Genomic DNA, 288,358 nt, shown 5'->3' on the forward strand with positions numbered 1-288,358 from the left:
CAAGTGTGTGCCTTTCCAAATCATGTCCAATCAACTGAATTTACCACAGGAGGACTCAAATTAAGCTGTAGGAACATCTCAAGGATGATCAGTGGAAACAGAATGCATCTGAACTCAATTTTGAGCTTCATGGCAAAGGCTGTGAATACTTATGTACATGTTATTACTTAGTTTTTTATTTTTAATAAATTTGCAAAAATCTCCCCAAAACTTTTTTTTCACATTGTTATTATAGGGGTATTGTGTGTACAATTTTGAGGGAAAAAATTAATTTATTCCATTTTGGAATAAGGCTGTAACAGAACAAAATGTGGAAAAAGTGAAGCGCTGTGAATACTTTCCGGATGCACTGTACAACTATATTATATCAAATTGCTGCCTCTTTTTGCATTACTATTTAACCTTTTCATTTAATCTACTGTAGGAAAAAGATTTCTATTTGATTTGAAAACAGGTAAACAAAAGCGTGGATTTATTTGTATTTAATTATATGTTTTGTATATGGAAAATGTGACTTTTGTATTTATTAATAATTATGAAGACACTAGTTTATGTTATATATATATGAGACTTTATTGCTTTAGAATAAAGTATCCATTCCAAGTAGGATAATGCAACTTTTATCATTTAATAGTAATACTCTACCCTATCATTAGGTGTATGTATAAACACTTGCTACTCCTGACATAGGGGGTCATTCAGATTTGATCGCTGCCATGCGTTTTGCATATGCATCGCAATGCGCAGGCACGATAAATGGCTGCAAAGGGGATCACCGGTCTGTGACGGGTTTGTGCGAAGGATCCATTTGCACGGGCGTGCGCAAGGAGATTGACAGGAAGAGGGCATTTTTGGGTGGCAACTGAACATTTTCAGGGAGTGTCTGGAAAAACGCAGGCGTGTCCAAGCGTTTGAAGGGAGGGTGTCTGATGTCAAATCCGGTCCTGAACAGGCTGATGTGATCGCAGCGGCTGAGTAAGTCCTGGGCTGCACAGAGACTACACAAAATCAGTTTGTGCAGCTCTGCTACACATGCGTTCGCACACTTGCACAGTGAAAATACACTCCCCCCGTAGGCGGCGACTATCTGAATGCAGGACAGCAAAAATCGCTTGCTAGCGATCAGATCTGAATGATCCCCATAGGCTGCACTAAAAACGACTGGTTTTGAATTGGATTACTCTTGTTCTACTCAACATATGCACACAAGAAGGCTTTACTCTTATAGTATCCCTGGAGTCACAGATCAAGACCTTAGTCCTGTTCCACTAAAACTCTTACCATAATTCAATCTCCTTTGGTCTCCATATAATCTGGGGATTGTGTAATTCTAGCCAAGGATACCCCAGAATTACCTGAAATCGTTGACTGTTGATGTTCAGTGCTATGTTTAATAGGACGCCAGCAAGAAGAGTACAATCTAATATGTTCAGGATACGTGCGCTGGTTAGTGAAAAGTCCAGAAAAGTGGCAGCAGCACCACAATCAACAAATGTGGAGCATTGTTTTATAGAGTCGTGAAACAAATTGCTGCAGGTAGTTTTAGGAAGTTAGACTGGACATGCAATTGTAAACCTAGGTGAACCATTCCCTCATTCCCTAGGTTTTGGCATCTCCCTGTTTCTTACCAAGGAAATCCTTCTTTTGTGGGAAAAATGCAGCATAGTTATCATTGAATTATACAGGCATATATTGAGACTTTGTCACCAGACCTTCTCTACAGACACTGAACGAGAGAACCCAAGGTGCATTGGTTGTGAGGATCCCACTGTCTATGTATACCTTCCTGCAGGTAGGGGCACTGACATACCCTTGTCCAGACTCCTCTCCTAATGGTGATGGTCAATTTTAATTGTGCTTTGGTTTGATGATGAGGCCCAGAGTTTCTGCTTGTGGATACTGTAACAAGGCATTGTCGTAGGTATTTAATCCTATCCGAAATTGACTGCAAACAGGTGGATTATTCCAGGCAGAATCAGGTGCCAACCTGCCAAAATTCAGAGCAATACTACTCAATAGGTTGACTGCCCTGTTTTACCTGTCATAGGTGCATTTCAGCTGAACCCTCCTGTTGAGGTCATCATAGAAAATAGGTAATGCAGAAAAGAATGTGCAAGATCATCCAAATATAATGAAAACACTCAAGACTGTGGTTCACCTTGAAGCAGAGAGATGATGCAGAAACCGCCACACTGTGCTTGTGAGCAAGAAAAAACAGGATGGAGTGTGAAATATAATTGACAGCTGTACATGAAGTTATACAAGTATATTACCATTAAACTGGTCAGGTTAATTCATTTTGTGTTCAGGCGATGGAAATGGTTGCAGAGTTGCTACATTTGCTACCTGTCTGTCAGTTAGCATCTGACCGGGTCGTTGTAGTTCCACAACCTGCTAGACTGGCATCTCCGCTGGTCCCTGTGTCCAACCAGTGGAAGATGCAGTGAGATAGAGCTGCCGTTTGGAGGCTATTTTCAACTAGTGCAGCTGCCTATTTATGTCTGTAGGAATTACCACCATAAATAATAGATCAGTAGAATCACAGTAAAGTCAAATATTTGCAAGAACCAGTTGTGTTAGATTTCTTGTGAAGGCATTGATATTTTTTATTGTCTTGTAAAGTGTTATTTATGCTATAAAAATACTGTGTTGTAAGACTACACTACTACATCAATGTGATAGAATTATGCTGGATAACCTATCTCTTAAGTATTACTATTGTAAAGCTAACTACTATATTGCTGATTATTGTTGTAAGCCAAAGTTATATTTAAGATGTACAGTTTACAGCTGAGAAAAACCCTCAAACTATGCTTAAAATAATGGGACCCAAACTTAGTATCCTTAGTCTGAGGTGAGAATCTTTGCCACTTTGTTGTGGTGTGGAAAAGTTGAAGAACAAGTAAACTCCTGAAGATATCTGCCTTAGCAGGAAATAGGGTCTTTTTATCACTTGGCCTGTATTAGCCTTCAATTCTAACATCTATAATTTTATTCAGGGCACCATATGCTCACCAGACTTCTAAAGTGCTGAATTGCCTCTGCTCTCTGGAACCACCATTTGCCCTACAAAATGATGAGTTTCCCATGTTATTGTCCTGACAATTTCTGTATTGTAGTGCTGTATGTTGTTCCTATATATGTCAGTTTATTGGTGTGTTATATTTCTAATATATCAAGTTGTCACTATGTATATTCCTTGTACAGTGCTGTGAACACTTTGTGGCACTTTTATTTTTAGAGCACCCTGCTAACCCCAATTTAATTCTATGTTATCATCAATAGCTGTAGCTTTATAATAAGAATTTACTTACCGATAATTCTATTTCTCGTAGTCCGTAGTGGATGCTGGGACTCCGTAAGGACCATGGGGAATAGCGGCTCCGCAGGAGACAGGGCACAAAAGTAAAGCTTTAGGATCAGGTGGTGTGCACTGGCTCCTCTCCCTATGACCCTCCTCCAAGCCTCAGTTAGGATACTGTGCCCGGACGAGCGTACATAATAAGGAAGGATTTTGAATCCCGGGTAAGACTCATACCAGCCACACCAATCACACCATACAACTTGTGATCTGAACCCAGTTAACAGTATGATAAAACGTAGGAGCCTCTGAAAGATGGCTCACAACAATAAACAACCCGATGTTATTGTAACAATAACTATATACAAGTATTGCAGACAATCCGCACTTGGGATGGGCGCCCAGCATCCACTACGGACTACGAGAAATAGAATTATCGGTAAGTAAATTCTTATTTTCTCTGACGTCCTAAGTGGATGCTGGGACTCCGTAAGGACCATGGGGATTATACCAAAGCTCCCAAACGGGCGGGAGAGTGCGGATGACTCTGCAGCACCGAATGAGAGAACTCCAGGTCCTCCTCAGCCAGGGTATCAAATTTGTAGAATTTAGCAAACGTGTTTGCCCCTGACCAAGTAGCTGCTCGGCAAAGTTGTAAAGCCGAGACCCCTCGGGCAGCCGCCCAAGATGAGCCCACTTTCCTTGTGGAATGGGCTTTAACAAATTTTAGCTGTGGCAGGCCTGCCACAGAATGTGCAAGCTGAATTGTACTACTGGGTGCATACAGGATAAACAGCGAGTCAGATTTTCTGACTCCAGCCGTCCTGGAAACATATATTTTCCGGCCTTGACAACGTCTAGCAACTTGGAGTCCTCCAAGTCCCTAGTAGCCGCAGGTACCACAATAGGTTGGTTCAGGTGGACGCTGAAACCACCTTAGGGAGAAACTGAGGACGAGTCCTCAATTCCGCCCTGTCCGAATGGAAAATCAGATAAGGGCTTTTACAGGATAAAGCCGCCAATTCTGACACGCGCCTGGCCCAGGCCAGAGCCAACAGCATGACCACTTTCATGTGAGATATTTTAACTCCATAGATTTAAGTGGGTCAAACCAATGTGACTTTTGGGACCCAAAAACTACATTGAGATCCCAAGGTGCCACTGAAGGCACCAAAGGAGACTGTATATGCAGTACCCCTTTTACAAACGTCTGAACTTCAGGGACTGAAGATAGTTCTTTTTGGAAGAAAATTGACAGAGCCGAAATTTGAACCTTAATGGACCCCAATTTCAGGCCCCTAGACACTCCTGTTTGCAGGAAATGTAGGAATCGTTGAATTTCCTCCGTCGGGCCTTACTGGCCTCGCACCACGCAACATATTTTCGCCAAATGCGGTGATAATGTTTTGCGGTTACATCCTTCCTGGCTCTGATCAGGATAGGGATGACTTCATCCGGAATGCCTTTTTCCTTCAGGATCCGGCGTTCAACCGCCATGCCGTCAAGCGCAGCCGCGGTAAGTCTTGGAACAGACAGGGTCCTTGCTGGAGCAGGTCCCTTCTTAGAGGTAGAGGCTACGGATCCTCCGTGAGCATCTCTTGAAGTTCCGGTTACCAAGTCCTTCTTGGCCAATCCGGAGCCACGAATATAGTGCTTACTCCTCTCCATCTTATCAATCTCAGTACCTTGGGTATGAGAGGCAGAGGAGGGAACCCATACACTGATTGGTACACCCACGGTGTTACCAGAGCCTTTACAGCTATTGCCTGAGGGTCCCTTGACCTGGCGCAATACCTGTCGAGTTTTTCCCAACGGTTTATAATCATGTGGAAGACTTCTGGGTGAAGTTCCCACTCTCCCGGGTGGAGGTCGTGCTGAGGAAATCTGCTTCCCAGTTGTCCACTCCCGGAATGAATACTGCTGACAGTGCTATCACATGGTTTTCCGCCCAGCGAAGAATCCTTGCAGCTTCTGCCATTGCCCTCCTGCTTCTTGTGGCACCCTGTCTGTTTACGTGGGTGACTGCCGTAATGTTGTCCGACTGGATCAACACCGGCTGACCTTGAAGCAGAGGTCTTGCTAAGCTTAGAGCATTGTAAATGGCCCTTAGCTTCAGGATATTTATGTGAAGTGATGTCTCCAGGCTTGACCATAAGCCCTGGATATTCCTTCCCTGTGTGACTGCTCCCCAGCCTCGCAGGCTGGCATCCGTGGTCACCAGGACCCAGTCCTGAATGCCGAATCTGCGGCCCTCTAGAAGATGAGCACTCTGCAACCACCACAGGAGGGATACCCCTGTCCTTGGTGACAGGGTTATCCGCTGATGCATCTGAAGATGCGACCCGGACCATTTTTCCAGTAGGTCCCACTGGAAAGTTCTTGCGTGGAATCTGCCGAATGGGATTGCTTCGTAGGAAGCCACCATTTTTACACAGAACCCTTGTGCATTGATGCACTGAGACTTGGCTCGGTTTTAGGAGGTTCCTGACTAGCTCGGATAACTCCCTGGCTTTCTCCTCCGGGAGAAACACCTTCTTTCTGGACTGTGTCCAGGATCATCCCTAGGAACAGAAGACAAGTCGTCGGAACCAGCTGCGATTTTGGAATATTGAGAATCCAATCGTGCTGCCGCAACACTACCTGAGATAGTGCTACACTGACCTCCAACTGTTCCCTGGATCTTACCCTTATCAGGGAATCGTCCAAGTAAAGAATAACTAAAATTCCCTTCCTTCGAAGGAATATCATCATTTCGGTCATTACTTTAGTAAAGACCCGGGGTGCCGTGGACCATCCCTACGGCAGCGTCTGAACTGATAGTGACAGTTCTGTACCATAACCTGAGGTACCCTTGGTGAGAAGGGTAAATTTTTTGACATGAAGGTAAGCATCCTTGATGTCCCGAGACATCATGTAGTCCCCTTCTTCCAGGTTCGCAATCACTGCTCTGAGTGACTCAATCTTGAATTTGAACCTCTGTATGTAAGTGTTCAAAGATTTTAGATTTAGAATCGGTCTCACCGAGCCGTCTGGCTTCGGTACCACAATAGTGTGGAATAATACCCCGTTCCCTTTTGCAGGAGGGGTACCTTGATTATCACCTGCTGGGAATACAGCTTGTGAATGGCTTCCAAAACTGCCTCCCTGTCAGAGGGAGACGTCGGTAAAACCGACTTTTGGAAACGGCGAGGGGGAGACGTCTCGAATTCCAATTTGTACCCCTGAAATATTACCTGAAGGATCCAGGGGTCTACTTGCGAGTGAGCTCACTGCGCCCTGAAATTCATTGAGAACGGGCCCCCACCGTGCCTGAGCTTGTAAAGCCCTAGCGTCATACTGAGGGCTTGGCAGAGGCGGGAAAGGGTTTCTGTTCCTGGGAACTGGCTAATCACTGTAGCCTTTTTCCTCTCCCTCTGTCACGAGCAGAAAAGAGGAACCTTTTGTCCGCTTGCCAACAAAGGACTGCGCCTGATAATACTGCGTCTTATTTTGAGAGGCAACCTGGGGTACAAACGTGGATATCCCAGCTGTTGCCGTGGCCACCAGGTCTGAAAGACCGACCCCAAATGTCCCCTTTTTTAAGGCAATACTTCCAAATGCCGTTTGGAATCCGCCTCACCTGACCACTTTACTGGTAGAATTGGACAACGCACTTATACTTGATGCCAGTCGGCAAATATTCCGCTGTGCATCACGCATATATAGAAATGCATCTTTTAAATGCTCTATGGGCAATAATATACTGTCCTTATCTAGGATATCAATATTTCCAGTCAGGGAATCCGACCACGCCAACCCAGCACTGCACATCCAGGCTGAGGCGATTGCTGGTCGCAGTATAACACCAGTATGTGTGTAAATACATTTTAGGATACCCTCCTGCTTTCTATCAGCAGGATCCTTAAGGGCGGCCATCTCAGGAGAGGGTAGAGCCCTTGTTCTTACAAGCGTGTGAGCGCCTTATCCCCCCTAGGGGGTGTTTCCCAACGCACCCTAACCTCTGGCGGGAAAAGGTATACTGCCAATAACTTTTTAGAAATTATCAATTGTTATCGGGGGGAAACCCACGCATCATCACACACCTCATTTTATTTCTCAGATTCAGGAAAACTACAGGTAGTTTTTCCTCACCAAACATAATACCCCTTTTTGGTGGTACTCATATTATCAGAAATGTGTAAACATTTTCAATCATGTAACGTGTGGCCCTATTGGAAATCACGGTTGTCTCTTCACCGTCGACACAGGATCAGTATCCGTGTCGGCGTCTGTATCTGCCATCTGAGGTAACGGGCGCTTTAGAGCCCCTGACGGCCTATGAGACGTCTGGACAGGCACAAGCTGAGTAGCCGGCTGTCTCATGTCAACCACTGTCTTTTATACAGAGCTGACACTGTCATGTAATTTTCAACAGTACATCCACTCAGGTGTCGACCCCCTAGGGGGTGACATCACTATTACAGACAATCTGCTCCGTCTCCACATCATTTTTCTCCTCATACATGTCGACACAAACGTACCGACACACAGCACACACACAGGGAATGCTCTGATAGAGGACAGGACCCCACTAGCCCTTTGGGGAGACAGAGGGAGAGTTTGCCAGCACACACCAAGCGCTATAAACTGTATAGGGACAACCTTATAATAAGTGTCTATCCCTTATAGCTGCTTATATATATTTTTAGCCAAATAAGTGCCCCCCCTCTCTGTTGTACCCTGTTTCTGTAGTGCAGTGCAGGGGAGAGTCTGGGAGCCTTCCTACCAGCGGAGCTGTGTGGGAAAATGGCGCCGTGTGCTGAGGAGATAGGCCCCGCCCCCTTCACGGCGGGCTCTTCTCCCGCTTTTATCTGGAAAACTGGCAGGGGTTAAATACATCCATATAGCCCAGGGGCTATATGTGATGTATTTTTTGCCATAGGAGGTATTTTCATTGCTGCCCAGGGCGCCCCCCCCCCCCAGCACCCTGCACCCTCAGTGACCGCAGTGTGAAGTGTGCTGGGAGCAATGGCGCACAGCTGCAGTGCTGTGCGCTACCTTAATGAAGACAGGAACGTCTTCTGCCGCCGATTTCTGGACCTCTTCACTCTTCAGCATCTGTAAGGGGGCCGGCGGCGCGGCTCCGGGACCCATCCAGGCTGTACCTGTGATCGTCCCTCTGGAGCTAATGTCCAGTAGCCAAGAAGCCCAATCCACTCTGCACGCAGGTGAGTTCGCTTCTTCTCCCCTTAGTCCCTCGATGCAGTGAGCCTGTTGCCAGCAGGTCTCACTGAAAATAAAAAACCTATTTAAACTTTACTTCTAAGCAGCTCAGGAGAGCCACCTAGCCTGCACCCTTCTCGTTCGGGCACAAAAATCTAACTGAGGCTTGGAGGAGGGTCATAGGGGGAGGAAAGAAAATGTGGAAATCCTCACCATAAATTGTGAAGAAAAGACAGGCGCTTTAACTGAGCTGGTTTCCTAAGCTGCTGTTGGAAACGGGATGATAGTCATTCACCCCAACAAAACATACATATGAAAAAACAGAAAAATACCAACTGCGCTCAAAAGTAATTTTTATATAATTAAAACTGATAATCACAGATACACATATACATATAATTACCTACATATTAAAATCAGACACTACTGATGCGAAAACAAGTATTGAAATACTTTGAGCCTTATTGAGCCACTCTCTATAAGTGATTTTCCACTTAGGGCAGTTTTTGTGTGCACAAAAAGGAATTAATGATTCAGCAGATGGTCAGCTGACCATCTGCTGAATCATTAATTCCTTTTTGTGCACACAAAAACTGCCCCAAGTGGAAAATCACTTATAGAGAGTGGCTCAATAAGGCTCAAAGTATTTCAATACTTGTTTTCGCATCAGTAGTGTCTGATTTTAATATGTAGGTAATTATATGTATATGTGTATCTGTGATTATCAGTTTTAATTATATAAAAATTACTTTTGAGCGCAGTTGGTATTTTTCTGTTTTTTCATAGGGGGAGGAGCCAGTGCACACCACCTGATCCTAAAGCTTTACTTTTGTGCCCTGTCTCCTGCGGAGCCGCTATTCCCCATGGTCCTTACGGAGTCCCAGCATCCACTTAGGACGTCAGAGAAAAGATAATAGCTAAACCTCAATCTGTGGCACATTTCTATAATTATTGAGGTTGGCATAGAATCTTACTTGTGCTATCTCTTTGTAATCTTTTAGAGCCTGTTCTTCATTGCTGCTCTGCTATCCGTGGTTGTGAAATGACCTGTCTGCCTGGTTTTTATTATTTTTATGGTGAGCTTTACTTATAATAGTTGTATGAAAGCATGTTCACGCTTTTTCCTTAATCCAGTTTCACTTTTTTTGTATTATTTTGTCCTCATTTTGGACTCTTTAGGTGCTCCTGATTGTTGCATTTATCCTCTGTGTACATTGGAGGATCAATCTCACTATTGCGGAAATGACGTTTAGGCTTTTATTCAACTTTTACTGGTGTTAGATATTATTTGTGCATGTGGGATTTTCTAGCAATATCATGAGGTCACATTTTTATGATGCTTTCTGGAAATCTAGTATTTACTTTATGTTTTTCTGCACCTTGTGTTTCAGGTTATTTATTTGACATCTTTTATATAGACAAGTAGGTGACTTTTCATTCCTTTAATAGGCTGCTGTTATCAGTAAAGAGAACATATACAAGGCTCATAAATATGTCATTGGAATTCTGCTGAACTGTTCATATACAGTGTGCATTTACTGCCCATTCACACAATTCTAGTGTACACCTAATAAAGTCCTCAGACCTTTCCCCTAAAAAATGAAATAAATTAGCAATGTCACTTGTGGAGAATGCTTTGTTCTGCAGACAAAATGTAACAAGGTCGTGGAGGCTAGAGGCTTCCGTATCTAATTAAATGCTTCCTGTAAGTCTGTGCCAATTGTGCATCTTGTTAGGCTGCAGTGTGAACTGCAAGGAACCCTTTGCCTTAAAACCTGCTTCCTGTTTAACAAGATTTAACAAGTCCAACCAAGTATATGCAACAACAACTAAATATTATTACATTGATCACTGTCCCCTTTTTCAGTTTGTATTCCCAGTGATTCAATGAGCCAAAGCCTTCATACCTGCTCAGGTGGGGTCAGCAAAGACTGTATTAAAATGGTTAAAATCAGATATAAAATTTAAAGTGTTTATCTGGGGCATCTGGATTTAGGAATCTATAAAGCGGTATCTGGTCAGATGGTCAACAGCAACCATGTTGACATTCATAATGTTGACACCACAATGTCAAGGTTAGGCTGCACGGGGAAGAGAATAGGGTTAGACAGTAGAGGGAGGGTTAGGGGTAGGGAATAGGGGTAGAGATAGAGACTTTAATAGTGACAGGAACGCTGCAACATCAGAGGTCTGACCCAGAATTGCACTGCACTTGACTGTTGGGACCCAGAAGAAGATGCTGGAGGAGCTGCAGCCACCGAGAGAAAGTAAGACACTGCTAGACCACCAGGGATGGTTTTTGACAGTTCATCATGTCTTTCCACCACGGCCATGGGTGTGTGGAGTCTGTATATTCTCCCAGTACTTGTGTGGGTTTCCTCCGGGTATTCCAGTTTCCTCTCACAATCAAAATATATGCTGTTAGGTTAATTGGTTTACAACAAATATTAACCCTAGTATGGGTGTACATAGACAGACTTCTTTTCTGCCATCAAATTCTATGTTTCAAATTCTTTGTAATGTATCATCCGTGTAGACGTAATGAATGACAACTTGGATCCTATCAACATAGTAACATAGTCTCTGAGGTTGAAAAAAGACAATTTATCCATCGAGTTCAACCTATTTGTGGTCTCCTACACTGTAATATTTTTAGGACTAATTTTATCTGTTGTGAATGTCAGTCTTTCTGTTTATTCCTCTTTTTTTTTTACTGTAGTGCGTGATCTACCCACCATAACCCTGTATATCCTTATCCAATAGGAATTTATCTAGCCCATTATTAAAAGTAATAACTGAGTCCGCCATTACTACTCTCTCAGGCAGGGAATTCCAAATATCTATTGTCTTTACTGTGAAGAAATGTTACGCACACCAGTGCTAACAGGAGTATACCGGTGTATGAACAGAGAGGGATGCGAGGCAAAACGAACTCACAGACAGTATAACACAACATACACAGGAGTTGATGGAATAACTAATAAACACAAAATGAACAGGGAAGCCCAAAGGCTCAGGAATTGGGTGTCTCCCTAGTGTCAGGAATGCTCAGATGGAATAGAGCGGACAATGAAGCGAGATGTAGTGATTTAACATGTGGAGCACCCAAAATGATGTTGCTAAGAGCAACAGGAAAAACCCCAAAGGGTTACCAACGGGTGTGGGAATAAACTCCTTGGTCAGAGATAGAAATATAGACACAAGGAGAGTATCCACAATCCTAACCCCCACTTGCAGGGCACAGGTTCAGCTTACTGCCACTAAACTGACACCTGGACGCCCTGCACAGTGAGGGAGGATTAAGCAAGCAGGTCTGAGAGTACAGCCGCAAACCTGCTGGGTTCACAGAATAGCAAAAGAACCCCAGCAGGTTAAACAACTGGCTCCAGTCTTACTGCTAGGTCCGGATTGGCAGAATGAAGTACCGAATCCCAAGGCCTATTCGCAGTAAGCAACAAGTAAATACAAAGTCACACAGTACTAGCTAACTCTCTGGAACTGACTAACAAACAAAGATTCAGCAGCATTTGCCTAGCCTGAGAGGATGGTTTATATAGCAGGTGCTGTCCACGCCCCACTCAGACCTCACAGACTGTGAGCACAAAACCAGCGCCGGATTCCCTGCCGTGCACAGAGCCTGTAACCACTACACAGTAAAAACCCGGACCGGAGTATCAGCTGCGCTCAGGTTACTTCGCTAACACTTGCCTCCCGGTTGCCATGGCGACGTGGCAGTACAGAACAGGAGATCCTAACAGTACCCCCCCTCTGACGAGGGGTCAAAGAACCCCTACCACCGGGTTTATCGGGGAACTGCGAGAAGAAAGAGCGTATCAGTCTGAGGGCATGAAGATCACAACTGCGCACCCACGACCGCTCCTCCGGGCCATACCCCTTCCAGTGCACCAAAAATGACAGCCGACCCCGAACCATCTTGGAGTCAAGAACCCTTTCAACCACAAACTCCCTCTGACCCCGTATCAGAAGAGGAGAAGGTCTTCCACTGGAAGAAGGATTACAAACCGCCAGTTTTAAAAGGGAACAATGAAATGTTTTATTGATACCCAATGAACGGGGCAGATCTAACTGAAATGCCACCGGATTGATAACCCTGGTGATCTTATAAGGGCCGATGAACCGGGGGCCTAACTTATGAGATGGCTGTCTCAACTTCAAATTCTTGGTGGACAACCAGACGAAGTCTCCTAATTTAAAGCTGCAGGGTCTTCTCCGCTTATCAAAAACCCTTTTGGTCACTAATGACACAGACACAAGGGCTTTCTTAACTTTCCTCCAAATACCCCTAAGGGCCGAAACCACAGAGGAACCACCAGGCGTGGAATCCAGGGGGTCAAAAGAATTGGCCTTAGGATGATGCCCATACACACAAAGGAAGGGAGAGATCCCTGTAGCAGAGTGAGCCGCGTTGTTATAGGCAAACTCTGCCATGGACAGATGAGCAACCCAGTCAGTATGACACTTGGAGACATAACACCTGAGGAACTGCTCCAAGGACTGGTTCACCCTCTCAGTCTGCCCATTAGACTGTGGATGGTAGCCTGACGACAAGCTCACAGAAATCTGGAGATCAGAACAAGATGCCCTCCAGAATTTGGCCACAAACTGGGATCCACGGTCAGAGACCACATCAAGTGGCAACCCGTGGAGGCGCACAACATGCTGCATAAATAACTCAGACAGGCGTCTGGCCGATGGCAACCCAACCAGTGGAACGAAATGCGCCATCTTCGAAAACCTGTCAACGACAACCCAAATAGCTGTCATCCCCGAGGATTTGGGCAAGTCCACCACAAAATCCATGGAAATGTGGGTCCATGGCTTAGATGGAATAGAGAGTGGATGTAATGGGCCGACAGGAACCCCTCTAGGAGTTTTATTTCGGGCACAAACGTCACATGCCTGAACCCACTGATCCACATTCCTAGCCACCGAGGGCCACCACACCGCCCTAGACAGCAACTCCCGAGTTCTGGCAATACCCGGATGCCCTGCCGACCTCTTGGCATGGAATTCCCGGAACACTCGCTGTCTTAACCTAGGAGGCACAAACAAGAGACCTACCGGAAGGTCTGGAGGAGCCTGCTCCTGTGCTCTAAGGACTAATGACAAGAGGTCCTGGGTAATGCCCACTTTAATACATGATGGGGACACAATGGGCAATGGCTCCTCGGTGGTCTCTTGGACTGGAGCAAAACTCCGCGAGAGCGCATCAGCCTTGATGTTTTTTGACCCAGGGTGATATGTTATCAAAAAATTAAAGCGAGCAAAAAACAAAGCCCATCGTGCTTGCCTGGCATTGAGCCGCTTCGCTGACTCTAAATATTCCAGATTCTTATGGTCGGTGAGAATTGAGACCACAAACTTAGCCCCCTCAAGCCAGTGTCTCCACTCCCCGAGTGCATTCTTTATAGCCAACAATTCCCGGTTACCCACATCATAATTCATCTCGGCAGACGAAAATTTACGGGAAAAGTAAGCACAGGGATGAAGGCGATTATCAGACACCCCCATCTGAGAGAGCACTGCCCCAATACCTATCTCAGAGGCATCCACTTCTACCACAAAAGGACGCTCTGGATCTGGGTGTCGCAGCACCTTGGCTGAGACAAATGCCCTTTTGAGACGGGCAAAGGCCGCTTTGGCCTCACAAGACCAGTGAGCAACATCCGCCCCTTTCTTAGTGAGTGCCACCAAGGGGGCCACTATAGACGAAAATCCAGCGATGAACAGTCTATAAAAATTCGCAAAGCCCAGAAAACGCTGAAGCGCCTTCAAACTAGTGGGCTGCACCCAATCCAGGACTGCCTGTACCTTAGAACCCTTCATTTGGAAACCTTCTGAGGAGATAATATACCCTAGAAATGCGATTTGCTGGACTTCAAATTCGCACTTCTCCAGCTTCGCCCCAAGCTGGTGGTCTCTGAGTTTCTGGAGGACTAAGCGTACATGCTTCCGATGTTCCTCCAGGGAATGGGAGAAGATTAGGATGTCATCTAGATAAACAACTAAAAATCTATCCAAATATTCCCTGAGCACATCGTTCATGAATTCCTGGAAGACTGCCGGGGCATTAGAGAGCCCAAAAGGCATCACCAAATATTCATAATGCCCTGAGTGGGTATTAAAGGCAGCATTCCATTCATCCCCCTCTCTTATTCGGATTAGATTGTAAGCACCGCGTAGGTCAATCTTAGAAAAAATGGTGGCAGTACGAAGCTGGTCAAACAAAACCGAAATGAGAGGCAGTGGGTACGAGTTTTTAATCGTGATACGGTTCAATTCCCTGAAGTCGATGCAGGGTCGGAACGAACCGTCCTTTTTACCCACGAAGAAGAACCCCGACCCAACTGGGGACTGTGAGGGTCTGATAAATCCCTTAGCCAAGTTCTCCTGAATGTACTCTGCCATAGCCTGAGTCTCAGGACGTGACAGGGAGTACAACCTGCTCTTGGGAAGCTTAGCATCCGGCAACAAATCAATGGCACAGTCATAGGGGCGATGGGGAGGTAGTACCTCCGCAACTTTTTGGAGAACACATCCGCAAAATCTGCATAACATCCTGGCAATCCTGGCAAACTTAGCTGCGAGAGCCTGACTGGAAGGCTCAAGCAACTCCTGAAACAATCACTTCCCCAACTAAGAATCTCCCCAGAGACCCAGTTTAATTGAGGGTTATGGGCCCTTAACCAGGGTAACCCCAAAACCAATGGGGCAAAAGAACAGACAGTCACATAGAAAGACAATTTTTCAGAGTGTGTGGCTCCAATAAACAAAGGAATTTGGATGGTGCAGGAGGTAATTTTACCCTGGGACAATGGTTCCCCGTTTAACCCACAGATCTCAATCTCTGATGCCAAAGGTACTGAGGGAACAGAGTGTTCCAGGGCGAATTGACGGTCCATGAAAACCCCATCGGCCCCACTGTCAACAAAGGCCTCAGTCTTAACAGTTTGACCGAGGATCTCCAAAGTCACCGTGATGAGAAAAGTCTTTTTGGGATAATCTGACTTCTGGCCTGACAGGATATTTCCCATCACCCTCAGGCCCTGAAGTTTTCCGGCTTTTCTGGGCATGATACTACGACATGACCTTTATTCCCACAGAACAAACACAAACCCTGCTGTCTCCTCCGCGTCTTCTCACGCGAGGAGAGGCGGGTAGCCCCAATCTGCATAGGCTCCTCGGAATATTCCTCAGAGTCTGAGGTTCCCTTGGGAAAAAAGGAAACTGCGGTCTCCCTTTCAAGCCTACGCTCTCTCAGCCGTCTATCCACCCGGATGGATAACTGCATGAGCTGATCTAAGCTATCAGGCGAGGGATATTGTACCAGTTGTTCCTTTATCTGGTCAGAAAGGCCCCTTCGGTACTGGTTTCTCAGGGCTGGGTCATTCCACTGGGTATCATGAGCCAACCTCCGAAACTCCGTACTATAAACCTCAGCTGGCCGTCGCCCTTGCTTTAGGACCGTAATCTGAGCCTCGGCTGAAGCCATCTTGTCAGGGTCATCATACAAAATGCCCAGTGCCGTAAAAAAAGCATCAACACTTTTAAGCGACGGACAGTCAGGCTGCAACCCATATGCCCAGACCTGTGGGTCTCCTTGTAGCAAGGAAATCACCATGCCCACCCGCTGAATCTCCGACCCAGAAGACTGGGGCCTAAGCCTGAAATATAGCTTACAGCTCTCCTTGAAACAAAAAAACTGCGAGCGATCTCCAGAAAAACGATCCGGGAGATTTACTTTCGGCTCCTTAACCCCTAAACTTGCCGCTGCTGCTGCGGGAGCTCCGCTAGCGGCCTGCGGGGTGTTCATTTTAATGGACATCTCATTAAATTGTCGAGTCAGGACCTGCACCTGATCGACCACCTGTTGCAAAGTATTTTGAGGGGTATGCTTCATATTCCCACAAAATTTCAACAGGAGTAGGGCTGCTGAATATGTTATGCACACCAGTGCTAACAGGAGTATACCGGTGTATGAACAGAGAGGGATGCGAGGCAAAACGAACTCACAGACAGTATAGCACAACATACACAGGAGTTGATGGAATAACTAATAAACACAAAATGAACGGGGAAGCCTAAAGGCTCAGGAATTGGGTGTCTCCCTAGTGTCAGGAATGCTCAGATGGAATAGAGCGGACAATGAAGCGAGATGTAGTGATTTAACATGTGGAGCACCCAAAATGATGTTGCTAAGAGCAACAGGAAAAACCCCAAAGGGTTACCAACGGGTGTGGGAATAAACTCCTTGGTCAGAGATAGAAATATAGACACAAGGAGAGTATCCACAATCCTAACCCCCACTTGCAGGGCACAGGTTCAGCTTACTGCCACTAAACTGACACCTGGACGCCCTGCACAGTGAGGGAGGATTAAGCAAGCAGGTCTGAGAGTACAGCCGCAAACCTGCTGGGTTCACAGAATAGCAAAAGAACCCCAGCAGGTTAAACAACTGGCTCCAGTCTTACTGCTAGGTCCGGATTGGCAGAATGAAGTACCGAATCCCAAGGCCTATTCGCAGTAAGCAACAAGTAAATACAAAGTCACACAGTACTAGCTAACTCTCTGGAACTGACTAACAAACAAAGATTCAGCAGCATTTGCCTAGCCTGAGAGGATGGTTTATATAGCAGGTGCTGTCCACGCCCCACTCAGACCTCACAGACTGTGAGCACAAAACCAGCGCCGGATTCCCTGCCGTGCACAGAGCCTGTAACCACTACACAGTAAAAACCCGGACCGGAGTATCAGCTGCGCTCAGGTTACTTCGCTAACACTTGCCTCCCGGTTGCCATGGCGACGTGGCAGTACAGAACAGGAGATCCTAACAGTACCCCCCCTCTGACGAGGGGTCAAAGAACCCCTACCACCGGGTTTATCGGGGAACTGCGAGAAGAAAGAGCGTATCAGTCTGAGGGCATGAAGATCACAACTGCGCACCCACGACCGCTCCTCCGGGCCATACCCCTTCCAGTGCACCAAAAATGACAGCCGACCCCGAACCATCTTGGAGTCAAGAACCCTTTCAACCACAAACTCCCTCTGACCCCGTATCAGAAGAGGAGAAGGTCTTCCACTGGAAGAAGGATTACAAACCGCCAGTTTTAAAAGGGAACAATGAAATGTTTTATTGATACCCAATGAACGGGGCAGATCTAACTGAAATGCCACCGGATTGATAACCCTGGTGATCTTATAAGGGCCGATGAACCGGGGGCCTAACTTATGAGATGGCTGTCTCAACTTCAAATTCTTGGTGGACAACCAGACGAAGTCTCCTAATTTAAAGCTGCAGTGTCTTCTCCGCTTATCAAAAACCCTTTTGGTCACTAATGACACAGACACAAGGGCTTTCTTAACTTTCCTCCAAATACCCCTAAGGGCCGAAACCACAGAGGAACCACCAGGCGTGGAATCCAGGGGGTCAAAAGAATTGGCCTTAGGATGATGCCCATACACACAAAGGAAGCGAGAGATCCCTGTAGCAGAGTGAGCCGCGTTGTTATAGGCAAACTCTGCCATGGACAGATGAGCAACCCAGTCAGTATGACACTTGGAGACATAACACCTGAGGAACTGCTCCAAGGACTGGTTCACCCTCTCAGTCTGCCCATTAGACTGTGGATGGTAGCCTGACGACAAGCTCACAGAAATCTGGAGATCAGAACAAAATGCCCTCCAGAATTTGGCCACAAACTGGGATCCACGGTCAGAGACCACATCAAGTGGCAACCCGTGGAGGCGCACAACATGCTGCATAAATAACTCAGACAGGCATCTGGCCGATGGCAACCCAACCAGTGGAACGAAATGCGCCATCTTCGAAAACCTGTCAACGACAACCCAAATAGCTGTCATCCCCGAGGATTTGGGCAAGTCCACCACAAAATCCATGGAAATGTGGGTCCATGGCTTAGATGGAATAGAGAGTGGATGTAATGGGCCGACAGGAACCCCTCTAGGAGTTTTATTTCGGGCACAAACGTCACATGCCTGAACCCACTGATCCACATCCCTAGCCACCGAGGGCCACCACACCGCCCTAGACAGCAACTCCCGAGTTCTGGCAATACCCGGATGCCCTGCCGACCTCTTGGCATGGAATTCCCGGAACACTCGCTGTCTTAACCTAGGAGGCACAAACAAGAGACCTACCGGAAGGTCTGGAGGAGCCTGCTCCTGTGCTCTAAGGACTAATGACAAGAGGTCCTGGGTAATGCCCACTTTAATACATGATGGGGACACAATGGGCAATGGCTCCTCGGTGGTCTCTTGGACTGGAGCAAAACTCCGCGAGAGCGCATCAGCCTTGATGTTTTTTGACCCAGGGTGATATGTTATCAAAAAATTAAAGCGAGCAAAAAACAAAGCCCATCGTGCTTGCCTGGCATTGAGCCGCTTCGCTGACTCTAAATATTCCAGATTCTTATGGTCGGTGAGAATTGAGACCACAAACTTAGCCCCCTCAAGCCAGTGTCTCCACTCCCCGAGTGCATTCTTTATAGCCAACAATTCCCGGTTACCCACATCATAATTCATCTCGGCAGACGAAAATTTACGGGAAAAGTAAGCACAGGGATGAAGGCGATTATCAGACACCCCCATCTGAGAGAGCACTGCCCCAATACCTATCTCAGAGGCATCCACTTCTACCACAAAAGGACGCTCTGGATCTGGGTGTCGCAGCACCTTGGCTGAGACAAATGCCCTTTTGAGACGGGCAAAGGCCGCTTTGGCCTCACAAGACCAGTGAGCAACATCCGCCCCTTTCTTAGTGAGTGCCACCAAGGGGGCCACTATAGACGAAAATCCAGCGATGAACAGTCTATAAAAATTCGCAAAGCCCAGAAAACGCTGAAGCGCCTTCAAACTAGTGGGCTGCACCCAATCCAGGACTGCCTGTACCTTAGAACCCTTCATTTGGAAACCTTCTGAGGAGATAATATACCCTAGAAATGCGATTTGCTGGACTTCAAATTCACACTTCTCCAGCTTCGCCCCAAGCTGGTGGTCTCTGAGTTTCTGGAGGACTAAGCGTACATGCTTCCGATGTTCCTCCAGGGAATGGGAGAAGATTAGGATGTCATCTAGATAAACAACTAAAAATCTATCCAAATATTCCCTGAGCACATCGTTCATGAATTCCTGGAAGACTGCCGGGGCATTAGAGAGCCCAAAAGGCATCACCAAATATTCATAATGCCCTGAGTGGGTATTAAAGGCAGCATTCCATTCATCCCCCTCTCTTATTCGGATTAGATTGTAAGCACCGCGTAGGTCAATCTTAGAAAAAATGGTGGCAGTACGAAGCTGGTCAAACAAAACCGAAATGAGAGGCAGTGGGTACGAGTTTTTAATCGTGATACGGTTCAATTCCCTGAAGTCGATGCAGGGTCGGAACGAACCGTCCTTTTTACCCACGAAGAAGAACCCCGACCCAACTGGGGACTGTGAGGGTCTGATAAATCCCTTAGCCAAGTTCTCCTGAATGTACTCTGCCATAGCCTGAGTCTCAGGACGTGACAGGGAGTACAACCTGCTCTTGGGAAGCTTAGCATCCGGCAACATATCAATGGCACAGTCATAGGGGCGATGGGGAGGTAGTACCTCCGCAACTTTTTGGAGAACACATCCGCAAAATCTGCATAACATCCTGGCAATCCTGGCAAACTTAGCTGCGAGAGCCTGACTGGAAGGCTCAAGCAACTCCTGAAACAATCACTTCCCCAACTAAGAATCTCCCCAGAGACCCAGTTTAATTGAGGGTTATGGGCCCTTAACCAGGGTAACCCCAAAACCAATGGGGCAAAAGAACAGACAGTCACATAGAAAGACAATTTTTCAGAGTGTGTGGCTCCAATAAACAAAGGAATTTGGATGGTGCAGGAGGTAATTTTACCCTGGGACAATGGTTCCCCGTTTAACCCACAGATCTCAATCTCTGATGCCAAAGGTACTGAGGGAACAGAGTGTTCCAGGGCGAATTGACGGTCCATGAAAACCCCATCGGCCCCACTGTCAACAAAGGCCTCAGTCTTAACAGTTTGACCGAGGATCTCCAAAGTCACCGTAATGAGAAAAGTCTTTTTGGGAAAATCTGACTTCTGGCCTGACAGGATATTTCCCATCACCCTCAGGCCCTGAAGTTTTCCGGCTTTTCTGGGCATGATACTACGACATGATCTTTATTCCCACAGAACAAACACAAACCCTGCTGTCTCCTCCGCGTCTTCTCACGCGAGGAGAGGCGGGTAGCCCCAATCTGCATAGGCTCCTCGGAATATTCCTCAGAGTCTGAGGTTCCCTTGGGAAAAAAGGAAACTGCGGTCTCCCTTTCAAGCCTACGCTCTCTCAGCCGTCTATCCACCCGGATGGATAACTGCATGAGCTGATCTAAGCTATCAGGCGAGGGATATTGTACCAGTTGTTCCTTTATCTGGTCAGCAAGGCCCCTTCGGTACTGGTTTCTCAGGGCTGGGTCATTCCACTGGGTATCATGAGCCAACCTCCGAAACTCCGTACTATAAACCTCAGCTGGCCGTCGCCCTTGCTTTAGGACCGTAATCTGAGCCTCGGCTGAAGCCATCTTGTCAGGGTCATCATACAAAATGCCCAGTGCCGTAAAAAAAGCATCAACACTTTTAAGCGACGGACAGTCAGGCTGCAACCCATATGCCCAGACCTGTGGGTCTCCTTGTAGCAAGGAAATCACCATGCCCACCCGCTGAATCTCCGACCCAGAAGACTGGGGCCTAAGCCTGAAATATAGCTTACAGCTCTCCTTGAAACAAAAAAACTGCGAGCGATCTCCAGAAAAACGATCCGGGAGATTTACTTTCGGCTCCTTAACCCCTAAACTTGCCGCTGCTGCTGCGGGAGCTCCGCTAGCGGCCTGCGGGGTGTTCATTTTAATGGACATCTCATTAAATTGTCGAGTCAGGACCTGCACCTGATCGACCACCTGTTGCAAAGTATTTTGAGGGGTATGCTTCATATTCCCACAAAATTTCAACAGGAGTAGGGCTGCTGAATATGTTATGCACACCAGTGCTAACAGGAGTATACCGGTGTATGAACAGAGAGGGATGCGAGGCAAAACGAACTCACAGACTAACACAACATACACAGGAGTTGATGGAATAACCAATAAACACAAAATGAACGGGGAAGCCTAAAGGCTCAGGAATTGGGTGTCTCCCTAGTGTCAGGAATGCTCAGATGGAATAGAGCGGACAATGAAGCGAGATGTAGTGATTTAACATGTGGAGCACCCAAAATTATGTTGCTAAGAGCAACAGGAAAAACCCCAAAGGGTTACCAACGGGTGTGGGAATAAACTCCTTGGTCAGAGATAGTAATATTGACACAAGGAGAGTATCCACAATCCTAACCCCCACTTGCAGGGCACAGGTTCAGCTTACTGCCACTAAACTGACACCTGGACGCCCTGCACAGTGAGGGAGGATTAAGCAAGCAGGTCTGAGAGTACAGCCGCAAACCTGCTGGGTTCACAGAATAGCAAAAGAACCCCAGCAGGTTAAACTAATGACTCCAGTCTTACTGCTAGGTCCGGATTGGCAGAATGAAGTACCGAATCCCAAGGTCTATTCGCAGTAAGCAACAAGTAAATACAAAGTCACACAGTACTAGCTAACTCTCTGGAACTGACTAACAAACAAAGATTCAGCAGCATTTGCCTAGCCTGAGAGGATGGTTTATATAGCAGGTGCTGTCCACGCCCCACTCAGACCTCACAGACTGTGAGCACAAAACCAGCGCCGGATTCCCTGCCGTGCACAGAGCCTGTAACCACTACACAGTAAAAACCCGGACCGGAGTATCAGCTGCGCTCAGGTTACTTCGCTAACACTTGCCTCCCGGTTGCCATGGCGATGTGGCAGTACAGAACAGGAGATCCTAACAAGAAACCTTTTCACAGAAAGCCACTGCTGACTGTCACTATGACAACTGTTGATAAATCATACCACAGCCCTTTAAAGCAATAGAAGAGGGTAAAACAAAGGAAATGGTATACAGGGGTTATTCTTGTTTTACATTTCCCACTAGAATAGAACCAGGTACAAGTAGGCAGCGTATGCAAGAGGCACCCCACAGTGTACTTTCTTTTCCAATGGGAGAGTGTATATTATTATTATTATTATTATTATTATTATTACCAGTTATTTATATAGCGCACACATATTCCGCAGCGCTTTACAGAGAATATTTGGCCATTCCCATCAGTCCCTGCCCCAGTGGAGCTTACAATCTATATTCCCTACCACATGTACACCCACACACATTCACACTAGGGTTAATTTTGTTAGGAGCCAATTAACCTACCGATATATTTTTGGATTGTGGGAGGAAACCGGAGTACGCAGAGGAAACCCACGCAAGTACGGGGAGAATATGCAAACTCTACACAGTTATGACCTCAGTGCTGTGAGGCAGTAATACTAACCATTACACCATCCGTACTGCCCTACTGCACGTTTCCAAAATATCATAGCTGGGTTTCAAATGGATGAAAATAATGATACTGTAAATTTCCAATTGTTCAGCACTAAAGAACCCTTGTGGCATCTTATAACTAAAAGATAATAGTCAAATAAGAATAATTTTTATTGTCAAATAATTGTCAAAATGTTCATTGATATATCTTCAGCTGTTATCGATTGTGAATTGCCTCCTTTTCTCTCCTTGTCAGCAACAGGTTAACAAAGTGTTAAATCTGGACATCACTGCAGAGTATTACACTGGATATGCTGCATTGCGAATTATATGATTAGGTAAGCAAAATTTGAACATTGCCATTAGAATCATGCATCTGTTTTTGAATTAACGTGCCTTATGATATCGTATTATAGGTAAATACCAATTATTACTATATCCAGACTGTAGACTAAAGCTGGGTACACACTAGACAATATGTCATCTGATCGGGCGGATTGGACCGACATATTGGGCACACCATCTAGGGTGTAACATACATATCACTGATAATGCGCGCTTCCTTGGGTCATCAGCGACATCCCCCATTGGCCCTACATGCAGGGCCGATGGGGGATGTCGTTAGTGAGGGCCATGCTCCCGAATTCAGCATGACAACTGCCGTCACTCCACCTCTGCCCACATCGGCAAGTGTGTATGCACTTGTCAATGCCGGCTCCCCCACCGGCTCATGTTTCTGCTGAAGGTGGGTTGGGTAGACATTGTATAGAGTGTACCCAGCTTGAGTGAAAGCATGATTTTATTTTAGGTTCCAGTTGTTACCTATGTTGGTATGTCCTGATTGTTTGCTTAAGACAATTTATGGCTAGTCATTTAAGTAGGAGTTCATTGGGGGGATTAAAATTGATTCCTTAGGCCAGGCATGTCAAACTCAAAATCCCAACTGGGCCAAATAATCAAGGTCTAATTTATTAGTCTTGTGTGGGCTGCAAGAAAAATAAAATTCTTTTATGCAATTTTGAAAGGTTACTCAACAATGAAGTATAATCAAAGGGATGTCACTTATGTCACTTATCGGGGAGAAAACAACTTTAATAGTGTGAGCTTGGAGCTGTGTTATTCATCCTCATATATCACTGTGTGGTCCCCTCTCCTGTATAATACATATCAGTGTGAGCTAGTAAAATGTGTCAGTTCCAGCCCCTTTCTATCCCTCCAGTCCAGCCACATGCCCCTTGGCATCCCCTCTTGCTCCCTGTGTCCCCTCTAGACACATGCCCTCTATGCCTCCTGTGCCAGCCCCTCCAATTTACCTTCTTCATTGAGAGATGTCTTTCTACCCAGACTCCAGAAGAATTCTCCTGCAATTAGGGCAGCTGGGTACACAGGGCAGTCAGACACACACATATACAGGGCGTGACGGCTTCAGTACTAATGGCACTGAGCAGGCGGGAAGCGGCAGGGGGCAGAGCTTGGCATGTGCAGCAGCTCCCCCCCCCCCTCCCCGTGGACATTTCCCCAGCTCTATCGCTATCTTCTCATGCATGTGCAGAATGGTGAATGCTGCCTGATCGGAGATAAGCTCAGAGCACGGCAGACATCCCAACAGTAACTCATCTGGTGGTGGTGGGCAACATTACATTGTTTTAAAAAAAAGTAAACTTGGGCCGCAAAAGTAAGCATTGTTGGCCATATGCTGTATAGGCCATTGTGACTATATAGTGCTCATTATTGTAAGTGCATCTTTTCAATAATTTCATTTCATCATTTTAGCATTACACCAGCATTTAACTGAAGGAAAGCAGAATGAGAACATTTAATCTGCAATCACTACTACTGAAGGACTGCTTTGAAGCAACAAATGTAAGCTTACTAACTCTCCACGACACTTGGGGCCGGAGGTAATGAAGTCGAGTTGGCTGGAGGTGCGAATTCCTGGCCGAACCCAGACATTTGTTTAAAATGCCAATCCTGTACAAAGCATGGTTTTGCCATGCACATGATTGCCACTATAAAAAAAACGTCGGAGTTCGGCCGGAAACCCACACCTCCGTCCAACTCAGACTTCATTACATCCGTCCACTGCTGTCTGTATAACCTGAACACTCAGCACTGAACTCCCTGTTTGGACACTACAAAAACTTACCACTACACTTGCAGCTATGTATGCTGGCTTTCAGTTTTACACAAGCATCTGAATGCATATCTACATACCATTTGCCTTTTTCCCTAGCTCACATCCTTAAACTTTTAACGCAGTCTACTTTAATATTCAATTTCTGCACCCATAAAATCTCCACATTTATTTTTCTTAATAATACATTATTTTCATTGTACATACACATTTACCAATACTGCGCTTTCATCTGCATTTCTGCAAATCTACTGCACTGTCTCTTTCATACAGTCTTCAAACCTTCAAGCGTTCCCTGAAAACTCACCTATTCAGACAAGCTTATCAAATTCCAGAACCGATCACATTACCTTCATAGCTCTCCTATCCAATTATATCCTCACAGTACAGTCCACACATCCCCCATATATTTTCTTTCTTCACTCTCCTTTCCCCTAAACCTGGTTCATCACTGCTGTGATGTGATATCATGCAGCCCACAAAGAAGCTTTACAATCTGGTGAACAACTATGCAATAGGTAGCACCTATCCTTGTGTATCAATACCCAGGGCCGGCGCTACCATTAGGCAGCTTTAGGCAGCTGCCTATGGGCGCCGGAACCTGAGGGGGCGGCTCGCTGAGGATTGCTGTGAGAAAAATTCTTCTTTTGGATGGGGGACCAGGCAGGGCCACTGTGCTGAGGGGGACTTTGATATATGAGTGCTGTATGGTGTGGAAGTGCTGATGGCTGCTGAGGGTGATCTCCACAGATAGATGCTGCTTCACCGGAAGGACTGCGCCTGCTGCCTGCTGCTACACTGCTGCCCCTACGCACCTTTCATTGCTTCCAGCATACGTGTCTCTGTCAATGACCACATAAACTTACTGCAGCGGCTTCCCTGAACTTTGTGGTGCCATAGGATGGGGCCCGATGTCAGCTGAGAGATGGCCACGTGTCAGTGATGGTAGTGCTGGATGAGCGGAGCCCCCTGTGTCTGCTTCCTCTGGGGTGAGTGCAGTTTAAGATACTGTATATTTCGTAATAATAAATCCTTGATGATTTATGCTGTTTAGCGGACACAGTAAAGTGCTCACTTGTACCATATTGATTGTTTTGAAGTTACACGGGTGAGATGCAGTGTTTATTTTAAAAATTTTTGAAATGAGTCAGCTGCAGCATTACATACTTGTAACTAGCTAACTTTGGCATCAATTGTAACAATTTGATGTTTATATGCTGATACTTTGTATCTGTCTGTACGTAGACTGCTCGTTGTTGTACAGTGGAAACTTTGTATAGAGATGCTCTAATCCAGTGTATTTAATCTAGTGAATCTAAACACATCCTGTGGTGTGATATAAATGCTTTAACTATAATAATCATAGAACTAATCCTTGTGGTGTTGTAGAAATCTAATGAGATCCCCCCTCTACACAGCGAGATTCTAATACTAATGTGCGTCCACCAGGTAATTGGATGATTAACCAGATATGAAACAATCCAGAGTGGTAATCATTTATCAATACATATTAGGGTGCTGTTGATAGGTGATATCGTGATATACTCTGCTTTTCGGTGTCCAATGGTAAATTACTATATGAAATTATGGATATAGCCTTAGATTAACCATTTTATCCCTTTTACCTGGGACGCTCATGGATTACCCAGAACCTGGGTAATCCATGAGCATCCAGGGTACATGTCTGTGACAACTGTCACAAGGGAAATGGTAAGCAGGGGCAAAAATAGGATTTTTGGGTGGGGTTGCAATATATCTATATGTCTATATACAGGGGTGCTCGAAAGTTTGTAAACCCTTCAGAATTTTTAGACAAGTCCTATAAGTAGATAAACAGAACCAAATCAAATAAATGAGACAAAAAAAATTAGACATGCTCATTTTTTCATTGTGAAATATGATCCAATATCACCTATCTGTGAGTTGCAAAAGTATGTGACCCTTTGCTTTCAGTATCTGGTATGACCCCCTTGTGCAGCAATAACTGCATGTAAACATTTCTTGTAATTGTTGATTAGTCCTCGGGGGGCAGAGTACTACGAAGAGGGAGAAGGGGAAGCGGGATATCAGTGCCCGCCAACGAATATACTTTATACACCCCCTTGACAACAAGCATTACCGTTGGCAATGAGCATGGATCCCAGAGCATAATACGCCTGGCAATGAGCATAACACCCAGTGCATGAAAACCATAGCAACGAGCATGACACCCAGTGCATGAAACCCCTGGCAACAAGCAGGTAATTTAAAAGTAATTAGAAGCTTTACTGTAGGACATAATGTATCACGGGCATTGTGGTGTATGGCATAGTATGATGCAGGGGGTATAATATGGTGCAAGTGGCATTACTGTGTGGGGCTTAATATGGTGGAATGTTTTTTTTCCTGTGGTGGCCGAGGTCTGTTGTTGCACGGTCAAAAATGGGGAAGTATTTTCCTTTGAGGCCACACCCATTTTAGCGAGGCCACGCCCCCTCAAGGGTGCAGACAATAGCAGCCACTGACCCCAAGTCCCCCCCTGTGTACCTGGTGGCTGTCTGGGCTCTTAAAACCAAACCAGATGGTCGCAATGTTTTCCATGTTCCGTAGGATGCAATGTTCCAATAGTGCCATCCAATGGTCGCAATGTTTTCAATGTTCCAAAGGATGCGATGTTCCAATAGTGCCATCCGATGTTCTGTATTTTACAAGTATAAAAAAAGTTTTCTTTTTTTAAATAAAATCATTTTAGATAAGATTAAATATATGTTCTTCACTTACTTCATTCATTAAAAAAAAAATAACAATCAGTTAAGCAGTTAATTGTCGAATAGGCACTCAAAATTGCATTTCCCTGTCACCTTAGACTGGGTGGTATGCAATTCTTTGGACGTACATTATTTTATTGTTCTGATCTTGCCCAGAAGTGCCAGATCTAGCCATGCAAAATGGCTAAGTTCAACTAATGTACTGGGCGCGACATGAAAAGTGTCATTTGGGCACCTAAATGGGTCACTTTTCACATACTTCGTCTTGCCTGTGGCATATTAGAGGGCACAAGGCCATAATAGTTTGTGTCCCTCCTTAGGTATATAAGGTGACTCTGGTCAATAGGCCCAGGTCACCCAACCGTCCTCATCCTAGGCGGGCGCTAGTCCCATGGGATAGAGTTAGACCTCTGCCCTGTGTGCAGTTAGGGGGCACTAGGCCAAGTGTAAATAGAGTGTCCCCCAGGTGAATAAGAGTGATCTGGTCATTAGGCCCAGGTCACTCCAGCTGCCCATATTAGGCGGGCAGAAAGCCCGTGTCCACAAGTAAAAAGGTAATCTGGATAATAGGTACATATCACCGGAGTACCCCTCAGGCAGGCTGTACACCTGAGGCCCTTCTGGGCAGTAGGCCCAATTACGCAGCGTAAGGGGAAGTGGACAGTTTGTGCGGCGCCCACACCCCAGTTATTTAAAGTAAGATTTTCCCTTGTGTGGAGGAGCGGTCCAGTTCCACACACGTAGCCACAACAGCTCTAGGAGATAGGAACTTAAAGACAGGATGTTGTTTATTCTTGTACTGTGTTATTGTGATGTGTGCTGTCTTCCGTGCAGGGTAAAGTTTGTTTAAAGTTTGTGCATATTTTGTGTTGTGCAACATACACCTGAGGTAGTTGGAGGGCTCAGTTAATGAAGTTAGTGTAGCGGACGTACACTACAGTAGGTTAGCTTTTGGGCCTGCACGACTCTTGTTTCTCTTTGCCTCCTTACAGTGGAGAAGTAAGTGGAGGAGTAAGTGGAGAAGATCAGAGTACAAGATTGGCAACGGTGAGCATCATCTGTTTCTGTTTGTCCCTGTGTTTGTTTGTCCCCTTAGCGATGGTTTGGTGGACCTTGCACGGCCGTGCAAGGTCCAGAGTACACCTCAGCGTGAGAGCGCTGTTAGGTGACAGTTGAGTGGCTGAGGTTTTGTGCCGATGATGATCATTCACCTAAACGGTGAAGATCGCCGCCACCCCTGATGTATTCTCTTTTCCACTGGAAGAAGAGTTGAAACCCATTATTTGGTTAGCTTTCCTTCCTAGTTCATCCGTTATCTGCTTCTGAAAGAGGATCACCATGTCCGTGTCCAGTTGGAGTTCCAGGATCGTCATTTTTTGTACAGCCTGAAGGTGAGAGGGTGCGACGTCAGATAAGCAGCCACCACACCGCCCCTCTCACAGTGTGATAGGAAGCTACAGAACCTATAGGAAGCCAACGAAAGCACATAGAAAACACACAAACTCCACACAGATGGACCATAGCCAAGAATTTAATTGATGACCTTAAACCATAATAATTACAATAATTACATAATTATAACAATATATAAAAATATCGAAATAATTGTTTTGCATGTTTCATTTAGAGTGGGAAATACAACATAGGTCAACTTATGATAAATATTACAAATAATCAGGAACATTTCTATCATGTCAATTAACTTCCACTGACCCTTAGTAGCCAGTGTTATTGTTAGCAATGAGCTTCAGCATGGGAGCTCCAGCAGTCAGTTCTAGTCATAACAAACAGAAGGACATTGTCTATTGAGAAAACTATTGTGTGTACATGTCACAATGCATCAGAGTCTACTCTGCCATCAAGGTCATAAATTACTACATTTTTCTGTATGTTGGTTGCAACATGTTGCAAAACAGAAGAAAAAAACATTGTGAGGCTTTTGGTTAAGCAATTGTCCTCAACAGGCTCTGACAGCTCTTGGTTCTTCGACTGTTGTGGTACTACAAGATTCAGCATGCCATTTCAGCCTTAAATGGCAATGTTTCAGAGTATATGATGAGACATGCTCCGATCCTGGTCCACTGCATTACATATGTGTATGCTCCAGACCCCAAAGTACCTTTCAGGGGGACTCTTACTTCCCCAACATTCTCGGATAGAATGGCTTACTATAGCTTTACTCTTTGCCAGTCATCTTGGGTCCAGTCAGTGAGGCCTAATCACAGTAACTCTTCTTTACCACCCCTAACTTATAGGGTGAAGCAGTGTTGGTTTTGATTTTAGATGAGATATCGCCCCTTTGCCAATAGGAATCCTTAAATGACCAGGTTCAGAAGGAATGCCAAGAGGTGTCACTTCAACTATGGCTAATTGTGCCAGTTTCTTGTCCTGTCTTGGAGCCAATTACCTTTGTTTAAGGGGGCTATTTCTCTGTTGTGCACGTAGAGCACCATGATGTACCTCCTCTTACAGATGTGTGATGCGGTAGAATGTATGTCCTTATACCAGTTGTCCATCCCTTTAAGTTCAACACCATTCTGTAGCTCAGTCTCTCTTCTCTTCCCAAAGTGTATAGGTCTGTATGGTCACAACCGCACATGCAGAGTTGCAGACGTGAGTGAACATTAAACACATTTGTGGAAAGTAAACAGACATAACTGAGAAAACTAATGGATATATTTAATATTTTTATATACAGTCTTACTCATACGTCCTAGAGGATGCTGGGGATGCTTCAAGAACCATGGGGTATAGACGGGATCCGCAGGAGACATGGGCACACTACAAAACTTTGAATGGGTGTGAACTGGCTCCTCCCTCTATACCCCTCCTCCAGACTCCAGTTAGATTCTGTGCCTAGTGAGACTGGATGCACACTGAGGAGCTCTCTAGAGTTTCTCAGAAAAAGACTTTTGTTAGGTTTATTATTTTCAGGGAGACCTGCTGGCAACAGGCTCCCTGCATCGTGGGACTGAGGGGAGAGAAGCAGACCTACTTCTCTGAGTTCAAAGGCTCTGCTTCTTAGGCTACTGGACACCATTAGCTCCAGAGGGTTCGATCACTTGGTGCGCCTAGCTGCTTGTTCCCGGAGCCACGCCGTCACCCCCCTCACAGAGCCAGAAGACAGAAGCCGGGTGAGTATGAGAAGATCAGAACACTTCAGTGAGGGGGGGGGGGGGGGGGGGCGCCCTGGGCAGCATGGGGACCTCAAACAGCACTTGTATAAGTGAAAACAGTGCCTAGGCACTAGTTAAGGGATCCCCGCCAGTATAAATATAAATTTAAGCGGGACTGAAGCGTGCTATGTAGTGGGCGGGGCTTAGCCCACACAGCTCTGACCAGCGCCATTTTCTCTTCACAGAAGCTGCAGAGACGCTGACCCTGACCTCCACACTGCTGTACAAGTAACAGGGTGCAAAACGGGGGGGAGGGGGTTGATTTGGTGCTAATTTATATATATATAAAGTGCTAACAGGTCTGGGCAGTCTTTTTACTTGCTTCAGTTCCGGGATAGGCGCTGGGTTGTGAGCTGGCAGAACTCCCTCTGTGTCTCTCTTACAGGCTTTGTTGTGGGTCTGTCTCCTATAGCCCCAGTGTGGTTGTGGGTGTCGGTACGTGTATGTCGACATGTCTGAGGCTGAGTGCTCTTCCCAGGAGGAGGCTGGAGTGGGGACAGAAAATACTGTGAGAGTGGCTATGGGGGCACCGCCGACGGATGATTGGGTAAATATGTTGAGTGTTTTAAAAGCAAATGTGACTCGGTTGACTAAGAGATTTGATAAATCTGAGTCTAAGAACCAGACATAGAGGAAATCCATGGAGGATGCTTTGTCACAAGCCCAGAACCCTTCAGGGTCACAGAAACGTGCATTTACCCAGATAGATGATACAGATACCGACACGGACTCTGATTCCAGTGTCGACTATAGTGATGCCAGATTAAATCCAAAACTGGCTAAGAGTATTCAGTACATGATTGTGGCAATAAAAGTAGTGTTGCATATAACAGAGGACCCTGCTGTTCCTGATACAAGAGTCTGTATGTTTAAAGGAAAGAAACCAGAGGTAACGTTTCCTCCCTCTCATGAACTGAACGCGCTTTTTGAAAAGGCTTAGGAAAATTCTGACAAGAAGATACAGGTTCCCAAAAGAAATCCAGTGGCATATCCGTTCCCCTCTGGGGACAGGGAAAGGTTGGAGTCAATCCCCACGGTAGACAAAGCTTTATCGCGTCTATCCAAAAAGGTGGCGCTTCCGTCTCCTGACACGGTAGCCCTAAAAGATCCTGCGGATCGTAAGCAGGAAAATACACTAAAATCCATTTATGTCACTACAGGATCGCTACTCAGGCCTGCCGTTGCTTCGGCATGGGTGAGTAGCGCTATTTAAAAATGGGCAGATAACTTGTCATCTGAGGTAGATACCCTAGACAGGGATAGCGTGCTTTTGACTCTGGGTCACATCAGGGACGCTGCAGCATATTTAAAAGAAGCTGTAACGGATATTGGCCTTTTGGGATCAAGGGCCAATGCCATGGCAGTCTCAGCAAGGAGAGCATTGTGGATTCATCAATGGAATGCTGACGCTGACGCTAAGAAGGCGATGGAGTCTCTACCGTTTAACGGAAGGGTCTTGTTTGGTGACGGCCTCACTGGTGTCTACGGCTACCGTGGTTAAGTCTTCATTTTTACCTTATGTTCCTGCACAGCAGAAGAAATCGCCTCACTATCAGATGCAGTCCTTTCGGCCCAATAAATTAAAAAAAGGACGTGGGTCCTCCTTCCTTGCTGCAAGGGGAAGAGGAAGGGGAAAAAGGTCACATGCTGTAGCAAGTTCCCGAGAGCAGAAGTCCTCCCTGGCTTCTACCAAATCCACCGCATGACGCTGGGGCTCCTCTGCGGGAGTCCGCACCGGTGGGGGCATGTCTCCAACTCTTCAGTCAGGTCTGGGTGCACTCGGACCTGGATCCTTGGATAGTAGAAATAGTAACCCGAGGATACAGGTTAGAGTTCCAAGACGTGCCCCCTCACCGATTTTTTCAAATCGGCCTTGCCAGCTTCTCTTCTAGAAAGGGAGGTAGTAAGCGCTGCGGTACTAAAGTTGTGTCAAACTCAAGTAATTGTCACAGTGCCCCCGTCACAACAGGGGGAAGGCTTTTATTCAAGCCTGTTCGTGGTCCCGAAGCCGGATGGCTCGGTCAGACCGATTCTGAACCTAAAATCCCTCAATTTCTTTCTAAAAAAATTCAAATTCAAGATGGAATCTCTCCGAGCAGTGATCTCCAATCTGGAGGAGGTGGATTTTATGGTGTCGGTCGACATAAAGGATGCCTACTTGCATGTCCCTATATATCCTCCACATCAGGCTTACCTGAGATTTGCAGTTCAGGATTGTCATTACCAATTTCAGACGTTGTCGTTTGGTCTGTCCACGGCTTAGAGGATTTTCACCAAAGTAATGGCGGAAATGATGGTTCTCCTGCGCAACCAGGGAATCACAATTATCCCATACTTGGACGATCTCCTCATAAAGGCAAGATCCAAGGAGCAATTGCTGAAAAATGTTGCCCTTTCACTGACGATTCTGCAACAACATGGTTGGCTCCTAAATTTGCCAAAATCACAGTTGGATCCGACGACACGGCTGTCGTTCCTGGGTATAATTCTGGATACAGAATTGCAGAGAGTTTTTCTTCCAGTGGAAAAAGCTCTGGAAATACAGAACATGGTAAAACATATTCTGAAACCAGCAAAGGTGTCAGTTCTTCAATGCACTCGATTGCTGGGGAAAATGGTGGCGGCCTACGAGGCCATTCCGTATGGCAGGTTCTATGCCAGGGTGTTTCAGTGGGACCTGTTGGACAAGTGGTCCGGGTCTCACCTGGACATGCACCGGAAAATAATTCTATCTCCCAGGACCAGAATCTCCCTTCTGTGGTGGCCTCACAGTTCTCACCTTCTGGAGGGACTCAGGTTCGGGATTCAGGATTGGATCCTGGTGACCACAGATGCAAGCCTCCGAGGCTGGGGAGCAGTCACACAGGGGAGAAACTTTCAGGGAAAGTGGTCAAGCCAGGAAACAATGGCATTCTGCAAGCAGAACATCTGCTTTGAGGTCTGCCTGTCCTGATTCAGTCAGACAACGTGACAGCAGTGGCGTACATAAACCGCCAGGGCGGAACAAGGAGCAGAGCGGCGATGGCTGAGGCCACGAAGATTCTTCGCTGGGCGGAAAGACATGCCAGCGCTCTATCAGCAGTCTTCATTCCAGGTGTGGATAACTGGGAAGCAGACTTCCTCAGCAGACACGATCTCCATCCAGGAGAGTGGGGTCTTCATCAAGAGGTCTTTGCAGAAGTGACAAGTCGTTGGGAAGTTCCTCAAGTAGACATGATGGCATCCTGCCTCAACAAGAAACTTCAGAGATATTGTTCCAGGTCAATGGACCCTCAAGCGATAGCGGTGGACGCCCTAGTGACACAGTGGGTGTTTCCATCGGTATATGTGTTCCCTCCACTTCCACTCATTCCAAAGGTGATAAAAATTATAAGAAGAACAAGGGTTCAGGCGATACTCATTGTTCTGGATTGGCCAAGAAGGGCCTGGTATCCAGATCTTCAGGAGTTGCTCATAGAAGATCCCTGGCCTTTTCCTCTTCAGGAGGACCTGTTGCAACAGGGTCCATGCGTGTATCAAGACTTACCGCTGCTGCGTTTGACGGCGTGGCGGTTGAAGCCAAATTTTAGGCCGAAAGAGTATTCCCAGTGAAGTCATTCCCACACTTCTTCAGGCTAGACAAGAAGCAACGGAAAAGCATTACCACCATATTTGGAGAAAATATGTGTCTTGGTGTGAATCCAAGAAGGCTCCTACGGAAGAATTTTGCCTGGGGCGTTTGCTCCATTTTCCACAAGCAGATGTGGATGCGGGCCTAAAGTTAGGCTCTATTAAAGTACAGATTTCAGCCTTGTCGATCTTTTTTCAGAAAGAATTGGCCTCCCTTCCAGAAGTTCAGACCCTCGTGAAAGGCGTGCTACACATCCAACCTCCATTTTTGCCTCCTGTGGCACCATGGGATCTTAATGTGGTGTTGCAGTTCCTGCAATCGCATTGGTTTGAACCTTTGCACAAAGTTGAGTTAAAATTCCTTACTTGGAAAGTAGTCATGTTGTTGGCCTTGGCGTCCGCAAGGCGAGTGTCTGAGTTGGCGGCTTTGTCTCACAAAAGCCCCTATTTAATTTCCATGCTGATAGAGCGGAGTTGAGAACTCGTCAGCATTTTCTACCGAAAGTAGTTTCATCATTTCACGTGAACCAGCCTATTGTGGTGCCAGTGGCTACTGATGCCTTGGCGGATTCAAAGTCTCTCGATGTGGTCAGAGCTTTGAAGATCTATGTCACCAGAATGGCTCAGATTAGGAAAATGGAGGCTCTGTTTGTCCTGTGGGCTCCCAACAAGATTGGGGCTCCTGCTTCTAAGCAGACTATTGCGTGCTGGATTTGTAATACGATTCAGCAGGCTCATTCTATGGCAGGATTGCCGTTACCGAAATCGGTGAAAGCCCATTCTACCAGAAAGGTGGGCTCATCCTGGGTGGCCGCCCGTGGAGTCTCGGCGTTACAACTTTGCCTAGCTGCTACTTGGTCGGGATCATACACTTTTGCGAAGTTTTACAAGTTTGATACCCTGGCTGAGGAGGACCTCTTGTTTGGTCAATGGGTGCTGCAGAGTCATCCGCACTCTCACGCCCGTTCTAGAGCTTTGGTATAAACCCCATGGTTCTTGAAGCATCCCCAGCATCCTCTAGGACGTATGAGAAAATAGGATTTTAATACCTACCGGTAAATCCTTTTCTCTTAGTCCGTAGAGGATGCTGGGCGCCCGTCCCAGTGTGGGTTGTATCTGCAGTTTGGTTATAGTTACGCTCATGTTGCATTGAGTTCAGTCAATCTGTGACTGTTGGTCATGCCGGGGTGGTGAGCTGAAATGCGCGAAAAGTTACCCGTTTGGACATCAAAACGGGACTTTTCATGATCGCGCCCATGTGTTTAGTCGGGTTTAGCTGCTTTACATCGCTAAACCCGTCTCTTATGGGCGCGATCAGCGCGATAACGGGGGACCGTAGAATATCGACCCGTGATCTCCCGTCACTTTAGACGGGAGATCGGGGGTAATAAAAGATTTGAATCCCGCCCTATGAGTTTAACCATTTTTTGTATATTTTGTCAGCCATAGTGGTACAACTTCTACTAGTGCAGCTCTATCTTTTATTTTGACTAAGCTAAGTGACAGCAGTGGGCAGCAAACATGTGGCAGTTAACAATATTATTTTAAATGCTGTAATCATCTGTTAAAATAATTTTCAACTTTAATGTAGGATCAAGTTAATCAGTTCCTGAAAGACAGCTTTGACCTGAAGAAGGTTTGCTATTCGAGCATGGAGAGTTTGTCAGAAGATATCATGCAGTGTTTGACTTTGTACCATTGCACAGAGAGGTTTTGGGTGTATATAGGAGCCGGCTCACTGAAGCCAATTTGTGTCCAATCCTATGTGATCCAAGTTCAACCAATCATCTAAAACCTGAGCTGAGTTACATCTGTCGCTAACAAACAGTATGTGCAGCCATTTTGTGCCACATCCTCATGAATATTGATAACCATAGGGAGCAGACCATAAATGGCGCTCCCAGTGTGAATGAGTGACAACTATGCTATATATAATATGTACATCTATTAGAAAGGTGGTGACCTTGTTTGTGGAGGTGCTAATAGTGCACACTGTAAACAGATGTTTATTTTGTGTTCAGGGTGGTTGTAGAGGATAATGGGACCAAGATTTGCTGTACTACATCTGAGAAAAGCAGCCTGTGGCTCTCCAGCTGAATTATAATTCCAATGATCCCTGCTGTTTGCCGGGCCTGCTGGAAATTGTTTGTCAACAATGGATGGAGTGCCTCAGGTTGCCCCAGCATGCTTTACACACAGTATGCACCATGTTATGTTTTTGACTAATATACACACACCTAATTTATGTATTAATTAATTAACTAGATCAGGGGCCCAAGGGAGGTAGAGTATGTATGTAGTGGAATGAAGGATTGAGTAGTAATTTAATTTAATGTGTTCGATTTTAAAAATGTAAATTAATCAATGGAGGCATTGGTGATGGTCTTTATTGCATAGACAACAATTTTTATTGGTTATTGCGCTGATCTGACTTTTACTAATCCAACTTTTACTTTTTCTTTGATTTGACATGTCCTGAATTAAGCCGTCTATGCCCTTGGGCATCGGCCTTAGCAGATGACGTTGACAAACTTGCATTGTCAGGACTAGGAGCAGCAGCTTCAGCACTAGTATGTGGTTCATGATCCTCTCAATTGTTCATCCTCCGTTTCTGTCAACAAATGCAAGGTTAGGTATAGAACACACCACAATTTGTACCAAAAATGTACTACCTAAAGTAACACACAATACATAACGTGAGTCACAAAAAAATTAATAATGCACTGCGGTTCATTTTCACCTACAGCATTTTTTATTAGGTTCTGTTTTATATTAACACTGGGGCAGAGCCCCTGGATGGAGGGACAGAGCACTCCAGGATGGACGCAGAGCCGGCGCTACCCGCTCAGCAAGGGTATGCAATGCAGGGAGGCGCTGAGGTGAAGAGGCGCTCTCCCTGCTCTGCTACCCTGCTGCTGCGCCTGTCAGTGTGGATGACAGGTAGCAGCGCTGGCAGCGGGTAACGCGGCTCTCTCCCCTCCTCCTCCCCAGTGAGACTGCAGGCAGTGGCACTGTGCAGACTCACCCCTCACACAGCTCCGCTGCCGCCCGTCGCCGTCCCAAACTGTATTGGGGGCGTGGCCTAATCGCGGGAGGCGTGGCCACGCCCCCTCATGGAAAACGGTTTTTTTTTTTTAAATCTTAATGTCGCCTGATGATCCCTGAGCCCCCGGCCAGCCCCTCAGGCAGGGTGAATTCAGTGTAGGAACATTATCAGTGTGATCACCCTCCGCCCCCCTCCCCACCTATACAGGAACAGGCAGAGGCTCAGCATTAGCAGCATATGCTGTGCTCCCAGGATGAAAGCCTTATGCTGCTGCCCAGTAAAGAGGGATGGTGGTGGGAGTGCAGCAGACCAGGGTCCATGCTGGGCCACTCCATAAGTCCCAGGTAATTAGTACCCGCTCCCCCCTCGTCATCACTTCTGACATCCTACAGCCGCTGAAGTAACGGAGCCTGCCAGAAACCGGAGGCGGAGAAGGGAGAGAAGGAGCAGCGCCTGAGCCGGGACCTCCTGCAGGTACTTGGGCCGCATTGTGGTGGGAATGATGGCTGTACCTGACATAGGGGGTCATTCAGAGATGAACGCAGATGGTGTATATGCAGCCAGATCTGCATTCATCTCTGCACATGCTGAGGGTCGCCCAGCACAAGGCAAGGCCGCCCAGCATGTGTGGCGCCGCCTCCCGATGCATCCGCAATTTGATTGAGGACACATCTGATCTAAGGTTGACCCCTGGCAGTGCAGCTTGGTCAGCAGCCATTTTTTATGGGAGCGGCTGTGTGTGACGTCCTGGCCTGCCCCCTTTTTTACCGGCGTCACCCTCGCAACACCTTAACTCCGCTACGCTGTCGCCTATCAATCACATTGTGGTTGCATCCATTGGGGAAGCGACCGCAATGTGTGTGGCCTCATCCCACTGCGCATGCAGTTTGCTGCCACTGGCAAACTGCGGTGAGGGCCGCTATTGCAGCGGGGTCTCAATGACCTTCATAATGTGTATAATGGGCTGTACCTGGCATAATGTGTATAATGGGCTCTACTCTGGCGTAACGTGTAATAGCGGCTCTCCTGTATGGCGTAAGGTGTATAAGGGTACTACTGTGCGGTGTAATGTGACTAACGGACACTGCTGTGCGGTGTAATGTGACTAACGGACACTGCTGTGCGGTGTAGTGTGAATGACGGACACTACTGTACAGGATAATGTGACTAACGGACACTACTGTGCGGTGTAATGTGACTAACGGGCACCGCTGTGTGGTGTAACGTGACTAACGGACACTGCTGTGTGGTGTAATGTGACTAACGGACACTACTGTGTGGGGTTATGTGAACTGGTACTATTCTGTGGCCCTATATTTTTGGCACGCGCCTTCGGCGCGCACTGTCCCTGTTCTGAGCATGGCCAGAGGAAACTATTGCCCTGAGCTCTTCGAGATCTAGAACTGGCCCTGTCATTGATTTTAAATGTGAATAAGGGGCACTATTATGTGGCATAATATGAATCAGGAACACTACGTTTGGGTTAATGTGCATAAGATTGTAATACTGTGTTGCGTAATTTGAATTGTGGGTACCATTGTGGTCACGCCCTTCCTTTTGTGAGCACACCCCTTTTTGCAGTGCGCGCTATCCCTTTTTTATGGATGGGAGGGCGCAAATTTATTATTTGCAGGAGGGCGCCAAACACTCTAGCACCGGCCCTGGATGGACGGAGCACTCCTGAATAAACGGACACAGCTGCCGCTTGTCAGACACACCAGCCCCTGGATGTACTGAGGTACAGCACAAAAAAAGAATGTACGTTTGTTTTTATATTTTTAAACAGTAAGGACAGAGCTCCCCAGGATGGATGGAGTACCCCTGGTTGTACAGACACAGCTGCCCCTAGTCAGACACACCAGCCCCTGGATGTACAGTATACTGGGGTACAGCACAAAATTTTTATTTTTTTATTTTTAAACATTACGAATAGAGCACCCCAGGTTGGACTGAGCCCCCCTGGATGGACTGAGCCCCCCTGGATGGGAAAACACAGATGCCCCTTGTCAGACACACCAGCCCCTGGATGTACAGTATACTGGAGTACAGCACAAACAAAAGAATGTAAATTTGTTTTAATTTATTTACATTTTTTATAACAATAGAGACAGAGCAACCCAGGATGGACAGAGCATCATATGGGGAGTGGGACTTTCTACAGCCACCCCTGCCATCTGTACTGTAAGGTCATCTAGTCACACTACCTTTCTTCTAAGATCCTGGTATAAATTGAGGAGAGTTTTATGCTAATGTTGATAACATCTGAAGGTAGAAAGAGACATGAATGTCAAATTTGCCGTTGGATTTAAAGCAGTGATTTTTTTTTTTTTAGGTTAGTTTTTGCCTTTATAAAAACTGAAGCGTTCAATTCTGTGTCAAAATCTTCAAAAATTCTTCAGCACATCAGCAAATCAGCACAATAACACCCCTTTCTGACCAAAATGCAGGGTCTGATCTAAATTATTGAACACTGTTTCAAGCCATGTCATAGCTGATCCTGCTCACCGTATGCTTTAACATGACCACGCCATGGTCACACCGTTCACATAGTGGGAAACCTGGATCAGTACTGGGTTAGACCCTGGTAGCTACCAGTGTCAGAATCACAGCTACAGCAAACTGGGTAGACTCTATCTTTAAGGCTTAGTAAGTAGACCCTTAAATTCCTTCGCCTTGGACTGGAGTAAAATACAACTGGACTAATACTAGTAGCACACAGAATAATATATAATAATAACTTGATTGAAGATTACACAGAAGATAGCTGGTGGAATTTGATCAGGAACAACTTAATACTGAACAGCCACTCGGAACATTAGAAGAGGCAGGCGTTGGGGACATTAGGCCTCTGGATAGTGCTGTAACACTTGATAGTCCTCATGACAATAGCATAATCAGGCATCAGAAACGCTGGACCTTTGAACAGCACAGTAGTAACTTTGCAACTGAGCTGAGCAGTGTCAAAGTCAGAAAAATATCCCTATACACGCTGCCATATTTGCACCTCACGCTGGTCCGCGCTGCGCATGCGTGCGCTTTCCCGTGATAGCGCATACCCGCTGATGCGTGCACCCGCTCGCATCGGTATGCGTATTTACGGTAAAGAGTATGTAGTCGTAGCGTGCGACCCAATCGTTACATATTTTCACAATTAATGTAGTTTGTAGACCATGGTCCCTTTGATAGATTCTGAAAGTTTGGTTAATATGGAATGTCCCTGAACGGAGGAATCCCTCTTTGTATTGTGCTAAGGGTCTAACAGGAATCATACAGCAGTGTTTGGTACCCATCGGAAGAGTATTTAATTAACAATATTCCGGTGTTGGTTTGGAGCGTATTAATCGCTCGTGCGGATAGTTATGGACATAAGAAGTTTATGTCCATTTCTATTATTTACTCATACTCAGGTATGCGGCGGGAAACCTAGTTTCCCACCCACCTGAGCTGTTTGAAATCGTCACAGCCCACCTGTATGAATCACCCTATGACCTTTTGTTATAATGCGAAGCCGAATTCCTGCGTCCAATGGACAATGAGGTTGTAGGGACCATTAGATTGCATTGTGTGAGTAGCATAAAAGACGGGCCTGTGGCATCCAGCCTTGACTTCTCATCAAACGGTTCTCATTGCTGATAATCGGGAAGCTGGATGTCCAGAGGCGCATGCGATCATACCCTTTGTGCGTAAGTTTTTCTCCGTAATCATATTGTCTTACTGTGAGCCAATCTCTCTCTCTCTCCGTCTCTCTCTCTCTCTCTCTCTCCCTTCTCTTTCTCTCGTATCTCCCATTGACTAATATTGTATTGTATTAGATCAGCATAGTATTGTATTGTATTTCTTGTATAGTTATTCGGTTAGGAAGTCTCTGTTATATTGTAGTGTATCATTTGTACTGTGGTTCTTTTTGCAAGTATAATAGTTATAATACAGATAATAGGCTTTGGACCCTAAACCAGTATCTGTGTATTTCCTATAGTTTTGAGTGTTCACTTGAGCGTCGGTGACGCTCAAGCAGCTTTGTAGTTAGTCAGGTTACACAAGGTTGCACTTACACCCTGTATTCACATTAAGGTATTCTGTGTATTTCATTGATAAAAGGTTTAGACATAAAGGTATAGCGTTGTGAGCGTCTGCGCCGCTGGTGATCTCCTCGTGGTCTCGAGCGTCCGCTACGCCATAGCGAATCATTACTCTAGTCATCACCAATAACGTGCTGTCCTGTGATCACTGGGCCGTGAGCGAACGTGACGCTTGAGCGTCTCGCCTACGACTAAGCGATCGTTACGCAACTAGCGTACCCTTACGGTACTTCTTAAAGTAAACAGCGTACTGTGTTCTTAGACTTCATTAAGGGTTGTTTATACGACAAAGGAATTTAGCATTGTCAATTGGGGGACTCGTCCTGTCCTTCTCATATCTGCACTAGGTAGATCAGCAGACATTATCCCCCAGCAAAGGGTGGGAGGTTGTCTCGCAGTGCTGACGGGATAAGCGTCTGCTTCACTTAGATAAAGAGTGCTGAAGGAATCCGGGAACCGGAAGTAAGAACAAAACGCTTGTGTCTTTTAAAACTGTTTTTCTCTCTTCTGTCTTGCGTATACACGCACGCATACATATATATCTGCATTTCTTTTTCAATTTCGTATATCACTATTCCTGTTTGCCAATTTTTATAGTTGATAGAAAGTACTAAAAGAGACTTGCTGTTATTTCATAGTTTAAGAATAGAGGTAATAGTTAAAAGTATAGACCAACACACGGCTTGTCTAGGAGATAAGGCAGTCAGTGTGGTGTGCAGTAGATGATCAGGGATCATCTACATTGATAAAAGTAGAAATTGTGTTACGGTGGATCTTTTGTTTTGCGTACACGTGTCTCTAACAAAGACTAGCGTACGCAATCCAAGGGCAGACGCACGCAGCGTACATTACGCAACGTAGCGTCCGGTTACGCCCACGTAGCTCAAGTTGTGATAAGGCGATAAGTAACGCAAAGGCGATAGATAACGCGATGCGGTAAATAACGCAAATCTATTTTTGGAAAATTTGAAATTTAGTTTAACAGATCCTGCTCCTAATTGGTAACACAGCTGGGCTAAAGAAAATTTCTGCGCAGAAATAGATATAGAAACGAAAGTGTACATGTGTTGAGTGAGTGTGTTTTTATTACATAAGTTTATATAACTTAGAGGTTGAACCAAAAAGAAATCGGGTAGGACATACGTGTAAGTGACATATACGGTGGCTAAGGAGGCATCCTTGGTTAAATAAAATATGAGCATTAGAGTATAGCGGACCAGTATACAAGACCAGGAGGTCAGACCAGGAGGTCGTACAGAACAAGACCAGGAGGTCATAAGGAGACAAAGAAGGTCCGCTATAAAGGTACAAGAAGCACAACCCCGGGGGTTGGTGCTAAAACCCATATAGGCCATTGGAAGCTCTGGCTGAAGGAATTCGCAGCCGCAATTTTCGATTCCATTGATCTCTCAGTACATAACAGGTAGTGCTTATGTACTGAACGATTGTACCGCACGTAATTGTGTGCAGTAGTTAGTAATCTGACCTAATACCATTAGAGTAAAGTGGTCACAAACGCTATTTGTACATTCTGACGTGATTTGTGTAATTTTTTATTTTTAAAGGGAAGTTCGCTGGTCACTCAGGAACTATCTAACAACCCCACCTTTACTGGAAAGAGTAAGTGTCCTGTGGGTAACCCTCGTATGTTCCAGTAAACAGAAGGTTTCTGGTAGGGCCCTGTATCGAGTACGCCAGCACCATATCGGTGTGATCAGGTCGTATTGGTCGAGGTGGGCGAGTGAGTGGGGTACTCGGTAAACCGCCACCGCCGGCCTATTTTGAATAATTTGGTTTGCTGTAAGGGTTCGCTGAAGACCGTGATATAAAGATCAAAGGAGTAGTAAGCAACACCTGCAGATTATGGGGGCCAATTGTTCAGGTAGGGGGCGATCAACCTCGGTTCGGGTTGATTCAGAGAACCGACCAGTCGGGTCGGCAAGGTACATCATGTGTGAAAAATACGGAAGTCACACAGAGGTTTTATGTGATGAATGGGAGAGAATGACTGTACAAGACAGGGAGAAATTCCCAAGAATAGGTAGCTTCAGTCCAGAAGTGTTACAAAATTTAAGGAGGAGGATATGTCTCATAAAATCAACAAAGAGACGAATTCAGCATCATGATTATTTACAGTTGTGGCAACAGGAAGGTGAGATACAGAGAGGTTTGGCTCTGGCGGCGGGATCTGGGGCAGTCAGGAAACTGATAGCCACAGCCCCGCCACCACCATACATAGCAGGAGAGAAGTTGATTACGGAGAGAAACGCACTGGGTTGTAAAACACAAACACTTAGTAACCCTGTAAATGTTAATGATGTTAACCAAGTAACTCATGCAAGTATTAACCCGTGCAAGTTGTACCCTGTTTTGAACTTTCCTCAGGAGTGTGATCAAGAAGACGATCCAGCAACAATTTCAGCTCTCTCTCTAGCGGCCACCATAGCAGAGACCACAGTAGGCACAGCAACACCCACGAGATTAGCGAAAGCCCCTAGCGGAGGGATAGGTGAGGTCGTGTCAACGGGTAAGTACGGCACCATGCATTATACTGAAACAATTTCACCACAAGTTGTAGAATCTACACAGAATGAGGTTGTTAGAGTTAACCCTGTTAGAGTAATAGCAGTTCCCAATGGGAAAACAGATGTATCAGGAGCCACTCCCATAAGAAACATTGCCATGTACACTCCATTTTCCCGAATGGAATTAAGAACAATAGTGTCCGAATTTCCTGACCCCAGGAAAGACTTAGTTGCTAGCCAAAAATACATCAGGGATCTAGGTAACACTGTAGAACCCAACAACAAGGATTGGCAGATACTGCTAAGAGCTTGTTTACCTTCAAATGTCGACTCAGTTCAATTCTTAGCTGATTGTGGACTAGATAAAGATGTACCACTTTCAGATGTGTACAACAAAGATAACGTAAAAAGGATAAATTTACAGCTAAAGGAGTATTTCCCAGCCGTTGTTAAATGGAACAAAATATTCTCCATTAGACAAAAAGAGTCCGAAACGGCAACAGAATATTTTCATCGGGCACTATTAGAAATGGCAAAGTACACTGGAATAGAAGACATTAGGACCAACCCAAACCACCAAGAAGTAGCAGTATCTGTACTGATGGATGGTTTAAAGGAAACATTAAAGACTAGGGTTCAGACCACGCAACCATGTTGGCGAGGTCTGTCGGTGTCCACATTGAGAGAGGCTGCTATTGATCACGACAGAAACATCACTAGACACAGGGAGTCGCAAAGTGATAAGTTGATGTCAGTAAGTATACAGGCGCTGACCACAAGACAGCCTGCGTATGTACCACCGAATCCTGTGGGTAAGTCAAGTGTAATAACATGTTTTTCTTGTAACAAACAGGGACACTATGCACGAGACTGTAGAACAAAGAATGTACAAAGATCTTTTCAACCCCCTAGACAACGACACGACACACGACATTGGGAGCAGGGTCCACAGAGGCGGAGTTTTGAGCCACATACAGGGGAAACAAAAAGATACCCCCCGAACAGAGATTGGCATGCCTCTGGTAGTTCCCAGCTAACTCCCCCACAAGTAGTTGCTGCCAACGGGATTCAGGGAGGTCAGCATACCCAATAGGGGTGTGGCCATACCTGTAATCTGCAGCCAGTGAAATTGATTGCCAGTCTTGGAAGTGAACCAGAGATTGCAATCAATGTAGCTGGTAAAACTTTAAACTTTCTTGTAGACACAGGGGCGGCCAAGTCAGTGATAAATTCGACAGTGGGCATGAGAACCACTGGTAGGACAGTTCCAGCCATGGGAATAACAGGAGTAGTCCAGCACTACCCTGTTAGCAAACCAGCCGAGATTACAATAGGGCCTTTGCATACCAAGCATTCGTTTTTGCTAGCTGCATCGGCACCAACCAATCTCCTGGGAAGAGACTTACTATGTAAAATGGGTTGCGTCATTTATTGTACTCCTGAAGGTGTATTCTTGGACATTCCTGAGAATCACGCTCAGGAAGTACGAGACATGTTAGACTCCCCATCAAAATTAATGTCACATCCCATTATGACAAATAGGAATCCATCCCAAATAGAAGAGATGACATCTCAGATACCAGAGTCACTTTGGACAAAAGATGGACAGGACACTGGATTAATGGCAAATGTAGCTCCAGTAGTTGTACAAGTAAAAGATGGTAGGATAGCTCCAAAAATCCCACAGTATCCTCTGAAGCCAGAGGTGGAGTTAGGAGTTTTCCCAGTAATAGAGCGCTTGCTACAACAGGGCATTCTAGTAAGAACGTCCAGCACAGCAAATAGTCCCATCTTCCCTGTTAAAAAGAGTGGGGGGAGGGTTTACAGGCTAGTGCAGGATCTAAGGGGGATTAACAAAATAGTTGAGAGTCAGTTCCCCGTAGTGCCAAATCCAGCTGTCATCCTAATGCAAATTCCTCCCACTGCCAAATTTTTCACTGTTATTGACCTCTGCTCCGCATTCTTTTCGGTACCTCTGCACCCTGACAGCCAATATTTGTTTGCATTCACATACAGAGGAGTCCAATACACGTGGACTCGGTTACCCCAAGGTTTCATAGACAGTCCAAGTATATTTTCTCAGGCTTTGCATGATTGTTTACAGTCTTTCCAACCGGAGGGTGGATCAGTATTGATACAGTATGTAGATGATTTACTACTGTGTTCAGATTCGCTGGAAGCTTCCCTGAAGGATACGAAACAGCTCCTGTTTCATCTTTCAGACACAGGACATAAGGTTTCCAAAGACAAGTTGCAATTATGCCAACCTAAGGTAAAATATTTGGGACACTGTCTAACACAAGGACTGAGACACCTGACCGCTGATAGAATCCAAGCCATTAGAGACATGACACTGCCACAAACCCAGCAACAGATCAGGACGTTTTTAGGAATGTGTGGGTATTGCCGTAATTGGATCCCAGGGTTTTCCATATTGGCGTTACCTTTGCAGGAAATGGTCTCCTCAAATAAACCTGATAGGATCTCGCATACAGACGAATCCGAAACAGCATTTGAGAGACTCAAACAGTGCCTAACGCAGGCACCAGCACTAGGTATGCCAGACTATGGGAAACCCTTTGAACTATACGGAACAGAAAGTGCTGGTTGCGCAGCAGGTGTACTAACCCAAAAACACGGTGATGCCAGCAGGCCAGTTGCATACTACAGCGCTCAGCTAGACACGGTAGCGCGATCCCTCCCCACATGCTTGCGTAGCGTTGCGGCGATAGCATTGCTAGTGACAAAAAGCGAAGATGTCGTGCTAGGCCACAACCTCACAATCCATACACCACATGCAGTATCTGCCTTATTGAATTCTGCCCAAACCAGACACGTCTCATCAGCAAGGTTTACAAGATGGGAATTGGCATTAATGGCCCCAGTAAACATCACCATAAGGAGATGCAGCGCATTAAATCCTGCAACATTTCTCCCAGGTGTGCCTGGTCAGACACAAAGGGTGGAAGGTGAGAGTGATGGGGAAGGAGGATTTAATACAAAGGAAGATGCACATGATTGTATGGAATATTTGACCCAAAATTTTACCGCAAGGCCTGACATCAGTGACAATCCACTGGAAGATGCAGAACTCACGTTCTACACTGACGGTAGTTGTCATAGACAGTCAGACTCGGGAGACTTGTGTACTGGATACGCAGTCGTAGATGACCAAGACACCATAGAAGCGGAACCGCTAGGTCCACCTCACTCAGCCCAGGTTGCTGAACTGGTCGCCCTAACCAGAGCATGTGAATTGGCTAAGGGTAAGTCAGCCAATATCTACACCGATTCTAGATACGCCTTCGGGGTAGTACATGATTTCGGAGCCCTATGGCGCCTCAGAAATTTCATGACGGCAGCTGGTACACCGATAGCGCATGCAGCTTATATAAAAAGGCTTCTAACAGCGATACAGGAACCCGACAGAGTGGCTGTTATCAAATGTAAAGCACATACATATAGTCAAGACCCAGTGTCACTTGGTAACAGCCGAGCAGACGAAGCAGCTAAGCTTGCAGCTGCTACCCCCATACAGACAGACACCACACAACTGATGGTATTTAATACCATCAACACACAGAAGTTGTGTGAGATGCAGAATTTGTGTTCCACACAGGAAAGAGCAGTCTGGAAGGCAAAGGGATATGGCCAGGAGTCCTCAGGGCTCTGGACGGATGGACATGGTAAACCAGTGGCCCCCAGAGCATATCTTCCATGTCTGGCTGAAGCAGCTCATGGGTTGACTCATCTAGGCAAGGAGGGAATGTGCAAATTGGTAAGAGCATACTGGTGCGCCCCAGGATTCTCCTCTCATGCGGGTAAAAGAGCAATGTCATGCCTTACCTGTCTGAGAAAGAATATTGGAAAAGCAATACCTACAGAACCATCCCATATCCCACCTGCCGGCGGCCCTTTCCAGGTAATACAAATTGACTTCATTCAATTACCCCCATGTCGAAATTTGAAATATGTACTTGTTTGTATAGATGTTTTCTCGAATTGGGTCGAAGCATTTCCAGCAGCTACAAATACCGCTATGTTTACAGCTAAGAAAATTGTGCAGGAATTTGTGTGTAGATATGGTATCCCTAGAATCATTGAAAGTGATAGGGGTACCCATTTTACCGGTGATGTCTTTCAAGGAATGTGTAAATTAATGGGTATTGATAGCAAGCTGCACACTCCGTACCGTCCGCAGGCGAGTGCGAAGGTCGAAAGAGTGAACAGCACTATTAAAAATAAATTGAGTAAAGTAATGGCAGAGACAGGATTGACGTGGCCAGAAGCTTTACCCATTGTTTTGTATAGCATCAGAACCACTCCCAGGTCCCCTCTTAACCTGTCCCCTTTTGAAATTCTGTTTGGTCGACAACCGCATGTCATGATTAACCCTCAGGATGATTTGAAATGTAACAATGAAGTAACTGTAAAATACTTGATTAACATGAGTAAGCAGTTGAGGAATCAAAATGATAATCTGAAGTTGGTGATTCCTGATTTACCAGATAGTAATTGTCATGACATTGAACCTGGGGATTATGTAATGATACGAAATTTTCTACGCTCAGGTTGTCTTATTGATAGATGGGAAGGACCATACCAGGTCTTATTGACTAGCACCACAGCATTGAAGGTTGCTGAGAGAGAGACTTGGGTCCATTCATCCCACTGCAAAAAGGTTGCTGATCCAGAGAGGTCCCGTGATAAGGAACAGACGGTAGAGGTTGTATCACTGGAGTGTCTGTTCCAGGAGGACTGAGGCGGCACCTGAGCCTTGAAGACCGAAAGCAGTTGTTGACTCCCTTCCCCCTTTTATTGTTTTTCTCCACTTCCCATCCCCTCTCCCTTAAAATTTCTTTTTCCCCCTTCTCATTCTTCTCTATTTCCTCCTCAAAGATGGACTTGCCCCAAGAGACTGTGATCCGGATTTTGATGTTAACCATGATGTTGACCAGAGCAGTCTGTTCCGGCGAGAGTACCATAGAGGTCGAGAGAGGTTCTGGAATGGGTTCCGATTATGATGATGGAGGCGTAGTTTTCCAAGATCAACCAAACCAACAAGCAAAGGCGAGTATCAGAAAACGATCCGATAGAAGAAATTGTGATGGATTGTTAGCTGAAGAAAACTGTATCTGTAGGCTCTGTGACAATTTGATTGAGGATGGGTGCATAAAGAAATGCCAATCCAGTTTTAATATCCATATGGACCGGCATCCATTGAGTGACTATCACTCCTTAGTGGGTAACGTATTAAACCAAACAGATTGTTGGGTATGCTCTCAAGTACCTCAGGGTCATAGCAAATCAGGGCTAGTACCATTTCCTTTAACGTTAGGGGAGGTACTTGAGCTAAGTGGTGGGAGACCGGTGGACCGGAGGTTTAACATCTCCAGCCCTCCTAGTTTGAAGCTCCACCAATACCATGTGGATAGGTCCCTCTTATGTTTTAATATCTCCAATCCCCGTAAGCCGGGAAATTGGGAAGTGTCATGGAGCAACCTTACCATGACCTTTTCACACAGAGCAGATAGAATGCCTACAGATACAGAGCTTGTACGCCACATAGCCAGTAGAGGAAAATCTTTCCGGTATAGATACACCCTAGGAAATAGAATTACTAGAGTTGGAGAAGTATCACCAGGATACTGTGCACATATCGTACAGTCTGATACGTGCATTAAGCAGATGGAAGAATTAGGGTCAGGAGATTTCACCTGGAAGGTTTGTAATATGGTAATGTCCTTCTCCGTCCCATATGTTCTCCCCGATGATGCATATTTCATATGCGGGAGAAAGGCGTACAAGTGGCTTGCCCCAAACTCTGAAGGATTGTGTTATATTGGAAAGGTATTGCCTGAAGTGATGACTGTTACACATGACAAAATGAAGGACATACATCGTGGTGCCCAAGCTCCTTATACTCACACTCATTACGAGCACCGAGTTAAAAGACAACTGTCAGAAAGGTTAGAGCATCCGGCCTCTGATCTTATCCATGAATCCACCGGGATTCAGGTTCTGGTAGCGTTAGATTTCACTCGCACCGCTCGGGGCGTGATGAATTATAGATACATTTCCGCACTCGCCAATTTGTTAGATAATATCACTGAAATGTATGATGACACGTTCAGATACACTGGAAGAGAACTTCAAGCTTATAAAACAGAACTAGTTCAGCATAGGATGGTTCTTAATTATCTTACAGCAGTAACAGGCGGATATTGTGTTACATTGGCAACACAGTACGGCATAAAGTGTTGCACGTATATCACAAATAGCACCGAGGATCCGGTAGAGGTCATAGACCAAAAAATGGACGATATTCTCCAATTGAAGTGGGAATTTCGTCGAAAACACAATCTCACCCTTGCTGCTGTAGGTAATGAGCTGACTGGTTGGGTGTCATGGTTGAACCCGCGAAATTGGTTCTCCGGTTTAGGAGACTGGGCTCAAGGAGTCATAATGGATGTTGGAAAGTTTCTCCTATGTATTTTAGGTGTTGTTATATCTATTGGATTGATATTTAGATGCGGGCAGGCTTTAATGAGGTGCAAACAAAGTACAAAAGTGATGAGCTTGAGGAGTGAGGAAACTGTAATTAACCTGGATTTGATTTATGACCCAATGATAGAAACCAGGATGTGATGAAAAATGCGATTATACGGTCCGTTTCTTTCACCTGTTTTTCTGCTTTTCTCCAAGATACAAAGACCCCCTTGGACGAGGAAGTTGACGAGACGCTATACAGACAACAGACAAGCACCAAAGATGAAGTTTTGACTACCTATGATATGGACACTTGATGAACTTTGCCATGGATCCCCAGTTTCCCTAGTATTTTTAAACTCACGCTAGCCCAACATTTTTTGTAAATCTGATGGCACTGACAAAGCTATTTGCTCATGCCCAAGGAGCAATACAGCGCAAAGAAGACGACTCTCAACAGACACCGAACAAAACTTCAACGACAGATGTACATTTACCTGACATAGAATATCATTGCATTTTCCATAAGTGTTCTTCATCCTCATCTCTACAACCCTCAGGTAATAACACACATAGTATACGGAATACAGGCACAGATATCAGCAATCACATATTCCCCCATTCATGTATCATCAACTAAAATGTGCTCCCCATTTTGTTCAAAAGCCGAAAAGAGCTCGGTAAAGTTTGACAGCCCATCCACAGACCTGTACCACGGGATAAGAAGGAATTCAAATGTATACTTCGCAATACCTCGAAGCTTGATTTACCACACGTACGGCACGATGATACATGACCCTCCAAACATGGACTCATACACACATGCTTCTGCTTTCTCACTAGGTCATACCCTCTTCACACCTACTCCTCTCTTCTTCCTTACCCAACCATGGAAATGAATTAACCCCTGACTTATATTTTTCTTTTTTTTTGTTTTGAAGGTGGCAGTTATTATTGACTGCCAAAGGGTGGACTGTCAAAGTCAGAAAAATATCCCTATACACGCTGCCATATTTGCACCTCACGCTGGTCCGCGCTGCGCATGCGTGCGCTTTCCCGTGATAGCGCATACCCGCTGATGCGTGCACCCGCTCGCATCGGTATGCGTATTTACGGTAAAGAGTATGTAGTCGTAGCGTGCGACCCAATCGTTACATATTTTCACAATTAATGTAGTTTGTAGACCATGGTCCCTTTGATAGATTCTGAAAGTTTGGTTAATATGGAATGTCCCTGAACGGAGGAATCCCTCTTTGTATTGTGCTAAGGGTCTAACAGGAATCATACAGCAGTGTTTGGTACCCATCGGAAGAGTATTTAATTAACAATATTCCGGTGTTGGTTTGGAGCGTATTAATCGCTCGTGCGGATAGTTATGGACATAAGAAGTTTATGTCCATTTCTATTATTTACTCATACTCAGGTATGCGGCGGGAAACCTAGTTTCCCACCCACCTGAGCTGTTTGAAATCGTCACAGCCCACCTGTATGAATCACCCTATGACCTTTTGTTATAATGCGAAGCCGAATTCCTGCGTCCAATGGACAATGAGGTTGTAGGGACCATTAGATTGCATTGTGTGAGTAGCATAAAAGACGGGCCTGTGGCATCCAGCCTTGACTTCTCATCAAACGGTTCTCATTGCTGATAATCGGGAAGCTGGATGTCCAGAGGCGCATGCGATCATACCCTTTGTGCGTAAGTTTTTCTCCGTAATCATATTGTCTTACTGTGAGCCAATCTCTCTCTCTCTCCGTCTCTCTCTCTCTCTCTCTCTCCCTTCTCTTTCTCTCGTATCTCCCATTGACTAATATTGTATTGTATTAGATCAGCATAGTATTGTATTGTATTTCTTGTATAGTTATTCGGTTAGGAAGTCTCTGTTATATTGTAGTGTATCATTTGTACTGTGGTTCTTTTTGCAAGTATAATAGTTATAATACAGATAATAGGCTTTGGACCCTAAACCAGTATCTGTGTATTTCCTATAGTTTTGAGTGTTCACTTGAGCGTCGGTGACGCTCAAGCAGCTTTGTAGTTAGTCAGGTTACACAAGGTTGCACTTACACCCTGTATTCACATTAAGGTATTCTGTGTATTTCATTGATAAAAGGTTTAGACATAAAGGTATAGCGTTGTGAGCGTCTGCGCCGCTGGTGATCTCCTCGTGGTCTCGAGCGTCCGCTACGCCATAGCGAATCATTACTCTAGTCATCACCAATAACGTGCTGTCCTGTGATCACTGGGCCGTGAGCGAACGTGACGCTTGAGCGTCTCGCCTACGACTAAGCGATCGTTACGCAACTAGCGTACCCTTACGGTACTTCTTAAAGTAAACAGCGTACTGTGTTCTTAGACTTCATTAAGGGTTGTTTATACGACAAAGGAATTTAGCATTGTCAGCAGAAATTAGAATGGCACCATAATGAGCAGGAGTTAGACTGGAACCAGACTGAGCAGGAACCATAAAAATAAGGAAAAGAAAAAAAATGTTGCTTTCTGAAGAGTATACATTTTATAAACTGCTCCCCTGGTGGTGTGGGTTGCTGAGCCCAAAGGGATTTTAAGAACTTAACTAGTAAGACATGGGAGCGCAATATCATAAAATAACAGTTTTAATGAAACACATTAATAATGTTCATAAAAGATAATAAAATACAATATAACAAGGAAAAAATAATATATAAAAAATACTAAATTTAAAATAAAAATTAATACAATAATCTACAGGTATTAGATTTTTGTGGTATAATACATGCTGATTATCCCTGGGATTTCTGTGGAGCTTAAAATCAAAGTTCCTCGGTAATGCACCTTTGTTATTTTGTAAAAGTACTTGATACAATGTATTTATATTAGAGTCAGAATTGGCACCACTCCAGGGAGCAGGCCCTGCGGAACCTGCTCAGCAATGGGATGCAGAGCAGGTAGGCGCCGGGCTGGAGAGACGCTGTCCCTGCTCTGCAACCCTCTGCTGTCAGTGTCTATTGGTGCCCCGGCTGCCGCTGCACCTGTCACACTAGAGGCAGCGGCGCCTGCAGCTGTGTGTGGCTATGGTGTGCCAGGTATTTGTTTAAAAAAATGGTAAACATGGTGTCCTCTCCAGAGTGGGACAGGATTCAGCAAAGTCCCCCCTCCTCCCAGCGTTATTGCAGCAAGCACTGCCCCCATATGTTCCACTCTGCTGCGCCCAGCAACGCCGTTCCCCTCTCTTTCCGCAATTAAGACCTCATAGTCCTCACAGCTGCAGTCGTCGGTGCACAAGGAAAACGCGCTCGCCTTGACCCAGTAAGTAGACCAGCATCGTGGTAGCCACTGTGGGCAAAGACAGGCAGTGCTGAGCCTGAAAAACGGCATACTGAGTCTGTGGCTCTGAGCGCTACACAGCAGATCAGGTCTCTGGACAAGGGGAGGGCACGTGTTCTGTCACTGTGTCACTCCTCCCCTGTGTTCTGTCGCTGTGTCACCCCCCTCACCCCGTGTTCTGTCACTGTGTTACACCACCCTCATGTTCTGTCACTGTGTCAACCCCTCCATCTGTGTTCTGTCACTGTCACACCCACCTCTGTGTTCTGTCACTGTGTCACCCCACCAGTGTTCTGTCATTGTGTCATCCCCCCTCTGTGTTCTGATGCTGTCACCCCCTCCATGTTCTGTCGCTGTGTCACACCCCCCTCAAGTTCCGTCACTGTGTCACCCCCTCCTGTGTTCTGTCAATTTGTCACCCCCCCCGTGTTTTGTCACCGTGTCACCCCCCATGTTCTGTTACTGTGTCACACCCCCCGCATTCTGTCACTGTGTCACCCCCTCCCGTGTTCTGTCACTGTCACCCCCCAGTGTTCTTTTGCTGTGTCAGCCCCCCGTGTTGTCACTGTGTCACACCCCCCTCGTGTTCTGTCACTGTGTCACACCCCCCTCGTGTTCTGTCATTTTGTCACCCCCTCCCGTGTTCTGTTACTGTGTCATCTACCCCTCCTCCATTCTGTCACTGTGTCACCCCCTACCATATTCTATCACTGTGTCATCTTCCGCTCGTGTTCTGTCGCTGTGTCACCCCACCGTGTTCTGTCACTGTGTCACACCACCCTCATGTTCTGTCACTGTGTCACCCCCCTGTCTGTGTTCTGTCGCTGTGTCACACCCCCCTCTGTGTTCTGTCGCTGTGTCACACCCCCTCTGTGTTGTCACTGTGTTACCCCCAGTGTTCTGTGATTGTGTCACCCCCCCTCTGTGTTCTGATGCTGTGTCACCCCCCCCGTGTTCTGTCACTGTGTCACCCCCCATGTTCTGTCGCTGTGTCACCCCCTCCTGTGTTCTGTCACTGTTTCACCCCCCAGTGTTCTTTTGCTGTGCCACCTCCCCCCGTGTTCTGTCACTGTGTCACACCTCCCTCTGTGTTCTGTCACTGTGCCACACCCCCCTCGTGTTCTATCACTTTGTCACCCCCTCCTGTGTTCTGTTACTGTGTCATCTACCCCCCCATTCTGTTACTGTGTCACTCCCTCCCGTGTTCTGTCACTGTGTCATTTTACCCTCGTGTTCTGTCACTGTGTCAGCCCCTCCCGTGTTCTGTCACTGTGTCATCACCCCTCGTGTATTGTCACTGTGTCACCCCCTCCCGTATTCTATTACTGTGCGTCAAACACTCTCTCTGTGTTCTGTCACTGTGTTAGCCCCCCACATCTGTGTTCTGTACCAGTTACTGTGTTAACCCCGGTATCCAGACTCCAGGTCAACAGCAATAAGGTCGACACCACTTAGGTTGACGCGAATTGGTCAACACACTTTAGGTCGACACCTTAAATAGGTCGACGTGAACAAGATCGACATGGGAAAGGGTCGACATGAGTTTTTCAAAAAATTTTCATTTTTTTCCTTTTTCATATTTTACGATTATTATTATTATTATTATTATTATTATTATTATTATTATTATTATTATCCTTTATTTATATGGCGCCACAAGGGTTCCGCAGTGCCCAATTACAGAGTACATAAACAAATAATCAAAACGGGAAAACAGCAACTTCCAGTGAAGACAATATAGGACAAGTACAGGGTAAATAAACATAGCTACATCAGCAGATGACACAGGAATATGTATCAGGTGGCAGAAGACTGCTGGATTTGGTGCAGTTGAAGATTATTAAAGTAAGAAAAAAGATAAGCACATGAGGGAAGAGGGCCCTACTTGTGAGAGCTTACATTATAAAGGACGATCCACATGGACTACAATTGGGAACGAAGCATGTCGAGCGCAGCGAGCCATGCGAGGGGACACAGTGCACTAATTGGGGTTCCTGGTCACATTACGGAGAAAAGTATACCAAAAATTTTTTAAAACTCATGTCGACCTTTTTCCATGTCGACCTTGTCCATGTTGACCTTTTGTACATGTTGACCTATTTCAGGTGTCGAACTAAGGTGTGTCAACCAATTGGTGTGAACCCTGGACCCTGGGTCCCAGACCCGTTAACCCTACCCCCCACGTTCTCTCCCAGACACTGTGCCTCCTCCCCTGGATACCCTGCACAGGGCCATAACTAGCACTGTGCCATCGGTGCCTGGCACACAGTGCATATGCACTGTGGCAGCAGACCCACTGGCAGCAGCCTCACAGCCTATGTATGTCTGTCTGCCACATGGTACTGTAGCTGTAGCACCAAGCTATTTGTGACATAGGTAGTCGGGCAGTGCTGCTTATTCCCATCCTTCATTACGGGCTGCCCCTGCCAGCCATAATGTTTAAAAGGGGTCTCTACATGGTGTAATGTGTAAAAGGGGTCTCTACCTGGTGTAATGTGTAAAAGGGGTCTCTACCTGGTGTAATGTATAAAAAGGGTCTCTACCTGGTGTAATGTATAAAAGGGGTCTCTACCTGGCGTAATATATAAAAGGGGTCTCTACCTGGTGTAATGTGTAAAAGAGGTCTCTACCAGGCGTAATGTATAAAAGGGGTCTCTACTTGGCGTAATGTATAAAAGGGGTCTCTACTTGGCGTAATGTGTAAAAGGGACTCTATCTGGAGTAAAGGGGTAAAAGGGGACTCTACCTGGAGTAATGTATATAAGTGATACTACAGTGTGGCGTAATTTGAATAATAGAGACTACTGTGCAGCGTAACATGAATTTATATTATTTTGTGACCATGCCCCTTCCCCATGAAGCCAAGTCCCTATATTTTTTCCGCACACTTTCGGCACACACTGTCCCTGTTTTAAATATGAGGGGGAGGGTGGCACCAATTCTCTTTCTGGCACAGGGCACCAAAATGTCTAGCTCTGGCCCTGCAGCCTGTTGAATGCAGCTTCTCCATTCTGCTCTGCTTACCTGATCCAGTAGACCAGCAGCAGCTGTAGACACTTCTGTTTCTATGGTGTGTTAAGGTCTCCTACTGCCAGTCTGCTGCTGGTCACTGATGATCGGTGCAGGACCAGGTGTCTCACCCGACTGAGGGATCCCGCTTGGGTCAACCTGCCTCTCAGACATTGGCACTGTGCAGAAGCGATGTCTGGCACAAGCTGTCGCTTTGTGAAATATGGGAGGGAGGGTGCAAATTTATAGTTTGCAGGGGGGCGCTGAACACCCTAGGCCCTGCCAGGGAGCCTTCTTCCTGTAGTGCAAGTTTGCTGAAAAAGAAGATGATGTGAATATGAATAGTCAGTGATTTTGTGGTGAATATCTGAGAGAACCCTTAACCCTTTATAGGGATGTAAGCCTGATTCCTCTATAAATCCATCCCAGGAAAATGATTTGGGATTTAGTTATACCAGCAGGGTTTGACTCGGTGCGGCATGGTGACTGTATCCCTCGTTGCCGCAGCTGTGTCTTTCTGCTGCTGGGTTGACTATTATGCTGCTGCAAATATATCAGCCGTCGGTCAGGCTGTAGTGAAGAGGCAGGCAGGCGTGATCACAGGTCCTGGGGCACCTAGAAGGAGAGGGGCTCTCCTACAAGGTGACCCAGGACCTGTGATCATGTCTGCCTGCCTCTTCACTACAGCCTGACCGACGTCTGATATATTTGCAGCAGCATAACATTCAACCCAGCAGCAGAAAGACACAGCTGCTGAAATCCACCACTTTACAGCACAACTGGTGACTGCTTCATTTACAGCAATGCGGGACACAGTCGCCAAGCCACACCAAGTCAGACACTGCGGGTATCACTAAATCCCATAGCACATTTACAAGTCCTGGGATGTATGGGTTGGGTATGTGGGAACGGCAGTTGGGAGACCGCAGGTCACCATACCAACACCGGGATCCCGACTTTTAGATGGCCATGTGTGTGGGTGTAGGGGGGGGGGGGGGGGGTTTCTCCTGTATGTCATGGGAATAGTCCCTGACATCCGGCATGCCGACTGAGGGATCCCGGCGTCAGTATTGTGACTGCCGGTCTCCTGTCAACTGGTCACATAACTACATCCCGGATGGAGATATGAAGGAATCAGTATAAAAGGGTTAAAGGTTCTCTCGGACAGTCACCAGAAAATCACACCAACTGTGAGTACTAACATCATCTTCTTTTTCAGCAAGCTTGCACTACAGGAAGAAGGCAATCTGGAGTTGTTCCAATTCTAACTCTAAAGGGGGGTACACACTAGGCGATATTAGCCTAAAAAATAAACAATAACAACATAAATGTTGTTATTGTTACTTTTTAGGTTTATATCGTCCAGTTGGGGTAATTCAGACCTGATCGCAGCAGCAAATTTATTAGCAGCTGGGCAAAACCATGTGTACTGCAGGTGGGGCAGATATAACATGTGCAGAGAGTTAGATTTGGGTGGGTTATTTGGTTTCTGTGCAGGGGAAATACTGGCTGCTTTATTTTTACATTGCAATTTAGATTTCAGTTTGAACACACCCCACCCAAATCTAACTTTCTCTTCACACGTTACATCTGCCCCCCTGCAGTCGACATGGTTTTGCCCAAATGCTAACAAATTTGCTGCTGCGATCAACTCTGAATTAGGCCCAGTGTGTATGGGGGCAATATTGGTGACGATGAATGATGCGCACTCCCGCACACTGGCCCTCATTCCGAGTTGTTCGCTCGCAAGCTGCTTTTAGCAGCTTTGCACACGCTAAGCTGCCGCCTACTGGGAGTGAATCTTAGCTTATCAAAATTGCGAACCAAAGATTCGCAATATTGCAAAAAGACTTCTCTGTGCAGTTCTGAGTAGCTCGAGACTTACTCTTCCAGTGCGATCAGTTCAGTGCTTGTCGTTCCTGGTTTGACGTCACAAACACAACCAGCGTTCGCCCAGACACTCCTCCGTTTCTCCAGCCACTCCCGCGTTTTTCCCAGAAACGGTAGCGTTTTTTCAAACACTCCCATAAAACGGCCTGTTTCCGCCCAGAAACACCCACTTCCTGTCAATCACACTCCGATCACCAGAACGAAGAAAAAACCTCGTAATGCCGTGAATAAAATACCTAACTGCATAGCAAATTTACTTGGCGCAGTCGCAGTGCGAACATTGCGCATGCGCAGTTAGCGGAAAATCGCTGCGATGCGAAGAAAATTACAGAGCGAACAACTCGGAATGACCACCAACGTTCAGCGATCACCAATATTGAGCTGACATGTTCGGGAATGCCGGCGGTGACATCATTGAATGTTATCGTTGAAAGATAACATTCAGTGGGGGTAATTCCAAGTTGATCGCAGCAGGAAATTTTTTAGCAGTTGGGCAAAACCATGTGCACTGCAGGGGGGGCAGATATAACATTTGCAGAGAGTGTGGAGATGTGTCCTGTTTTACAGGACACATTCCACCTGCGGGAGGGCATCTCTGACAGCGCTGGGACAGCTTGTCTGTCCCTAGCGCCTGTCAGTGTGCAGGAGCGGCGGGTGTCCGGTGCAGGGATTACCCTTTTCCCTGCACCGGACCGGAGGCTGCGGAGTCGTGGTTGGGCAAAACCATGTACACTGCAGGGGAGGCAGATATAACATGTGCAGAGAGAGTTAGATTTGGGTGTGGTGTGTTCAATCTGTAATCTAAATTGCAGTGTAAAAATAAAGCAGCCAGTATTTACCCTGCACAGAAACAAAATAACCCACCCAAATCTAACTCTAACACTTTTTTGCCTGATCGCTGTGCTGCGAACAACGGCAGCTAGCGATCAACTCGGAATGAGGGCCTATATCGTTAAATACTATATCGTTTAACAATATAGGCAATCACCGCCGGCAATTCCCTGTCGCGTTGTGTACCCACCTTAATTAAAATACATTGTATCAAGTACTTTTTACAAAATAACAAAGGAGCTTTACTGAGGAACTTTGATTTTAAACTCCACAGAAATCCCAGGGATAATCAGCATATATTATACCTCCAAAATGTAATAGATTATTGTATTTATTTTTATTTTACATGTAGTATTTTTTATATATTATTTTTTCCTTGTTATATTGTATTTTATTATCTTTCATGTACATTATTAATGTGTTTCATTAAAACTGTAATTTTATGATATTACACTCCCATGTCTTTCTGAGAAGGAACCGGACTGGGACTGGGATGAGCAGGAACAGGACTGGTACCAGACTGACTGCAAAATGATAACTTTACTGCATAGGAGTTTACTCTATAATTAACACAGTTAGTTCACACTGCGGAGGACAGAGTCTCTGGACACAGTTAAGACTGTGAAAAACATTGCACTGGCAACCTGAAGCTTCCCCAGGAAGTCCATTTATACCTGAGCACTGTTGCGGATTGGCTGGCAGCATCAGGTGAGTGAGAGCTGGTATACCATTGGTGATACAGTGGTCATCTGACTCAGACCAACATAGCTGCGCCCAGTAGCTGGCAGGAATTACCACACATGGAACACCACAGACAGCCGTGCAGCAGTGTGGAGAGAGCGCAGGAGCTGCAGACAGATGGAGAGTGCAAAGAAGACCTGGAGACCCTGGCTGTAAGTAATCGGGTCATGGTACGAAACTGCAGGTAACGGTGCTTGCGACTAGTAGTCTTGGTGCTTTTTGTGACACCCAGGTTATACGTATGGACGGAAACAAAGGAGTATAAAAAGCTGTGTACGTTTCCAGTATTAATTACATATCTATTTTGAGCAAAGAGAAATCTATGACTAATGATAGGGATCATCAACCTGGAAAATAGTGATCTTGTTTTTCCTGAAAATCAGCCATGTAGCAGAGGGAGTAAGTATACTGTATATCAACATTTAATAATGTCAGTTACTAAGAACATCTTCTGCCTTCTCTACTTCCTTTTCAGTACGGCCACAATCTCCAATCAGGCCAACTGCATGAGCCAACAAAAATAAAACGCATTAAGAGAGTATATTAGAATATTTTGAGAAATATGTGATGGAAATAATAATTTTCTGAAAAAAGAGACCCAACCAAAGATCATATGTTTACACTTTACTCCAGTTATCTGATCCCAATTTTCTAAGAGTATGAATACGGACGGCTTAGTGGTTTGTAAACTTATCAGCAGCAACGTGTATCATTTTAGAAATTACATCAGCCGCTTATTTAAAATGACATTCACAGCCAGTGTACAGCCCGGCATTCTTTATACTGATGGTGAGTGCCATTTTACAGCTCCAACCCACTTCATAAATAAAGCCCTTGTGCTGGCCGTACATCAAACCAACTTTGCTCCAACCATCCAACTGACCAATCATCCAACTTGTCTGACCATCTAAAAATAGGATTTTAGTACCTACCGGTAAATCCTTTTCTCTTAGTCCGTAGAGGATGCTGGAGACTCCAAAAGGACCATGGGGTATAGACGGATCCGCAGGAGCTTGGGCACACTATAAAGACTTTAACTGGGTATGAACTGGCTCCTCCCTCTATGCCCCTCCTCCAGACCTCAGTTAGACACTGTGCCCAGGAGAGATGGACATTTTGAGGAAAGAATTTATAAACACGGTGAGTGTCATACCAGCTCACACCACGAACAAACCACAGAACGTGGCATTCAATAGAAAACCAGCCTACGGCATGAAAAAGACAGCCACATGCTGAGAGAATATGTAACACAACCTATGTGTCAACACAACCAATAATAAGACACCGCATGCCATGGCAGGAACATCGTCAGCAACAGTCTGACAGAGAAGAAACACCACTAGAGTGTAACCAAAAGCAATAACTGCAGACACAGTACACACTGGGATGGGCGCCCAGCATCCTCTATGGACTAAGAGAAAAGGATTTACCAGTAGGTACTAAAATCCTATTTTCTCATACGTCCTAGAGGATGCTGGGGACTCCAAAAGGACCATGGGGTCAATACCAAAGCTCCAGAACGGGCGGGAGAGTGTGGACGACTCTGCAGCACCGATTGAGCAAACAAAAGGTCCCCCTCAACCAGGGTATCAAACTTGTAGAGCATAGCAAAAGCATTTGAACCCGACCAAGTATCCACTCTGCAAAGTTGAACCGCCGAGACTCCTCGGGCATCCGCCCAAGAAGAGCCCATCTTCCCAGTATAATGGGCCTCTACCGACTTCGGTGACGGCAATCCAGCCGTAGAACGAACATGCCAAATAGCATCACAGATCCAGCGTGTAACCGACTGCATAACACAGTCACCCAAACCATGCTGGGAACATACCAGACAACAGAGCCCCTGTTTCTCCAATTTGAGCCAAATTGGCGACCTAAAAATTCAAATCCCTGGCTACAACGAGAAAATTTGAATCAGCTAATGCCGAAGTAACCACCGGCATCAAAATAGGCCAATTTCTGCGAAACCCAGAAACCACTCTTGGCAGAACTACTAACCGAGTTCTCAATTCCTCTCTATCCACATGAAAGATCAAACAAGGCTCTTTTGAGACAAAACCACCACTTCCGACACCCGCCTTGCGGATATCAAAGCCAAGAGCATGACCACTTTCCAAGAGAGAAATTTTTGTAAAGAAATTATTAGGCCACACTGCACTGAAATGGAGCACAACTTTAGGCTTGCATCCACACCGGTTTGTAAAGTATGGATAAGAACGACCTAGCTGAAAGTCTTCCATAGGAGCCTTCCTGGATACACACCAAAACACATAGTTACGCCAACTACGGTGGTAAAGCTTAGCCGTTACTTCTTTCTTAGCCTGAAGAATTGAAGAAATGACTTCACTGGGAACACCCTTTCGGCTTAGGATATGGCATTCAACCGCCACGACGTCAGACGCAGCCACGGTAAGTCTTGAAACACGCCCTGATCTTGTTGTAACAGATCCTCACGTAGAGGAAGAGGGCAGGAATCTTCTATGAGTAAATCATGAAAAACTGGATAGCAAACCCTCCTTGGCTAGACCGGATCCAAGAGGATCGCCTGAACCTATGTTCATTCCACGTTTATCACCTTAAAAAAAAAAAAAAATGAAAGCTGAGAGGCCACATAGACCGACTAAAAACACCCACGGTGTCCAGAAGTTGTCCACTGCTATAGCTTGAGCCCCCCATGACCTAGAACAATATCCCTGAGGCCTCTCATTGAGGCGAGACGCCAACATATCCAATTGCGACATTCCTCAAAGACTTGTCACGTCTGTGAAAGCTTCTCGATGATGACTGAATTTCTCCCAGATGGCGATCGCATCAGCAGAGGAAATCTATTTCTCCGTCGTTCACCTCCGGAACGAAGACTGCTAATATAGCGTTTACCAGACTCTCCACCCAACGGCAAAACTGTGCATCTTCTGCCATTGCCGCTTTGCTCCTTGTTCCGCCATAGCGGTTTACTTACGCCACTGCTGACAAGTCGTCTAGCAGAACTAACACGGGCAGAACACGAAGAATATGTTTGTCGAAACTAACTCTTAATTCAAGAAAGTTTATAGCAGACAAGCTTTCTAACTTGACCTTATCCCCTGGAAACACGTCCCTTGCAAGTACTGCTCCTCCGTCTCGGAGATCTGTATGCACGGACACCAGGATCTACACCCGGAACCTGAACCTTCATCCCTCTAGAAGGAGAGAACCGAGCAGACACCACAGGAGCGATGTCCTGGCCGTTAGGATTATATTCAGGTGCATGTGCAGGTGAGACCAGGACCACATTTCCAACTGGTCTCTTGAAAACCACTCTGACATTAGAGCCGCTCACCAAAAAAGGCCTCTCAGGCCTCACCCAACCGGTTAAGTAACGGAACACCTTGATGAAGTGTCACAGTAAAGCCGATCCAACTCTGGATCTTCAGACCTCTTTTCACATGGAAAAACACCGAACTTTAACCGGTCATTATCTATTCTGAAACCCACCTCCGACATCTGTGTCGTAGGACACAACAGCCAATCGCTGTGTCGAAGAACAGTCAGAGAGAAACAATTATTTGCACCCTTATACAGGGACAACCGGACAATGTCCTGATCCTGACGCACCTCTGTATGGCGTCGCGTACTAGCTTCCCTTCCAGAGTGGAACGGCGAGAACTATTAGAAAAACAGTAAGGGGAAACAACCGTAACTCAGAATGTTCCCCTTTTGGATTCTATAAATAACCCACAGGTCCTAGTCTATTCCTGGACCAACTGAAAAATAGTAGACGAGTACCCACCGGAGTGGGGCCCAGCCCGATAGACTCAGCGACAAGTGGTGGACGTGGAGGAAACAGCAAACGACATCCACTACTGCGAACCTAACAAGGCTGCAGAACTCTTACCTTTTCACCTTCCACTGTCTGCACGGAAAAGGAAAAAAGAACGGTATCGAACCAGTTAAAACGACTGCACCCCACAAAAGAATGCGTCACCAACCGTTGTGAAGGAGGCTAACTCACGAAGTTAGACTTACCAGTGGAATCCGCCGAGATTGACTGAACAGAGGCCACACCAAACAGCTGTATACCTCCCTCCAGCATCTCCCGGAGACCTCCTCCGCATTTTTCCAGTCACACCTCCCGCTGTCACGTGGCAGCCTGCTGTAATGTTATAAGGTAGAATAACCATAGGCAAGCCTGCCCACTCTGGGTAGGGTAATTCTATCGGATGCCTACCCGAATACAACACTCCCTCGAGTGCATACAGTGCAAATAAGGTCAAAGTATAGAAATAAAATTTCACTTAGCTGCCTGTGTATGATCCTTTGCGACCGGGCTCTGCGTCGACCAGGAGTTGACTGTCATAATTTTCTCTCCGTGTTGTGAAGAGAAAAATATTCGGACTCATTGAGAGGGTCGAAACCAACTCGTCCTGGCCAATCTAGAGCTTAATCAACAGAGCGACCAGCACATGATAAGAATACCATTATTTCAGCATTCATGGATATACATCATGTAATACACAATAAAACACATATATCCTAACCATGCATATATAAACCTATATCTACATATATACACATATAGATATAACCTATACGCAAGTGGATTGTCCAGACCTGTCAGGTCCCTAGTGACAGTAATGTGTTGTGAATGTGTATGACCATGTACTGACATGCCCCCGATGTGGATCTTGTAATATAAGAGTGTATAAGAATATGCGTCCATTATCAAACATAATGCTATATGACACCCACATAGCATTAAAAACACTGTGCTAAAAACATCTTACTATCCTGCAAGTTCTGGCGGGGATCTGAGGAAAAATGGCGCTGACTCCTCTGTGAGGGCTAAGCTCCGCCCCTTCCCGGCGTGCTGAAGCCCGCTCAAAATATATAAATATATAACCCTAAATTGAGCAGGGGGAACCTATGTACAGGGAGTAACACCCTGTATATACCCCTATATGTATAAACGCAGCCCAGGGCGCCCCCCCAGCGCCCCGCACCCAAGGAAGCCGTTGGTGTGTGGGAGCCATGGAGCGCAGCATGCACGCTGCGGTACCCTGGCGGGGTTAAGACACCCAGAGTCCGGGTATGTTCCCCCGCCCGGGATCATTCAATAAATACTGCCTAGGGCACTCCCCACCAGCGCCCTGCACCCAGCAGGCCGATGGTGTGCGGGAGCAGGGAGTGCAGCACTACCGCTGCTGCTCCCTCCCTTTCGCGGCACACTGGCGGGGTGAACATACCCGGTGCTCGGGCACCGAAATATGTCCCCCGCCAGTGATGTACGTATTTTATATATATAACCGCATCTGAGGAGCATTATCTCTGTGATTATTTCTATTGAATAAGTCCCCTTGAGTGCCACCCGATCATACAGTATATATATATATATATATATGCTGCCCAGGGCGCTCCCCCCCAGCGCCCTGCACCCTGCAGGCTGATGGTGTGTGTGTGTGTGTGTGGGAGCAGGGAGCGCAGCGCTACCGCTGCTGCTCCCTCCCTTTCGCGGCACACTGGCGGGGTGAACATACCCGGTGTTCGGGCACCGAAGTATGTCCCCCCGCCAGTGATCTACATATTATACATATATATGCTGCCCAGGGCGCTCCCCCCCAGCGCCCTGCACCCTGCAGGCCGATGGTGTGTGTGGGAGCAGGGAGCGCAGCGCTACCGCTGTTGCTCCCCCATGCGGCACACTGGCGGGGTGAACATACCCGGTGCCCGGGCACCTAAATATGTCCCCCCGCCAGCGTTTTAGACCCTCAGCAACCTGCCCCCAGGGCGCTCCCCCCCAGCGCCCTGCACCCTGCCAGAGACGTTGGTGTGTGGGAGCCTGGAGCGCAGCGCTACCACTGCTGTTACCTCCGTTACTGAAGTCTTCTGCCGTCACTGAAGTCTTCTTTTCTTCCAATACTCACCCGGCTTCTTTCTTCAGGCTTCTGTGAGGGGATTGACGGCGCGGCTCCGGGAACAAGCAGCTAGGCGCACCAAGTGATCGAACCCTCTGGAGCTAATGGTGTCCGGTAGCCAAGAAGCAGAGCCCTTGAACTAAGTAGAAGTAGGTCTGCTTCTCTCCCTTCACTCCCACGCTGCAGGGAGCCTGTAGCCAGCAGGTCTGCCTGAAAATAACAAACCTAACATAAAGTCTTTCAGAGAAACTCAGTAGAGCTCCCCTAGTGTGTGACCCATCACTCCTGGGCACAAAGTCTAACTGAGGTCTGGAGGAGGGGCATAGAGGGAGGAGCCAGTTCACGCCCAGTTTAAGTCTTTATAGTGTGCCCAAGCTCCTGCGGATCCGTCTATACCCCATGGTCCTTTTGGAGTCCCCAGCATCCTCTAGGACGTATGAGAAACACTGCTTCACACACCTAACCAACCTTTACATGAGACCAGCCATCTTCTCTCTAACTTGTGATGTCACAGACGTGGGCTGCCTCCATATATATATATACTGCTCAAAAAAATAAAGGGAACACTAAAATAACACATCCTAGATCTGAATGAATGAAATATTCTTATTAAATACTTTGTTCATTACATAGTTGAATGTGCTGACAACAAAATCACGCAAAAACTATCAATGGAAATCAAATTTATTAACCCATGGAGGTCTGGATTTGGAGTCACACTCAAAATTAAAGTGGAAAAACACACTACAGGCTGATCCAACTTTGATGTAATGTCCTTAAAACAAGTCAAAATGAGGCTCAGTAGTGTGTGTGGCCTCCGTGTGCCTGTATGACCTCCCTACAACGCCTGGGCATGCTCCTGATGAGGTGGCGGATGGTCTCCTGAGGGATCTCCTCCCAGACCTGGACTAAAGCATCCGCCAACTCCTGGACAGTCTGTGATGCAACGTGGCATTGGTGGATGGAGCGAGACATGATGTCCCAGATGTGCTCAATTGGATTCAGGTCTGGGGAACGGGCGGGCCAGTCCATAGCATCAATGCCTTCATCTTGCAGGAACTGCTGACACACTCCAGCCACATGAGGTCTAGCATTGTCTTGCATTAGGAGGAACCCAGGGCCAACCGCACCAGCATATGGTCTCACAAGGGGTCTGAGGATCTCATCTCGGTACCTAATGGCAGTCAGGCTACCTCTGGCGAGCACATGGAGGGCTGTGCGACCCCCCAAAGAAATGCCAGCCCACACCATTACTGACCCACTGCCAAACCAGTCATGCTGGAGGATGTTGCAGGCAGCAAAACGTTCTCCTTGGCGTCTCCAGACTCTGTCACATCTGTCACATGTGCTCAGTGAGAACCTGCTTTCATCTGTGAAGAGCACAGGGCGCCAGTGGCGAATTTGCCAATCTTGGTGTTCTCTGGCAAATGCCAAACGTCCTGCATGGTGTTGGGCTGTAAGCACAACCCCCACCTGTGGACGTTGGGGCCTCATACCACCCTCATGGAGTCTGTTTTTGATCGTTTGAGTAGACACATGCACATTTGTGGCTTGTTGGAGGTCATTTTGCAGGGCTCTGGCAGTGCTCCTCCTGTTCCTTCTTGCACAAAGGCGGAGGTAGCGGTCCTGCTGCTGGGTTGTTGCTCTCCTACGGCCTCCTCCATGTCTCCTGATGTACTGGCCTGTCTCCTGGTAGCGCCTCGATGCTCTGGACACTACGCTGATAGACACAACAAACCTTCTTGCCACAGCTCGCACTGATGTGCCATCCTGGATGAGCTGCACTACCTGAGCCACTTGTGTGGGCTGTAGACTCTGTCTCATGCTACCACTAGAGTGAAAGCACCACCAGCTTTCAAAAGTGACCAAAACATCAGCCAGAAAGCATAGGAGCTGAGAAGTGGTCTGTGGTCACCACGTGCAGAACAACTCCTTTATTGGGGGTGTCTTGCTAATTGCCTATAATTTCCACCTGTTGTCTATTCCATTTGCACAACAGCATGTGAAATTGATTGTCAATCAGTGTTGCTTCCTAAGTGGACAGTTCGATTTCACAGAAGTGTGATTGACTTGGAGATACATTGTGTTGTTTAAGTGTTCCCTTTATTTTTTTGAGCAGTGTATATATATGCCAGTGGTCAGATCCCGGCACTCAGGAGACAAACTCCGGAATCCCAACATCTGAAATTTCACCGATGGTAGGAGTCCCTGACAACCCCCCCCCGCCCCAGTATTCCCACGGTCCACGCCACAAGCCGAGTGGGAATAGAACCTGTGGCGGTCCAGAAGCGTGGCGAGCGCATGAGGTGACTCGATGCCTTGCTGCCGGTACACTAGCAGTTGGGATGCCAATGTTGGTATACTGAATTTAATGATATATATATATATATATATATATATATATATATATATATAAATGGAGAGTTTGGAAAAGTCAGGTAATGTAGATAAAAATTAATTATTTAATATATAAAATATGATACACATTTATTTATTTATTACCAGTTATTTATATAGCGCACACTCATTCCACGGCGCTTTACAGAGAATATTTGGCCATTCACATCAGTCCCTGCCCCAGTGGAGCTTTCACTCTATACATGTACACACAGACACATTCATGCGAGGGTTAATTTTGTTGGGATCCAATTAACCTACCAGTATATTTTTGGCTTGTGGGAGGAAACCAGAGTACCTGGAGGAAACCCACACAAGTACGGGGAGAATATACAAACTCTGCACAGTTAGTGCCATGGTGGGAATTGAACCCATGACCTCAGTGCTGTGAGGCAGTAATGCTAACCATTACCAGTAGCGGATCTTGCTATGTGCACGCAGAATTTTTGCCCATGGTTTCTGGGATAACAGATGATGAGTGGTGATCGCTCAGAGCGGAAGAGGGCTGTACCAGGTGATTGCTGAATGGGTGCGGGCAAGGGACACTACTGCTGCAGTTGGGGGGGTTTGATATTGCAAACAAGTTGGACCAACCTTTTTTACAGTTTTTCAGCGTGTGGGAGCAAACGGCTGATTATTGTTTGCTCCCACACTCTGCCAGATTATCCAACTGGTTGGAACAATATCATTCTGGTGTATGGCCAGCATAGGCTTTGTATCTCTACATATACTTGCTAGGAGGAGTTGTAATCCCTCATTATTTGATTCTGTGGGAATAAAAAACTGTTTCTTCTGTAACACCCCAGGGTTTGCAGGTGTCTATGTGGTTAAGAATAGGTATCACAGATGTTCAGTGGCTTGGTGATGAACCCTTTCCCTAAGACAGTGGTTCCCTAACTGTGTGCCGTGGCACTCTGGGGTTCCTCGGACAGTTGCAGGGGGTCCTTGGATTTGTGATCCAGCCCTATTAAAATTATTTATGGTCAATGTAATAGGCAAAACTAGTGCTGGGGGCTGGCAATCATAAAATATGTGGACAAACAGAAGCAAATCTTTCCCCTCAACATACAGTTGAACCTAAGGATGACATATAAACACAATTTACTTATTTGAATATTTCTTTCCAAATTTCTCTATAGGAAACTTTTGGCCTAGGGGTGCCGTGAAAAAAATTATTATACGTGATTCAAAAAAGTTTGGAAACCACTGCCCTAAGATGTTTTCCCCATACCTTGTTCGATGTGAGTGGTTCAGAGAGGTAGGACTTATTGATACATAAACAGAAAGGTCATTTAACAGCAAATCTCCATGGAGATTACTCTTTATTTTACTGCAATGAATGCTGGATGGAAATAGATTAATTGGTTGACACAATCAAGATAATCAAGGCAATGACATTCAAGAAGATTAAATCACTTTGTGGCATTCAAAAAAAGACTAATTCAATCGACAGCTCACAATACACTGGATGACACAATGTAGTTAATAAAGACACTGATTTAGAATCAAACTAATCACAGTTATGCAAATATTAATTTGTGTATTATTCAAGAAGACAATGAAAAAGCATATGATCCAATAAAAGAAAATAATTAGCAATAACTGATTAAAGTCACTCAGAAAAATAGACTATTTTCCCTCAATCACGTCACACACTCCTTCTTCTCACAAGGCTCTGCTTGCTACTCCGGCCTCATCCAATAAGATCTTGCCACCTCACAACAGGGCACATGACCGAGTTCTGACTAACTCCTGCTGTGCCAGCAATCACGCTCCCATGTTAGCAACCACTGTTTGCAAAATCAAAGGGGTTAACATATTTTTCTCTGGGGTACCACACTTGCCATAAACTATTTTGAAGAATTTCATTAATTTCACTTATAAGAAGAATTTTACTGCATTAGAAATCTACAGGGCAGTAGCAAATAACCACAATATCTGCTGGAAGGGGTCCCAAAAGTTTCTGCATGTTAACGTCAGAAGCAGATTCTGCTTGCAGGTTTTGGAGGTGCGAGCATAGGGAGCTGTTAAGACCTGATCGTCTGCTGTGTAAAAAATGCACAGCAGTGATCAGGTCAGCAATAGACTGAGCATGCGTATGCACCGCAATGTGCACGCGCATCGGCAAACAACAACAGGCACCGCCGGACAGCGACAAGCTGGTGCGAAAATTTCAATCGCACAGCCATTCACAATGTGATTGACATGAAGAGGCCGTTTGTGGGTGGTACTGACCATTTTCCGGGAGTGTCATGGAAAACGCAGGCATCCCCAAGAGTTTTCAGGGAGGGCATGTGATGTCAGCTCATGACCCGATCAGCCTATTCTCATCGCACTGGAGGAGTAAGCCCTGGGCTGCGCACACACTGCACACAGTGGAAAAATCATTCAATGGTGAGTGAGGTGCGAACAGATTTGCAGCTGCCCGCTGACTGAGGAAATTTTTGCAGCTTGACGTACACATGCGATCGCATGGCGAATATACTCTCCTCTTGGGTGGCGACTATGTGAACGCAGCACAATAAATTTAGCAGCCCAGCGATCAGGTCTGATTCACTCCCACAGTCTGCCTACTATAATAGGCAGACAAATGTGTAAATGGCTAATTGAATCAGCCCATGTGAATGACAAATAAGATGACTTTTCTGTTGACATCTTGCAACAATAGAAAACAGCTATTTCCACAATTTTCTATAGATCCACTTCAATTTCCCTCCAGGCAATCTCTGAAAAGAAAGTGCTTATTTGTATAAACTCTAGTATACTGTACACACAGCTATACCCCTCTTACTGCAGTCCACAAGATCAATATGAGCTATACAACTAAAGCCTACCTATCACTGAATATCAGCAAAGATCAAAAGCCAGCACAATAAGCAAATCAAGGTAGCAGAGGAATTCTGAAAGAAAGATATTTTCAAATCAAAGCTTAACTCTGCTTAACCAAGTGCAATAATACAACATTATGGGTGGAATCCAATTAGCCATGGTAATTTACCACAGCTAATTGACTCGCCTGAGAGCTATCATATTAGCCCAGATGCTGGTGCCTATCACCTACATCGGGCAGATGAAACCAAATCCCACATAACTGAACATTTTTTCTGCGACAGGTGTCGCAAAAGCACACAGGTCTTTTTGTGGACCCTATGTGTTTTTGCTGGTCATTCCGAGTTGATCGCTCGCTAGCAGTTTTTAGCAGCAGTGCAAACGCTATGCCACTGCCCACTGGGGAGTGTATTTTAGCTTAGCCGAAGTGCAAACGGTTGTATCGCAGAGCTGCTACAAAAAAAATTTGTGTCGTTTCAGAGTAGCTCAAAACCTACTCAGTGCTTGCGATCACTTCAGACTATTCAGTTCCGGATTTGATGTCACAAACCCACCCAGCGTTAGCCCAGCCACGCCTGCGTTTTTCCTGGCACGCCTGCATTTTTCTGCACACTCCCTGAAAATGGTCACTTGTCACCCAGAAACGCCCACTTCATGTCAATCACTCTGCGGCAAGCAGTGCGACCAGTGTCTGACTGGGGCATGAAGGGCCCACCGGGGAGATGCCGTGGTAGGGGCCCATCCTTAGAGGCTTGGCTAACCATTAGTGCATGGTCTGGGCCCCTTGATAAATAATATCTATAGTAATATATATAGCTCATTGTAAGGAAGCTTGCATTTTAAAGTGAAGCTTGGATTTTTAAGTGTATGTGAATTAAAATCAGCAGCAGGAGCCGGAAGCCGAGTGGAAAGGAGGTGCAGTGAGCTGGAGCAACTGCCACGTGGAGTATCGGTGCCGCAGGAGAGGTCCAACTCAGATAAGTATTGATTACTTACTTATTGTGTATTGATTGTATTGGCTAGTTGGTTTTTATTCTCTTTATTGTACTTTCGAAAAAGTAATAGGGAGTTGAGTTCTCAAACAATGGGAGGGGCCATGATTGAGAGTCTCACTCAGTGCGTGTCGTGCAAGATGTATGCGCACCTGGAGCAGCCGACCCAGGGCGAATACATATGCACGAGATGTGAGCGAACGGTTGCCCTGGAAGCCCAGGTAACTGATCTGGAGCAGACCGTTACGCGACTGAGGGATATTCACAATCTCGAGCGAAGTTTAGATAGAACGGTGGAGGAGTTGCAGCAGGGGTCACTGGTAGATGAGGAAAATCAGGTAGGCAGTTGGGTCACTGTTAGAAGGAAGAAAAAGAGGGGGAGGCACGACACCTCAGATCTATCAAACTCAAACAAATTTGCCCGATTGGACGAAGAGTCGGTGGATGATAGTGACGAAATGACGAAGCTGGAGGAGACTGCTCCCTCTAGCAACTGGAGTGGTCCCTCTGGCTCAGATGGGATGAAAGCTAGAGAGGCACCCAGGCAGATGGTGGTGGTAGGGGACTCTATCATTAGGAAGGCAGATAGGGCAATCTGCTACCGGGACCGTGATCGCCATACGGTCTGTTGTCTCCCGGGTGCTCGGGTACGGCACATCGCGGACCGGGTCAATAGATTGTTGGGAGGGGCTGGGAAAGACCCGGCGGTCTTGGTGGACGTTGGCACCAACGACAAAGTTAGTGGTAGGTGGGATGTCCTTCAGAAAGATTATAGGGACTTAGGCCAGAAACTAAAAAAAAGGACATCTAAGGTAATTTTCTCCGAAATATTACCAGTGCCACGCGCTAGCCCATGGAGACAGAGGAAGATTAGGGAGGTAAATGTGTGGCTCAGAGACAGGTGTAGGAAAGAGGGGTTTGTGTTCTTGGAACACTGGGCGGACTTCTCAGTCAGGCGCCATCTTTTTTCTCGTAACAGATTGCACCTGAATGAGGAACGGGCTGTGGTGCTGGGGGGTAGTATGGTTAGTAGGTTGGAGGAGCTTTTAAACTAGGAGCCTGGGGGGAGGGTTTAGCTAGAAACTATGGGTCATACAGCGAGTATAGTAGGGATGGTAGTAGTGAGATAAAAGGGGGTGAAGAAGGGGGAAGGAAAGTGCAGTCGGTAAGGGTATTTACATGGGTTCTAATAAGGGTGTTAGGAAAGGTATTGCTAAAGCATTAAATAATAACAATTATGTGTCATCATTACAGCCTATAGAAAATGTTGTATGGTACTTAAGGGATAATACTTATGTCAGGTCGGTGAATTTAGACGGGAACATTGGGTTGACAAAAGAGAAAAGTAAGGTGGGCAATACTAAGTACAGTGGGGTTGGAGAGGGAGCGAGAAACACAGTCTGGCGGAATTAGAGTTGTTAGCATCAAAGGCTGAGTATGACATTATAGGTATTACGGAAACATGGTGGGACGACTCTCACGACTGGGTTGCTAACTTGGAGGGGTATTCTCTTTTCAGGAGGGACAGGGCTAACAAAAGAGGAGGAGATATATGTCTTTATGTTAAACCATCACTTAAACCATACCTAAAGGAGGTTATCTATGAGGAGACTGGCGATAATGTGGAGTCGCTATGGGTTGAAATCTCAAGTGGGGGAATTGATGCAAAAAAACTAGTCATAGGCACGTGCTACAAACAGACGGATATTAGCATACATGAGGAAGAACAACTATTGCAGCAAATCAAAACGGCTGCAGGATTAGGGACATCCTTGTGATTGGGGATTTTAATTACCCGGATATAAACTGGCGTAATGATTCATGTGCTAAAGCGAGGGGCAGCAGGTTCTTAAATATGTTTAGGGATCACTACTTGTCTCAATTAGTCGAGGACCCAACTAGGGGTAAAACTACCCTGGATCTAGTAATTACTAATAATGTGGACATTATATCAAACACTAAAGTTGGGGAGACTTTGGGTAACAGTGATCACTACATGATCACATTCGACATCAGTTTCAGGAAACATAGCTACAGGGGTTCCACCAAAACTTTTAACTTTAGGAAGGCTAATTTCAGTATGCTTAGATGTGCACTTAACGACATAGAGTGGGAGGTTCTGTTTAATGAAAAGAACACTTTGGAAATGTGGGATGTTTTAAAAGGGTTGCTGGATAGCAATATTCATAACTTTATTCCCATGGGCAGTAAACGCAGGAGTATTAAACTCAAACCGATGTGGCTTAACAAGAAGGTTAAGGCAGAAATGGATAAAAAAAAGTGGGCTTTCAAAGTATTTAAATCTAATGGAAAGGAGGAGTCTTTCAAGTATTATAAGGAGTGTAATAAGAAATGCAAAAAAGCAATAAGAGCAGCTAAAATGGAAAATGAAAAGCTAATCGCTATAGAGAGTAAAACCAATCCTAAAAAAGTTTTTTAAATACATAAACAGTAAAAGGTTAAAAAAGGAGACTATAGGTCCGTTAAAAGATGAATTAGGGGAATTGATAAATGATGACGAAATAAAAGCGGAAATACTGAACAAATTCTTTTCATCAGTATTCACCAGTGAAGAACCGATGGTGGGAGTAGAGCATAACAATAGTGACAGTAATGATTCATGGTTAGATACTTGTTTAAGCGAAGAAGTAGTCCGGGAGAGACTAAGCAAAATTAAGATTAATAAATCACCTGGTCCTGATGGACTTCATCCGAGGGTTCTTATGGAGCTTAGTTCAGAACTAGCACTACCCCTATACTTGATTGTCAATAGTTCAATTAGATCAGGCATGGTACCGAAGGATTGGCATATAGCTGAGGTAGTGCCATTATTTAAAAAGGATCCAAAAATCTTCCGGGAAACTACAGACCAGTTAGTTTAACATCTATAGTGGGGAAAATATTGGAAGGAATTCTAAGGGACGGCATACAGGAGTATCTACAGTCCGCTAAGATTATTAACAAGAACCAGCATGGGTTTGTGAGGGACAGGTCATGTCAGACTAACTTAATTAGCTTCTACGAGGAAGTGAGCAATAATCTTGACCAAGGAAAAGCAGTGGATGTGGTCTTCCGAAATTTTGCAAAAGCCTTCAATACAGTTCCTCACAGGAAACTGATGATTAAATTAAAGGAGCTTGGCCTAGGAAAAACTATTTGCACATGGATAAGCAGCTGGTTGGATAGCAGGGTACAGCGAGTAGTGGTCAACGGAAAGTCCTCAACCTGGTCCCCAGTAGTCAGCGGAATACCACAAGGGTCCGTACTCGGACCACTACTGTTCAACATATTTATCAATGACCTAGAAATAGGCCTGGAAAGTACAGTGTCAATCTTTGCAGAAGATACTAAACTGTGTAAGGTAATTAATTCAGAATTGGATGTGGAGTCCTTGCAGAATGATCTATCTAAACTTGAACTCTGGGCGTCTAAATGGAAAATGAGGTTCAATACAGACAAATGCAAGGTTATGCATTTTGGGACTAAAAACAAACTTGCATCCTACATATTAAATGGGGAACGCCTAGGGGAAACAGAGTTGGAAAAAGATTTGGGGGTATTCATTGATAATAGGTTTAATAACCATACACAATGTCAAAACGCAGTAAAGAAGGCAAGTAAGGTGCTAGCGTGCATAAAAAGGGGAATTGAGACAAGGGTCTCGGATGTAATCATGCCGCTGTATAAGGCATTGGTACGTCCGCACTTGGAATATTTTGTTTAGTTTTGGGCACCATTGTATAAAAAAGACATCAGTGAACTCAAAAGTGTTCAAAGGCGAGCTACTAAATTGATTAAAGGCCTAGAAGGACTGGCCTATAAGGAAAGACTTACTAGGCTGAATATGTATACTCTAGAAAAGAGGCGCCTAAGAGGAGATATTATTAATATCTTCAAATATGTAAAGGGACATCACAAAGAGTTATCAGAGGAATTATTTATTAAAAGAACCCAGTTTAGGACACATGGGCACTCGCTGCGACTGGAGGAGAGAAAGTTCCGAATGCAACGGAGGATAGGGTTCTTCACTGTTAGGGCAATCAGGATGTGGAATTCCCTGCCAGGGAAGGTGGTAATGGCGGACTCTGTAATTGGATTTAAAAAAGGAATGGATACATTTCTGAATGAAAAAGCTGTCCAAGGTTAGAATACTTAAAATATCAACATGGTTAATCCGGGGGTAACATGAGTTATAGTAGCTAACTAGTCATAAAACATTATTCAGCAAGTATGTAGAATCATCACAACTTAAAACAGGTTGAACACGATGGGTAATTTGCCTCTATTCAACCTCAAATACTATGTTACTATGTAAATACTGCTAGTGCATGCATGATAATGTACCAGATTAATAACAGCAATGCCCTGTAGAAAATACACCATAGTCCTGTGCAGTATAATGTAACATATTCATAATGTATAATTGAGAGGGTGGGGCCCCAGACACTAGGGCCCACCGGTGGTTTCCCCTGTACCCCTATGGGCCAGTCCGAGCCTGAGTGCGACTGAAATGCATCGCTAGACCATGTGCAAAACCACATTGTTTGTTGTGCCCGTACGCATGCGCAGAACTGCCGTTTTTTAGCCTGATCGCTGCGCTGCGAACAAATGCAGGTAGTGATCAACCCGGATGACCCCCTTTGTGCGGTACAGGGTAATTTGCAGCACCAAAGAAACAGGCTCTAAATAGACAAGCCAAATTATGGTGGCCAATCCAGGGATCAGGATCAGCGGGATCCCGGCATAAAATTGGCCAGGATTCAATCCCGAGATTAGAGCTTCCAATCCTGGGATTTTGGGATTGGCCACTACCTTACTTTTTCCTATGCTCGGCAGCATAGAACTTCCTCAGGAGGCTCAGACGCTGCCCGGCTCCCCCTACCCCTGGCTGTGCGCACTGCGCAGCGTGATGTAAAGTCAGAGGTCAAGCTGCTGATACCCAGGATTGAAAAAATGACCCAGGATTGGCCACCCTAGCCCAAATTAGCCATCAACCTTTTATTGTGATGAAAGCCTGTTTTATTTCATGCAGCAAATTACCGCGGGTAATAGGATACCTCCTATATGTATGACATAACAAAGTATGATCTAAGCAGACAAGATGTGAGCATATGGTCTCTTTGGAAGCCCAGATAACGGATCTAAAACAGACCATTGCAACACTGAGGAATATTGCCAATCTTGTGCAAAGTTTGCAAGTCACTGTGGATGCATTGGGGGAGAAGGATGGGTCTAATGAAGAGGAGGAGGAACAGGTAGGTAGTTGGGTTACAGTTAGAAGGGGTAGAGGTGGGAGAAAGAGGCAGGCCAGCACTGAGCTGCTAAATACCAGCAGATTCGCCCGATTGGATAAAGATACTGTGAATGGCAGTGCAGACTTGGCGGAGCTGGCAGAGACTATTTCCTCTAGCAACCAGAGTATCAGTCCCTCCGACACAGAGGGAAAAGTTGTTAGCAAGGTACCTAGTCAGATTGTGGTTGTAGGGGATTCAATTATTAGAAAGGCAGATAGGGTAATCTGCTACCGGGACCGCGATTGTCGTACAGTGTGTTGTCTACTGGGTGCTCAGGTACGACACATTGCAGACCAAGTAGACAGATTGTTGGAAGGGGCTGGGAAAGACCCGGCGGTCTTGGTACACATTGGCACCAATTACAAAGTTAGTGGTAGATGGGATGTCCTTAAAAACGATTATATGGATCTAGGTCACAAACTTAGGGCAAGGACATCTAAGGTAACATTCCCCGAAATATTACCTGTGCCATGCACTAGCCAGGGAAGCAGAGGGAAATTAAGGAGGTAAATGTGTGGCTAAAAGATTGGTATAAGAAGGAGGGATTTGTTTTCTTGAAACATTGGGCGGACTTCTCAGTCAGGTGCCATCTTTTTTTGTCATGACAGATTGCACCTGAACGAGGAGGGGGCATCGGTGTTTAGAGGAAGGATGGTTAGAAGGTTGGAGGAGATTTTAATCTAGGTGTCTGGGGGGAGGGATAATAAATATTTAATGGGAAGATCAGAGAGAGCAGAAAGGAGGGATATATTAAGTATAATGGGGTAGAGGGGGGGGGGGGACATTCAGCAATGGTAATTCAAGGAAAACAAAACAAACTAAGGAAATTATACCAAAAATAAAAAATACAGACCAGGGAAATAAAGTGTATGCTTGTAATTGCAAGAAGCCTATCAAGCAAAATGGGGGTATTAGAAATGATTGCACTAAATGATCAATATGATATCATAGGTATTACGGAGACATGGTGGGATGATTCTCATGACTGGGCAGCAAACTTGTAGGGATATACTCTCTTCAGGAGAGACAGGGCTAACAAAAAGGGTGGGGGGTATACCTTTATGTGAAGCCATTTTTAAAACCGTATTTAATAGAGGATATCTACGAAGGAACAGGAGATAACATGGAGTCATTATGGGTTGAGATTTCAAGTGGTGGTAAAGGTACAAACAATCTACTAATAGGGACATGCTACAAACCGCCAGATATTAATGTGACTAAGGAATTACAACTGTTACTGCAAATCGAAAAAGCTGCAGGACTGGGTGAAGTCCTAATCATTGGGGATTTTAATTATCCGGACATAAATTTGAACAACGAATCATGTGATACAGGGAGAGTAAACAGATACTTAAATATGCTAGAAGAACCTAGATTTAAGGCTATACTGGACCTTGTACTAACCCATAGTGGAGATTATATCACATACTAAAGTAGGGGAAACCTTGGGAAATAGCAATCATACTATGGTCACATTTGATATTAGTTTTCAAAAACATCACTATAAGGTAGGGGTGGGCAACAAGTGGCCCGCGGGCAGGATGCGGCCCGCGAACCGATCCTGCCTGGCCCCGCTGTCCCACACAGTGTGCAATGACAAGCGGCCCGACTGGCTGAGCCGCTCGTCATTGCGCTACGTACCTCCCAGACGCGGCGCCGCAGAGGAAATCCCGGTCACGTCACTGCTGACCGGGATTTCCACTGTGACGTCAGGCGCTGGGCGGCACGGGGGGCGGGGCCATGGTAGGAGCGGGCAGCAGCAGCGACTCTGTGCGGCACCGCGGGCAGCAGGCAGCGGATCAGTCAGCAGGCAGCGGGGATCTGGCATCAGGCAGCGGGGATCTGGCAGCAGGCAGCGGATCTGCCACTGTGAAAAAGGTAAATGGATCTGTGCTTAACTTTAAAAGCTGCTATATAGGTTCAGGGAAGGGGGGTTAGGAAGGGGGGGGGACTGCTATATGGGTTTAGGGAAGAGGGGTAGGGACTGCTATATTGGTTTAGGGGAGGAGGGGTAGGGACTGCTATATGGGTCCAGCAGGGAAGGGGGGTAGAGACTGCTATATGGGTCTAGGGGAGGGGGGTGTTTTTAGCACTGTTTTTAAAAAAAAAATTTATTACTGGATTACTGTGTTTTTTTTAGACATCTTGGATTTTGCCTGTAAAAAAACTATGTATGTAATGTATATTGTGGTGTATGTTTGTGTAGTTTTATATCTATATATATATATATCTATCTATCTATCCACACTATGTTTTTATTGTTATATACGTAACTATGGGCCTAATTCAGACCTGATCGCTAGCAGGCGATTTTTGCACTGCTGCGATCAGGTAGTCGCTGCCTACAGGGGAGGGGGAAATCGCTGTGCAGGGGTGAGATCGCATCTGCAGAGAGCTGCACAAACAGAAGTTTGTGCAGTCTCTGCGCAGCCCAGGACTTACTCTTCTAGTGCGATGATCGGGGCCAGAGCTGAGTGCTGACGTCAGAAACTCTCCCTCCAAACACCTGGTCCCTCCTGCGTTTTTCCGGACACTCCTCTAAAACGCTCAATTGCCACTCACAAACGTCCTCTTCCTCTCAATCACCTTGCGATCGCCCGTGCGATCACTTTGTTCGTACCATCCCATCGCTGCGGACCGGCGCACCTACACATTGCGGTGCATGCGCAGTTCAGACCCGATTTACAAGATATTTTGTGTGTGGCCCTCGACTATTCACTGGAAGTGTTAAGCGGCCCCCCAGCTGAAATAATTGCCCACCCCTGCTATAAGGGTTCAAAAAAGACTTTTAACTTTAGAAAAGCAAGTTTCAACATGCTGAAACGAGCACTAAAGGAAATTTATTGGGAAAATTTGTTTCATAATAAGAACTCTGCTGAAATGTGGCATGCTTTTAAAATTTTGCTTGATAAGTTTACTCATAAGTTAATTCCCATGGGCAGTAAAGGCAGGAATATTACATTCAAATTGATGTAGTTTAATAAGGAGGTTAAGGAAGAAATGGATAAAAAGAGGCGTGCTGTCAAGATGTTTAAATCCGACGGGAAAGCAAGGTCATTACAGTGCTGCAAGAAATGTAACATAAAATTCAAAAAAGAAAATCAGAGCAGCTAAAATAGAAAACAAAAGGCAAATCACTAAGCAGAGTAAAGCAAACCCTAAAAAGGTTTTTAAGTATATAAATGGGAAAAGGTTAAAAAAGAGAATATAGGGCCATTAAACTGTGAGTTGGGAGTCTTGATTAATGATGACAAAGATAATGCTGAAATATTGAACACATTTTATTCATCAGTGTTTACTAGAGAGGACCAGATGGTGGGGGTAGTGCTCACAAAAGCATGGATAACGTTCTGTTGCTAAGTACTTGTTTAAGTGAGGAAATAGTCCGGGAGAGACTAAACAAAAATCTCCTGGTCTAGATGTACTTCATCCAAGGGTTCTTATGGAGCTTAACTCAGAACTAGCAAAGCCTTTATATTTGATTTTCTATTATTCAATTAGAACAGGAATGGTACCAAAGGACTGGCTTATAGCAGAGGTAGTGTGAATATTTAAAAAGGGGTTTAAAACTCATCCTGGTAACTATAGACCAGTAAGTTTGAAATCTATAGTGGGGAAAATATTGGAAGGTATAATAAGGGATAGCATACAGGAGTACTGGGAAACCTCCAAGGTTATTAATAGGAACCAGCATGATTTTGTGAGGAAGAGGTCATGTCAAATTAACTTAATTAGCTTCTATGAGAAAGTGAGCGATAATCTTGACCAGGGGAAAGCAGTGGATTTGGTCTACTTAGATTTTGCTAAAGCCTTTGACACAGTGCCTCACATGAGGCTGATTTTCAAATTAAGAGAGCTTGATCTAGGAAACACTATTTGTACTTGGGTAAGTAATTGGCTGGATAACAGGGAACAGTGAGTTGTGATTAAATGGATGTTTTCCAACTGGGCCTCAGTATTCAGTGGAATACCGTAAGGGTCCGTACATATTTATTAATGGAAAGCACAGTGTTAATTTTTGCAGATGATACTAAACTGTGTAGGGTAATTAACTTAGACATTGATATTGAGTCTCTACAGAACGACTTATTTAACCTAGAAGTTTGGGAAAATAAATGGAGAATGAAGTTCAATATAGAAAAATGTAAAGTTATGCACTTTGGTACTAAAAACAAACAAGCAGCCTATAAATTAAATGGGGGAAATGTAGGGGAAACGGTAGTTGAAAATGATTCGGGGGTGCTCATTGATAATAGACTTAGTAGCAGTATCCAATGTCAAAGTGCAGTAATGAAGGCAGGGGCATAGCCAGAACTTTGTGGGCTCCATATCAACATTTTGATGCCCCCCCCGCCCCAGTGCTTCTAGAGAGACACTTCTCTGCACCAGTTGTTAATTTTATGCACTATAATAGTGCCCTAGTTCATTTCCTGAACCATAGTAGAGCCTTATTTAATGTTGTGCCCTAGTTTCTTTTATGAATTGGAGTAGTGCTTAAGTTGACCCCATGTCAAATTTCAGAACTGCCAGTACACTTTATGCCCATAGTACCCCCAATTCACATTATGATATCTAGTGCTCCCCATTTATATTGTGCCTGTACTTGTCCTGTACTGTAAGTAACTGTAACTGTAAGTCACTATTGTCCCGTTTTGATTTTTCATTTATGTACTCTGTAATTGGGCACTGCGGATCCCTTGTGGCACGATATAAATAAAGGATAATAATAATAATAATAATAGATACTATGTTTAGCATTTTACTGACATTTTTCTGCATTCATAAATAACCCAAATTGGTTACTGTTATTAATAATCTGTAAGAACTACTGTTATGCTCTGGAATACATTGGATTTTTTACTGTTTTAGGGATTGCAAATAAACTTGCAAAGCACATTGCAGAAATTTTGATAACAGTGAATTTTTTGTTACGTTGATTTGTTCAAAAATGTATTTCAAGTGAGCTAAACCTAAAAAATGGTTTTGATTTGTAGGAGATGATGGTAGACAGCACGCCATAAACAGAAATGAATCAGAAGCAAACTGTTTTTTTTTCTTCAACCATATATGAGAGAGATGTGATGTGTTTCAGCAGTAAGCTATGTATTGGGACAATATCACTGACACAGCTTGGTCAAGACTGATCAACGAGACAACAAACAGTAAAATAAACACAATGGCAGACAATGGATGATGGACATTGGAAGTAACATACGTGACTTTATCTGGTCATTGGCCCATTATCTGTTTCCTTACAACAACTGTGTATATAGATATAGACCAGGCAACTTGCCAAATTATATTGAGAGACACAATTAGGCACCAACACTAACAAATCTAAAAGGTGGCCAAGGGCCACTAACTAGGACAGAGAGGAAAAAATGCAGCCTTGCACACACCAGATTGGCTGGCCTGGCTTGGCCTGTTTGCTCTGTACTGATATCAATAATCTCTATATTTAGCTCATGTAAGTGCTTCATTCATCATGTATAGCTTGGACACAGGCAAAAAATGCTTGTGTAGCTATTTATTCTTATAGCCTGCTGGTAGAGATAATAAAAGCTCTGGTGATATTTCATGTGACTTGAGTTTCACTGCGGTACAGGGCTTTTCGTAAGCTCTGTGATGTAGGGGGAAATGTACTAAGCCTTGGAGAGTACTAAAGTGGAGAGAGATAAAGCAACAGCCAACCAGCTCCTAGCTGCCATGAGGCTGTGTTTCAAAAATGACAGGATGATGATTGGTTTGAAAAATCACAGGATAATTGGTTGGTACTTCATCTCTCTCCACGTTATCACTCTTAAAGGCTTAATACATCTGCCCCATAATCTTTAAGTTTTGCCATTGTGTCAATGCAATTTCCAGACTTTATAGTCTCATAGGTTAAATTACTCACCTGCAGATTCCCTCACAGCACGAGTAAGTGCTATCACGGTACCTCCGGACTTGTGAATTTCTGTTTGCAGCCCTATAGTGCTGTGTACGAAAAACCTTGAGTCTGGGGCAAAAACAGGCCATGAGGGGAGTGAGTTTTGGTGCCGTTGGCAGTGTTTCCATGCTGGTGGAACAGCAACTCACCCGCCTCGCAGCTATATGAATTGACCCCTCTCAATAGAGCTGGTGCAGATGATGGTGACTTCATTATACTGTGTGGTATGGAAAGTATGACTGGAAATAAAGACCAAGGCAAAACTTGCTACCAAATGCAAATGTGAGTCTTTTGCGGAACCCTTTTGAAAAGTTTGCATATTGTTAGTTAGTTAGTTAGTTAGTTAGTTAGTTAGTTAGTTATCATCTTAATTTAACCAACAGCAACATAACACATATTTATTTAATTTGTAAACTATTCTAAATAGAAAAAAATCTTGATGTGATTTCAAAGTTATTTCAAATAATCCAACAACTAGATTTTTTTTTTATATTAGTAAACCTGTCCTATGTGATGTAACAGGACAGGACCTATAGACTTTTAATGTGACGGCGTAATCTTTTTTCTTTTCTACAGTACAGTACAGGTCTCTCTGTCTCTGTACCTTATAGTCAATTGTTGCTTCCCCATATCCAAATATTCCAAAATACGGAATATTCCGAAATACGGACTTTTTGAGTGAGAGTGAGATAGTGAAACCTTTGTTTTTTGATGGCTCAATGTACACAAACTTTGTTTAATACACAAAGTTATTAAAAATATTGTATTAAATGACTTTCAGGCTGTGTGTATAAGGTGTATATGAAACATAAAGGAATTGTGTGAATGTAGACACACTTTGTTTAATGCACAAAGTTATAAAAAATATTGGCTAAAATGACCTTCAGGCTGTGTGTATAAGGTGTATATGTAACATAAATGCATTCTGTGCTTAGACTTAGGTCCCATCACCATGATATCTCATTATGGTATGCAATTATTCCAAAATACGGAAAAATCCCATATCCAAAATACCTCTGGTCCCAAGCATTTTGGATAAGGGAGACTCAACCTGTATTATTATTTACAGTGCCTTGCTAAAGTATTCACCCTCCTTTGCATTATTCATGTTTTGTTGCCTCACAACCTGGAATTAAAATGGATTGTTTGAAGGTTTGCATCATTTCATTCACAGAACATGCCTGCAAATTTTTATTTTTTTTTATTTTTTTTATTGTGAAGCAAACAACAAATAGGACAAAATAACAGAAAACTTCAGCATGCATAACTATTCACCCCCCCTAAAGTCAGTACTTTGTAGAGTCACCTTTTGCGGCGATTACAGCTGCAAGTTGCTTTGGATAAGTCTCTATGAGCTTGCCACATCTTGCCACTGGGATTTTTGCCCATTCCTCAAGGCAAAACTGCTCCAGGTCCTTCATGTTGGATGGTTTCCACTTGTGAACAGCAATCTTCGTCTGACCACAGATTCTCAATTGGATTGAGATCTGGGATTTGACTAGGCCATTCCAACACTTTTAAATGTTTGCCCTTAAACCACTCAAGTGTTGCTTTAGAAGTATGCTTCTGGTCATTGGCCCTCATTCCGAGTTGTTCACTCACTAGCTGCTTTTAGCAGCATTGCAAACGCTAGGCCGCCGCCCTCTGGGAGTGTATCTTACCTTAGCAAAATTGCGAACAAAAGATTAGCAGAATTGCTACTAAATAATTCCTTGCAGTTTCTGAGTAGCTCCAGACCTACTCCTAGATTGCAATTACCTCAGTCCGTTAAGTTCCTGGTTTGACGTCACAAACACGCCCTGCGTTCGTCCAGCCACACCCCCGTTTCACCAGCCACTTCTGTGTTTTTACCTGGCACGCCTGCGTTTTTTAGCACACTCCCTGAAAACGGACAGTTTCCGCCCAGAAACACCCACTTCCTGTCAATCACACTATGATCACTCGAGCGATGGAAAAACGTCGCTCGAGCTTGTGTAAATATACTAAGTTTTGTGTGAAAGTACTTAGCGCATGTGCAGTGCGTACCATGCGCATGCGCATTTTCCACCTAATCACTGCGTTGCGAAAAACAGCAACAAGCGAACAACTCGGAATGACCACCATTGTCCTGCTGGAAGGTGAACCTCCGTACCAGTCTCAAATCACAGGCAGACTGAAACAGGTTTTGCTCAAGAATATTTCTGTATTTAGCACCATCCATCTTTCCTTCGACTCGAAACAATTTACCAGTCCCTGCTGCTGAAAAACACCCCCACAGCATGATGCTCCCACCACCATGTTTCACAGTGGGGATGGTGTTCTTGGGGTGAAGGGATGTGTTCGGTTTGCGCCAGACATAGCTTTTTCCTTGGTGGCCGAAAAGTTACATTTTAGTCTCATCTGACCAGAGCACGTTCCTCCATATATTTGGGTAGTCGTCCACATGCCTTTTGGCAAACTCAAAACGTGCTTTCTTATTTTTAACACTAAATAATGACTTTTTTCTGGCCACTCTTCCATAAAGCCCAGTTCTATGGAGTGTATGGCTTATTGTGGTCACATGCACAGATACACCAGTCTCTGCTGTGGAAGTCTGCAGCTCCTTCAGGTTTACCTTTGGTCTCTGTGCTGCCTCTCTGATTAATGCCTTCCTTGCCCGGTCTGTGAGTTTTGGTGGCCGGCCCTCTCTTGGCAGGTTTGTTTTGGTACCATGTTCTTTCTATTTGAAGATGATGGATTTGATGGTGCCCCGGGGGATCATCAAAGATTTGGATATTTTTTCATAACCCAACCCTGACTTGTACTTTTCAACAACTTTGTCCCTGACTTGTTTGGAGAGCTCCTTAGTCTTCATAGTGTGATGCCTCTTACTTAGTGGTGTTGCAGCCTCTGGGGCCTTTCAGAAAAGGTGTGTTTATACTGACAGATCATGTGACACTAAGATTGCACACAGGTGGACTTCATTTCACTAATTATGTGACTTCTGAAGGTAATTGGTTGCACCAAAACTTTTGAGGGGCTTCATAGCAAAGGGAGTGAATACATGTGCACGTGCTAATTTTCTAATTTTTATTTATAAAAAAATATTTTTTATATAATTTTTCTCATTTCACTTCACCAAAAAATTCAGATAAAAAAATGTAAATTACAGGTTGTAATGTAACAAAATAGGTAAAGGCCAAGAGGGTGAATACTTTAGCAAGGCACTGTAGAATTCCTCAAAAGTATTACTAGCAAACTTTCATTAAAGCATTTGATCTTGTGCTGAAGTATTCGATTAGATTAACAGAAACTTTTACATACATAGAGATGTCCTTTAATATTTGCATTTATTACAATGGGATCAGTAGGATTTGTGGGAATAGCCCCTGTTAGCGGGGAATCTGGCTGTCGGCATTGTCAGTGGTCGGGATCCCGGCATCAGTATCCTGACCGCCGGGATTCCAACTGCCGGCAAATTCAACTGCATACCATTACAACAGATGACTTACTCTATCATGCAGCTTAGGACAGATACAATTGTACTTTGTAATATGTCACACAGACAAATGTTAAACCACTATAACCATTTACAAGCTGACCATGCAGATTTGATTGATTTTAAACTGGCCCAGTGCTTGACCATGTGATGCCAGGCAGTCGCTTGTCCTGAAGATCTAAAACTCAGTTTGATCATATTTCATGATGCCCCCTGACATATGTGGAGTAATCGCCTGATCAGCTAACAGAAAGTGCCGTCTTTACTATTAAATCCAGTCATTAGGACCGTACTTACTTGCCAACTCTCCTTGAGGAATTTCTGGGAGACTCACAAATTAGATAACCCTCCCGGTGTTATGATACCAGTACGTCTGACCAGAGGTGATCTTATGACGGAGGTCAGAGTACTGGAATGGAATGCTGGTTACGGGAGCAGGAAAGCCTAGTAACCCCTGGCGCCCTAACTCCGTTGTCTCGCCCGTGTTATCAGAAATCCCCTGCGAGACTATGGTTGCTTGAGCCCATGGCAGCCGCGTTTGAAGGGCGGATTATGTCTGCCCAACTCCGATGCCCCCTCAGGTCTTAATGGGAGACAAAGGGAAATCCGAGACAGGGTGATAACAAGGGGCCCTCTGACTAAGCAACCAGGCCAGGGGCTACAAGCTAACTAACTTAAACCAGAAGTATGTGCGGACAAACCGCCAGGGAAAAGGACAACCAAAAATCCACGAATCCGTTACTCCTATCCAGCACCGCTGGATACCAGAGTGGATTTGTGGGAGCGGAATCCTCTGCAAAAGCTCCGAAACACAATATAACCAAATAATAAATAGTAAGCGGTCAAGCCGCAACACACGGCTACGCCGCGACTCACGAACACCACAGGATGTTAAAGGTGCTCGGTCAGGACTCCAGGAAAAGATGACAATTTCCGAGTATAGGACCACTGAGGACAGGAACGACCGGATAGACAGGACTGGAAAACTCTCTGCAACAGACACAGCAAACAGGAAGCTATTACCGGCGTCTGTGAGAAGTCCAGAGAGTGCTTTTAACTGGGAGCTCTCCAATCAGGAGCCAGACAGGGTAATTAACAATCATGCCGTGCAGCTGCATGCTGCACGGCCAGGATACCAATGAGGTGATTAATCTAGACCCAGCAACGGGGAACGCGGTCCGACAGTGGCGTCCCCGTTGCTAGGGTCTGAGCGGCTCCGTGCGCCCGGCGTCTAGCGTTGCTAGGGAGCCGGCGGCTGTCCGCATGCGGCGTCCCTAGTTGCTAGGCGCCGGGCCGCACTGACGGGCGGACCCTCGGCGCCTAACAGTACCCCCCCCCTTGAGGAGGGGTCAAGGAACCCCTAAGGCCAGGTTTCTGAGGAAATTCTCGAAAAAATGCCTTTTTGAGCCTCGGGGCATGGAGATCCTCATCCAGGACCCAAGACCTTTCTTCTGGACCATAACCTCTCCAATGTACCAAAAAATAAAGCCGACCCCGGGACAACTTGGAATCGAGAACCTTCTCCACCAAGAACTCCTGCTGACCCTGTACATCTATTGGTGATTTCCCCTGAGAGATCTTCCGAGGAAATCTACTGGAAGAAACGTATGGTTTCAACAGGGAGCAATGGAAAGTATTTCCGATCCGGAGAGTTCTTGGTAAACGTAACCGGAAAGCAACTGGATTGATTTTTTTTATAATATGAAATGGTCCAATAAATTTAGGGCCCAATCTGGCTGAGGTTTGTCGAAGTCTAATGTTGCGAGTCGACAACCACACCCTATCTCCAACTTTAAAAGTGCACGGCCGCCGGAGCCTGTCAGAAAATTTTTTCTCCCGAAATTCCGCTTTTCTGAGAGCAAGGTGCACTTTTCTCCAAATGAGTCTGAGATGAGCGGTCAAGGTCAGTGAGGAGACAGAGGAATGTTGAAAAAAGGAATTAGCTCTGGGGTGAAAACCAAAAACTGTAAAAAATGGAGACACATTGGTGGAGGAATGACAGGCATTGTTGTAAGCAAACTCCGCCAACGGAAGAAACTCGGACCAGTCATTTTGGAGTTTGGCCGAGTACAAACGCAAATATTGTTTTAATGATTGATTAACTCGCTCAGTCTGCCCGTTGGATTGGGGATGGTAGCCAGACGTTAAAGACAATTTCATCTTTAAAGAGGCACAAAAAGACTTCCAAAATTGTGCAATGAATTGTGGACCCCGATCAGAAACAATATCAGTGGGTAACCCATGGAGTCTGAAAACATGGCGGAGGAACAAAACTGCCAATCCCTGGGCAGATGGCAATCGGGGAAGAGCAATGAAATGGGCCATCTTGCTAAAACGGTCAACTACCACCCATATGACTCGGCATCCGGTTGACAGAGGGAGGTCCACCACAAAATCCATGGAAATATGAGACCATGGCCTGAGAGGAACATTCAAGGGCATAAGTTGACCGATAGGCAAGGAACGGGGAACTTTATGCTGTGCACAGACCTGACACGAAAAAACAAACTCCTTAATGTCTTTGGAAAGACCAGGCCACCATACTGAGCGGGAGACTAATTCCAAAGTCTTAGCGATCCCCGGATGCCCGGCAACTTTGCTATCATGAAACTCCGTCAAAACAGTTGCTCTCAAAAACTCAGGGACATAAAGACGACCAGCAGGAGTATTTCCAGGAGCTTGATGTTGAAGCTGCTTTAACTGGGTAAATAAATCTTGTGTGAGGCCTGCCCGAATGACTGAAGACGGAAGTATGGGAGTAACAGGACTGTTATCATGAACTGGAAGAAAACTGCGTGACAGGGCATCCGCCTTGGCATTCTTGGAACCTGGCCTGAAGGTGATAATAAACTTGAAACGAGTAAAAAATAAAGCCCAACGAGCTTGCCGGGCATTCAGCCGTTTAGCTGATTCAATGTACTGAAGATTTTTGTGATCAGTCAAAACTGAAATGGTATGTGTTGCTCCCTCAAGCCAATGCCTCCACTCCTCGAAAGCCCATTTAATAGCCAGTAATTCCCGGTTACCAACATCGTAGTTGGATTCAGCAGATGAGAATTTCCTGGACATAAAGGCACAAGGATGTAATTCTAGAGAATCCGGATCCTTCTGAGATAGGATAGCCCCTACTCCAACCTCCGATGCATCAACCTCAACAATGAAAGGCAATTCTGGGTTGGGATGTCTGAGGACCGGGGCTGAGACAAAGGCTTGTTTCAAGGCCTGAAAAGATAACTCAGCTTCACGTGACCAGTTGGTTGGATCCGCTCCCTTCTTAGTCAGTGCCACAATGGGAGCAACTAGGTCGGAGAAAGAGTGAATAAATCTTCTATAATAATTCGCAAACCCTAAAAAGCGCTGAATTGCTTTTAAGTTGGTGGGTTGCGCCCAACTAAGGATGGCTTGGAGCTTCTTCGGTTCCATACAGAATCCCCGAGGGGAAATAATGTACCCTAAAAAGGTTACCTCCGTGACATGAAATTCACACTTCTCCAGCTTGGCATATAGGTGATTTTCACGTAATTTTTTTAGAACCTGACGCACCTGGGTAACGTGTTGTTCAATAGAGTCAGAATATATCAAGATATCGTCTAAATAGACTACTACGAATCTTCCAAGAAAATCACGGAGCACATCGTTAATGAGATCCTGGAAAACTGCCGGAGCGTTAGACAGGCCGAATGGCATAACCAGATACTCATAGTGACCCGACTGAGTACTGAATGCCGTTTTCCACTCATCCCCTGACTTGATTCGGATGAGGTTATATGCTCCTCTCAGGTCAATCTTAGAAAAAATCACAGCCGAACGTAGCTGATCAAAGAGGACAGAAATCAGCGGCAAAGGGTAAGTATTTTTTACTGAGATTTTATTTAAGGCTCTAAAGTCAATGCAAGGTCTGAGTGATCCATCCTTCTTCTCCACAAAGAAGAAGCCTGCACTTAAAGGGGATTTAGACGGCCTGATAAATCCTTTCCCTAGGCTTTCTTTAACATATTCATTCATGGCCACAGTTTCTGGTCCGGACAATGCATATAACCTTCCCTTAGGCAAAGTGGCACCAGGAATTAGCTCAATAGCACAATCATAAGGCCGATGGGGAGGCAGAATGTCCGCATTGCCCTTGGAAAATACATCAACAAAATCCTGGTATTCCACAGGAATGGGTGCGGGAATGACAGCAGCTATTCTGATGGGAAGCGTAATACATTCCTTATTACAGATGGTACCCCACTGTGAGATCTCCCCCGACTGCCAATCAATGATGGGATTATGAAAGGCCAGCCAAGGGTGACCCAGAACCACTGGAACTGCTGGGCAATGGGTAAGGAAAAATTCAATTTTTTCGGAATGAAGAGCTCCTACCGAAAATAGTACAGGAGGTGTACAGAGAGAAATAACCCCATTGGACAAGGGACTCCCATCTAAACCATGCATAGTGATACACCTACCCAAGGCTAACTGAGGAATACCTAAGGCAGGGGTGTCAAAGACAAGGCCCGCGGGCCAAATCCGGCCCGCCAGACCTCGTCTGATGGCCCGCGGTGCCGCCGCCATGAAACCCCCTTCTCCCGAGTGCCCAGCTCGGAGGGGGGCGGGGTTTCGCGGAATGACGCGATTGCGTCGTGACGTCACGGCGCAAACGCGTCATTCAACGAAACCCCGTCGGAGGAGGGAGAAGGGAGCCGCGCAGACGAGGAGGGAGAGGCGGCTGAAGAGCGGCGAGAACCGCTTCAAATGTAAGTCAGCCCCTCTCCCTTCCTCTCTTTCTCTCTCTCTCCCTCCTTCCACCACCTGCCGCAATGTGTAAAATGGGGACCTGTGCCTGCCACAATGTGTAAAATGGGGACCTGTGCCTGCCACAATGTGTAAAATGGGGACCTGTGCCTGCCACAATGTGTAAAATGGGGACCTGTGCCTGCCACAATGTGTAAAATGGGGACCTGTGCCTGCCACAATGTGTAAAATGGGGACCTGTGCCTGCCACAATGTGTAAAATGGGGACCTGTACCTGCCGCTATGTGTAAAATGGGGACCTGTGCCTGCCACAATGTGTAAAATGGGGACCTGTGCCTGCCACAATGTGTAAAATGGGGACCTGTGCCTGCCACAATGTGTAAAATGGGGACCTGTACCTGCCGCTATGTGTAAAATGGGGACCTGTGCCTGCCACAATGTGTAAAATGGGGACCTGTGCCTGCCACAATGTGTAAAATGGGGACCTGTACCTGCCGCTATGTGTAAAATGGGGACCTGTGCCTGCCACAATGTGTAAAATGGGGACCTGTGCCTGCCGCTATGTGTAAAATGGGGACCTGTGCCTGCCGCAATGTGTAAAATGGGGACCTGTGCCTGCCGCAATGTGTAAAATGGGGACCTGTGCACTATAAAAGGGGGCACATGGCTGGGCACTATAAAAGGGGGCACATGGCTGGGCACTTTAAAAGGGGGCAGATGGCTGGGCACATATAAGGCAGGTGGAGCGGTAAATTTTGGATAGACCTACAGATACAACCGGCCCTTTGATGGGGACCAAACTGCTGATGCGGCCCCCGATGAATTTGAGTTTGACACCCCTGACCTAAGGCCTTGGCCCACGTTAAGTCCATAAAGTTCCCTGCAGCTCCACTGTCAACAAAAGCCGACACCGAGGAACAGAGGCTGCCAAAGGAAACTTTAGCTGGGACTAACAGTGAATTATTTGAGGAGATAAGCTGCAGACCAAAGTGAACCCCCTCACAATTCACTTGGTCGAGGCGTTTCCCGACTTGTTCGGACAATTACGGGCAAAATGTCCCTTACTCCCACAGTACAAACAAAGACCAGAATTTTGCCTTCTGGTTCTTTCTTCAGGAGACAGCTTGGAGAGACCTATCTGCATGGGCTCCTCTATGTCCACAGGAATGGAAAAAACACCAGGAGTAGACCCGACAGATGCTCCTTTTTCAGCCCTCCGCTCTCTGAGACGACGATCAATCTTAATAGAAAGCTCCATGAGTTTATCAAGAGTCTCAGGAGCGGGATACTGAAGGAGACTGTCTTTTATAGACTCAGATAAGCCGAGGCGAAACTGACTGCGCAGGGCTGGGTCATTCCATCCACAGTCGTTCGACCAACGGCGAAACTCCGTACAATAAATCTCTGCGGGATTCTTACCCTGTCTGAGAGCACGCAAATGACTCTCGGCGGATGCCTCTCTATCAGGGTCATCATACAATAGCCCTAAAGACCCCAGAAAGGCGTCTACAGACAACAATGCCGGATCGTCAGTTCTTAAACCAAAAGCCCAGGTCTGGGGATCCCCCTGAAGTAAAGAAATAATAATTCCGACCCGCTGAGATTCCGTACCTGAGGAGACTGGTCTTAAACGAAAATAAAGTTTACAAGACTCTTTAAAATTAAAAAACTGCTTTCTATCCCCAGAAAAACGGTCAGGCAAATGCATTTTTGGTTCAGGAACGACCCTCGGGGAAGTCCGTAACAGATCTTCCTGTGACCTCACCCGAAGGGATAGATCCTGAACCATCTGAGTAAGTTCTTGAATCTGACTAACTAGAAGCTGGCCAGGATTTGGCCCAACACCAGTGGGATTCATGAGGCCGACAAATCTTCCAAACTGAAATAAGGGAAAAAATCAAACCCTGTTTAATTTTAAATTTTAATCTGGCCGGTAATAATGTTATGATACCAGTACGTCTGACCAGAGGTGATCTTATGACGGAGGTCAGAGTACTGGAATGGAATGCTGGTTACGGGAGCAGGAAAGCCTAGTAACCCCTGGCGCCCTAACTCCGTTGTCTCGCCCGTGTTATCAGAAATCCCCTGCGAGACTATGGTTGCTTGAGCCCATGGCAGCCGCGTTTGAAGGGCAGATTATGTCTGCCCAACTCCGATGCCCCCTCAGGTCTTAATGGGAGACAAAGGGAAATCCGAGACAGGGTGATAACAAGGGGCCCTCTGACTAAGCAACCAGGCCAGGGGCTACAAGCTAACTAACTTAAACCAGAAGTATGTGCGGACAAACCGCCAGGGAAAAGGACAACCAAAAATCCACGAATCCGTTACTCCTATCCAGCACCGCTGGATACCAGAGTGGATTTGTGGGAGCGGAATCCTCCGCAAAAGCTCCGAAACACAATATAACCAAATAATAAATAGTAAGCGGTCAAGCCGCAACACATGGCTACGCCGCGACTCACGAACACCACAGGATGTTAAAGGTGCTCGGTCAGGACTCCAGGAAAAGATGACAACTTCCGAGTATAGGACCACTGAGGACAGGAACGACCGGATAGACAGGACTGGAAAACTCTCTGCAACAGACACAGCAAACAGGAAGCTATTACCGGCGTCTGTGAGAAGTCCAGAGAGTGCTTTTAACTGGGAGCTCTCCAATCAGGAGCCAGACAGGGTAATTAACAATCATGCCGTGCAGCTGCATGCTGCACGGCCAGGATACCAATGAGGTGATTAATCTAGACCCAGCAACGGGGAACGCGGTCCGACAGTGGCGTCCCCGTTGCTAGGGTCTGAGCGGCTCCGTGCGCCCGGCGTCTAGCATTGCTAGGGAGCCGGCGGCTGTCCGCATGCGGCGTCCCTAGTTGCTAGGCGCCGGGCCGCACTGACGGGCGGACCCTCGGCGCCTAACACCCGGATCCTGTACAGCTAAGCAGTGAACTAGGTTGGGTATGATGATTTGGTTCCCTGTGATGCATGTCACCATGGCCCAGCCCCACTGGCACTGTGATACCTGAGAGGGTGTGCAATGACATGAACCTGTGTGCCTCACCTCCCACACCTCCCCCACATATGCATTCTCCCTCCAGACAGGGACGGATCTAGACTTTTCTTTAGGGGAGAGCGGTTTACTGTTTAATCTTGACTCCTCCCTCTACAGTCCCAACTCCTCCCATCTGCAATCCTAACTCCTCCTCCTCTCTCAATTCTGACTGAACTTTTTGAGTGAGACTGAGATAGAGCTTTGTGATTGTTCTATGTACATGTGACTGTGCTATGGGGTAATTGTATTTATTAGCCCTAGTATCCATACACCAGCAAGTGAGGGGCAAATGCTCTGTAACCCTTGCTCTCCTGGCTCCTCTGTGCTGCTGTGGTATAAGCTGCAGCACATCGTTCTGCCTCAGGCTCTCCCCGGAGAGCTCTCTTCTGCTCAAAAGTGGGCGTGGCTATGACTGTGTTAGGGGGGGCGGTCGCCCCTTCGCCCCCCCTTAGATCCGGCCCTGCCTCCAGATCTCCTAAAGGCCAACATGAAATGTAGGTAACTAGGATTTGATCAGAACACAGAACAGCCATCTGGGGAATTTTGTCCTGTGTAGGTATAGTTAAATTGTCACAGATTCTGTTATAACTAATGGATGAAAAGACAACAACCTAGATCCCAAATGTAACATATAGTGGGGGAGATGTATCAAGCTTTGGGGGGTATCCAATTACCCGTGAAGAAACATCGTGAAGCAGGTGAAACAAAATCAATGATTAGCCTCTGTCCGCATCGGCTAGTCGGGGCTAATAGGACTGCCCACCTGGCAAAGCAATTAGCCACGGAAATTAACCGTTGCTACTTGGATACACCCCGCCCCCTCCTTGTAGAGACATCAAGTGGAGAAGTTGTCCATACCAACCAAAGAGCTTAGAACTGTCTTTTTACAAGTTGTGCTGTAAAAATGACAGAAGCTGATTGGTTTCATTTGGGAAACTCCTCCACGATTTCTCTCTTCAAGTCTTGATACATCTCCCCCAAACAGACAATGCTGATACTAAGAGTAGATGGATTTTCTCATGGCTGCAAAACACTGAGCAATTAGAAGTAATTTTAAAAAGTGCTACATATTTAAAACAAACAAACAAAAATAAACCAATGTTTGGGGGTATATTTACTGTCTTGCTGTTTGTCAAATGACCCGATGATTGGCGGTTTTCACTGATGGTTGCAACAGAAATTAATGCTTAGAATTTATTTCTGTTGTTCCTTAAAATCTATTGGTCAAAGCCGCTGATTTAAAAAAAAATCCTAACATTTAGTAAATCTGGTGGTTTGTTATGATAATAACGCACTTGTGTGCCATATACATTATATTGTTTAGGTACAGAAACTAAATAGAATATGAAAGAAAAAAAAAGAAACAGATAACTATATAAATCATTTATAACTGTTTTAATAGCATGTTGCTGGCAGTTACAGAAAACATACATAGTGATTGAAAGGAGACAGTGTAAAGTAGAGAACATTTTGATAGTAAATACTTAATATGTGTTATGCAGTCAGTAACAGTACCAGCATTGTTAGGCAGCTTGTTAAACATGTAGTTTACTATAGAAAGAAAAGCTGTACCCTGTTTTGTAGGAGCCAGAAATAATACCACCAGCAACAACAGGTTTGTTGTTTGGAGCAAAGCCTGCAGAGTGTGTGATGTCACCTACTGGGGCAATGTTACTAGAAGAATGGCAGGCTTGCACCACACAGGAACTGCGGACATGAGCATTCAGAGACCTCACTGTTCTGTGTTCTTCCTCTGACCCTGACATAGAAACACAATCCAAGCTATATTTAAGCTGTATTTGTTCAATAGTAAATAAGAGCAGGAGTCTGCAATATGTAATACTGTGTTGTGTTGTGTTGTGTTGTGTTGTATATAAATAGTGTGGATAGCGAGAAATAACTGGGGCAAGCATAGGGTTTATACAAAGGGGATAACATATTTGCCATTCAGCAACATTTTCACATATAAGTCTACAAATCCTAAATCAGCATAGCAAACATTGGACCCTATTCAGGTTGGATTGCAGATTGTGCTAAAAAGCTTCTGTAGCATGCTGGGGGCCCCACAGCGCAGGGCAAGGCCGCCCAGCATGCTAATTGGCAGCCAGCGTTACGATCACAAAGCAATTGCGGTTGTATCACTGAGGCTGAAATTAAAGATGACCCCCTGCAGAAGCAGCTAGGCTGCATATGCAGATGGTCTGTCATTATTTTGCAGGTCACAGCAGCCATGTGTGATGTCGCATAGCACCTCCTTCCTGCATTTGCAATCTGTACACTGCGATGCGATCGCAGTTCTGGTTGAATATCGCCACCATCGGTTGCAGTGTTCATCTGCGACTGAAGGCTAAGTAAGCCTGATCTTACTCAAACTAGTAGTCGCAGTACAGCTTGCGAGGCAAAGGATATTGCAGCCAGCCTCACCACTACCGGAAAAGGACCCTCCCCCCGAAAGCCTGTGCCTGTCAATCAGGCAGTGGCGTTTGCTCTGCACATGCGCAGTTTCCTGACCATATATATATATATATATATATATATATATATATATATAAAGGCACTGAGGAAGACCTGTATCGGTTGAAGCAGCTGTTGGGCTGTGCCTGTATGTACACTTGTCGCCTTGATATGGAATAAATCTTCGTTTTCTCATCTAAACCGTGAGTGCTGGCTTGTGTTGCTTTTTCCAATGAGCTGGAAAAGCGAGTGCCTTTATGTTATTTAACTGCCTTGCACCATCTATTCATTTTGTACTATGGTTTTGAGTGCTGTCATTTTTGCTCTTATATATATATATATATATATATGTATATATATATATATATATATATATATATATACACTACCGTTCAAAAGTTTGGGGTCACTTAGAAATTTTCTTCTTGTTTTTTACAGAAAAGCACTGTTTTTTTCAAATAAGATAACATTAAATTAATCAGAAATACACTCTATGCCAGTGATGGCTAACCTTTACACTCCAGCTGTTGTTAAACTACACATCCCAGCATGCCCTGCTTCAGTTTTGCTATTTGACCATGCTAAAACTGATGCAGGGCATGCTGGGATGTGTAGTTCAACAACAGCTGGAGTGTCAAGGTTAGGCATCACTGCTCTATGCATTGCTAATGTGGTAAATGACTATACTAGCTGCAAACATCTGGTTTTTAATGGAATATCTACATAGGTGTATAGAGGCCCATTTCCAGCAACCATCACTACAGTGTTCTAATTACATATTTTGTTTGCTAATCGAGGTAGAAGACTAATGGATGATTAGAAAACCCTTGAAAACCCTTGTGCATTTTGTCACTGACCTAGGTTGGGGGTGTTGTGAACTCGGGGGTTCTCCCGATGGTAGGGGAGAGGAACCACAGTTGGGTCGTTACAGGGATGGCTTGATATAGGTCTTCCTCATACAGGACTCTGACAGAAAAGCTTGGTGAAAATATTAAAGGACTTTATTGCAGGAAGAGAGCAACACAATGTCACATAATAGAGAAGGAGTGTATGGAGAAATGTCCAGGAAGTACTTGTGAGTGACGGTAAAAGATACTGGTGACTGAAGAACTTGAGAGCGGTGGTTAAAAGACACTGATGATTAGAAGAACTTGAGAGCGGTGGTTAAGACTCTGATAATTTGAAGAACTTGAGAGCGGTGGTTAAAGACACTGATGATTTGAAGAACTTGAAAGCGGTGGTTAAAGACACTGATGATTTGAAGAACTTGAGAGCGGTGGTTAAAGACACTGATGATTTGAAGAACTTGAGAGCGGTGGTTAAAGACACTGATGATTTGAAGAACTTGAGAGCGGTGGTTAAGACTCTGATAATTTGAAGAACTTGAGAGCGGTGGTTAAAGACACTGATGATTTGAAGAACTTGAGAGCGAGGGTGAAAGACACTGAAGACTTGTATAGCTTGAGAGCGAGAGTTAAAGACACTGAGGACTTGTATAGCTTGAGAGCGAGGGTTAAAGACACTGAGGACTTGTATAACTTGAGAGCGAGGGTTAAAGACACTGAGGACTTGTATAACTTGAGAGCGAGGGTTAAAGACACTGAGGACTTGTATAACTTGAGAGCGATGTTTAACTTGCAGCTCACGCTGACTCCAAGAAGCACTGGTGACTAGAGCGCAGTGGAACCCAGCAGCGGCTGGGAACGCTGGAAGCTGTGCAACAACTGACACCTGGAAATGCCGGAGACACTGGGGTATGCTGCAGAGAGATCCGCCGTGGACAGAAGCACTGGCATCCACTTCAGGGGAAGAGACGATACTCAGGCGCCGAGGCGCTGCCCGGCGTCTGCCTTTGAATCTCCCGCCTCCGCTGGATTGGCGGAACAGTCTGATGACGTCACCTGCTCCCTGCCCACGTGATGCCGGGTGTCATGGTGGCGCCCCTGCCCCGGAGAACCGCCGGGAGCCGCGCCAGCCAGGCGCCGGAGCCTGTGGACCAACGAAGGCGGAGGCCGCAACACAGACCAGCAGGCACGCAGGGGTAAGCACGGTGAACGCCGCCTATGGCGTGTGACAGTACCCCCTCTTCCAGGAGTGGCCCCCGGACACTTTCCAGGTTTTGTTGGATGTCTGGAATGGAAAATCCGCACCAGTCGGGGAGCCATAACTTCAGTAGCCTTGACCCAGCTCCTCTCCTCGGGGCCAAAACCTTTCCACTCCACCAAATACTGTAGATTCTTGTGAAGATAACGAGAGTCAAGAATAGCTTTGATTTCAAAGTCCGTTCCAGCTTCAGACTCTGCAGAGGTTGGCCTTGGGGACTTTGAATGGAACCGGTTTAAAATAAGGGGGCGAAGGAGAGAAACATGAAAGGAGTTTGGTATCTGGAGGTGGGAAGGCAATCCCAATTTGCAGACAACCGGGTACAGGACTTGTAACACGGGGTAAGGACCAATAAACTTTGGGGCGAACTTCATAGTGGGCACCCTTAACCGGAGGTTGCGGGTGGAAAGCCATACCCTGTCACCAACCTTGTATTGATGAGCTGCTCGACGCTTCCTATCCACAAAGAACTTATAGCGGCCAGAAACTCTCTTGAGATTAGCATGAACTCGACCCCAAATTTGGCTGAAGTGCCGAAGAGTAGAGGCTGCAGCAGGAACATCCTCCGGAGGACAAATGGGTAATTCAGGAACTTGAGGATGGAACCCATAATTAATGAAAAATGGGGACTCACCAGTCGAAGAGTGGTATAGATGATTATGGGCAAACTCGGCCCATGGCAACAGTTCTACCCAATTATCTTGCGAGGGAGAAAGATAAACACGGAGAAAAGTCTCTAAATCGTGATTGACGCGTTCAGTTTGCCCATTGGTTTGTGGATGGCAAGCGGATGAAAACTTGAGTTTTATTTGTAAGGCCATACAGAGAGCTCTCCAGAATCTTGCAGTGAATTGTACCCCCCAGTCAGAGACAATTTCCTGAGGTAAGCCGTGCAGGCGGAAATGTTCTCAGATAAATAACAAAGCCGACTTGGGAGCTGATGGTAACCCAGTCAAAGGTACAAAATGTGCCATCTTAGAGAAACGGTCGATAATTACCCAGACAGTATTGTGACCCTTGGAGTGGGGCAATTCGGTGACAAAGTCCATAGAGATATGGGTCCAAGGCCTCTGAGGAATGGACAGTGGATGCAATAAAACCCGCAGGAGGCAAACGAGGAATTTTGTGCTGAGCACACTGAGGACATGAGTTGACATAATCTTGAATATCCTTCTTCATAGTGTCCCACAAGTAAGACCTTCGTAGAAACTCCCACATCTTTTGAACTCCAGGATGACCGGAAAACTTGGAAACATGAGCCCACTGCAACAACCTTGGTCGAAATTTAGCTGGCACAGACATTCTCCCAGGAGGAGGACCCAAAGCGGTGGGAGCCGCTGACATAGAAACTGGACTGAGAATCAAAGCCTTCTCAACGGTATTCTCCTTATCCGAAGCTGTTAAGGAACGAGATAAAGCATCAGCCTTGGTGTTAAAAGTCCCAGCCCGGTACTTAATAACAAACGAAAACCAGGTAAAGAAGAGCGCCCATCTAGCTTGACGGGGATTCAAGCACTGGGCCGTCTTGAGGTACAGCAAATTCTTATGATCAGTGAAAATTGTAATTTAGGTGTTTAGCACCTTCCAAAAGATATCTCCATTCCTCCAAAGCAGATTTTATTGCCAAAAGCTCTTTGTCTCCAAAGGTGTAATTCTGTTCTGCAGGAGAGAATTTGCGAGAATGGAAACCACATGGATGTAACTTCCCATCTGGAGCGTACTGCGAAAGCACGGCACCTATGCCTACCGAGGAAGCATCAACCTCCAAGAAGAATGGTTTTGAAAAATTTGGTTTTTGAAGGACTGGAGCGGACATAAAGGCTGCCTTTAACTGAGCGAACGCTGCTACAGCTTCGGAGGACCAATGACTTGGGTCAGAACCCTTCTTGGTTAGGGCAGTAATGGGTGCCACGATGGTAGAGAATCCCTTTATGAATTTCCGGTAGTAATTTGAAAAGCCCAGAAATCGTTGTACCGCTTTCAAGGAAAGAGGCTGAGTCCAGTCCCGGATGGCAGTGAGTTTCTCTGGATCCGTACGAAGCTCCGTGCCCGAAATGATGTAACCAAGAAATGGAATAGAAGAAACCTCAAAAGTACATTTGGAAATCTTGCCATAAAGATGATTCTCTTGCAATCGAAGAAGTACCTCTTTGACCTGTATTCTGTGCTCTGTGAGATTTTTAGAAAATATCAGAATGTCATCCAAATATACCACTACACTTAGGTATAGCATATCCCGAAAGACTTCGTTAATAAATCCCTGGAAGACGGCAGGGGAGTTGCTGAGGCCAAACGGCATTACCAGATACTCGTAATGCCCATCCCTGGTATTGAAGGCCGTCTTCCATTCGTCCCCCTGTCGGATACGTATCAAATTATAAGCTCTCCTTAAATCAAGCTTGGTGAAAACTCAAGCTCCGCGAACTCTATCAAAAAGCTCCGTAATGAGCGGCAAAGGATACTTGTTCTTAATGGTGACATCATTTAGACCACGACAGTCAATACATGGCCTCAGCCCTCCGTCCTTCTTCTTCACAAAAAAGAAACCCGCCCCCGCCGGAGAAGTAGAGGGGCGAATGAATCCTTTCTGTAGATTAGACTTGATATAGTCCGACATAGCTTGGGTCTCGGGCAATGATAAGGGATAAGTGAGACCCTGAGGTGGCATTTTCCCAGGAATGAGCTCAATGGGACAGTCCCAGGGTCTATGAGGTGGTAGCTGATCGGACGCTTGCTCCGAGAACACGTCAGAAAACTCCCGATAGACCTCCGGAATGAGCCCTTCATCTAACTTGGAAGATACACGGAGCAGATAGACTGGGGTGAGACAATTTGAATGACAAAAGGAACTCCAAGATGTTATTTGTGTCGAACTCCAGTTGACGTGAGGGTTGTGAAGTTTAAGCCAAAGAAGGCCAAGAACCAGATCGTGGGGCATCTCCCGAATCACTAGAAACTCTAGGTGTTCTTGATGCAGAGCTCCCACTTGCAGTTTGATTGGTACTGTACAACTTGAAATCAGACCGTTAGAAATTTGGGTACCATTGATAGCAGTCAACGTAATAGGTCGTTCGACCGACCGTAGCTGACAACCCAGATCCAGGGCACAGGTAAGGGAAATAAAATTCCCTGCAGCCCCTGAGTCCAGCTGAGCCTTAACGGGTTTGGCTATTGACTCGGAGAACAGAGACAAGGAGAGTAAACAGTCCACTGGCGGAGAAGGTTTAGAAGAAACTCCTAGCTCGACTCCTCTGGAACAAGCTAGGACTGCCCGTTTCCCGGGCGAGACTTGCAAAACTTGAGAAAGTGATCCACGGCTCCACAGTAGAGGCAGAGTCTACCCTCACGACGATGCTGACGTTCTTCTGGGGACAGCCGGGATCGATTAAACTGGGTTCATCAGGACTTGGAATAATCGTTTGCTTAGACGGAAGAGATCGGACCCTTGATCGATCTGACCGACTACGTTCGCCACCTCGTTCCTGCATGCGAAGATCTACCTTTACACAGAGTGAGATCAACTGTTCCAAAGAATCCGGCAAATCTCTAGTGACCAACTCGTCCTTTAAACGATCGTAGAGCCCGTTCCAAAAGGCAGCCCGAAGGGCATCATTATTCCAGCGCAGTTCTGAGGCTATGGTCTGAAAATTAATCACATACTGTCCCACTGAACGAGAGCCTTGTCGGACACGAAGCAAGTCTGCAGAGGCAGCGGTCGTCCTGCCGGGCTCATCAAAGATCCTCCGGAATTACGTAATGAAATTGGTGTAACTAGAAACCAATGCATCAGATCGCTCCCATAACGGAGACACCCAATCCAATGCTGAACCCTCGAGCAAAGAAATAATGTTTATGCCACCTTGGACCGATCAGTAGGGAAGTTATGTGAAAGCAGTTCAAAATGTACCTCGCACTGATTGAGAAAACCACGGCAATTCTTTGGATTCCCATTATAGTGAGAAGGAGTAGGGAGCTGAAGGCGTGACCTGGTTCCAGAGGAGGATGGAATATTACTAGAGACAACCACTGGAGCGGGTACTGGAGCTGGGGCCGGTACTACTGAGGCCAGAGAAGTCTGAATTTGACCCAACCGACCAGATAAATCCTGGAGATAATGTATCACCTGGCCCTGTGCTGCTTCCTGACTTTGTACTCGAGAAATCAAGTCCTGGATGGTACTTGCTTCTGGGCTCCGATCCCCCGGGTCCATGAGGCCTGAGTATACTGTCGCTGACCTAGGTTGGGGGTGTTGTGAACTCAGGGGTTCTCCCGATGGTAGGGGAGAGGAACCACAGTTGGGTCGGAACAGGGATGGCTTGATATAGGTCTTCCTCATACAGGACTCTGACAGAAAAGCTTGGTGAAAATATTAAAGGACTTTATTGCAGGAAGAGAGCAACACAATGTCACATAATAGAGAAGGAGTGTATGGAGAAATGTCCAGGAAGTACTTGTGAGTGACGGTAAAAGATACTGGTGACTGAAGAACTTGAGAGGGGTGGTTAAAAGACACTGATGATTAGAAGAACTTGAGAGCGGTGGTTAAGACTCTGATAATTTGAAGAACTTGAGAGCGGTGGTTAAAGACACTGATGATTTGAAGAACTTGAGAGCGGTGGTTAAAGACACTGATGATTTGAAGAACTTGAGAGCGGTGGTTAAAGACACTGATGATTTGAAGAACTTGAGAGCGGTGGTTAAAGACACTGATGATTTGAAGAACTTGAGAGCGGTGGTTAAAGACACTGATGATTTGAAGAACTTGAGAGCGGTGGTTAAGACTCTGATAATTTGAAGAACTTGAGAGCGGTGGTTAAAGACACTGATGATTTGAAGAACTTGAGAGCGAGGGTGAAAGACACTGAAGACTTGTATACCTTGAGAGCGAGAGTTAAAGACACTGAGGACTTGTATAGCTTGAGAGCGAGGGTTAAAGACACTGAGGACTTGTATAACTTGAGAGCCAGGGTTAAAGACACTGAGGACTTGTATAACTTGAGAGCGAGGGTTAAAGACACTGAGGACTTGTATAACTTGAGAGCGACGTTTAACCTGCAGCTCACGCTGACTCCAAGAAGCACTGGTGACTAGAGCGCAGTGGAACCCAGCAGCGGCTGGGAACGCTGGAAGCTGTGCAACAACTGACACCTGGAAATGCCGGAGACACTGGGGTATGCTGCAGAGAGATCCGCCGTGGACAGAAGCACTGGCATCCACTTCAGGAGAAGAGACGATACTCAGGCGCCGAGGCGCTGCCCGGCGTCTGCCTTTGAATCTCCCGCCTCCGCTGGATTGGCGGAACAGTCTGATGACGTCACCTGCTCCCTGCCCACGTGATGCCGGGTGTCATGGCGGTGCCCCTGCCCCGGAGAACCACCGGGAGCCGCGCCAGCCAGGCGCCGGAGCCCGTGGACCAACGAAGGCGGAGGCCGCAACACAGACCAGCAGGCACGCAGGGGTAAGCGCGGTGAACGCCGCCTATGGCATGTGACACATTTGCTGTATGTTAGCACAGCTGAAAACGGGTTTGCTCGTTAGAGAAGCTATAAAACTGACCTTCCTTTGAGCTAGTTGAGTATCTGGAGCATCACATTTGTGGGTTTGATTATACTCTCAAAATGGCAAGAAAAAGAGAACTGTCATGTGAAACTCGACAGTCTATTCTTGTTCTTAGAAATGAAGACTATTCCATGTGAGAAATTGCCAAGAAACTGAACATTTCCTACAACGGTGTGTACTACTCCCTTCAGAGAACAGCACAAACAGGCTCTAACCAGGGTAGATAGAGAAGTGGGAGGCCCCGGTGCACAACTGAGCAAGACGACAAGTACATTAGAGTCTCTAGTTTGAGAAATGGATGTCTCAACAGGTACTCAACTGGCAGCTTCATTAAATGGTACCCGGAAAACGCCAGTGTCAACATCTACAGTGAAGAGGCGACTCCAGGAGGCTGGCCTTCTAGGCAGAGTGGCAAAGAAAAAGCCATATCTGAGACTGGCCAATAAAAGGAAAATATTAACATGGGCAAAAGAACACAGACTTTGGACAAAGGAAGATTTAAAAAAAAGTGTTATGGACAGAAGAATCGAAGTTTAAGGTGTTTGGATCACACAGAAGAACATTTGTGAGACCCAGAACAAGTGAAAAGATGCTGGAAGAGTGCCTGACGCCATCTGTCAAGCATGGTGGAGGTAATTTAATGGTCTGGGGCTGCTTTGGTGCTGGTAAAGTGGGAGATTTGTACAAGGTAAAAGGGATTTTGGATAAGGAAGGCTAGCACTCCATTTTGCAACGCCATGCCATACCCTGTGGACAGCGCTTGATTGGAGCCAATTTCCTCCTACAACAGGACAATGACCCAAAGCACACCTCCAAATTATGCAAGAACTATTTAGGGAAGAAGCAAGCAGCTGGTATTCTGTCTGTAATGGAGTGGCCAGTGCAGTCACCAAATATCAACCCCATTGAGCTGTTGTGGGAGCAGTTTGACTGTATGGTACGCAAGAAGTGCCCATCAAGCCAATCCAACTTGTGGGAGGTGCTTCAGGAAGCATGGGGTGAAATTACTTCAATTACCTCATCAAATTAACAGCTGGTATGCCAAAGGTCCTGCAATGCTGTAGTTGCTTTAAAGGGAGCATTCTTTGACTAAAGCAAAGTTTGAAGGGCAAAATTATTATTTCAAATAAAAATCAATATTTCTAATTTTGGCAACGTCTTGACTATATGTTTTATTCATTTTGCAACTCATTTGATAAATAAAACTGAGTTTCCATGGAAAACACAAAATTGTCTGGGTGACCCCAAAATTTTGAACGGTAGTGTGTGTGTGTGTGTGTGTGTGTGTGTGTGTGTGTGTGTGTGTGTGTGTGTGTGTGTGTATATATATATATATATATATATACACACACACACACACACACACACACACACACACGTGTTGTGTGTGTGTGTGTGTGTGTGTGTGTGTGTGTGTGTGTGTGTGTGTTTTATGGAAACACACACACCTGTAGCCCATGGCGGCCGCACTGCGCCCCCTATGGGTTGGTGCCCGTGTGCTGCCTCTCTAAACTGCCCTTGAGCAAGCCCTGGTGACACTGCTGTTGTGAATCAGTTGACCAGCAGTGAGATAGTAGGGGAGATAATCACAGCCCTGGGTCTTTGGAGTACAGGTTGAGTATCCCATATCCAAATATTCCGAAATACGGACTTTTTTGAGTGAGAGTGAGAGAGTGAAACCTTTGTTTTTTGATGGCTCAATGTACACAAACTTTGTTTAATACACAGTTATTAAAAATATTGTATTAAATGACCTTCAGGTTGTGTGTATAAGGTGTATATGAAACATAAATGAATTGTGTGAATGTACACACACTTTGTTTAATGCACAAAGTTATAAAAAATATTGGCTAAAATGACCTTCAGGCTGTGTGTATATGGTGTATATGAAACATAAATGCATTCTGTGCTTAGACTTAGGTCCCATCACCATGATATCTCATTATGGTATGCAATTATTCCAAAATACAGAAAAATCCGATATCCAAAATACCTCTGGTCCCAAGCATTTTGGATAAGGGATACTCAACCTGTATTACTTTTTTACAGTGCCTATCTCCTTTATATCTAATTTAGTACATATTAAGCAAACAACAGAAAAACACCTTGTATGTTTTGCTTTACTAGGTAGAGTAATAATAAAATAATGTCTTTTGTTTTTCTTTAATATGATGGGGGGAAAAATACAAATGAAACAAAAATGTAGACAGAATATGTATTATTTGTTATCCTGGTGCTTGTGACATACGTCTGATAGGATTATAGAAGATGGACTTGCCATTACGGAATAGAGAGCAAAAGCGCTGACCTCTGTGACTCTATAGTGATATGGACATGGCTAATTGGGGTGGTCTGACACACCCCAGACACCAGTATAATAAATAGCTCTGTGATGCCTGCAGATAGCAGAGTGTGTATTACATGGGAATCATACAGATGACCATAAGGGTGGTGACATGGGAAATACAGGCTGAGATCATTCCCTTGTGTGCAAGGCACCTTATCAACTTTCAATGCAACTTTATTATTGTATGTATGTATGTCTGACATGTATGTATGTATATCTGACATGTATGTATGTATGTCTGACAATCTGCATCACTGCCTTTAAATTGGAGTGTATCAGAATATGTATCAGAATATGCTGGGGCCGAAGACAAAATGTATTTAAAGCACAAAACAATTTTGCAGTATATTGGAAAAAAATGTAAAACAGTCTAATTTGCTGAGTTACATCCAGTCCTTCAGATTCCCCAGCTTATGGCTGTCTCTGTATGCTGTAGCAGTCACTTCAGCATAATGAATAGATATGGAAGTGCTATGAATATGTAGACTCTAATAGCAGTTCCCAAATGATGTATTATACATCAGATTTTTACAACATGGAATCACTGTAAAATTATTATTATTATTATTATTATTATTATTATTATTATTACTTAATTTATAATTTGATTAAATGCACTTCTGTAAATGTCATCTTTATTTTAATATAACAACTAATGTGTAAGGCAAAATTGTTATCAGGCTTACTGTAATCTCCTTTCCCTGGAAGTCCTCCATGGCAGTCTTACATATGGTTTGAATTTGACCCTTTTAAACTGCTAAAACAGATGATTACCACAAGACAATAAAAAGTCTACAAAGTACAGTATGAAATCTGAGTGGGGGAGGATAGCATGGGATGTGGTAATGCTGCCACGATGGATTCTCAGCATAGTAAAGGGGGGTACACACGGAGCGATGTTCAGCTAATTTCTAAGCAATCCGACTAGATTGCTTAGAAATTAGCTGAACATCACTCCGTGTGTAGGGGTGCCGGCGACAATGATGCGCGGTCCCGTGCGTCGCTATCGCCAGTGCTAGATTGGCCTGCATGCAGGCACAATCTAGCAGGTCACTCATTTCACCGCTTGGTAAAATGATCACCCCCCCCCCCCTCCCCGTCTGTCCCCCCTCGCTCAGCACATCATGCTGTGCTAAGTGAGGGGAGAGATGTGTGCTGAGCGGTCTGTGCTAGACTACTCAGCACACATCTGTGGGGAAATCTCCCCGTCAGTGCGGCCCTTAAGGTAAGTGTAAAATTAAGGGGCTAACTCAGTAAGGATAGCAAATTCTGCTATCCTTTTCCTTGCATGCGGGGGCCGCCCAGCATGCTGACCTAAGGCCCCCCCCCCCCCTTTCAACAAGCAGAAATTGCGAGTGATCGCAATTTCTGCTTGTTAGCAGAAATACTGGATGTCTCCTGCGTCCGCAGGAGACCCGCCGCCTTCTCCCTGATCATGGCGGCTGCGTGTGATGTCACACAGCCACTATGATCACGCCCATGACTCACCACCATTCGGCCGACTCTGCCCCCCGTTCGCGCCACACCACCTCCGCAACACTTCGTCTCCTCCCTGGAAATGCAACGTTCCCCGCCCCGCGACCGCCTCTGCCTGATTGACAGGCAGAGGCGATTGCACTTTCTGCGGCCCCCCGCAGAAAGTGCAGGCACATTCGCAGGACAGGCACTGCGCATGCGCCCGGGGGAGCGAACGTAAAAATTCCGGTTGGATCGCGATTTGCGATCCAACCTGAATTAGCCCCTAAGAACCATTTCCCTGCTCATCCCAAGGCAACATTTTATGGGGGATTTATGTGTCTAACATATTACTCCAAAAATAAGAGAGGCATCTCATGAATACAAACCTCTGCAAAGCACTCCGTAATATGTGTAGGCTATATAAATAACTGCTCATAAATAAATAAAATAAATAATAATTAACAGTTATGTTCCTAACTTGGAAAATACTTAGCCGAAGTGATAGAAACTACAAATACAACCTTGTAGTTAAGAAAATCCCATCAACTTGTTCTTGAGTTTTCAAAAGGCTCAAATCAAAACTCAAAAGGAGACTTTAGCTCCATAGACAGCTACAGTGACATTTTGGTGCCCAGGGACAGAAAAAGCATTGGCGTCCCCCTCCTCATATTTTTCAAATTTAATTTGGACACCAAATCCAGCAGCACGGATGGTGTAATGGTTAGCATCACTGCCTCATGGCACTGAGGTCATTGGTACAATTACCATCATGGCCCTAACTATTTGGAGTTTGTATAGTCTCCCCGTGCTTGCGTGGGTTTTCTCTGGGTACTCCAGTTTCCTCCCAGATTCCAAAAATATACTGGTAGGATAATTGGCTCCCAACATAAAATAACACTAATGTGACTGTGTGTACATGTGATAGGAAATGTATTGTTTGCTCCACTTGGGCAGGGACTGATGTGAATGACCAAATAGTCTCTGTAAAGCGCTGCAGAATGTGGGCCTTATTCAGGTTTGTTAGCAAACCAAAAAAAGCACATTAACTGGCAAAATGGTGTTTCGCTTCAAGTGGAACAGATGTAACATGTGCAGAGAAATTGAAATTGCAGTGTAAAAATAAAGCAGCCAGTATTTACCATGCACAGAAACAATATAACCCTCCCAAATCTAAATCTCTCTGCAAATATTACATCTGCCCCACCTGCAGTGCAACATGGTTTTGCCCATTAGTGTGCTTTTTTGGTTCGCTAACAAACCTAAATAACCCCTTATGTGTGCTATATAAATACCTGGCAATATTTGTTTTTTTTTTTTCAAATAGTCCTGTTATATCATCATTTATTTTATGCACTTAATTAGGGTGTTCTTTGTCATTTAGCTACATAATTGTGTCAATATGTTAAATCACACATTTCTTAGCAATCATACCCAGAACCTTCAGTAACAACCTCCATTATTTAAAGCGCACATTTAAAAATACTGGCATACCCAAGGTTCAAACCCATGACCTTCCATATTGCAGTCAAACACCTTACTCATGGAGCTATTTGTTCCTGTATGAGAAGTATGAGCGTTTTTTGAAATGCGTGCCTTATATAAAGAAGCATGTGACTAAAGGTGCTTAGGGATGTGAGGGGCACATGGGGGCAGCCAAATGATGCTGGGAATTAAAGAGGAAGAAGTTGCAAGTAAGAGTGAGCAAAACAGAAAACTGACAAGCTGCTGAAGAATAACGCCCCCTGTGTGGTGGCACGTCACACCACCCTAGTCACGGCCCTGACAATGATGGCAAACATTCTTTCCTTGGCAACCTGTGGTATACAACAGCCTTGAACACTGAGCTATCAGATTGTCTTGAGTCTATTATCTTGTAAAGAAAGTCCAGTTCAATATTAAACATAAAAACACAGAATTTGAAACAAGATAAGAACCACTTGGCCCATCTACTCTGCCCTGAAAACATGTACACACCACATACTTATACACTAAGGGTTTATTTTGTCAGGAGCCAATTAACCTAACAGTATATTTTGGGATTTTGGGAGGAAACCGGAGTACCCAGAGGAAACCCACGCAAGCAGGGGAGAATATATTGAAACTGAAATGTTGAAAAACTGAAATTATTGCCATTGTCTGTTTTAAGGCGTACCCACCTTAGGGAATTCTAGTGATGTCATCTTGTGATGTTAGTACTTGTGATGTCATCTTGTTATGTTAGTAAGCATAATCTTGCTGGATATCAGGCAAGGTTCTCCTTTGCGAGCCAGCACTGAAAAATCCATGTAAAATGAAATGGTTCACAGCAGTGTTCTGTATGCTAGTACTTATTCAGTTTTACATTGGTTTGTTCACTGCTTATAATGTAAGATATCAATGTGCTCTCATATGACCATTTAGATAAAAATAAAAATATACAACTGAAAAATAAAACACAAAATAGAATGATTAATTATAAACGGATTAATTTTAGTGTGGAAAAAGAACACAAATACAGTATTTAGTGTCTACAGTATATCATCATATTAATTCCTCTCTAGGAATTGCATAAAAGCAATTATGGGAATAACTTCTAGAAAGTCTAATCATGTTTCTGTTTTATCTGTGTTACCCTAACAAAAATCTATCCACCGCAAAACATAAATATTGCAGGTAACAAGAAATAAATCTGGTTAAGAGGGCTATAAGAATTATCTGTTGTCATTAAAGTACTATGAAATTCAGGAAGGTTGTATACAAATGTAGTATTGACAACTAGTTCCTACCCAAGAGAAACATAATAGACCAGTGGTTCCCAAACTTTTTAGAATCACGGCGCCCTATTTATTATTTTATTTATTAACAGTTTCTTATATAGCGCAGCATATTCAGTTGCGCTTTACAATTAGAACAACAGTAATAGAACAAAACTGTGTAAAAACAGACAGACAGAGGTAGGAAGGCCCTGCTCGCAAGCTTACAATCTATAGTCGCAAGCCCTAGAGCATCAGAATTTTTTGTCAGTCACGGCACCTCCAGACCAAAAGCTTTTTATTGAGAAATTTAGAAAGAAATATTAAATGAAGTAAATTGTGTTTATATGTCATCCATAATTTAAATTGTGTGGCGAGGGACAAGATTTGCTTGTTTGTCCACATATTTTATGATTAGCAGCAACAAGCACTGGTTTTGCCTATTACATTGACCATAAATAATTTTAATTGGTCCTGGAGGCACCCAATCAAGTGTCCCGAGGCACCCCCAGGGTGCCTAGGCACACAGTTTGGGAACCACTGTAATAGTCTCTATCTGTAGAATCCCGCCATGGCATATGTTAAGCTGGGTACACAGCAATGCACTTATTGGCCCGACCACCTGATACCAGTTGGTAGGCCCACATGCAGGGTGTATGCAGGCGCGTTAGCAGATAAATGGCTTCAAACACGCCTGCGACAATTGGATCAGGAGGTCACATGCTATGAGCTGCTAAAGAATTGAGATGCCTGACCTCCAGATCCCATTAAAGAGAGTACTCAATTAGCTATTTTGAATAGCTCAGTGTGTAAAGGGTGCACACTGATCAGATAATTACTCCAAGGATAGGATCTTTGATCTGATCTGTACAGTGTGTACCAGGCTTCACTTCATCTAATTGATAAAATAGATATTGCTTTTCAAATAAGACAGTTAAAATCTACTTCATAGGTAACAGATGGAATAAGATGGTGAGCAAAGCTGGAAACATAGCATTACAGATGAAAGGTTTACATGGAAAAACTGGCAGTGATTAGCAGTGTGGCACATTATAAACAGGGGCACAGAGAGGGGATGGGCAGGTATTAAGTATCTGTGCTTCTCTAGAGCCCTGAATTTGCTCTGGAGATGTAACCATGTGAAGCAGGTGTGGTCATTCCCCCTCAGCCACACCCCCAGTATTGGGGCTCACTGGATCTCTCGCCAGCGCTACTTATAAATAAAAGATCAAAAATATAATATAACTGTGAGTGATCATCTACAGGATCTGCAGTTGTACAATTCTCTCTCCCAGGAAAAAAAATCTTAAACACCGCTTTAAAGTGTAATATGTTTAAAGGGACCCATTAGGGTGTAAAACCACTTTTGCACAGCATGAGCCGATTCTATCAAATAATACCCCCTTGATTATCCACTTGCATTGGATAATTAGTATCCAATGCCCCCAAATCAATTGGTTCACTAACTCAGATAATAATTTTACAAGTCTTAATTGCTCTTCCGTAAACTGCAATAGTCTGGCATTCAATTTCACCCATCTGACCAGAAGAAAAGAAGGTGGATCAGTGAAAAACATCTATGTGTTAAGGGATTAGTTGTATCTTTTCACAGTATATATGTCTCCTCTCTAGATAAGTGACTTTAATCAAGGTCTGTATCTTCTGATGATGAGACACTGTACAATTCTTTCTATTCTATGGAACAATATGTCTATTTAGACCAAATAATGTCCCCATAGTTTTGGTACAAGGACACAAACTTTCAAGCGAGTACGTAGTGGACAATCCAAGCAGTTCAAGTAATCATTGTACAATGCATGTCTCATATTTTTTAATGACCCTAGTGGCTCCATTTCCTATATTAGTTTAAGGCATTTGAATTTATGGTAGCACAATGGCATAAAGCCTCTGCCCCATAAACACGGGAAGATGTGTGCTGAGTGATCTAGCACAGACCGCTCAGCACTCATCTCTCCCCACGCTCAGCTCACAGCGCGATGAGTGCTGAGTGAGGGGGGGGGGGGGGCGGGGGTGCTCACTTCACACAGCAGTAAAGTGAGTGATCTACTCAGATTGCTTAGAATTTCTTTGAAGATCTCTCCGCATGTACCCCCCTTAAGAGTTAACATAATCTCCTCACAGATCTGGGCATTGGGTTCCATTCAACCAGGGCACTATCTGTGAGGAGTTTGTATGTCAGCAAAGTATTGTAGGTTTTCCAAGTACCTCTCACAAATTCCCTGTATATTTTCTAGTTATTATTATTCAAATGAACTTATTTTATAAGCTGCCACAAGTGTCTGCAGTGCCAAAAAGGATAAACATAGAAACATAGCACAGATTATCAAACCATAAGTATAATACACAACGGTAGACCATAGCATAAGTGTAGGGCAACTTGTTGAAGATAGCAGGAGCATACAATAGTGTGGTGTGGGAGGGAACGATTCAGCCTTCCATGATCCTGCACACAAGATATGGAAAGAGAGTCAGAGTCACTGAAGAGGAAAAGGAGACAAGGGAGTGAAGCAATGGTGACATGAACTATGCAAGGGAAGAACATGAGTGTGGAGGGACCTGCCTGTAAAAGCTTACACAGGAAGGGAAAGGAATGAATAGTTGGAGGGTGAGCCTGGATGATAAATGGTAGAGGGTAGATGAGAATATAATTGAATCCTGATGGTAAGTACGGGGGGAAGGGGGATAGGGAAGCAGGTTATTGTTAGGATGCGGGGGAAGGGACAGTTAGGGTCAGGCTGCGGAAGGGTTGGGTTGGGGTTCGGATTAGTTTTAGGATTAACATATTTACAGGGATCCATCAGTATTCTGACTGTTGGGATGCTGCTGTCGGCTTCCTGACCATCAGAATTTCAACTGCAGAGATATCATACCAAACCCATTTTAAGGGTGAGTTTAAAGTTGGGGAAAGTGGTAGAGAACATGACTATGCAAGGCAGTGCGTTCCAGAGAATGGGGGCACCTCCAACAAATCTTGGAGGTGAGTGTGAGAGAAAGTGACAATGCAGAGTCACCTCCATCATGACATCATTAAAACAGAAGTAGACTAAGGCCAAGAGAAATAGGAATTAGCGCCATGTGCTTGAGATTTTACTTGATTTGCTTGTTTACAAATAAGGACTGAAGGTAGGGGTATAAAAGGTGTGAAAGACCTGTGGCGGGTCCCCTACACAACCTGCGTCTAAATGTGTAGCAACCAAGATGAGTAGTATGATACAGGATGATACAGTAGTTCATTCCATGATAAAATTAAAAAATATCAATCTCACCGTTGTTATCAGTAATATTAGATTACGTGGACCAGCACATATTATGGGCAGCTATGGGAGAAAATTCACTTCCCCTTATTACTAAAAAATTTTTTTAGCAAGATCTATTTAAAATGCCAGCAACCCATAGATCCTCACCAGCAAGCCTCCTACATGATAGGCCAGCACTATAAGCAACACAATGCTGATAGGCAAAGGACAGATAGATCACAAGCATGGGTATGTATAGTATATATAAAAGAGACCACAGTAAAAACCCATGTAATCAGTCAGCTTGCAAACCAGTCTTAATACCCACCACAATCCCACATCCTGAACCCTTTCATGAATTGGCCTGATTCAGACTAGGACACATTGGTTATTCAGCAGCAATTGAACAATGATTTTTTTTTTTTTGTGCCAATGAGCCGGAGCCTCAGTGCACATGTGCAGCAAAGGTGCAGTATTGAGTTAGGAGGCAGAGCAGCTTCACTGACAGAATTTTGGGGGCGTTGATGGGGAACGGCTTTGAAAACTGAGGCATACAGCCTCCATTTTTTGAGGCATACTGAAGCCAACGACTGCATCACCGTATGCAGAGTCACTGGCCTCAGAAGCTGGACATTGAGATGGCACATGCTATGGTCATGATGGTAGTCTGATGCTGCGTCATCGGATACAGGGAGGGGATCTGAGAAGCCAGCAGTGGGTGTCTTTTTATTCATGACTCCTCCTACAGTATTAGCATAAACTCTCAGATCTGCTACAATTGTCCATGCATCAGAGACCAGTGACAGTTGCAGATGTGGGGCTGCAGCACAGTCCAAACTTCAAATGGGGAGCCACACCAACTGCCAGTGAGTAGGGCCAGCGATGTCTGGCAGTGTTTGGAGTGGCAGTTGGTGGGGCTCCCCTATTTAAATTTTTGACTGTGCCTCAGCCCCTCCTCTGCATCTGCCAATTACAGTGACCCAGACTCTGTCCACCTATGAATCAGTCCCAATGTGTGGAATCACTGAAAATAGGAAAAACATTTGTTAGCTATAACTAATTTAAAAAAAGACACAGACATGGAAACTTTGATACATATTTATTTACCGTTACCTACCCCTACATTCAGAACTAATATAACACTTTCTTTAAGAGCATGATCAGTAGGGCATAACAACTTCAAGAGTAGCCCATATGGCTTCTGTGGCTTCTGTGGCTGTGGCTTCTTCTTCATATACTATGAGCTACTTCATATGTACATTGTGATGGAATTACTTTCTCAACAATTATGTATTGGAAGTATTACTCCAAAATCATATACTAATGTGTAATGTGTCATTCTTTTTCCATCAGAAAATATTTATGCTAAAATAGATAGAGATATGTCTCATTTTATTGTTCAGACTGGCGTGACATTTTAAATGACACCATCAACAGTCCACAGCAACATTCCAATTGTAAAGCTCAATGGAATTCGCTGCGCTATATATGAAACTGTCAATAAATAAAATAAACATGCTCAGAGCTGTCGTGTTTCCTCATATGTGCTTACCAGACATCTACTTGTGGGCTCAATTTATCATAATCTGTGGCGGGGATATAGAGGGCTGGCCCATTGCATCCTGGGAGTCTGAAAAGCTTAACTGTTTGGTGCCCATTCTGCTGTCGCTTCCTTATATCCCAAGGTAGATCCTGTGGATCACTGTGGACCCTGATAGAGAAAATTAAAATGTCCATGCAAATATAACATTACGCTATCACTCTGCTTCTGTGTTTAGAGTTGGGACACGTAATGAGTATGCGTAGCTGGCAGCCTGCACATGTGTCAGCGGGAGTAGATAGAAAGGATCCCTCTCTGAATGAGATAGCACCACTCCATAGGCTCCATAGTAGATCATTGAAATAATTCCATAATAATGCAGCTTACCCCATGGGCTGTAATTTATTGACATCTAACAATAAGTTTTATTACATTTTCAATACAACATAAGACATGAATAGTTTGAGATTCTACATTGTCCTTTTGATGGTTACAATGCCACTTACTGTCCTTGTCCTAATTTTTCCACCTATTTCCTTAATTTATATATTTTTAAAACTTTTTTTGCTATAAGATGTATAAAAGCCAGATAAATCTGATGCTAGCAGGCTTCAGTCCATTCTTTCAGTAGAGAATACTGTTCATGACTCAAACAGAATAGACAACTTCTATATCTTATCTCCATAATTATGCTGTTTTATTACATGCTAGATATCCAAGTTTTCTTTTTCTTTTTATGTGTTCTCTTATTATTATACTATTACTTTTTTTCCCTATAGGTTTCTATTATGCTCATATCACTGTAAAACTTCATTATTGTATAAAAAGTAAATTGAAAATTCACAAATGGTATCTCAATTCTCTTTAATTGCATTTTTCCTATAATATTTAAATTTGTTCAGGTTAAAACAAAATGGAAACATAATTATTAGGTATGAGAAGCAAATTAAGATTAATAAACTGTTTCTTTAGTTATTCACCTTTTTTATATAATTTCCTCAAACTTATGTGTTTTATATATTTGTTGTTTTGTTTGTTTGTTGTATTTATAATTTCTCACATTGTAGAGCTTATGTTCTACTAGACTGTAATTCATCTAAAACATAAAACAACCCCTCTGAATTACATTTTTAATGAAATTGTTGGACAAGGAATACTGTTAAAAAATGACATGTTTCTTAAAGCAGCTCTAGGGTGAGGAACTCTTAATAAGGTTTAACTCTTCATTCACAATTTGTTCAGTTTTAAGAAAACCTTTATGGCTAATGTGTTATGACCTAACAATTGCAATTTATCAAATAGTCTTTCAGTCTAGCAATTGTGTATTGTAAAGAAACAATTATTATTATTATTATTATTATTATTATTATTATTATTATTATTATTATTATTATTGTCATGTAACATACAACCTCTTCTGTGCATATTGTACACATATAGATTCATATTTCAGTATTATAGGGAACGGTGGTCCCTATTATGGAGTTTATTAATACATCCACCAATCAGATTCTAGATCATTTTTGTAACACACTTCTGAAAATGAAAGTTGATAAACAATTTTGAACATGAAAAAAACTTTTTCCCCTATTGCACAAAATTCTATTTTACTCAACAGAGATATTTAAAAAGCTCTGGAAACAAAACAAGTCAGGCAAAATTCAGCCTGTCTCTTTGCTGGTACTCAAAGGTTAAATAATGACAAAAAGTATTTGTCAAAATGTGCAATGACTTTAAGTGCAAACACTTTAAGCTATAAAATAATTTAATTAATTTAATACAGAATAGTATGGTGGAAATAAAGACTTTTGATGTATACATAAAGGTAAGCTTAATATCGCTACCTCTGAAACATTTTTTTTCCATTCAGGATGAAAGGGTGTAGGATATATTTTATTGGGTTTCTCTGCTAATATGCATATACTTTATAGCAATGAGGCAATGAAATAGTCTTATCCAGTTATGTTCGTCTGCATGTTATTGTGTATAAAAGATCTCCTTACATTATGAAATTGCTGCAATACTATTTTCCATAGTAAAAGAATGCATTAGCAACATACAGGGATAACTGTCAGTCGTTACTTTATATATGTATGTGCATATTCTTTACAAACAGAGTCGGTGGTATTTGGAAAATACTTTTATAGCAAAACATGGGATTTTATTTTTAAATCCCAGTTTCTAAAATGTCTCTGGTAGCTGTGTACTGTGTTGCTTCAACTTACTTATCAGGACACAGCACAATGCCACAACTTATACAAATTCACTTATCAGATAATCAGTCAATAACTAAGAAATGATTTACTGTTGGGATGGTAACTGAAGAATGACATTGTTTTCCAGAGTCCCGCTGTCTGTAAGGTAGTAACAAACACTATTATATGCAAAACTGTTACATCTGTTACATGGTTCTTAATTATTCAAATGCAATTCTACAATTATATTTACAATTCAAAGAGAAGAGTCACTGTATCAAAGATCGATCGGTCTATCTTTCACTGTATTAAAGATCTGTCTATCCGTCTATATATCTATCTATTAATCATGTGTTTAATCGTTCTCTGTGAAATCAGTCTGCCCTAGAAGGGAGGGGATATTCATTAGATTGAGAATTCAGTATTTGACCTACTGTATATAGTATGTGTGATTTGAAGTGAACTACAAGGCAAGAAGGAGGAGGGGGCGCCCCAGCGTGGAGTCAGTCCTCTTATCAGCCTGGCAGCAGTGTATAAAGAACATTTAAGTTATATAAACACAGGGTGGAGAAGAATGCTTTGCACCCCCTGTCATACTGATAGCTGACAGGGTGACCTCTCTTACTGTAACCATCATTAGACTTGCAAACACGGTGCTAGACTCAGAAGCTCCCTGGAAGCTGCCCTATACAGCAGACAACCTATATATCTCCTCTACTCAGTGTTTTACACGGAACATCTGTAGCTATGGAGCCTACAGTCTCCCTGTTCTGTTTGTCTATTTATTATTCTACCTGTAAGCAGAAAATAGCTGCAGTGTGATAGGCGCCAGAGGACAAGAACATCCTGCAATATAGACAATCTGCATTCGGGGTATTTCACACGTATATTTATAACCGAATAAAGTGGTCATCATGTACTATATGCTGCATAATATCTAAAATACATAAGATATAGTTGATCATTTTTCTAGGTAACAACTGAAGATAGAAACTGTTGCATTCAACATTATGAAACATGCTTTCTAGTTCTGAGTGTGACTTTTTCCTATTCCCAGTGTAACCCAATGGATGATAAATCAATGAGACAGTGAATACAGGGAGGAGAAATGTCTGTATATAAGTGTTAATTCCATTTTGCTTCCCGAATGTTCATTCCACAAACCTGCACACACACACACATGCCTGATTGGTGAATGGAATAGAGAAGTGCCAGTCCTATACATGTGCTAAGCCTGGACAGGCCATAATGTGATCATTTCACCACTACAGGGAGACAGCACCAAAGGCAGAAGCGCCAAAGTGCCAATTACATTAGTGATCGCCCCGCTGGGCTCCCTGCATCTTTTATTCGGTACTGCTTTGGTATGGAAAAGAATAACTCACTAACATGACATTTGTCTGCTCTGCGGAGTATGGTAATTAGGTAAACAGACAAGCTAATCAGCAGTAACTGTATGTGAATGTCTGGAGATTAAACCCAGGTCACCTCTAAATCAGAGGACACTTTATACCAAATGACATTATCAGTGGATGGATTATTGGAGGACAGCAGACAGGGAGACGGCAAATCTACCCCCATAGAACTTCCTCATCCAAAACTGTGGTCAAGAGAGAGGTGCAGACACAAAATCAGTTCCTGCAGGAAATTCATCACAGAACGAGATACGTACAAGGATGAGGAGATCGTAATCAATCTTGTTTTTACTATTTCTGAAATGCGACAGAAATAAAAGCATTAACCCATATCTTCTAATTGGTGTAAAATAGTGCAGGTTGTTATTTTGCTTTTGTTTTTTTGTTTTTTATATAGGTATAAAGTCGTACAATATAGCACATGTCATTGTGTTAAGTTAAAACGTACATTTTATGACCAGTAGGGTAATATGCGATGCGGGTTCACCTACAACAGTCCAAACTATAAAATACAAATAACAGAGGCATTTGTATATTGTATTGGGATTTGGAAATAAAACTTTACCAACAATTATTAACCAATCATAATACTATATTATATTTGTAGCCATAATTTGTGTATATCCTTATATTGTGCCTACTTATATATTAGCGTTTGATATTTAACATTGACTATATGTGGGTACATTTGCCGGGTATTATCTAACGCTAGTTACAAATAAACGATCCGAGTCCAATCTATATGATCGCATTATCCGTCCATTATCTTTCTTTTAAACTCTAGATAAATCACCTATACTGGGGCCACATAAATTAACATCAAAGCAGCGTATTCGTGTGTCTGCGGTTCACAGTTGCTGTGATAAATCTTCTAGAGGCTAATATAAATTAAGGGTTAAAAGAAATCCTGTACTTATCTTTTCTCAAAAGATACAGACAGCGTGTTAGGGACTTCGCGTGACGTCACACGACCTATCACTGTCACACGTATGCTGAAAATAAAAATACTGCTATTCATCAGAAGCTTTTCTGTCCATTTCTGCTCAATTATATTTCTTTGCAATATAAACTAAAACTATTATACTATTACAAGATCCACTTTGGAGTATTTTTTTTTTCATTACCTTCCTAATAACAGTATGGCAATGAACAATAATTGTTTTTCTTATTTTATTATCCCTATGGTATTACTGTTCATATGCGCATTCATATTATTATTATTATTATTATTATTATTATTATTAATATTAATTATTCACCAGCTAATTACCTCTATTTAGACAATGCTTATTACGCTTGTGAAGGGGACTTTAAATAAACATGCATACGCTTATATTTATGTAGGATATAATGAAATTATTGGTTTTGTATTCTTTTATTCGGTTGTCTGACACTCTTTAATATAATAGGAAATAAGAGAAAAACAATACACGCGTGTTTAGATTAGGGATAAAAGAAAACCTTTAAACCTGTAACAGAACAAATAAACGCAACAATGACAACAACCAAAAAGAACATAATAAATTCGTAAGAATTAAGACACAATTTTTTTTGTTAAATTAATTTTCATCTTTGCTTTATTTTCTCTTTACCGCCTGTCTTGTTATTATCAGTCAAAGTTTACAGATTACATTTCTTAAATAAAACGAGGCTATGTCATGCGTCTTGACTCTTGGCCTGCCCTACAACATTGTCATAATGATGCAGTTTATTTATAAACGGTATGCATCCAGTACGTATTTAATAATACTTTAGACGAATAATACTGAATATATATATATATATATATATATATATATGCACATATATATGCACATATATATATATATATATAATTATTATTATTATTATTATGTTCTTTCTTTTTTCTATCACATATAAAACGGTTGTACTTTCAAAACAACGTATAGTTTATAAAAGGATATGCATGTCATTTATAATTGTGCTTATTTACAAATCTCCAATGTTTATTCAAATGTATAATTAGCAAACCTTAATTACGTTAATCCTATGATAATAAATAAATGTGCATTGCGACATGGTTAATCCACTTTACATTGGTTTCAAAATGTAAACAAAGAATTACAAATAGCCCGATCCTGAGTTTTAATTTAATCTGTAGCCACTATGTTAAAGAAGAAACTAAATAAATATACGGTTTAATAAATAAATATTCGGCCTATAATTGCTATACCCATCGGCTGAATGGCAGTCTCTTGAGGCTAGGCTTGGTTAGTCTTGTTTTGTGATTGAATGTTAATTGTAAATAATTAAAAATATTTTTTTCCACTACAAGTTTTTACAAGATAGGTCAGTTTTACTCACCTCTCACCTATACACAACATAGCAAAAACAGCATTTTGATTATGTCGTTAGGAATTATGTTCTGCTGGTTATGACAGCCTGTCAGACATATACTCCGTGTCCGATGGAGAAAACTGTTCTGAGCTAGCCAGTGGTGGTGACAGATCTACTACTGATAACCTCAGCCAAGGGACACAGAAATTTCATTCCCAGTCACTTTCCTGGTAAGTATCATATCAGTTTGTCCAAATCTGAGATAACCAGCAGCTGAATGTGGTTTGCCTATAGGTGTCAGGGGACTAGCAGCCTACAACTGTGACCTGCCTTTGACTTACCTGTAGACAATCAGGGGGTGGAGCCAGTTCGCAGACAATTGCTAAACTTACACCCCAGACCCTGCTCAATTCTATTTCGTTATTCAATGAACTCCCAATAAAATTGCATACAAAGCTTTGGTCACATATCATGTTGATTTATTATTGCAATGGAAATATTCTGACACATACCCAAAACTTAAATGATCTGTAAAAAATGATTGTATTTATTTAAATAAAAAATGTATAGCAAATTATATGTTCAACAATCCAGCTTCATATTTTTGAACAATTAATCCAGATGTGTATGTATATTTGTAATTGTAAATATTTGGGCTGTTTGAATGGATTGTAAGTCTATTATTAAAGCTTTGATCATTAACCATTAATGTGTTTGAGAAGAGACTCGTGTTTTTGCAGCCCCTTGTTGGATAGATACACACACCCCATTGTGGGCTTCCCACCCCGTGGAGTGGACATCAGTCAGCCTGTCTCTACTGCCTGTATGCGGCCAGTGCAATGTTTACACTTTGCTCCATGTAAAGTGCTAGGACTGGCACCCCTGTGGAGATCAGTGTTTATTTAGAGCTGCATGAATCCAATCAGCAGTTACTGCAGTTTTCAGGCAGAGCTGTACGAGGCGCCTCCTCCCTCATATTGTAGTATTACAGTTGCAGGAGACTCCAGCACTATCCACCCAGACTTGCGCTCTGCGTCTGCCTCCCTGGGATCTCTGGGCTGCATCAGAACTAATGGACACAGCACAGCAATAGTGCATCCCTCTCACTCCTGCATTGAATACCAGCAGTGCTTGCTACAGGATGTACACACAGGACTAGGATAAGTGTTCCTTACAGCCCCGGAGAAGGTTGGTCGCACGGATACTGCTTTAATTCAGTGGATTTGTCTCTACGTCGTCCAATAACCTGTGTCACGGCCACTGGCCTCACCTTGGGGAGCTAGGTGCTAAATAGCTGCGGTAAAAAGGTCTGAGTTGCCTGTCCATTGCACACTCGCCACTTCCTTCCTGCCTGTGACTCTCAGGTGAGACCTCACCTCGTTCCGGAGCCATCAGCAGTGTCAGAGCTGGAGTGGGGACACCAGTGGGGGGACTTGCTGGGCACCCGTGAGCTGTGCTGCGCTCTGAGCCTGCGACTATTGATAGTGGAGATTTGCCATCTGTAAGGTGTGTTGCCTAGTTGGAACTTGTAACCGAATGTAAACCTTGGGAGGCCCTAAGTAAATGGTGCTGACTGGCACAGAGCTGCTCCTGTAGGTACATAGGCTTCTCCCGACTCTCCCTCCCCTCCCATATGGCTGAGTCAGTGTATGTGTATGTGTGTGAGTGTGTGTGTGGATGTGATCCTCTGTGCTGCACAGGGGGAGTAGAGCACAGCTACCCAGAACTGCAGGATATATGGTATATATATTGGCTGCCTTGGGGATAAGGAATAGGGGGCACATCATAGATTATAGGTCACCAGTGATAGCGCACAGACTGGATTCGTATTGTGCGCCTCAGTCCTTGCGCTTGTGGGGAGATTATTTCAGTTTAATAGTTTATTAAATGAAGTCACTATGTTGAGAGGAAAGCAGAGCATTGTCTAGGGAAGCTGTTGAGGATATTTGCTGTCTAATCCTATTATTTACATACCTCTTACATAACGCATATCTCTGATCAAGTGCCCTTTGTTTTATGTGGCTTTATTAATTCAATTAAGCTGTTCCAGGAGTGATTTAATTGTTTCTTGTGTTAGTTGTACCTACCCTAACCTTGTGCTTTTATGTTGTCTTCTCCATAATCCCTGCGGGCTGTTAAAGGACGCGAGGTGTCCGGTGCCAGTTCCTCTGCAACTGCCCAGCTGGATGGACCTACCTGAGGATCCCTGGTCCGATGTCAGGAGACTGACTATAGGGAGCTCTTCTTACCACACCAAGCTCAGAGGGACTACTGACAGCTCGTCCTCGTCTCCTTCCTCCAGCTCACCGGGAGAGTTGGGCTCCAGCAAACCCCAGCACCCTGAGACAGAGAGGGGCCAGGCTCTGCAGGAGGGCAGGACCTCCGCCCATCACTTTGGTGTTACCCATCTCCCCACCCTGCCCAACCCGGAGGATATCATACTTTTTAGGGATTTAGATCACATCAACAAACTCATCTTACCCAGCAGAGACTCCAGGTTCAGCGCCTTGTCCGAGCCTCAGGGGGATATGTACCAAACACTGACCATCACTGCTGCGCAGGGGCCGGTCAGCTACGATGGCTCTGCAGGGAGCTACATGCACTCCGCTGCCAGCTCACCAGTCTACGTGCCCACCACCAGGGTTGGCTCTATGCTCACAAGCATCTCCTACCTGCAAGGCGGTGGGCCTTCCCAGGGCTCCCACTCTGTGAGCAATCATTCGGTGTGGCCCCAGTCGGCTTCAGAGAACTCCTCATATAGCAGCAACAGTCCGCACACATCCAGCCGGTACCATTATACCCCCAGCCCGCCCATGGCCAATGGAAGCAGCAGGGATGGTGGCTACAACAATGGCATCAACGTAAATGGCAGAGATCAATATACACCCCTGACCAGGTCTCTTAACGGATCCTATGCCAGTCCCTACACATCCTACATGGCACCACCTCTGGCTTCAGCCTGGTCTGCAGGGCCCTTTGACAACTCCATGCTCCACAGCCTTCAGAGCAGACCTTCTCAAATCCCAATAAGAGGGCATCCTGGAGGTAAGGACACCAGCTGTGACAAATCAGTTTATTGGAATTGCAAAGTTTGTATTATGAATTATAATATATATATATATATATATATATATATATATATATATATATATATATATATATATATATATAAATAAAACTTTTACTTTTATTTAGATTAATAAGTCGGTCTTCTCCCTTCTTCTGAAGATCTAAAGTGACTTTTGTTCCACATAGCATTCATTATACAAAGCAAGTGCTTGGTGTGACTCTGGCTGCTGGACAGGGTTCCTATGCTTAGAGTCAATGGCTGTTACTGTGTTTTCTATATTACTGATTAACCACAGCTACCTTACGTAACGTGTACCTACCTGCTTAGCAAAATGTCACTGCATTATGTCCTAACACAAGTTATGTTACTGTAAATACAGTCTGTATTTACAGAGAGAAGGTTAACGGTGATTATATCGATGATCTATATTTTTATTAATTTATCAGAAGAAATCATGTTGAGAAATGTCACTCATATTTCTATAATCTAACTGTATTACTATGAGGCATCGGGTAGTCTACAGATAATTGCAGGATCAATAGCATATAGCACTTCTAATAAAATTGTATCAGCAGGTGATTTTACAGTCAGTGGTCTTTCTACATGTACTGCGATTGCTGGATGTGTAATACATGTGTAATACAGTAGATTGGAAACAGTGGTACATGGTACTCAAATTGGGCCTATGCTAAGTGTGAGCTGTTATATCTGTTATAGAGCTACAATAAGCCAATGACTTCTAACCTAGCTTTAGATAACTGGATCATTTGTATGCCAGTCCAGTCCAGGCTGGCAGGAGGTTGCAGAACTACAAATACCAGTGTGGCTTGTTAGACTTCGTTCAGCTGTTTGATGTATATGATATTTTTACCTGCTGGGAAAGAAATCCACCTGAAGCAATATTGGAAAGCTTGTAATAAACCTCAGTGACAGGGCCGTGTCCATCTGTTATCATGTCACCGCCTTATCAGATTGGTGAGACCACTATACTATAGAATAACAGAAGGATTGCAGAGTCTTATCACAGCCTGGTGATACCACCCACCTCCAACATGTGATGTGTTACATGGCTGAGTGCACCCCCAGTTCCTGCTGTCACAGTGACGGCCTAGTTACAATCATAAGCGGTAACTCTGCATGCACCACAGACTGCAAACTGAAAGTGTAACAATGCTCTATGTATGTACTGTATGTATGTATGTATGTATGTATGTATGTATGTATGTGTGTGTGAGTATATATATATATATATATATATATATAAAAGCAAAATCAATAGGAAAAAGAAAAGGCCTGCACTCCTATCAGTAGACGTGATGTCGATTTATTGAATATGCATGAAGCAGACCATTACAGTCTGTACCCGATGGCCCCTTCATGCACCTCCTGGTGACTTTCGTCAGAGTCCTGTACGTAAACATATAGCAACTAATTTGTACTATTATACATTTAGATTGATTACATAACAGCCATAGGCAGCTTCTTTCAGTGCTTTAACACAAGGCAAGAGCCCAGGTAATGAACCTCTTGTAGGGTATACCTTTACATCATCCCTGGTCTTAACTTGCACAACATTTTTATCTAAGATAAAAGCTAAAGTAATATCTCCCTAAACACAGAAGTAGATTGTCAAAATGAAGTTCTAAAATAACACAGGTGTATTAAATATGAACTTGTCCGTACCTTGCCATACCAGAGGAGTGTGGGGTATGGTGAGGTTGGCCTGGCGCTCGCCACATTCTGCCTTTACCATAAATCTCAGAACAACATACAGAGATCGCGTAATGCTCTGATAAAACCCATTCTCACGTTTAGCTAACACGGCTCATTCAATAGTAATGGTTTGAAATAGTCAATGTCCAAAAGTATTTCTAAACTGTTTATTCTAATCATACAATCCACACATTAATAATAATAATAATAATAATAATAATAATAATAATAATAATAATAATAATAATAATAAATAAATAAATAAAAATACTGAAGCAAATTCCATGAAAACAAATATATGTGAAGGTAGTTTTCTATAATAGTATAGGCTGTAATATAGCACATTTACATAGTATTTATTTAATGTGTGTGTCTACATATTCGGAGAATTTAATAAACACACACACACACACACACACACACACACACACACACACACACACACACACACACACACACACACACACACACACACACACACACACATAGTCTAGATAGATAGATAGATAGATAGATAGATGCGCACGCGTGTGTGTAATCTTCCAAGAATATGATGAAAGCTATGGTTGCATGTTTTATTTCAAGCTACAAGTCTTTAGCAGATAGGAGAGTATACAGTCATTTATTTGATGGAATCTTTACATTATTAGCTCTGCTTGACAGTCCTGCGAATCTTTATGTCTTGTTCTTGCCCAAATGCCTAAAGCCAGGCAAAAGATACCCGGTGCCAGGTGCCAGCTGTCACATTGCTGAGTAATTCATTATGCAGAACTCCAATTTCTTACTAGTTTGTATATTTTGGACTTTTTTTCAAATGTAATAATCCATAGTTACGAATTCATTGATTCATAATTACAAATACAGTGATCTGTAATCTCAAATACAGTAAAACATAGCTACAAATATATTGATTCACAAATACAAACACATAGGTAAACCATAGGTACAATTACATTGTTCCATCATTACAAATAAATGGATCCGTAAATACAAATACATTGTTTCAGAACTTGAAATATACTAAAGCATAGGTACAAATACACTGATCCATATTTACAGATACACTGACCTATAGATACAATTACACTGATGCATAATTAAACACCAATACAATTACATCGATCCATATTAACAAATATAAAAATTAATACTTACAACTATACTGATCTATCATTGAAACGTTCTGCTTTATAAGGTATGTATAACTACACCAATGGGATAAATAAATAGCACATGAGAGATACACATTAATACAGGGGGGGATTGGAAGTATAAGGTTTGAGGCCATAAAAGAATGGCTGCACTTGTGTTCTAGTGATGTATTTCTCAGGTGTTAGAATTGCATATTTAACACCATTATTTTTTAAAATCTTATTTTGAGTGTTTTATAAGCCACACTGATTATCTTTATGTAAATAGCTTGTTATTATAAATATAAAATAATCATATATATATCGCTTTTATAGTGGCTGTTATTAAAATACAATAGCGCTTGTAGTCTTGTCATTTCCCACAAAATCCCCCCCCCCTCCACACACACACACACACACACACACACACACACACACACACACACACACACACACACACACACACACACACACACACACACACACACACACATATTTTTGGCAGGTGCCCTTTTTAAGAAATAGAGCGCCTCCTGATGTCTGCCTTTAAATACCCCATATGTAAGAGCAGATGTGACACAGGGAAGGTGCACAATAAAGGGATGTATCAGGAATTATTGCCCTGTCATGCTTCCCTTAGAACTTGTAAATAGTTTCGCTAAGCACATTGCAAAGTATAATGCCACTTAAAGAGATTTATTCATTTGTAACATTGTGACAGTCTGTTTATCATAAAATTCCTCGGGGTTTTTTTTCCAGTCATTCAAGATCAAGGGAACAGACAAATGAAAACAAAATATTTTAGTTTTGTGTAAATTAAACGCTCCCTGTTAGACAATATCACACAGATATTAAATTCAGATAAATGTTACAAAACAGCCTGCATCCCTCAAACACTATTTAATAGGTTTACAGGATACTTATGTCACCAATCATTTAAACAAATGCTTAAACAGTTTATAAATATTCGGTATTATTAAATTATTATTTTATAGTTCCTTTCAACAGTAAAGTGTGTTAATGCCACACTGCATAATTATGGTATAACTATATGTGAAGGCTGCGGGTCTGGTTTCCTTAAGGCTTGCTCACGTGACTAAATGTATTTGTATGTAGGTATATATATATATATATATATATATATATATATATATATATACATACTGTATGTATGTATAGCTTATAATCGGGTGAACATGGTGCAGTTACAATTTTTGGTTAATGTTTCAATGAGCGGTGAATATACCTTTTTTTGTTTTATGGCTCGAAAGGTCAACTTCTGCTATATCTGTAGAGTTTAAAACTTAACTGATGTTATTTATACCTATTAGTCATTGCACTAAATTGTGCAATATAATAGGACTCATCCAGAGCCTGACTGATTGCTGTTTAACTATAACGTCCTTGAAGTGTCAGGGATTTTATAGATTGCAACAGCTCAGGTTAAATAATAAAAAAAAAACCTTTAGCAGGTTTAACCATTTTGGAATTTTGAACATGCAGGTTTTATTATTTTAATATAATTGTGAACTAAGATTAAAATAAAGATGTTTCATTTGAATTTAATTTCACATAATGTGATATGCTGCATTAATGGCAATTGTATTTTACTTCGCAACACCACCATTTAAAAAAATATGTTACCATACATAAAAGAAATAATAAAATAAATTACAAACGTGATTATTTAAGAATTGTAGAAGATAATACTGGAAATTTTATTCAAAATAATTCTTTAAAATACAATGATTTCGCCAGTTTAAAAAAAAAAGTCAAATAATATTTAGGTGTATGAAATATTTCCGTGTTAAGAAAAACATAATAGTTCAAGACTTTCAGCAAATCTTGGATATTTAAGGTTTGGCTGAATAGAAGTTTCTGTTTTAGTTGGAAAATATTCATACACCAGTCCAGGAAATCGTTTACATAGATTTTTAGCTGGATTAACCGTAAGAATGATGGTTGCATAATAAAATTAATAGAAAATATACTCACATACTTTACCTATTACACTTTATTTTTCCAGGTTCATGATTTTTAGGTGATACTACTATTATTATTATTATTATTACTATTATTACTATTAAGCACTTTTTTTTCCTTTAGGTTCATGTTTTAGTTTGTATTATTATTTTCTTAGCATAAGAGTATATTTTCTGTGTAACATCTGTCATATGAATATTTTCTTGCGTATATAACTCTTTTGCTATATTGATTGCACGTCTTTTTATTTTATTTTATCCTAAAGATACTTCTTTAAAAAATGTAGGTAAAAGGGAAAGAAATAAACTTTCTCGATATACACAGAAAACAAGGGATTGTAAAAGTACAATGTTGTCACATTTTTGTATCCGATGGAAAACCAATAGTCTGTATTAGTGTAATGCTGTATATTCCTGTGCAGTTAGACCTATTACATGATAGACATAATGATGTCCGCGTGTAAAACAAGGTAAAATAAATGACACTGTATTTAACCACAGCAAGACTTGATGCCTTATACATGCACTTTGCAATTCACGGGGCATGCTGGTACTTGCAGTTCCACAATTGATGATCTACTGCCTCTGCCTTATTTATTGTGTGTTTGTAATAGTAAATGCGGCTGTTATTTATTACATTGCTGGATTATCTGATGCAGAACAAAGAATAAATGTATGTGTAAGGAAATAAGTGATATCACTGCTGAGTAATGACGTCTGTCTCTCCCCTCCCCAGATGTCCTGGACGAGCTGCCTGAGAGCCGGGAGTGTGTGAACTGTGGCTCGGTGCAGACCCCCCTGTGGAGACGCGACGGCACCGGACACTACCTGTGCAATGCATGCGGCTTGTATAGCAAGATGAATGGCCTGAGTCGGCCCCTCATCAAACCGCAGAAAAGAGTGGTGAGTGACCGGTGGGGAAGAGGGAAGGGGGGTGCCCTCAGCAGAAACTGTGTCAGACCTTAGATCTCCCCCCCCCCCCCCCCCCCAAACAGCTCGCACATATAGCTGTGCTGTGTCAGGTGTCATGTATGTGGCAGTGGCACCAAACCACCCACTTAGGCTAGTGTACACTGTTACTTATAGATTTATAAACACAGTCATCACTATAAACTACAGTGTAGAGTCCAGCTATTATTCACAATGACTGTTAGCTATAATTCACCATTATTCTCTGTCATGTCTTGTGTAATGGGAATATTGTATCCTGTTGAGTGTAATAAAACCAGGTCATTGTGCTCCACTGTACATGAACAGTCACCTCTACCTTATAATTCCTTCTTATGGTTTGTATCATTATGTGGCAGGGTTTTGGAGTTCATATTGTTGCACATTTATTATGTTACGGATTTAGAATTCTCCTGAAATTGGTTGTAATAATTTAGTTGGTGAATAGATCTTGTAGATCTTGGGGCTCTGTGCAGCTGGTATATACAATAACACACAATGTAAAGTTATTTAATATGATGATTAAAGTGTAAACAACATTCACTACCCCCTTTAGGACAAAATCATGTAGTTGAGGATTTTCATTGTATGTCTTGTTGTTTTATTTATTCTCATTGTCTATACCAGTGATTCCCAAACTTTTTTGAATTCCGGCACCCTAGAGCAGACATTCCCAACCACGGTCCTCGAGGTACACTAACAGTGCAGGTTTTAATGATATCCAGGCTTCAGCACAGGTGATTTAATTAGTAGCTCAGTTGTTTTTATTTAACCATCTGTGCTGCAGCCTGGATATCACTAAAACCTACACTGTTAGTGTGCCTTGAGGACCGTGGTTGGGAATGCCTGCCCTAGAGTATCAGAATTTTTTTCACTTTACCCCCAGGCCAAAAGTTTCTTATTGAAAATTCAGAAACTGATACTGAATTAAGTACATTTTGTTTATATGTCATCCTTAGTTCAGTTATGTGGTGAGAGGCAGGATTCACTTCTGTTTTTCCATATTGGGTGGGATTTAATAAAGTCCAAGTTTGGTGGCCGTGCAGGATGCTGTCCGTACTAAGACTTTTTTTTAAAGGGGCAATCACTTCAGCCTGCATCCCGCACGACCTCCAATTTCCAACTTCATTACATACAGCCCATTTTATGATTTGCAGTAACAAGCACTGGTTTTGTCTATTACATTGACAATAAATAATTTCAATTGGTCCCAGACCACCAACCCAGGACACCCCTGCAAGTACCCTGAGGCACCCCAGGGTGCAACAGCACCCAGTTTAGGAACCACTGGTCAATACAATACCTGCCCAAAGTACTCAAATGAATAGTCTTTTTTTTTATTTGAGTAGTAAGATCTTATGTTATCATCTCTAGTTCCAGTGAAAAGTTTGTATTACTATAATTTCAGCATAGTTATTTATTCAATAACAGTTATTTATACTGTACCAGCAAATTCCATTGCGCTGTACAATTGCACTTTATTATTACATAGCAGTACATATTGGCACACTATAAAATTGTGTTTTCTTAGATGTTTGTATACATGTTTAAAGGAACCACAAATTATATTTATGTGCAATAGTTGGAGCAACATTTATTGTTGCTAGTGAAAATGTTTTCATTGGAATCAAGAGATGCCCTCATTATATTTCCCAGCATAGATAGTAGTAGGAGACTATCAGAAAGTGATGTGGAGTTCAGAAAGCGATGTGGAGTCTCTACAGAATGACTTACTTAAACTTGAAACCTGGGCATCTAAATGGGGAATAATATTCAATATTGAAAAATGCAAAGTTGTGCACTTTGGGATTAAAAACAAACTTGCATTCTACACACTTAATGTGGAAAATATAGGGGTAGCAGTAGTGGAAAAAGATTTGGGGGTGCTCATAGATAATTGGCTTAATAACAGTCAACAATGTCAAAATGCAGCCAAGAAGGCAAGTAAGGTGTTCGCATGCATAAAACGGGGTATTGAGATGCATAAAACGGGGTATTGAGACAAGGGACAAGGATGTAATCCTGCCTCTGTATAAATCATTGGTACGTCCGCATCTGGAAAATTGTGTTCAATTTTGGGCACCATATTATAAAAAAGATATCGGGGAACTCGAAAGAGTGCAAAGGCGAGCTACTAAGCTGATAAAAGGGCTAGAGACATTGGAGTATGAGGAAAGGCTTACTAGGTTAAATATGTATTCTCTTGAAAAGAGGAGACTAAGAGGAGACATTATTAATATCTTCAAATATGTAAAGGGTCAATACAAAGAGTTAGCATGGGATTTGTTTATTAATAGAACTCTGTATAGGACGCGTGGGCACTCGCTGAGGCTAGAGGAGAGAAAATTCCGTACACAACATAGGAAAGGGTTCTTCACCGTAAGGGCAATAAGGATTTGGAACTCCCTGCCGGAGAAAATAATAATTGCGGACTCTGTAAATGTATTTTAAAACGGATTGGACAGTTTTCTAGCTGAGAAAAGTATCCAAGGCTATAGCATTTAATATATTGACATTAAGTATATGGGTGTGATACGACATATAGTTGTCAGTAGGTACGAAACCATTATTTCGGCTGGTGCATTATAATGTGCACTGCTTAATACAGAATACAGGTTGAACCCGATGGGCTTTTAGCCTCTTTTCAACCTCATTAACTATGTTACTATGTTACTAATGTCACAGAACTGTGTAACTGTACACAGAATGACAGACATGAAAAGCCTTGTGGGCAGGTGGAAATGGCTGTATATGTCGAGACCACTAGCGGATTTATTTACTCTCTTAGGGGTCTATTTACTAAGCCCTGGGTGGATATAAAGTGGACGGAGATAAAGTATCACCCAATCTGCGTCTAACTGCCATGTCACAGGCTGGGTTTGAAAAATGACAGTTAGGAGCTGATTAGCTGGTACTTTATCTCCGTCCACTTTATCTCCATCCAAGGCTTAGTAAATAGACCCCTTGTCAACGTTATGGGTGAATCTTAAGTTATCATGTTTTTTTGTTTGTTTGTTTTTGGCCAAAGACAAAAAACCACCTATTGTGCTCACCCAATCCTTCTGTCTGTCCATATGCACTAGACAAATAGTAACTGCCGACTTGATATAATAATTGTATATATGAAAATGTTTGTAGGATATCTATAATAAACATGGCTCACAATTGCTGTATGTGTGACAAAATAGTTAATACAAAACTGATTCTAAATAACTACAGACAGTTCAATGACATAAAGAACTCTCTGTACCAGTGCTTCTCAACCTCGGTCCTCAGGACCCCACAGTTCATGTTTTCCATATCACCTAGCAGGTGCACAGGTATACTCATTACTTACTGACATATTTTAAAATACCCACACGTGAAACTGATTATTTAACTTCCAATTCTGTGAGGAGAACTGGAAAACATGAACTGTTTGGGGTCCTGAGGACCGAGTTTGAGAACCTTAGCCCTATACACTTTAGTATACTAGTGTACCACTGTTTCAAAAGATGCATAATTGTCTAACATTTCCCCTGGATCTGTTGTTCAAGATCTCTTATTGTAATATAATAATTATTTAGCGATCACATAAACGAGAGGGTGCATGGTGCACAGTATACACCAAATAAAATGACACGCACTGTACATGCTGTGCTGTCTACACCATAGTCTCTTACAATTCGGCTAGCATTGACTTTTTAAGCTTTTAGAATTTGTTTGCAATTTGTAGAGAAGCTCGTTATCCACTGTGATTCTACATGCCATAAGAATGTGACATAACTGAGTGATTGTTGTCAGAAAAGAGCATACATGAAGTAATACCTATATGAATGGCTAACTTGTCCAATTTAAGTATTTACTTCATAAATATGTTCTAATATGTTCTCGATATTATTATGATTACTTTTATAGCCGTTTGTATTTATATCATGTTTATATGATCTGCGATGTCCATTATCACGAGTGGCTGTATGACTGCTGTTCATATAAGACTGCTGTACCTGGCTTCATACACTGCCATCATAAATAGCTTATTTGTTACGTGGCCCTTGCTTCCAAAAGTTCACTTGTAGTTTGAGAAGAGATTAAGTAGGGAACACTTATTGTTCACATGGCGTTTATTATTTTGTGCTCTGTGACAAGCTGCCCAGTTTGTGCAATGGAGAACACAGTTGTTATTATTATTGAGCAAAGCATATTATATGCCACGTCTGAGAGATAATGCAAAGAGTCAGATAGGAAGGCAATGCAGCGACAAGAGTTTTCAGATGACAAATAGTAGCCCTGTGTCAAAACTTTTCATTTGCTAGAAACATGCATTTATGTATTTACTACTTCTATGTACATTAATAAATACCCCCAAACAGTATATATTAATGTTACTAAAAATACATAAAAAGGTAACTTTTCCTTAGCCATGTTTATATAATGAATAATAATAATAATAATAATAATAATAATAATAATAATGTGGGTTGATGGGATGAATTGAGCCAATGGAGTTTAGTCAATGGAAAGTTGAAATGATGTCTATTAAAAAAAAACAAAGTGAGCCTCTGATGGCACAATGCTGAGATGTTCTACCATAGTAGAGCGTATTCCTAGCTGATCTATTGCTTGCCATTCATATACAATATTGTTATCAGTGTTCAGACTGCCTGTCATTATTTTAACCTTATTGTGTTCATAGACAATTTATATATTTTTTTATGTTCTGGAAACATTTTAAAGGTCTTGCTAGCCCTTGTCTATGCTCTCATTTGTTAGTCTGGTGTTAGCAAAGAGTGTGAGTTTTTTTAAGAATTTTTGGAACCAGTGATGAGGTGTTATAGATGGAACAGTAGCTGAGGAAGAGAATGAGATGTCTATTTAATCTGCACTTGATGGTTACAAGCCACTGAGGGAGTCATACATATGAATGTGGACGATCACTTCAGTGGGAATCATTAATATAAAACATTATTTAAAAACTTAATGTAAAAGACATATATTCTTACATTAAAAAGTGGTATATTGTTATTAAAATGATGATAGTTATGACTATTATTATTATTATTATATTTTATTTGCAATATACAGTTATTTATTAACAGTTATTTATATAGTGTCTAAATATTATGCAGCACTTTGCAAAAAATGTTCAGACATTCACATCAATCCATGCCCCAGCTGAGCTTGCAATCTATATTCCCTATCAAGCAGACACAGACACACTACAATCAATTTAATCAGAAGCCCATTAATAAGCATGTTAATGTCAGTAAATCTTTGTAGTGTGGGAGGAGACATATGCAAAAAATGGTAAAATATACAAAGTACACCCAAATGTTTCAACACAACCCCCCAAACTGAGAGGCAGAACTACAAAACCACTGTGCACATGACATATATACATGCAAAATTCAAGTTGAATGTATGTATATGGTTTTATAAAGCGGTCCATGTTACTCCACATTACTGCTGCATAAATAAATGTATTAAGGACCTCTCCTCATTACCACTGTGTAGCTCTCAGTCTGTGGCTTCTTACTTAACCACATTCCCCTCCATCATGTCATTTCCTCTTTCAGATTCAGCTCAGTACTTATGTGCTGTTGCTAGGACATATCTTTCATATTATTGGCTAAAGCAACTGGGTAAATAGAGACGAGCAGGACATCAAGATCCAATGCAATAATGTGCTCAGAGGCTTGTAAAATGTACCTTGTAACAATTTACAAAATGCAGGTACTTAGAGTGTGCACCTGCATTTTCTGTTTGTTTTTTTTTCTTTTCTGTGTGGCACAATAAGTCTCAGCAAGGTAGCACCTCTTATGCTTAAAATTTGGGTGTGTACTACATAATTAATTAGGGTGTGTACTACATAATTAATTAGGGTGCATACTACATAGAGTATGTATGTATGTATGTATGCTTTAAGGCAGATACACCTTCTACCTGGACTAGCACCCCACCTACCTGCCCTTAGGTGTTTTTAAATTAGTATGGGTCCTTGTATTTGCGGTCTACATATTAGAATGGGCATTATGATAGGTAATACCTGGATACATTTATACAATATGTCAGTATTATACCCCTTTTACACTCTACAGGAGCGGGTCATTCCCGGGAATGTGTCCCGGTATATTTCCCGGAACACAGTCCCGGGAATGACCCTTTTACATTATCGGGCCGACCCGGCATATTGCCGGGTCGTTGACGTCACCGCAGATGCTACCGGAGGCGGTGCTTGGAGATAATCTTCTCCAAGCACCGCCTCCTCCTATGCAGAGATCGGGTGCCGGGTCGCCTTGACCCGGTATACCCATTCACACTGCACAGCTTCCCGGGACGGTCCCGGATTCAACCCAGGTCGAGACCTGGGTTGAAATCCCGAGATGCTTGTCCCGGGAAATTGACCCTGTACCCATTCACACTCACAAAAATCCCGGGATGATGCGCGTTCACGTGCAATATCCCGGGATTTTTCTGCGAGTGTAAAAGGGGTATTAATGTTGTTAGGGACCCACCTGATGAAGCCACTGTGACGTGGTAGGTGAGCCCACATTTTTGGCCAAAAATTGTGTTAAGAACCTCCATTTCACTCTATATGAAATTGTAGAGTTTATTATAAGTGTTCTGATTACCAGTGTTCTTAGTGCTTAGAGTGTGCACATGCTTATTCTTTTTTTTTTCCATGTGGCATTACAAGTCCCAGCAAGATAGCACCTCTTATGCTTAAAACTAGGGTGAACAATGGCTCCGATAGTTGCCCATGTGTGCGATGTATAAAAGAAAAGTGATCTCTGATATTATCACTTTACTTTCCATTTCAGGACCTCTGCAGCCTATTGCGCAGTATTCGCATTTTGGAGCTTGGTAAATCCAACACCATAGCTACCACCATAGAAACCTAAGCAGGCTTCTTTGTGGTCTTAAGTAAATCCTGGGTATCCTTAGTATTTGTGGCAATATTCTGCAAATATTTTTTAATAAATATGCCCCCATGGATCTGTATATTATTTCACCAACAATTTAGTAACATAAAAAATGCTTAATTTAAGGCATGGTATACTACTTTTATCTTCTGTAATTGATAATAGTGATAAACAATGGGGTCAATTCAATTCATTGCGGATTGAATAGCGCCGGGAGGGAGCTCTCAGAGCTTTTCAATACAGTGCGATGCTACGTTGGAGAATGCCCGTACTCCCGGACTAAACAGGGTGTTTAGTCTCAATAACGGGCATTCTCAGACTAAACTGCTTTGCTGCGATGCTATTTGCGCGGCACTAGGTCACAAAGACGTATCGTGGACCTAGTTTTGTTGGATTTCTGCTTTCACCGACGGAAGGGGTGCAAGAAGAAATCCTCTAGTCGGGATAGTATTGCGCTGAATTGAATACCTCCCGGTTCTATTCAATCTGCAATTAATTGAACTGACCACAAAGACTTCTGAGGACACTACATCATAATATAATGCTAAACGCACAGGGACTGGCTCTTTTGGCTATTGTTAATTAATTTTATGCTCTTTTGCCTGCATAACGTGAGATAAAATGTAACAGTTGATTTATTACCTCTTCAGTCTATCATGCCAGAAGGTTACATAATTCCATTTCTTGCTTTTCATCTAGCCGTCCTCCAGAAGAATTGGCTTGGCATGTGCCAACTGCCACACAACGACAACCACACTTTGGCGCAGGAATACAGAGGGAGAGCCAGTATGTAACGCCTGTGGCCTGTATATGAAACTACATGGGGTATGTTCTTTGGTTTCTCACTGCAGACTTATGTCATCCTGTCCTCTAATGTGCTGCTAATAAAATGTAACAATGAACAATTTGAAACAAGTAAAGATTATAAAATTGTGTGAAAACTATATGTAATTTCTATATTTTTGTTTTGTTGTTTACACCAATGGACTTTGCCTATATACTTTAGTGTAACTAGTATCTGCATACCTCCCGATATAATAAAGTGTGGGAGCCTGGATTATGCCACCAGTAAAGGGACTGTAGTTTCCTGTCATGCTGAGGACTAAACTAGTGTTATTCTTTCCTCAACTCTATTTTCTTCCTGTTAGTCCCCTCCTGCATTACTGGGACATATGCAACACGCAAGCCATAACTGCCCACCCTCCTCATAGTGGTCACTTCCATCTCCCCTCCTTAAAATTTCCCAGAGGCAGAAAAATGTATGACTGAATGAGCAGGAAACATTGGCCAACAGTCCCAGCAGTCAGGACAAAAATCCAGTCATAATATCAGAACAGTGCTTAAACATTGTGACTGTCCCTACAAAATGTGGGGCAATTGGGAGACATGGTTTCTGTAGAATCAGATTGGTAGCTGATGACACTCTTACTGTCAGTGCATGCTTTAGGCCTGTAACATTTTCCTTGAGCTCCCCCCTAGTGCTTGCAAATATTTCACATACCCCTGAGCTGTCAGACGTTCTGTAATGGCTCGGGGATATGGGAAACCAAGGCACTCTGACAGAGACAGTGTGACTATCAGAGAAAATGGTAGAAGAGGGAATTACATGATTATTAGCACTAACAATCACTACAGTTCAGGTGTGGGGTTGCAGGGGCAGGTGGGAAAGAGGGGAGGAGATGGGGGGAGGGCTCAGCCAGAGACTCCACAGTTAATAATTTTTCCTGAGCCAGTATTTTGCTCTTATTGGCTAACATGACCTTTGTCCTAACCTCCGCCATCTGGGCCTGGTGGGGGAAAAGGGTATACTTTGTAAAAAGAAAAAGCAAATAAATCAAAATATAAAAGTAGCGTATAAAGAAATGTGTGTCTGTGGTAATGGATGTATATCAGTGTGTGTGTGTGTGTGTGTGTGTGTGTGTGTGTGTGTGTGTGTGTGTGTTTCGCTGTGTAACATTTTGCCTCAGTTTGCAGTTTTAGCACTTCAATGTGTGTATGCTTTTATTTATTTTTAACTAGCGTACTAAAAGGAATATCCTTTTATTCCAATTATGGAGTTCCATGACATGTAGATTAGCGCTTGGTCAGCAGGCTTGTGCTTTTATATGACCGTTGAGCTCCTCAGTGAGGTCTGATATTCTGATCATTCACAGTATTGGTGTTTGCTATCCCATATATAACAATATTCACTCAGAAGGTTAACCTGACTTATACATTGACTTTTCTGTAGTATGTCAGCTTAGAGAACTGTTATTATCCTTAAAAAGCCTTTATCTCTTTATCTCTGTACATGTGCATCTAGTGTCATGATTAAACATACTTGTCTACTTGGAAAATCCAAGATGGGAGTAAAAGACTGAAATTGGGGGGGGAGGGGAGTTGCCAATCATTGAACAGGGTGGCATGATGATGCAATTTGCTGCGATGAGTGAGGAGGACCTGACTCCTGAAAATGAGAGTCTCCTATCTGCTCTGGGAGAGTAGGCGTGTATGAATTAAGAGCTATAGATTAGTTCAGAGCTGTAGGAGGGCAAGTAGGCGCCTGGGTATGTGCCACAACCTCCTGCCACCACATGTGACATCATGACATCAAAATGAGGGGTCTGGGAGCAAGGATATGGTGCGTACTATGGACGTGCCAGTAGCTTTACCAGCAACTGAGTGCTGTTCAAGGTTTCCTTCGACTTGCGCCCTGGGTGGCGGATACCAGCTGCATACCACTTGTTGTAGCTTGGATTAAATTTAGCAAGTTAAAATGAAAACATATGTGCATGCTCTTAAATATAAATATTTGTTTTGTACAACTGAAACATGGCAAAAATAAAATATAGCTGAATATAAAACACTTTATATTTGCATAATGTCCACATATTAAGCAAGTGGAACATGTTAATTAGCAGCCTTTATTTATGAAAACAAATGTATTTATGTTATCACAGGTTCCTCGACCATTAGCTATGAAGAAGGAGGGGATCCAAACCAGAAAAAGAAAGCCGAAAAACTTAAACAAGTCAAAATCCAGTAATGGTATGTCACACATTAAATACAGTAGATAAACATATCCATGAGAGAAAAGGATTTAAAATACCATAAATAAATATATATCTATATGCATCTAAAATGTGAAAGTTTTAGAACATCCACATTTCCAGTTTTTATTGAAAGCAATTCAAGTACAGTAAATACCCGGAAATCAGTGACGTGCGGTGGGGTGAGGCAGGTGAGGCAGAGCCTTTCCTGTCATACTAACGTTTTTGCCAGAGTTTTGACAGTATAAAGTATAAGAAAAATCCAAAGAATATGTTTGAAATATCTTCTTTGCATTATTCTAATAATTTTTATAGCCAAATCTCTGGAGTAAAAAGTCTATGGCAGGTGAGGCAACTTTTGCGTACATCTCTGATCAAAACTCACCAAATTTCCAGGAGGTTATACTGCTGCACCTGTGTATAATGCCCAGATGTACGCTTTGGGTCATATATTGCATGTAAATCTGGCTCTGGTGCTAACCAGTGCCTCCTGAGCCATTTAGCTCACCGCACGTCCCTGCCGGAAATAGTACGTGATAAACGGCAAAAAAAGTTTAGGTCAGCAACTATTGAAAACATTTTTTTACAGCTGTAAAAAAAAAAAAAAAAGATTTTTTGGAAGATCTTTTTAAGAACTTACAACTGTAGCAATGAAGAGCCTTGCCTGGGCCCTGAAGTAGTTTATCATGCAACATTTTTGCAGGCCACTGCGTTGGTGAAAAGATGATTCCACAGTGTGTGAGGTTTATTTACTACATCCAACTCTGCAAACTGCAAAAAAAAAAAAATCTGTACCTCAGTGTTTTATGGTACTCACAGGTGGAAACAGGGCTAGAGCCACAAGTGATTGTGTTCAGTGGTAAGAACGAATATAAAGAGTAGTATATTATATAATAACATGTGCAGTCGGTGTGCCAAGGCTCCCGATGCTCAGCATGAAGCTACTGGGACTCATGATTTATTGAGGCACCGGCAACTTGGGGATACTTATCCTCCTCCCCTCTTAAACCAGCAATAGCTGGATCTCGACTCGGCGACTTCACCATAAAAAAAAAAGTTTACCCTCTGGTCTATGCCAAAATTGTTAAGGGTTCATCCAACAGCTAGATAACTACACCCAGGCTATGTCAAAGCTACCTTCAAGAATGGTATGCCGTAGTGTTGGAATGGGGAGGAAGGGGGTCAAGGGGGCAGCATGCTTCCCCCCCAATATGACAGAGGCACAGGCGAGGGGGAGCGCTTACCTCCAGATCCCCGCAGTGACTTGTTCTTTACAAAGTTTACAGCATGCTATGCCATGTGCTGTCCTTGCCGGCTCTTCACTGATGCATTACTGGGAGGAGGCGGGTATGTCCAACAGGCTCAGCATGTCCACGCCTCCTCCCAGTAATTCATCTGTGTAGAGCCGGCTAGGACAGCACATGGCATAGCACGTTGAGGTAGCAGACTTTGTAAAGTATAAGTCACCGTGGGGTTCCGGAGGTAAGCGCTCCCCCGCACTGGTGATGGGGGTTGGGGTGAGCACCAATATGTAATTTTTTCTGTGCCCCGCCCCAAACCTCAAAACATTCTGGGGCCCCTGATGATATGCACTCACTGAGTCAACACCAGAATGTTGAATGTTATGTTGTCTACATGGTTAAAATGTTAACATCGAATATGTCGATATTTGGAAAATGTCAACATGAACAAAATGTGGGCATATGACATGTTGACATAGTGAACCAGTTGTTAGAGGTAGGGTTAAGGGGTAGAGCTAAGAATTAGGGTTAGCACTAAGATTAAGTTTGGCATTAGGGTTATACTTTGTTGACATTGTGAGAGTGATATAACATATGGATCCCTTGCGGAAAAGAACAAGTAGGCTACAAATCACAGAATGACCAGCACAGTTTCCAGGCGTAAACCGCATCAAGCTGGTTTGGGATGAAGGGTGGAAGAGTGAAACAAAGCAACACATTTGTGGGAACCGTTGCAAAATATTAGGAAGAACTTCCCAAATAATATTCGAGAACAATTGTAGCAGGAATGCCACAGGCATGTTCTGTAAAAGGTGACTTTGATGAGTCAACAAGTTAGATTAAATTTTGTTGAACGAAATTAAACAAGTTTACTATATCATTGTTGTTTTTTTATCTCCAATTGTTTCTTTATCCCATGCTTTTATTTTAGAATACACAGGGCTCGATTCGATTGAAAGCAATGTCAGTAGCGCCGGGGAAGGAGGTTTGAGAGAGATTGCAGCAGGAGGTGTCTGCTTGTAATAGACACCTCCTGCTGCATTACCATACAGCACTATCACTGCTGCTTACAAGTAAGCAGCAGTGACAGCAACTCCAACCACAGCTGAATGAGCCTCAGTAATTCTTAGTTAGTTATATTTACATGGGATACGTTATATGAAACATTTCCAGATATATTTGTCTATTTTATTAATAACTTGCCTTTTAGGCTTCTAGCTCAGTTCAGAGGTTTGCTGTAAAATTATTGTTGGCCATTAAGCCAGAGCCGGATTAAGGCTATGGGGGGCCCGGGGCACTTCAGACTGTGGGGCCCTTTCTAAAGAGGTAGATGAAATATATATATATATATATATGTATATAATGCAATATAGCCAGCCTTACTTGCTCCAGGCAGCCTCTGCTGGCTCCACATGCTGCCAGGGATCCGTCTTCCTTCCTCCTCCCTGCAGCCTGCGCGCCCAGCCAATGACTGAGCCGCAGGCTGCAGCTTTAACCGGGCACAGCATAATAGCATCACCCCTCCTCCTCCTTCCTTCTCTGCCCCTCTCCCGCCGGACCCAGAAACAGAGAGGAAGCTGGGACCGGGGAAATGCAGGAAAGGGGAGGAGCTAAGAGGAGAAGGGAGAGCGTCTCCTCCTCCCCTCCAGCGGGGCCGTACTGCTGCGCTGCGCTGCTGACATGTCATGGATAGCAGCGCAGCATTACTAAGTGTGGGCTACTGGTGGTGGGCGGCACAGCGCTGGCGGCGGCATGTAAATGAGTCAGTGTGACTCATTGATATGCCACTGGCTGGGGGCCCCTTTTAGAAAGGGGGGCCCGGGGTACGTATCCCCGGGACCCCCCCCTTAATCCGGCTCTGCATTAAGCCTAATACATATACTGCTCAAAAAAATAAAGGGAACACTTAAACAACACAATGTAACTCCAAGTCAATCACACTTCTGTGAAATCAAACTCTCCACAATTTCACATGCTGTTGTGCAAATGGAATAGACAACAGGTGGAAATTATAGGCAATTAGCAAGACACCCCCAATAAAGGAGTTGTTCTGCAGGTGGTGACCACAGACCAATTCTCAGCTCCTATGCTTTCTGGCTGATGTTTTGGTCACGTTTGAAAGCTGGCGGTGCTTTCACTCTAGTGGTAGCATGAGACGGAGTCTACAACCCACACAAGTGGCTCAGGTAGTGCAGCTCATCCTGGATGGCACATCAATGCGAGCTGTGGCAAGAAGGTTTGCTATGTCTATCAGCGTAGTGTCCAGAGCATGGAGGCGATACCAGGAGACAGGCCAGTACATCAGGAGACGTGGAGGAGGCCGTAGGAGGGCAACAACCCAGCAGCAGGACCGCTACCTCCGCCTTTGAGCAAGAAGGAACAGGAGGAGCACTGCCAGAGCCCTGCAAAATGACCTCCAGCAAGCCACAAATGTGCATGTGTCTACTCAAATAATCAGAAACAGACTCCATGAGGGTGGTATGAGGGCCCGACGTCCACAGGTGGGGGTTGTGCTTACAGCCCAACACCGTGCAGGACGTTTGGCATTTGCCAGAGAACACCAAGATTGGCAAATTCGCCACTGGCGCCCTGTGCTCTTCACAGATGAAAGCAGGTTCTCATTGAGCACATGTGACAGACATGACAGAGTCTGGAGACACCAAGGAGAACGTTCTGCTGCCTGCAACATCCTCCAGCATGACCGGTTTGGCAGTGGGTCAGTAATGGTGTGGGGTGGCATTTCTTTGGGGGGCCGCACAGCCCTCCATGTGCTCACCAGAGGTAGCCTGACTGCCATTAGGTACCAAGATGAGATCCTCAGACCCCTTGTGAGACCATATGCTGGTGCGGTTGGCCCTGGGTTCCTCCTAATGCAAGACAATGCTAGACCTCATGTGGCTGGAGTGTGTCAGCAGTTCCTGCAAGACGAAGTCATTGATGCTATGGACTGGCCCGCCCGTTCCCCAGACCTGAATCCAATTGAGTACATCTGGGACATCATGTCTCGCTCCATCCACCAATGCCACGTTGCACCACAGACTGTCCAGGAGTTGGCAGATGCTTTAGTCCAGGTCTGGGAGGAGATCCCTCAGGAGACCATCTGCCACCTCATCAGGAGCATGCCCAGGCATTGTAGGGAGGTCATACAGGCACGTGGAGGCCACACACACTACTGATCCTCATTTTGACTTGTTTTAAAGGACATTACATCAAAGTTGGATCTGCCTGTAGTGTGTTTTTCCACTTTAATTTTGAGTGTGACTCCAAATCCAGACCTCCATGGGTTAATAAATTTGATTTCCATTGATAATTTTTTGTGTGATTTTGTTGTCAGCACATTCAACTATGTAAAGAACAAAGTATTTAATAAGAATATTTCATTCATTCAGATCTAGGATGTGTTGTTTAAGTGTTCCCTTTATTTTTTTGAGCAGTGTATTTGCAAATGTACAAACAAATTGGTAGCATACAGTACAATGCTCTTGGGTTATCTGAGACTCTTTCAGCTTCTAGCCAACACTCCTGCTGTGATTCGTCTCCATTTAAGATTGTACAGTGTGTGGGAAGAATCATTGGAACTGAGGGGCTGGAGAGTAGCTTCTGCTTTGCGGACATCTCCTATGGTTTTGGGGGGTAAGAGAACTAAGATATAGGTTGTTTTTTTATGGGGATCTCATTTTAGTGATAAAATGAGAATCAGAATTTCTGCTATACCACACCTCTGGTGTTGCTTCACTTCTAACTGTCAGTAGACTAAATATAGAATATTACTATACCTCAGGGGCAAACACAGGGATTCTAGAGGGGAGTTTCCAAATGCAATCCACAATCTTCCACTCTGCGTAGCATTGGAGCAAGTGCAGGAGTCTGGGAAAGCAGTAGAATAACCTAGTACAGACCCTGAATATATATATATATATATATATATATATACACATACACACATTGATCTTTTTATACACTGGATATTGTATGGAATACAGTATTAATAATTAACACTATAGATGGTCTTCACTCTAGGCTGTATAAACCATATTTATCTAATACAGGTTGAGTATCCCATATCCAAATATTCCGAAAAAAGGAATATTCCGAAATACGGACTTTTTTGAGGTAGAGTGAGATAGTGAAACCTTTGTTTTTTGATGGCTCAATGTACACAAACTTTGTTTAATACACAAAGTTATTAATAATATTGTATTTAATGACCTTCAGGCAGTGTGTATAAGGTGTATATGAAACATAAATGAATTGTGTGAATGTAGACACACTTTGTTTAATGCACAAAGTTATAAAAAATATTGGCTAAAATGACCTTCAGGCTGTGTGTATAAGGTGTATATGTAACATAAATGCATTCTGTGCTTAGACTTGGGTCCCATCGCCATGATATCTCATTATGGTATGCAATTATTCCAAAATACAGAAAAATCCGATATCCAAAATACTTCTGGTCCCAAGCATTTTGGATAAGGGAGACTCAACCTGTATAAATAACATAAATGGTAAGGAAAAGGTTAAACATCCCATAATTAATAAATAAAAAAATAAAGCAATACAGAAACATAGTAGAGATATAATTGCACTTTCTAAGCACACATTCTCACACCTTATGGTAAGGCATCTGTCTCTTCTTCCTGGTAGCTACTCTCTGGTCCAGTGCACTTACTGAGCGCTCAGTCAGATCCACACACACAGCAAACTTGGTAGAAGAAGCTACTACCACTCTGTCCCTTTAACTGCATGTTGTGGTGGCAGCTCTAGTAATAGTATTATTTACTATTTCTACTGTATTTATAATTTGAGCTGCTGGCCAAGTTGAGGGGGGTTGCCGGGAAACCCGGAACACCCCCTCAGCCCCCCCATCCTGCATTTGCCTATGTACTTTATATGCTCTATAATATTACAGCAGAAAAGCATCATTCACACCCTACTACAAGTAGATGTTAAATCTGTGTGCTAACAAAACGTGTAATACATATAACTAAAATTAGATAATTGTTCTTCACCCAGAAGGAGTAATATATATATATATATACATATATATATATATTTATATATATATATATATATGTCGTGGTTAGTCTGGCACTCCTCCATCGGAGTTAGCTTGACCCGGTGCAACGTTTCAGTCTTATTCAGAAGCCTGATGAAAATCTGAATAAGATTGAAACGTTGCAGACATGCTAGTCGCCGTCTTTTCTTTATCCTGAGCCCTGAGTGCCGCACCTTTGCCTATCTATCTATATATATATATATATATATATATATATATATATACAGTGCTTAAAGTGGTCCTTCAGAGGTGGTGGAACTCACCCCTCACCCCACGGCGCCCATGTAACAAAAGTATTGCGCGCCCCACAAAAAATGGACGTGGTCTCAAAAAGAAATGGGTGTGGTCACAGAATAGTAATAATGCCCACAGTGGTAGCACCCCATAATACACATAATGCCCACTGCAGTAGCGCTTCTTATACAATGCCCACAGTAGTAGTGTTCCTTATGCAATGTCCACTGTACTGCTAGTGCCCACAGTGGTAGTGCCCCTTATATAGACCCCATAATAGTGGTGCCCCTTATGCAATGCCCGCAATAGTAGTGCCCCTTATGTCCCCAGGAGTGATGCTCCTTATGAAGTGCCCTCTTTACAATGCCCTCATTAGAAGGGCCATCAGTAGTAATGCCCTTAATGGTAATGCCCCTGTGTAGTATTGCTCCCAGTAGTAATGTTGCCTGTACTAATGCCCCCAGTCGTTTAGCCCCCTGTAGTTTAGCCCTAGTAGTTATGCCCCCAGTGGTAATGCCCCTGCAGTTATGACCCCAGTAGTTTACCCCCCCCTTTAGTTTAGCCTCCCAGTGGTAATGCCCCCAGTAGTTTAGCCCCAGTAGTTTGCCTGCTTGTAGTTTAGCCGCCAGCAATAATGCCCCCTGTAGTTTGCCCCCTTGTAGTTTAGCCCCTGTAGTTATGCCCTGCTTGTAGTTTAGCCCCAGTAGTAATGCCCCCAGTAGTTTAGCCCCTGTAGTTATGCCCCCAGTAGTAATGCCCCTGTAGTTATGCCCCCAGTAGTAATGCCCTCCTGTAGTTATGCCCCCAGTAGTAATGCCCTCCTGTAGTTTTCCCCCCGTAGTAATGCCCTCCTGTAGTTTGCCCTCAGTAGTAATGCCCTCCTGTAGTTTGCCCCCAGTAGTTACCCCCTTTGTAGTTTGCCCCCTGAAGCTTGCCCCCTTGTAGTTAGCCCCCAGTAATAATGTCCCCCAGTAGATGCCCCCCAGTAGTAATGCCCTCCTGTAGTTTGCCCCCACTAGTAATGCCCTCCTGTAGTTTGCCCCCAGAAGCTTGCCCCCTTGTAGTTGGCCCCCAGTAATAATGTCCCCCAGTGGATGCCCCCCCAGTAGTAATGCCCTCCTGTAGTTTGCCCCCAGTAGTAATGCCCTCCTGTAGTTTGACCCAGTTGTTAGCTCCTTTGTAGTTTGTCCCCAGAAGCTTGCCCCCTTGTAGTTTGCCCCCCAGTAGCTTGCCCCCTTGTAGTTGGCCCCCAGTAGCTTGCCCCCTTGTAGTTGGCCCCCAGTAATAATGTCCCCCCAGTAGTAATGCCCCCAGTAGATGCCCCCCAGTAGTTTGCCCCAGTAGTTCACCCCAGTAGTAATGCCCCCTGTAGATGCCCTCCATAGATGCGCCGCTACACTAAGGAAGGAAACAGTCACAATACTTACCGAGCCCCGCTCCCGCTTCCAGACCACTGCAGTCCTCTCTTGCCGCCCGCTCCTCGGCACTATGGGAGAGACGTCATGACGTCTCTCCCATAGCGTACAGTGACAGCGCCGGAAGCCGGAGCTCAGTACTGAGCTCCTGCCTCCGGCTGATGCCGGGCGCCCGCTGGTAACGCAATCTCAGCGGGCGCCCGGCCTCACGCTGCACACAGCGGGTTAGGTGAGCTGGAGGAGGCAGAACTGCGTTCCGTCTCCAAGTGGAACTGACGGAACGCAGTTCCGCCCCGTTCCGGCTCACTTTAACCCCTGTATATATACATATGCCCCTTTATAACAATAATACTATAAGCTTTCGCATTCTATGGCCAAAAAAAATAATTCTGTCATATGAATTGTTTTCAGGTACTGGCGGCCACCAAATTCCAATGACTCCAACTTCCACATCATCCACAAACTCTGATGATTGTGTAAAGAGCGGTTCTCCAAACAATCAGAGCACGGCTTCTGGGGTAAGTGCCATAATGATAACATAAGAATACAATACAGTGTCTTATCTCTCACTATCTTATCTAGGGGAAGTTATCTCAGCAAACATTTAGCTTGCAGTGCTTGATGGCATGCATGCAAGAAATCATACGTCAAAACAAAACAAATGTGAAAATGAGAGAATACAGTAGGACTTGGGAGTCATGTTGCATTTTCTTCCTTTATCTGGCTTTTTTCAACTTTTTTCTTAACAGACATGAGTATAAAGTACAATCTTACTCTTTGTACAGGCAGGTATTGGAAACATATTTTTGGAATTTCTTTTATTATTCAAAAATATATCAATCCCAGTAAAGTTATTTTGTTCCATGCAACACTAAATTGTTATTTTGAAAGATCACCCGAGATTATACCAGGAAAAGCACATAAAAGGGATAGATTAAACAAGTATGGTTCTTATGTAGAACCGGATGCATTTCTGCCCTAAGGGGCTGAGGCTAAGTCGCATGGATCCCTGTGCATAGACACAAACTGTGACTTTTTGCATACAGTGCAAGTGCAGATGCGAATTTACCCAGTCTTGTGTATCTCTGTTTCCTACTCTGAGGAGTACTGAAATTGCAAATATCTGTCCAGGGGCTTATCAAGAGAGGAAGGGGCCAGTGTTCAGTCTCCTCTCCATCCGGACCCACTCCTTAGTCGCTACCTGGCAGCACTAAACACTCGTAGACTCTAGCGATGTGCCAAAGTCTACTGCGCATGTTCAGGTCTCCAGGGAAATGGCACAGTGGCCATGATGACTTTATGTGAAGCTGGACGTTTCGTTGGAAAAATAGGGTGCAACAATGCAAGGGCATGTAAACGCCTAGATTTGTGGGAGTGTCATGAAAATGTATCAAAAGCTACGTGCGTGTGAAGAAGGGAAGACAGTTCTCTTGCACCTAGCATGGAACGGTGCAAGTGCAGATACTGATGGTGACAGTTGCGTCGATTGACGTGAAATCAGTGGTCAGCAGAAGTTTCATCTTGCGCACACACACAAACCCTCACATTAGATTAATAAAATATCCCATTAGCAGAAGGCAGTAAGTCTGGCTTGTGTGGTTTCCCTCGGTTACATTTACTTTTGCATGCGACTAAGAATCAGACCCTATTGGGCATATTCAATAAACAATGAGGTTTGCCCCGCAGCTAATTGTCGAGTAATTATTACCCCACGGTGTGGGGTAAAACTATTCTGTTAAATAGCCTTTTTCCTGCACCTAAAATTGGCATTACCACTGCAGAAACTCACTCCACATAAACTGCAAAAACAATGGGCTTTCCCAACGTGAACCCCAGATTGTGCCATTTTCTCACAGACTTATCCTTGCAGCTTCTGAAATGAGGAACAGTGCACCCTCGGGGATTCACATGTGAGTAGGTGCATCCCCGCTAACTGAATCGCCTTGCCTCCTAGCCATGGGAGTTTACCATATCTAATTAAATATATGCCCATATATATTAGTAGGAAATTACCAATACATGACACTTGTATTTCAGTTGAGCGCATCTCAAGATGTCTCCAGCTTTACAAAAATAGCATATGTGCTGGCTTACATAAGCAGCAGTGTAGCATAGCGGAAGTACAGTATACAGATATGGCTTGACTCTGGGGGTATATCTGGCACTCTGGGGCAATGTGTATCTGGCAAAGTGCGGACATATCTGGCACTGTGGGGACATATCTGGCACTGTGGGGGCATATCTAGCACTGTGGGGGCATGTGTATCTGGCAAAGTGGGGGCATATCTGGACTGTTTGGGCATATTTGGCACTGTGGGGGCATATGTGTATCTGGCACTGTGGGGGCATATCTGGCACTGTGGGGTCATGTGTATCTGGCACTGTGGGGGCATATTTGTATCTGGCACTGTGGGGCATTTGTGCATCTGGCACTGTGGGGCATTTGTGCATCTGGCACTGTGGGGCATTTGTGCATCTGGCACCATGGGGCATTTGTGCATCTTGCACTGTAGGAGGGTATCTGGCATGGCGGGGGCGTATCGGGCACTGTGGGGGCATATGTGTATCTGGCACTGTGGGGGCATGTATATCTGACACTTTGGGGGCATGTGTATCTGACACTGTGGGGGCATTTGTGCATCTGGCACCATGGGGCATTTGTGCATCTGGCACCGTGGGGCATTTGTGCATCTGGCACCGTGGGGCATTTGTGCATCTGGCACCGTAGGGTATTTGTGTATCTGGCACTGTAGGAGCATATCTGGCATGGTGGGGGCGTATCTGGCACTGTGGGGTCATATGTGTATCTGGCACTATTGGGGTCATATGTGTATCTGCCCCCCCCCCATATGTGTATCACTCACTCGTTTTCATTGGCCACGCCCACATGGCATTTAGCCACACCCATTTGTTGGTGCACACACCTTTGGCACGCGGACACAGTACCTATAAGACTTTTTTTTGACTTGCACCACTACTTACTTGATAGTTAAGATGTACACACTGGGATGATGGGGATGCCCATCAACCCAGATTGCCCGTACACACTGCAGCGATGTTAATGATGGTCGGAACGATCATGTTCAATCCTTCTCTAGCATAAACTAGGACACTAGCGATATTGCTAGGTTTGATGTGCAGCACATCAGACCTAGCAACTGTCCGAAGCATTCGCGGGAGCACTCAATCCTGACCGATGTAAGCGATATGACGTTCCAAAACGGCATTTTGGAACGACATTGCTTTAGTGTGTACCAAGCTTTACTGGAGAATATTTGACTGTCGTGTAATTAAATAAATGCAATATACACATGGGCATATTAAGAGAGGAGGGGGCCGTGATCATCCTATTCTCTGAGGAAGTGGGCAGAATCCAGGAGGTTGGTCTATTCTCTCCCAGGAGCAGGGGCATAACCAGAAATTTGTGGGCCCCATAGCAACATTTTGAAGGGGCTCCTGTCCCAATGCTTCCAGAGAGACCTCTCTGCAGGAGAGGCAGTCAATTTACCGCCTGTCGGGATCCCGGCAGTCAGGATACCGATGCCGGAATCCCAACACCACCTGAAATACCGACGGTCGGGACTGGTTACCCCTCTTGGGTGGTGGTCCACGCCACCACCCGGAGAGGAATAAAACGCTGGGCCTGAAGCATGGCGAGTGCAGCGAGCCCGCGAGGGGACACACTGCGCTCGTTGCGGGGATCCCGGCTTCCGGGCTCCCGGCGTTGGTCTCCTGACCGCAGGAATCTCGTACTGATCCCTCTCTGCAGCAGTTGTTCATTGTATGCCCCATAATAGTGCCCTAGTTTACTTACTAAACTATAGAAGTGCCATAGTTATCCCCCATAGAACTGCCCATGTTTATTTTATAGACAACAGTATGTCACATTGTAGGGCTGCCAGTACACTTTATGCAATACAGACAGTACCCCTAATTTACATTACTATATACAGTGTCCACAGTTCATATTATACCACATTAAAGGGCCCCCAGTTCATATTATGACACACTTTGGTGCCTCCACTTCATTCTGTGCCACATTACAGTGCCCCAGTTCATATTACTACATGTAACATTATAATGCCCTCTGGTTCATCTTATACCACAGTAGAATGAGTAGGTCCAGGGGTATAACTAGATATATTGTATGACAAAAGGCAAAAGTTTGTAAGGGCCCCTATGTACCACTCAATGGTTGAAAATGTATACAACACATGTAACTGTGACAGGGGAAGATGGGCCCCTCCCAGCTCTGGGCCCCATAGCAGTTGCACTCCCTGCACCTATGGTAGCCAGCTACGCCCTTGCTCAAGAGGTCTCTCAGACATTCAGGGATCTATTTATCATCACTTAGTTTATACAAAAACAGGTGATAATTAACATTTTCACCTACTTCTGAATAAATTAAGTGTCGGTGATACTGTGCACCATCCAGAGACAGCGTACAGCCCTCAAATACCATCACATGGTGCCTTTTACACTGTAGCTTTTGCAGTGTAAAAGGTCTGTGTCCTCTGCGGGTTGGGTATGGGTGACTGGTGGTCGGGATTCCGGCGGTCATTATATCAACACTGGGATCCCGGCCATCAGAATGCAGACAGGGGGTGAGTATAACGAAGCCCCTTGCGGGCTCACTGCACTCACCACGCTGCAAGCTTGGTGGCTTACTGCACTCTCCACTGGTTCTATTCCTACTCTATGGGTGTCGTGGACACCCACGAGTGGGAATAGTCCTGGTTCCCCTACCGGCATTCTGTCGGTTGGGATCCCGACAAATGGTATGGTGACCGCTGGGATCCTGACCACCAGGTTTATAACTACATCCCCTCTGTGCGGCAGCCAGCTGGACCAACTTCCATCCTCCCTGCTCCAATGCCCCAGCTGCTGCATGCCCAGTCAGTTGGTGGCATATCTGCTGGCTGTGTCTTCAGGCTGGAGGGAGAGAGGAGCCGTCACTAGGAGCCGGGAAAGAAACAACATCAGGGGGGAATAAAGGAAGCACTGGGGAGCTGGTACTGGGGAGAGGCTGTGGGGAGGGAGAATGCATTGAGAGGCTGTAGGAACAGGCGCTGTGTGGGCAAGAATCGGTGCTGTTCGGGCAGTGGGGGTCATTCTGACCTGATCGCATGCTGCCGTTTTTCGCAGCGCAGCGATCAGGTCACTACTGTGCATGCTTATGCACTGCAATGCGCAGGCATGACGTACGGGTACAAAGCGGATCGTTGCTGTGCGATGGATTTAACGAAGAATCCATACGCACAGCCGAATGCAAGGAGATTGACAGGAAGGGCATTTGTGGGTGTCAACTGACCGTTTTCAGGGAGTGTTTGCAAAAATGCAGGCGTGTCCAAGCGTTTGCAGGGCAGGTGTCTGACGTCAATTCCGGGACCGGACAGGCTGAAGTGATCGCATCGGCTGAGTAAGTTCTGAGCTACTCAGAAACTGCACAAACTATTTTTGTACCGCTCGGCTGCACATGCGATCGCACCCTTGCACAGCAAATATACACTCCCCAGTGGGCAGCGACTATGCGTTTGCACGGCTGCAAAAAGTAGCTAGCGAGCGATCAACTTAGAATGACCCCCAGGGAACAGTAGCTGTGTGTGCAGGAACTCATGTTGTGCAGGCAGGAGAGGATGCTGTACGGACAGAGACTGTGGACTGGGAGAGGAGACACAAGGCAGAGGATGTTAACTCGGAGAGGGGATACAGGGCAGAGACTGCGGACTAGGAGAGGGGACACAGGGCAGAGTCTGTGGACTGGGAGAGGGGACACAGGGCAGAGACTGCAGACTGGCAGAGGGGACACAGGGCAGAGACTGTGGACTAGGAGAGAGGACACAGGGCAGAGGCTGTGGACTAGGAGAGAGGACACAGGGCAGAGGCTGTTGACTGGGAGAGGGGACACAGGGCAGAGACTGCAGACTGGGAGAGGGGACACAGGGCAGAGACTGTGGACTAGGAGAGAGGACACAGGGCAGAGGCTGTTGACTGGGAGAGAGGACACAGGGCAGAGGCTGTTGACTGGGAGAGGGGACACAGGGCAGAGGCTGTTGACTGGGAGATGGGACACCGGGCAAAGACTGCGGACTGGGAGAGGGGACACAGGGCAGAGACTGCAGGATAGGAGAGGGGACACAGGGCAGAGACTGCAGACTGGGAGAGGGGACACAGGGCAGAGACTGCAGACTGGAAGAGGGGACACAGGGCAGAGGCTGTGGGCTGGGAGAGGGGACACAAGGCAGAGACTTCATGCTGGGAGAGGGGACACATAGGGGCAGAGGCTGCAGGCTGGGAGTGATGAACATCCTCACAGCACAAATGTATCACAATTCCGAAAAGCTGCCTCCACAGAAATAGCGGCATTTTGGAGGTGATACTTTGTAAAGGAGGCATAATGAAATGCCTCCCAATATTGACTCTGAACTCGATGCAAGTTCATAAAATTTTATCTCATTAGAAGAATTTTTTTCACTTGATGAATAGTGAGTAGGGAATAGAGAGTAGGTAACAAAGGAGGTCATTCCGAGTTGATCGCTCGCTGGCATTTACAGCGCAGCGAACAGGTTACTACTGTGCATGCACCGCAATGCGCACGCGCGTCGTATGGGTACAAAGCGGATCGTTGCTGGGCGATGGATTTAACGAAGAATCCATTTGCATAGCCGATCGCAAGGAGATTGACAGGAAGAGGGCATTTGTGGGTGGCAACTGACCGTTTTCAGGGAATGTTTGGAAAAACGCAGGCGTGTTCAGGCGTTTGCTGGGCGGCTGTCTGACGTCAATTCCAGGACCAAAAACACTGAAGTGATCGCAAGGGCTGAATAAGTCCAGACCTACTCAGAAATTGCAAAAAACTTTTTAGTCCTGCTCAGCTGCACACGCATTCGCACACTTGCAAAGTGAAAATACCCTCCCCCGTGGGAGGCGACTATGCGTTTGCACGGCTGCTAAAAGTAGCTAGGGAGCGATCAACTCTGAATGACCCCCCAAAATGAGGTAAGAACACAGCTTCTGGCATTATATATGTGGTTATTTTTTATTCAAGACCATAGTAGACTTGAGCACAACCTTGGTATAATCATTCAGCCAACTTGTATAAGATAAAGATATTTTGAAAGTAGGCACTAACATAACAGAGAAAGAACAGAACTCCTCTATATTACTTTCAGGCCATTGCAATATTGGTGGGTATCCCAGCATAAGCACACAGATAACCACAATGTAACTTTTGCCCCTGTAGTAAGTGTACCTCATGATATAAATACATGTAAGAAAACTACTGGATTACTGACATCTACACAACAGTGCTTAGTAAAAGTAAAGGAATGCTAAAAGAATTCAGTGTTTAGGGTGCTAAATGGATTTATTGCAAAACAGTTCCCAGCACTGCAAGATTCTGGCATAAATCTATTCACTAGAAAGTCTTGTCAGCATTTTCATCTTCATACCACAGATGTTTCATCTACACACCCAAACCCCACTCACACTGATGCTTTACTGCATATTAAGGCTAAAAAGATAGATTAGTATGTGCGTCATTGGAAGCGTAATACCCTACAAGTCCTGTCCAAACATATGTGTACAATATTCCTGATCAAATAGCTAAGCAATACTCCTGAAACTACAATTCCCATCACTGTCGGACAGCCCAAACTGATTATCAACCGCACCTTCTATATTCATATCACACCAGGGGAGTGATGTATCAAAGCTTGGAGAGAGAAAAAGCGGAGAGAAATAAAGTATCAACCAATGAGCTCCTAATTGTAATTTTACAGGCTGTGTTTGAAAAATGACAGCTAGGAGCTGATTGGTTGGTACATTATCTCTCTCCACTGTATCTCTCTCCAAGCTTTGATACATCTATCCCAAATGTGATGTACATTTTATTCTATTAATGTATTTAAAGAACACTAAACCTAAGACATTTGCTGACTGCATACAAAGTAACAAGTGTAATGGTTATAAGTAATGATGGTGCAGTGATTAGCATTGTTGCCTCACGGCACTGAGGTAAGGGGTTCCTTTCCAATCAGACACCCATCTGTGAAGTTTGTATAGTCTCCCCGTGTTTTTGTGTGTTTCCTATACGTACTCCAAATAAAATGTACTTGTATATTGATTAGCTTCTGACAAAAAAAAAAAAAAAAGAACCCAATTGTCCATGTGGTAGAGACTGTCGAGTGTAAGGGGTATATTTAGTAAAGTGCGGGTTTATAGAAGTGGAGATGTTACACATAGCAACCATTCTACTTATCATTTATCTAGCACATTCTAGAAGATAATATATATACTCTGGTTGGTTGCTATGGGCAACATCTCCACTTCTAAAAAAGTAGCACTTTAGTAAATAAACCTCCAAGCTTCACTGGGACAAAGATTGATGTAAATGACTAAATATTTACTGCATAATACAGTTTGTCATACTTACCTACTTTTGATTTCTCCTCTTCGGGAGAAGCACGGAGAGGAGGCACTGTAGGAAACTTTGAGGAACAAGGTCCGGCTCTGACATCATCAAGCCTCACCCCCACCTTGGGAAAACCCCACGACATGCAGGTCCACAGGAAGGGGTGGTGCTAAAACGATGCATCATTTTAGCCACTTCCCACGGATATACGCGAATGCAAAGATTATCTCTCCATCCTGCCCGCTTCACAGGGGTGCGAGCTAGATGCAGGAGATCTGCCTGCTCTTCTGGGGGTGCGGGGGGCTACCCCAAAAATTGGGAGCCTCCTGCAACTTCCGGAAGAGTATGCAGTAACCCTTTCTGGAAACCCATTATTGAGTGTGCTCCAACAACTAGGAAGAAGAGAATGCCATTGCTGTTGCTCAGTAATAGAGTCATGCATGTCATGTAATTTAATGCAGTGCAGTTATTGTGCTTCTACGGATGCAATTAATATGCCGGCTGTCGGGATCCCGGCGGTCAGGATGCCGACGCCGGAATCCCGACAGCTATCAAAGCCGACAGCCAGAATCCCGGCAAACAGAGGCTATTCCCACTCGTGAGTGTCCGCACTTTGCGATCGCCCCACTGCTGGGATACATGCGGCAGGTATGCAGTTGACGTTATACTGACGGCCGACATCCTGGCCGCTGGTAAATCATACTGATCCCACTTCTACTATGGAGAAACCCCTAACACAAATTCCCTAAGTCACAAGCATTGGAGATAACAGATCACATGTCTGTATGTCCACAGTCCAGTCTGCCAAGATGGCACAGACATGCCATCAAGAGGTCATGACCACAGCCCTTTCAGCGGTCAGTACCAGGAGGTTATTACTAACAATGCACCTCCTATTCAGTAACCACACATTTGCAAAATTGCGCTACCTTTACTCCTTGATGTTACATCTTACAACTTCAATCCTTTTCAGCAGCAGGATCACTGCAGAAAAGTTATATGGAACGTCCTAGGACATTCCTTATAACATATATCAAAGAGCTTCAATCAGCAGCCAGTAAAGCAGTGTTAGCTGGCAAGGCGGTTTGGTTAGTAAGCGGCATGGGAATATGCAATGTCTGTTCTAAAAATATAGCAGCATGCATTGAGCAACTTTTATATATTTTCTGACATTGAAGGGACAATGCAGTTTACTTTCATCTATCATATATACAGGTTTTTACTACTTTCATTTGAGTTATAAATACATGCATCCAAAACAATGTAATGTTTATGCCTAGTTTACTATAACGTTATTATGCTTCAATTTATAATTAAAACATAAAAAAAAATTAAATGTACTAGCAACACTTGACCTGTATTGAAGCCATCAGACCCTGCAATCATTGTTTTTTTGGGGGGTTGAGGGTGGGTGGGGTAAATATAATTAATGACACATAAAGGGAATTTTGGTATTTTGTAACTTTGTCCACTGCAATTCCATAGTCATTAGGTCTTTCTCGCAGATCCTGATACTATAATTTACAGTGACAACTTAAGTATAGTTGTTTGGAATTCCTAGCGGAGTGCGCCTAATATGTCTGGCTGTATGATTCCTCAGGGAAGAGAAACACATATCTACTAGTTAAAATTTGGAAGCTTTGCACAGACTAATACATATTGTTGAGAAACTGGGCAGCTACAGATCTAGTACAGCATAAATGAAAACAGCAGATAATAGGTTGTTTCCCAGTTACCAAAAGTTCTTACTCTTTCTTGTCACTCTCTCTTCATAAATCACTTATTCCCTGACCTACACCAGCATGCCTATTCCTTTTACAGTTTGGCGGACGGGAAACAGACAAAGGTGCATACCGTTCTAGGTAGCTCATTCCATATACAGTGCAATGGTTCTAAACAGATATGATTTACCCAGAAACATACAATAGTTTTGATGATTTTATTTTACTAGTTGAAAATAATAGCTTACTTCCAGTTACGGCTAGAATTTATTTTTATTGAACTTTTGTGTAACCTTCAGAAACAAATGTAAAACGTTTTATTACTACGACTTGCTTTTATTATTTTATATGTTTATGAAATTCTCTCTTTGGACAGTTACACAATTGGATCAAAACATGTTTCCTTGTTACCCAGCAACAGGCCAGTTAGAATAAACAAAATTATTGGAATCCTCATTCTAACACTTAATTTGTTTGGTACATAAAACAAGTCTAAAAGTTTATAAAGAGGGAAAACGTGTAACTCATTCATTTTATTTTCTATATGAGAAATATATTCACATTACTTGGCTAACTTCTTTAAACAGTCTTTACTATCAATTTGTTTTGCTGCACAGAATGCCATTTGCATACGCAAAACTTTTTAGGGGTTAACTAAAACCTGTTACCTTTACAAGTTCAGCAGATCTAAGCTCCTGGCTCCATTCTGTTAAATTATTGTGCTGTACTTGTGTGGCGTAATGAGAATTTTTTTTTTTTCTACATTTTTCTGGCATATGGGAGATGAGCTGAAATTTGCCAAGATGGCAAAAGTTATGGTTTTAGAATATCACACCCCTAATTATTTGGAGATAAACCTATTACTATTATTATTATTATATTAAGTTTTAATATAACATTTTTGTATTCTATTAAAGGTGGGGTCATCCATGATGTCTTCGCAGCAGAGTGGGAGCACCAGCCCAGATAACAATACGCTGAAGTACACAGGGCAAGAGGGGCTGTACTCAAGCTTGGGATCTGCGTCTGAAGTTGGAGGTTCTGTCAGGCAGGATTCATGGTGTGCCTTGGCCTTGGCTTGATAACATTCACCATAAGATTGGTTTTGACATCAGATAACTTCCTCCTCACTCTTGTTAGTACTTGCTTATGCAAAGTGATGGACTTGTGATCTTTGACAGACTACAATGAACATTTCCTTGACTTTCATTTTTAGTGCCTTGGTTCAGATGGAGTTTTGTGGAGAACCTAGTGCCAAGGTCTTCATCTATGGAAGACAAATGTGACCAAGAGAAGTACAATGTCCATGAACACAAAATATTAAAAAAAACCTCCTTTGAATGAACTTCCTTAGCTGCATGGATGCAATTACTTTGTTAGAGATTGGCCATTATAAGACAGCATGCGTTGAGAAATGCTGTCTTTCCAAAAACACATGGCCCAGTTTCCTTTTCTAGGTTTGGTGGATTTCTTCCATGTCAACTATATTTGGCTGCATCTACTGTTTCATTTTCTGTAATCATCTCAACAAATGTTTACTGTCACTCCTGTCCATACTTGGCTCATTATGAGCCAAACAGACGACATTCTGTCCAATACAATATCTGTTCCAACATAGATAGAGCCAACTACAAGCAGCCAAGATAGCTCATTTATTGGACCTAGGCACCTTCAGACTTTGCAGACTATGGAAATGGAATGCATAATGAAAGCATTATTGTATCTTGCTATAGATAGCATGGGTTGGCTATTAGTTTGCTAAATATCCAGGCAAGTAAGTTATCCATTACTTACACACAGATACTTTAGAAACCTGAGTAACAAACAAAATATTATGAACAGTTTAGGCGTTATGAAGTAAAGAAGGACAGTATTCCATTAATTCTTCCTTATTCTTATTTGTTAATACTACTGTTCCATTTCTTCCAAACGTAATGAATTATGGTTTTAAAAGTATGACAAGCCATATAGAGTGGTTAATGACCAGCACATGCATTATTCATTCTTTCAAGCGCTTGTCAAAGCTGGCCAGATGATTGGTCCGTTAGTGTAATGCATCATAGTCAAGACCTTATTGGGTATGAAAAACATTTTTATTCAATTCCCTATACTGCATCAGTTTTCTTATCACAGCTTTTAAACGGTCTCACCAAAGCAGTGGAAAGTCACTGTCCTGAAATAAAGTTTGCAGCTAAATACAAGTGTAATGTTGGTGTGGCATTCTAACATTTAACAACCCATGCGGATATTTTCTTATTAGTAAATAACCTATGGGGCATAAAGTTTTCAATTCAGTTCTGCCAGTGTTAGGATACAGAAATCTCTCTTTGGTACACTCTATGAAAACCTGAGTTTGCTGGGTTCAAGTTCATGAAATGTATTGATTAACTTATCCAGTGATTTTGAAACCAACATTCAGGTGGAGGGTTTTTTCTTTATTTGAATTTAAAAAATGTGACTGTTTGTTCGGTCTCTTTTTGCATACAGGGTAGCAAACTACACTTTTTCTTCCATGATACAATATTTTTGTAAACAGAAAAAGTGCAATTTCCATTGCAGCAATCAGTGTTAAATCATTTACATAAGATTTAACAACTTTTTGTATCGAATGTAGACATTTTTAACTTAATGGTACTTTTATTAATTTAATAATAATGTTAAGTTGGCATTTTTATAACTTTCTAAGGTTGTAACAGACACCCCAATACAAGATTTAAATTAGCATTTTGTGGTTTTTATTTTTTTCTAATTATATTTTTTCTTTCAAGAACAAATATGCTCAGGAAAATGGTCTTTACTATGAATTTTCTAGTAAATGCAAATAACCCCACTACCTATTTGCTGTTGGATTTAAACGTGTGCAAAAATGCAACACATTTAAAAATGTTTATGTGTTAAATATGTACATACTTGTTAAAGTAAAGAGAACCACAATTGTGTGACTGGCACATTGCTAAGTTGGATTTATGTGTTTTGTTTGTTTTTTTTTTTAAGTGGGATGTTGTTTGGAGCGTTGCCATAATAGAGCTTTAAAAATAATAAAAAAAAGCTTATTGTTTCTATCATTACCTGTGATTTTTGCCTTGAGAATAATTTCAGTTTCAAGACAGCGTCATCTTCTTCCTTTTTTTAAAATCTGTTTTTTTTGAAAGGTTTAATGAACTCTATAAGAAAAACAAATTCAAGTCAATCAAGGCACTCATTATAAAAATAAACTGTGCAGTGTATAAAAAAATAACATCATGTACCAAAGCAAAGAACGCCAGAGGCGAAACTGAGCCAACATTATAAAAGATATGATGTAAAGGGAAGAGGAGAAAGAGACCAGCAAAAATGAATAAAAGGATATAGTAAGGCAAGGACTCGGGAAGGGAGTGTGTCTCAGTGATTAGCAAATACAGGTTACAAGTTAGAGAGAGGCAATCACAGGATCTAATTAAAAAAATAAACAATGATAGTACATTTATTGGGTAAGTTCATATTTAAATGAATGGCTCAAGTTTGGTACACAAATGATAGCAACGAGGTCTATCATGTCATATTCTTTGTGGGACAAATTGATAGAAAGGAGGGGAAGGAAACTGCGTTTGCCAACTGACAGGTAGTTGCTGAAAAATAATGGGACATATGTAATAGGGTCTGAGTTTGCAAGAGGTGCGGGACGCAAGCCGATCTTGGACATTTTTTTTAAAGTGTCAGTCATTTACAAAGCATGGTTTTGCCTTGTAAATGATTGGCGTTTTTAAAAACCGCCGGCATCCCGTAACTCCGGCAAACTCGGAACCCATTACATGTGCCCCAATGTGTCCATAAGCATTTATACGGTGATGGCCTGGTTCTATCTCTCCAGGCTACCTGATAGCCACATACAACCAGGGAGTAAGGGGAAGCCTGTAATACCGAGGAGTCTCCTGATTAGCCAGGAACTCCTCAGCAGCTTCGGCTTTCCTCCAGTATGCTGGATCACATGTCACTCAGCCAATCATAGTAGGGCTACATCCCCCTAACTGCTCTCAGTCGGAAGAGGTAAGTGTAATAAGAGCTTGTGATCTGAAACTTGCTCCAACAGTGCTTTTCTGTTTTCCAACAAACTACAGTTTTATCCTACATTATGTTGCTGCAATCTTGCTGCCAAAGCGCAGTCCTGTGTTCCTGCAACCTTTCTACCAGTGTGCAATACTGTTTTATGCAACATTTCAAGCAGTGTGCAAAATTTGCTATCTTGAGTTCATGACACCCTGTTGTTAGTGTGCTATTTTGTTCTTGTAAATAGCACTCTAGTATTAGGATTCTCAAACCATAGTGAGTTATCTAGAATTTTAAATGTAATAAAGATCTACACTTTCATAGAGCTCTGTCTTCGTGTGTTACTTAATTCCAGGCAGGAATGATTTGTCCTACTTGTTTAGGTGCTAATAAAGATCATTATATTAGAGATGAGCAGGTTCGGTTTTACTCGGATTTAACCGAATCTCCTTATTGGCTCACGGACGTCACGTGTTTTGGTTGGCCAATAAGAAAAATCCAGAAAAAAGAACATGCCGAAATTCTGGCGTTAAGAACCGAGTAAATGCGAACCCGCTCATCTCTACTTTATATGTGTGTGTTTGATGTGACTAATATCACTAGTTATCAACAGCTGCAGACACCCAGGTATTACCTTAGTAGGAATTGCTATCCAATGAAGGGTAACAAACATCGCAAAACAAGGTATTGCTGGTACTGCACTTATCAATACAAAAAATTTCAGCCAATCCAGATTGGCTTTTTGTATTGATAAGCGCAGTACCATCCATATTTTGTTTTATGATAATTCCCGGCAGCCCTTACAGAGTCAAGTTGTTTTCTAAATTAAGGATTCAAAGATTTCAATAGCAGCAACAGTCTACTGAGTAATGGAGTGGTTGAGGAGGAGACATGTATCTGCACTCCAAAAAAAAAGAGCACACAATACAAATGACCAGATCTGAGCAGATATAGGGGTATATGTAACGGGGCGGAAATCACACCTATTGCATATTGCCTGTAAATTGCTGAGTAATCAGACCAAGATAAAAGAGTGATCTCTGCCATAGTTACATGTTGCATTACAGCTGATACCATACAAAGCATATCTATACAAGAGTATTGCATGTTTGAAGGTGAAATGAATAACGAGTGTAGTGTTTAGTCACGAAGTTTGCAACACGCAGGTGCCATGTTAGTCAAATCATATAAGTAAAGCTGTCAATCTTTTAGAGTCATTGTTTGGTGACTGTGGGTGAGACAGAGTTGTGAGATTGACTTATCTGGCTGATAGTATGAAGTCAAGAATAAGATTGAAGTCTCCACTTACAGTATAGTTTTGACAGATCATTTTTTACCCTTAGAGTTAGCAGTAGTGTGATCATCTGAGTTAACACACAAAAGCATATCAGAAGTACACGCATTTCGCCTCAACTCAACAAATGGACTTTATAAGATATTGGCAAGAAATATTTTTATCAGAAATATACCTTGTGGGTAATGGGTCAAAAGTCTTTGATGTCTATGTTTTGTAACTTATGACTTTACTAAACATTGTTTACATTAATCACAAGCTGTGTTATGTCATTCCCTGATAGGTATGAAGAGGACTTTAAGTGGATAGCTACTGATTGTTTTAAGGTGTTATGGAGTGACAAGAGCAAATTTAATCTGGTGTTCCCTGATGGAATAAAGTATGTCCTAAAAATCAAAAATACAACAAAGCCAGACACCAGATACCCACTTTGAAACATGGTGGGGACACGTTATGGTTTGGGGGATTTTCTCTAGCAAGGACATTGTTCCTCTAGACCACATAGACAGTATCATGGATTTGTTTGTTAAAGGAGAAATTTTAGATAGACATATGCTAACATTTGTGAAAAGAACATGCCCCAAAAATGGATCTACCAACAAGAAAACAATACAAAACCCCATTCCAAAATTATTGAGGACTACTTTTGCAAAAAGAAAATCAATGAGTGGCCAAGTCAAAACCCTGACCTAAATCCCATTAAGCACTTGTGGGAAGAGCTAAACAGGTGTGTAAAGGCCCAAGAGTGCTCAAACAGGACACTATTTTCTAAGCTTTTCAAAGGGAATGGACAAATATTCCTCAGGAACATTTACTCAATCTCGTTGAATCTATCCCCCGACAATGCAAGGCCGTAGTATCAGCAACTGGTTTTGCAATAAAGTACTAGTACTATTGTCTTAAAATATCCTGTTTTGTAATGTTATTTTATTGCAGTCTATGTATTTAATGAAATGTTTTGTACTGTCAAAACACTTACTGAATTTTCTTTATTATCATACACACTGAGTGTGCAGTGCTCAATTTTGTTACCAATTTTGGTTATTTTGTACTACATTTATAAACTGATTAATGACATTTGTTTTCAAATATGAACAATAAAGAAATTAACAGAAAATGATTTGTCATAAGACTTTTGAGCACTACTGTAGTGTAATACGCCCTTCCGCAATCTACAGTACTCAGTGTGTTGAAATTATCAAAAAAAGGTGTGACCTACTGTTTATGTTTTAGGAAAGAAAATTAGCCATTGAGGTGCATTTCATGCATGTCAACTTTTTCTCAACACCAGTGCCATTTCCTGCAAACGGAGAGCCGTGCGATTGTATGGGTCACACGCCGCGGCACTTTGTGTACCCTATCCTGATCCACATCCTCCCTCTTCCCTAGTACTTGATCAGGGACGGAGTTTAGCAGAATGATGTGGTTGCATTGTGACATCACTATGCAACCACGTTATTCCACAAAACTCTACCCTCCCAAGTGAAGTAGTACTAGGGAAGAGGGAGGAGGGGGAGAGGTAAATCTGTGCCTGCCAATGAATATAATTTATACACCCACTTGGCAATGAGCATTCTCCTTGGCAACAAGCATGGATCCCAGAGCATGAAAACCCTGTCAACAAACATGACACCCAGCACATGAAACCCCTGGCAACAAGCATGACACCTAGTGCACGAAACCCCTGGCCACGAGCACGACACCCATCACATGAAACTCCTGGCATCGAGCATGATAACCAGCGCATTAAACCCCTGGCAATGGGCATGACACCCAGCGCATGAGCCCCTGTCAACAAGTGTGACACCCAGCGCATGAAACCCCTGGCAGTGAGCGTGACACCCAGTGCATGAAATCCCTGGCAGCAAGAAGGCAATTTAAAAGTAATTAGAAGCTTTACTATAGGGTATAATGTATCATGGGCATTGCGGTGTATGGCATAATATGGTGCAAGGGGCATTACTGTGTGGGGCTTAATATGGTGGTATGTTTATTTGTTCTAGTGGTGGCTGAGGTCTGTTGAAGCAGGGTCAAAAACTGAGGTGTAATAAAGGTTTTTTTCCTGTGAGGCCATGCCCATTTTAGTAATGTCACGGCCCCTCAATGGGAGTATGCGCGCCGAAGAAGCATGCAAAAATGGGGGGGGGGGGGAGTCATTTTTTTATTGCTCGCACTGGGAGCCAAATTGTCTAGAAACAGCCCTGTTCAAAACCATTCTGCTTTTCCTTGGGGAATTAAGACTGTTAATAGTGGTATATAAAAATTTAGGTCACGCTATATAATAAACAAACCTTGCAAGACAATGTGTAGATCAGTGGTGGGTTTGCTTGTGGCCCTCCAAGCTTTCACTTCCCAAATGTAAAGCGCAACAGAATATGCTGGTTCTATATAATTACTGATAAACAGTCCCATAAGGGTGAAGTTAGAAAAGAGAGAGCGAGTTTAAAACTGTGGCCCTCATTCCGAGTTGATCGCTAGCTGCCGTTGTTCGCTGCATAGTGATCATTTAAAAAATCGTCAAAACTTTGCATGCGTATGAGCCGCAGTGTGCACACACGTTGTACGGGAACAAAGAGCATTGTTGTTTTGCACTGCTTCTAGCGACGATTCCATTCGGACAGACGAACGCAAGGAGATTGACAGGACAAGAGCGTTTATGGGTGTCAACTGACCATTTTTTGGGAATGGTAGGGGAAACGCAGGCATGTCCAGGCGTTTGCAGGGTGGGTATCGGACGTCAATTCCGGGACCTTCATCGCAGCAATCATCACACAGAATAAGTAACTACAGGGCTGGTCTTGTTTTGCACAAAATGTTTTTGTACCGCTCGGCTGACAGGCGTTCGCACTCTTGCAAAGCAAAAATACACTCCCCTGTGAGTGGCGACTATGCGTTTGCACGGCTGCTAAAAGTAGCTAGCGAGCGATCAACTCGGAATGAGTGCCTGTGTGTGATTAGTATACACATCATAAATAAGAACAACAATTACTAGTAGGTGAATCTGATTTGAGTACCACATGCCTCCAGATGATATACCAACAAAGGACAAAGAATGGTATAAAATAGTGGAGGACATCTAATAGACTGAGCAACTCAAAAGAACCACTAAAAATGTTTTCTAATTTCTAGCAATTTGATATGGAATTGTAATAACAGCAGAGGTAATACTAGGAAGATACATGAACTCTGGTTGCCTCCTGGAGCTCATACTGTTTCTGTATTTTGAATTAAAGCCCTGAAATAGCTGAATTGATGAGTTTTCATAGTCTTCTGTTGGGGTGTTTTTGTGGTCAGTATAATTTGCTCTTTGACATAATAAAATATAGACATAAAATTTAGAGATGTACAGTTCAGTTCTCCAGAAATCTGAACCCACCTTAATTTTGTGAAACCGAACAGAGTTGCGGTTCTGATCTCTGAGGAGATACGGACAGAACAGAGCCATGGGCCCTCATTCCGAGTTGTTCGCTCGCAAGCTGCTTTTAGCAGCATTGCACACGCTAAGCCGCCGCCTACTGGGAGTGAATCTTAGCTTAGCAAAATTGCGAACGAAAGATTCTCAAAATTGTGAATAGAAATTTCTAAGCAGTTTCTGAGTAGCTCGACACTTACTCTGCCACTGCGATCAGTTCAGTCAGTTTCGTTCCTGGTTTGACGTCACAAACACACCCAGCGTTCGCCCAGACACTCCCCCGTTTCTCCAGCCACTCCCGTGTTTTTCCCAGAAACTGCAGCGTTTTTTCGCACACACCCATAAAACGGCCAGTTTCCGCACAGAAACACCCACTTCCTGTCAATCACACAACGATCACCAGAACGAAGAAAAAACCTCGTAATGCCGTGAGTAAAATACCAAACTTCTTAGCAAATTTACTTGGCGCAGTCGCAGTGCGAACATTGCGCATGCTCAATTAGCGGAAAATCGATGCGAAGAAAATTACCGAGCGAACAACTCGGAATGAGGGCCATGGTTCTGATCTTCCCACAGTTCAGAATTCAGATTTTAAATCTGAATTTTTGGTTTTGGATTGGATTTGGATTGCAAAAATTACATGATTTCAGCTGCATATATATACAGTGGGGATCGAAAGTTTGGGCACCCCAGGCAAAAATTCTTTTTAATGTGCAAAAAGAAGCCAAGGAAAGATGGAAAAATCACCAAAAGGCATCAAATTACAGATTAGACATTCTTATAACATGCCAAAAAAAGTTTGATTTTATTTCCATCATTTACACTATCAAAAGTACAGAAAACAAAAAATGGTGTCTGCAAAAGTTTGGGCACCCTGCAGAGTTAATACCTTGTACTGCCCCCTTTGGACAGCTGAGACCTGGCAGTGTCATGGATTGTTCTCAATCATCGTCTGGAAAGACCAGGTGATGTCAATCTCAAAGGTTTTAAAAGCCCAGACTCATCTGACCTTGCTCCAACAATCAGCACCATGGGTTCCTCTAAGCAGTTGTGTAGAACACTGAAACTGAGAATAGTTGACGCTCACAAAGCAGGAGAAGGCTATAAGAAGATAGCAAAGCGTTATCAGATGCCCATATCCTCTGTTCGGAATGTAATTAAGAAATGGCAGTCATCAGGAACAGTGGAAGTTAAAGCAAGATCTGGAAGACCAAGAAAAATATCAGATAGAACAGCTTGCAGGATTGTGAGAAAAGCAAGTCAAAATCCACGTTTGACTGCACGATCCCTCCAGGAAGATCTGGCAGACACTGGAGTTGTGGTACACTATTCCACTATAAAGAGATACTTGTACAAATATGGTCTTCATGGAAGAGTCATCAGAAGAAAACCTCTTCTACGTCCTCACCACAAAAATCAGCGTCTGAAGTTTGCAAATGAACATATAGACAAGCCTGATGCATTTTGGAATAAAGTTCTGTGGACCGATGAGGTTAAAATAGAACTTTTTGGCCGGAATGAGCAAAGGTACGTTTGGAGAAGGAAGGGCACAGAATTTAATGAAAAGAACCTCTGTCCAACTGTTAAGCATGGGGTGGATCAATCATGATTTGGGGTTGTATTGCAGCCAGTGGCACAGGGAACATTTCAGGAGTAGAAGGAAAAATGGATTCAATAAGATTCCAGCAAATTTTGGACGCTAACTTGATGCCATCTGTGAAAAAGCTGAAGTTAAAGAGAGGCTGGCTTCTACAAATGGATAATGATCCTAAACACACCTCAAAATCCACGGTGGATTACATCAAGAGGCGTAAACTGAAGGTTTTGCCATGGCCTTCACAATCTGCTGACCTCAACATAATTGAAAATCTATGGATAGACCTTAAAAGAGCAGTGCGTCACAGACAGCCCAGGAATCTCAAAGAACTGGAAGACTTTTGTAAGGAAAAATGGGCGAAGATACCTCAAACAAGAATTAAAAGACTCTTGGCTGGCTACAAAAAGCGTTTACAAGCTGTGATACTTGCCAAAGGGGGCAGTACAAGGTATTAACTCTGCAGGGTGCCCAAACTTTTGCAGACGCCATTTTTTGTTTTCTGTTCTTTTGAAAGTGTAAATGATGGAAATAAAATCAAACTTTTTTTGACATGTTATAAGAATGTCTAATCTGTAATTTGATGCCTTTTGGAGATTTTTCCATCTTTCCTTGGCTTCTTTTTGCACATTAAAATGAATTTTTGCCTGGGGTGCCCAAACTTTCGATCCCCACTGTATATATATATATATATATATATATATATCTTTGTGTATGAGCGGCACTCTCGGGTCTTCATTATAAATAACAGGACATCACCCCATTAATAACTGCAACGCTTCGGTTTAATTTAAAAACCGTCTTCAGGATTACATGAAAAATACAGAAACAGTTCTTACCTATATACATGTATAACACCATGTGAAAACCAGTCCAGGTGCGTTCAGCTACACCCACATCCGCTGACGTCACCCGGACCAAAATCATGTGACTTCACATTAACCCATCACCAATAATTCATGGATCTGTTGCACAAAAAACATGATATTATATTATGCTAGTTCATTAAAACATTGTCCCAATTGCTGATACACATCTATGGTACTATAGACGCAAATCTACACAAATTCACGTGTATCTAACATCAATTACCATGATGCACAATATTCTATAATCATTTTTTATATGTAGTTACAGACTCCTAAACGGCCAACAAATTTACTCACTTAATAAAGAAAACTAGTAAAAGATAAAGTTTAATTGAGACCGTAAGGTGCTATTGTGTTAAGGGAATAAATCCACTTGGTCTCACAGCGCAAAAGCAGCTTATTACGATCACCCTGTCTGCGGCTTTCGGGTATGTGATCTATCATCTTGTATCTCAAACTTGATAGATTATGACACTTAGCCTTAAAATGTTTGGCCACAGGTTGCTCACTTGACCTCCCTTCAATGGCTAACTTAATGGCACTCCTATGTTGCGCCATACGCTCTCTAAATGTACAAGAAGGTTTGTCCACATAAAGCAACCCACAGGGACACTTTATGTAGTACACTACGAACCGAGAGGTGCATGTGAGACAATGGAATATTTTAATGGCTTTCCCAGAATGAGGATGATACATAGTATCTCCTGTTTCCAGATAAATGCATGTTGTACATCCTAAACACCTGTAGTTGCCAAATTTTCTACTAAGAAAATTAGAAGGTCTTGATGTAGTGAAATCTGAAATGTCAGAATGGACCAGCATATTACGCAGATTACGCCCTCTGCGATAACATGGCATAAGGCGTTTATCAGACAACACTTTTAATTCAGGGTCAGATTGTATAACGGGCCAAATCCTTTTGGCCTTTGATGTTAACCTCTTACTAGCCGTAGAGTATTTGTTTACATACACCATGGATTTATTTACTTCTTTACTGGGTCTATCAGGTTGATGTCTAATTTTGGGCTCCGACAAAGCTTTTGTCTTAGCTTGCTGCAGCAATTTATAAGGATAACCCCGTTCTAGGAATCTGTGTATCATATGATCCATTTGTACGAGTTCGTCCTGTGGATCACTGCAGATGCGGTGTACGTGGAGCAATTGAGAAAAAGGAAGACCCATTTTGAGGGGTTCAGGGTGATGGCTAGAGGCTAGTAAATAATTGTTACAATCTGTAGGCTTCCTGTATAGTGAAGTAATGAAACCTGATTCAGTAATGGATACATCGACATCTAGGAAATTAATTTTATGTTCCTGAATGTCGTAAGTAAATTTAATGTTAGGATCCCTAGAATTAATTTCAACCATCATTTGTATAAATGCTTCACGGGTACCTGTCCATAATAAGAACACGTCGTCAATGTAACGAAGGAAAAATGGTATGTTTCTTTTGTAATCTTCATTAACAAAAAATAACTGTTGTTCTAATTCAAACATAAATGCATTGGCATATGCGGGGGCCACTGGTGACCCCATCGCACAGCCGAATAACTGTAAATAATAACACTTATTAAAAAAAGAATAATTGTGTGTAAGTACCAATGTTAACAAATCAACAAAGACATTTACGTCAGGACCCTGATACAATGTATGATTATCAATGATTAACTTTCTAACTGCGGGAATTCCTCTCTCGTGTGGAATGTTGGTATACAAACTGACTATGTCAGATGTACACAACCAACATTTGCCATCGGGCAAGGTGACATTACTCAATTTTTCCAAAAATACAAAAGTATCCTTCAGGTAAGATTCTGGATAACTGGTTGTAAGTAATGGTCTAAAAATTTAGACACTTGGTAAAATAATGAATCGCGTGTTGCAATTATAGGGCGACCGGGAGGATTGAAAGGATTTTTATGTAACTTCGGAATCGTGTAAAAAAACGGAACCACTGGTGATTTTGTGCTTAATGCATCCACCGTGTATTGGTTGATCAATCCATCCCTGGCCGCTCCTTGCAGCACCTGATTTAATTCACATACATATGTTTCAGTAGGATCACAACTCAACTTAGTATATACATTGGTGTCTGACAACTGCTTATCAGCTTCAACAATATAATCCTCTAAGTCTTGTATCACGATCCCACCCCCCTTATCGGCAGGGAGGATCGTGATATCTTGACGAGTAGACAAACTTCTCAAGGCAAGACGTTCAGCATAGGACAAATCACCACGAATTTTCACAGGATTCGCAGCCAAATGATCAATTTCACTATGCATAGCCCTAGTAAATGAACGTATAGCCACATTAGTAGACAGAGGATCAAATTGTGATTTAACTCGAACCGGGCAATCATAATTAGAGGCTGAATCAATACTCTTATTAGCAAAGTGTTCTTTCAAACGTAGTGATCGATTAAAACGAGCCAAATCAACCTTACTTTCAAAACTGTAATGCTGTGTTGTCGGTATAAAGCTCAGCCCTCGTTGAAGAACACGATGCTCCGTCTCTGTAAACGATTTAGATGATAAGTTAAATATTACTTCCTTGCTATTGCTGTCTTTTTTACGGTCCCTTTCACACTGCTTCCCCCTTCTTGTACATCCTCTACCAGAGCGTCTCTTTGCGCCCTGGACTTGATCCCTAAAGGGGCCTTCCCTTTAGATATTTTTCTCCTAGTTGACGATGATTCAGAATCACTTTGAGAATTGGCACTAGACCCTTCAGTCTCCAACGGGAATGTCCTCTGCTGATTACGGAATCTGGGGCGAAAAGGTCTCTGTCTTTGTTGTGGATTAGAGAAATTATACACCCGATTGTCCTCATAATCACGGGTAACTGCAGTGAATTTCTTGGTTGTAAATGCAATCAGATCACTGCGATACTTGTCCACCTGTACTTGTAATTTGTTTAACCACTCATTATCGCCATCAGCTCTGAGGGATTCCAAACAGGTAGACTCCAGTGTGTTGATTTTTTCCCGGACGTGGTTATACAAGGGTAATGTGCTAGCAAATACGCCAATCTTCTCAACACCAGCAAAACTGCCACTTTCAGCACAGACCAGATACAGGGCGGGATGTACTGAGCTTTGAAAAATGATAATTTCACTGTGATAAAGTGCCAGCCAATCACTTCCTAACTGTCATTTTTCAAACCCAGCCTGTGACATGGCTGTTAGAAGCTGATTGGCTGGTAATTTATCACAGTGAAATTATCACTTTTCTAAGCTTAGTACATCCCGCCCACAGTATCAAAATATTGATGCTGATGGACCAACAAGTATCTGTGCAGCAAAACATCACCAACTCTGAAATTATTTACCACAGAACTTGGGAATGGAGTAGCTGCACACAGTAAAATCAATAATGTTTGTAGCTTATAGTATGTCAGCATCTTCTGTCAGAATGTCTGCTACAACAAAATTTTATGTCTAATGATTGATGTAAATTATAAATAGTCTGCAGCCACAAATTAACATTGAGATAATGTTCGAGACCGCTATTTATAACAGATGCCGAACCTCACAATGCAGATAACTTGGAAGCGACTCCACATTACAAGGAAATCCATACATGCTGGCATCTGTATTAGAATAACTGTTCACATAGGGGGTCATTCCGAGTTGATTGTAGCTGTGCTAAATTTAGCACAGCTACGATCATCTTCCCTGACATGCGGGGGGACGCCCAGCACAGGGCTAGTCCGCCCCGCATGTCAGTCCGCCCCCCCCCACAAATACAAAAGCATCGCACAGCGGCGATGCCTTTGTATTTTAGAAGTAACTTAATTGTCGCTGCCGCTGGCCGCAGCGGCTGCGTGAGACGTCACGCAGCCACCGCGGCCCGCCCCGCCAACGGTCCGGCCACACCTGCGTTGGCCGGACCGCACCCTTTAAGCGGCGGCTTGACGCCGCCATTCAGCCCCCTCCCGCCCAGCGACCGCCTCTGTCCCAGAGTCGATCACTAGGCAACGAAATCTGCAATGTGCCAGCGCACTGCGGCGCCTGGCATGTGCAGTTCCGACCCAATCGCTGCGCTGCGACAAACTGCAGCGAGCGATCGGGTTGGAATGACCCCCATAGTCCTGGTACTTTGAGCTCCTTATAACTGTTGTCTGACTACAACAGACAAATTCAGTCGCAGGAAAACACAACTCACCCATCTAGGCTCCCTGTTTACATTCACTTTTGGAGGCATTGGCATACCAACTCCAATGCATCTGGTTGGCTCAGTCCTTATATGCATGCCGTGATGACGCATACCAGTATAGACGTAGCCCGTTTAACTTCATTCACATCTTCACAGTAAAAAGGTAAACTTGGGTAGTGAAGTTTACGTCAGATACCCGCCCAGCAAATGCTCGGCCACGCCTGCGTTTTTCCAAACACTCCCAGAAAACGGTCAGTTGCCCCAAGAAACTCCCACTTCCTGTCAATCTCCTTGCGCTCGGCTGTGCGATTGGAATCGTCTCTAGAACCAGTGCAAAACCACAAAGGACTTCGTACCTGTACAACGCGCGTGCGCAATGCAGTGCATACGCAGATTAGGCATTTTTTTCACTGATCGCTATGCAGCGAACAACGGCAGCTAGCGATCAACTCGGAATGACCCCCTTTATGGCATGAGAAATAGTGGCTCCTAGATCCCTTTCCTCCTCAGTAGTTTATAGTATAGACATAAGTATTCGGCTATATTAAGTCACCCAGTGGTTTTATTATTTCAATCACCTTAACTTATAGCCCATCTCCTATATATTAGCCCAGATCTGTGACTCTGTGACTGTGTGTATAACGCTGGGCGGAGTCACAGTCATAGAGTCACAGATCTGGCCAAATACCTCTCCGTCTTCTTCCCGGCCGAATGCGTCGTCCTTCCCGCTGTTCCCGACTCCTGTGCTGGGGTTAGGAGGGTGGCTGAGCCCAGTCATAGGATGCCATGAGGTGGAGGATAAGGCCGCTTACCGACGTTACTGCTACTGTGGGCACCGAGCATACCCGGATCCCCTCTCCAGAGTCTCTGTCAGCCGCCGGGGGCGCGCCCTACGCGTGTCACTGCCTGGCGCGCTCCTGCCCATCACCTGCTCCTACTGCAGCCTAGGCGCGACCCTGACCACGGACAGCAGGAGCAGCGCCAGCAGCAAGTGTGAGGGAGCGCGCAACCGGTTCACTACAGCGGTGCTGCTACTGCTCCAGCAGATTGTGTGTGTGGTGTATTGTGTATAGTGTGTGCATGGGGTATGTGTACAGTGTATAATGTGTGAATGGTATGATGTATATATATACAGTGCCCCTTCCCCACCCACGGCAATAATTTTTTCTTTTTTTACCAAAATAATTTTAGACGAGGTTAAATACACATTCTTCACCTAATTGAGTAAAAAAAAAAGAGACAATTTCTGAGCTTTTTTGGACATTTTTTTGTCAGTTAAGTGGTTAAGAAGGCGACCGTGTCCTCCATTGCGGTAGCAAGAATCTAGCCATTTACCCAGGGGAAATGTCAGCCTGCTTATACTGCGCCACTGCAGCACTACTTCTTAACAATGCCTGGGTCATCGATCCATGGCTTGCCAGCCCCTGCAAGCTCTTTTACACTATTATAGTCAGGAACAGATGTCCTCTATAAACATCCCCAAACCCTCGGCCATGAAATGGACTCCACTGGGATATGGCTATGTTAATCTTCCTTCTTACCCCTTCCTGGGGGCAATTTCAGACCACACAATTACATACCTCCCAACTGTCCCGATTTTTCGCCAAACAGTCCCGTTTTTTGGGGTCTGTCCCGCTGTTCCTCCCGCGGGCCGCAGTGTCCCGCGGTGGTGGTGGTGAGGCAGTTGGGAGGCTCCTTATCATTCGCTGCTCTGCTCTGAACAGCGTCTATTCCAGTGAGGCAGAGGGACTGGGGGCACGGCCAGCATCTCACAGAGCGCTGGCCTTGCCCCCACTGTGACGAAAATTGGAGGCATGGCTTGTGAGCGCGTCATCCACATGAGGCCACGCCAAAATTTCAATAGTCCACACCCCATTTTCTGCGCCTCCTTGAGAAATCTAAAAGTTGGGAGGTATGCAATTATTTCCACTCTCAGCCAATGTGAAGAAAGCATCTGCATAATTACTTTTATGACCCTGATGAGCTCAATACCCTTACATTTGCCTAAATTGTTACACCCTGAGTGCCCAATGTTTGTTCAGCCTGAAGTCGCTGCTCCCACATATGATTCCACTGTATCCCCCTGAAACCTAACCATGGGGGTCATTCCGACCCGTTCGCACGCAGCGGTTTATCACAGAAGTGTCCAGCAGAACAGAGGGCGGAGGAGTGACATCAAAGCCGGGCCCATCATCGCTGGATCCATCGCACAGGGTAATTAGGTATAGTGCTAGTCTTGTTCTGCTTGAATTTTTTTTAGCTTAGCAGGGCTGCACAAGTTGCTGGCTGCGATCAACTCGGAATGACCACCCATGTTGCCACTTGTGCACCAAACAACTGCGAAACTCAGCTGACTGATGCCTGCTGGTTCAATAAATATAGGAGTGTCCTACAAGCTATACATAAAATGACTTTGGGGGTCATTCCGAGTTGTTCGCTCGCAAGCTGCTTTTAGCAGCTTTGCACACGCTAAGCCGCCGCCTACTGGGAGTGAATCTTATCTTATCAAAATTGCGAACGAAAGATTAGCAAAACAGCGAATAGACACTTCTTAGCAGTTTCTGAGTAGCTCCACACTTACTCGGCATCTGCGATCAGTTCAGTGCTTGTCGTTCCTGGTTTGACGTCACAAACACACCCAGCGTTCGCCCAGACACTCTTCCGTTTCTCCAGCCACTCCCGCGTTTTTCCCAGAAACGGTAGCGTTTTTACGCACACACCCATAAAACGGCCAGTTTCCGCCCAGAAACACCCACTTCCTGTCAATCACATTACGATCACCAGAACGAAGAAAAAACCTCGTAATGCCGTGAGTAAAATACCTAACTGCATAACAAATTTACTTGGCGCAGTCGCACTGCGGACATTGCGCATGCGCATTAGCGACTAATCGCTCCGTTGCGAGAAAAATATAACGAGCGAACAACTCGGAATGACCCTCTTTGTGCGCAAACCTGCCAGGATAAGTTCCACATGACATTAATAAGAACCCATATCACATTTAATTGCTGAAAAATCACACACGACAGGAACAAGTACTTTTGGGCGACCCATATGAAGGTGAAAACCAAAATCCTTCTTTGTGGACAAAATAGCAAAGAACTTCGGACCTAGGAGGTCATCACAACCCGATCGCATGCTGCAGTTTTTTGCAGCCGTGCGATCGGGTCACAACCGCTCATGCGTGCGGGCTGCAATAGGCAGGCACGTCGCTGCCTGGCGACCAGCGACAAGAAGCATGAAGAAAGCGTTCGCAGCAGCGATCGCAAGAAGATTGACAGGAAGAGGCCGGCCGGGGGTGTCAACTCACCATTTTCTGGGAGTGTCGAAGAAAACGCAGGCGTGCCCGGCAGTTTGCAGGGAGGGATCCTGACGTCAGCACCAGGAAGGATCATCGCAGCGGGTGAGTAAGTCTTGAGCTGTGCAGAGACTGCACAAATTTTTTGCTTGTGCAGCTCTCTGCACAGCCGGTCGCAGCCCTGCACAGCTCTAACCCCCTCCCCTGTAGGCGGCGATTACCTGGTCGCAGCAGTGCAAAAAATAGCCTGCGTGCGACCAGGTCGGAATGACCCCCCTAATTCAGACCTGATCGCAGCAGCAAATTTGTTTGCTAATGGTCAAAACCATGGGGGTCATTCCGAGTTGTTCGCTCGCAAGCTGCTTTTAGCAGCTTTGCACACGCTAAGCCGCCGCCTACTGGGAGTGAATCTTAGCTTAGCAAAATTGCGAACGAAAGATTCGCAATATTGCGAAAAGACTTCTCTGTGCAGTTTCTGAGTAGCTCCAGACTTACTCTGCCAGTGCGATCAGTTCAGTGCTTGTCGTTCCTGGTTTGTCGTCACAAACACACCCAGCGTTCGCCCAGGCACTCCCCCGTTTCTCCAGCCACTCTCGCGTTTTTCCCAGAAACTGTAGCGTTTTTTCACACACTCCCATAAAACGGCCAGTTTCCGCCCAGAAACACCCACTTCCTGTCAATCACATTACGATCACCAGAACGAAGAAAAAACCTCGTAATGCCGTGAGTAAAATTCCTAACTGCATAGCAAATTTACTTGGCGCAGTCGCACTGCGGACATTGCGCATGCGCATTAGCGACTAATCGCTCCGTTGCGAGAAAAAAATAACGAGCGAACAACTCGGAATGACCCCCCATGTGCACTGTGGGGAAGGGGGCAGCTGTTATAACATGTGCAGAAAGAATTAGATTTGGGTGGGGTGTGTTCAAACTGATATCTAAATTGCAGTGTAAAAATAAAGCAGCCAATATTTACCCTGCACAGAAACAATATAACCCACCCAAATCTAACTCTCTCTGCACATGTTATATGTTCCCACCCACTTGCAGTGCACATGGTTTTGTGTCAGGAATTTGCATCATGTCACTTAACGGTGCTCTGATGTGCTGGCCTCCGGAGGTCACATCCTCAGCCTGACAGCATATTCCATGATTGCCTGCAATGTGCAGAGACTCTCTCCAGTGTGTACCCCGCTTGCCATACGGTGTGTACCCCGATGTATTCCCACCATCTCTGGAGTGTGGGCGCCGCCATGACACCTGGTCCTGTAGTCAGCTGACTCTGTGCTATCCACTCCTGAGCACTGAAGCACTCACATGACTTGATTCCCCAATCTCTCCTGACCAGGGAGTTCCTGCTCAGTATCATTGCCTTGAACAATGCGTCACATCCTGTGAACAAGCACCTCCTGTTCTCCAGTCTCCTGTCTTTAGAGATTCCCCTGTGTCTTTGCTCTGTGGAACTACAGGCACCAGCCATTCAGTTTGGTGTAGCTCCATCTGCATTCTGCTCCAGTATTCACTAGTAGTCTCCTGAGACTTTCCTTTGTCAGTGCTCTGTGGAACTACAGGTACCAGCTATGCAGTTTGGTTGCAGCTCCATCTGCATTCTGCTCCAGCATTCACTAGCAGACTGAGACTCTCTTCAGGTGCTGTATTACCACTCTCACCTGTTCCTTATCATTCAGCAGCAGCACTGTGCTAATTCTCCTGCACCAAGAATCCTGCTCAAATTCTCAATCTGTCTCCTGCTAAGCCAACCCCAGTTCCATTACTGCAAGTATACCTACTGCCTGTGTAGTCCTGTTCCAATTCACCTTCGGCTCTCAGGCTGACCACAGATTGTTCCAATTCACCATTGGCTTCCAGGCCAACCATCGATAGTTCCTGTTCACCATCGGTTCCCAGGCCGATAGTCATCTGTTCTTGTTCACCATCGGTTCCCAGGCCAATAGTCATCTACTCCTGTTCACCATCGGCTCCCAGGCCGGCCATTGTATGTTCCGATTCACCATTGGCTCTCAGGCCGACCATCAATTGCTCCAGTTCAACATCGGTTCCCAGGCCGATCATCGATTGTTCCTGTTACCCATTGGTTCCTAGGCCGATCATCATCTGCCCCTGTTTACCATCGGTTTCCAGGCCGACCATAGATTGTTTCAGTTCAACATTGGTTCCCAGGACGATCATCGATTGCTCCAGGTAACATCAGTTCCCAGACTGATAGTTGTTAAACCTCTGTTCATCATCGGTCTCCAGACCGAACATTTCCCAAGAGACTTTTGTATAACCAGAGACTCTATCAGCTTCCACGCTGATTCTTATGCACATACCACCATTATTCCAGTTGCCTTTGTTTCCAGTGTGCATTCTCAATAAATATAATTTGCGCCCATGCACAGGAACTTATTGCAGCCTCCTCGTTTCCTTGATCGCACCACCACTGACCCACTAGTGCCCCCTCCGGGAACAGACACAAACCCAGACCTGACAGTTTGTTCAAGGCCCATGGACACAGACGGCAGTCAGTGTGTGGGGTCAGGGGCCCTTCAAGGTCTTGCATCGCGACTCGATAGTCAAGAGGCTGCGCAACAGCAAGTGATCCAGTTTCTACAGGGAATGTCTATCCGCTTGGATACTTTGCAGCAATCCCTTCCAACTTCTGTTTCTCCTCCGGCTCCTGTTCTAGTCAGTCCTGCTTCTGCTCCAATTCCAGTTGTTCCATCTTCTGCTGCACTATCCGTTCCTATGGCACTCTCTTTAAAGCTAATTCTTCTGAGAGGGCAACTTCCTCTTTCAAAAGTTCCAGGACTCCTCTACTCCTGCTGTGAAACCTGAACCAATGAGGACTCTCTGTTATCTATTGGAACAACTTCAAAGTGTGTTATCAAGAATTATTCCAATAATACCAGAAATCCTAGGAGGTGCTTTAAACACAGTAGAAAGTCCTTCTCAACCTACTGAGAATAATACAACCACTGTGTCAGACTTCCTTAAAACTAAAGTTTCTCCTCCTCCTGTGCAGAGAGAGGGTAGATTCCAGAACTTCCCACGCTCCAAACTTACAGAAGCTGAACACCTGCATCGCAAGCAGCTTCACCTCTCATTCTACTGTGGGAGTTCTAGTCAACTCATTAAAGACTGTTCTCTCCGCAAGTCAAAAGTGATGATGGGTCCAAACGTCACAATGTTCTTAACCTGCAAACCTTCCTGTGTATCGTCTACAGTTTCAGTTTCCTCCATTCTGGACAGGAGTGTCCAAAGAGTCTATGATTGGGGTCCTGTGACAAAGAGGCCAAATTTCAAGTTCAGAAACCAAAAGAGACTGGTTATGTTACCCATAACTAAAGAGGTTTTGTTTCTACAGCCCCAGGTAGGGCATCTGATGTTGTGACCCCAGAAGGGGTATCTGATGTTCAGATTCCAGAAGTGGCATCTGGGCATGCTACTCAAAGAAGTGTGTCTGACCTATTAACCCTAGGAGGGGTCTTTGGAGTTTCAGCCTCAAGAGAGGTATCCAGGGCCAAGATGCCAGGAGTAATTCTTAAAGCCACAGATACAGACATGAACTTTTATTCATCATCTTTTGCGAGTGCTACCAGCTCTGTACAGCTCCAAGATGGATCATCTGAACATCTGGATTCTGTTTATAAAGAGTCGAGTATCCATGGATCTAACCCGGTTCCAGCCATTGGAACAAAGATTCCACTGGTTCCAGTCAGCATGAGTAGCTTTGTTTCCAATGCTGAGCTACCTCCTTCGGTTCCAGCATCTTCGGATCTAATCCGGTCCTTTCTGTCAATCTAAAGACTCCTCCGGTTCAATCTGGTTCAAGCTTTTCCAGACCCAATCCGGTCCTGTCCATCTGTTTGGATCATCCTCCTTCGGTTATAGCCAATTCCAGTTCCTCCAAACCCGATCCTGTTCACTCCAGTGTTTCAAGTAATGAACTCCTATCAATATGTCCAGAGCCCACAGTTTTTGCAGATATCACAATTGCCTCAACCCAGATGGAGGCTCTAAGCATCTCACCCCAAGATGAAGCTTCTAGTGTTCAGTCAACTTCAGCTGGGAACTACTGTCAGTCCGTTCTGGAGATGACATCCTCTATCCATCCTAGAGCATCTCAAGTTGATTCTACTCCTACTTCTGAATGCTTATTCCAGTCCTCTACTCTCAAGTGTCCTACATTGACTTCTGAGACTTCAATTGACATTCAGTTTTCCAAGTGTCCACTTGATACTCCAGCTCCCATATACTTTGATGGTGATTATGCTCAGTTCTGTGCATTAGCACGCCAATATCTCACTGTTGCTGAGTCAGTATCTTCAATGAGCATTACTCCAGTCAATGCAATCAGATATTTTCTACTATTCTTTAGAGGTAAAGCACTGGATTGAGCAAATCTTCTCATTGAATCTAAAGATCCGCTACTGAGTGATCTTGCCGCCTTCCTCAAAGTGGTACAACAGGAGTCTGCTCTAAAGTTAGGACATCCACAGCCATCTGGGCATTCTGCCCAATTTGTCAACAGTCTGCATACTGCTGAATTTTCCCCAGCATCGCTATCTGTGCAAGATCAGTCTTCATTAGACCAAGCTATCAAAGATTTCCAAGCCGCGAAGAAAGGAAACATTGCAAAGTAAAAACAAGGATCTCAGACTTTGGATTTGAAAGTTCCATATATTTCCATGCCTCCATCTTACAGCAACACTTATGAAGGTATTAACTCCCCGGGTTCAGCATGTACTCAGTCTTCTGAACAGCTTTCCAGTTCTCAGTTTTTCGATGCGCTTTCCAAGCATAATCTGGCTTTGTCGAGTCAATGCATCAGAGATTTCAAGAATTACAGGATTTGGAGAACATCAAAACCAGTTCAAAGTCTACCATCTGTTGACGTAAGAGTTGGTTATGCTTCCATTAACTCAATTCCTGGTGTCTCATATAGTTTAAAATTCATTGGACCACAGGTTGACACAGATATTGTTGTTCCTAAACAAAATACTTCCATGACCACAATAAGCCTGGACTCTGACTCTGAAAGTGAGTTTGTTGATGATGACTCAAGTTACATTATGGGAAGTTCTATCTTCTCTAGCTAGGTCTTCTCCCAGGAAGACCTTGCAGAACTGCCAATAAGATCTGCAGGTCCTCTGCACAATGTTACTCACGGATGTCAATCGAGTTATCATTAAACTACAATTTCATGTATCATGTGTCCTCAAATTGCAGTTGCTAGGGAAGTTTCTTATGCCTTTGATCCATTGGACTTCCTAGGTGATGTAATTCTGCCCTAAATGACTGTGAATGGTCTACTTGTTCTGATGACAAAAGTCTTTCTTCCGAAGATGAAAGTTGGGAAGACTTTTGAGGACCCCTGCTTTGGTGTATTTCTAAGTTCTTCTGAATTTCACTATTCCAAGTTATTTTTGATGGTAGGTTCTTCTACAAGGATGTCAAGTTCCAATGTGGGTGACGGTGCACACCCATAAAAGGGGGGTACTGTCAGGAATTTGCATTTGCATCATGTCACTTACCAGTGCTCTGATGTGCTGGCCGCCAGAGGTCACATCCTCAGCCTGGCAGCATGTTCCATGATTGCCTGAAATGTGCAGAGACTCTCTTTAGTGTGTACCCTGCTTGCCATACAGCATGTAACCCGATGTATTCCCACCATCTCTGGGGTGTGGGCACCGCCGTGACACCTGCAGTCAGCTGACTTAGTGCTATCCACTTCTGAGCGCTCACATGACTTGTGTCAGGTCTGTAACTGTGTCTGTACCCGGAGTGGGCACTAGTGGGTCAGTGGTGGTGCAGTGGAGGAAACGAGGAGGCTGTAGAAGATTCCTGCGCATGTGCGCAATGATATTTATTTAGCACACAGGTATGAACAGTCACTGAAGCACAATAACAATACTGATGGTTTGAGCAAAGAAGCAGACAGAGGTATAACAAGAGTCACAGGTGATGATCTGTAAACCAGGGAAATTAATAACAGTGATCACCAGATTGGAAGCCGATGGTAAACACCGATGGTCGACTTGGAAGTTGATGGTAACAGGATCAAATATGCAGACCATAGTAATGGAGCTGATGACAGTGAATACAGGCAATAGTAACTCAGGAGATTGGTCTGGAAACCAACAGCAATAGATTCACAAAGTCTGTATATATGCACAAGTCCACAAAGCCAAGCAAGGCCAAAGCAAGAGACAGTTTATAAATTGCAAGCTGGTTGTTTTAAGTGCCAGATAGAATAGTACAGTGCTAAACGCAGATAAACAACACACAGGTGAGAATGTTAAGTAGCACCTGGAGAAAGTCTATTACTGCATGCAGAGGTGGAAGGAGTTGTAGCAGAGCAGGATAGCTGGAGCCTGTAGTTCCACGGAGACACTGGAGCAAGGAAATCACTGGAGACTGGAGCTAGGAGATGCTGTACCCTGGATGTGACACGTTGTTCAAGGCAATGAGACTGAGCCGATGTTCTGGATTTATACCCCCTGGTCAGCAGGCATTGGATGCTTGAATCATGTGTGCAGACACAGCGCAGGATTGGGTGTTACAGGTCAGCTGACCGCAAGTGTCATGGCGGCGCCCATGCTGCACAGATGGTAGGTACACACTAGATGGACTTCAGGGGTACACAATGACAATGGGCACTGTGCCTGCGGATAGAGAATTCATGCAGCCGCAAACTGGGGCCGTGACCTCCGGAGGCCTGCACACCATTGCGCTGGTAAGTGAGATGCCACTGAACGTCGATTCCTGACAACTTGATTCTCCAATCCCTGCTGGACATGGGGTATATAGCCAGAGTTCCTGCTCAGTATCATTGCTTTGAACAACGCATCTCCTGGCTCCAGTCGCCTGTCTTCAGAGATTCCCCTGTGTCTTCGTTCTGTGGAACTACAGGCACCAGCAATCCAGTTTGGTGCAGCTCCATCTGCATTCTTCTCCAGTATTCACTAGTAGTCTTCTGAGACTTTCCTGTGTCAGTGCTCCGTGGAACTACAGGCACCAGCCATCCAGTTTGGTTGCAGCTCCATGTGTATTCTGCTCCAGCAATCACTAGCAGACTGAGACTCTCTCCATGTGCTGTATTACCACTCTCAGCTGCTAATTATCATTCAGCAGCAGCACTGTGCTAATTCATCTGCACCAGAGCTGGCCAAACCAGTCCTCGAGATCTACCAATAGTTCAGATTTTCCAGACAACCTAGCTGGTGCACAGGTGTAGTCATTACTAAATAAGATGTGCTGCATTCATTCCTAACTGACAATTCTGCAGATCACCAGGAGGCCTGGAAAACATGAACTGTTGGTAGATCTCGAGGACCGGTTTGGCCAGCCCTGATCTGCACCAAGAATCCTTCTCTAATTGTCTCCTGCTAAGCCAACCCCGGTTCCATTACTGCAAGTATAGCTACTGCCTGTGTAGAGTCCTGTTCCTGTTTACCATCAGCTCCCAGGCCGACCATCGTTTGTTCCAATTCACCATTGGCTCACAGGCCGACCATCAATTGCTCCAGTTCAACATCGGTTCCCAGGCCGATCAACGATTGTTCCAGTTACCCATCAGTTCCCAGGCCGATTATCATCTGCTCCTGTATACCATCGGTTTCCAGGCTGAATATAGATTGTTTCAGTTCAACATCTGTTCCCAGGTCGATCATCAATTGCTCCAGGTTACATCAGTTCCCAGACCAATAGTTGTTAAACCTCTGTTCATAATCAGTCTCCAGACCGAACATTTCCCAAGAGACTTTTGTATAACCAGAGACTCTATCAGCTTCCACGCTGATTCTTATGCACATACCACCATTATTCCAGTTGCCTTTGTTTCCAGTGTGCATTCTCAATAAATATAATTTGCGCCCATGCACAGGAACTTATTGCAGCCTCCTCATTTCGTTGATCGCACCACCACTGACCCACTAGTGCCCCCTCCGGGAACAGACACAAACCCAGACCTGACAGTTTGTTCAAGGCCCATAGACACAGACGGCAGTCAGTGTGTGGGGTCAGGGGCCCTTCAAGGTCTTGCATCGCGACTCGATAGTCAAGAGGCTGCGCAACAGCAAGTGATCCAGTTTCTACAGGGAATGTCTATCTGCTTGGACACTTTGCAGCAATCCCTTCCAACTTCTGTTTCTCCTCCGGCTCCTGTTCTAGTCAGTCCTGCTTCTGCTCCAATTCCAGTTGTTCCAGCTTCTGCTGCACTATCCGTACCTATGGCACTCTCTTTAAAGCTAATTCTTCTGAGAGGGCAACTTCCTCCATTATTCCAGTTGCCTTTGTTTCCTGTGTGCAGTCTCAATAAATATAATTTGCGCACATGCGCAGGAACTTACTCCAACCTCCTTGTTTCCTCCATCACACCACAACCGACCCACAAGTGCCCCCTCTGGGAACAGACACAAACCCAAACCTGACAGTTTTCCCCATTAGCAAACAAATTTGCTGCTGCAATCATGTCTGAATTAGGGCCTCCATTCCCTCAAAGCAGTAGGTAGCAAAAGGCCTTGGATTTCCCAAAAGATATGCAGCTAGCCTACCTAGCAAGGTGCCATAATCGGCCTCTGGGAATGTAGAGCTCCTAAACATTTTGTCAACACACTATACAAATGTAATTAAGCCCATGGGGGACCTGTTAAATGTATTAGCCACTGGAGCTTGAAAATCTTGGCCTGTTGCCAACCAAACAGGAATTCCTAGTCCTTCCTTTGGCATCCCAGCAAAACATTGTACATCTACAGGGATCCTGTGGCTGCATACTAAAGTCTGAACAATAATCCGAAGCCTGCAGAGAAAGAGAGGTTACCCTTTGAAGCAGAATGGTGATGTCAATTTGCACTGTCTAGTTGTTCATGCATACAAATTAAAAGTACCACAGAGAATTACCCCCAGCATATAGAACATAATAAGTTGTGCTAAGCCATTGCCCATACCCTCAGATTGAGAGCATACTCAGAGAATTATGCCCTGCATACAGAACATAAATAGTTGTCTGAGCAGCTTTCCATACCTACAAATTAAAACACATACATAGAATTACACCTAACATATAGAACATAATAAGTTGTAATGAGACATTGCCCATAGCCTCAGACAGAGCCGTTACTAGATCTATTGGTGCCCTGTGCCAGAAAGAGAATTGGTGCCCCCCCCATATTTAAAATAGGGACAGTGCATGTCGAAGGCATGTGCTAAATATTTAGGGGTGTGTCCACAGAATAGTTCAAATTCACATTACATTGCACAGTAGTGTCTGTAAGCCATATTACACCACACGGTAGTGCCTGTTATTCAAATTACACAACACAGTAGTACCCCTTAGACTTATTATGCCACACGGTAAAGCACCTTATACACATTACGGCACATTAGGGCCCCTTATCCACGTTACACCACAGAAGAGCCCTTTATACATGTTGCTCCACAGAAGGGCACCTTATAAACATTATGCCAGATAAAGCCCGTACACATTATGCCACATAGAGCCCCTACACCTTATTCCTTATTCTCCTCCTCCTACTCCTCCTCATTCCTCCTCATCATTCCCCCCTTCTCCCACTCCAGGATGTAGTGTCAGTGAACAGAGTTTGTGTGTATGAGTGAGCAAAGTGTAGTGTCAGTGAGCAGGGTGTAGTGTCAGTAAGCAGTGCGTGTGAGCAGGCTTTAGTGTTAGTGAGCAGTGTGTGTGCATGAGCAGTGTGTAGTGAGGAGAGATGGAGTGTGTATGTGTGTGTGTGAGAGAGACCACCCTCTCTTTGAAGCAGTTATGCTGTAACTTATATTACATATGCCTTATGATGAGCAACAGCGGCAGTCAGCAGCCAGCTCCTGTAACCAGGAAGTCCCTCTTTACACAATGCAGATGAGGAGGAGAGGGGGGGAGGTGGAGTACATGGGGGAGAGACTCTGACTGCCCAGCGTTGCCTGCTCTATTTATGTATACAGCGGTCAGCGCTGCAGCAGTCTGCACATAGCCGGCCAATCGGGGTAGTTGCAGTGCACCCTCAGGGCAAATGTGCTATGGGCAAAGCACCTTCTGCACCACCCTAGTTTTATGGCCCTGCCCTCAGATTGAATGCACACACAAAGAATTATGCCCTGCATACAGAACATAAGTAGTTGTCTGATCATCTTTCAATACCTACAGATTAAAACACGTGCCGAGAATACACCCAGCATATAGAAATTAGTTATATTGTAGGTCATTCCGAGTTGATCGCTAGCTGCCGTTGTTTGCAGCGCAGCGATCAGGCAAACAATCTGCACTTCTGCGCATGCGTATGGTGCGCACTGCGCACGCGCGAAGTACTTTCACAAAAGCCAAAGCAGTTTCACGCAAGGTCTAGCGACGCTTTTTAGTCGCACTGCTGATCGGTGAGTGATTGACAGGAATGGGGCGTTTCTGGGAGGTAACTGACCGTTTTCCGGGAGTGTGCTGAAAAATGCAGGCGTGTCAGATAAAATCACAGGCATGCCTGGGGAAACGGGGGAGTGGCTGGCCGAACGCAGACTAAAGTGATCACACGGTAGTAGGTCTGCAGCTACTCAGAAACTGCATGAAAAATTTTTGCCGCCGTACTGCGATCCTTTCGGTCGCACTTCTGCTAAGCTAAGATACACTCCTAGAGGGAGGCGGCTTAGCGTTTGCAGATTGCGAGCGATCAATTCGGGATGAGGGCCATTGTGCAGTAAATACATTGATACTACCTGCTTAGTTACTCATCTTATACTGTAGAACAGTGGTTTCCAAGCTGTTTTGAATCACGGCACCCTAGAGTATCAGAATTTTTTTCATGGCACCCCTAGGCCAAAAATTTCTTATTGAGAAATTTAGAAAGAAATATTAAATTAAGTAGATGGTGTTTATATGTCATCCTTAGGCTCAATTGTGTAGTGAGGTACAAGATTTGCTTGTGTTTGTCCCCATAGTTTATGACTGACAGCTACTAGCGCTAGTTTTGCCTATTATATTGACCGTAAATAATTGAAATTGGTCCTGGACCACCAATCCAAGGCACCCCTGCAAGTGTCCCGAGGCACCCCAGGGAGCCACGGAACACAGTTTTGGAACCACTGCTGTAGAACAAGGGAAGTTGTACTGTGTAGCTATCCATACATATAGATTAATAACACCCAGTTAGTTAGTTGGTTATTCCAGTTTTCAGAACAAAAGTTGTACTGTGTAGTTATAAATGTAGCTAGTTTAATAACACAGAGATACAGTAGTCACAACCATCTTATAAAACAAGGGAAGCTGTACTTTGTAGTTATCCATACATACAGATTAATAATACCTGGACAGTTGCACCCAGTCTGTACTCTGCAGTTATACCACCTTGGTTTTTTAGAAAATAAAAACCAAGGGGGTCATTCCGAGTTGTTCGCTCGCAAGCTGCTTTTAGCAGCTTTGCACACGCTAAGCCGCCGCCTACTGGGAGTGAATCTTAGCTTATCAAAATTGCGAACGAAAGATTAGCAGAATTGCGAATAGACACTTCTTAGCAGTTTCTGAGTAGCTCCACACTTACTCGGCATCTGCGATCAGTTCAGTGCTTGTCGTTCCTGGTTTGACGTCACAAACACACCCAGCGTTCGCCCAGACACTCCCCCGTTTCTCCAGCCACTCCCGCGTTTTTCCCAGAAACTGTAGCGTTTTTTCACACACTCCCATAAAACGGCCAGTTTCCGCCCAGAAACACCCACTTCCTGTCAATCACATTACGATCACCAGAACGAAGAAAAAACCTTGTAATGCCGTGAGTAAAATTCCTAACTGCATAGCAAATTTACTTGGCGCAGTCGCACTGCGGACATTGCGCATGCGCATTAGCGACTAATTGCTCCGTTGCGAGAAAAAATAACGAGCGAACAACTCGGAATGACCCCCCAAGCTTTTAGTATTTTGCTAATCTAGCACGACAAATAAAATCTACCCAAATTGGTAAAGAAGTATTTTCTAACTGAATTTTTCAAGAAGAAGAATTAAAAGCAAATATGTAAGTTATTTTCTCTTACGTCCTAGAGGATGCTGGGGTCCACATTAGTACCATGGGGTATAGACGGGTCCACCAGGAGCCATTGGCACTTTAACAGTTTGAGAGTGTGGGCTGGCTCCTCCCTCTATGCCCCTCCTACCAGACTCAGTTTAGAAAATGTGCCCGGAGGAGCCAGTCACAGCTAGGGGAGCTCTACAGAGCTTCTTTAGTAAAAGTTTTTTTTTAGGGTTTGTTATTTTACAGCAGGGGTGGGGAACCTCAGGCCCGAGGGCCGTATAAGGCCCGCAGAGCCACTTGATCCGGCCCAGCCAGGCTCACCTAGCTGGGCGCCCGCTGAGATTTTGTTACTAGTGGGCGCCCAGCTTCTTCCCCTCAGTAGCAGCCGGAGGCAGGAGATCACTCCTGAGCTCCGGCTTCCGGCTCTGGCAGTGTGCGTGTGCTGCTGTGCGGTGTTATGGGAGAGATGTCATGACGTCTCTCCTATAGTTCTGAGGAGCGAGCGGCCAGGCGGAGGGCAATGGTCTGGAAGCAGGAGCGGGGCTGGTGAGTATTGTGGTTTTTTTTTTTCTTTTAATGTGTGTGTGTAAGCGTTGCTACTAGGGGGCATATCTAATGGGGCATAACAAGTGACGGGGCATATCTAATGGGGCATAACAAGTGACGGGGCATATCTAATGGGGCATAACAAGTGACTGGGGGCATACTTACTGGGGGCATATCTACTGGGGCATATCAACTGGGGGCATATCTATTGGGGGCAGGTGCATTTTTAAGTTGATAATTTTTGTATGGCCCCCGAAGGATTTTATAAATATCCAAATGGCCCTTGGTAGAAAAAAGGTTCCCCACCCCTGTTTTACAGGGAGGCTGCTGGCAACAGCCTCCCTGCTTCGTGGGACTAAGGGGGGGAGTAGTGTCTGCCCTGCGGAGTCTCAGCCACTATCTCTGCCTACAGGACACTGAGCTCCTGAGGGGATAGATCATTCCCCGTCACAGGGGATCGCTCACCCCAGCAGCATGCCACCACCCCCTTACAGAGCTGAAGATCAGTGGCGAGTGAGTCACTGACCCCCCTAACAAGCGGGGAGCCGGTGTGAAGATGGCGGCAACAGGGTAGGAGTGCAGTACTAACTGTGCTCCGGAGGCTCAGCGGTACTTAGTGCAGTGCTGTGAGGGGTGCCCTGAGCCAGCGCCTGAACCCTGCACTGATCAGCAAGCCTGTCGGGGTCCGTGGATCTCAGCCAGAATTTTACATCAGGCCAGTATAATCCTTGTGAAGAGCGGGAAGACAGCGCCATTTTGGAAACGGAGCTTCTCCTCAGAGCGTTTCAGCGCCATTTTCCTGCCTGCACAGCGCTGTCCAGGAAGAGCAAGTCCCTCCACAGCAACTCCGGCAATATCTAACGGTACCAGGGGGTTGTAGAAGGAGGGGGGGGGGGAGGCTACAGTAAGACTGTGTAACCTATTAAGGTGCACAGTTAGCGCTAGTATGGGTCTCCCTTTACATTAAAAGCGCTGTGTGTGGGTTGGCTCCAATCTCTGTGTCTCTCTTGCCGTTCTTGGGGGTGAAACTCTGTCTGTCCTCCCGTGTGTGTGTGTGTGTGTGTGTGTGTGTGTGTGTGTGTGTGTGTGTGTGTGTAGTGTCTGTGGTCTACATTAATCAATGTCCAGGGACTCTGTGTCATAAGCTGCAGAGGATATGTCCTCTCAGGATGATCCCATTCCATGTAATCAGGATTGCACTGGTTTAGCACAGATACCAGCAAGGGAGCCTGAGTGGTTATCCTCTATCAAATCTATGATTTCTCAGATTTCAAATAGGGTTGCACAAAATGAATCTGCAACTCTATGGCAGTCTGGCCCAGTTCTGGTACCTCAGGGCTCCCCGCTGTATATTCACATAAACGTGCTCTTGCGCAGATCATGCAGGATAATATGGATACCGATTCTGACACTGCAGACAGTGACGGGGATGTGTTGCGGGGGACAGCATCGCTTTCTAAAAGGGTGCAGTTGATGATAGAGGCTATTAGAGATGTATTGAATATTGCTGATACAACACCTGAGCAGGTTGAGGAGGCTTACTTCACTGAAAATAAGAAAGCCGTGCTAACCTTCCCTGCGTCAAAGAAATTAAATGCTATTTTTGAAAATGCTTGGGAAAACCCGGATAAAAAATTCCAGATACCTAAAAGGGTTCTGGTAGCGTTTCCTTTCCTGGTAGAGGATAGGAAAAAATGGGAAAACCCGCCTATTGTTGAAGCGTCAGTATCCAGACTCTCAAAAAAGGTGGTTGAAAGAGCCGGCTGATCGTAAAATTGATAATACGCTCAGATCCATGTACACGGCTTCTGGGGCAATACTACGTCCCACTATTGCCAGTGCTTGGATTGCCAAAGCTATAATAAAGTGGTCAGGCACGTTACTTGAAGACTTGGATACTATGGAGAAATGTGATGTTGAATTGTTTTTACGTAACATTCAGGATTCGGTAGGATTTCTGGTAGAATCCATGAAAGACCTGGGTTCCATGGCTGCAGGAATTTCTTCCATGTCTGTATCAGCTCGTCGAGGTCTGTGGTTGCGCCAGTGGTCTGCCGACGCGGAATCCAGGAGAAGTGTGGAGACCCTACCCTACACAGGTAAGGCTCTCTTTGGGGAAGCGTTAGATGCGTGGATCTCCACGGCTACGGCTGGTAAGTCACCTTTTCTTCCCTCAGCTACACCTGCTCCGAAGAAACCCTTTTCTTCACCTACATCATAGCCCTTTCGGTCTACCAAGCCCATAAAGGCCAAGACGTCCAACACCTTCTTTCGGGGAGGTCGGCCCAAGTCCAAGATACCTGCGGCTGCAGGTCCCCAGGACCAGAAACCTGCTTCAGGTACACCAAAGTCCTCCGCATGACGGTGGACTGCACGCCCCAAAGGTGTGGCCAGTGGGAGCATGACTGAGACATTTCAGTCATGTCTGGGTGTCATTCGGCCTGGACCCCTGGGTGCAAGATATTGTGTCTCAGGGGTACAAGCTGGAATTTCAAAATCTCCCTCCTGACCTGGACAGGACTGTCCTGCAAAAAGCCATCCAGAAGTTGGTGGAGGCACAGGCCATTGTGCCAGTACCACCTCATATGCAAAACAAAGGTTACTATTCAAACCTCTTCGTGGTACCGAAACCGGGTGGTTTGGTCAGGCTCATTCTGAACTTAAAATCACTAAACCCCTTTCTGAAGGAGTTCAAGTTCAAAATGGAGTCTCTAAGGGCAGTGATATCAGGTCTGGAGGAGGGGGAATTCCTGGTATCCCTGGATATCAAGGATGCATACCTCCACATTCCGATTTGGCTGCCGCATCAGGCTTATCATCGATTTGCCCTGTTGGACTGTCATTTTCAGTTCCAGGCCCTGCCATTCAGCCTCTCCACAGCACCGAGGGTATTCACCAATGTGATGGCGGAATTTATGATTCTCCTCCGCAGACAGGGGGTGAACATAATTCCATATCTGGACAATCTGCTGATAAAAGGATTGTCCAAGGAGAAGCTGTTACAGTCCATAGCTCTCACGACCCAGCTTCTCAGGGAACATGGTTGGATCCTGAATCTTCCGAAATCACATTTTGAAGCAACCAGGAGGTTGTCCTTTCTGGGAATGATCCTCGACACGGAAGTAAAGAGGGTGTTTCTTCCAGAGGAAAAAGCGTTGGTGATACAAACAATGGTCCGGGATGTCCTGAAGCCAACCCGGGTGTCAGTTCATCAGTGCACTCGCCTTCTGGGAAAAATGATGGCCTCTTACAAGGCCCTGCAGTATGGGAGGTTTCACGCTCGGTCCTTCCAACTGGATCTCCTGGACAAGTGGTCGGGATCCCATCTACACATGCACCAGAGAATACATCTGTCACCAAAGGCCAGGATTTCACTCCTCTGGTGGCTGCAACTGTCTCACCTTATGGAGGGCCGTAGGTTCAGGATTTAGGACTGGATCCTTCTAACCACGGAGGCAAGTGGGGTCTCCATCCGGAGGTGTTCAAGGAGGTAACAGATCTTTGGGGTGTACCCCAGATTGTCATGATGGCCTCTCATCTCAACAAGAAGCTTCGGCGGTATTGTTCCAGGTCGAGGGACCCGCAAGCAGTGGCGGTGGATGCCCTAGTGACTCCGTGGGTGTTCCAGTCGGTGTACGTGTTTCATCCATTTCCACTCATCCCAAGAGTTCTAAAGCTTAAAGGAGAGCAAGGGTTCAAGCGATCCTCATTGCTCCAGACTGGCCAAGAAGGGCTTGGTACGCGGATCTTCTGGATCTACTGCAAGGAGAGCCGAGGCCTCTTCCCCTTCGGGAGGACCTGCTGCAGCAGGGGCTGTTCGCCTATCAAGACTTACCGCGGCTACATTTGATGGCATGGAGGTTTAACGCCTGATACTAGCTCGAAAAGGGAATTCCGAACAAGGTTATCCCTACCCTGATACAGGCTAGGAAAGGACTAACATCAAACATTACCATCAAATTTAGAAAAAATATGTATCTTGGTGTGAGTCTAAGAAATTTCCTGCGGTGGAGTTTCAACTGGGACGGTTTCTCCTCTTCCCACAAGCCGGTGTGGATATAGGCCTGAGGTTGGGATCTGTGAAGGTACAGTTTCGGCCCCATCCATTTTCTTCCAGAAACAATTGGCTGCCCTCCCTGAGGTTCAGACCTTTTTGAAGGGAGTTCTGCACATCTAACCTCCTTTTGTGCCGCCTACGGCGCCTTGGGACCTTAACGTGGTGTTGCAGTTCCTCCAATCGGACTGGTTCGAGCCTCTACAGGAGGTTGAGGTCAAATTTCTTACATGGAAGGCTGTCACGTTGTTGGCCTTAGCGTCAGCTAGACGTGTGTCGGAGTTGGGGGGCTTTGTCCTGTAAAAGCCCATACTTGATCTTCCACGAAGATAGAGCTGAGCTCTGGACACATCAGCAGTTTCTACCGAAGGTTGTGTCAGCATTTCATATCAACCAACCTATTGTGGTGCCGGTGGCTACTGACTCCTCAATTTCATCGAAGTCCTTGGATGTTGTAAGGGCTCTGAAAATCTATGTGAAGAGGACTGCTTGTTACAGGAAATCGGACTCTCTGTTTGTCCTGATGGATCCCAAGAAGAATGGGTGTCCTGCTTCTAAGCAGACTATCTCTCGTGTCCTATGTCTGTCAAGGCCCACTCTACTCGTACGGTGGGGTCTTCCTGGACGGCTGCCCGGGGTGTCTCGGCTTTACAACTTTGCCGAGCTGCAACTTGGTCTGGGTCGAACACGTTTGCAAAGTTCTACAAGTTCGATACTTTGGCCTCTGATGATCTGAAGTTCGGTCAATCAGTTCTGCAGGAGCCTCCGCGCTCTCCCTCCCGTTCTGGGAGTTTTGGTACATCCCCACGGTACTAATGTGGACCCCAGCATCCTCTAGGACGTAAGAGAAAATAGGATTTTGGTTACCTTTTGGTAAATCCTTTTCTCGTAGTCCGTAGAGAATGCTGGGCATCCGCCCAGCGCTTTGTTTTCCTGGTATTGTTATTTGGTTCAGTACAACTTCGTTTTAGTTGGGTACTGCATTGTTACTTGGTAAGTAATGTTTCAGTGGTTGCTGAGTTTTCAAGCTAGGTCAGCTTGATGTGCCTTGTATGTGTGAGCTGGTATGAATCTCGCCACTATCTGTGTTAAATCCTTCTCTCGAAGATGTCCGTCTCCTGACTGAGTCTGGTAGGAGGGGCATAGAGTGAGGAGCCAGCCCACACTCTCAAACTCTTAAAGTGCCAATGGCTCCTGGTGGACCCGTCTATACCCATACCTCCCAACTGTCCCGATTTTCTCAGGACAGTCCCGTTTTTTTGGGTCTGTCCCGCTGTCCCTCCCATGGGCTGCAGTGTTCCGTGGTGGGGGCAGTTGGGAGTCTCCTGCACTCGCTGCTCTGCTCTGTTCAGAGCAGAGCAGCGGTGAATAGATGCTGTGCGCGTCCTGGGAGGCAGAGGGATTGGGGGTGTGGCCAGCAGCTCAAAGAGCGCTGGCCATGTCCCCACTGCGACGAAAATTGGAAGCATGGCTCACGATCGCGACATCCACGTGAGACTACGCCTCCTTTCTGATAGGTCACAACCCTTTTTGGCGCTGCGCAGAATGTCCCTCCTTACCTCCTTAGAATGTTGGGAAGTATGCTATACCCCATGGTACTAATGTTGACCCCAGCATCCTCTACGGACTACGAGAAAAGGATTTACCGGTAGGTAACCAAAATCCTATTTTTTTTTTGTTATAAGCACCATAAATAAATACTTTGAGGTTCTTGCTTTGGAGTTCATCTACATTCCTAAAAGAGCCAATAAATGGCCTCTACAAGCAGGTTTTCATAACAAAATCTGCACTTCAAAATTATAATATTAATCAGTTCCAGCCCCCAATGGAGCATACAGTCTACTCCTTACTAAACGCATGTACAAGACCACTGAAAAGTCCATCAAGCCCTGGTACTAGAGGCATGGCCGCGCACCTGCAAACGTACACTCCCTATGTCAGGGTCGGACTGGCCCACAGGGGTACCACGGAAACCACCGGTAGGCCCCACTGCCTGAGGGCCCACTCCTTCCTCTAGGGATCAGGTTCCAGACTGTGCACTTCTGTTATACATGGTAGATATGTTGCATTATACTGCACTACATTATTGTGTATTTCAAGCCTCTGTGGAGGCTGGCCACACTCCCTTTGTAGGTTGGCCACACCCCTAAGTATGGGCCCCTATCACTGCATTCCCCCGGTGGGCCCTTCATGCACCAGTCCGACACTGCCCTATGTCCAAAGCCAATTAGGCTTCCAGTATGCTTTTGGACTCTTCATGTGTGGAAGGTAATCGGAGCACCAACATAAACATGGGGGTATATGCTAACTCCAAATTTTATCCTGTTCAGAATTGAATCTAGCACTGTGAGGTAGAGATGTGCACTTGAAATTTTTTGGGTTTTGTGTTTTGGTTTTGGGTTCGGTTCCGCGGCCGTGTTTTGGGTTCGACCGCGTTTTGGCAAAACCTCACCGAATTTTTTTTGTCGGATTCGGGTGTGTTTTGGATTCGGGTGTTTTTTTCAAAAAACACTAAAAAACAGCTTAAATCATAGAATTTGGGGGTCATTTTGATCCCAAAGTATTATTAACCTCAAAAACCATAATTTCCACTCATTTTCAGTCTATTCTGAACACCTCACACCTCACAATATTATTTTTAGTCCTAAAATTTGCACCGAGGTCGCTGGATGACTAAGCTAAGCGACCCTAGTGGCCGACACAAACACCTGGCCCATCTAGGAGTGGCACTGCAGTGTCACGCAGGATGGCCCTTCAAAAAAATACTCCCCAAACAGCACATGACGCAAAGAAAAATTAAAGAAAAAAGAGGTGCAAGATGGAATTGTCCTTGGGCCCTCCCACCCACCCTTATGTTGTATAAACAGGACATGCACACTTTAACCAACCCATCATTTCAGTGACAGGGTCTGCCACACGACTGTGACTGAAATGACGGGTTGGTTTGGACCCCCACCAAAAAAGAAGCAATTAATCTCTGAAGCTGAACCACTAGCCATGAACATAGGCCAGGGCCTCAGCCGTTCCTTGCCACTCCGTGTGGTAAATGGCATATTGGCAAGTTTACGCTTCTCCTCCGAAATTTTATTTTAGATTTTTGAGTCCTTTTTTTACTGATATTTGGTGTTTTGGATTTTACATGCTCTGTACTATGACATTGGGCATCGGCCTTGGCAGACGACGTTGCTGGCATTTCATCGTCTCGGCCATGACTAGTGGCAGCAGCTTCAGCACGAGGTGGAAGTCGATCTTGATCTTTCCCTATTTTTGGAACCTCAACATTTTTGTTCTCCATATTTTAATAGGCACAACTAAAAGGCACCTCAGGTAAACAATGGAGATGGATGGATACTAGTATACTTATGGATGACGAGCGACTGCCGACACAGAGGTAGCTACAGCCGTGGACTACCGTACTGTGTCTGCTGCTAATATAGACTGGATGATATTGAGATAAAATTAAAATATATATATATATCACACTAGTACTGCAGCCGGACAGGTATATATTATGTAATGACGGACCTGCTGGACACTGTCTGTCAGACTCAGCACTGCAGACTCCTAAAGTAAGCTACTAGTATCAAGAAGATAGAAAAAAAAAAAAAACACGGGTAGGTGGTATACAATTATGGATGGACGAGCGACTGCCGACACAGAGGTAGCTACAGCCGTGGACTACCGTACTGTGTCTGCTGCTAATAAAGACTGGATGATAATGAGATAAAATTAAAATATATATATATATCACACTAGTACTGCAGCCGGACAGGTATATATTATGTAATGACGGACCTGCTGGACACTGTCTGTCAGCACTGCAGACTCCTAAAGTAAGCTACTAGTATCAAGAAGATAGAAAAAAAAAAAAACACGGGTAGGTGGTATACAATTATGGATGGACGAGCGACTGCCGACACAGAGGTAGCTACAGCCGTGGACTACCGTACTGTGTCTGCTGCTAATATAGACTGGATGATAATGAGATAAAATTAAAATATATATATATATATATCACACTAGTACTGCAGCCGGACAGGTATATATTATGTAATGACGGACCTGCTGGACACTGTCTGTCAGCACTGCAGACTCCTAAAGTAAGCTACTAGTATCAAGAAGATAGAAAAAAAAAAACCACGGGTAGGTGGTATACAATTACAGTGGCAAACGCAGGATTTTCACGGGGGGGTTTCCGTACATGAATGTCAGAGAAGTGGCAGCCATACACACACGCACATTAGCATACTTACAAACACACACACATATACATACATACATACATACATACATACATACACACACACACACAATATAAATGCACACAGCATATATACACAGTATACATGCAAACATACATACATACACACACACACTATACATACTGTAGAAACAGTATACATACATACACATCATACATACACACATCATACATACACACACACATTATACATACACACACACAGTATACATGCATACACACAATACAACTATACATACATAGTATACATGGACACATACACACAGTATACATGCATACATACACACAGCATACATACACACACAAACACGCACACATACACAGTATACAGTCATACATACACAGTACACTGTACATGCACGCAGCATACACACACAGTATACATGCATGTAGCATACATACACATTGTAAACATGCATACACACAAACAAACAGTATACATGAACACAAACACACCCTTAACAGGAAGCACAGCCCACCCCACCCCACGACACAAACTGCTGCAGTATTATGGACAGCATACCACAAGCATCACCCAGCAAATATAATAGCCCACTGGCCCCCCTTACACCCCTCCCCTACCTGGCTGCTGAGGAATCACTGAGGGGCTGAGTTCTGGAGAATGGAGACAGCGGCCCACAGTCACTGCCTGCTTTCACCCAGCTCTGACTGAAGGACCCACGTCGTACTGCCTAAGAGGAGCTGCACGTCGTCGCTGCAGCTCCTCCTACAGGCAGCCAGCAGCATTGCCATGCTGTCAGTTTAAGGATTCGGACGGAGGGAGAAGAAGCTGCAACCGCGTTTCAGATGCAGGTCCTCCATATAAACATTAAAAATTTTTTTTTAGCAGCGCCGATGTTACAGTGTCCAGGGGGGGTTTCTAGGTACTCGGAAACCACCCCTGCGTGCGCGTATGAATTATGGATGGACGAGCGACTGCCGACACAGAGGTAGCTACAGCCGTGGACTACCGTACTGTGTCTGCTGCTAATATAGACTGGATGATAATGAGATAAAATTAAAATATATATATATATATCACACTAGTACTGCAGCCGGACAGGTATATATTATGTAATGACGGACCTGCTGGACACTGTCTGTCAGCACTGCAGACTCCTAAAGTAAGCTACTAGTATCAAGAAGATAGGAGAAAAAAAAAACACGGGTAGGTGGTATACAATTATGGATGGACGAGCGACTGCCGACACAGAGGTAGCTACAGCCGTGGACTACCGTACTGTGTCTGCTGCTAATATAGACTGGATGATAATGAGATAAAATTAAAATATATATATATCACACTAGTACTGCAGCCGGACAGGTATATATTATGTAATGACGGACCTGCTGGACACTGTCTGCAGAATGCGTTTATAAAAACACCACACGACGAGTGTTTAACTTTTTCAGGCAGACAATCACACAATATACTGGTGGTCAGCAGACAATCACAATACTGGTGGTCAGTGGTCACTGGTCAGTCACACTGGCAGTGGCACTCTGGCAGCAAAAGTGTGCACTGTACTTAAAATATGTACTCCTGCTATAACTGCTCCCCAGTCTCCCCCACAATTAAGCTGTGTGAGCAGTGAGCACTCAGCACAGTCAGATAATGATATACAGTATTACATATGATGCAGCACACTGGGCTGAGCACAGATATGGTATGTGACTGTGTCACACTGTGTATCGTTTTTTTTCAGGCAGAGAACGGATTAATTAAACTGGTGGTCACTGGTCACACTATCAGCAGCAAGTAGTACTCCTCCTAATAATATGCTCCCCAAAATTTGTGTCTCTCTCTAGTACTCTAGTCTAAACGGAGAGGACGCCAGCCACGTCCTCTCCCTATCAATCTCAATGCACGTGTGAAAATGGCGGCGACGCGCGGCTCCTTATATAGAATCCGAGTCTCGCGATAGAATACGAGCCTCGCGAGAATCCGACAGCGGGATGATGACGTTCGGGCGCGCTCGGGTTAACCGAGCAAGGCGGGAAGATCCGAGTCGCTCGGCCCCGTGTAAAAAAACCTGAAGTTCGGGCGGGTTCGGATTCCGAGGAACCGAACCCGCTCATCTCTACTGTGAGGCAGCACTGTTGGGCATTCGCATGTACGGTAAGTGTTCTATGAGCTTGTTGTGGGTGTGTACTAAGTCAGGGACGGGCGGTGAGGTAAATGGCTAGTATAAGGGCCAGATTTACACACACATGTGCGGGATGTACTAATGCACATCGCCGCCCAGAATGTACTTACATATGCGATCAGCATTGCGGAGGACAGCTCTTCCGATAAGAGCTGTCTCCGTGATGCGCAGCAGCTGCCTGACTTCCAGGATTCGGTCCTGGGAGTCAGTCTGCGCATGCGCAGGGTAAAGAGGGTGGGCGTGAGGTATGCTGGGAGGGATCCCATAGGCTTCTATGGGGTATTGCCAGCAAAAGCGGGCGAACCCAGCAGCGGCACTGGCCTTTTGGCCCGGGGGTTAGTACATTAGGAAAATGCGGTAAACGGGAGTTTACCGCATTTTCCATTTAGTACATCCCGTCCACATATATGAGCCTGAGGGCAGGCCCGGCGACAGGGAAATCTAAGAGGACATCTGTATACTGTAAGGTTCAGTCAGAGAGGCCCGGAGATTTGGGTGATCCCCAACCACTCATGGTTACACCAGGGTTAAATTAGGCCAGATCTTGGCAGCGCAAAATAACTCCGCCCTTGAGAGGAGTCACAGAGTGCAGCACTGCTCTCCCGAGTGCGCGCTGCGGATGCCTAGTTCAACAGATGTTGCGGACAGCGCCAGTGCAACATTCAGTTGACTGTGATGCCTTCTCTCCTGTGGTGTGCCTAGAATGAGACACCGTATTAATTAATTTCCCACAATAGCACAACTAGGGAAGCCAATCCCGGGCCATTTTTTCAATTCCGGGTATCGGGATTGAAAAATGGACAATCCTGGGATTCCCGGGATACCCGGGATTGGCTTTTACCTAGGTGGCCGCCCCCTCGCCCCCCCCCGCCCCGCACATATAACACACCATATACCGGGGGGCGAGCGGGCGGGAAACACTGTGTGAACGCTGCTGGCGTCTCCCAGCAGCAGCAAACAGCGCAGCGTGACCTCTCACGCTGCGCTGGGGACCCGGAAGCAGGAAGCCGGGCAGCGTTTGAGCGTCCTGTGGATGCTCAACGCTGATCCCTCAATACCCGGGATTGGAGCTTCCAATCCCGGGATTGAATCCCAGCCATTTTTGGGCCTAAATCCCGGGATCCCGCCAATAAGCACAACCCTCGCCCATATACCAGGAGCAACAAAATAATGTTTATTCTTTCTACCAATGGTCCATTAATTAATTCATTGACAGTATATGGGGCCATAGCTGTAGGCATGCTGTGGGTGCACAGGCTGGTATACTGTGAGAGAATTATGCAGATAAACTGGGTATAAATCAAGGCTCAGGCTGTCATGTGCTGTTATTCTGTCATGGCACAGATTAGTATGTTAAGTGGATGGTGGTACTGGTTTCTATATTCTGGCATTGGTATGCTGTGGCTATAGAGACTGGTATGTGATGGCACAGACAGGTGTGTGGAGGCACTGTTATACAGGTTGGTATTTGGGGGTGCGGGCCAGTATGTGGGAGCACTGGTAACATTTTGTGGTGAAAGGACATACTGTAGGATGGTTTATTGAGCAATGGTATAAATGGGTGATTTTGGTACAGTCTGGGGATACAGACTGACATAGATTGCACTTGTATATTGATGCTGGTATATTGTGAGGTAACAGTATGCTATGAAGCATATTGATGTAGTAATGGTACTACGCTGAAGTACAGATTTATGCACGTCGACCAATAGTGGTCATTCTAATGACTGTCGACCTAAGTGTAGTCGACCTAATGACCCATACCCTTTTCATCAGACCAGCCAGAATCAACTTCTTGCTTCTACCATCAGTGTCGCTAGCATCACTACACCCTATACCAGCCTGTACCTACATGGAATACCAGCATCACCAGTGCCCCTACATAAATCTGTACTTCAGCGTAGTACCATTACTACATCAATACGCTTCATAGCATACTGGAACCTCACAATATGGGCATGGGTCATTAGCAGGGCCGGCTCCAGGCCTACTAGCACCCTGAGCGGGAAATTTTGAAGCACCCCCCCCCCTCTCAATGCGTGCGCATTCGGCACACGCACTTCTGGGAAAGTGGGTGTGGCCACGCAACTTTATATTATGTTATCAAACTATAAATATGTATATTTTCACCACACCCTTAACACAATTAGCATCCTTACACATAACGCCCACAGTAGTGCTCCTTACACATAATGTTCCCAGTATACTGTTAGATACACATAACGTTCCAGTATAGTGCCAGATACACATAATGACCCCAGTAGAGTGCCAGATAGGGATAATGACCCCAGTAGGGCAGTGCTAGAGACCCATAATGACCCCAGTAGTGCAGTGCCAGATACACATATGCCCCCAATGGTGACAGATACACATAATGACCCCATTAGTGCAATGCCAGATTCACAAAATGACCCCAGTAGTGGCAGATACACATATTTGAAAATACCAGAGCAAAAAGGAATCCACAGCACTGTTCCTAATTAATTCCCTTCAAACTCCAATATATTGCTTAATATCATATAGCAGATCCTTGCAAAAATTTTCTTATATGCAATCCCAGTTCTCGGACATACTCAGTGGGGACCGTTTTTCAAATCCGCACAGCAGACGATAACTGAAGTATGGTTCTATTGGTCTCCACACAGTAATGCCCCTTGCACCGTATCATGCCCCACACAGTAATGCTCCTTGCACATTAATATGCCCACACAGTAATGCCCTTTACACCTTAGAATGCCCCACAAAGTAATGCCCCTTATACACGTTACACCACAGTAGAGCAACTTATACTGTACATGTTACGCCACATCATAACCCTTAGACACTTTACACCAGAGCGACTTACACACATTATGCCATAGTAGAGCTCCTTATACACATTACACCACAGTAGAGGCACTATGAAAGTAGCTTTGAATTGTGGACAAGAGAGAAAGAGAGAGGACAAGAGAAAGAGAAGTGAAGCAAGAGAGAGGGGGAGTGAGGACAAAAGAGAGAGAGAGGGAGTAAGGACACAAAAAGAGAGAGGGGGAGTGAGGAGGAGAGGGGGAGTGAGGACAAAAGAGAGAGAGAGAGAGAGAGAGAGAGAGAGAGAGAGAGAGGAGTGAGGACAAAAGAGAGAGGGGGAGTGAGGACAAAAGAGAGAGAGGGGGAGTGAGGACAAAAGAGAGAGAGGGGGAGTGAGGACAAAAGAGAGAGAGGGGGGTGAGGTCAAAAGAGAGAGAGGGGGGTGAGGTCAAAAGAGAGAGGGGGTAAGGTCAAAAGAGAGAGGGGGGTGAGGACAAAAGAGAGAGGGGGGTGAGGACAAAAGAGAGAGGGGGGGTGAGGACAAAAGAGAAAGGGGGGGTGAGGACAAAAGAGAGAGGGGGGGTGAGGACAAAAGAGAGAGGGGGGTGAGGACAAAAGAGAGAGGGGGAGTGAGGACAAAGAGGGGGAGTGAGGACAGAGAGGGGGAGTGAGGACAAAAGAGAGAGGGGGAGTGAGGACAAGAGAGAGAGGGGGGGTGAGGACAAAAGAGAGAGGGGGGGGTGAGGACAAAAGAGAGAGAGGGGGGTGAGGACAAAAGAGAGAGAGGGGGGTGAGGACAAAAGAGAGAGAGGGGGGTGAGGACAAAAGAGAGAGGGGGGTGAGGACAAAAGAGAGAGAGGGGGGTGAGGACAAAAGAGAGAGGGAGGGTGAGGACAAAAGAGAGAGAGAGGGAGGGAGGGGGGTGAGTACAAAAGAGAGAGGTTAGGAAAAGAGGGAGAAGAGAAGGGGTGAGGACAATAAAAAGAGAGACGAGGACAACAGAGAGAAGGGTGAACACAAGAGAGAGGTGAGGACAAGAGGGAGAAGAGAGGGGGTGAGGACAAAAAAAAAAAAGAGAGGGGGGGCGAGAACAGAGGGACAGAGAGAGTGGGTGAGGACAGAGAGAATCAGCCAGGGCATGTATACATCCGCACTCACCCTGGACAGGGGGGCAGCACTCTCCCTGCAGTGCTGATGCTGGCTGTGTGCTGTGCTGCTGCTAGGATCCCGGGCTGCATGGGTGGCTGTACTCCTCCTCAGTACCAGGGGCTCAGGTAGGCAGGCAGGCTGCAGACCGGGTGCTTGTGGGCGGCCAGCCGCATACAATATCACTCGACATCGCTCAACGCCGTGCTGCTGCTCCTAGGACTCCTCCCTGCTGTGCGCTATGATGAGAGAGATAGAAAGAGAGGGGTAAGGAGAAGAGAGAGAGGGATGTAAGGGCAATATTGGGGGGGTGAATACAAGAGAGAGGAGAGGTGAGGACAAGAGAGAGAGAGAGAGGGTGAGGACAAAAAAGAGATAGGATGAGGACAAAAGAGGGAGTGAGGATGAGAGAGAGGGCGAGAGATCAAGAGAGGGGGGTAAAGACAAAAGAAGAGAGGTGAGGAAAAGAGACAGAAGAGAGGGGGGTGAGGACAAAAGAAGAGATGTGAGGAAAAGAGACAGAAGAGAGGGGGGTGAGGACAAGAGAGAAGAGAGGGGTGAGGACGAGAGAGATAGAGATGAGGTGAGGACAAAACAAGACAGAGAGGTGAGGACAAGAGAGAAAGAGAGGTGAGGACAAGAGAGAGGTACTGTAAGGACAAGAGAGAGAGGGGGGGTAAGGACAAAAGAGAGAGGGTGGGATAAGGACGAGAGAGAGGGTGGGATAAGGACGAGAGAGAGAGGGTGGGATAAGGACAAAAGAGAGAGGGTGGGATAAGGACAAAAGAGAGAGGGTGGGATAAGGACAAAAGAGAGAGGGTGGGATAAGGACAAAAGAGAGAGGGTGGGATAAGGACAAAAGAGAGAGGGTGGGATAAGGACAAAAGAGACAGAGGGGGTGACGACAAAAGAGAGGGGTAAGGACAAAAGAGTGAGAGGGGTAACAAAGAGAGAGGGGGGTAACGACAAAGAGAGGGGCGGTAACGACAAAAGAGAGGGGCGGTAACGTCAAAGAGAGGGGCGGTAACGTCAAAGAGAGGGGCGGTAACGACAAAGAGAGGGGCGGTAACGACAAAGAGAGGGGCGGTAACGACAAAGAGAGGGGTTAATACGAGAGAGAGAGAGGGTCTGAGTACAAAAGAGTGAAAGGCGAGAACAAAAGAGAGAGAGGGGGAGTGAATACAAAAGAAAGAGGTTAGGAAAAGAGAGAGAAGAGAGGGGGTGAGCACAATAAAAAGAGAGGTGAGGACAACAGAGAGAAGGGTGAAGACAAGAGAGAGAGATGAGGACAAGAGAGAAGGAGGGGGGTGAGGACAAGAGTCAGAGGTGAGGACAAGAGGGAGGGGGGTGAGGACAAAAGAGAGAGAGCGGGTGAGGACAAAAAAAAGAGAGGGGGGTGAAAACAGAGGGACAGAGAGAGTGGGTGAGGACAGAGAGAATCAGCCAGGGCATGTATACATCCGCACTCACCCTGGCCAGGGGGGCGGCACTCTCCCTGCAGTGCTGATGCTGGCTGTGTGCTGTGCTGCTGCTGGGATCCCGGGCTGCATGGGTGGCTGGACTCCTCCTTAGTACCAGGGGCTCAGGCAGGCAGGCTGCAGACCGGGTGCTTGTGGGCGGCCAGCCGCTTATAGTACCAAGCGACATCGCTCAACGCCGTGCTGCTGCTCCTAGGACTCCTCCCTGCTGTGCGCTATGATGAGAGATAGAGAGAGAGGGGTAAGGACAAGAGAGAGAGAGAGAGGCAAGGGCAAAATGTGGGGCGGGGGGAGTTGAGGACAAGAGAGAGATGAATACAAGAGAGAGGAGAGGTGAGGACAAAGGGGGGGGGGGGGTGAGGACAAGAGAGAGAAAGGGTGAAGACAAAAAAAGAGATAGGATGAGGACAAAAGTGAGGGAGCGAGGATGAGAGAGAGGTAGAGAGATCAAGAGAGGGGGTAAGGACAAAAGAAGAGAGGTGAGGAAAAGAGACAGAAGAGAGGGGGTGAGGACGAGAAAGATAGAGATGAGGTGAGGACAAGACAAGAGAGAGAGGTGAGGACAAGAGAGAGAGGTGAGGACGAGAGAGAGAGAGGTGAGGACGAAGAGAGGGGTACTGTAAGGACAAAGAGAGGGGTACTGTAAGGACAAAGAGAGGGGTACTGTAAGGACAAAGAGAGAGGTACTGTAAGGACAAAAGAGAGAGGGGGTAAGGACAAAAGAGAGAGAGGGGGGTAAGGACAAAAGAGAGAGGGTGGGATAAGGACAAAAGAGAGAGGGTGGGATAAGGACAAAAGAGAGAGGGTGGGATAAGGACAAAAGAGAGAGGGTGGGATAAGGACAAAAGAGAGAAGGTGGGATAAGGACAAAAGAGACAGAGAGGGGTAACGACAAAAGAGAGAGAGGGAGGTAAAGACAAAATAGAGAGAGGGGGTAAGGACAAAAGAGTGAGAGGGGGGTAACGACAAAGAGGAGGGTAACAACAAAGAGGGGGGTTAGTACAAGAGTGAGAGAGGGTCTGAGTACAAAAGAGAGAGATGCAAGGACAAAAGAGCGAGGGGGCATGAATACAAAAGAGAGAGAGAGAGGGGGGGGGACAAGAAAAGAGAGAGAGAGGGGGGGACAAGAAAAGAGAGAGAGAGGGGGGTGAGGACTGAGAGAGCTGACAAAGAGTGAGAGATGTACTCTATACATGTATACATCCGGACTCAACCTGGCTGGGGGGCAGCACTCTCCCTGAAGTGCTCATGCTGGCCATGTGCTGTGCTGCTGCCGGGATCCTGGACTGACAGGTTGCCTCCTCGGGGCCAGGGGCTCAGGCAGGCAGACTGCAGACCTGCTGGTGCTTGTTGGTGGATGGGTGGGCACATGCTGTACAGGACGCACCGTCGCTGGGGCTGCCGCTGCTCCTCGATCTTCCCGCTCCTCGGTCCTCTCTTCTCCCACCAACGCAGCGCTTCCTCTCCCAGACTGCCGAGCGCAATGACGTCGTGCGCACACCGGCTTTCTGGGGAGGAGAGGGGGATGAGGAGAGCACAGTGGCTGGAAACAGGCGGTGGGTGTGTCGAGAGGGAGGCGGGGCTGCTCGGGCTGGCCACGCGCCGCACACAAATTTACTGAGCCCGGCCTTGGCCCACCCACAACACTCCCCCATCATTGCGGCCACTGCTGAGAGCCAGGGCGGACATCTGTGATCAGGGCAGTGCCGGCTCCAGGTATGTGGACACAATATGACGGCCACAAATAGCGGCGCCCTTTGAGGGGTGGCGCCCTGCGCGGCCGCTCGAGTGGAACATGCCTGGAGCCGGCCCTGGTCATTAGGTCGACCACACTTAGGTCGACAGTCATTAGGTCGACCACTATTGGTCGACATGGTCACTAGGTCAACATGAGTTTTTCTTACTTTTTTGGTATCGATTTCTTTGTAAAGTGACGGGAAACCCCAATTAGTGCACCGTGTTCCCTCGCATGGCGAGCGAACCTTTGGGCAAGGTTATTATTCCCAGTCGTAGTCCACGTGGATTGTAAAGTATGAAAAAGTAAAAAAAATTGCAAAACACATGTCGACATTTTTCCACGTTGACCTAGTGTCCATGTCGACATAATGCATGTCGACCAGTGGTGGTCGACCTAATGACTGTTGACCTAAGTGTGGTCGACCTAATGACCATATCTTGATCAAAAAGCTGGTTGAGTGTGTACATTTTGTAGGGAACATAGGTGGTCATTCCAAGTTGATCGCTCGCTGCAGTTTTAGCAGCCGTGCAAACGCTAAGCTGCCTCCCACTCGGAGTGTATCTTAGCTTAGCAAAAGGATCGCAGAGCGGCTACAAAATAATTTTGTGCAGTTTCAGAGTAGCTTCATACCTACTCAGCGCTTGTGACCACTTTAGCCCATTCAGTTTCGGATTTGACGTCACAGGGCCGCCCTGCATTCAGCCAGCCACGCCTGCGTTTCCCCAGGCACGCCTGCGTTTGTATCTGACATGCCTGCGTTTTTCAGCACACTCCCTGAAAACGGTCAGTTACCAACCAGAAACGCCCCATTCCTGTCAATCACTCTGCGGCAGCCAGTGCGACTGAAATGCATCGCTAGACCCTGTGTGAAACTACATCGTTCGTTGTAATAGTACGTTGCGCATGCGCATTGCGCCGCATACGCATGCTCAGAAGTGCCGTTTTTTAGCCTTATCGCTGCACAGCGATTAGAATGCACCTAGCGAACAACTCGGAATGACCACCATAGACTGTATGCTCCACTGGGGCAGGGACTAATGTGAATATAGGGAATATTCTCTGTAAAGCGCTGTATAAATAACTTAATAATAAATAAACAATAGAGACCAGTAACTGACACTCTTTCTACCATCTAATTTATTTTTTTCTACATTACATTTTTTCTAATTGTTTTGCTATATTTTGCAGCATCACAAAATCTTCTTTTATCAACGTGCCTCACTGTTTGCCTGGAAAAATATGTTGGTGATGGAAACTAGTAGCATGTATTATTAGTACACCAATACAGGGGAAGGATGGAGGTGGGTGTTGCTAAGGGTTTGGGAAGGGGGGCCCAAAAACATCAGTGTTCTGGGCCCCAGGATTTCTGTTGCCGGCCCTGCCTGAGGGTGCATGTGGGCATTATACACAGGTGTAACAGTAGATACTGATGGATATTTGGTGAGTTATGATCAGAGATGTGCAGAACAGACAGGCAGAGGAGCCACTGCCTTACCTGCCATAGACTTTTTACTCCAGAGTTTTGACTACAAAAATGATTAAAAGAATACAAGTATGATATTTATATTTATAATAGATTCTTTGTATTTTTCATATACTTTATGTAGTTAAAACTCTGGCGTATACTGGAATATGACAGGAAAGACTTTGCCTCACATCACTGGTGTACATAGAATCAAAGACTATTCAGAGGCAAGCATACACAGAGATCTGTCGGATAAATCTCTTCCACCAAGGATTGGGCTAGTGCAATCTCATACAGATAGTGATGTCTCTCACAAGTGGATGTGGCCGCATAAATGTGAACAATGTGGAACAGACTACAGGCAAAGGTCTGCATTTAAATATGAGCATCTGCGACTCTTCGTTCATCGGCCCTCATTCCGAGTTGATCGGTCGCAAGGCGAATTTAGCAGAGTTACACACGCTAAGCCGCCGCCTACTGGGAGTGAATCTTAGCTTCTTAAAATTGCGACCGATGTATTCGCAATATTGCGATTACTAACTACTTAGCAGTTTCAGAGTAGCTCCAGACTTACTCTGCCTGTGCGATCAGTTCAGTGCTTGTCGTTCCTGGTTGACGTCACAAACACACCCAGCGTTCGCCCAGGCACTCCCACCGTTTCCCCGGCCACTCCTGCGTTTTTTCCGGAAACGGTAGCGTTTTCAGCCACACGCCCCTGAAACGCCGTGTTTCCGCCCAGTAACACCCATTTCCTGTCAATCATATTACGATCGCCGGAGCGAAGAAAAAGCCGTGAGTAAAAATACTTTCTTCATAGTAAAGTTACTTGGCGCAGTCGCAGTGCGAACATTGCGCATGCGTACTAAGCGGATTTTCACTGCGATGCGATGAAAAATACCGAGCGAACAACTCGGAATGAGGGCCATCATCTTTTAGAATATGATGTGAAAAAGACCCAAATAATACTATGGGGTAAATGTACAGGTAATAGGATGCGAAAAGCTGGAGGTCCGAGAAGCCAGAGGTGCAGGACTTCGTGGAAGAATACCTGTATTTTTAAAGCGCCAATCATTTGCAAGGCAAAACCAAATTAGGGACCTCATTCAGTAGTGATCACAAAAGTCCAAAAATCGCAAATGGGTGATTTGTGGACTTCTGCGCATGCGGTGCGTACGCACAGGGCATGAGTGATCTAACAAAGTGCGATCTTACTCTGATAGACAGCTATTTAGCAGAATCTACAATCCTTGCAATCGCAGGACACGGCCTCCCAGCATGCTACTCAACGCCCACCCACTGCGATCAGGCTCTAATTATGATTGCAACGCAATTAGAGAGTGATCGCAGAAATTTTGGATGTCTCCTGCTGGCGCAGTCTGGCTGCGACGGCAGGAGTACTGCCGACATTTTTCTGATTGGAGCGGCTGCATGTTACGACACACAGCCACCCAAAAAATGCGACAACACGCCCCTGTTTCCCCGTAACCGCCCCGAAAATGCTCAGTTGCCGCCCCCGCCCGACCCGCAAGCGCCTCTGCCTGTCAATCAGGCAGAGGCATTCACAGTTAATGCAGGCCAACTGGTACCTGCACATGCGCGCGGGGGTCCCTTCCCCTAAATTGCAGTCGCACCACGTTTACGATTACGATACAACCTGAATCAGGCCCTATATAGACAGAAATCCTCACAGAATGCAACAGCTTAGAACCACACACATTATGATAATACTGAAACCTATAAGTGAATAATTGTAACAATTTCTGATGATTCCTGTTCATGTGACTTGGAAGGTCAGACTATAATATGTGTTCCAGATGTTTCACTCATTGAGATGTTTACTGGAATAGAGGAAACCACATCATTCTCTTGGTAATATAAATCCAAGAATAGGTGGTAATATGAGGTGAGTTGATCATATATATACATGTGGATTTATTGTTGTTGTTGCTCACTAGAACATGCCTATATACAATATGGTAATCACATTTTCTCTGACGTCCTAGTGGATGCTGGGAACTCCGTAAGGGCCATGGGGAATAGGCGGGCTCCGCAGGAGCCTGGGCACTCTAAAGAAAAGATTAGGTACTATCTGGTGTGCACTGGCTCCTCCCTCTATGCCCCTCCTCCAGACCTCAGTTAGAATCTGTGCCCGGCCAGAGCTGGGTGCTCCTAGTGGGCTCTCCTGAGCTTACTAGTAAAGAAAGTATTTATTAGGTTTTTTATTTTCAGTGAGCTTCTGCTGGCAACAGACTCACTGCTACGTGGGACTAAGGGGAGAGAAGCAAACCTACCTGCTTGCAGCTAGCTTGTGCTTCTTAGGCTACTGGACACCATTAGCTCCAGAGGGTTCGAACACAGGCACCTGTCCTTGATCGTCCGTTCCCGGAGCCGCGCCGCCGTCCCCCTTGCAGAGCCAGAAGAACAGAAGCTAGAAGACGACGAAATCGGCGGCTGAAGACTCCTGTCTTCATTAAGGTAGCGCTCAGCACCGCAGCTGTGCGCCATTGCTCCCAGCACACTTACACACTCCGGTCACTGTAGGGTGCAGGGCGCTGGGGGGAAGGGCGCCCTGGGCTGCAATTGATGTACCTTTGGCATAAAATTACATATATACAGTCTAGCACTGTATATATGTAAAAAACCCCGCCATTATTTTACACTGAAAGCGGGACAGAAGCCCGCCACTGAGGGGGCGGGGCCTTCTTCCTCAGCACACCAGCGCCATTTTTTCTTCACAGCTCCGCTGGAAGCAGCTCCCCAGGCTCTCCCCTGCAGTATCCAGGTACAAGACGGGTTAAAAAGAGATGGGGGGCACAGAAATTTAGGCGCAAAGAATACTAAAAAAAAAAAAAAAAAGCAGCTATTGGGTATATCACTTATTAGCAGTGAAAATCCCTGTGTTATATAGCGCTGTGGTGTGTGCTGGCATACTCTCTCTCTGTCTCCCCAAAGGACTTTGTGGGGTCCTGTCCTCAGTCTGAGCATTCCCTGTGTGTGTGCGGTGTGTCTGTACGGCTGTGTCGACATGTTTGATGAGGAAGGTTACGTGGAGGCGGAGCAAGGGCAGATAAGTTTGGTATCGCCCCCGTCGGGGCCGACACCTGATTGGATGGATATGTGGAAGGTCTTAAATGACAATGTAAACTCCTTACATAAAAGGTTTGATGACGCTGCAGCCTTGGGACAGCCGGGGTCTCAGCCCGCGCCTGCCCAGGCAACTCAGAAACCGTCAGGGGCTCATAAACGCCCTCTATCTCAGATGGTTGACACAGATGTCAACACGGAGTCCGACTCCAGTGTCGACGATGATGAGGCACATTTACAGTCTAAAATTACTAAAGCCATCCGATACATGATTATTGCAATGAAGGATGTATTACACATTTCTGAGAGTAACCCAGTTAATACCAAGAGGGTTTATATGTTTGGGGAGAAAAAGCAGCCAGTGACTTTTCCCCCATCTGATGAATTAAATGAATTGTGTGAAGAAGCGTGGAGTTCCCCTGATAAGAAATTAGTGATTTCTAAGAGGTTACTGATGGCGTACCCTTTCCCGCCAACGGACAGGTTACGTTGGGAAACATCCCCTAGGGTGGACTAGGCGCTTACACGCTTATCTAAAAAGGTGGCCCTGCCGTCTCAGGATACGGCCGCCCTAAAGGAGCCTGCGGATAGAAAGCAGGAAGCTATCCTGAAGTCAGTGTATACACACTCTGGTACTCTACTGAGACCTGCTATTGCTTCAGCCTGGATGTGTAGTGCTGTAGCAGCGTGGACAGATACTCTGTTAGACGACATAGATTCCCTCGACAGAGATACTGTTTTGCTAACCCTGGGCCATATCAAAGACGTCGTCTTATGTATGCGAGATGCTCAGAGGGACATTTGCCTGCTGGGCTCTAGAATTAATGCTATGTCCATTTCTGCCAGGAGGGTCTTATGGACTCGGCAATGGACAGGAGATGCTGATTCTAAAAAACACATGGAGGTTTTGCCTTATAAGGGTGAGGAATTGTTTGGGGACGGTCTGTCGGACCTCGTGTCTACAGCGACAGCTGGAAAGTCCACTTTCTTGCCTCAGGTTTCCTCACAGCCTAAGAAAGCACCGTATTATCAAATGCAGTCCTTTCGTTCCCAAAAAGGCAAGAGGGTCAGTGGTGCATCCTTTCTTGCCAGAGGCAGGGGTAGAGGTAAGAAGCTGCACCATGCAGCCAGTTCCCAGGAACAAAAGTCCTCCCCTGCTTCCACTAAGTCCACCGCATGACGTTGGGGCTCCACAGGCGGAGCCAGGTGCGGTGGGGGCGCATCTCCGAAACTTCAGCAGCCAGTGGGTTCGCTCACAGGTGGATTTCTGGGCTATACAAATTGTATCTCAGGGATACAAGCTGGAATTCGAAGCGACTCCCCCCCCGCCGTTACCTCAAATCAGCCTTGCCAGCTTCCCCCATGGAAAGGGAGGTAGTGCTGGCGGCAATTCACAAGCTGTACCTCCAGCAAGTGATTGTCAGGGTCCCCCTCCTTCAACAGGGAAGGGGTTACTATTCCACAATGTTTGTGGTACCGAAACCGGACGGTTCGGTGAGACCCATTCTGAATTTAAAGTCCTTGAACACTTATATAAAGAAATTCAAGTTCAAAATGGAATCGCTCAGAGCGGTTATTGCAAGCCTGGAAGAGGGGGATTTTAAGGTGTCGCTGGACATCAAAGATGCTTACTTGCATGTCCCCATTTACCCAACTCACCAGGAGTACCTCAGATTTGTGGTACAGGACTGTCATTACCAGTTCCAGACGTTGCCGTTTGGCCTGTCCACGGCACCGAGAATATTTACCAAGGTCATGGCCGAAATGATGATACTCCTTCGGCAGAAGGGAGTTATAATTATCCCGTACTTGGACGATCTCCTAATAAAGGCGAGGTCCATGGAGCAGTTGTTGATCAGCGTAGCACTCTCTCAGGAAGTGTTGCAACAGCACGGCTGGATTCTGAATGTTCCAAAGTCGCAGCTGATTCCTACGACGCGTCTGCTTTTCCTGGGCATGATTCTGGACACAGAACAGAAGAAGGTGTTTCTCCCGGTAGAGAAGGCCCAGGAATTAGCATCTCTGGTCAGGGACCTCCTGAAACCAAAACAGGTATCGGTGCATCACTGCACGCGAGTCCTGGAAAAGATGGTGGCTTCATATGAAGCCATTCCCTTCGGCAGGTTCCATGCGAGGATCTTTCAGTGGGATCTGTTGGACAAGTGGTCCGGATCGCATCTTCAGATGCATCGGCTGATCACCCTGTCCCCAAGGGCCAGGGTATCTCTTCTGTGGTGGCTGCAGAGTGCTCACCTTCTCGAGGGCCGCAGGTTCGGCATACAGGACTGGGTCCTGGTGACCACGGATGCAAGCCTCCGAGGATGGGGGGCAGTCACTCAGGGAAGAAACTTGCAAATGGGGTGTGGTCAAGTCTGGAGACTTCTCTACACATAAATATACTGGAATTAAGGGCCATTTACAACGCCCTGAGTCAAGCAGAGCCCCTGCTTCGAAACCGCCCAGTGCTGATTCAGTCAGACAACATCACGGTGGTCGCCAATGGAAACCGCCAGGGCGGCACAAGAAGCAGGATGGCTATGGCGGAAGCCACAAGGATTCTTCGATGGGCGTAGAATCACATACAAGCACTGTCAGCAGTGTTCATTCCGGGAGTGGACAACTGGGTAGCAGACTTCCTCAGCAGACACGACCTCCACCCGGGAGAGTGGGGACTTCATCAAGAAGTCTTCCAACTGAATGCAAACCGATGGGAACTGCCACAGGTGGACATGATGGCGTCCCGCCTCAACAAAAAGCTAAAAAGATATTGCGCCAGGTCAAGGGACCCTCAGGCGATAGCTGTGGACACCCTAGTGACACCATGGGTGTACCAGTCGGTATATGTGTTTCCTCCTCTTCCTCTCATACCAAAAGTACTGAGAATAGTAAGAAAGAGAGGAATAAGAACAATACTCATTGTTCCGGACTGGCCAAGAAGGACTTGGTACCCGGAACTGCAAGAAATGCGCACAGAGGACCCTTGGCCTCTGCCTCTCAGACAGGATCTGCTGCAACAAGGGCCCTGTCTGTTCCAAGACTTACCGCGGCTGCGTTTGACGGCATGGCGGTTGAACGCCGGATCCTAGCGAAAAAAGGCATTCCGGATGAAGTTATTCCTACGCTGATAAAGGCTAGGAAAGACGTGACAGCAAAGCATTATCACCGTATATGGCGAAAATATGTTGCTTGGTGTGAGGCCAGGAAGGCCCCTACAGAGGAATTCCAGCTGGGTCGTTTCCTGCACTTCCTACAGTCAGGGGTGACTATGGGCCTAAAATTGGGGTCCATAAAGGTCCAGATTTCGGCCCTATCCATTTTCTTTAAAAAAGAACTGGCTTCACTGCCTGAGGTTCAGACATTTCTTAAGGGAGTGCTGCATATTCAGCCCCCTTTTGTGCCACCAGTGGCACCCTGGGATCTTAACGTTGTGTTGGATTTCCTGAAATCCCACTGGTTTGAGCCACTTAAGACCGTGGAACTGAAGTATCTCACGTGGAAAGTGGTCATGCTGTTGGCCTTAGCATCGGCTAGGCGTTTGTCGGAATTGGCGGCTTTGTCATGTAAAAGCCCATATCTGATCTTCCATATGGACAGGGCAGAATTGAGGACTCGTCCCCAATTTCTCCCAAAGGTGGTGTCCTCGTTTCATTTGAACCAACCTATTGTGGTGCCTGCGGCTACTCGGGACTTGGAGGACTCCAAGTTGCTGGACGTAGTCAGGGCTTTGAAAATATATGTTTCCAGAACGGCTGGAGTCAGGAAGACTGACTCGCTGTTTATCTTGCATGCCCCCAACAAGCTGGGTGCTCCTGCTTCAAAGCAAACTATTGCTCGCTGGATCTGTAGCACGATTCAGCAGGCTCATTCTGCGGCTGGATTGCCGCATCCAAAATCAGTAAAAGCCCATTCCACAAGGAAGGTGGGCTCTGCTTGGGCGGCTGCCCGAGGGGTCTCGGCTTTACAGCTTTGCCGAGCGGCTACGTGGTCGGGTTCAAACACATTTGCAAAGTTCTACAAGTTTGATACCCTGGCTGAGGAGGACCTTGTGTTTGCTCATTCGGTGCTGCAGAGTCATCCGCACTTTCCCGCCCGTTTGGGAGCTTTGGTATAATCCCCATGGTCCTTACGGAGTTCCCAGCATCCACTAGGACGTCAGAGAAAATAAGAATTTACTCACCGGTAATTCTATTTCTCGTAGTCCGTAGTGGATGCTGGGCGCCCGTCCCAAGTGCGGACTTTCTGCAATACTTGTATATAGTTATTGCTTAACTAAGGGTTATTGTTATGAGCCACCCGTTGAGTGAGGCTCAGTTGTTGTTCATACTGTTAACTGGGTAAGGTATCACAAGTTGTACGGTGTGATTGGTGTGGCTGGTATGAGTCTTACCCTGGATTCAAAATTTCCTTTCCTTGTTGTGTCAGCTCTTCCGGGCACAGTTTCCCTAACTGAGGTCTGGAGGAGGGGCATAGAGGGAGGAGCCAGTGCACACCAGATAGTACCTAATATTTTCTTTAGAGTGCCCAGTCTCCTGCGGAGCCCGTCTATTCCCCATGGTCCTTACGGAGTTCCCAGCATCCACTACGGACTACGAGAAATAGAATTACCGGTGAGTAAATTCTTATTTTTACTACTCATTTTGAATATATAAAATTTTTAATCCAAGCTAAAAGTATGTTGATACCTATGATTCACAGTAATTTCTTTGGACTTTGGTACACTGATAACATAAAAGTGTATATACTTTCTAAGCGGAAAAGAAAGCAAAAATTTATAAAAATGTTGTCACGATACATCAGACTCTGGATTTGTTTGTGGACACTGGAACTGGGACCACTGAGCAATATAGATTGTAACTGTATGAGATTTACTTTAATGGTTTTGCTACAGGTGACTCTAGGACTGAGGCAGGGCAGCAGCAGTCTGGAAACTGGATTGGAACGGGATGACAGACTGAGACCGGATGACAGCTGGGTGTCAGGCTGTGACCAACTAAGCTAGATACCGGGCTGGTACAGACTTACCTAGATGCTGGGCCAGAATCGTCTGTGCAGGATTCTGTTTCAGCACCAACTATGCAGAATACCGGGATGGGACCAGCTACACAGGTTTCCGGGCTGGAACCAGCTACACAGGATACCGGCTGGGATCAGCTATAGAGGATACCAGCCTGGGACTGGCTATACAGCATACTGGACAGGGGGATCGGTATGAAATACCTCCAATCAAAATCCCGACGTTCAAAATCCCGACACCAATTGACCGATGGTCAAAATCCCGACAAGGTCAAAATCCCGACATGGACAAAATACCGACATTTAAAATACCGACAAGGTCAAAATACCGACATGTAAAATGCCGACATGTCAAAATACCGACATGCTGTTTTTGTTGTTTTTGTGTGTGTATGTCGACATAAGTCAACATGGACACCATGTAAAGTGTACCGCGTCCCCTCGCATGGCTCGCTGCGCTCGCCATTCTTCGGGCATATATTCCCCCTCCAGGTCCACTGGGATGGTAAAGTATGAACAAGTCGGTTTCAATTAAAAAAATCATGAAAAACTCATGTCGGTATTTTGACCTGTCGGCATTTTACATGTCGGTATTTTGACCTTGTCGGTATTTTAAATGTCGGTATTTTGTCCATGCCGGGATTTTGACCTTGTCGGGATTTTGACCATCGGTCAATTGGTGTCGGGATTTTGAACGTCGGTATTTTGATTGGAGGTAAACTGACTGCATCCCCTGGACAGGGACAGGCTAATGCTGGAAGCAGTGGATCTGCAAAGCAGATTAAAGCAGGAAGCTTTATTAGTCAGGCTGGAACTGTAATTGGCGTTTGCTGGCTGGGACCAGTAGTGCTGTAGAGTACGCTGGCTGGAACTTGCACACAAAACCTGATATTTAAGACTCTGGATAACTTGAAATCAGCAGGCAAGATACACTCTAGTTGGTTAGATGAAGCTCTCACAGGTAAGCACAATCTGGAGAGAGTCACAGCAAAACTAAGATGCAGGCATATAAACAAGGCTGTTGAATTCAGGAGCAGAGCTTGTAATTAGTGTAGTGCAGCTGGATGCAATACTGGCATGAGAGACAAACATGACAGGTAGTGGGCTGGATGCATCATCGCTTGGAGAGTGATAAAATGGAGAGAGATAATGTAACAGCCAGTCAGCTCCTAACTGTCATGTTACAGACTGTTTGAAAAATTACAATTAGGAGCTGACTGGCTGGTACTTTTTCTCTCTCTATTTTATCACTCTCCAAGCGATGATGCATCTAGCCCCATATCTGTAGCTTGGATTACTGAGGCCTGGCTAAATAAATGTACTGGGCACACAGGAGAAAGCAGTTGCTTGGAAGGTTTTGTCAGTGCTGATGCTTGCAGAAAGGGAACCCAGCAGCACTGAGACACAGATATCACTGGGAATTCCAGACATGCTCCTAAACAGGAGCCATGATTCAGCAATGTGACTCATTCCTCTGGCACTGCCTTGATGAACTGGAAGGGTTTAAATAGGCTGTCCTGGGAGTGGACAGGCTGCAGTAATCATGTGGAACCGGATAGGTGCAGGAGCGATCATATGATGAGAGTTAAGATGGCTGTTCACCCGCTGTGTTGGGCCTAGTCACTCTGTCAAACTGGGAAAAGAGGCAATGCAGGGAATGGTGTGCACAGGGTGATCCAGGAGACAATGCATGTGCAGTGTACCACTGGATAAGCCAGGATGCAATCTCAAGGAGAAGTGGATTGTGACAATTAGCATGTTATGATGAATTTACCTGGGCTGTAGCTATATGAATAATAAGATGCTGTGGCAGCTGCAGAAGCCTAATTTCTAATGCGAGAATCCGTAGGGCTAATTCAAGTGTCTGCAAGCGGAATGTTGTGCTGCCCATTGATTTTATACCAGCTGCTGCAAATGTCATTATTAGTATCAGCAGTTGCACCATCCCTGTGCTAGTTGATAGAGGTCCATCAGAAACAGGCTTTCCTTCCCCCTATGCATGACTCAGAATCACACTGAGCTTTAGCAGCATACCCATGACACTCCAATGACACAGCCATGACATGCCTATGACACTCCTACATGCCCGGATGGTTTTATGTGCTCAAAGCCCAGAGACACTGAATTTCACGAAAGACAGCCAAGTTCTGTCAGACTGAGAATAGAACAGACATTCAAAAATACATGAATTCCCATGTGCACGTGTTCTATGCTAGAACTCTGCATTTATGCTTGTGCAGGGAGATCAGAATCAGAACTTTGGTGTGTAGCAAAGTGAGTGAAAAGGACTGAATGTCAAAGATCTCACTATCCATTGCCACAATCTCACTATCCATTGATGGCACGACTTTCTCCTCTAGTCCCCAAGTACGCTGTCTTGGCGTAATCCTTGACTCCTCCCTCTCCTTCAAACCACACATTCAGCACCTCTCGCAAACGTGTCATTTTCATCTCAAAAACATTTCCAGGATCAGACCTTTTCTCACCCAGGATGCCACTAAGATCATTATTCACCCACTGATTATTTCCAGACTGGACTACTGTAATCTACTCCTAACTGGCCTCCCTAACAATTACCTCTCTCCCCTCCAATCTATCCTCAATGCTGCAGCCCGGCTCATCTTCCTCACCAAACGCACTACATCCACCTCCCCTCTTCTACAAGCCCTTCACTGGCTTCCCTTCCCTTTCAGAATCCAATTCAAACTTCTCACACTCACTTACATAGCACTCACCCACTCCTCTCCCATTTACATCTCTGACCTTATCTCCCTTTACTCTCCCACCCGTCCTCTTCGCTCTGCTAATGCACGCCGACTCTCCTGTCTTCTGATTACTTCCACTCCTATCTCCAAGGTTTTTCATGTGCAGCTCCCTTTCTCTGGAATTCTTTACCTCTCCCCCTCAGACTCTCCACCTCTCTACAGAACTTTAAACGGGCTCACTTCTTTACCAAACCCAGCCAAATCTCATCCTAACCCCCTGTACCATGCTCGGTCTACCCCATCTGTGTCACCCCTGTCTGTCTGCCCCTCCCCTTTAGAATGTAAGCTCTCATGAGCAGGGACCTCTTCCCTCATGTGCTTATCCTTTTCTTACTTTAATAATCCTCAACTACCCAAGTCCCGCAGTTTTGTGGCCACCTTGAAACTTATCTCTATGTCGTCTACTGGTGTAGTTATGCTTAGTTACCCTGTACTTGTCCTATATTGTCTTCAACTGTAAGTCACTGTTTTCCTGTTTTGATAATGTGCATATGTACTCTGTAATTGTGGCGCTATATAAATAAAGGATAATAATAATAATAATAATAATAATAATAATAAAAAAAAACACTACTAAATGGTAACATGCTTTTCCCTTGTACTAATCCTTTTCTTACTGCTCACTCTAGGACTGACAGCCATTGAAAGTGTCTATAGCCTCATATTTTCATACATTTCTTTTTAACCTTTTCATGCATAGAGGCAACTACAATGGACAGCTGTTTTAAAATCACTATCTCCTGTAGAAACTCTCTTTTGACATCACTGGTGCATTGTGTCTTCTTTGGCCTCTACTAAAATTAGAAGGTATGTGGCAGCTTTTAATTCAGTGCGTCATCAGCACGTCCCCAAAGACTTCAATGGGGCAAGAGGGCGGCTCCCACCATACTAATGACACCTGCACTGCCAACATCCCCAAAACTGAGGATACCCCCAGAACTCCCGCACTGCTGACACCCCTGCACTGAGTACACTGCCGGCAAACCCGCACTGAGGACACCACTGGCACTCCTGCACTACCGACACAGCCAACAGCCCCACACTGATGATACCACCAGCAGCTCCACACTGAGGAACCTGCTGGCACTCCAATGTTGCCAACATTTCCAGCCCGGCACCACCACACTGAAGACACCGCGGATACTCCTGCACTGCTGACACCCAGCACCACCGACACCGCCGGCAACCCTGCGCTCAGAACACTTGCCAGCACTGTCTACAATGCCAGCACCCCACAGTGTGGACACCCCTGTCATCCCTTTACTGCTGACATAGCCAGCAGTACTGACACCACTGGAAACCTCGCACTGAGGACACTGTGTGTCAGCCCCAGTGCTGCAAGTATGGTGGTACGGGCTGGAACTCTATACAGGTAAGAAATTGACATTTGGTACGCAGTACCACCAGCCCGATCACCTTGCTTGCAGCAGCTGTGTGTCCGCGGGGAGGAGAGTACAGCACATGCCTCTCCTGCACCATTGGGGGCATTTATGTATCTGACACTGCACTACTGGGGGCATATGTGTATCTGGCACTATTGGGGGCATATGTGTATTTGGTCCTGCACTACTGAGGGCATATGTGTATCTGACCCCCCATATGTGTATCACGCCCCTATTTTCATTGACCAGCCCTGTGTGGCATTTTGGTGCGTGCACAGTACCACTAAGACATTTTTTCTACTTGCACCACTGGGCAGCCCCCTTATTTTTGCTGGACATGCGCAGGATCTCTATTGTGCATGTGCACATGTGTTACTGTGACAATGGCCACAGTGCTGCCTGAGCTGCAGCATGATTGAGTTTGGGGGAACTGAAATGGCAGCGATAGCTAATGATTCAGGAAACAGGGATAAGACTGCACGCTTTGACGCAGCTTCACTGGACTCTGCAGCGCAAAAACACCGGCCATCCTGTGTAATGTGAGAGTCACTCAGAAGGCTATTGTTTACACAGATGATCTGATGCTGCGTTTTTGGCCACTATGTACCAAGGACCTAAATTAGACCTGATCGCTCCTCTGCAATTTTGCAGAGGTCCGCGATCACATATCCACCACCCACAGAGAGTGAAAACCTGCACCGTGCAAGTGTGCAAATGCATATGTACGCTGTGCAAAAACTTAGCCAGACAGCGGACATCTGCAAATCCATTCGCAACTCACTCACCATCTAATGATTTTTCCATTTTGTGCAGTCTGTGCGTAGCCCAGGACTTACTCCTACAGTGAGATACAAACAGGCTGATTGGGGCCGGAGCTGACGTCACACACCCGCCCTAAAAACGCTTGGGCATGCCTGCGTTTTTCCTGACACTCCCAGAAAACGGCCAGTCACCACCCTGAAATGCCCGCTTCCTGTCAATCAGTCTGCGTTCACCTAGCGATAAAAAAGTAGGATTTTTAAGCTGTTTGGCGTCATGCGTGCGCATTGAGGTGCATGCACAGACATTCGATAATCGTCTGCTGTGGTATTTCAACAACAACAACAACAGTGCTCAGGTCTGAATTAGGCCCCAAGATACAGCAGCTGTGCAATACCATGCATCTCTGATATCTGCTCAAAGTGTACTTTTAATCATGCTATTAAAACATCATTTGAAGTTCACTCTACCAGGATTGTGACCCCCTTCTCTCTGCGTGCTGCAGCTATCTATTGCCCTCCTGGGCAAGCCAAACAACAATTTCTAGAATATTTGACTGCTTGGCTCCCACACTTCTTATCCTCTGACATCTCCACCATTATTATGGGTGATTTCAATATAGCTCTTGACAGACCACAATCTGTTCATGCCTCAAAACTCCTCTCTCTAACCTCCTCTCTTGGCCTCACCCAATGGTCTGACTCTTCTACTCACCAGGAGGGCCACTGCCTTGATCTTGTGTTCACCAGGCTCTGTTCAGTTTCTGAATTCATTAACACTCCTTTCCCTCTCTCTGATCACAACCTGATCAGCTTCTCAATCTCTTCCTTTACTCTAAACTCTGTGACACTAAAAACAAGTAAGCCTCCTCTAACCCACAGAAGTACTAACAATATACATTTTCAACAACTTTCCTCTTCTCTGAAACAATTGTATCCCACCTGCACCAGACTCTAGAGCGTGCCCTTGATGAAGTGGCTACCCATCACACTCCACGTAGGCTTAGATGTCAACCGTGGCACTCTAAATCAACAAGACACCTACAAAAACTGTAACGTAAATTAGAATGTCAGTGGCGTAAATCTCAAAATCCAAGTTACTTTCTCACATATAACTCCTGACGTCACCACTCCTATCGTCCGGCCCTGGACACTGCCAAACAAACATGTTTCCAATCTCTCATCTCTTCTCATGCCACCAACCCCAAGCGACTTTTTAATACATTTAAATCACTTATTTACCCTCCCTCACCTCCCCCACTAGCTACTATCCGTGCACAAAAACTTGCTTCCTACTTCAAGGATAAGATTGATAAAATCCGAGATGAAATGGTATGCTCTAACTCAGCCAGTGACCTGCTCAATTCCCTGCCTGAACCCTCTGGCTCTTTCTCTTCATTTGATCCCACAAGTGAAGATGAAGTATCAACACTCTTTTCATCCTCCTACTCCACTACCTCTCCTCTTGATCTTGTGCTTATCCCAACCTTAACTAAAATCTGTAATCTCTCTATCTTTCCTGGTATCTTTACTTCTCTGTTTAAGCATACAGTGATTACTCCCATTCTGAAGAAAACACAATTCTGACCCAAACACTCTCTCTAACTACTGCTCCATTTCTCAGCTCCCATGTCTCTCCAAACTACTTGAGAGATTTGCCTACACTCACCTTACATACTTTCTCAAATCCCACAACTTATTGGACCCACTTCAGTCAGGCTTTCATGCCCAACACTCCATGGAGACGGCACTGACCAAAGTAGTGAATTATCTGGTCACTGCTAGATCGAAAGGCCATTACACACTTCTTATTCTTCTAGATCTCTCTGCTGGTTTTGACACTGTTGACCACCCTCTTCTCATACAAACACTACAATCCCTAGGTCTTCAGGACACAACCCTTACTTGGTTCTTATCCTACCTATCTAATCACTCTTTCAGTGTTCACTACTCTGATTCTACCTCTTCTTCTCTACCGCTTTCAGTTGGAGTACCGCAAGGCTCAGTCTTAGGTCCTCTGCTTTTCACAATCTATACCTCTTCTCTTTGTAAACTAATCAGCTCCTTCGGATTTCAGTATCATTTGTACGCTGATGATACTCAAATCTACCTATCTTCCCCAGATTTATTACCATGTGTATTTGTTCGTGTCATTTAATGCCTGTCTGGCATTTCATCTTGGATGTCATCTCGCCAGAAGGGCAGCTAAAATTATAAATGAAAAGGAAATCGCTATAGAGAGTAAAATCAATCTTAAAAAGTTTTATAAATATGTAAACAGCAAAAGGTTAAAGAAGGAGAACATAGGCCCACTAAAAGATGAACTGGGAGCTTTGATAAACGATGATAAAATAAAAGCGGAAATACAGAACAGTTTTTTTTCTTCAGTTTTCACCAGGGAGGATCAGACGGTGAGAGTAGCGCATAACGATAGTGAAGGTAATGACTCTTGGCTCGATGCTTGTTTAAGTGAGGAAGTAGTCCTGGGGAGACTAAGCAACATAAAGATTATTAAATCACCAGGACCAGATGGTTTTCATTCGGGGGTTATTATGGAGCTTAGGGAAGAGCTAGCAAAATCCCTATACTTGATTTTCCATAGTTCAATTAGATCAGGCATGGTACCAAAGGATTTATTTAAAAGGGGAACTAAAAATAACCTGGTAACTGTAGACCAGTTAATTTATCCTCTATAGTGGGTAAAATATTGTAAGGAATTTTGAGGGAAGCATAGAGGATTATCTGCAGGTTAATAAGATTATTAGCAAAAGTCAGCATGGGTTTGTAAGGGACAGATCATGTCAAACTAAATTAACTTCTACGAGGAAGTGAGCGAGAATCTTGACAAAGAAAAAGCAGTGGATGTGGTGTATTTAGATTTTGCAAAATCCTTCAATACAGTGCCTCACAGGAGACTGATCATCAAATTAAGGAAACTTGGCATAGGATATACTATTTGTACATGGATAGGTAATTGGCTTGATAACAGAGTACAACGAGTAGTAGTGGTCAACAGGATGTTGTCCAGCTGGGCACAAGTAGTCAGCGGAATACCACAAGGGTCCGTACCACAACTGTTCAATATATTTATCAATGATCTGGAAAGCACAGTGTCAATCTTTGCAGATGATACTAAACTGTGTAAGGTAATTAATTCAGAAAGCGATGTGGAGTCTCTACAGAATGACTTATTTAAACTCGAAACCTGGGTGTGTAAATGGGGAATGAGGTTCAATATACAAAAATTCGAAGTTATGCATTTTGGGACAAAAAGCACACATGCATCCTACACTCAAAATGGGGAAAATATAGGGGTAAGTGTGGTGGAAATAGATAATAGACTTAATAACAGTACACAATGTCAAAATGCAGCAAAAAAGGCAAGTAAAGTGCTTAAAACGGGGCATTGAGACAAGGGACGAGAATGTAATCCTGCCAGTGTACAAATCATTGGTACGTCCGCACCTGGAATATTGTATTCAGTTTTGGGCACCATATTATAAAAAAGATATCGGGGAACTAGAAAGAGTTCAAAGGCGATCTACTAAATTGATTAAATGGTTAGAGACACTGGAGTACGAGGAAAGGCTTACTAGGTTAAATATGTATACACAACAAAGAGCTGGAGACTGCTTTGCGCGCGGCTTTCCCGACTCTCTGAATGACGGAACCAGCCCATCGGCCCTTCTGGCATATGCCAGAAGTGCCAGATGGGCAGTCCGGACTATGGTTATACTACAAATAGGGTTAGGCTGCAATTGCGCATAGCGGGCTGCCCCTAACATTCAGGTAGAAATGCAATTATTATAAATTTATTTTTCTGCATTACAGGTATCCCTGTTACTGCTACACGTAGGCTGTCTTACATTGTGGTTTTGGGTCGACTTATCAGACCATCATTTAAATCAGGTGCAGTACGCACGCTGCTTGGTATTGCTATATATATATATATATATGATGGTCCGTTTAGTATTATTGCTTTGATGACCCAGGAGCCATGCACAAACCATTTCATGTCTAGTGCAATACAGTGCGAGTGCTGTTTTATATAATAATACAGGTGATGGTTCGTTCAGAATTACTGCTAGGTTGACCCTAATGCCGCAATCAAATTAACTGATGTCCCTACGACTATACCTTAGATATTGCTGAAGCTGATCTAAGGGGTACATCTGTCAATTTTGAGATGTTTTAGAAATGTTATTACAATAATTTGTGACGGCTCTATGCAGGCTGCTATACAAGGTGATTTTCTGTTTAATTTGTTGGACGTGTTCTCTGATTGAGGTGCAGTGTATGGGCTGCCTTTTATTGCAATACATTTGTGGGACGGTCCGCTTATTTTATTGTTTATATGATTCAGATGCTGTGCACAACAGGCACGGGACTGTGTTGAAGAAACAAATGTTTTTTGAATACCTACCGAAGTGTTAATGATCTATTGCAGTTTCTTTAAGAATGATGTACCAAATTTTCTGTTACTTCTCTATATATTATTTGAAGAGAGTCTGTTAGGCAGTATCGAATTTGTTCGATTGAATTCATTAATTAATTCATTTTTGATCACAGTCATTTCCAGCAGGTTAGTAGTTGAGATGTTAATAGGATGTGAGCCACAGGGTATTTGATACACTGTTATACATTGGCTAATACAGTCCAATATAGAGCACATATATGGTTCAATCTACTATCTATTCAGCTAACTCATATGCTGTGTGTACTGTGTTCGATGTTAATGTGCTTTCATATATAATAAACAATAATAAATAGATATTCTGTAATATTAATGGCACAAGCATCTGCTCAGCTATAGTCACTTTAGCAGTATAGAACCTAACACCTTAGGCACTCTTACTTAGGTCCCTGTGATACATTTATATTCACAGTATTAATTACAGTATTATAATTGAATGTGGTGGTAACCGTAGTGATCGTAGGTGGCTAGGACTATAATTTAACTTTCTTGAAAGACATTGTATGTAAACTCCCATTGCCTTAAGGCATTTTAGTGCTACAATATTTTTTGTCACCAATATAATTAATTTGTGTGACAGTGTCAGATATGTAAGCACAATTATGGGTTAAAGACCCTCATACTATTGGATATGTAAGGAAAAATTTGTATTTAAAACATACATCTTTCTTTCTTTCTTCAATCAATAGGGGGACGGTCCAGTACCTCTCTCATTGGCTGTGCTGTGTTATAGACACATCAGCCAAAAGCAGAAGGGAAAAACCGCCCAGCCCTACATGATATCCTATTATTCTAAGGACTTACACAAATAGGAATCTCTCATCCCTCATTCACTGCATAGCACATGGGGGACAGTAGAATTCTGAAAGTATTCTTTCAGTCCTGCCTTCTCATTTCCAACCACAATCACTTTATGTAACTATTTATAATTATTTTTCAATTATTGTATTCAATAAAGACGAGAATAATATCTAACCAATATAAATAGACATACATTTTTATATATTTTTCTATATACTCTTTCACATATTCCAATTCATATGTGTATACCACCACATCAATTATACACAAAACTCTTTATCCTATTTTCTCCACTAAAAGGGACAGCCTAGTATTTCTCTCATTGGTTGCGCTGTGTCTAGTACACATCAGCCAAAAGCAGACAAGAAAAACTGTCCCTTTCTGTGGTTTATCTTTATTTTCCAGGGACTGACACCAGTAGGAATCTCTCATCCCCCATTCACTGTTTACACATGGGGGACAGCAGAATTCTGACCGTGCCCAGGTAGTTATGCATACCTATTGTATTATCTGTGGATACCATCATCAAAAGTATACAAATTGATTGGCCAATTAGCATACATCTTCTACCTGTATGACTTTTATTGTGTGTATTTTACTTTTATGTATTGTATTGTCTTTATATTTCGCCAAAGTTAGTTTTTATGACCATATAGGCCATTTTAGGCCCTTTTGATATAAAATAATAAAAGTTAAGTTTTATCCAGTCTTTTTCCCCTTCCTTGTTGTCTTAAGAGTGCTCTACCACCTTTAGAGTTTCTGTCTAGCCTCTCTATAGGCTATTTTTTTGTATCTAACATTCTGAACATGTCAACATTATGGTGTCGATATAATGAATGTCAACATTCTACCTATCATATCACACCCTACCTATCATATCACAAACTGTACATAAAGATGACTTTACAAAGTTTATGATATTGTTTATCTGTAGGGTTGCTTTGAATCAGTGAAATGATCTAACACTGATAGCTTACGTCGTATTGGATCTCCTAACTAACCTATAGTATATTAACACATTGAACAAATATTTTTTACAATTTTCTTGAATGGACAATCATTTTTACAGAGGTACCCAGCTCGTCCACCCTTAAGGGCCCCATATACTAGAGCGATTATGCCCGATTTTAGCGCAATTCGGACATGCGGCCCGATATATTGGGTGAAATCAGGCATTTTTGAGGTGTCCCCAGTGCGATCCGATCCGATGCGCGTTCCCGTGAGCATCAGATCCGATCTTCCAGATTGAATGTGCTGCACATTCAACCAGGTCCAACCTGGGGGCATGGCTGGGATCGCCCAGGATACATTGGATGCAAAAGGGCAGCATACAATGTATCTTGGCCGATCCTGCCCCCCCCCCCCCGGGAGGCTGCCGGGGTTATCGCCTGCGATCGCCTCCGACATGCGGTCGGATAAGTGTATGGGGCCCTTTAGTTACAACCCTGACTGAATTCCTTTATGACCTTTCTGTCTTCCTCCTTTAGCTGTTACCTGACTTCAGAAATCTCTTGCTCAGACATTGGAAAACAATCAATGAATCATTGCTCCCAGGTTTAAGTTGATTTGTTAGATTTGAAATGCAATAATAAATGTGTACAAGAACTCCTAGCTGCTAGCCAGGTGCAGGTCTAGTGCCAGCTTGAGTGGTCTTTATTTATAAAGTCCCATGGGCCATGACTATGGTATGGTTTTAAAACTGTTTAACATACCCCTACTGGGCTATTTTACAGCAAATGTGTAATTGTACATGATTATTTTATTTAATATGATCTGGCTTACTCATGTACTATTTTTCTAATGATGTAACACATTGCATTCCCTACTCAGTTCGCTGTATTGCTCCCGACTTAAACAAGAATTTAGGAGGTATTACAGGACAGGGGTCTGGATATGTAAAGCTACTGTACGCCACCTGTGACTAGAATGTACAGTATGTTACACCCCTAATTATTATTGTTATTATCCTTTGTTTATATGGCACCACAAGGGTTCCGCAGCGCTCAATTACAGCCTACTGTTGTCTAGGAGCTGCATGCGTGGCCTGCCGCTGCATGACGTCCCTGAGCGATATGAACGGTCATATGTCTCAGTGTATACGGCCGGCCGCCAACCGCCCGGCTCGGGAGGGTAAACACTAGACGACGTCGCTCATAGACGTCGCTCATTATTTGTTTATGTACTGCCGACAGCGAGGATCATTGCCGACCCGCGGGGCCGCGCATCACTCATCGTTAGCGGCATACACACTTGCCGAGAAAATGAGCAACATCACTCAGGAAGGGGGAAAGTAAGTGACGTCGCTCATTTTCTCAGCAAGTGTGTATGCACCTTTATAGTTGAAGACAATATAGGACAAGTACAGTGTAAACAAACATAGCTACATGAGATGACACTGAAATAAGTATCAGGTGGCAGAGGACTGCTGGATTTGGAGTAGTTGAGGATTATTTAAGTAAGAAAAGGATAGGCACATGAGGGAGAAGGACCCTACTCGTGAGAGCTTACATTCTAAAGGGGAGGGGATAAAAATAATACTTGTACTGTTATTGTTTAAAATAAGATCAACATACAACTGTAAACTAGGTGTTTTATAGTAGGCTTTATGTTTTGTTTTGTTTTGTTTTTTAAGAACATGTAGAAAATGTTTACTTTTTGAGAAAAATCATCACCCATCTCCAATACTGTGCTTACCCCCCTGTCTTCTTCATCCACTTTCCTAATTTTCTATCATTGCATTGCAAAAGGTATTTAAATAAAAAAAATACATATCAAATCAACCATCAGATATATACAAGGACAAGGATTAAATTTACTAAGCAGAAATTTTCTAAGCCACCATGTCTTTGATGGTTTCCCTACATTTAATGGGCAATAACACAAAATACAAATCATGCCTGTATTTATTATTGTCCCTTTAATGTCACTGGGCAAAACTGCAGAAGACACGGCTGTTTTGAAAAGCACCACATAGTAAATTTATCCTCAACTGTTCTAGAGATACTGTATTTTTAGACAATTATGCTTTTTTTCCATCCCTGACTTCACCTATCTTCTTTCTAATACTCCCTTTGACGGCGCCAAATCCCTCGGTTTTCTGCCACCCTGATACTTATTTCAGTGTTGTCTGCTGACGCAGCTGTGTCTATATAACCTGTACTTGTCCTATATTGACTTGAATTGTAAGCCACTGTTTTCTTGTGTTGCTAACTTGTTTATGTACTCTGTAATTGGGCGCTGCAGATCCCTTGTGGCGCCATATAAATAAAGCATAATAATAATGTTTATTATAATAAAAATAATTTTCCTATGAATGCTTTCCCCCCGATATTAATGGACACATAATTTATTTGATATTTTTTCATAAGTAAGACTTTCCAACTAAGGGCCTAATTCAGGACGGATCGCAAATCACGATCCAATCGCAAAAAATACAATGACGATGCGGACGTATGCACAGGGCCCATCCTGCGCATGTGCCCGCAATATCTGCAGGTGACTCGCAGTAAATACAAATGCCTCTGCCAGGCAGAGACGTTGGCGGGGCGGGAGGGAGCAGCAACGCTCCGTTTCCAAGGCGGATATGAAGCATTGCGGGGGCAGCTGCAGGAAAGCGGGAGTAGCGGCTTCCGAATGGGGGGCGTGTCAGCACGCAGCCGCTCGGATCAAAAAGATGGCGGCGGGCTTCCTGCCGTCATAGCCAGGCTACGTGGCAGGGGCCATCCACAATTTTAGCAATCACGCTGAAATTGCAGTGCGATCGCAATTTCAGCACGATCGCAGTGGGTGGGTAGTGGGCTGCATGCTGGGCAGCCTTGCCTTGCGATGGGAGGCCCCCAGCATGCGGACAAAAGGATTGTAAATTCTGCAGTTTAGCAGAATTTACAATCCTTACTGAATAGGGTCCTAAAATACCTTAATATTGCATGTGAATCAGCTCATCATCAAAATGTTTCTGCTATTAATATTAGTTATCATATGTGATAAAGACTTCAGTTATTGCTGTTTTTGTCTCTAAATAAATGTATACTATATGATGTCTGGAGATAAACGGTTCTATGCCAAGTGGTTAAATAGGTGGTCGTTGTGTACACTCTGCTACGTTTGTACCAGATCTGAAGCACATAAGCAAACACTTTCCCTCTCCTGGTGGTTGGAAGCACTTTGTTTAGTGTGATATGATCAGAGAATGTTGAAGCCTCCTTAACCACATTCTTCATAACCTCTGCAGGAGTGTCCTAGGGCTCAGGCGGCTGAGTACACTTCTAGTCTACACTGTGGGAGGAACATGACCTAAAGTTAACACTAGACTGTTTGTTTTTTGAAATCTGAGTGAAAAAGACAAAAAAGTTAAAAAGGAATGATTTTATTTCTGTTACAGAAAGAGTGATAGTGATGTCACAGCCATGGAAGAGTCTCTCAGCATATGTGGTGGTTCTAAAGTGTTAACACAAATTACATGGCAAAATATGGTTATTGCATTGCTTAAAATTGAAATAAATAAACAAACCAATGATTAATGATTAATCAATGAAAAATACAACCCCAGATTTTTCCCCACAGGAAGAGCGAGGAAACAGAGTGCTTTATAGGAGTACAGAAAGGTATGCAGCAAATATGTTATTCTAGGCAAATGCTGAGCAGGGCATGTTGAAAAGGGATGTAGATAATATACCGGCTGTCGGGATCTTGGCCTTCAGGATCCCGATGCCGGAATCCCGACAGTTTATAAAATATTTACAGTTCTGTCTCAAGTCCTTTTAGTACATAGATGTGCTTATCCATATATTATAATTATCACTTTATTTTTACACAAGGGCCACCCGCTATGGTGTGAGCTGTACATCTGTCGCAGTTGGGGGAGTCGTTGGGGGAAGGTGCCCTCTGCAGGCCCCTACTGCGCAAGTCAATATCAAGACAGACAATAGTTTATTATTATATAGTTTGTACTTTGTAAAGCTTTGGGCATTATTATTATTATTATTATTATTATTAATATTATTATACTTTATTTATATGGCGTCACAAGAGTTCCACATCGCCCAATTACAGTGTACATAAACAAATAATCAAAACAGGAAAATGGTGACTTACAGTTAAAGACAATATAGGACAAGTACAGGGTACATAACCATAGCTGCATCAGCAGATGACACTAAAATAAGTATCAGGTGGCAGAAAACCATGGGATTTGGTGCATTAAAGATTATTAAAGTAAAAAAAAAGATAAGCACATGAGGGAAGAGGGCCCTACTCGTGAGAGCATACATTCTAAGGGGGAGGGGCAGACAGACAGGGGTGACACAGATGGGGTGGACAGAGAGCGTGGAACAGAGGGTTAGGATGAGATTTGGCTGGGCATTATGTGTATAAGGGGCACTACTTTGGGCATTATGTGTATATGTGGCACTACTGTGGAAAGGTGTATAAGTGGTACTACTGTGTGAATTATGTGTAAAGGTCACTACTACTTTGGGTATTATGTGTAAGGGGTAATACGACTGTGGGTATTATGTGTATAAGCGGCATTAATAGTGTGGGAACTGTGTGTAAGTGGCACTACTACTATGTACATTATGTGTATTAGGGGCACTATTAGTGTGTTCATTATGTATTAGGGGCACTACTACTGTGGGCATTGTGTATAAGGGGCACTATTGTGTGGTGTAAGGTGTATAAGGGGTACAACTGTGTAGCATAATGTGAACAAGGGGCACCTCTTATTGACATAATTTAAATAAAGGGCATTACTGTGTGTCATAATGTCAATAAGGGCCACTACAATGTGGTGTAGTAAGAATCAGAGGCACTATGGGCCTTATTCAGGTTGCATCACAAAAGCGGGTAGCATGCTAGGTAGCCTGCCCTGCGATGTGTGACCCCCATCATGCGAAAAAACGGATTGAAAATTCTGCTTTTTAGCAGAATTTGTAATCAGTACAGAATAGGGTTCTATGTGCAGTGTGAAGTGAATAACATTTTGCGGCCATGCCCATCCCTGTGAGAACACACCATTTTTTGCAACGCACACCTCCAGTACGCAATTCCCTCTGTAAAGTATGAGAGGTAGTTTACACATTTATAGTTTGCAGGGAGGTGCTGAAAACCCTAGCACCAGACCTGGCTTCACCTGAAGGAAAGGGGTGGGGGGGTAGGTGGAGGGGTAAATTAGTTACGCATGCCAGCTCCCATTGTACTGAAGGCATAGTGGGAGTGAATGTATTGCATACACCCCACTGTGCCACGACTGGTGTGCTGTGATGGGACAAATCTGTACTTCATCTTCACACAATATTAATTATTTTCCGCTGGAATCCACCAATACAGAAGTATCTGTACTTTGACATAATTGCTGGTATAGGTCTTCCTTGTGGAATTTGTAGTTTATTTTAATGAATATCATCTTTTGCACATTTTGAGGACTTAGTTTCCTACACCAATCGTTGATAAGGTTCCCGGCTATGCTGAAAACGCTTTCTGAGAACACACTGGAGGGCGGGCAGCCTATTTGTACAATGTCATTAGAACAATCCTCCACCAATCTATTGATGGTGACCATATTAGATGGCATTACAGTACGGGTGTCACTAATTTTGTGCAAGTCTTTTAGACCGAACCAGATGTCAAAATGTTGTGTTAACTCATCTGCATCACCATTGGGTCTTTTGTAAAAGTTCAGGTTTTTTTCTGGCAGCAGCAGTTGCTGGAGAAACTGAAGGAGGAGAGCCATGTGCCACTTGAGCTGACAACTTGCTCACCAGGAGCTCTTTGCATCTCTTAAGATCTGGTTCACTTGCAAAGAAAGAAAAGGCGTGCAATGTACTTTTTCATGGTTTGAGCACCTTGCACAACACAGAAAGTATTCTCAACTGCTCTGGACTAAAGTTCAGTCCTCTTCCTCTCCCAATGTCATGGCTTCTTGTGTAGCTGTGAATGGCTTTTTGTTGTTCCTCCATCTGTTGAAGCATATATACGTTGTAATTCCACCTTGTTACTACCTCTTGCTTCAGTTGTTAGCAGGACAAACATAAATGTTTTTGCAGGTACTGCAATTTATCTGCATGCAGCTGCTGAATGCTGAAAATGTCCCAACATTTTTCAGGCAAGCACAGCATCTCATGCATGCCCGTGTCATTTCTTTAAAAATAGTGTAACACCAAGTTGATTGTGTGAGCAAAACATGGGACATGTTTGAATTCACTCAGCTGTAATGCTCTTACAATATTTGTGGCTTTAACAGAAAACACAAATACTGAGGAGAGTCCAATTGGGGTAAGCCTAACAGATGATTTGTTAAAAAATTTATTAAACAATGTAAAAAATCATCTGTTGGTAAATGTGTGATTTAGACCCTTAAACACAAAATCGATCAAAAATCGACCACGATCGACTTTAGTAAATATACCCCACAGTGCTTATATTTTTGGGAAGTGAATGATGCAATGGGGTACAGCACCTACAGCACATACAAGTAATACAAACATTTTTTTTCACACCAGTTGTACAAGAGCACTGGGTTGCAGATGCAATGCGGGCAGTGACAAAAAACTTCAACACCGCTGTTACACTTATGCTAGCCATACATTAGGACAACGAGCATCCGTTGTGAGTCATCTCACGATTTCCCTTGAACTGCCTGGGAGCTCCTGGACACACGAACTGGGTTTTTTTGGACACACAATGTGCATACAATCTTACGACCCATTGTGCGCCCTCATACGATAGCTCATCTCATAATCCATTGTATGCATCACAAAAAGCATGCACTCAAATGACGCTGATCGAACGATGTACTGTATGTGCATATAACATAGTACAATGTGCATACGATTACGATGGATAATATGGGTTGCACGTATGATCTGAGGATGCAATGTTCGACCTGCAGGACCGCGCATCACATCATAATCATACCCAAAACATGCACAATGTGCACATGATGCTGCGCATGAGGCATCAAAATCTTGTATTCGTACCTGATTTCAACCTAGTGTATGGCCAACATTAGGGTTATGCAGCAGCATCAGTGTGACACACTTAGACAATAGATGTAACTAAGTTCCTGCACTGTAAAAAAATAATAATCAATGACTTGCTAACTGCCCGTACTGTAATCTAGTTTGGCCAATCTTAATAACTTTAAGGAGCTTGAGGGTACTGGAGTGGACAGATAGATCAGCTCAGCACTGGAGTGGATGGACACCGGATAGATATGTCAGCTCGGCAACACTGAATTGGATGGACACTGGACATATTATGTTAGCTCAGTACTGTAATGGATAGACAGGTAGGTGAGGTCGGCTCAGCACTGAAATGAATGGACACTGGACAGATAGGTCAACTCAACCTCACTGGACTAGATGGACACTATACAGTCTTTCTCAAGGTGGTCTTGAGAAAGACCCTGTTGGTCAAAACGCATTGCTGCAGTGCCCTGTACGGATCATCCAGTAACTTTGTTTGGGAGTCCCAGTCTCTTGGACCGCTGGTAAGACCTTTTTCCTGGGACTTTGAACATCAATCTCAGTGGTCTTCTTAGAGATATGGACATGACACCTACACTCCCTCATTTCGTACTGGATGTCTGTTTTTAAATATTTTATGGAATTTATTTTATATCTCTTCAATAAATTGTGTAATCCCTTTAAAATTTGGATTGACTCCATTACTGATTGGGGAAGCAGGGGGCTCTGCGGAAAAGATACCTAGATGTGCAGATCACATTTATTTCAGAAGTAAGCACTCATGTGAGCATCAACACTTTAAAAAGAAACCTTTATGTGTATTGTCTTCTTATTTACATGTAAGAGACAAAGTAGGGTGTTCTTCCCAAATACCCTTATATCACAAATACAATTTATATTTGAAAGATTTTATACTATGTTTTATTTTTTGTTTGCCTTGCATACACCCTCTGGAGAACATGCATGTTGATGAAACCCGAGGGTCCATAAACAACCTGAAGGGGAAGTAATTTCCTTTATCCTTTCAGTAGAGCGCTAAATGTATTTTCTTTCTTGAAACATTGCCAGATTGATTATGTTTTGCTTATTTTTGGAATCCAAGCCTAGCAGGGAAACCCGAGCCGGGGCTCAGATTCCCTCGGATCCCTGAAGTTCAGGTAGGCTGGGTTTTCTGAAAACTGATCACGCACATCTCTAGTTTAAACCATTGCATCTAAATACGTGGTATATAACTGAAAGGTGCACATATACTGGTGCAGGAGCCAATGCAGGCAAAGGCAAGAGGAGATTAAAGGAAACGGATGGGAAATCATCAAGAAGCCATTAGAGGATAGGGACAGATTAAAGCCTCTGTCCTGCTATTGGGGGAGGAGGGAGGGGGGGCGGCATGGCATCCAACTCTCATGCCTGCCCCCATGATGCTGGAGACACAAGAGGGTAATGATGCTGGAGACACCGGTGGGCAATGACATGGGTGGGTTCATGATGTTGGGGCCGCAGAATGTTATGATGCTGAGGACATGGGGGTCATGATGTTGGAGACTCAGGGGGTAATGATTCTGGAGACACTGTAGGGGTAATGATGTTGGAGACACATAAGGGTAAAGATGCTGGAGTCATAGGTTGTGACATGACTCTGGAAACGCATGATTGGGTCATGATGCTGGAGACACACGGGAATAAGGATGCTGGAGAGGGATTAAGTTGGAAATAGGTTGGGGGGCTTGAGGCTGAAGAGAGACATGGGGCACAAGGCTGGGAAAGAGACAGAGCAGTTTCAGGCCTTAAGAGAGACACAAAGTCACGAGGCCGGACAGAGACAGAGTGGCATGATGAAGAGACAGCATATTGTAAACTCCAGGAGACTGGCAAAGTGTGTGGTTTTCCCTTCCAATAGACTTAGGGGCCAGTCATGGAGGTAGGGTTTTATGTGGTAGACTTCTAGCCAGATGGGGAGGGGGCAATGAGAGTTATGTGGAATGAATGTCAGAAATGTTTACATATTTATAAATGCATACCTTCTGCAAAGTAAAACTTAACCTATTCCCACAGTTGCTATAATGTACTTGGTAAAAAAATAAAAGTTGAGAGCCCCAATTTAGAGCCAATCTCTGCTTGGCTCTGTCACTCCAAAGTATAATGATGGGCCCTGGTGAAATGCCTATTTGTTTTTTTATTTACAACACACCTGGAAACAGGTAATTAGTAACTGACCTAAAGAGAGAAGGTTGAAGTATCTTTTTTTTTTTTTTTTTTTTGTACAGGTTGAGTATCCCATATCCAAATCTTCCGAAATACGGAATATTCCGAAATACGGACTTTTTTGAGTGAGAGTGAGATAGAGAAACCTTTGTTTTTTGATGGCTCAATGTTCACAAACTTTGTTTAATACACAAAGTTATAAAAAATATTGTATTAAATGACCTTCAGGCTGTGTGTATAAGGTGTATATGAAACATAAATGATTTGTGTGACTGTACACACACTTTGTTTAATGCACAAAGTTATAAAAAATATTGGCTAAAATGACCTTCAGGCTGTGTGTATAATGTGTATATGTAACATAAATGCATTCTGTGCTTAGATTTAGGTCCCATCGCCATGATATCTCATTATGGTATGCAATTATTCCAAAATACGGAAAAATCCCATATCCAAAATACCTCTGGTCCCAAGCGTTTTGGATAAGGGAGACTCAACCTGTACTAACTTTCCTGATTATGGCCTACTATTGCCTTTGAAATGTGCAATCTGTGAAGAAGTAGAGAGACTTGTAATTGGAGTACAGTAGTACAAATGGGTTAATCCATTGCGAATCTAGCTGGCATGTCAGATACTGTTAGATATGCAGTAGTTTATGGTGAGTTTATTAGTACATGCAATAAGTAGAGATGTGCGCCAGTCCATTTTTGCTGGTTTTGGTTTTAATTCGTCGTCCTGTTTTAGTTTTGGATTTCAGCCGTGAATAGATTTGATTTTGTATTTTTTCCAAAAATGTACAAAAAAAGCAAAAATCACATAATTTGGGCCTTTTTTTGTCCCTGGAGTTTTATTAACTTCGATAACGTTAATTTACACTCATTTCCAGTTAATTTTGACCACCTCATAGCTCACAATATATTTTTCATCTGCTTTAGGCCAAAGGCTGCGGCAAGCTGGCTGGTTACGAAGCAACAGAGCAGTGGAACAAACACACAGAAGTTTATAGCACATCTATGAAACATTGCCACACAACAGTCACAGTACTTATATGTTATGGAGTGGAGTATGGCCTGCAGAGTCCGAGTATTTGTATGTTATAAATACAGTGGGTACAACACAAAAGACTTTGTAACTTTTTTAATTGTTTGTTTTAACTTTATTCGCAACTGAAAAGTGATAATGACAATACACACTGTAGTGCTGCTTGTAAACACACAGTCAGTTTAGATGGACACAGCTCATCGACTTTAACCAGCAGAGTACAGTGCAGCACACAGCAGTGTGCCCATTGTATACACTGACTATACATACAACTCAGCAAATTTACAGCAGAGTACAGCACAGCATACAGCAGCATGCCCGTTGTATACAGCAACTATACTGTACACACAGCTCAACCAATTTATAGCAGAGTACAGATCAGCACACAGCAGCGTGTCCTTTGTATATACACTGACTAAACACACAGCTCAGCCAATTTACAGTAGAGTACAGAGCAGCACACAACAGCATGCCCCTTGTATATACACTGACTAAACATACAGCTCAGCCAATTTACAGTAGAGTACAGAGCAGCACACAACAGCATGCCCCTTGTAAACACTGACAATACACACAGCTCAGCAAATTAAAGCAGAGTACAGTGCAGCACACAGCAGCGTACCTGAGCAGAGTGAAATGACGCCAAGCCCCAGCCACAGTGCCCTTATATAGAATCCAAAACCTGCAAGAATCCGACGGCGGGAGGATGACATTTTGCCTTGATGTGGAATCCGATCCTGTCGGGAAACCTCAAGCCGCGGCTCAGGTAGACTCGGATACCAGAAGTTCAGAGCGGTTCAGATTCCAGGTAATCCAAACCGCTTATCTCTAGCAATAAGGTATTGCTAGAGTATTGCCATATTATGCATCCTGATGGTCAACACTGGTTAATAAATTTGAATGCTATCACATTCTTTTCTTGATATCATTACTCAGCAGCAGCATTTGATGCCTAGTTATTATACTGCCAGAAATTATTTAGAATGTACATGTATAGTAAAGCTTGATATGTGCTGCTTGTCTTATGCAGCATGGAAATTTATATCTGCGCCTAAAATTATTGACCTATTGCCTACTGGGATAGTGGTCACAATAAGTCACAGCAGATGTGAAAGTGACTGTAAGCAGGCCTGGCACTACCCTCTCAGCAAAAGAATGCAGAGCAGGTAGGTGCCAGGCCAGAGAGGCGCTCTGCATCCCTGCTGCTGCACAGCCCTGTTCCCCCTGGTGCTGCTGGCTGCTGTGTCTGTCACACTGTATAAAACAGGCAGTGACGCCGGTGGCATGAAGAAGCCTCCTCCCCCTGGTGACAGCAACAACAGTTGGACACTGAAAGTGGGCAGAGCTACATGGGCAGAGGGGGAAGAGCTACACGGGACCAGCAGACTGCCAGAGGAGGACATGGTGCTCCAGATCCTGCCAGCCATACTGTGATAAGTACATCAAGGGAGAGTGAATGAGAAAGTGTGTGTGTGTGTGTGTGTGTGTGTGTGTGTGTGTGTGTGTGTGTGTGTGTGTGTGTGTGTGTAATGTATGTGTGTGTGTGTGTGTGTGTGTGTGTGTGTGTGTGTGTGTGTGCAATGTATGTGTGTGTGATGTATGTGTTGTGTATGTATGTGTGTGTGTATGTGTGTGTGCAGAGGGGGTAAAATGTTAATAAACTGCACTTCTATGGGCGTTATGTGTAAGCAGCATTACTACTTGGACGTTATGTGTAAGCAGTGCTACTACTGGGGTCATTATGTGTAAGCGCCGCTACTACTGGGGGCTTTATGTGTAAGCTGCGTTACTACTGGGATGTTATGTGTAAGCAGCGCTACTATTGGGGTTGTTATGTGTAAGCAGCGCTACTACTGGGGGTGTTATGTGTAAGCTGGGCTACTACTGGGGTTGCTATGTGTAAGCGGAGCTACTACTGGGGCATTTTGTGTAAACGGCACTACTACTGGGGGCATTATGTGCAAGTGGTGCTTCTACTGGGGCGTTATGTGTAAGCGGCGCAACTACCCTTTTTTGACGTGCGCTGTCCCTTTATAAAGTATGGGAGGGCACAAATTTATAGTTTGCAGGGAGGCGCTGAACAGCCTAGCACCAGCCGTGACTGTAACACCATACAGAGAGTTTTTAACCACGGTGCTGGATTTACTGGTAAACAGCAGTAACAGGATATGCCAGAACACAGTGGTAAGGCAGGGTTTAACAGCAATGGTGTCAAACAGTGGTAAATGTAGGTATTAGGTGTCTCATCTCAGGAGCTAAATACTACATGTGTGTGCAGTACTGTGAAAGTTGAAACTCTTAAAACAAAAAAGATGGCTGCAGTCTATACACGTGCAGTAGAACATCAAGTTGGAGGTGGCACTCACCTGTAGACTCTAGGTCCTAGTGCCCGGAGTGTGTGCAGCATAGGAGACAGCGCAAAGTGCTGTTCTCCCAACAAAAAATATTCGTACACCTTCTCTGCTTTATTGAGTACCAACCTTCCTTCTACACTCTTGTGTATGTATATGAGTAATAGTTATTATGACTAAAAATTCACCAGATGCTGCTGTAATGAAACCATTCCGCTGACAGAAACAATAGCACATACAATGCCAAGAACTCATTAACACAAGTGTTAGCAGTAGCTGAGAATTTTGAACTTTTGAACTATATTATAACATGCAAATAAAAAAAAGTTTTCTTCCCATGTATAATACACGCTTTTTCAATATTACTTCTCCCATTAGAATTTTTTTGTGCCCTACTGTGAAACTACCACAAATAATAGAACTGATTTTTGTTTTCTATGCAGCGCTTACTGTTTATATTTACAGAAATCATCAATTTATTTGGATTGCAACACAGACGTACGCTTTGAAGTCACAGCGGGAGAAATTATGAGTTTTATCCAAAAGGGGATAATCATTATACATAAGGATATTTTCATTATGTCAATTGTATTTTTAGGATAGGAGCCAAACATAACAAAGTAAGACTTCTCCAAACACTTTAAAAGCTTGGGAATTTCTGACCTCATCTTGTAAGAGTGAATCCTGTGAAATATCCTGATGTACTGTAGTATGTATTAGGTAATAGGCAAACATGCTGAGAAAAATAGCATCACTAGTAAAACAAAATACAGTTACAAACAAGTTAAAGGTCTAGCTTTTAACAATGGAACAGACGTTCAGTAATTGTTATTGGAACCAGGTACTGTACTATCTTTGTTGATAGAAAAATATGGTAGTCATTTGTCCTATTTCCTGTTTCCTTTAGATTTTCACTCTTTGAAATTAAGCTACTTGTGATCCAATGAACAATCCTTAACTGATTTCATATAACTTACTCCTTTCTCAGATACATCATTTTGCTGATAAGATAAATAAGTCTCTATTTTATGCTCATTAGACATCACTGATGAAGGAAAAATTAATTGTACCATTAAAATGTAGATCGCTTACAAATTGTAATAATAAAACAAAATGCAATCAACGCAACCACAGATATTATTTTACAAGAATATGACTTTTTAGATTGCATGTTTAATACTCAAATTTGATTGTGTCATATATAAAAGGATTTATCCAGCAAAGTTTCGCTGAAGGGGATCCAAAACATAACAACTGGATTCTGTAAGTACAAACAAACTTTCATCTACTATTATTGCAAGTATATTTTTTTAAAAAGTTCTCTTTCCTAACTCCAAAACAGCCTTTTCATAATTTCCAAATCACTTACAAACTAAAATGGTAGTGGATGGGAATAGTATTATAGCATTTCATGCATGTTGTTACTTTATAGCAAATGCAAGGACAGTGACCTGGAATAATAAAACAAAGATTTTAAAGAAGCGCCATCCATAGAGCAAGATGTAATTATTAAAAATATTTATTTAATCTTAAAATGTATATCAAATATAGACACTCACAATATAATATTATGAATATTCACATTATCCACAACTACCCTCAGCTGAAAACATATATGTATAATTGTAAAAAACCAATCGATTGGTAAGAACCTTTTTGTTAATAAAAATTAAAAGGAAATTTATACCACAGCTGTTGGTAAAAAAAAGCACTCTTAATAGAGACAAATAAAAAGTATTGGTTTAAAATATTCTAGTCATGGGCATTGCTGCACCTATATTATTAAAAAGGGCTTCATATAGTTGTCCCCTTCAGATGATTATAACCATGCTGCATGCACTTCCAGAGAGAGTTCTATTCAATGAATTATCACTCCAACAGTTCCATGAATAAATTACCCCTCACCTGTTGCTTTAGAAGGAATCCAGGTGGATAGCAATATAGGGGTTAAAAAGTGTCAATGTAAGAGTTAGTATCTCTGGATATATGGAGCCGTATTATCAGGTACCTGTTATGGAACCAAAGTGACGGAGCCTGCTGCTTCCGTTGTTCACAGCCAATGACCGCTCGTGTCCACGGAGATAGCTACAACTGACACCGGTGTCAAAGTCGAAAAATATTGTTATACATATCCCTTGTACTAACCCCTCATGCACATGCATGCTGCTCGTGCACACGGTCCCCCGTGTTGCGTACACATATCCGCAAGTTGCGTAAGAGACACTCCGGCGACTCGTGCGCATGATATGTGTATTTACGGCGGAGTTTGTGAGCGTGTAGCGTGCGACTCGAACATAGCATATTTAACCCAAATAGTGCATTTTGTAGATATAGTTCCCTTAGATCATGTCAGCGAGTAATGTTAGTTTAAACAGTTCCTGTTGGGAAAGGACATCGCCTACCTGTTCAAATCCACCTATGACCTTTGCTGTAATGTAGAGACATATCCCTGTGTCCAATGAACAATGAGGTTACAGTGACCATTGTATTGTGTATGCATGTTGTGTATAAAAAGACCACTGTTGCCTGGCCGGACTCAAGACTCTGAAGGCTTTCTCCCTGATAGCTGAGGACTGGTCCAGGACGCGCTTGCGAACGATTCCCCACGTATGTATATTCTCTGTAGCCATTATTCTCTATTATTCTGTTTAGATTTCCTTGTTAGCCTGTAGTGTATAACTTGTATCTGTTTACCCCTTTTCTCTGAATAATCCACTGCGGTGTTAGAGCCCAGTGGTTTACCACAAACCGGTATTGTGTTTTCACTTTCCTGCAAAGGGCTTCCATAGCGTATAAATCGTTATAAGGTGTATAAGCACTGTTAAGGTTTTAAGGTATTACATTGTTGCAGTACTAGGCTGCTAAGGTTTAAAGTATAAGCATATCCTTACACTGTTTCATTACTTAAGGTTTACTATATATCACTCTGTGTGCGTCCGCGCCGCATGTACGTTGTACCCACGGCACGGCGTCTGATACGCTATGTGCGTATCAATACGTTACTCAGTACGCCAATAGCGTACTTAGTACGTAGCGTGAATCCGTGTGCGTACGTGCCGCGTGTGCGTCGTGCTCATGGCACAGCGTCTGATACGCTAAGAGCGTTTCAATACGGTACTCGGTACGCCAATAGCGTACTTAGTACGTAGTGTGTGTTATAAGTCTAGCGGCCATAGCGGCTCCACGGTAATAGCGAGTCTAGCGGTATAGCTTTATGTTTTAAGATAATATTTGACATTATCAATTGGGGGCATCGTCCGGTCCTCCTCATATCCGCAGCCTAGCAGGACAAGGCAGACTTTATCTATCAGCAAAGGGCGGGAAGGTATCCCCTGTTAGCCTTCTATTGGTCAGGTGGATACACTGGTGCTGATTAGATAAGCGTCTGCTCCGCATGGTTTGTAGGGATGCTGGTGGGATCCGAAAGGTAAGAACGTAAAGCTATTGTTTGTTTAAATCTGTTAAATTTCTGTTTGGTGCCAACTGCGCATGCAACACACGTAACACACGCACACACCTGTATTTTATTTGTGTATTTTGCATATCTACTCGCTTGTTGCCATAAGCATTGATTATTAGATCCGTGCTGAGAAATTTTTTGCTATTTAGTTAAAAATATAGAGTAATATTTAAGGGAGTACGTGTAAAACACACACGCAGCCTGGCCTAGTTATAAAGGTTTATACAGGAGATACTGTGTGGTGTTTGGTAAGCGATTATAGTTAAATATCGTTTACATTTATAGAAGTGTGGTATTTGTATTACTGCGGACGTATACGGCCATTGTACACGTGTTTCGGAAAAACGTTCGAGACTGAGTACGCAACGTAAAGGCCTACACACGTGGCGTATTTTACGCAACGTGCGTACAGGTACGCCAACTTAATACAAATCACACAATAGCATTGTTTCAGTTTAGGCGATACGGTAGCCACGCGACAATAGCACAAATTTGTTCAGTTTCCAATATTTAGTTTAAAAGAACCTTCTCTTATTGTGTCACCTCTGGGACTAGGCTGTTTCACCTGAATGAAAGTTAATTTTCTGTACAGAAAAATCAAAGTGTATATGAGTGAACGAGTGTGAGTGTGCAAATAAAGGTTTTGTGAACCCAGAATTCGGGATCCCGTAGGAGACCACATCAGGTGAGTGGACACTTGGTGGCGTGGGAGTGGCTTTCTCACGTAAACATTGTATAAGGTATAAAGGAGCAATTAGTATAACAGCAGACCAAGAGGTCAGCGAAGTCAGAAATCCGCTGACTAAGTCAAGCGAAGCTCTGAAAACCGTGGCCTGTGAAAGGTCAGCGGTGAGAGCGCAGCCCCGAGGGTTTGCGTAGTACCCATATAGGCCCGTTCAGATACGCTCCGGCTGAGGTTTCGCAGCCTGAAAAATGATTCCATTGGTCGTATAGCGGATAAGTAACAGTTACTTATACGCAGTGCGACTGTACCGCACGTTAGTGTGTGCAATAGTTAGTTCAACTTGATACCCATTACGCCATTTGCGTAAAATCGCGGCATCATAATTGATAATTGTACACGCAGACGTGATTTGTGTAACAGTTTTTTTTATTTTAAGGGAGTTTCGCTGTTCACTCAGGAAATCTCCAACAACTGATATTTACTGGGAGGGGTAAGTCACTCCCACACGCTGTCAGTAAATAGAGGTTACGCAGGGCCCTAGGTTGGGTACGACCAGCATTGGGCACAGTGTGTGGGTCTACTGGCCAACGTGGGTGTGAGTGGGTGAGAGCGCTCGGAGAACTTTCACCGTCGCCTTAACCTCTGAGTAATTTGTTTTTTGTAGGAATTAGCTGAGAAGGCAATACCTGCAAAGAATGGGGGCCAGTTGCTCAAGTAAGGGACAATCAACCAGGATTCAGGTTGATAATCCGCGGCCCAAAGGGTCGGCGAGGTACATAATGTGTGAGAAATATGGATCACACACACAGGTTTTATGCAATGAATGGGAACGTATGACTGTGGAAGATAGGGAACCATTCCCTAGGGTAGGCAGTTTTAGTCCTGAGGTGTTGCAAAATTTAAGGAGAAGGATATGTCTGATAAAATCCAGAAAACAAAGGATTAGACATTATGATTGTTTACAGTTATGGAAACAGGAGGGTGATATACAACAGGGATTAGCTCAAGCAGCTGGTTCCAACCCTAGCAGGAAACTGATAGCAACTGCACCACCACCACCGTACATTACAGGGGAGAAAATGGCTACAGAGAATGGCATACTGATATACGATAAGAGTGCACTTAATAAATGTATTAATGACGATAAGAGTAAAGTAGATAAATGTATTAATGCTAATGCTAACCCGTGCAAGTTGTATCCCATCTTTAACTTCCCTCAGGACTGCGACCAAGAAGATGAGCCCAGCACGATATCAGCACTCTCTCTAGCAGCCACCATACAAGATACTCAAGTGGGCACGGCCCAACCAGTAAGAGCAGTAGTGACGGCCCCTAGTGGAGGGACAGGTGAGGTCGTGTCCACAGGTAAGTACGGTGCTGTACATTATGCAGAAACAATTGCACCTCACATTGTAGAAGCAACCCAGAATGATGTAATTGAACTGAATCCTGTCAGGGTGATCGCAGTCCCCAATGGGAAGACTGACGCTCTGGGAATCACTCCCGTCAGGAACATTGCTATGCATTGCCCCTGGTCCCGGACAGAATTGAGGACAATTATGTCTGAATTTCCCGATCCCAGGAAAGATCTAGCCGCATGTCAGAGGTTTATTAGAGAACTAGGTAACACCACCGAACCCAATAACAAAGATTGGCGGACAGTGCTACGGGCATGTTTGCCCTCCAATATTGACCCTGTGAAATTCATTGCTGACTGTAAATTAGATGCAGAAGTACCTCTCACTGATGAATACAATCAGGAGAACGTAAAACAGATCAATCTGCAGTTATGAGTATATTTCCCAACTGTTGTCCAGTGGAATAAAATCTTCTCCATTAGACAAAAAGAAGGTGAAACTGCTTCTGACTATTTCCATCGAGCACTGCAGGAAATGGCTAGATTTACTGGGATCGAAGACATTAAGGATAATGTGCACCATAGGGAGGTAGCGGTGTCCGTATTAATGGACGGGTTAAAGGAAACGTTGAGAACAAGTGTACAAACCACTCAACCAAGTTGGAGAGGTATCTCGGTGGCTGCGTTAAGAGAGTCCGCTATTGAGCATGATCGGAACATCATTAGGCACAGGGAGTCACAGGGGGATAAGCTGATGACAGTAAGTATAAAAACCCTGACAACGAAGCCACATCAGCCTAAACCCCAGACCCCTGATGGTAAGTCGTATGGGGTAAAATTTTATAAATGTCAGAGGGAAGGACATTACGCACGGAACTGTAATTTTAGAGACCCACATAAGGTATATCGACCCCCTAGACCAGAACATGACACACTGTATGACGCACGTAATTGGAATCAGGGATCACATAGGGAAAATTTTGGCCCGCACCTGTAGTCTACAGCCAGTGAAACTAATTGCAAGCCTTGGAAGTAAACCTGAGGTCCCAAGTTGATGTAATTGGTAGATCATTCCTTGTAGATACAGGGGCGGCCAGGTAAACTCTGTGATTTATCTTTAAAGTTTCCTTTTTCATCTCTGACGTTCATCGACAGAACTACAGCGCAAACGTCACATGTCTACTCGGTCTTTTCAGAGGTCTGCCCAACCCCAGTATATCTCACCAGCATCATTGTGCCTGGCCATGCACAGAGGGTGGAGAGTGGAAATACTGGTGGGGGAGACTGTGCAAAGATACCGATAGACATGTTGGTGTGACAGCCTGAAGGTGAACGGAAATCTGACAATTTTTTTCTTTATTCTCTCTCTGTGTGTTTTTTTTTCATGTTCTACGGATGGTATTTCACACAATACATGGTAATGCAAGATTTATGCTCCCTACAGAAAAGTCGCTGACTTGGAAAGAATCACTGGAGTGTCCGTTTCGGGAAGACTGAGAGGCAGCACTGTTGAGACGGCATCTGAGCAAGGAGAACAAAAAGACTAGAGGCGGTTATCGTACCAGTTTTCTTTCCCTTCTATTATTTTCTTTACCTCCCATTACCACTCTTTCTTTCTCCTCCTGCAAGATGGACTTACCCCAAGAGACTGTGTTCCGGGTTTTCCTGTTGACCCTGTTGTTGACCAGAACAGTCTATTTCGGTGAGAGTACCAGAGATGTCGAGAAAGGATCTGGAATGGGTTCTGATGACAAGGACGGATTAGTAGAATTCCAAGAGCAACACATTCACCGAGCAAAGGCGAGTATCGGTAAACGATCTAGTAGTCATGACACTAGGAGACATTGTGAAGGGTTATTGGCTGAAGAAAATTGTATCTGTAGAAATTGTGAAAACATAGTTGAGGACGGGTGCATCCAGAGATGTCAGTCCAGCCTTAATATCAACATGGACCGTCATCCATTGAGTGATTATCACTCATTAGTGGGTAAGGTTTTAAACCAAACGGAATGCTGGGTGTGCTCACAAGTACCTCAAGGTCAGAGCAAGTCAGGATTAGTACCATACCCTTTAACACTAGATGAGGTACTTGAATTAAGGGGTGGGAGACCGGTGGACAAGAAATTTAATATTTCTAGGCCTCCTAGTTTGAAGCTCCACCAATATCATGTGGATAGGTCCTTAATATGTTTCAACATTTCCAATCCCCGAAAGCCGGGAAATTGGGAAGTGACATGGAATAACCAAACCATGACATTTTCACACAGAGCCGATAGAATGCCCGTAGACCCTGAACTTATACGCCAAATAGCCGACGGTGGGAGATATTTTCGGTACAGGTACACTCTAGGAAGTAGGACCATGCGGGTTGGAGAAGTATCTCCAGGGTACTGTGCGCATATCATACAGCCTGATACGTGTACTGAACAAATTAGAGGGTTAGGGATAGGATTTTTCACCTGGAAGGTTTGCAATATGGTGATGTCATATTCTGTCCCATATGTTCTCCCCGATGATGCATATTTCATATGTGGGAGGAAGGCATATAAGTGGCTTGCCCCAAACTCAGAGGGATTGTGTTACATTGGAAGAGTGTTACCAGAAGTAATGACCATTACCCATAATAAGATGAAAGACGTTCACAGCAATGCTCAAGCTCCTTACACTCACACTCACTACAAACACATTGTTAAGAGACACCTTATAGATAGGACAGAGCACGCAGCCTCTGATTTGATCCACGAATCCACCGGGATTCAATTCCTACTCGCGTTAGATATCACCCATACCGCCAGAGGAATTATAAATTTTAGGTATATTCATGCGCTAGCGAACCTGATAGACAATATCACCGAGATGTATGATGACACCTTCAGGTATACTGGGAGGGAATTGCAAGCTTACAAAACGGAACTGATCCAGCACAGGATGGTTCTCAATTACATCACAGCGGTGACAGGCGGGTACTGTGTCACCCTAGCAACTCAGTATGGTGTGAAGTGCTGCACGTACATTACAAACAGCACTGATGACCCCACCGAGGTCATAGATCAAAAGATGGACGATATCTTGCAATTGAAGTGGGAGTTCCGAAGGAGACACAACCTTACCCTTACTGCTGTGAATAATGAACTGACCGGCTGGGTTTCATGGTTGAACCCACGCAATTGGTTCTCAGGTTTAGGAGAATGGGCTCAAAATGTTATCGTGAATGTAGGAAAATTTCTCCTTTGTATCCTGGGAGTTGTCATAATGATTGGTTTGATATTTAGATGTGTTCGGATTTTAACGCGGCGCAAGCGCAGTACCAAAGTTATGACTTTGAGGAGCAGGGGCATTGTTACAATAACTGGTTTAATTTATGATCCATCAATTGAGACAATGTTGTGATAAGACGTGATTCCACGGTCCGTTTCTTTCACCCGTTTCGCCTTTGTTTTTCTCCAAGGCAAAAACACAACCATTCGGAAGAAGACTTTGATGGACATTTCTACAGACTTTGATGGACATTTCTAAAAGACTTTGATAGACACTTTAAAGACTTTAAAGACTTTTTATGGACACTTGAAAGACTTTGATTACCACCCACAGCAAGGATACAGCCATCCGGACAAGACTTCAACCAACACCCAAAGATGATTGCACACATTATTATGTGAATGTATTTGTGACACATGTCTTATCTTCATCTCTACAACCTTCAGGTAGTGACACACATAGTCGACAGGTGATATAGGTACATATATTAGCATTCACATGTTTCCCCCCCCTCCATGTATCATCAACTAAATGTGCACTCCATTTGTTGGAACAAGAAGCCGAAAAGAGCTCGGTAGTGTTTGTTGGCCCACTTACAGACCCTTAATATGGGATAAGAAGGATTTAATGTATACTTCGCAATACCTCGAAGCTTAACTAGAACATGTACGGCACGATGATACATGCCCCTCAGACATGAAGTTCATACATACATGCTTTTACTATCCCACTAGGTCATACATTTCCCACCTACTCCTCTCCTCCTTCTACCCAATCATTTTTAGGTATTGTATTGTTTTCCTTTTAATCTAACCATCTGGAAAGATTGTAGTGTATATTTTTCTGTTTGGATAGTGGCAGTTATTGTTGACTGCCAAAGGGTGGACTGTCAAAGTCGAAAAATATTGTTATACATATCCCTTGTACTAACCCCTCATGTACATGCACGCTGCTCGTGCACCCGGTCCCCCGTGCGTACACATATCCGCAAGTTGCGTAAGAGACGCTCCGGCGACTCGTGCGCATGATATGTGTATTTACGGCAGAGTTTGTGAGCGTGTAGCGTGCGACTCGAACATAGCATATTTAACCCAAATAGTGCATTTTGTAGATATAGTTCCCTTAGATCATGTCAGCGAGTAATGTTAGTTTAAACAGTTCCTGGACAGAGAGATTCGTCTTTGCATGATAGGAAGGGTCAGACAAAGGTTGGTAGGTGATGTCTAGTATCCAGCTGTAGGGTATTTTAAGAGTAACATTCCGGTGTTAGTTAGGAAAAGATCGCTTGCTCCTGCGTATAGTTATGTACAGAAGTAGATTATGAACATTAACTGTATTTGCTGTAAATTACACATGCGGCGGGAATCCAGAGGATACCTCCCACCAGAGCAGTTGGGAAAGGACATCGCCTACCTGTTCAAATCCACCTATGACCTTTGCTGTAATGTAGAGACATATCCCTGTGTCCAATGAACAATGAGGTTACAGTGACCATTGTATTGTGTATGCATGTTGTGTATAAAAAGACCACTGTTGCCTGGCCGGACTCAAGACTCTGAAGGCTTTCTCCCTGATAGCTGAGGACTGGTCCAGGACGCGCTTGCGAACGATTCCCCACGTATGTATATTCTCTGTAGCCATTATTCTCTATTATTCTGTTTAGATTTCCTTGTTAGCCTGTAGTGTATAACTTGTATCTGTTTACCCCTTTTCTCTGAATAATCCACTGCGGTGTTAGAGCCCAGTGGTTTACCACAAACCGGTATTGTGTTTTCACTTTCCTGCAAAGGGCTTCCATAGCGTATAAATCGTTATAAGGTGTATAAGCACTGTTAAGGTTTTAAGGTATTACATTGTTGCAGTACTAGGCTGCTAAGGTTTAAAGTATAAGCATATCCTTACACTGTTTCATTACTTAAGGTTTACTATATATCACTCTGTGTGCGTCCGCGCCGCATGTACGTTGTACCCACGGCACGGCGTCTGATACGCTAAGTGCGTATCAATACGTTACTAAGTACGCCAATAGCGTACTTAGTACGTAGCGTGAATCTGTGTGCGTACGTGCCGCGTGTGCGTCGTGCCTACGGCACAGCGTCTGATACACTAAGAGCGTATCAATACGGTACTCGGTACGCCAATAGCGTACTTAGTACGTAGTGTGTGTAATAAGTCTAGCGGCCATAGCGGCTCCACGGTAATAGCGAGTCTAGCGGTATAGCTTTATGTTTTAAGATAATATTTGACATTATCACCGGCTTTTCAGTGTGTAGCGCTGAAAGCTGTGTAGGGCTGGACAGACAGAGCTTGTCAGCTGTGCAGAGCTAGGAGCTGTGTAGGGCTGGAAAGACAGAGCCTGTCACCTCAATTGTTTGTGGTTAGGATTCACTCGCCTCCGCTGCGGCAACGGTTGCCGACTCCAGTTATCAGTGTATGCGCTGGAAGTCCATTATTTTTCTCTGGTGCAGGGGTCCAAAAACACGTAAATCCAGGGCACTGCTTGATGCATTTCTCAGCCTTATTGATGAGGCTGTTTCATCAGATGAGTCTGGGTGTTTTTGTTCTATGCCGGATATGCATATGACCAGGTGGTGCAAGGCTTCGTTCACACAGGTGAGGGGGGGGATCTACACTCTCACAAGGACAATTGAGGTAAATTCCCGGGCGGAATAGAAGGGGTTGCAGTTGATATTTAGCATCTCCAGGTGAGGGCTACATGATTTGCCTAGGATCGTGACATTGGTGCACCATCTGTCGTTGATGTAGAAGCAAATGCCACCACCCTTCATTTTTCCTGAGAGAACCTTGGAGTGATCGGCCCTGAAGAGACCAAAGCCCGGCAGAGACATTGGGTTGTCGGCAATATAGTCATCCAGCCACTTCTCCGTAAAGCAGAGGACAGATAACCCTGTAATGCCTGACATGGGCTGCCCAGAAGCAGGGACAGTTCGTCAAACGTGTTTGCCAATCAGCGCACGTTCGAAAGCAGGATCGCTGGAAGTGCAGACCGGTGCCCTCGCAACCGCTACCTCACAATGGTGCCTGCGCAACAGCTTCTCCTCTGAGCCCAGGACCTTCTACGAGGGCCTCTGTCATTCTCTTTCCAGGGCCACTGCTCCGCCCGCCAGTCGCTGCCCGGACTGCGGGAAGCTGCGGCTGCTCGGTCATCCACTTCAGCATCCACAATGTCTGCATCCCTGCCACACAGGGCTACAAGGGCCGCTGATCCGCATGCCGACGGGCTCGAACGTGGGGCAAGCACATCGGGAGCACTCCAACTTAGGAGGGATTCCCTGCTGTATTTGGTCACCGGTGGGGTAGACAAGGGCAGGGGAAAACAAGAGGAAACAGGTATTTTGGCTGAGCTGCATAGCTCCGAGGCAGCCATCTGTGGCGCTATCTTGGATTGTAATCGCTATAATCATTATTGCTATAACCTATTGCTGCTCTTTAATCCAATGGGGATATTTGAAACAAGTGATAAATAAAATAACTTTGCTTTTCGTGTTGCTGATTTAGTCAATTATTCCAGGACAGAGCAGGCTTGTGGTGAGGTGTTAGAATCCAATTCCTATTGTGTAGGTGTGAAAAATATCAGTGTGAGAGGCCTTTGAGGTAGATTTCTTGTGTGGGTAGTGATAACATGTGTCCTGGGGAATGGCCCCTGCAATTTGAAATGAACAGTAACCCTTCAGCAATTCAGAGCCTGAATATACTGTATATTAGTTGATTAATGCAAGAAGTCAGAGTTATTTGTTGCTCAGAGAACAGAGGTGAATGATGTCTAAGTGAGGGGCTGGATAGAGCCAAAGATAGGTTGTAGTCCACAGTATCTTGTCTGGGATGTCCAATGCAGAATACAGTAGATTCCATTCCAAACTGAGAGACTTCTCAGTGAAGAGATGCAGAGGTTTCAATTAGAGATGAGCGGGTTCGGTTTCTTTGAATCCGAACCCGCACGAACTTCACTTTTTTTTTCACGGGTCCGAGCGACTCGGATCTTCCCGCCTTGCTCGGTTAACCCGAGCGCGCCCGAACGTCATCATGACGCTGTCGGATTCTCGCGAGACTCGGATTCTATATAAGGAGCCGCGCGTCTCCGCCATTTTCACACGTGCATTGAGATTGATAGGGAGAGGACGTGGCTGGCGTCCTCTCCATTAGAATAGATTAGAAGAGAGAGAGAGAGAGAGAGATTGTGCAGACAGAGTTTACCACAGTGACCAGTGCAGTTGTTGTTAAGTTAACTTTTATTTAATATATCCGTTCTCTGCTATATCCGTTCTCTGCCTGAAAAAAACGATACACAGCAGTCACACAGTGTGACTCAGTCTGTGTGCACTCAGCTCAGCCCAGTGTGCTGCACATCAATGTATAAAAGCTTATAATAATTGTGGGGGAGACTGGGGAGCACTGCAGGTTGTTATAGCAGGAGCCAGGAGTACATAATATTATATTAATTTAAAATTAAACAGTGCACACTTTTGCTGCAGGAGTGCCACTGCCAGTGTGACTAGTGGTGACCAGTGCCTGACCACCAGTATAGTAGTATATTGTTGTATACTATCTCTTTATCAACCAGTCTATATTAGCAGCAGACACAGTACAGTGCGGTAGTTCACGGCTGTGGCTACCTCTGTGTCGGCAGTCGGCACTCGGCAGGCAGTCCGTCCATCCATAATTGTATAATTATATACCACCTAACCGTGGTATTTTTTTTTCTTTCTTTATACCGTCGTCATAGTCATACTAGTTGTTACGAGTATACTACTATCTCTTTATCAACCAGTGTACAGTGCGGTAGTTCACGGCTGTGGCTACCTCTGTGTCGGCAGTCGGCAGGCAGTCCGTCCATCCATAATTGTATTATTATAATATATACCACCTAACCGTGGTTTTTTTTTCATTCTTTATACCGTCATAGTGTCATACTAGTTGTTACGAGTATACTACTATCTCTTTATCAACCAGTGTACAGTGCGGTAGTTCACGGCTGTGGCTACCTCTGTGTCGGCAGTCGGCAGGCAGTCCGTCCATCCATAATTGTATTATAATATATACCACCTAACCGTGGTTTTTTTTTCATTCTTTATACCGTCATAGTGTCATACTAGTTGTTACGAGTATACTACTATCTCTTTATCAACCAGTGTACAGTGCGGTAGTTCACGGCTGTGGCTACCTCTGTGTCGGCAGTCGGCAGGCAGTCCGTCCATCCATAATTGTATTATAATATATACCACCTAACCGTGGTTTTTTTTTCATTCTTTATACCGTCATAGTCAGTCATACTAGTTGTTACGAGTATACTACTATCTCTTTATCAACCAGTGTACAGTGCGGTAGTTCACGGCTGTGGCTACCTCTGTGTCGGCACTCGGCAGGCAGTCCGTCCATCCATAATTGTATTATAATATATACCACCTAACCGTGGTTTTTTTTTCATTCTTTATACCGTCATAGTGTCATACTAGTTGTTACGAGTATACTACTATCTCTTTATCAACCAGTGTACAGTGCGGTAGTTCACGGCTGTGGCTACCTCTGTGTCGGCAGTCGGCAGGCAGTCCGTCCATCCATAATTGTATTATAATATATACCACCTAACCGTGGTTTTTTTTTCATTCTTTATACCGTCATAGTGTCATACTAGTTGTTACGAGTATACTACTATCTCTTTATCAACCAGTGTACAGTGCGGTAGTTCACGGCTGTGGCTACCTCTGTGTCGGCAGTCGGCAGGCAGTCCGTCCATCCATAATTGTATTATAATATATACCACCTAACCGTGGTTTTTTTTTCATTCTTTATACCGTCATAGTCAGTCATACTAGTTGTTACGAGTATACTACTATCTCTTTATCAACCAGTGTACAGTGCGGTAGTTCACGGCTGTGGCTACCTCTGTGTCGGAACTCGGCAGGCAGTCCGTCCATCCATAATTGTATTACAATATATACCACCTAACCGTGGTTTTTTTTTCATTCTTTATACCGTCATAGTCAGTCATACTAGTTGTTACGAGTATACTACTATCTCTTTATCAACCAGTGTACAGTGCGGTAGTTCACGGCTGTGGCTACCTCTGTGTCGGAACTCGGCAGGCAGTCCGTCCATCCATAATTGTATTACAATATATACCACCTAACCGTGGTTTTTTTTTCATTCTTTATACCGTCATAGTCAGTCATACTAGTTGTTACGAGTATACTACTATCTCTTTATCAACCAGTGTACAGTGCGGTAGTTCACGGCTGTGGCTACCTCTGTGTCGGAACTCGGCAGGCAGTCCGTCCATCCATAATTGTATTACAATATATACCACCTAACCGTGGTTTTTTTTTCATTCTTTATACCGTCATAGTCAGTCATACTAGTTGTTACGAGTATACTACTATCTCTTTATCAACCAGTGTACAGTGCGGTAGTTCACGGCTGTGGCTACCTCTGTGTCGGAACTCGGCAGGCAGTCCGTCCATCCATAATTGTATTACAATATATACCACCTAACCGTGGTTTTTTTTTCATTCTTTATACCGTCATAGTCAGTCATACTAGTTGTTACGAGTATACTACTATCTCTTTATCAACCAGTGTACAGTGCGGTAGTTCACGGCTGTGGCTACCTCTGTGTCGGAACTCGGCAGGCAGTCCGTCCATCCATAATTGTATTATTATAATATATACCACCTAACCGTGGTTTTTTTTTCATTCTTTATACCGTCATAGTGTCATACTAGTTGTTACGAGTATACTACTATCTCTTTATCAACCAGTGTTCAGTGCGGTAGTTCACGGCTGTGGCTACCTCTGTGTCGGCACTCGGCAGGCAGTCCGTCCATCCATAATTGTATTACAATATATACCACCTAACCGTGGTTTTTTTATACCACCTAACCGTGGCAGTCCGTCCATAATTGTATACTAGTATCCAATCCATCCATCTCCATTGTTTACCTGAGGTGCCTTTTAGTTCTGCCTATAAAATATGGAGAACAAAAAAGTTGAGGTTCCAAAATTAGGGAAAGATCAAGATCCACTTCCACCTCGTGCTGAAGCTGCTGCCACTAGTCATGGCCGAGACGATGAAATGCCAGCAACGTCGTCTGCCAAGGCCGATGCCCAATGTCATAGTACAGAGCATGTCAAATCCAAAACACCAAATATCAGAAAAAAAAGGACTCCAAAACCTAAAATAAAATTGTCGGAGGAGAAGCGTAAACTTGCCAATATGCCATTTACCACACGGAGTGGCAAGGAACGGCTGAGGCCCTGGCCTATGTTCATGGCTAGTGGTTCAGCTTCACATGAGGATGGAAGCACTCAGCCTCTCGCTAGAAAACTGAAAAGACTTAAGCTGGCAAAAGCACCGCAAAGAACTGTGCGTTCTTTGAAATCCCAAATCCACAAGGAGAGTCCAATTGTGTCGTTTGCGATGCCTGACCTTCCCAACACTGGACGTGAAGAGCATGCGCCTTCCACTATTTGCATGCCCCCTGCAAGTGCTGGAAGGAGCACCCGCAGTCCAGTTCCTGATAGTCAGATTGAAGATGTCAGTGTTGAAGTACACCAGGATGAGGAGGATATGGGTGTTGCTGGCGCTGGGGAGGAAATTGACCAGAAGGATTCTGATGGTGAGGTGGTTTGTTTAAGTCAGGCACCCGGGGAGACACCTGTTGTCCGTGGGAGGAATATGGCCGTTGACATGCCAGGTGAAAATACCAAAAAAATCAGCTCTTCGGTGTGGAGGTATTTCACCAGAAATGCGGACAACAGGTGTCAAGCCGTGTGTTCCCTTTGTCAAGCTGTAATAAGTAGGGGTAAGGACGTTAACCACCTCGGAACATCCTCCCTTATACGTCACCTGCAGCGCATTCATAATAAGTCAGTGACAAGTTCAAAAACTTTGGGTGACAGCGGAAGCAGTCCACTGACCAGTAAATCCCTTCCTCTTGTAACCAAGCTCACGCAAACCACCCCACCAACTCCCTCAGTGTCAATTTCCTCCTTCCCCAGGAATGCCAATAGTCCTGCAGGCCATGTCACTGGCAAGTCTGACGAGTCCTCTCCAGCCTGGGATTCCTCCGATGCATCCTTGCGTGTAACGCCTACTGCTGCTGGCGCTGCTGTTGTTGCCGCTGGGAGTCGATGGTCATCCCAGAGGGGAAGTCGTAAGCCCACTTGTACTACTTCCAGTAAGCAATTGACTGTTCAACAGTCCTTTGCGAGGAAGATGAAATATCACAGCAGTCATCCTACTGCAAAGCGGATAACTGAGTCCTTGACAACTATGTTGGTGTTAGACGTGCGTCCGGTATCCGCCGTTAGTTCACAGGGAACTAGACAATTTATTGAGGCAGTGTGCCCCCGTTACCAAATACCATCTAGGTTCCACTTCTCTAGGCAGGCGATACCGAGAATGTACACGGACGTCAGAAAAAGACTCACCAGTGTCCTAAAAAATGCAGTTGTACCCAATGTCCACTTAACCACGGACATGTGGACAAGTGGAGCAGGGCAGGGTCAGGACTATATGACTGTGACAGCCCACTGGGTAGATGTATGGACTCCCGCCGCAAGAACAGCAGCGGCGGCACCAGTAGCAGCATCTCGCAAACGCCAACTCTTTCCTAGGCAGGCTACGCTTTGTATCACCGCTTTCCAGAATACGCACACAGCTGAAAACCTCTTACGGCAACTGAGGAAGATCATCGCGGAATGGCTTACCCCAATTGGACTCTCCTGTGGATTTGTGGCATCGGACAACGCCAGCAATATTGTGTGTGCATTAAATATGGGCAAATTCCAGCACGTCCCATGTTTTGCACATACCTTGAATTTGGTGGTGCAGAATTTTTTAAAAAACGACAGGGGTGTGCAAGAGATGCTGTCGGTGGCCAGAAGAATTGCGGGACACTTTCGGCGTACAGGCACCACGTACAGAAGACTGGAGCACCACCAAAAACTACTGAACCTGCCCTGCCATCATCTGAAGCAAGAAGTGGTAACGAGGTGGAATTCAACCCTCTATATGCTTCAGAGGTTGGAGGAGCAGCAAAAGGCCATTCAAGCCTATACAATTGAGCACGATATAGGAGATGGAATGCACCTGTCTCAAGTGCAGTGGAGAATGATTTCAACGTTGTGCAAGGTTCTGATGCCCTTTGAACTTGCCACACGTGAAGTCAGTTCAGACACTGCCAGCCTGAGTCAGGTCATTCCCCTCATCAGGCTTTTGCAGAAGAAGCTGGAGGCATTGAAGAAGGAGCTAACACGGAGCGATTCCGCTAGGCATGTGGGACTTGTGGATGCAGCCCTTAATTCGCTTAACAAGGATTCACGGGTGGTCAATCTGTTGAAATCAGAGCACTACATTTTGGCCACCGTGCTCGATCCTAGATTTAAAGCCTACCTTGGATCTCTCTTTCCGGCAGACACAGGTCTGCTGGGGTTGAAAGACCTGCTGGTGACAAAATTGTCAAGTCAAGCGGAACGCGACCTGTCAACATCTCCTCCTTCACATTCTCCCGCAACTGGGGGTGCGAGGAAAAGGCTCAGAATTCCGAGCCCACCCGCTGGCGGTGATGCAGGGCAGTCTGGAGCGACTGCTGATGCTGACATCTGGTCCGGACTGAAGGACCTGACAACGATTACGGACATGTCGTCTACTGTCACTGCATATGATTCTCTCAACATTGATAGAATGGTGGAGGATTATATGAGTGACCGCATCCAAGTAGGCACGTCACACAGTCCGTACTTATACTGGCAGGAAAAAGAGGCAATTTGGAGGCCCTTGCACAAACTGGCTTTATTCTACCTAAGTTGCCCTCCCACAAGTGTGTACTCCGAAAGAGTGTTTAGTGCCGCCGCTCACCTTGTCAGCAATCGGCGTACGAGGTTACATCCAGAAAATGTGGAGAAGATGATGTTCATTAAAATGAATTATAATCAATTCCTCCGCGGAGACATTGACCAGCAGCAATTGCCTCCACAAAGTACACAGGGAGCTGAGATGGTGGATTCCAGTGGGGACGAATTGATAATCTGTGAGGAGGGGGATGTACACGGTGATATATCGGAGGGTGAAGATGAGGTGGACATCTTGCCTCTGTAGAGCCAGTTTGTGCAAGGAGAGATTAATTGCTTCTTTTTTGGGGGGGGTCCAAACCAACCCGTCATATCAGTCACAGTCGTGTGGCAGACCCTGTCACTGAAATGATGGGTTGGTTAAAGTGTGCATGTCCTGTTTTGTTTATACAACATAAGGGTGGGTGGGAGGGCCCAAGGATAATTCCATCTTGCACCTCTTTTTTCTTTTCTTTTTCTTTGCATCATGTGCTGATTGGGGAGGGTTTTTTGGAAGGGACATCCTGCGTGACACTGCAGTGCCACTCCTAGATGGGCCCGGTGTTTGTGTCGGCCACTAGGGTCGCTAATCTTACTCACACAGCTACCTCATTGCGCCTCTTTTTTTCTTTGCGTCATGTGCTGTTTGGGGAGGGTTTTTTGGAAGGGACATCCTGCGTGACACTGCAGTGCCACTCCTAGATGTGCCCGGTGTTTGTGTCGGCCACTAGGGTCGCTAATCTTACTCACACAGTCAGCTACCTCATTGCGCCTCTTTTTTTCTTTGCGTCATGTGCTGTTTGGGGAGGGTTTTTTGGAAGGGCCATCCTGCGTGACACTGCAGTGCCACTCCTAGATGGGCCCGGTGTTTGTGTCGGCCACTAGGGTCGCTAATCTTACTCACACAGCTACCTCATTGCGCCTCTTTTTTTCTTTGCGTCATGTGCTGTTTGGGGAGGGTTTTTTGGAAGGGACATCCTGCGTGACACTGCAGTGCCACTCCTAGATGGGCCCGGTGTTTGTGTCGGCCACTAGGGTCGCTTATCATACTCACACAGCGACCTCGGTGCAAATTTTAGGACTAAAAATAATATTGTGAGGTGTGAGGTATTCAGAATAGACTGAAAATGAGTGTAAATTATGGTTTTTGAGGTTAATAATACTTTGGGATCAAAATGACCCCCAAATTCTATGATTTAAGTTGTTTTTTAGTGTTTTTGGAAAAAAACACCCGAATCCAAAACACACCCGAATCCGACAAAAATAATTCGGTGAGGTTTTGCCAAAACGCGTTCGAACCCAAAACACGGCCGCGGAACTGAACCCAAAACCAAAACCCGAAAAATTTCAGGCGCTCATCTCTAGTTTCAATCCAGTGTGTATCTCAGCACAGGAATGCAATCCATTGGTTTTGAGGAGATGTCCGCGTAGAGTAGTACAAGTTAAAGGTAAGTCTTTGGATATTTATGATGATTTATAGGTCAGTTGTGGTGAATTTAAGCTGTTTTATGGAGATGATCAGGAGTATGCAAAAGGTGAGGCAGCCATCTTGGCTGGCATTGCGTTTTCGGTATGGAGTTTTGTCAATGGATGTAGGAATATGACAGCTTCATGGACATAAACAACAAGAGGATAATAATCCCCTAGTGAGAGGTGGACTAACTTTATTATTATTATTATTATTATTATTACTATACAGGTTGAGTATCCCTTATCCAAAATGCATGGGACCAGAGGTATTTTGGATATTGGATTTTTTCGTATTTTGGAATAATTGCATACCATAATGAGATATCATGGTGATGGGACCTAAATCTAAGCACAGAATGCATTTATGTTTCATGTACACCTTATACACACGGCCTGAAGGTCATTATAGCCAGTATTTTTTGTAACTTTGTGCTTTGAACAAAATGTATCTACAGTCACACAATTATTATTATTATTATTATTATTATTATTATCCTTTATTTATATGGCGCCACAAGGGTTCCGCAGTGCCCAATTACAGAGTACATAAACAAATAATCAACCAGAAAAACAGCAACTTACAGTTGACTACAATATAGGACAAGTACAGGGTAAATAAACATAGCTACATATGCAGATGACACTGGAATAAGTATCAGGTGGCAGAAGACTGCTGGATTTGGTGCAGCTGAAGATTATTAAAGTAAGAAAAGGGTAAGCACATGAGGGAAGAGGGCCCTGCTCGTGAGAGCTTACATTCTGAAGGGGAGGGGTAGACAGACAGGGGTGAGACAGATGGGGTACATAGAGAGCGTGGAACAGAGGTTTAGGATGAGATTTGGCTGGGTTTGGTGCAGACGTGGGTCTTGAGAGCCCGTTTGAAGTTTTGTAGAGAGGTGGAGAGTCTGAGGGGGAGAGGTAGGGAATTCCATAGAAGTGGTGCAGCACGTGAAAAATCTTGGAGGTAGGAGTGGGAGGAAGTAATCCGTAGGCAGGAGAGTCGGCGAGCATTAGCAGAGCGAAGAGGATGGGTGGGAGTGTAAAGCGAGATAAGATCAGAGATGTAGATGGGAGCGGAGTGGGTGAGGGCTTTGTAAGCAAGTGTGAGAAGCTTGAAATGGATTCTGAAAGGGAAGGGGAGCCAGTGAAGGTCTAGTAAGAGAGGAGAGGTGGACGTAGTGCGTTTGGTGAGGAAAATGAGCCGGGCAGCAGCATTGAGGATAGATTGGAGTGGAGAGAGGTATTTGTCAGGAATGCCAGTCAGGAGGAGATTACAGTAGTCCAGTCTGGAGATGACCAGTGAGTGGATAAGAGTCTTAGTAGCATCCTGGGTCAGAAAGGGTCTGATCCTGGAAATATTTTTTAGATGAAAACGGCAGGTTTGTGAGAGGTGCTGAATGTGTGGTTTGAAGGAGAGGGAGAAGTCAAGGATTACTCCAAGACAGCGCACTTGGGGGGTAGAGGAGATAGTAGTGCCATCAATATCAATGTCTCCTGGCTGTCTAATTACTTTCATAAATTACTTTTACATTTAGGGTACTGCAAGAAAGAATATTCACATTAAGGGGGATATCCAATTCATTTATGTTTCATATACACCTTATACACACAGCCTGAAGGTCATTTAATACAATATTTTTAATAACTTTGTGTATTAAACAAAGTTTGTGTATATTGAGCCATCAAAAAACAAAGGTTTCACTATCTCACCCTCACTCAAAAAAGTCCGTATTTCGGAATATTTGGATATGGGATACTCAACCTGTATTAATTTTTTTTTTTTTTATATGGCACAAAAAGGGGTCCACGGAGCCTTACAGAGTTCATAAATTCTATATTCCTTCATAAACTTTCCTATCCAATTTACATGCCCACTGTACAGTCCACACATAGCCTCACATATTTTCTTTCTGTTCACTTTCCCATCCTCCTGACCCCAGGCCAACATTGCTGTGTGACCATATCTTACAGCCCACCAAGAGCCTTTGCAATCTGGTGGACCATTTTGCAATAGATAACACCTTTCCCTGTGTATCAATGCCTATTTCCTTATAGATTGTAAGCTTGTGAGCAGGGCCTTCCTACCTCTATGTCTGTTATTACCCAGTTTTGTTTTATCATTATTGTTTCCAGTTGTAAAGGGCAGTGGAATTTGCTGTGCTATATAGGAAACTTAATAAATAAAATAAATAAATATGTTTCTCCCACCAAATGAAAGTACCCCTCATTGGTGTTGCTGCTATGTCTCCTGGCTGTCTAATTACTTTCATAAATTACTTTTACATTTAGGGTACTGCAGGAAAGAATATTCACATTAAGGGGGATATCCAATTATCAGCAGTAATTTACAGCTGCTAATGAATTCACCCAGGGCTATTCTATTAGCCCCTGATACCAATGCCACTTATCCCCAATGCTGGCACTTATCGGAGATGCTTCGGTGATGACCATTGGTCAAAAATCATCCCATTTTTTACTGGCCAGAAAATGACCAGCGCTAACTCGATACCAGCCTTAGGGGGGAATTCAATTGTTTTATTTGTGGCCATCACTAGATGGTGCCTGACGGCAGTAATTCAATTGTACTGCCATTCGGGTGCCCATTAGTCACGGAAGACACATTTTTCTCGCAGTCTCCTGAGGAGAAAGACATTTTTTTTGCAAACTCTACATTTTGGGTGTCCAAACAGTAGTGATATGTATGAGCACCCAAACACAATTGAATATTTGAAAATTGTTTGGGCATCTAAACAGTCCCATTTAGAAAGGAAAATTATATGCCCAAATCAATTTAATTTGCCCCTTACTGTTTAAATGGGAAAACAGCAACTATGGTTGTGTATTTATTTCTTAACATTATATATGGGAAATAAAACTTTTGCATTTATAAGTAATTGTCACTGTAGATGAGTGGTTATGTTCACAAGAAATACAAATCCACCTAAATTTTGTGAATCCAAACCAAACCAAAACCCAGTCTGGATCTCCCGTGGAGATCAGAACCAAACAGAGTCTTGGTTTGGATCTTCTTGCATTTCAAAATTCAGATTTTAAATCTGAATTTGCGGTTTTGGATTGCAAAAATTACATTGTTTTTAGTTGTTTTTAACAATTTTTATCAATGATTATCCATTGTTTTAAACCAAACAGAAATCTAAACCAAAACACATGAAGGTGGTTTTGTAAGACAAAAACCAAAACACAAGGATAAAATTAGAAACAAAAACAAAACACGGGGCTCCACGGCTCTACGCACATCTCTAATCTTCTCTTGACACTTCATTCAAGCCATATCTGTATATTTATTGTTGGGCGTAATTATGCAGAATTGAATACCTGACATACGTCTGGTGTTAATGCTACTGTTTAACATGATGCCAGAGATGGCAACTGAAATAGCACCCAGGTCCATAACTAGGGGTTGGCCAGAATGGCACTCACCAAGGGAGCTGGTTAATGGGGGTAGCAACACCTGGCCCAGCCTGCCAATACCTATGGTGCCCATGCCAGGCATACCATGACTAGTGATATGGACTGCTTGGTGAGGACCTTCATGTTGGTTGGAGCTGATGGACTCCACAAGGTAATGCCTCCTCTCTTTTGAATTAGCTTCAAGTCATGCCTCCCTCTCTACACTCTAACGCTCTCCACTATCATACTACACCTCTGCTGTTCCCCTTTATCCTTGTCTAGCACTCTCACCCTTCTCAGATTCACCTAAGGACCACAAAGCCTACCCCTAATATACTGTATATATTACCCATCCTTCGGCATTTTAAGATTTTTTGAGCAGGGTCTTCAATAAAATGCTCTATACAGCACATATGGACAATTTCTAAGCAAAAATTATTATATGGATCATGGGGAGGGTGTCATGTCCTTCACTTTGCCAGTGGTGCCCGGACCCCTAGGTACATCCCTGATACCACTCCTCTCTTCTATTACCCAGACAATAAACTGTATCTAATGGATGTGCTCTACTGAAGAGAATAGTTTAATATTACTTGTTCTTAGGCACCAAAAAGGTAGAAATAATTATTTGACTTTTGCAGAAAGAGAATGTATGATAATTTTAAATGAATAACCCCTAAAAACTGTTCCAAAGCAGATTCCGCAATCTGCATTATGATAGGCACACAATCATGATTGGTTGGAATGTAAAAAAAAAGACTTTGGTTTACTTCTATGTGACTTAATAAAGATCCAAAAAGTTGTATTCACTTAAAGATTCTGAAAGCCCAGAATTTCTAATTTCATGTAATTCGATCTTCTCATTTAGAGTAAAAAATTAAGTGTAATTCTCATATTCATCCATGTGTCTGAGCAGTTCCAAGACAGTACCTCTTACTGTCCACCAAAAATCGCTATATAAAATCTATCTTCCTGGAATGTTCACTCTTGATCATGAAAGTATAGTACTGTATGTTCTTATAACTGCTTTACTTCATGCAGGACTCGTAGGAAGGTAGTTATACTGATTGTACACAAGGAGAGGTGAGAATATCGTGCTTTGGCCTCCTAGCACCAAGTCAGTGTCATTTCTCAGTGCAGTGTAAGAACATTAACCTGCACTTTCTCTGATAGTGTCCGCATTAGCAAAGTGTTGCCTGCCAGCATATTAGAGAAAGTGCAACATGAGGGGAAGAACTTTCTCACCCTCCCAGACTCTGACCAGTATCTCTACTCACACACTCACATAGACAGTGGTGACAGTGACAGCAGGAGAAAGCACAGATGATTGGTGTCAGACTACACTCTCTCCTGCCATTAATGATGAGTGTGGCAATGCAGTGACTGAAGAGGGATGGAGGGAAGTATTGTGCAAAGGTGACATCCAAGTATCAGAACTGCAGATGCTCCCCTAAGGGCTAAACAACTCTCCTGCCTGAACGGTCTTCTTATCCCATGGCTGTCCAGAGCCTTACTTATTTATAGCACAACAAAGATTTTCCTGTCATTTCAATGCAGACGTTATATAATTATATTCAATTTATGTGTGGTCACATTTTGACCCTAACAACTAGGAGTAGACTAAAAGAAAATAACATACAAGACGGAGAGAAAATGGAGATTGTGGGAGCAAAATCAACACTCATACTTTTTCAATTCCTCCTTCATGTCAAGATTTTTTTTTATTAATCATAAATTCTTTTTATCCCAGGGGTATATTGTTTTAAAAAAATGAAGCACAACAATGCACCCCTTTGCATGATCTCTGGGACTAATTAGCCCTGGCTCCAGATAGTAACACACAATGTGGGTCATGTCTCTAGGGAGGAAGGTGGGTGTTAAAGTCAGGGTAGGAGAATGCAGTGATGTAGTGCCTCAGACTGCAGTATTTCAAGTAGGCCTGTACAGAAGTGCTGCTTGACACATGACAGATTGAGTGCCACGTCCAGGACCTTCAGCATTTCTTTCCAACCAGTCTGAAAACACAGTTGCCTCAACTGGACACCTTTTCTCCACTCTTAAAAGCTTGGGAGAAAAGGGTTAAATAAATGTTTGTGATATGATAAGGTAGTTGTTTATGTAGAGAATGACAGATTATTGGCTCCAGTTGCAGGCACTGAAGAAACAACACAAAGAAGTTGGCTTTACTCTATATAATGATGTGATTTCCTCCAAAGGGTTCACTAATTCTGAGGAACAATTCGCTCTGGGAATTTATTCAAATCATTTTTTTAATAGCAGAAACTGACAAGTAGAAGATGATTTTTCAAGTGTTGGAGCCATGGAGGTGGGAGTAGAGATTCCACAAATGTTAGTGTAATAGGCCCTCACATTAGTTCTCTGTGTCTCATTGTGGTCTGGGGCTGCCATAACAGAAATACAGGGCTTTTTTATATTATTGTACCATGCAAATATTTAAGATATCACATACTGTTACAGGGAGCAAGATGAGGGGAGCCACCAGGAGAAATGGTCCACCACACACAATTGCTGACGTTATAGTATTTGTGATAAATATCCACTGGGCTATGCACATTACAGTAATGATACACAATCTGTCTAAAGTTCAAATGTAAAGTAAACAATTGTTGAAGAGACTCAAGTATATATTCATGTTGAAATTAGTCTCAAGTGGATATTAAGCTTTAGAAACAACCCCAAATACTCTCCCCATAGATTCTGATGAATGTGTTGGGTATTTCACTGTCAGGTTAACCATTATTCTGCTGTCAATATTATATATAAATTATATGAATTGGGAAGGGTATTTGGTCACATGGTCAAAAGTTACCACAATATAGACACTATAGTATTGACATGGCTCAACAATGTCAACATCCTCAGAATGTGGACATGTTTACAATGTTGGCATTTAAAATGTTGCCATGTGAAATGTTGACATTCTCAGAATGCCGATGGTTAGGGTAATACACCCCCAGGAGGTTTTGGATTAAGCACTAGCGGGAAGAGTTAGAGTTAGTCTGTGGGGAAATGTGAGTGCTAGTCACATATCTGCACTGGAGCTGCTGGTCACATGACTCCCAGGACCCAGAAAACGCTGCTAGAGACACGACTGCTGCCCGGTCCAAGCAAATGACCGCCGGGCCACCAGGGACGTTAGTTCGATATTCTATCATGACCACATCTCGTCCGTGTTCTCGGTTGACATGCTAATCTTGTCATCATACATAAGGTCAACATGAGAACTATCGACCTAACATACCACAGGGGTGAGGGGCAGTTGCTTGAAGAAATTGAAGTGAGACATTTATTTTACCTTTAAGCTTTACTTTTATTTTTTAAATAATTATATTATGACCCGGACCGCAGATATGCTCCCATGGTAATGCTAATAGCCGATGGTGGCGCTGCCTTCCGCAATTCCAAGCCACTACTGGAGGAGTATGTAACATATTTTTCAATCCATATGCACTTGTTGCGCTGTTTCCCTTTCTTTTTCTATATACTACTGGAGAAGTGAATGTGATTTTGCCTCCATTGGCGGTGGGCGGCATGCACAGTAGACTCTGGCACAATGCAGGGGCTACTGAGCCACAGAGAGGAGAAGTAGACTCTATTTGATGCTCAGATATTAAATATAAATAATAACGTTTTATTTACTGTTTTATTTTTCTATGCTTTCATATAGCCTTAGGTCAGAATATGTGACTCCCTCACATGAGTGACTGGAATCTGTGAAATATAATTTAATGTCATAGTGATTAATTGTAGTGTTGAAAAATGTGAGAATTTTTCTCGTCAATTATTGATACTTACCAGATCCCAGTTCTCACCATAAGTGACTGCTGCAAGTATCATTGTTATCTTGAAAAATCAGTTAAAAAATAAAAGAAACCAACTTATTGCATAACCAATGCAAAGTGCATCATCCAACCTTAAGTTAGGAAGTGGGCAGTTAGGCAGTGGGTACCCAGTGACTGATCTATTCTGTCAGAAGTGCAGGAGAGCCCCCTAAATTCTGAACTCTACTGGATCTCCCAGGAATGAGATGACAAGTATACACTATGGGGCTCATTCCGAGTTGATCGCACGTAGCAATTATTTGCTGCCCGTGCGATCAACTAGACGCCGCCTAATGGGGGAGTGTATTTCTGCATAGCAGGGCTGCCAACGCTTGTGCAGCCCTGCTATGCTAAGAAAGGTTCCTGTAAAAGAAGACCAGGGTAAGAGTTACCCTGTGTGATCGATCCAGCGATGCAGGTCCCGGAATTGACGTCAGACATCCGCCCTACAAACGCCTGGACACGCCTGCGTTGGACTCACCACTCCCAGAAAATGGTGAGTTGTAGTACACTTGGGTATGGCACAAAACTAAATAAATAAATATATATATATATATATATAATTATATTTTTTGCTTTTCTTTTGTTTTTACACTGGGGTCGCACACCTACATTGACAGAACAGCTTTGGATGAACACAGCAGTCCCTTGTAGGGCCCTTTTATGTACAACAAAGCAAGATAGGGGACGGACCACCTACAGTGTCACAATATGTATATGATACACTGCGGTCTGACCAGCAGTGTCACAGAAAAATAATATTACACTAATAATAGTACATTGGGGTATAGTACTATATATATATATATATTCTTATTATATTTTTTGCTCTTTTTTTTTTACACTGGGGTCGCAACCCTAGATTGACAGAGCACCCCTGGATGGACAACATAGCCCCCCTGTATGGGCACAGGACAAACAGAGCACCCCTGGAGGACAAAGCAGCCCCAGCCCCTTGATGGACAACACTGCAGCACCCCTGGATGGACAACACAGCACCCCTGGATGGACTCAGCACGGACAGAGCACCCCTGGACAAAGCAGCCCCAGCCCCATAATGGACAACACTACAGAACCTCTGGATGGACAACACAGCACCCCTGGATGGACACATCACAAACATGCCCCCTCCCAAAAATACTAACAATAAAAAATAATAATAATATATATTTTATTATTATTATTATTATTTTTTTAAAGAAATAATGCCCCATACAGTAATGCCTCAGTACCTGCATCTATTATACTCATCTCCTGCTGCTCTGCCATGCAACGCAGTGATGTGTGCGCTCTCCCAAATTCCCCCCCCCCCCCCCCCCCCTCTCCCCCTGCGGGACACTGCCAGACTGTGCATTAACTGACCTGAAACAAGGGGTGTAGTGATGGTGGCTCTGGGGGAGCGTGAGCATTGAAAAAGTTAGAGGGCCTGTACTGGCAGCCAGGGGGGTAGCAGAGGGGGAGCACACTGACTCGGAGACTAGGTAGGGAACAGGGCAGGCTAGAGGCAACAGCAGGAGACGCTGACAGCCGGCACATGCCGGAGCTCTGCCACCCTCTTTATGTGTGTCACTGTCTCAGAGCCGGCCCTAACCAATATGATGCCCTAGGCAAGATTTTGGCTGGTGCCCCCTAGCACACCGCTGGTTCTGCCTCTGACCTTGCATCTCTTTCCCAGGTGTTTGTACCCCCTATATTTTAAATAGGAACAGTTCGCACATTTGGCGCACAGCCCAAAAAGGGGTGTGTTTTTGCTGGCAAGGGGCATGGCCACACAATAGTTCCCCCAATTCCAATTACGCCACACAGTACTGAAACTTTATTCGCATTTGATCATGCAATAGTGTCCATAATTCATATTACATCCCACAGTAGTATCACTTTACCTTATAAACGTTACTCCTCACAGTAGAGCTCCTTATTCACATTACATCACACTGAATTGCTCCTTATTCACATTACATCACACCCTATTGCTCTTTATTCACATTAGACGACACAGTAGTGCCCTTTCTATACGCAACGCCACATAGTAGAGCACCTTAAACACATAATGCCACACAGTAATGTCCCTTACACATATGAGACACATTATTAATGTCCTTATAAACATAACGCGCCTTACACATTATGACAACCTTTATTAATGCCCTTTTACACATAATGTCCCTTACACATATGCTGCACATTATTAATGCCCTTATACACATAATGACACACATAGTGCCCCCTACACATATGCCGCACATTATTAATGCCCTTATACACATAATGACACACATAGTGCCCCTTACACATATGTTGCACATTATTAATGCATTTTTACATGACAAACAATGCTCCTTATACATATTCCGAACACTACTGCACAACCAACCTACTCACATGCACACAGCACTTATACTGCCACTAACACTGTGACCTCTGCCTCTGCTTGGATACAGATGTGTCCTCATAAATCTTGCCTCAGTGCTAACGTTGGGCATATTTTTTTTATGAAAATGCATCTTATTTGCATTGCTATGTGGCTAGGATGCACAAGCAGTTTCTGCTGATTAAAATGATATGCAGCGTACCTATATACTGTGTGAGATTGTGGCTGTATCTGCATATGAAATGCTACACACAGAATATAGGTATGCCGCATATCATTTTAATCAGCAGAAGCTGCTGATGCCCCTAGGCATATCAAATGCCCTAGGCAGTTGCCTAGTTTGCCTATGCCTATGGCCGGCTCTGCACTGTCTGCTTGTAGCTGTGTAGCAGGGTTACTTCTGTCCTGCAGCACCACTCTCTGCCCCCACTGCTGCAGCTTTTCTCTCTTTCCTGGAAGCTGCAGCCCATGTCTATACCTCAGATAGTGGTACGGAGAGGGGGAGGGCGGCAGTGTGTACAAAATACTCAGGCCTGGGCTGATGGAGGCCCCCCACCCCATGTTAAAACGGTGATTAAAATATTTTTATATTAAAGGACGTTGTCAAGCCCACTTTATTAAGTTATAACCTCCACCCCATTACCTGGGCCCAGCATGGCTCTCTATGCCCCTGACTTCAGATGCTGCCCTAGCTGCTGCAGCACCTCTTTCTTCCCCAACTTATGCAGACCCTCTCTCTGCCCCATCTACTTCAGCACTCCTCTCTACATTGATGCTGCTGGACTACCTCTCTCTGCAGCCGCATCTCTTTCTGCCCTGGCTGCTGCAGCACCTCTCTCTGCCCCAGCTGCTGCAGCACTTCTCTCTACATTGATGCTGCAGCACCTCTATCTGCCCTGGCTGCTGCAGCACTGCTCTCTATATTGATGCTGCTGAAGCACTTCTCTCTGCAGCAGCTGCTGCTGCAGCACCTCTTTCTGCCTCGGCTGCTGCAGCATCTCACTCTGCAGTAGAAGTTGCAGCACTTCACTCTGTCTCTCAGGCTGCTGCCCTTTAGGCTGTTGTGGTGCAGCTCTCTCTACCTCTCAGGCTGCTGCGGCACAGCTCTCTCTGCCCCTCAGGTAATTCTGGTTGGGCTGGGTATGAATGACCAGCGGTCAGGATGCCACCATTCAGTATACCAATGTCGGCATCCCGACAATTGAAATCCTGCCAGAGGGTGAGGTAGAGCTGTTCTCCTCTCTCCCCTACCACCTAACCTTTAACCTTCCCTTATCGTAGCCTAACCCTAACCTCTCCCCTCTAACAGCCTAAACCTAACCCTCCCCCCCTTGTTGCCCAACCCTAACCTCCCCCTCATGGTGCATAACCCTACCTCCCCCCCCCCCACCACCACCACCACTCGCAGTCTAACCCTAACCTTCCAGGGTGACGCCTAAACCTAACCCCCCAACCCCTAAACATAACCCTTCTGCTGTCCTCAGGCATGGTAGTGATTATTGACTTTCAGTATCCATAAATGGGTTAAATATAGAGGCTGTTCAATCATTTAAGTTCTTAGGTATCCATGTTTCCTCCAATTTATCATGGGTGGCCAATACTTAGGCAATAGTAAAAAAAAAAAACGCTTATTTTTCCTTCGCTGTCCTTAAGGTTGCAAGTGTGGGCATTGATACGTTAAGGAATTTTTATAGATGTGCAATTGATATATATACAGGTGTCTGCTTGTACCCAATTCAGCACACATGGAACTTGCTTAATACATTTAAATACAAATTTATTAACACATAGACATTGACTAATAAACCAAAAATTGAGCTCAGGCACACTGATAAAAGCATTCAAAGTTCATTGCCACTTTGTAGTTAAATGGAGACAATGTGGCTTGTGTAATACCACACAGACCCGTTTGGTCTATTTGAGTAAATAAACAAATTGCAACAGTTGCTAAAGCCTTTGATGAAAACTGTAACTCCGGTCCTCTGTGCTACTGGCGTCCCAGTGCAGAGGAATGCTGCTGGTTATAATTACCCGACCTGCGGGAGTGTTCAATCTTGCAGCTCAAGAATTCACGGAGGTGTCTTCACAGCGTCCGCCGCCGGCACTATCACGGTGCAGATATCATGATAGGGCTCACTCTATCATGGCCCATATTTAATAATTAGAGGCATCAGTGTGCATTCATAATTAATTAATTCATTAATTGAACACATACTAACAGACTAAGCATAAGCAAGTTCCATATATGCTTATGGGCCATGATAGAGTGAGCCCTATCGTCTTAAGGAAGTCCCGAGCTGTGACGGGACGAAACGCGTTGACGTCATCCCCTTGCTCAGTATTGCACACTGACAGATTGCCGACTGCTGAATCCGCACTTAGCGGCTAACCTTGGGCCAGCCTTTGGAGCTCCCACACCGGTACGCCGGGTCAGCAGACATCTGGAGCGTCCGTACCCGCCCGCCAGGACAGTGATATCTGTAATAATATAATGTATTAATATAATGTATTAAGCAAGTTCCATGTGTGCTGAATTGGGTACAAGCAGACACCTGTATATATATTTTTGAAAACCTAATTATAAACATTTATACATCAAGGGCAATACACTTTTTATATATTCTTGTAACTATTTTTTGGGGGGATTTTGCCAACCCTCAGTGTGTGCAGCTGATGTATAATTAATTTATTTACAACTATTTGCGCCAGGAGTTGGAGTGGTAAAACACTCCAAACAAATAAATAGATGTGCAATTGAGAGTGATTTAACTTATGGAACTATAACCTGGTACGGTAACTGTACCGCCCGTGAGCAGGGAGAATTAGAGTGCTTGGTTCGCTCAGCTGGTAAAATTATGAAGGTGCAGCTGCAGACTGTCAAAAATCTCTTTGCAGCAAGATTGATAAATAGAGCTAGGAGTATACTGTCTGATTCTAGCCATCCGTCTACATATTTTTTTTACTAAATTGGCCACTGGAAAGCGTTTTTAGATCAGTGAAGTCACAAACGAATCGTCTATGGAATAGCTTCTTCCCGACTGCCATGCACATGATACACTCCCTCTTTGGGAATTGTGTGTCATCTCTCATGTGTGTGCTACTGTGTGCTCTTTTTATTACCTATGTCCTAATTTTTACCATTGTCTTGGTGTGTTGTACAAACTGAATTTCATTGTCAAATTTTGTATCGTATCATACTGGGTTTCTGGCGTCGGTGTTCTGACCTTTTCGGTATTGTCGTTATTCTGACAGGTGTTAAGATTCCAGTATCAGTATTCTGACTGCCGGGATCCGGGAATTATGACCGGATGCCTTCTGGGACATTATTTTCATTATTATCAGGCCAGGGTTTGCAGTTCTATGATATTATTTTCATTGATGTATTGGGGTATTATCAAATCGGCGGGGGGAGGGGCGGGAGCAATTTTGGTGCATTTTTGTAATTGAGCATTTTAGTGAGTTTTAGGTCTATGGGAGGGTCAGATTTGGGGCATTATTTTTATTGAGGCATTGAGAGATTATCAGATCTGTGGGAGTCAGTTTGGGAGCATTATTTTAATTCAGAGGTTGGGGGGGGTTATTAGGTTTGTGCGGTGTCACATTTGGAGCTTTATTTTCATTGAGGAATTGGGGGGTTGTGAGGTCAGGACAGTCGAGGCATATATAGTGTTTTTAATTTATTTGAATTAAATAAATAAATAGTTAAATACAGCTACTTCCACAGCGGCTCTACCAATCGTATAATGTTTATAATGGACTCAACCATAGTGTAACGTGTATAAGGGGCTCTACTGTGTGGCAAAACATGTATAAGGGGCTCTACTGTGTGGCATAACGTGTATAAGGGGTACTACTGTGCGGTGCAATGTGAATTGGTACTATTCTGCACCTTCCCAATGAAGCCATTATTTAATTATTATTACCAGTTATTTATATAGTGCACAAATATTCAGCAGTGCTTTACAGACAGTATTTCGCTATTCAAATCAGTCCCTGTCCGCAGGGCCATTGAGAGCCACGCCGGGCCCCGGTAAAGGCCTAGGGGTGTAGCTTATTAAGTGGGCATGACTATGCCCTTTAGTATAAAAATATGTGAATAATAAAATAATTGCGGGGTCGCTTGGTGGCCCCAAATGCTCCTCAAGGGGGGGCACCATTTTAACATTAGGGGACAGGGATGAGGGCACACGCTTCCTACCTTACTTGATCTGGAAGCGGGTCCCTTCTCCCCGGCCAGATCCGCTGGCCACTAGAGAGCAAAAACTGTCAATGCTTTCTATGTGCTGCACCAGGTGGATGGCACCTACACCAGCAGGCCAAAGCACCGGAATCCTTATGGGGCGGTTAGCGGACCCGGGCCTCCCTCCCAGGCTCCTCCAGAGCCCGGGCCCAGGTAATTTGTTACCTGCTCCCCATGCCTCTCGGTGCCACTGCCTGTCCCATGGGAGCTTACAATCTATATTCCTTACCACACATACACACACACATATTTGTTGCGTGCCAATTAACCTACCAGTATATTTTTGTATTGTGAGAGAAAACCCACACAAGCACTGGGAGAGTATACAAACTCCATACAGTTAAGCCATGTTGGGAATCGAACCCATGACCTTAGTGCTGTGAGGTAGTAATGCTAACCATTACAATGTCCATACTGCCATGCCCTGTTATTGTTGTTGCAAGCCTTCAGCATGTACTGACCCTATTTTAAACAAGGGGGGCACCCAATGGATACTTTCGCCCTGAGCTCCACAAGGTCTAGAACTGGCCCTGTCACCAATTTAGTATTTTTAAATATTGTTTCTTTACAAATGTAACATGCCACCACATGTTGGCTAGGCCCCCAATTCATTACGGGGGAGGAAGGGGGGTGCCAAAACATACCCTTTCTCCAGGCACCATGGCACCTAGCTACACCTCTGCCTAAAACATAGAGTGTCTGGCTGCCAGAAGATATTCTTCTAACAGCCACCAATCACAGAGGGACATCCCAGACCCTTTGCAACCTTGCACCCTCCCTGAGTGCCTGCCATGCTACCGATCACTGTTAATGGTCAGCACAGCAGGACCTCCCACCCGGCAGCTGCACAGAGGAGCAGCCATCCTAAAAATGTAAATGAACCCTCCCTCAGCTCCGCAGTTTGTACCTGGCGGCTGCTCCGATGAGCTGCTGCTGCCGAAATCAAAGTTGTGATGGTCACAATGTAAAAAAAAATATACATTATTTTATAAAAATCTTTTTGGATGTTTTAAATATATGTTTTTAACCTAATTCAATCATAAAACCTTTTTTGAAAAAAGAAATTGACCGTTAAGTGGTTAAGTTGGGGAACAAATTGCTAGTACCTTGACCTCTTTATCTACTGTACTTGGTTTCTGTGAATGGTGGGCTCTTGCCTAAAATCACAAAAATGTGCCAATGGGTCTCTTATTCCAGTCTTACATTTCACAATGTAACACTATGTTCTCTCCGTAACTCTGTGTTGTCATACAACCAGACACATATTGGCTAACAATAATGCAGAATACTTGGCAGATTAAAGTAGTGAAAAGAAAATCAGCAATGCTGAAAACTTCATTTATCATAACTTTTTTAATGTAAACTTAACATACCAATGGACAGATATTTTAGTTTCAGTTATTATTGTTATGCTCAAATATGATGAAACGCGTTGTGTAGTGACTTGGCACAGGTTTATCACTTTGGTAATGTTTCAGCATGGAGCAGTCCCCATAACAGTACTTGTATACAAAGCTTAGCTTTTAAGTTATCAGGTACATGTTTTTATGTATTAAAGAAATGTTAATAACATATTTTGTGCATTATGTAGCACCCCTTTTCTTTCTTTGTAGATTTCTAAGCCTTGGAGAATTAGCAACATTAAAGGGAATCTGCAGACCTATAATAGATGGCACATTTCAATAAAGCAGACAGTAAAAAAGTTACAGTTCAGTAACTAAAGTGCATCTGGCCTATGGAATGGTCTTGGGATCCTGATTCCCGGCGTTTAGAATGCCAGTAGTCAGAATACTGACAGCGGCATTCCGACGCTCAGGACTCGACACCTATTTGGTAAGTATGCTAGTCTTAGGGGTACATTTACTAAGCAGCGATAAGAGCGGAGAAGTGAGCCATTGGAGATATTTCCACATCAACCAATCAGCAGCTCTGTATCATTTTATAGTATGCAAATTATAGATGTTACTTCAGTGCTGATTGGTTGCCATGGGCAACTTCTCCACTGGCTCGCTTCTCCGCTCTTATCACTGCTTAGTAAATGTACCCCTTAATCCCTAACCTCCCTAACCCTCGTTACCCGTGGCCTGACCCTAACCCTGCCACACCCCACCTCTCAGTAAATATCTAACGTGTCACTTTCTACTTTCGGGAGAGCCTAGTGTCCAACCCACACATAACAATTATCACAAGAAGCAAGTTCTTACAGGTTAAAGGTTTCTGTATCAGCTTCTCTACAGCATTATGGGGCATATCTATTAAAGAAATTTTGCAGAAAATCTCCTGAAAATGTCCGTTTTCAGAGTTACTCACAAAATTTAAGGATGTGTGTAGGTGGTACAGCAGCAGATGTCGGATTTCCACTTGCAGTAACAACCCTATAAGGTTTCTATGGGACTTCTATAATGTGAGATTAACGAAGTTCCAGAATGTGAATCATTCTGGAGCTTCCCACCAGAAGTTATGACCGCCTTCAGATCATGTTAGCCCATAGTAACCTATAATCTACTCTAATTTATATTTTTATGCACTATAAACTATCACTGCTTCCAGCTATTTACCAGCATAGGCCCTTCTGAATTTAGTAATTATTATTATTATATCTAAACCGCATTAAAAATGTGGGATTTGATTAATAGACCCCCTCTGATTTTCAGAGTTGAAACAATGTTGCAACAAAGTGAAAAACGAACAGTTGTATTCTCTGCCTGCTAAGTGCTATCTAACTGGCTATTAGGTGTGGTGGATTAGAAAACCAAAACTATCTATACAAACTAAATTTAGGCAAGTCAGATGTTTTGCAGAGAGCTTCTACATTGTTGCAACAATGTCAACAGTCAACAGTTGTACTTTCTGCACATTTGAAACAGCATTTGTTCATAATTTTTGTTACTTGTGCTTAATTGACACAAAGGGTGGTATTCAAATGATATATCACGCCCAATCTCCTTTCTAAACTGATCCCCGTTAACGCGCATATCGAGCCAATAGTAATCAGGTTTAGCTGCGTAAAGGGTTGGGCGCCCTTGCTACCCCAGGGCAGTAAGCTGAAATTATTATACCAGGCCCGTCAGCAGAAACAGAATGGGTGTGGAAGGGGGGTGAAAAGAATTGAATACCGCCCAAAGGATTTAACAATTCTTTAACTTGTTGGTGCACAATTACCTAAAGTAACAGTCCATTTACCTGGGTATCAGGTGAAAGATCTTGTTGTGGAGTTACAGTCTTCAGTTTATGTACTTTTCACAAGAGCAGCCGGGTGTCAAAATGCCTCAATTTCTGAGTGATAAAATGACGTTGTTCTGGTGGCTGCATCATTTCTGCACTTGAGGCCAAATCTATTATTGTTTTGCTCTGCAAACCATGTACTTGCTCTGGTTGGCTGGCGGCCGGCGCTTCATTTGAAATGCTCCCGCGTTCAGTGAGTCCATGGCTGCCGCGGCCGCCCGCCTAATAGTAAGTGTCATTACTTACACCTACCCTCCCTCTCGCGCCGCTACCAACCCTTCCGCGCCGCTACCTACATCCTCCCTCCCGCACCACTACTTACACCCACCCTCCCGCACTGCTACCTACCCCCTCCCTACGTCCCAAACCGCTACCTACACCCTCCCTACCTCCCGCACCACTACCTACACCCTCCCTACCTCCCGCACCACTGCCTACACCCTCCCTACCTCCCGCACCACTACCTACACCCTCCCTCCAGCGCTGCTCCCTACAACCTTCACTGGTCCCTACTGCAATCCCGGGATTGACCGTTTTTCAATCCCGAATCCCGGGATTGAAAAAACGGCCCGGGATTGGCCTCCCTAGTAGGGAATATAGATTGTAAGCTCCACTGGGGCAGGGACTGATGTGAATGGCCAAATATCCTCTGTAAAGCGCTGCGGAATATGTGTGCGCTATATAAACAACTGGTAATAAATAATAAATAAATAATTTTCCCACCAGGCAGCAGCAGAATAAATGATACCCATTATTTGTTAACCTGTTCACCTTCAGTAGAATAAAAAAAATGAAATAACAATTCTGGAGTAGGTGGAATAACTTTTAAAACTATACAGACTAAGGGGGTTATCCAATTATCCCCATTTTTGACCGTTTTTCTGACTTTTTTCTGATGTTTCACCAATTTTTTTTTACAGGCTATCCAGATTGATCGCCTATAAAAAAAAAAAAACTTTCTCCCGAAAACACACAGGTTCAGTGAAACCTGTGTGTTTTCATGTGAAACAGCCCCGTTTTCGGACGAAAAAAGGGGCTGTTTCCAGGGATTCTGCTTCGCCTGCCGGAGGCAGGTGAAACAAAATCCCTGATAAGCCACAGCACGCACCGGCTTATCGGGGCTAATTAGATAGCCCCCGGTGGGACAATTTGCCCCGGTAAATTACGGGGGCTAATTGGATATCCCCGTAAATATTTAACACTTCTCTATAGATGTCTGTCACAAAAATCTAAGTTATTAGATGCACGTCAGTATGGTGCTATAAATGCACGTCAGTATGGTGCTATAGATGCATGTCAGTATGGTGCTATAGATGCACGTCAGTATGGTGCTATAGATGCACGTCAGTATGGTGCTATAGATGCACGTCAGTATGGTGCTATAAATGCACGTCAGTATGGTGCTATAGATGCACGTCAGTATGGTGCTATAAATGCACGTCAGTATGGTGCTATAAATGCATGTCAGTATGGTGCTATAGATGCACATCAGTATGGTGCAATAAATGCACGTCAGTATGGTGCTATAAATGCACGTCAGTATGGTGCTATAAATGCACGTCAGTATGGTGCTATAGATGCACATCAGTATGGTGCTATAGATGCACGTCAGTATGGTGCTATAGATGCACGTCAGTATGGTGCTATAGATGCACGTCAGTATGGTGCTATAGATGCACGTCAGTATGGTGCTATAAATGCATGTCAGTATGGTGCTATAGATGCACGTCAGTATGGTGCTATAGATGCACGTCAATATGGTGCTATAGATGCACGTCAGTATGGTGCTATAGATGCACGTCAGTATGGTGCTATAGACAGTGGCGGATCTTGCCACGGGCAAGCAGTACTTTTGCCCGGGGCGCCGCCTTCCGGAGGGCGCTGGCGCCATCCGGAGGGCGCCGCACCGTGGCAAGATCCGCCACTGCTGTCCGCTGTGTCCCTGTCCGCCTCCGCTGCCGTCCCCGTCCCGATCCCCGTCCCAGTCCCCGTCCGCCTCCTGAAGGGAACTAGACGCTATACGTCTAGTTTCCCTTCCTGGAGAGTAACTTTGCTGAGCGGTGCGCGATGACGTCATCGCGCACCGCACAGCAAAGGTCCTCTCTACAAAGGGAACTAGACTCATAGCGTCTAGTTTCCCTTCGTGGAGAGGACCTTTTGCAGTGCGGTGCGCGATGACGTCATCGCGCACCGCTCAGCATTCAAGCGGCGCTTTTAATGTACAGGGGGCGTAATTGACCACGCCCCCTGTATTAGGCCACACCCCATTTCCTGCCCGGGGCGCTCTGCGCCCTTGAACCGGCCCTGGCTATAGATGTACGTCAGTATGGTGCTATAAATGCACGTCAGTATGGTGCTATAGATGCACGTCAGTATGGTGCTATAGATGCACGTCAGTATGGTGCTATAAATGCACGTCAGTATGGTGCTATAGATGCACGTCAGTATGGTGCTATAAATGCACGTCAGTATGGTGCTATAAATGCACGTCCGTATGGTGCTATAGATGTACGTCAGTATTGTGCTATAGATGCACGTCAGTATGGTGCTATAGATGCACGTCAGTATAGTGCTATAGATGCACGTCAGTATGGTGCTATAAATGCACGTCAGTATGGTGCTAAAGATGCACATCAGTATGGTGCTATACATGCACGTCAGTATGGTGCTATAGATGCACGTCAGTATGGTGCTACAGATGCACGTCAGTATGGTGCTATAAATGCACGTCAGTATGGTGCTATAAATGCACGTCAGTATGGTGCTATAGATGCACGTCAGTATGGTGCTATAAATGCACGTCAGTATGGTGCTATAAATGCACGTCAGTATGGTGCTATAGTTGCACGTCAGTATGGTGCTATAAATGCACGTCCGTATGGTGCTATAGATGTACGTCAGTATTGTGCTATAGATGCACGTCAGTATGGTGCTATAGATGCACGTCAGTATAGTGCTATAGATGCACGTCAGTATGGTGCTATAAATGCACGTCAGTATGGTGCTATAAATGCACGTCAGTATGGTGCTATAGATGCACGTCAGTATGGTGCTATAGATGCACGTCAGTATGGTGCTATAGATGCACGTCAGTATGGTGCTATAAATGCACGTCAGTATGGTGCTATAGATGCACGTCAGTATAGTGCTATAGATGCACGTCAGTATGGTGCTATAAATGCACGTCAGTATGGTGCTATAAATGCACGTCAGTATGGTGCTATAGATGCACGTCAGTATGGTGCTATAAATGCACGTCAGTATGGTGCTATAAATGCATGTCAGTATGGTGCTATAGTTGCACGTCAGTATGGTGCTATAAATGTACGTCAGTATGGTGCTACAGATGCATGTCAGTATGGTGCTATACATGCACGTCAGTATGGTGCTATAGATGCACATCAGTATGGTGCTATAGATGCACGTCAGTATGGTGCTATAAATGCACGTCAGTATGGTGCTATAAATGCACGTCAGTATGGTGCTATAGATGCACGTCAGTATGGTGCTATAGATGCACGTCAGTATGGTGCTATAGATGCACGTCAGTATGGTGCTATAAATGCACGTCAGTATGGTGCTATAGATGCACGTCAGTATAGTGCTATAGATGCACGTCAGTATGGTGCTATAAATGCACGTCAGTATGGTGCTATAAATGCACGTCAGTATGGTGCTATAGATGCACGTCAGTATGGTGCTATAAATGCACGTCAGTATGGTGCTATAAATGCATGTCAGTATGGTGCTATAGTTGCACGTCAGTATGGTGCTATAAATGCACGTCAGTATGGTGCTACAGATGCATGTCAGTATGGTGCTATACATGCACGTCAGTATGGTGCTATAGATGCACATCAGTATGGTGCTATAAATGCACGTCAGTATGGTGTTATAGATGCACGTCAGTATAGTGCTATAGATGCACGTCAGTATGGTGCTATAAATGCACGTCAGTATGGTGCTATAGATGCACGTCAGTATGGTGCTATAGATGCACGTCAGTATGGTGCTATAGATGCACGTCAGTATGGTGCTATAAATGCACGTCAGTATGGTGCTATAGATGCACGTCAGTATGGTGCTATAAATGCACGTCAGTATGGTGCTATAAATGCACGTCAGTATGGTGTTATAGATGCACGTCAGTATAGTGCTATAGATGCACGTCAGTATGGTGCTATAGATGCACGTCAGTATGGTGCTATAAATGCACGTCAGTATGGTGCTATAGATGCACGTCAGTATGGTGCTATAAATGCACGTCAGTATGGTGCTATAAATGCACGTCCGTATGGTGCTATAGATGTACGTCAGTATTGTGCTATAGATGCACGTCAGTATGGTGCTATAGATGCACGTCAGTATAGTGCTATAGATGCACGTCAGTATGGTGCTATAAATGCACGTCAGTATGGTGCTAAAGATGCACATCAGTATGGTGCTATACATGCACGTCAGTATGGTGCTATAGATGCACGTAAGTATGGTGCTACAGATGCACGTCAGTATGGTGCTATAAATGCACGTCAGTATGGTGCTATAAATGCACGTCAGTATGGTGCTATAGATGCACGTCAGTATGGTGCTATAAATGCACGTCAGTATGGTGCTATAAATGCACGTCAGTATGGTGCTATAGTTGCACGTCAGTATGGTGCTATAAATGCACGTCCGTATGGTGCTATAGATGTACGTCAGTATTGTGCTATAGATGCACGTCAGTATGGTGCTATAGATGCACGTCAGTATAGTGCTATAGATGCACGTCAGTATGGTGCTATAAATGCACGTCAGTATGGTGCTATAAATGCACGTCAGTATGGTGCTATAGATGCACGTCAGTATGGTGCTATAGATGCACGTCAGTATGGTGCTATAGATGCACGTCAGTATGGTGCTATAAATGCACGTCAGTATGGTGCTATAGATGCACGTCAGTATAGTGCTATAGATGCACGTCAGTATGGTGCTATAGATGCACGTCAGTATGGTGCTATAAATGCACGTCAGTATGGTGCTATAAATGCATGTCAGTATGGTGCTATAAATGCACGTCAGTATGGTGCTATAAATGCACGTCAGTATGGTGCTATAGATGCACGTCAGTATGGTGCTATAAATGCACGTCAGTATGGTGCTATAAATGCATGTCAGTATGGTGCTATAGTTGCACGTCAGTATGGTGCTATAAATGCACGTCAGTATTGTGCTATAGATGCACGTCAGTATGGTGCTATAGATGCACGTCAGTATAGTGCTATAGATGCACGTCAGTATGGTGCTATAAATGCACGTCAGTATGGTACAATAAATGCACGTCAGTATGGTGCTATAAATGCACGTCAGTATGGTGCTATAAATGCATGTCAGTATGGTGCTATAGTTGCACGTCAGTATGGTGCTATAAATGCACATCAGTATGGTGCTACAGATGCATGTCAGTATGGTGCTATACATGCACGTCAGTATGGGGGTGGTCTTCTGTTTGCCGGCGGTCGGGCTCCCGGCGCTCAGTATACCGGCGCCGGGAGCCCGACAGCCGGCATACCGACAATTATTTTCCCTCGTGGGGGTCCACGACCCCCACAGAGGGAGAATAAAATAGTGTGGCGCGCGTAGCGCGCCACCGTGCCCGTAGCGTGGCGAGCGCAGCGAGCCCGCAAGGGGCTCATTTGCGCTCGCCAAGCTGTCGGTAAGCCGGCGGTCGGGCTCCCGGCGCCGGGATGCTGGTCGCCGGGAGCCCGACCGCCGGCCAGCCGTAGTGAACCCCAGTATGGTGCTATAGATGCACATCAGTATGGTGCTATAAATGCACGTCAGTATGGTGTTATAGATGCACGTCAGTATAGTGCTATAGATGCACGTCAGTATGGTGCTATAAATGCACGTCAGTATGGTGCTATAGATGCACGTCAGTATGGTGCTATAGATGCACGTCAGTATGGTGCTATAGATGCACGTCAGTATGGTGCTATAAATGCACGTCAGTATGGTGCTATAAATGCACGTCAGTATGGTGTTATAGATGCACGTCAGTATAGTGCTATAGATGCACGTCAGTATGGTGCTATAGATGCACGTCAGTATGGTGCTATAAATGCACATCAGTATGGTGCTATAGATGCACGTCAGTATGGTGCTATAAATGCACGTCAGTATGGTGCTATAAATGCACGTCCGTATGGTGCTATAGATGTACGTCAGTATTGTGCTATAGATGCACGTCAGTATGGTGCTATAGATGCACGTCAGTATAGTGCTATAGATGCACGTCAGTATGGTGCTATAAATGCACGTCAGTATGGTGCTAAAGATGCACATCAGTATTGTGCTATAGATGCACGTCAGTATGGTGCTATAGATGCACGTCAGTATGGTGCTATAAATGCACGTCAGTATGGTGCTAAAGATGCACATCAGTATTGTGCTATAGATGCACGTCAGTATGGTGCTATAGATGCACGTCAGTATAGTGCTATAGATGCACGTCAGTATGGTGCTATAAATGCACGTCAGTATGGTGCTACAGATGCACGTCAGTATGGTGCTATAAATGCACGTCAGTATGGTGCTATAAATGCACGTCAGTATGGTGCTATAGATGCACGTCAGTATGGTGCTATAAATGCACGTTAGTATGGTGCTATAAATGCACGTCAGTATGGTGCTATAGTTGCACATCAGTATGGTGCTATAAATGCACGTCAGTATGGTGCTATAGATGCACGTCAGTATGGTGCTATAGATGCACGTCAGTATGGTGCTATAGATGCACGTCAGTATGGTGCTATAGATGCACGTCAGTATGGTGCTATAAATGCACGTCAGTATGGTGCTACAGATGCACGTCAGTATGGTGCTATAAATGCACATCAGTATGGTGCTATAAATGCACGTCAGTATGGTGCTATAGATGCACGTCAGTATGGTGCTATAGATGCACGTCAGTATAGTGCTATAGATGCACGTCAGTATGGTGCTATAAATGCACGTCAGTATGGTGCTACAGATGCACGTCAGTATGGTGCTATAAATGCACGTCAGTATGGTGCTATAAATGCACGTCAGTATGGTGCTATAGATGCACGTCAGTATGGTGCTATAAATGCACGTTAGTATGGTGCTATAAATGCACGTCAGTATGGTGCTATAGTTGCACATCAGTATGGTGCTATAAATGCACGTCAGTATGGTGCTATAGATGCACGTCAGTATGGTGCTATTGATGCACGTCAGTATGGTGCTATAGATGCACGTCAGTATGGTGCTATAGATGCACGTCAGTATGGTGCTATAAATGCACGTCAGTATGGTGCTATAGATGTACGTCAGTATTGTGCTATAGATGCACGTCAGTATGGTGTTATAGATGCACGTCAGTATGGTGCTATAGATGCACGTCAGTATGGTGCTATAAATGCACATCAGTATGGTGCTATAAATGCACGTCAGTATGGTGCTATAGATGCACGTCAGTATGCTGCTATAAATGCACGTCAGTATGGTGCTATAGATGCACGTCAGTATGGTGCTATAGATGCACATCAGTATGGTGCTATAAATGCACGTCAGTATGGTGCTATAGATGCACGTCAGTATGGTGCTATAAATGCACGTCAGTATGGTGCTATAGATGCACGTCAGTATGGTGCTATAGATGCACGTCAGTATAGTGCTATAGATGCACGTCAGTATGGTGCTATAGATGCACGTCAGTATAGTGCTATAGATGCACGTCAGTATGGTGCTATAAATGCACGTCAGTATGGTGCTATACATGCACGTCAGTATGGTGCTATAGATGCACGTCAGTATGGTGCTATAAATGCACGTCAGTATGGTGCTATAGATGCACGTCAGTATGGTGCTATAGATGCACGTCAGTATAGTGCTATAAATGCACGTCAGTATGGTGCTATAGATGCACGTCAGTATGGTGCTATAAATGCACGTCAGTATGGTGCTATAAATGCACGTCAGTATGGTTCTATAAATGCACGTCAGTATGGTGCTATAAATGCACGTCAGTATGGTGTTATAAATGCACGTCAGTATAGTGCTATAGATGCACGTCAGTATGGTGCTATAGATGCACGTCAGTATGGTGCAATAAATGCACGTCAGTATAGTGCTATAGATGCACGTCAGTATGGTGCTATAGATGCACGTCAGTATGGTGCTATAGATGCACGTCAGTATGGTGCTATAGATGCACGACAGTATGGTGCTATAAGTGCACGTCAGTATGGTGCTATAGATGCACGTTAGTATGGTGCAATAAATGCACGTCAGTATAGTGCTATAGATGCACGTCAGTATGGTGCTATAGATGCACGTCAGTATGGTGCTATAGATGCACGTCAGTATGGTGCTATAGATGCACGTCAGTATGGTGCTATAGATGCACGTCAGTATGGTGCAATAAATGCACGTCAGTATGGTGCTATAAATGCACGTCAGTATGGTGCTATAAATGCACGTCAGTTTGGTGCTATAAATGCACGTCAGTATAGTGCTATAGATGCACGTCAGTATGGTGCTATAGATGCACGTCAGTATGGTGCTATAGATGCACGTCAGTATGGTGCTATAAATGCACATCAATATGATGCTATAAATGCACATCAGTATGATGCTATAAATGCACGTCAGTATAGTGCTATAGATGCACGTCAGTATGGTGCTATAGATGCACGTCAGTATGGTGCTATAGATGCACGTCAGTATAGTGCTATAGATGCACGTCAGTATGGTGCTATAAATGCACGTCAGTATGGTGCTACAGATGCACGTCAGTATGGTGCTATAAATGCACGTCAGTATGGTGCTATAAATGCACGTCAGTATGGTGCTATAGATGCACGTCAGTATGGTGCTATAAATGTACGTTAGTATGGTGCTATAAATGCACGTCAGTATGGTGCTATAGTTGCACATCAGTATGGTGCTATAAATGCACGTCAGTATGGTGCTATAGATGCACGTCAGTATGGTGCTATAGATGCACGTCAGTATGGTGCTATAGATGCACGTCAGTATGGTGCTATAGATGCACGTCAGTATGGTGCTATAAATGCACGTCAGTATGGTGCTACAGATGCACGTCAGTATGGTGCTATAAATGCACGTCAGTATGGTGCTATAAATGCACGTCAGTATGGTGCTATAGATGCACGTCAGTATGGTGCTATAAATGCACGTTAGTATGGTGCTATAAATGCACGTCAGTATGGTGCTATAGTTGCACATCAGTATGGTGCTATAAATGCACGTCAGTATGGTGCTATAGATGCACGTCAGTATGGTGCTATAGATGCACGTCAGTATAGTGCTATAAATGCACGTCAGTATGGTGCTATAAATGCACGTCAGTATGGTGCTACAGATGCACGTCAGTATGGTGCTATAAATGCACGTCAGTATGGTGCTATAAATGCACGTCAGTATGGTGCTATAGATGCACGTCAGTATGGTGCTATAAATGCACGTTAGTATGGTGCTATAAATGCACGTCAGTATGGTGCTATAGTTGCACATCAGTATGGTGCTATAAATGCACGTCAGTATGGTGCTATAGATGCACGTCAGTATGGTGCTATTGATGCACGTCAGTATGGTGCTATAAATGCACGTCAGTATGGTGCTATAAATGCACGTCCGTATGGTGCTATAGATGTACGTCAGTATTGTGCTATAGATGCACGTCAGTATGGTGCTATAGATG

At 44.3% G+C, this 288,358-nt stretch overlaps 1 protein-coding gene and 2 long non-coding RNA genes across 6 annotated transcripts; 1 reads left to right on the forward strand and 2 right to left on the reverse strand.

The window, feature by feature from the left end:
* Nucleotides 1-37,034: 37,034 nt before the first annotated feature.
* LOC134929282 (uncharacterized) lies at nucleotides 37,035-122,799 on the reverse strand. Its single transcript, XR_010178441.1, has 3 exons — nucleotides 122,519-122,799; nucleotides 111,211-111,326; nucleotides 37,035-37,258 (listed from the first exon to the last, which is right to left on the reverse strand). It is a non-coding gene; the product is annotated as an uncharacterized LOC134929282 (long non-coding RNA).
* A 651-nt stretch (nucleotides 122,800-123,450) lies between these two features.
* GATA6 (GATA binding protein 6) lies at nucleotides 123,451-162,410 on the forward strand. 4 transcript variants are annotated; one of them, XM_063923581.1, is made up of 7 exons: nucleotides 123,451-123,997; nucleotides 124,633-125,536; nucleotides 131,123-131,289; nucleotides 138,936-139,061; nucleotides 141,176-141,263; nucleotides 149,623-149,729; nucleotides 160,263-162,410. In XM_063923581.1, exons 2-7 carry the CDS (start codon nucleotides 124,678-124,680, stop codon nucleotides 160,425-160,427), a joined length of 1,512 nt encoding a protein of 503 aa, XP_063779651.1. In that variant the 5' UTR covers nucleotides 123,451-123,997; nucleotides 124,633-124,677; the 3' UTR covers nucleotides 160,428-162,410. The 4 variants fall into 4 exon arrangements, with proteins under 4 accessions (XP_063779651.1, XP_063779652.1, XP_063779653.1 ...); XM_063923582.1 differs by having other exon boundaries at nucleotides 123,451-123,855; XM_063923583.1 differs by having other exon boundaries at nucleotides 123,451-123,679.
* A 42,528-nt stretch (nucleotides 162,411-204,938) lies between these two features.
* LOC134929283 (uncharacterized) lies at nucleotides 204,939-207,901 on the reverse strand. Its single transcript, XR_010178442.1, has 3 exons — nucleotides 207,640-207,901; nucleotides 206,418-206,640; nucleotides 204,939-205,186 (listed from the first exon to the last, which is right to left on the reverse strand). It is a non-coding gene; the product is annotated as an uncharacterized LOC134929283 (long non-coding RNA).
* Nucleotides 207,902-288,358: the final 80,457 nt, after the last annotated feature.

The sequence above is a fragment of the Pseudophryne corroboree genome, chromosome 5, assembly GCF_028390025.1.
Source record: "Pseudophryne corroboree isolate aPseCor3 chromosome 5, aPseCor3.hap2, whole genome shotgun sequence".
In the NCBI taxonomy this organism is placed as follows: Eukaryota; Metazoa; Chordata; class Amphibia; order Anura; family Myobatrachidae; genus Pseudophryne; species Pseudophryne corroboree.

Bases quoted from the DNA above. Each gene is read 5' to 3' on its own strand.
- GATA6 (XM_063923580.1), top strand. The intron at 139,062-141,175 runs GTATGTTCTTTG...ATGTTATCACAG, and splicing joins TGTATATGAAACTACATGGG to GTTCCTCGACCATTAGCTAT. The intron at 149,730-160,262 runs GTAAGTGCCATA...ATTCTATTAAAG, and splicing joins ATCAGAGCACGGCTTCTGGG to GTGGGGTCATCCATGATGTC.